This window comes from Cydia strobilella, chromosome 26, assembly GCF_947568885.1.
Source record: "Cydia strobilella chromosome 26, ilCydStro3.1, whole genome shotgun sequence".
NCBI classification, from domain to species: domain Eukaryota; kingdom Metazoa; phylum Arthropoda; class Insecta; order Lepidoptera; family Tortricidae; genus Cydia; species Cydia strobilella.
In genome coordinates, this window is record NC_086066.1 from 5921497 (window position 1) to 6205376 (window position 283880).

The following is a 283880-nucleotide window of genomic DNA, read 5'->3' on the forward strand; positions in this document are numbered from 1 at the left end:
GTATAAATTAATGGTTACATAAAGGGGACCGAAAAGTTGATTATTTTTGCGCTACGACGCACGGTTTAGGAGATACAGCCCTATATAGATTTTTTTCTTTTTCTTTTTTACGTTTCTAAATCTTAATTAAGGGCTTCTTAAGGGGAACGAAAATTTGATTATTTTTCGCTACCATGCACGGTTTAGGAGATACATCCCTAAAGTTTTTTTTGTTGTTTTTTTTTTCTTTTTTTTGTCATTGCGTTTTTTGTTATTACTTTGGGGTTTCATAAAAGGGAACGAAAATTTTATTATTTTTGCGCTACGACGCACGGTTTAGGAGATACAGCCCTAAAATGATTTTTTTCTCTTTTTCTTTTTTGCGTTTTTAAATCTTAATTAGGGGCTTCTTAAAGGGGAACGGATATTGATTATTTTTGCGCTACGATGCACGGTTTAGGAGATACAGCCCTATAAAGTTTTTTTGTTATTATTTTTTTCTTTCTTTTTCTTGTGTTTTTGTATATTATTTAGGGGCTTCATAAAGGGGAACGAAAATTTTATTATTTTTGCGCTACGACGCATGGTTTAGGAGATACAGCCCTATAAAGATTTTTTTTTTAAATTTTGCGTATTTTTAAATATAAATTATGGGTTGCATAAAGGGGAACGAAAATTTTATTGTTTTTGCGGTACCACGCACGGTTTAGGAGATACAGCTCTATAAAGTTTTTTTTCCTGGTTTTTTTTTGTTTTTTTTTTTAAAGTATTAATTACGGGTTTCTTAAAGGGGTTTTTTAAATTATTTTTGCGCTACGACGCATGGTTTAAGAGATACAGCCCTATAAAGATTTTTTTATTGTTTTTTTTTCTTTTTTACATTGTGTTTTTTGTATATTACTTTGGGGTTTCATAAAGGGGAACGAAAATTTTATTATTTTTGCGGTACCACGCACGGTTTAGGAGATACAGCTCTATAAAGTTTTTTTTTTACTGGTTTTTTTTTGTTTTTTTTTAAGTATTAATTACGGGTTTCTTAAAGGGGTTTTTTAAATTATTTTTGCGCTACGACGCATGGTTTAAGAGATACAGCCCTATAATGTTTTTTTTTTTTATTTTGCGTTTTTTTTTTAAATATAAATTATGGGTTGCACAAAGGGGAAAGAAAATTTTATTATTTTTGCGCTACGACGCATGTTTTAGGAGATACAGCCCTATAAAGATTTTTTTTTAAAATTTTGCGTTTTTTTTTAAATATAAATTATGGGTTGCATAAAGGGGAACGAAAATTTTATTGTTTTTGCGGTACCACGCACGGTTTAGGAGATACAGCTCTATAAAGTTTTTTTTCCTGTTTTTTTTTGTTTTTTTTTTTAAGTATTAATTACGGGTTTCTTAAAGGGGTTTTTTTAAATTATTTTTGCGCTACGACGCATGGTTTAAGAGATACAGCCCTATAAAGTTTTTTTTTTAAATTTTGCGTTTTTTTTTTTAAATATAAATTATGGGTTGCATAAAGGGGAACGAAAATTTTATTATTTTTGCGCCACCACGCACGGTTTAGGAGATATTATATCTATATATATACTATATATAGCTATAATAGCTCTATAAAGTTTTTTTTCCTGGTTTTTTTAAAGTTTTAATTAAGGGTTTCTTAAAGGGGAACGAAAATTTGATTATTTTTGTGCTACGATGCACGGTTTAGGAGATGCAGCCCTATAAAGATTTTTTTTGTTGTTTTTTTTTTCATTGTGTTTTTTGTATATTATTTTGGGGTTCCGTAAAGGGGAACGAAAATTTTGTTCTTTTTGCGCTACCACGCACGGTTTAGGAGATATAGCTCTATAAAGATTTTTTCCTGTTTTTTTTGTTTTTTTTTTAAAGTATTAATTAAGGGATCCTTAAAGGGGAACGAAAAATTGATTATTTTTGCGCTACGATGCACGATTTAGGATATGCAGCCCTATAAAGATTTTTTTTTTGTTTTTTTTCATTGTGTTTTTTTGTATATTACTTTGGGGTTCCGTAAAGGGGAACGAAAATTTTATTATTTTTGCGCTACGACGCACGGTTTAGGAGATACAGCCCTAAAATGATTTTTTTCCACTTTCTTTTTTGCGTTTTTCAATCTTAATTAGGGGTTTCTTAAAGGGATTTTTTTTAATTATTTTTGCGCTACGATGCACGGTGTAGGAGATACAGCCCTATAAAGTTTTTTTGTTATTTTTTTTCTTTTTTTTCATTGTGTTTTTAGTATATTACTTTGGGGCTTCATAAAGGGGAACGAAATTTTTATTATTTTTGCGCCACCAAGCACGGTTTAGGAGATATTATATCTATATATATAGCAATAATAGCTCTATAAAGTTTTTTTCCTGGTTTTTTTAAAAGTTTTAATTAAGGATTTCTTAAGGGGAACGAAAATTTGATTATTTTTGTGCTACGATGCACGGTTTAGGAGATGCAGCCCTATAAAGATTTTTTCCTCTTTTTTTTTCTTTTTTGCGTTTTTAAATCTTAATTAGGGGCTTCTTAAAGGGAAGCGAAAATTTGATTATTTTTGCGCTACGATGCACGATATAGGAGATACAGCTAATACAGCCCTATAAAGATTTTGTTTCTTTTTTTTTTCATTGTATTTTTCATGTATTACTTTTGGGTTACATAAAGGGGAACGAAAATTTTATTATTTTTGCGCTACGACGCATGGTTTAGGAGATACAGTCCTATATATTTTTTTACAATGCATGTGCTCGAAAAGTGCGTTTCCTACGGAGCCATGTCGTGCGGAAAGTACTGCTTTTCCGCACTAGTGCTTTTTGTTTTCAAGTTTTTTTTACAGTACATATGGTGCTACTTTCTCGCACTAGTGCGGAAAAGAGCACTTACCGTGCATATGTCGAAAGTTTAAAGGGCCATATGTACTGTAAAACGTACGATACACGTGCGAATAGGTAATTCGCAACTCGTGTCGATTTAAAACACTCCTTTTAATAATTAAACTTATTTGCCATGACATGTTTTTTTATTTACTCGCACAATGCATAGTAAAACATTGTATGATACACGTGCGTAAAGATGATTTCCGCACTTGTTGCATAAATAGCAATTTTTTTAATCAAAGAATGAAAGAAAGTCTCGGTATTTATAACCAAATTTTACTTTAGTGGTACCTTTTCCCTATCACTGTCACAAATGTATGTGGCGTTCACGTAAACGCGATATTTTTAAGATTTCCCTGCGCAATGTTGCCAGCTCGCTCGCAAATCAAACATGTACTTACAGTTCTTTTGCATAATGGTGACATTGTACAATATCTATGAGATTTAAATAGGTAAAAGATAATTCGACGCATTCTTTGCTTGCTTGTTGCTTGTTGTTGTGTTGTTTGCGTAACTTCTTTGAATAAGTTGCGTTAATTTGGCGCACAGGCGAAGTAAACATGCGTTGCGTACGGCAAGGTCACGCCGCGGCCCCACCCTGCACGGCCTCCGTTGCCCATTCAGACCGCCCGCTAGCTTCGTTTGAACGCAAATAATATTTTTGTAATATTTGTTTATGCAGTGGATGCAAGTGACACAAATTCATACATCTTATTTATCCCGCATTTCAAATTAATAAGATGTAAACTCTAATATCTTTAATATTCTTTTGTAACGGTGACAGCCTGTTACAACAAAATCATCAAATATCTTATGAAGCTATGCCTTAATAAGACACAAAATCATTTAATGGACCTATTTAAACGATTAAATTCGACCTAAGTAATTTTTTTTAACTCTAATTTTTTTTTGTGTCATTTAGAATATTATGACATAGTATCAGATTGCAGTGGACGTAATTGACACAAACTATGTTTTCACACTAAAAACACTATCCTAAATGCAACACAGTTACATGTTTTCTCTCGAATATTTTTTTCTCCAAGATAATTCAAAATAAAAAATAATTACCACAAAATAACAAATTACTAGAAAAGCAAATTATATATATGACACAAAACAAAATGTAAGATTTACATCTTAACAAAGTATTCATAAGCGAAAACAGAATTGACTTTAATATTTTTATAACCTAGGGGTCAAAATATAGCCAGCGGTACAGGTCTATTCGGCTTCGCGCCGCGTAGTATGGAGCGAGCTTTATATTCTACTCTAAACCTACTTAGTAATCTGTGCTCTAAACGCTTCCAAACTATTTAAGCGCTTGCTTTTATCTACGTTACGTTCATATCAACTTCAGCACGCGATGTTTAAAATATGTCTCGAACCTGAAATGTAATGCCAAACGCCGATTGAAATGTCATCGAACTTTGCTACGGTACAGTTTTACATTTCTTTCTTGCTCGTAAACTTGTAAAGTTTTCCTAAATTTCTACAACGAATACGTGTTATTTAGAGGTTTTTTTGTCAATAATACAAGGCTTTGGGTTGTGTGCGACTTGTTTCGGTGTTATATTTCATAGTTTGCGTGTATTACTCGGTAACCATGTAAAGTAAACGAAGGCCATAATTTAGTGTAAAACAATGGGTTTTCTATACATTGTTTAGTATAAACAAAGTGTTAGGTGGTACGTTTCTGTGGAAGGAGCGAAATAAACCTACCAAGGTGAGCTTCGAATCACAGTACAATTTTTTTAAGTTTGAGCAAGGAATTTTGGGGTTATTTATTTGTTATTAGTTTGAATAAACGTTAATTTGTATAATAATAAAAATAAAATTCTTTATTTCAGGCCAGATTGCCCATAGATTGTAAGTTATATACAGACTTATAATATTAGAGTTAGTACATCTTAACCTAGGTATTACAGTTTTTTTTACTTATTTTGGGGGTCCCGGTAAACAGGACGATGAGCCGACGCCCAGTGGCTAAAAAACGGACAATCCCACCTCTCGGCTATATCTACCAGCAAGCTGTTGGTGCTACCCCGCAGGCGATACATTTGAGAGGCGATTCTTTTTCTCATTATGGCATGAAAATCGTCCATTCGTGCTTCCGCAAACATGCCTGATGCACTGCAAAAGCGTGGTAGCCCCAACAGCATCCTGAAGCCGTTATTGAACTGGACACGCAGAGCACTGTAAGCACGCTTCGTATAATTGATCCACTGGCTGCACATGTAGAATGATTCGCAATACGACATGAACAATGTTTTCTTGACCTCCACTGTACAACGCGCAAACCTGCGAATCAACATATTAGCTCTTACTGCCGGTGCTCTGCGTTCCCTCTCAACATCCGCATCGTCCTTTAGATCCTCGGTGATTACATGTCCCAGGTATTTAAAACTGGATACTCTGTTCAAGGCCTCACCGCCGAGTGTCACCGGCTCAACTATTGGTAGGGTCTTGTTACCAGCTCGGAAGATGAGTATCTCACTTTTTTTAATAAGAGTAGTCTTACAGTTTAAACTTTATTGTTTTGTGTAAAGTTGTCTACTGAAAAGTAGTTATTAACTTAAAGTTATTCGTAATGTGACTTAATTAGGTATTCAACCAATATACAACTGTGAAAATATTTATCAGTACAGTTTTTACTTACTATTATTTAACCATACTGATAAATATTTTGAAATATGTCTCACGATAGTTTAAGTGCGATACAACTGTGAATATAGAATAGAAGCAAAGTCAGCAACATCAAATTGATTACTTAAGCTGTATTTTGTACAGAGGTGTGCAAGGTGAGGTGTGTAAGGACTATTCTATCTATCTATCCATAGCCTTGTCCTACCAACCATACGGAGTGTAAGCCATTAGCTGGGTCCACACTACAGGGCGGACACGCTATACATCAAAAATCACTCGCGTTTTTATGTGTGAACGGCACGTCCATACACGCGTCATGCTTGGTATGCCTAATTATTGTGAATTTTACAGGCAATTATATGGCCAACTGCAGAAAAAAACCCTTTTTTTCCCCACTAAATAGTTGTTGGAATTCCTTTTAATGCTTTTGCTAAAAGCATAAATATTTGATTCCCCAGATTCATAAAGAGTCATGTCTTTCTTCATGACTTAAGAGCATTAGCTCGATATGGTGATGAACAAATAAGATAGGAGGCGTATGATATAGTTAACTTCCGCAACGTCCAGTATGCAGTCCCGCACATCCCGCGGGATCCCGCGCTCGTAATCCCGCAACAAGCGGGACTGAAAAAAGACGTGGGATCCCGGAATACCGAGTTCTCAGATCAGACTGGGTTAATACATTTTTCAGTACCTATTTCATGCCAAGCTAACTAATATTGATAAAAATTTTCAAGATGGCGGAGGGCAACTGGTCCCGTTTCACCGCGGCGGAGGGCGGGGCTCGGCTGGCGGCCGCAGCCCGCACCCGCAACACCATAGCGGCCGAGCTGGCGGCGTTCACGGCCACGCGGTTGCTACACGAGGAGGCACATGAGATCAGGGGGTGAGTGGAGCCAAGGCCCGTTATTATTTTCAAACTAGTTACCTTCATTCACCTGGTTACCGGTTAAATAAATGTTGTATTGAGATACCGGTTTATGCAAAATTCGTTCGTCTTTCGATTTTGTGAAACGAATTTAACCGGTTAAATCGAACATATTCAAAGTAAGGTAAAACGAGAAAGTATATTTCTTTTCTTTCACGTATGAAGACGAGTTTAACCGAAGCGTGATATTAATCAGCAGTGATCGAAATAGGCAGAGTATAAATACCTAAACTTGGTAGAAGAAAGTCATAAAGTGGGGGCACCCTTGCGATATAGTACATTTCGATGCTAGTGCGGAAATGTCATTACTCCACGAGTACCGAGATATCTTGCCACGAGCCGTAGGCGAGTGACAAGACTCGGGACGAGTGAAGTATGACATTTCCGCACGTGTATCGAACGACGTTTTTAATACAGTTGCGTAAAACTAATAAAAACAACAAGTAAGGAATATTGATTGTATTGGAACAAACGAGGAATGCATTGCAATGCATTACTTTAGTCCCGGGAAAAAATGTTATCTTATTGCAAGGCACTCAAGGCGCCACTTTATGACTGTTCTACTAAGTTTAGGTATTCATACTCTGCCTAATCTATCACTGTTCATCAATCAGGTTTCCCGTCGATGAATTTACTAGAGAAAGGCTGAAGATTGCTATTCATATGTTTTGGCAAACATATTATGCACACGAAAATCAAGGTATTAATTCCACCTATATAAATCTCATTAAAGCCATATACAACAATAGTACAGCGGACGTTAAGCTACAGTCATCCGGTCCATCGTTCCAAATACAGCGAGGTGTCAAGCAGGGTGACCCGTTGTCTCCGAAATTATTTACAAGCACCCTAGAAGAAATCTTTAAGAGCCTAGCAGCTTCCTGGCAGGATAGAGGAGTGGTCATCGGTGACAGGAAGTTATCAAACCTTAGCTTCGCCGATGACATCGTTCTCTTTGCCCATTCCGCTGCAGAACTTCAGGTAATGCTCCAAGACCTGAGCAATGCAAGCCTTCAAGTTGGACTTCAAATGAATCGAACCAAAACTCAAGTGATGACCAACAGCAGGAAACGTACGGTTACGGCAGACGGGCAGACTGTACACTATGTTGACGAGTATATTTACTTGGGCCAGTTAGTCTCTTTCAACAACAGGCAAGACAAAGAAATTGAGCGCCGTGTCGAAAACGCCTGGAAGAGCAGTATGGTCCATGAAAGAGCTGATGAAGGGTAGCCTTCCACTGTCACTGAAGCGAAAACTCGTCGACATGTGTATCCTGCCCGTCCTAACCTACGGTGCCCAAACATGGTCACTCACAGAGAGTCAGAAGTCCAAGTTGAAGGTATGCCAACGGGCTATCGAGCGCAGCATTTTAGGTGTGAAGAGGACCGATCGTATCCGGAACACCACGCTGCGCGCTAAAACCCGCATTGCTGACGTCGGTGAGAAGACTGCTAGGCTCAAATGGGACTGGGCCGGTCACGTCTGCCGCATGCATCCAGACAGATGGGCTAGCATAGCCACCAAATGGATGCCAGAAGAGGGGCGCGGACCCGGCAGGCCCAGACGGAGATGGCGGGACGACCTAGACACCTTTCTCAACAACTGGCCGGAGGAGGCACTATATCGGGAGTCGTGGAAAACAAGGGGAGAGGCCTTTGCCCAGCAGTGGGACACCATAATGGGCTAGTTAAAAAAAAAAAAAATTATGATCTAAAATGCGCAAAATTTTTTCTAAAACTGCTGACTGGGACTGCACCTTAAGACAAGACTATTTTTTATTTATTGATAAGAATGTTTACATGACATTACAGTTGAACCAATGCGTCACGAAACTTAAAACTAACAGCAATAATAATACATAAAACAGCAACAATTATAACAAAAATAATAGCACATTACATTAGTATAGACAGACAGACAAATTATATTGGAACAGTTGAGCACCTAGCATCCATCGCCTCACAGAATCTCAGGCATTCATTATACACTGCCGTCCATCGCCACGCAAATAGGTCGCACTTAGGCGTCGATGCCAGGAGCGCATTGAGCAGTGGGCGGGCGCGGGGCAGCGGCTAGTTCCTGCGCGATACCAAAGATAGATATAACTCCGTAATAGATGGATACAGTCTAAGGAAAAAACGTGCCTCGAAAATCAAGAAAATTTGATTCTCGTTCAGAGGGCGCTACTAGCTTTGGCCTACTGTCGTATAGATGGCGTTGACGGTTTCGTTTGTTATTTAACAATTTTAACGCATATCAGTGAAAGAACATGGATCAAAATCATAAAAATAATTAATGCAAATAAAAAAAATCATTTATCCATATTTAAATACATTTTATCGTATTTTTATAAATCTTCATTTTTAGTTTTAAAGTGTGTCGACAGATGGCAGTGAATTTACTGGGGTTACAAAATTTACTATGACAGTACCGCTCTAGAATAAGTTACTCTATGGCGATACGGTGCGCGCCGGCGCGGCCGCACGGCCAATAGATCGCGTTGTCATGGTCTGAGGGCTATCGAGGGACGTCCGGAATAAACAGACGCACGAGACCAGAGACAATTTCGGGACAATCGGACTCACCACGCAAGGCTCGGCATGCCGTGACTAGGAGTTGGTAATTAATTAGTATTAACAGTTAAATTAAATTGATGTGTTTGTTTATTCCAGACTATTCTCAGCCGGAAAGCAGCGCTCCATCTTCGTGACCCGTGCCTCTCGGGTCCCTTGTGCGGCGTATGAACTCCGAATCCTGACTGACCTCGCGGTTGCTAGTGCGACTGATTATGGAGATATTGAAGATTGGACGCAGGAGGTCGAGGTTAAGGAGGTGAGGACCACTGACAGTATAGGTATAGGTACTCTGGCACAGCCACTTTGTCAGTAGAAAAAGGCGGTAAATTCAAAAACCGGCCAAGTGCGAGTCGGGCTTGCGTTCATAGGGTTCCACATTATACAATACAGTATTTTTAACAATTTTTTTTTATGTGAAAGTCTTTAAAAACCCGTAGGGTCGAATCAAAAACTAAGTAATTAAGTCCGACTCACGCTTGACTGCAATTTTGTGTATTTTTTTCAACATTTTACACCCTATAGTTTCGGAAATATAAAATATATAGTTTAGATGTTTTTAAGAAAATAGCCAAAAAATGACCACCCCCCCCCCATTTATCTCCGAAACTACTGGGTCTAAAATTGTGAAAAAAATACACAAAATAGTTCTTTACCTATACATGACAGGAAAATCTATTAGAAATGTGCAGTCAAGCGTGAGTCGGACTTAATTACTTAGTTTTTGATCCAACCCCTACTGGTTTTTAAAGACATTTCAGTCACGTTTCACATAAAAAAATACATTGTTAAAAATTGTGTAATGTACGGATCCTTGGAACGCGAGTCCGACTCGCACTTGGCCGGTTTTTTATAATATTTCTTTCCCATCACGGAACAATGGTGTTTCGGACATTCGGGAGGTGTGTGCGGAGCCGAAGCCAACACGTAGAGCCCTTTCGACACTTTAATAAGCCGAGCGGATGCTGCCCTTGCCCGTGTCATGGGACGCACGCAGAGGCAGCACCAGCCAATAAGGACTATTGAGAGTTGATAGAATCTGAAATGATCTAGGCTCCTGGATGAAAGCGATGAACTAAATACTGGGCTATGGGATATAAACCATGCCTAATCAAATCTTTATCATTACCAAACCTCTTTGGTAATGATAATTATCTATCTCTTTGGATATAATATTATAGAGCGGTACTGTCATAGTAAATTTTGTAACCACAGTAAATTCACTGCCATCTATCGACACACTTTACCAAAAATGAAGATTTATATAAAAATACGATAAAATGTATTTAAATATGAATAATTGTTTTTTTTTATTTGCATTAATTATTTTTATGATTTTGACCCATTTTCTTTCACTGATATGCGTTAAAATTGTTAAATAACAAACGAAACCGTCAACGCCCTCTATACGAGAGTAGGCCAAAGGCAAAGTAGCGACATCTAATCGAAAATCAAATTTTCGTCATTTTCGAGGCACGTTTTTTCCTTAGACTGTATCCATCTATTACGGAGTTATATCTATCTTTGTCATTACATAATAACATTGTTTACTACGGTCAATATCTGATTTTGTTCTCTGTCTCCCAGGTGATAGTGTGCACTTCCACAGTGTTCCGTCAACTCCTGGAAGACGGCGTCATCACCATAACCAGGGTGAACGTGCTCGTCGTTGACAGCTGTCATCTGGTGCACACCGACGCACACTTGCAAACAGTAAGTTAAGGCGGTTCCCTGAGCCAGAAGGCGAAAAATCTCCTTATATGATCCTGTTTTTCTAAGAGGCATTGATATTCGTAGACGTGGAAAAAATATATGTAGTTCTTGACTATATTATCTTTAATATCATAGCTTCCGATACACGAATTATGAAACTTCGCTCGATACAATTAATTCCCAAAGTAACCTCTAACTCGGACTTTTAATCCAACTTTACTCGGTTATTTATTATGTGATACTATAAACAAAAAAAGAAGAAAAAACAATGTTAACTTAAATAATAATTTAATAGCTTTCGAATTTCGATATTGTAGGGTAACGTTTTTAAAATAAATAAAAATTGACAAAATTCGATCAAAATTGACACTTGGCGCGCATGATCTTTCCCGTTCTTTCTTGCGAAATGTGACAGAGACAGCGGCAAACCGATGGAACGGCCTTAATCTATCGCCATCAGATATATCGGAGCGGCCCAGGTGCTTAAAAATATCTGAACACTGCCATAGACAGTAGACAAGATGGCGCTGGTCGCTGCTGCAAAGGCTGCGTTCAGCGTATGGTTGGGCCGTGTCGTACGGCTGCGCTCGTGACCCAAAATGGTCCCGCCGGAAGATCAGCGCTGACTTTCGGGTCAGCATTATGCTGAGGCGAGACCATTTTCGTGGTAAACTTTAACTCCTACCTATTTTATAAATTCCTATAGTTTTAGTTATACTTCTGTATGTAATTTTAGTTTTAAGTTTTTTTTTTTTTATGATGAATAGGCAGGCGTTTGACCACGATCCCACCTGATGGTAAGTGATGATGTGGTCTACGGTGGAGCACGCTTACCTATGAGATACCTATTAACTCTTGCCTTGAAGAGCTCCAAATTGTACTCATGCGGAGTTTATCACGAATAAAACATTTGATTCTGATTCTGATTCTGAACACGTGCTTTAACGCCTTGACAATGAGCGGTTACCGCGTTTAATTTCGCCGCTAGGGGCGCTAGTATAAATGGAGGTCTTTCAAAATGTCAAATACATAGAAGTTTTGGGGGTTTCAAGCTTTTTTATCGGGAATTTTCACTCCTTATTCATAATTGTGGTAAATCTTTCTCCATTTTTGATTAATCATGGTAAACAATAGATATAGCTCAATACATGTTAGTGATAAAAAAAGTGCCAACTAAAATATGTGCAAAATTAAACAGGTTGAAAAAATGGCACATTTAGACCTCAAAATACCTTCGTGTATATTATTTATTTATTTATTTAATCTTTATTGCACAAAAGAAAATACAATCGTACAAAAGGCGGACTTAATGCTATGAGGCATTCTCTACCAGTACCAGTCAACCTTCGGGCAAAGCAGAGAATTTGTAGGCGGTGCAACATAGTGATTACATACATACAAGTATAGTTAAATAATGCATAGGCATAGACATACATACATATATCTGTATATATAAATACATACAATATACATACATACAAATACATAAGATATCAGATGAAACTTTCAAAACAGAAACACTAAGAATTCATCGTTCTGCCAGCAAAGTACTCACGTAACGATTTTTTAAATGCAAATCTATTCGGACACTATTAGAACGTATTGATTTTATAAAAATAAGCATAGAAGAATTTTGAGATCTGTTTTTCTGGACCTACATCTACAGTGGCGCCAACTGGTGAGCACAAAAACGATAGCCCTCATAGAGGCGTGTTCAGATATTTGTGAGCTAATTGGCCGTTCCGATATATCTGATGGCGACTGTTCATTACCTCTTTGATCATTGTGAATCTTGTCTGAATGCATTGGGCTGTGGCCGCGCGCGTCAGTTGACGTCTTTGGCGGGTTAGTGATATTGCAATTTTTATTTTCTATCTAAATGTAAAGAAAACAGTTTCGCACAGCCATAAACTTTGAAATTTAAAGTAATATGTTCTTCAAAGCTCCTCTTATTGAAATATTTTTTTTATATTCAATCTTCAACATTTATTCAGCAAATAGGCCACAAGGGCAAGTGCACGTCAACATTGAATTTACATACAAGCAAAAAAATTATAATAATACATCAACAATTATAATACAACTAACTGCAACTACCAATTCAAACTAACGTAGTACAATTACTTAGAGATGTATAAGGTCTATTAAAAAGGTAAATTATTATTATTATTACTCTTAAATATATTAATAACGGGTCACTCACGTATTTTAAGTCGAAAAACGCTCGACATGTTTAAATTAAATTATGTTTAAATTATTACTGTTCCCACTGCTCGAGATTATTAAAAAACGGCCAAGTGCGAGTCGGACCCGCGCACCGAGGGTTCCGTACTTTTTAGTATTTGTTGTTATAGCAACAGATATACATCATCTGTGAATATTTCAACTGTCTAGCTATCACGGTTCATGAGATACAGCCTGGTGACAGACAGACAGACGGACAGCGGAGGCTTAGTAATAGGGTCCCGTTTTTACCCTTTGGGTACGGAACTCTAATAAAAACGTTCTTCAACAGATAATGGACCTCTACAAGTCAAGTCCGTCTCAGCCGAGGGTCCTCGGGCTGACTTACCCGCTCTTCCCCGCCAAGAGATCGGACCCTGATGCTGAGAATACACCTGATGAGAAGGAGGAATCATGTCAGTATACAAACCACTACTATACATACAATCGCACTAGTGTGGGAAAGTAGCACCATATGTATGTCACCTGCAATAATATGTTACACAAAAATATCTGACCCGATTTGTAGAGCTATAAGAGTTAGTTACCCGGGTATGTCCTTAAACTGCGTCCGGACCCGGATATGTCCTTAAACTACGTCCAAAAGAGAGGTTATGGCACTGTGAATGACATCTCGCTTTGTGTGGTAGGGCACAGGAAAGCGGATGTCATTCCAGATCTAGAGCAGAGCCCAACTGGGGAGGTACCTCCACCTTACAGAAAACCGCAGCCAAATAACACTAGACCCTACTCATAGTGTTGTGTTCCTGCCGGTAAGTAAGGTTGCCAGAGCTCAACGAACGGTGTTGCAGGCGTCCATAGGCTACGGTAACTGCTTACCATCAGGCGGGCCGTATGCTTGATTGCCACCGACGTGGTATTAAAAAAAAAGTTAGTTTTTAGTTATGCTGGGCATTTTCCGCAAATCGACATCCAATGTGCCTATTTTGCGTGAAACGAGGTAGCTTTACTCTAAAGCTATAAGAGTGTGACAAATATTTTTTCACCTCAGCAGCTCGAACAAGCCTACTTTCGTCACTCCCTGGAGTGTGGAAAGTGCGACTTTCCTCACTCCAGGGAGTGAAACAATGTAGCTTTTTAATTTAGTGAAGGCCATGAACTTCATACTACGGTACGGTACGGTACGGTACGGTACGGTACGGTAAGGTACGGTACGGTACGGTCCGGTCCCGTCCCGTCCCGTCCCGTATCGTATCGTATCGTATCGTAACTTATCGTATCGTATCGTACATATTATAATACTTTTTTTTTTCTGTTTATTCTGTGTAATTCGAAATACATTTTAACCTTTAATATGTTCTCACTACTGAGGTGAAAAATTATGTGTGCAACACGAGAGCAAAGTTATTTTACATTTCGTGTTTTTGAGTCCCTCGCTACGCTCAAGATTCTACCTTAGAATCACTCGCTTCGCTCGTGATTCAATTATAGAATCTTTCGCTTTCTTGGGACTCAAAATAAACACTCGCAAGAAAAACCAACTTTCCTCTCTTGTTGTACAAATAACTATTGCGGCCTTCGAAGAGTAACATATTATAACATGGTGACTGAACTGTAAAAGTCTTCTATCTACACTCATAACTCATATCAAAAACCATCTATGATGCGTTCAAGAACGCCAAATTACCGCCAGCGTAGGAAAAACAAAGGAATTGTCACCCGTTGACCACGAACGCTGTAAAGAGTTCGAAACGTCGGGATGTATTATAAATACAATATACGCGATATAATCCGTTTTCATAGTTTTATTTCAAAGGAATTTTATTTGACGTCACATCTAATATAATTTGACATGATGTTTTATGGGTCTCCGGCAAGCTCGGTTCTCCATACAAAGGTAGTTCCGCTCTCATTTTAAAACGACTAGCTCGATTGCTCTGAAACTGTACTTACAATAGGATAAGGTATATCTATGTCTGTAATTAGTTTATGTAGCTTCAGATACCATAGTTAAATACAGCGAAATAAAGTTTTTCATACAAAACTTGTTTTCGCTCTATTTCGTTTGTTTTATAAACTGGAGCTATATAAACTAATTTCAGACCTAGATATACCTCATGTCATTGTATGTGCAAAGTTTCATTACAATCCAACACGTAGTTTTAAAATGAGAGCGGGAACTCCGTTTGTATGGGAAGGTGCAATTGGCCGAGCTTGCTGGCAGATAGGACTCTTATGCGAAATAAAATGTCAATTGTTGTTTGCAATTGAGGATTGAGGAGCATTTGTTTTGGAAATAATATATAAGTATTCAAACGTTGTGTATTTTGTAAACGTTGTGTACAAATTATATGGGGCATTTTCTATGAAAAGGAACCTTAAGCCACGCGCGCACTACGGTGCGGCGAGTTGCGGTGCGTTTTTAAATACGCAAAGGAAAAAAAACCGTGTGTGTCCAGTACGCGCACAGCGGTGAAATATCCGCACGTTTTGCCATTCTAGTCCCAACTCAAGTTAAGAACGGACGTTGAAAATTCGGAGACGCGCTAGGCGACGACATGACCGCGCGTGCTGCAGCAGCACCGTGTCGCGAGAACAACTGCGTCACTGGATGGCTGCCGGCCGGTGTCCGCACGGATTTTATTCCGCAGTGCGCGGATTTATTCAATAGTCCTTAGGATGCAGAAAATTCGTGCGGCGCCGCACCGCAACCAATCTGCAGCAAACCACAGATTTTAATCCGCATACAGATTATTTTCCGCAGTGCGCGCACTTCAAGGAGGTTGCATACTTCACAGACTTTGCGGAAAAAAAAACGCACGGTAGAAATCCGTAGTGCGCGCGTAGCCTTATTGTCGATGGCGCTTACGAAGCACAGCGTCGCGCGGCATTGTATTTATATCGGAGCATCGTTTATAATGGCGTAAGCGCCATCGACAATAAGGTCAATCTATAAGAATCTATATTGTGTTGTAATTTTTTCAAACAGGTGCCAAACAAATCACCTTACAAGAGTTCGGTGTTCGCGAGAACGTGGATGACTTCGAGATGTACAGCAAGCTGGAGTGGAACATCAGAAGGCTAGAGGAGAGGCTGTGCAGCCAGATGGATCTGGCTGAGGACATGGACGGCGGGAAAAGGTGTGGTTTCATACTTGTCAACATGTTTTGCAGGTGTATGGTTTGTCGCGACCACTTCGAGATGTACAGCAAGTTGGAGTGGAACATCAGAAGGCTAGAGGAGAGGCTGTGCAGCCAGATGGATCTGGCTGAGGACATGGACGGCGGGAAAAGGTGTGGTTTCACTTGTCAACATGTTTTGCAGGTGTATGGTTTGTCGCGACCACTTCGAGATGTACAGCAAGTTGGAGTGGAACATCAGAACGCTAGAGGAGAGGAGAGCCAGATGGACTTATAAAATGGCCCTCATAGCACTTGTCATGTCAAAATTATTCGCAGCTGTATGTTTTTTTAAGTTTAAACTACCAAAATGGAAATATTGGTAACTTTGGACTCCTTACCATTTAACGAAAATAGTACATTGTGCAATGTGGGGGGTAAGTGAAATATTGTACGAGAGTCTATATATTCACGACAGCCGCAGGCTGGAGTGAATTAAAGACTCGAGTAGCAATATTCTTACCCCCGGAGTTACACACAATGTTTTTCATTACACTTACGGAGAAAAAACTAAATTTTACATGAGTGATTTATAGCTTCTTTTTTCAGAATCCATAACTCCTACTACTTTATACATGAACAAAATAGTTCACGGTCAATTATAAATTGTTTTATATTTATAAATTAAGACAGCTGCTATGTACATGGACGTGACTTCACGACTAAGTACCATTTAGAATTTAAAGCGTCTGGAGCGTCGAGCATGGATGTCAGACAGACCCTCTGAATTTTGTTTTGATTGCACCACAAAAAAGTTGCACCTTATAAAAATATACAAGGTGGCAAAAGAATAAGTGCAAAAAAATCTGGCTGTTTCATACGTTTTGGCTGGTCCATTTTCTATATAGGAGGGTAAATTTTTTTTCGCGATTTCTTGATTGGTCCCATAGTGGTCTTGGTGGTCTGAATGGGGTCGACTAAACTTAGTCCGTTTTAACCCTGCCAAGACACAGGTTTGCGCGTTTACCGCAAAAAAGTTAGAATTTGTCGTATCACCTCGTTTTGAGAGCACTCCCCTGACTGCCGCAGCCAGTATCGGAATCCTCGGCGTCGACATTTCGAGTGAAGTCCAGTTCCGCGGCCATTTAGAGGGTAAGGCCAAATTAGCCTCAAAAAAGCTCGGTGTGCTCAACAGATCGAGACAGTATTTCACGCCGGCCCACCGCCTACAGCTGTATAAAGCGCAGGTTCGCCCACACATGGAATACTGTTCTCATCTATGGGCAGGGGCACCCCAATACCAGCTTCTCCCTCTGGACCGCATCCAGCGAAGAGCGACTCGAATTGTCGACTGCCAGCGTACTTCGGAACGGCTTGACTCCTTGGCGCTGCGTAGAGATGTGGCCTCGCTCTGCATTTTCTATCGCGTGTATAACGGGGAGTGCTCCGAGGAATTGTTCGGATTAATCCCTGCAGCTTCTTTTCGCCATCGCCCTACGCGAAAACATTACCATCCTCACCACTTAGATGGTTGGCAGTCCTCAACTGTACGTTTCTCTAGAAACTTCCTGCCTCGCACAGCTAAACTGTGGAATGAACTGTCGCCTGCGGTATTTCCGGACCGATATGACCTTCAAACCTTCAAGAAAAGAGCGTATTCCCATCTTAAAGGCCGGCAACGCACTTACAACCCCTCTGGTGTTGCGGGTGTCCATGGGCGGCGGTAATCGCTTTCCATCAGGTGATCCGTCTGCTCGTTTGCCTCCTATTTCATAAAAAAAAAAAAAAAAAAAAGTAAAAGTTGCTCAGTATAATCTCAAAACCACCCTGGAAACGGGAATGCACTTATTTTTTAGCCACCGTGTATACATAGCCAACTGATCTTACTTTTGTTATAGGTTCAGTTATTTTAGATATAGACAACTAATTTGATTAAGCTTAGAATAAATTTAAAAGTGAAAAAATTACTGCCTTGGGTGAGACTTGAACTCACGGCCTCTGGTTCAAGTCTCACCCAAGGCAGTAATTTTTCCACTTTTAAATTTATTCTAAGCTTAATAGCATCGATCGCAGACGTTTCTGCTTGTTAAAAATTAACTAATTTGATTGTTGTTTAGGTTCACTGGCGCCCCCTGTAAGCCCAAAGAGCTGATAGTGGAATACGCCTTAAGCCGTCCCGTCTGTAGCGACTATGAGGAGTTGGAGACCTTCATGAGAAACGCCGTCAACGATGTGACAGAGTTCTTAGAGGAACACAGGTGAGCCAGGCCATCAGCAACGATCTAGAATAACTATATGGATGGATTCTTAATTAAATACTATCTTTTGCCCGCGACTTCGTCTGCGTGGACTTGGTAACAGCAATCATTCAATTTGAGCATATTATGCACACAAATTAGCAGGCACTTCATTTATTATCTCAATTCCACCCCGCTTTTTACTTTCTTAAGGGATGATTTTTGGGATAAAAACTATCCTATGTCCTTCTCAGGGACTCAACCTATCTCTATGCCAAATTTCATCTAAATCGATTCAGCTGTTTAAGTGTGAAGAGGGAACACACAGACAGAAAGACAGACAGACAGACAGACTTTCGCATTTATATTATTAGTATGGATTTGTTCATTGTATGTTATTTTATGTCTTTTCTTCTTGTCTGTTACCTTCCGTGGTTCTTCTCACCTGATGGTCTCATCGGAAGATCAGGGCTGGAAGCCACCAGCAACATGCTGAGATGATGCCATTTCGTGGCACTTTAATATTATTTTATGTTTTCTTTTATATTATGTAATATCCTGTTTGTTTGTGCTTACGAATAAAATTTGATTCTATTCTATGTGGCCTAAATCGGAAACATAAACTTGACATTGACACTTTACGTTAAGCAGGTGCTGCCCCCTACAGTTCACGCACGCTCCCTAAAGAAGGCTGACTAGGGGCCCGTTTTTCAAAAGCTTGTAGCTTGTAATACAAGTAGAAGTCCCTTTCTAACAGAAGCTGTCAAAAAGTGACCTCCGCTTGTATTACAAGTTGTAGCTTTTGAGAAATAGGCCTTAGAGCTTAAAAACCCCACGACTATTGTACCGCGAGCGACTCAACTGTACAGCGGTTTGACAACGCCAAATATCCTCATAAGGTCGCCACAAGGGCCTGACACTCGTTGATAGAGAAAGATTGTTAACTCGCAAAGAAGGCAAAATAATAAAATTGAAATACAACTACCCCCAACAAAATTAGAAATGTTTAAAAAAGGCCCTTATTACCGATGCATACTTGTAGCAAACAAACTTCCCGAAAAAATTATAAACGAAATCGAAGACAATGTGTTCAAGAGGGAACTAAAAAATTTGCTTCTCAAAAAATGCTATTATTCCATAGACGAGTACCTGAATGATGAATCTTTGCCCAAATAAAATAATAATAATTTAAATTATATAAAAATACCTAAAATGATAATCTACATTACATTTAAATTAAATACATCTACTTATAATATTATATATTGAATGAATGGTAAATTAAATTAAATATATTTAATGCAAACTTATTAATGCTACTGTGGGAATGTATTTAACAACAAATTGTGTAATAAAGATAAGATAAATCAATACTTATATGTACCTATTGAAATAGTACCCAAATAAGTACATAATTGATTATAATAAAATAAAATAAAAATTATAATAAAATAATAAGTAATTATAAAATAAGTATAAAATAATATATATGCGTTATTGATATAAATGCGTTAATTTTAATTTATGTACCTAGTTATAGTTTAGTTTTAAGAAATACTTGCTGTGCCCTAACAGGGTTCATGTGTGAACGTACCCTAATGTAACATCTGTTTTGTACCACATGATAATAAGCAATAAATGAAATAAATGAATTATGAATTATAAGATAGTCTTATTGCGATTCCTATAAGAGGAAAGAGAAAATAGTGCCGTGCTTTGTCCTTATCACCTACCGGGTTTTTTTTCATGGTCGGGTTATGGCAGCATAGGTAGGAGGCGATGGCGAAATACCGAAATTTATAAGAGTGAAAGAGAAAAAGGATTATGCTGCCATACATTAACCTGTCAATACATGAATATGTTTTTCTCTTACCCCTGGTCCATGGAGACTATATAAAGGAGCCAAATCTCTATGTATGAAAAGTGTTCATCAAAAAACAGTAATTAGGCGGCGCCACCATACACCAAAATACTACCAAAAACAACCTACGTAATTTGTTCGGGTTATTTGTTGCCTTATATGGTTCATGTTATACTCATGTCCCAGAGCCTAACTAGCGCCACCGGAGAGATTAGGAACTATTATTTAAAGCTGAAAGCGGTCACTTTTGCAACAATTCTGCCATAAGAGATTGGCATCCTTTCTATACCATCCATACCCTAGTCGCTCGGTTTCATGTCTATATCTACTATACTATGTCTATGGGTCGCCATTAGTTACGCATTTCGCAGTTATATGATTTGTACCTAGTGTGGCTACTTTGTTTCAAAAGTGATTATTTCTTGACAGATACGATCCCACGGAGATCTATGGCGAAGATTTGTATGAGGAGTTCATGAATATTCCGAACCCAACAATTGACCCTAAGCTGGTTATCAAACAGTTTCTCTACGTTTTGGACGAGCTGGGTAAGCTTTTTTAAGCGCAAGGCTTTTAGTAAAACGTAATATATTTAGATCGCTTTTTTGCGATAAGACCGCCTGTTGTTTAACTTTACTTGTGTTGCTGTTTTCTTGCTTTTATTTTCTTTTATAATAAGGTGTGCAATAAAAAGTATTTGTATTGTATTGTATTGAGATTGTTATTTTTTAATAAAATTATAAATAAATATATTGTATTGTATATTTAGTATAGAATAGAATACTCTATATTAGCACATCTTAGTGCAGGCGCCCTGTATGTAAGAAGCGCGCAAATCTTTCTGTAGCAGGCGCCCTGTACGCTCCGTAAAAGAAACGGCTTCAGGAAAAACAATTGATTAAAATGATAGACAGACATCACGCGGTCTTATCGCTAAATAGCAATCTCTTCCAGACAACCTTTGTTTTTTCTCATTTTTTTTTGGTTTTTTTATCCGCTTAACATTAGTTTATTTTTAGAACTGCTGGCATTTTAAATTATACACGGCTTTGTTACGATTTCAACTAGTAAATATTTTCTTGGCATAATTTTATACGAATTTGCTATGACTTAATCTACAATAAAGTTATGATAAAATCGCATAAACTAATATTTTTTTACAGGTCCATACGGCGCAGACAAAGCAGCATTTTCTCTGCTAACTAAATTAGAAAAACTAAAAATCAAAGTTCCATACGAAAGGCATTTCCTGTTACTCTGTCTATGTACTACAGTGTTAGTCAAAATCCGGTGCTACGCTGATCTAATGTTCTCTAAATACTCTGAGTTAGATAGAATTACTACTTTTTCCACACCAAAAGTACTCAGATTTATTGAAATACTAGCTCAATTTGAATATAATGACAGTGAAAATGATAAAACTCATGAAAAAGCTATAACTGATAAAAAAGAAATAAATAATGAAAATCGAAGTGAAAAGACAGATAATGTGACTAAAGATGATATTAATACAGTTACTTTAAATGGCTTCACCACTACAAATAGTGACGAAGACGTAGAAAAGCAGAATGATAATAAAAAAAATACTAATATAATTGACGTAGAAAATGAGAATGATAGTGAAAATTTGACGAAAAAGATGCTAGACGATATAGAAAAATGCGATTTTGTAGGACTAAGCAATAAAATAGAGGATAAAGTCAACACTTACGAAGCTAACTTAAAAGAAATACACGATTTAAGTATAGATTTAAATAAACTTGATGTAAACAAAGAAGAATCTAACACAAAAACTGATACAGCCGAAGTTAAAACTGAAATGGGTCTTACGGACCCCTGGTCGCTCCTGTTCCCTAGGCGGATGCACAGGGTCCGGGGTCGGGGCAGGGTCCAAAGGAACGTGATACGGAACCAGCAGGCCCAGATGAACCCTGATGCGTTGTGTGGCATCGTGTTCATGAATGAACCTATCATGGCGAAGATTATGTTTCTCATTGTTGTGGTGAGTACTGCAGGTTTTAAATTTACTTGTAGAGAAATAAGTAAGCATAGAGTGCTAACTCCATACATCAGTTTTGTTACCAAAACGACTATTATTTTCGTAGTCGACATCTAGCGTCAAGTAACGGAATTATCAGTACTGCTACTCGACAATAGATGTCGCGACAAACGTAAAGGCTAAAGCTCAACAATTTTTAGCTAATATTATAACCGTATTACCCGGAACTCTATTTTCAACTTCTGCTTGTAATATTAGTTGTAAATCGTTGTTAAAGTTCAACACGGACAAAGTGCCAACAATATGTATACACGACCTTCTAGCTCACACATAGCTCAAATTGTCTGTCTGGTAAACCAGAGGTCTGGAGACCCATCTATGTAAAATTAGTACAAAATAATTCGTAAGATTTGCTAATTTAACAAACCCACACTAGGGACAAACCATACCACTGCAAAATGTGTCACCAACAAGTCCATTGTAACTTGTATAGGCTAGAGCGTGTATCGCTGGATCTATCTCGTTTCGAGCCCCGTCTGCCCGGTGAACCGCGCAGTATATTGCTTTATCAGTGCCGTGGACACCGCGGAGCTTAGTTAAATAAATCACAGCAGGGACAAACTATACAACTGTGAAATGTGTAACTCGCTAACAATTTCGTTGTGACTTGCAGGATTTGTCCCGGTTCGAACCCCGTCTGTCCGGTGTGAGCGCGCAGTATGTAGCGTGTGGTGGCGCTGCGGATACCGCGGAGCTGAAGAGACATGCGCGTGCACGCGAGGACGCACTGAAAAAGTAAGTATATTTGATTAATTTTAGAGTACATATATATGAAAATGAAATGAAAATGAAAATGAAAAAATGTTTATTGGTTCCTTACAAGTAGTTTACAGCATGGGATGGGATCTTCTTTTAAGCATTAGATATGCTTGTGACAGAAAACCCCGCTCTTCCGAAATCGCTAGTGTATAAACCATTATGTTTGTGTCTTTAAATCTAGTATTTAACACTTAAATAATATATATATACAGGGCTTGTATAGTTTCTTCTTTCAGCGGTGAGCTGGATCGAACATCAATCCTTTACTAAAACACTCCGACCGACGTTAAGTTTCCTATTGAAATATATCATGAAATCAAAAAAAAAAAGGTGCCTTCCCGGTGTGTTAGCTTTCAAATTTACAAAAACACACACACTAAAAAAGGTGCCTCCCCGGTGTGTTAGCGTCATGGCATACATGAGTTATTCAACTGTAGAGGGACACCAAAACAACTTGCTACTGTTGCTAGGCATTAAACTATCAGCACATTTTAAGTTCATTTTTTTCACAAAACTTTTTTATTTGTGTGTGACGCGTATGTGTGATTCGCTCCATTCCACTTACTAAAATTATAATTATAATTATAATTTTTATTAATTTAATATTTATATTAGCACTAGTCCTAGTTTCAAGTTTTACCTGCCATACCCGTTCCGGGTCCATGAGATACTTTTTACATGTTTTTAACATCTTGTAATTACCATGGTGCAATAAAGAAATAAATTTTTAAACCAAAATACGGTATCTAAAAACGATTTATTTCTCAGGTTTCGTATGCACGACTGTAACCTGCTGCTGGCGACGTCAGCTCTAGAGGAGGGCATCGACCTGCCGCGGTGCAATCTGGTGCTGCGATGGGACATCCCGGCCTCGTGAGTACTTTCCTAATATAACTGCACTGTATACTGCTGCTGGCTACGTCAGCTGTAGGGCATCGATCTGCCGCCGTGCAATCTGGTGCTGCGATGGGACATCCCGGCCTCGTGAGTACTTTCCTAATATAACTGCACTGTATACTGCTGCTGGCTACGTCAGCTGTAGGGCATCGACCTGCCGCCGTGCAATCTGGTGCTGCGATGGGACATCCCGGCCTCGTGAGTACTTTCCTAATATAACTGCACTGTATACTGCTGCTGGCTACGTCAGCTGTAGGGCATCGATCTGCCGCCGTGCAATCTGGTGCTGCGATGGGACATCCCGGCCTCGTGAGTACTTTCCTAATATAACTGCACTGTATACTGCTGCTGGCTACGTCAGCTGTAGGGCATCGATCTGCCGCCGTGCAATCTGGTCCTGCTATGGGACATCCCGGCCTCGTGAGTACTTTCCTAATATAACTGCACTGTATACTGCTGCTGGCAACGTCAGCTGTAGGGCATCGATCTGCCGCCGTGCAATCTGGTGCTGCGATGGGACATCCCGGCCTCGTGAGTACTTTCCTAATGTAACTGTATACTGCTGCTGGCTACGTCAGCTGTAGGGCATCGATCTGCCGCCGTGCAATCTGGTGCTGCGATGGGACATCCCGGCCTCGTGAGTACTTTCCTAATATAACTGCACTGTATACTGCTGCTGGCTACGTCAGCTGTAGGGCATCGACCTGCCGCCGTGCAATCTGGTGCGACGATAGGACGTTCTGGCCTCGTGAGTTTTTTATAACTTTGTTGCTTCGGTTTTGATAGGCTTTTGAGTAGTTAATAGTTGTACGAATCTGACAATATTTTGGATCGGTATCTGTTATCGTATACTGATATAATAATAATAATAATAATAATAGTCCGCCGGTTCCTCTCTCTGCGGCCCTGACCACCGGCAGCTTGGGCCTTGCCCCGCTGCCGGCGGTACCCTAGGTTAGGTTTTTTATAATGTGTTTATATATTTTTTGTAATGTTTTATAAGTGTTTTTGTATTTTACTTTTATATCCATATTATAAAAACCTAGCCTAAGATGAAAGATAAATAAAGAGAATAATAATAATAATAATAAAATACTTTATTGTGCACTACAAAGAAAAATACATGTTACAAACAATGACAGGACATAAGTGAGTAGGTAACAACAGGCGGACTTATCGCTAAAAAGCGATCTCTTCCAGACAACCTTCAGATAGCGATTCAGTGGCTAGAAATAAGTTAATGGGCAGTGCAAAATAACAAAGGTGTAAAATTTACAAATCAAATACCTAAGTATAAATAACAAACAATGAAAAATAAACTACATAAACTACATATATTATTTAAGCAACAATAATACACTACATAAACCTACACAAAATACATAAATACATAATGAGAATTCAAGCAAGAGAAGAATAACGACCAGGTAGCGTGAACAAATAGAAAAATATATATGTGTAAGTGAAAGGACCAAGACTAAGAAAGAGATTTTAAATAGTGTTCTTTTAGAAGTTTTTTAAATGATATACTGATGTATATCATATATATCCAAGAAGATCAGCGTTAAGGTATTCAAAAGGTACCTTGACACTAAGCTGAGTGGTAACCTTTTCAGTGACGTTTTAAACCGTTTTTGTGACATGTTTTTGTATTAAAAAAAATTGTTGTTTAAAAGCGTCGCGAATAAATTTTATTCTATTCTATTTTATGTAAATTCGGACGCTACTAGTTCACTAACATACATTTCTTAGTTGAGTACTAAGATTATTTATTTAGTTGTGATAATATATATATATATATATGTATATATATATGTATTTATGGGTATATATTTGTGTTTATATGGATATGTATTGTATATATATGTTTATTTTATATTCTAGATTACAGGTTTTAATTATTTACGTTTGTAATAATTGAACCATAATTTACTTTCTGTTCATAGTGTTCGTTTGTCTATCTTGATCTGTTTATTGTTTCATTCTCAATTGCTCAAAGGTTGACTGGAAGAGATCCCTTATAGGGATAAGTCCGCCTTTGTACATTGTATATATTTATGTTCTTTTATTGTGTTTGTAATCTGTCTTATGTACAATAAAGTGTTTACATACATACATACATACATACATTCTTTTGTATAATGTGGTTAATCCTTTTGCAAGCTGTATCAATCTTACCGGTTTTATGATACGTTTTTGCATTCGTATACAATGCCGTAATTTAGTAATCAAATTTCAGAAGGGAACTTTGCGATGGTGCAATCAAATTTGGACCTTAAATCGAGATACTAATCTTGGAATTCGAATGTCATGTATGTTACCGATTAATAAAAATCCTAAAAGTTAGTGTTGCTTACGTCCATGGGCGACGATGACTGCTTCCCATCAGGCGGCTCGTCTGCTCGTTTGCTGAATATCACAAAAAAAAAAGTTAAAACCCCAACCCCGTCCTGGCTACTGTTGCGGGCCGATACGACCCACCTATAATGCGGCATTTTGAGTGTGTCATAACCGCTATTAGGTGATAGTTGTTAGAATGTTTATTGCTGTCTGTTTTTGTTTCGTCGCTTTCTCTTTTTTGTTCCACTAACACCTAGTTTTTAATCTTAATTGTTACTAACCATTATGGGCCAGTGTTGTCTTAAATAACTAAATTGAATTAATTAAAAACTGTAATAGATGTCATATATTAAAGAAAAAGTGACGAAGACCTCCAGTGGTGAAGGCCGGATTCGAACCGGCGTCTTTAGCTATCGCGGCTAACGCCATGAACCCCTAGGCCATCCCGCCACGGCGGTGCCCGTCCGAATTTCTCGACTATATGCCATCTTAGTAAGACTAGGCGTCTTTGACTTTTGAATTAATTAATTAATTAATTAAATAATTAAAATATAAAGATAGAAAGTGTTATGTTTAGGTATCGGTCCCATGGGTTGTGTCGCGCGCGCGCACGCGCACCGCGCGCATCGTGCGCGCTGCTCGCCGGCGCGGGGCGCGCGCGGGAGCTGCTGCAGCACGTCGCGGTCTACCGGGAGCTGGACCAGGTACTACATATACTACGTCGGTGGCTAACAAGCACGAGGCCCACCTGATGTTAAGGCGGTTCCCTGAGCCAGAAGGCGAAAAATCTCCTTATATGATCATCTTTTCTAAGAGGCGTTGATTTTTATTTTTATTTATTTATTTGGGATCACCAACAGACAATACATCATGAAAAAACAATCTGTAGGTTACATAACATTGAGGTTAGATGTTTGTCCAATTATAGGTAACCACAGCTTATACCAGTATCTTAGGACATACTATAGGTACAGTAGGACATTTAGACTTAAGCTATTAATAAATAAAATTTTACAATTATTTAACAATTATTAAAATATTAAGAGAATAAGAGCAATTTGCACTTTGCAATAGAAAAGTGATGATTACTTAATTAACATTAACATATTTTAAGAAGAGAGACAATATTATATTATGAGGAAAACATGCAGGGACATGAAAATAAAAAAAATTGTATTTTTATTTTCATTATTTTGATATTCGTATGCGTGAAAAAATATATGTAGTTCTTGACTATATTATCTTTAACAACATAGCTTCCGATACACGAATAATGACATTTCGCTCGATACAATTAATTCCCAAAGTAACCTCTAACTCGGACTTTTAATCCAACTTTACTCGGTTATTTATTATGTGATACTATAAACAAAAAAAGAAGAAAAAACAATCATAACTTAAATAGTAATTTCATAGCTTTCGAATTTCCATATTGCAAGGTAACGTTTTTAAAATAAATAAAAATCTACAAAATTCGATCAAAATTGACACTTGGCGCGCATGATCTTTCCCGTTCTTTCTTGCGTAATGTGACAGTGACAGCGGCAAACCGATGGAACGGCCTTAAGCACTCTCCAACGCCTGCAACTCCAGAGGAGTTACATGCGCGTTGCCGACCCTAACACTCCGCACCCTCGTAGAGGTCTGGCAACCTTACTCACCGGCAGGAACACAAGACTAAAAGTAGGGTCTAGTGTTATTTTAGGATTCCGTAACCAAAATGGCATTAAACCCCGTATACTTTCATAATGTCCATCTGTCTGTCCGTATGTCATAGCCGTTTTATGCGGAAACTATAAGATATAGTTTAGTGAAATTAAGAACGAATGTGTATTTTGGTAGCCGCTGCTTAGTTTAGAAGTTATATATATATATATACATAGTAACTCTAACTCGTGCAGTTAATCTCGCTAAGCACTATTGGTAAAGTTGAACTGCTAGTAAACATCATAAAATTATGGCATGGCTGTTAAGTGCTTCGTGGTTAAATATTAGTTAAAATATAACTTAAAAAAAATCTTAGATTTAATTTAAGACTTTTTTCTAGATCATAAGCCGCAAATGCGGCTGCGGAATCCAGGACGAGCCGCCACAACAAGAAGAAGATCACGCAGATGCCTTCACTGCGCTCGTGATTCCTTACTCCCCCTCGGTCAACGTAGAAAAAGGAGATACAGAAAAAGTCGATGTTAATATTAAAGAAAATGATTCAGTTAAGAAAAATAATGATAAATATTATGATGTAACTAGTAAAGATATTGAAAATCAAAATGAAGAATATCTAGTCAAGAGCAAGAAAGAAGCAGCTATAGAGATAATTAGTCAAATAACTGAAGATAGTAATTTTATTAAAAATAATGACGAAAACGAATCAAATGTCAATTTAAAAGAAAATTCGATAGAAGATAGTGTAGAATCGAAAATTAGTGAAAATAGGACTAGTGGGAACAGTGAACTAAATTTGGAGTGTAACAAATGTAAAAAGAGGAGTAGTGTGGATAAAGAGTGTTGTAGTGAGGAGGTCAAGAAAGAGGATATTGCTAGTGTGGATCTTAGTTCCGCTATAGCTTTGATAAATAGGTGAGTTAATTATAAAATAAATAAAAAATAAAATTATGTAACAAATTTTACAGAAATTGACCGACAGTAAGCTCAATAAATAAATAAAACTTTGATATTGTTTGTAATAAATAAATGTATTTTATTTATTACAAACTGTGGGTCGTAGGCATTAGGCAGGGTCCCTACGTCCCTACCGACTCTGCTAGTGGTTTGTTAATTACGTTATTAAATAAAATAATTTTATTTGTTCCCTAGTTGTAAGTAAATTTTTTATTCAGCTGATTTTTTTCTAAGTTAATTTTTAACAAGAAGAAACTTCTGCGAACGATGTTATTAAGCTTAGAATAAATTTAAAAGTGGAAAAATTACTCACCCAACTGGACTGGAGTATCTATCCAAAGGCCGTGAGTTCAAGTCTCACCCAAGGCAGTAATTTTTCCACTTTTAAATTTATTCTTAGCTTAATAGCATCGATCGCAGACGTTTCTGCTTGTTAAAAATTAAAATTTTATTTGAATTGGTTTTGATTAGCATTGTTATGCTAAACTGTGTATTTGTTCTGAACTGTGTAATTGTGAATTTATTCGAATTTAAACTGTTGTGAGCATAGACATAGTATAGTAGTTATAGACATGAAACCGAGCGACCAGGGGTAAGAGAACGACATATTCATGTATTGACAGGTAAATGTATGGCAGCATAATCCTTTTTCTCTTTCACTCTTATAAATTTCGGTATTTCGCCATCGCCTCCTACCTATGCTGCCATAACCCGACCATGAAAAAAAAACCCGGTCGGTGATAAGGACAAAGCATGGCACTATTTTCTCTTTCCTCTTATAGGAATCGCAATAGGCTATTTGACTATTTTTTGAAAATGGTTTTAATTGATTGTTTATGACTTAATAATTACACTACATTGATATTTCCGTGAAATTACCTGTATTAAATATAAAAAAAAGAATGTTAAAGTTTATTTATTTTGAACGCGCCTTAAACGCTGTTTTTGCAAAGGGGCTAATCACGTGACACGTGTGACGTCACACGCGAGTAAACTCAGTCAATGACCTTAGTAAATCTTATGGTTTATGTGCATTGAATTGATTATTTCACTGTAAAATGGTATATAAATAGTGTATAGTGCCGCAATGTTCAAGTACGACTATAAAAATCCAGATAAATTGTTTGTTTCCGTTCCAACGAATCCCAAAAAAAGAAAAATGTGGTTAAAACTAGCGCGAAGAGACCCAAAGAGCATTTTAGCGCATACAAATGTTTTTATGTGTGAAGACCCCTTCGATGTAAGTAATATTTAACAGTAAATAAATATGGTAGTTAAAGCAGCGGATTTTGTTGTATTTAACGAAACAAGATCTAGGTATTACTACATAACCTCATAACATAGCTCTTTCAGCGTTAGTAGGTAGTTAGTAGCATACTTTTTCTTTCAAACTAAAGTGCAGTATGGAGATACTATTCTCGTCATCGTATTCTATATATATATATATATATATATATATATATATCGTCGTCGTATTCGTATCATCGAAATCGAAATGTTCGTAAATAAACAATTTCTACGTACACAGCTGTTTTTACATTTCTAAGTTCCGCAGCATAGTAATCCGGGTTATCTTTAAAGAAAAGTGCAATCATTAATGCGTCTATGTCTGGTAGGTTGCCGCCATCAGCTTTCACATATTTCGGCTCCATTTTGAGATTCTTATGAATATTGTGCTACTAGATATACGGATAAATCGGAATATATCAGAAAACTGTGGAACAATAACTAAAATTAACTAAATACAAATAAAACAGTTAAAACACTCAAGGCAATCAAGAATGTTTACCCGCGTGTGACGTCATCCGAGCGTTCACCAATCACAGAGCGTTCACGTCCCTGATGAAATTTCAAAAAATATTAAATTTTCTTTCGTTTATATTCCAAAAACTAAACATAATTTACATTCAAATATAGTGAAATATACTTTATTAGTTTATTATCTTTCAGGATGACAGCAATTCGTTATATATTTTTAATGTTGTCAAATACCCTATTAGACTATCTTTCTCTATCAAAGAGTGTCAGGCCCTTGGTCGTGAGTCATACTAACACTAAGCTAATTATATGTGACTAAAAATACGCGAGTTAAACCGTATAATTAAGGTTAGTAATTTCCTTTTTATTTTTTTATTTATTATTTATTAAGAAACAAACAGTCTTATAAAACAGATGAGTATTTAAAGTAACATTTTTCTGGCAATAGACCTATAGTTTCCTATATGTAAACGACTATTAATAAAAACTTGTTACTAAGTACAAATGACAAACAATACATGCATATTGTACATATAGTCCGACAAGAAATTGCAGAAAATTAATAAGAAGAAGCTGGCAATAATTTAGTACGGAGATTTTTTTTTTTTTGTTTAATTTTATTTAATTTCTACCACTTCATGCCGCACCACATGTGTGACGAGATATATGATGAAATCTTAATTTTGCAATCGGGTATTTTTATTTCAAAAACGAATAAGCTAATTTCTTAAACAATCTCAATGAGCTGCTAAATATGTCCACGTTTTGGCACTTTTCATTGTACAACCTACATGTGCGTTTAATGTATGAGTGCTGCGCATGTTTAGTTCTGCTGCTTTTGATGCTAAATAACATTTTATTGCGACAACTACGTTCTGTTCTGCGGGGTACGCGTAAATCTATATTTTGCAAAAGTTCAGGGGCATCTACTAAATTATTTAAAATTTTGAATAAGAAAATTAAATCGGTACAGGAGCGTCGTAAGGAAAGAGATTCAAGATTGTATCTGGCTAAGGAGGTGGCGTAACTTTTGTAATTTCTACCTGTTCGGAATTCAAGAGCCTTTATGAATATTTTTTGTAATCTTTCTATTCTGTTTCTGTGTACATCATGACAGGGGTTCCATACTACAGAAGCAAATTCTAAGCGACTTCTGACATAGCTATTATAAAGTAATTTATACGTCAGGGGTCTTCGAAAGGGTTTTGCAACGCGAAGAATAAAGCCTAACTGTTTATATGCTTTATTTAGGATATTATCGATATGAAGATTAAAGGTTAATTTTGTATCCATTATTACACCCAGATCGCGTATACTATCCCTCCGAGTTAAAGTGCCTCCGCATAACGTATAATTGTGTAATATGGGCTGTTTTTTTCGTGTAAATGTGATTACGGAACATTTGTCATTATTTAAAAAGAGGTTATTTTGAGCGCAGTAATCCTCATCGTTTCCTCATCTCAACCCAACCCAATCTTTTTTAGATACTGTGGCAAACTCCCCTCCGACACATTCACTCGCCTCGCCCCCTCATATCGCACCGAACGAGTCCACATACGGACTGCCTCGGGCGTGCAGCCAGCCTGGGTGTGCACTCTACGACTGCCGCTCAACTGCCCCGTCAAGTACAACATCGTGGTCAGTATCGCTTTAATCGCTATATTAGTGCGTTTCGCTATAATTACTACATTCGCCTCGCCACCTCATACCGCACCGAACGAGTCCACATGCGGACTGCTTCGGGCGTGCAGCCAGCCTGGGTGTGCACTCTACGACTGCCGCTCAACTGCCCCGTCAAGTACAACATCGTGGTCAGTATCGCTTGAATCGCTATATTGGTGCGTTTCGCTATAATTACTACATTCGCCTCGCCCCCTCATATCGCACCGAACGAGTCCACATACGGACTGCCTCGGGCGTGCAGCCAGCGTGGGTGTGCACTCTACGACTGCCGCTCAACTGCCCCGTCAAGTACAACATCGTGGTCAGTATCGCTTGAATCGCTATATTAGTGCGTTTCGCTATAATTACTACATTCGTCTCGCCACCTCATACCGCACCGAACGAGTCCACTTACGGACTGCCTCGGGCGTGCAGCCAGCGTGGGTGTGCACTCTACGACTGCCGCTCAACTGCCCCGTCAAGTACAACATCGTGGTCAGTATCGCTTGAATCGCTATATTGGTGCGTTTCGCTATAATTACTACATTCGCCTCGCCCCCTCATATCGCACCGAACGAGTCCACATACGGACTGCCTCGGGCGTGCAGCCAGCGTGGGTGTGCACTCTGCGACTGCCGCTCAACTGCCCCGTCAAGTACAACATCGTGGTCAGTATCGCTTAATCCAGTGGCGGATTTGCAGTCTTAGCCACCCTAGGCCCCGTAGTAAGTACTATCCGCCCCTTTTTCAGCACCATATAGTTTAGTACCGGACATTTTATCTAGTTTATATTTCATTTTTGTTTTGTTCTTATTAGTGATATATGATTTTTAGGGTTCCGTACCCAAAGGGTAAAAACGGGACCCTATTACTAAGACTCCGCTGTCCGTCTGGCCGTCTGTCTGTCTGTCACCAGGCTGTATCTCTTGAACCGTGATAGCTAGACAGTTGAAATTTTCACAGATGATGTATTTCTGTTGCCGCTATAACAACAAATACTAAAAAGTACGGGACCCTCGGTGCGCGAGTCCGACTCGCACTTGGCCGGTTTTTATGTTGTGATTTGACAATGCTTTAAATTAATTAGCTATTGTATTATTAATAGTGTAATGTAATCATTAATTGTTAATTATTGTATTGTATGGATCTTGTTATCCGAATTAAATATATTAAATAATATTTAATATATTTTTTAATATATTTAATTCGGTTTAAGTCTATATTATAGACTGCCGCCAAATATCTGGCCGCTCAGGTCCGGGCCAACGGGGTCTTAGGGCAAATCCGCCACTGCTAATCTCGATCTAATCGCTATTATCGTGCGTCGCTTTAATAGGAGCATTCCACGGGCTGTCCCGTACAGTACAGACTCATTTGGGGCATTTTCTATGAAAAGGGACCTTATTGTCGATGGCGCTTACGCCGCACAGCGTCGCGCGGCATTGTATTTATATCGGAGCATCGTTTATAATGGCGTAAGCGCCATCGACAATAAGGTCCCTTTTTATAGAAAATACCACATTTTATTTCCTGTGTTGCTACTTTTTTTTCGGCATTTAAAGCAGGCGACTATTTTTCTGTGCATACTTTTGACCATTTGTCATAGAAAAGGATACTATTGTACCAGCAAATTTTCAGAAAATTCCCGTTTGTACGGGACATCGGTAGACAGTTTCGTGGAATGCTCCAATATTTGTTCTTGTTATAGGGTCACCCAATGCCGACACGAGTGCTGGCGCGAAGAATGGCGGCGTTGCAAGCTTGTAGGATACTACACAAGTCTGGGGAGCTGGACGAACATCTTATGCCTATAGGTAATCACATTTTACCGCGTTTCTGGCTATTATAATAATAATAATAAAAATCTTTATTTCGAACTATTAAAGTCCATAGAATATTGCTAGTGATTATCTTAACTAAATATAAAGATAGGATTAGTAAACTATATAACTAAACTATTATTAAAGGTACTTATTTAAAAAAAAAACATATCATATGTTATACCACGAAATAGATCGAAATAGGTAACTGAAATTACCTATTTCGACCTAAAACAAGCAATGGCCATAGTTTGCCCAACCCAGTGCATTTATTATACAGTGTGGAAAAAATTAATGGGACCTGGAGGGAAAGTGCATTAAAGCCTTAAGTTAGCTCATTTTACTTAAAGGAAACATTCTTTTATTTTAAAACAAAACTGCATTCAAAGATTTTTTAAATTCGCTTGTCTTGCCCGGGAATCGAATCGACTAAACATTCCAAAATAAACACTCGCTATTTTATTCTACTAGTCGATAATGTTAATGATAACAATTCTCCAAGAAAAATTATGTCTGTCGTTCAAAATATCCATAAAATCGAATATTTAGTACTCAAAAATATTTTTAGACAAGCGAAATTGAAGAAAAGAAATCTTTGAATGCAGTTTTGTTTCTTTTTAAAAATAAAAGAATGTTTCCTTTAAGTAAAATGAGTTAACTTAAGGTTTTAAGGCACTTTCCCTCCAGGGCTTATTTTTTTCCACCCTGTATATTATTATAACTAGTAATCCCGGCTTCGCACGGGTAAATCCTAACAAATTATACACTTAAACCTTCCTCAAGAATTATTATTGATCAGGTGAAAAGTTAAAACCGCATTAAAATCCGTTCTGTAGTTTTCGAGTTTACCGCGAACATACATACAGACAGACGCAGCGGGGACTTTGTTTTATAAGATAGTGAAGCAATGATTCGTTGATTGTATCAGTCGTGTAAAGTCTAAGATAATTTTACAGCTGACGCGTCATACATTCTGTGGTAACTCTTGGTTACCAATAGTCTAAATGTCAGGAGTTGATTTTTGATAATTTGTTTAAAAAAATATATGATAAGGCACCGAGAGTCATCAATATCAATAAATGTGTCATTTTCAAGCAAAAGGTACCACATTGTCGCTTACTATAAGGAAGGGTCGTCCTTATGGTAAGCGACAATGTGGTACCTTTTGCTTGAAAACGTCACAAATATTTGGTTAATACTTAGAGAGCAATGAAATTATATTTTATAAGCTTAACTCTGTATTTCATTTTTAAAATATTTGATTAATTAACACAACACACACATAAAACTACATACACTACACAACACTACATCTAATACTTGTTCATGATAACTACCTAGGTATATATCTTGTGATTACTGGATACAGGCCATATCAGTTGCCATAACTGCCTGCCTGCTTATTAAATAATAAATAAATTAATAATTTTTCGTATTTGACATATGACCTGCATATTTTGTTGTTACACTTTAGGCAAGGAGAACTTCAAGGCGGGCGAGTTAGAAGCTTGCGCCGAGGCCGATGCTAGGCCTGGAACCACGAAGAGGCGGCAATACTATTATAAAAGGGTAACTATTCTTTTACATTTTTTTTTGTTAAAATCCTTTGATTTGTGTTAAAGAAAGGAATAATTTATTGATTGTATAATATTTTTCAACAGGAAGGGTACACTGACAGATGTCATCTTTATACAATTTTTCGAGATTAGGCGCTTTATGGTTATAAATTCTATAGAGAAAAAAAAACCTGGTCTCTGTTTTGCCAATTTTTTTTGGTCATTGTATTGTCAAACGTCAAGTTTTGACAACCAATGTTACCTTCTAAATTTTTTTTGACTACATATAAAAAAAAACCGGCCAAGTGCGAGTCGGACTCGCGCACCGAGGATTCCGTACTTTTTAGTATTTGGTTATAGCTGCAACAAAAATACATCACGGATCATGAGATACAGCCTGGTGACAGACAGACGGACAGCGGAGTCTTAGTAATAGGGTCCCGTTTTTACCCTTTTGGCACGGAACCCTAAAAAACTAATAATAATGTATATAACGACATAAATGAATATGAATATCTAATATTGTAATATTATCAATAAGAACGTAGACAAGGTATGGATATGTTATAACATAATGTCGGTTTTAAATTACCTCTCTTTGACGTATAGCCACAGAATAAGTAATAGTATTATACAGAACGGCCACGCCCCGCCCCGCCCCGCCCCGCCCCGACTCGAATGCCCTCGCCCCGCGAATCCAGATTGACGGCCGTTTGCCGGCCGCTCAGTACTATTTTTAAGCAACTTACACACAATGACGCATGCCGCGTGTACATACGTGCCGTTCACACATAGAAACGCAAGTGATTTTTGATGTATAGCGTGTCCGCCCTGTGGTATAGCTTTGAGATATTATAGGAATGCCTCTTATTTCAGACAGCGCGAGCCTTCACCAACTGCGAGCCGATTGTGGATACGACGGACGAGCAGCTGGCGGAAGAGGCAGACGGACAGACCCAGCCAATTATCAGTAAGTTTACACTTCGATATTTGTGACGTTTTCAACCAAAAGGTACCACATTGTCGCTTGTTGATTTCTAATTGAAGCTATATGGAAATAGCGCCTTACTGACAAGCGACAATAAGTATCCTTTTGGTTGAAAATGGCACATTTTCTCAACACTCAAAGTTATGGAGTGAAAAAGTATGGAAGTGTCACTATGAACGTGTCACTATGAACGTGTCACTATGAACGTCATATTTTCACTGCAAAGTCTGTGCAGAGTTAGCTTAGACAGACTTGAATCAATGTAAACACCGGTAAATACAATATTTCAGAATTCGTCTAAAGATAAGACCATGTCAAGACAACTTGAGAATGAAAAGATTAGCTAGCCTAAGCCGGGTCCACACATAGCGAGCAGCCTCGCGAGGAAATTTCCTCGCGCACAAAACGGCCAGTGTAGACGTGCCTCGGTCGAGGCGGCGCGCGCGTTTTCCTCGCCCGAGCGGCGGCGGTTTTTCGCCATGCTCAAAGGCGCCTCAGACGTTTGCCGCGCGCCAGTGTGGACGTGTTTGTTTACGATGTGTGTGATTTGTTCGTACTTACGTCAAAAGTTGTCAAAACACGGATAAAATATATTGCGATCTGTGTCTATATAATTGCCGCACCCACAATCTCCAATGATTCCTTCTTTTCTTCCTCCTTTTCTTTTGAATTGCTTTAAAAAGCAAAATAACCGAAACGCAACGTTAGTACGTGCGGCGCCATTTTGTACAGCTGACTGAATGACGCCATCTTGCCGAGCAAATTGGCTCGGGTGAGGCAAACGTGCTGAGGCAAATGTTACACGAGCACGCGGCCGCGCGAGGAAATTTCCTCGCGAGGCTGCTCGCTATGTGTGGACCCGGCTTAGAGCTCGTTCCCACTATGTCGGATGTCGGGACGATTTTTAATCGGGTGTCGGCGCCTCTGTTCACACTAGTAGGCTGTCGGGACGATTTTTAATCGGGTGTCGGTGCCTCTGTTCACACTAGTTGGCTGTCGGCCACGACCGCAGCTGGTGCCATTTGAGGTTCTCATTTGACGCGCGGGAGGCACAGGGGGTGCGGCGCGGGCGGGGTCGGTCCGACATCCGACATCATGTGAACAGCGCCGCCGATACGATTTTTTTCCGGACGGAGGGCTGACAAAACCCACGATAATTTATGCCGGATCCGACACAAAATCGTTGTCGTTCGTGTGTGAACAGCTTCATATAAAATGTTCTGCCGCTACGACACCCGACATAGTGGGAACGAGCTCTTACACGCACAGATTTGTCCGCGACTACGCCACACACGGCGACAGACATCAGTTGTGATCCAGATTTAACTAGTGACAATGTCTCGTGATATGTCTCGAAGAAGGAAAAAAAGCTTACGATTAATTGGTCGAAGAATTTACATTTTTCGACCAATTGATCGTAAGGTTGTTGTTAAAGATCCTTCTTTAGGTACAATTTCTTGTCCTTGAGCTTCCATAAACATGGTAAAGACGTATAAAGCTCTATAAATGTATCCAAAGTATGTATGTATGTGCCTCGAAGGAAATACTTTTAAAAGATGCTTAAAAACTTTTTAATAGACAGAGTCTTCTATAATCTAAATAGTATGTATGTATGTACCTAGTATGTATTTTATGTATTTTAATCTTTAGTGTTATTTCTTTTTTTAAATATTAATTTGTACTTCCTGTAAGTTTGTCTATCTGACCTGGCTATAGTTTTCCACTCATCTACTCGAAGGTTAGCTGGAAGAGATCCCTTATAGGGATAAGTTCGCCTTTGTACTTCCATTACTATAATTTATTTTTGTAAACCTGTGTTGTGTACAATAAAGTGATTACTACTAATTTTATAACTCTGTAAACCTAACTGTATATAATATACAACTGTATATTAAAATTTAGTTTAAGATTACTTAGTTTAAGATAAAATAAATTGTAATTGTAAAACTGTTGATACCCATAAAAAATGTACCTAGCTATACTTCTTGTACCTACACAGTTTGAACTATAAATGTTTCTGATTTCTGATTTCAAAACACTGTGTTGTCAGTTAACGCTATTTTAAATGAGCGCGTGCGTACTGCCGTGCAGCAGCGTTAGGTTAGAGCGCAACTGGGATGCGACCTGGCGGACACATCCAGTCCGCGCAGTCCGCTCTCGGATCTGTCTGTTCCGTGTCCGATCCGTTTGTTCCGTGTCCGATCCGTTGGTTTTGAGCACGGACAGCGGACAGACATCCGGCAGGCAAATCTGTGTCAATTTCTCGCCATACATTGACGGATGTGTCCGCCGGACAAATCTTTCAGACAGATCTGACGGACAAATCCGTGCGTGTATGGCTAGCTAATGGGCGAGGAGGACAATTTTGTTATTAGCTATTAGCTAGCCATACACGCACGGATTTGTCCGCCGGATGCCCGTCCGCTGCCCATCTGTGTCTATTTCTCGCCACACATTGACGGATGTGCCCGCCAGACACATCTTGCAGGCAGATCCGACGGGCAAATCCGTGCGTGTATGGCTAGCTAATGGGCGAGGAGGACAATTTTGTTCTTGTTAAAAAATTCACTCGCGACACTATAACAACCTCTAAGAACAAATTAAATTACTTATGAAAATATTTTAATTTGTGTTTTTACAAGTAGTCACACTTCTATTTAAACTATAAACGAAATAAATATTATGTACAAAGGAAAAAATGACCAAGGCCTCCAGTGCCCTGGAATCGAACCAGCGTCCTCCGTTTACGCGACAGATGCCTCTCTGACTCTATAACAACAGAGATACCTTTTGTCGATTTACCCGGCAGCGAATATTTCCACCATATACTTAGCCTTACGCTAGATGTCGCTGGGAAGTAATTTATTATGTTTTGTTGAATATTATTCTGAATACTTGTTACAGGTAGCAATGTGTTATACGCGATATCGTGCACGCTCTGGTGCGCTCTACCCGAACGATACAACACTAGAGGGCGGAGACTGCACGCCCCACAGCTGGCGAGACAAGCATGCGGTGTGCTCATGCGAGTACACGAACCGGACAGGTACACGTATAGATAAAATTTTCTCTACTGAGCTCGTTCACTTACCTGTACTAACAATGGCATGCTGTTAAACAAAAGCCATTATTTCTTTTATGTGCGCGCGTGACCATTGTGCCTGAGGCTCACACATAATGGCCACGCGCTCAGGCACAATGGCTTTTGTTTAACAGAATGCCATTGTTAGTACAGGTAAGTGAACGAGCTCAGTAGAGAAAATTTTATCTGTACCTAACTAGAGCATCCTATTTCAGTTGCTTGAAAAACCGGAACGTCTTTTTCTTACCGTATTAATTAAAAAGGGACCCACCTAAGGGGGCTAAACCTACTGCTTAATTTATTTGTGTCGTTGGCGTACGTGTCGCCATTAATTTTAGATTAAGTCAGGTCCCCACGGAAAACCAGCGCCACGGTTTGCCGCGGCATTATGCTGAGTGGTGATCCTATTTAGCGTCCAAATGTTTTTTTTTCTGCATGCCTTTCTTTTTTATGTACTATGTTGTGGCGTTAAATAAATGTATTTTCTTTCTTCTTCTTTCTTTCTTTCTTATTTTTTTTAATACCACGTTGGTGGCAAACAAGCATACAGCCCGCCTGATGGTAAGCAGTCACCGTAGCCTATAGACGTCTGCAACAGAGATATTACATGCGCGTTGCCGACCCTTTAAAAACCTAAAACGAGCATATGTTTCGCAGATTGCAAATCCCATCGTTCCCGGTGTACACGCGTTCTGGCGAAGTGCGTGTGACCGTAGCCCCCGCCGCACACGCTGACACCAGGCTCAGTCCGCGGAGGAAGCAACTCATCACGAGGTAAGGAGCAATTCACATATGATTAATATTCTTACGTGTACTAGATACACGAGTTCCAATGAAGTGCGTGTGACCGTGGCTCCCACCGCCAACGCCGAGACCGGACTCAGTCCGCTTAGGAAGCAACTCATCACGAGGTAAGCAACTTATCAGTACCCTTATCACGTGTTTGACACTGACATATTCGCTAGCGAGTAAACTAACTCACAATGCATCTCCCTCGTTGACATTGGGAGCATTCCACGAAATTGTCTACCGTTGTCCCGTACGAACGTGAATTTTCTCAGGATTTGCAGGTATAAAGAGTTTACTTTTCTGTGACAAATGGTCAAAAATATGCACAGAAAAATAATCATCTGCTTTAAACGCCGAAAAAAAAAGTCGCAACACAGGAAATAAAATGCGTTTGTACGGGACAGCCCGTGGAATGCTCCATTGGTGCATGCGAGACGCATTGCGTTTGAGTTGACGCAGTCGCTAGCGTTTAAGGCCGCGTAAAACTCATGGTGAGGGTACAGTTGTACACGGTGTACACGTGTTCTGACGAAATGTTACCGTGGCTCCCGCCCACGCCTACACCAGGCTCGGGGCGCTTTACCGTGCTCGTCCACGGACACGACACGATTTATCGTCACGAAAAAGCAGGTAGGTATGTACAGTCGCCATCAGATATATCGGAGCGGCCAAGGTGTTCACAATATCTGAACACCCACTCTAACGCCCTGACAATAGAGGCGTGTTCAGATATTTGTGAGCACCTTAGCCGCTCCGATATATCTGATGGCTACTGTACCTAAATATGTGACATTCGATACTCTTACAGTCGCTTTTTAGGGTTCCGTACCCAAATTGTAAAAACGGGACCCTATGGGGTTGGCAACTGTCAAAGGTTTGCAGAGATGGCGCCATCATAGCTTGCCCCTTTTTCTATGAGATTTAGCTTAAAGGGCTGGCATCCAGGGCATTAAAAAACAAAAATTTGACACAATTCCAGGGATTGACAGGGCAAGCTATGTTGGCGCCATCTTCAAATTATTTCGTCCGGCCAACCCAATTACTAAGACTCCGCTGTCTGTCTGTCTGTCACCAGGCTGTATCTCAAGAACCGTGATAGCTAGACATTTGAAATTTTCACGGATGATGTATTTCTGTTGCCGCTATAACAACAAATACTAAAAACAGAATAAAATAAATATTTAAGTGGGGCTCCCATACAACAAACGTGATTTTTTGCCGTTTTTTGCGTAATGGTACGGAACCCTTCGTGCGCGAGTCCGACTCGCACTTGGCCGGTTTTTTCTTCCACTCGCTTTTAGGTATCGTCCACGATAACATGAAAATAACTGAATACAGCCTTTTAATTTAATTGTGAAAATCAATAAATGTGGCTTTCCATACAGAAGGGTGCTTCAAGCGCAATTAGGTCCTTTTTATCTGAAATTCCAATAGAAATTCCATAGACATGGTATAATAGTTATAGACATGAAACCGAACAACCAGGGGTAATAAAAAGACATATTCATGTATTGACAGGTTAATGTATGGCAGCATAATCCTTTTTCTCTTTCACTCTCATAAATTTCGGTATTTCGCCATCGCCTCCTACCTATGCTGCCATAACCCGACCATGAAAAAAAAAAAACCCGGTCGGTGATAAGGACAAAGCATGTCACTATTTTCTCTTTCCTCTTATAGGAATCGCAATAAGACTATCTTTCTCTATCAACGAGTGTCAGGCCCTTGTGGCGACCTTATGGGGATATTTGGCGTTGTCAAACCGCTGTACAGTTGAGTCGCTCGCGGTACTTGACACACACGCGGTACTGCCCTTGAGAAATTCTGATTGAAAAATAATAAAAATAATAATAAATAAACGTTTATTCAAAGATCTTACTTACAACTAAATACATATTTTCTTCTGCCAAACCACACAGTCCTTATTGCACATGATAAGGGCGCTTCTCTGATGGAAAGCCACAAATGAGCTTATAACCCCTCGGGCGGCAAGCTACCTCGAATGGGACGCTCTCTGACAACCGCGCGTGCGGCGGGCCGCCATTTTTAATATGGAAAACACGCCTCCTGGCGGCTGCGCGCCGCACGGCGCGAAAATTTAAAATATTTCTTTGCCGCTCGAGGGGATAACTCATTATTGGAGGTGTTGTATTTTTTTGTACGTACGCAGGTTCATGCGTTTCGTGTTCGCGGACGTGTTGCGCGTGCGCCGCCGCGGCATGACGCTGGAGCCGGAAGCCTGTACATACAACAATTATTACGTTGTGCCTACTGTTAAAGGTACAGTTTTCATTTTTAATGGTATTTTGAACAAGCTTTTGCCCGCGACTTCGTCTGCATGGACTTAGTAACCAGCTAGAGTAAGAATAGCGCCTGGAGAAAGTCTTATAGCAATCATTCAATTTTAGCATAATGTATAATATGCACACAAATAATTTAAAACTAATACGGGACTTAATCGCGTACAAACTTACGTTTATTTATGGCCTGACGTTTCGAACGTGACGTTACGTTCGTGGTCACAGGCAGAAGTTCCGTATTAGTTTTAAATTATGAGTGAAAATCGTGTTAGTTTAAATCAATATATTAGAACGACCTGTCTCGCCTTGTGGTTAACCCTGCCTATGAAGCCGATGGTACCGGGTTCAACTCCTGGTAAGGGCATTTATTTGTGTGATGAGCACGGATATTTGTTCCCGAGTCATGCGTGTTTTCTATGTATTTAAGTAAATATATGTTATAAATATCGTTGTCTAACTACCCACAACACAGGTCTTATTGAGCTTACTGTTGGACTTAAACAATTGTGACATTTTCAACCAAAAGGTACCACATTGTCGCTTGTCAATAAGGTTGATTTCAAATTGAAGCTGTATGGAAATAGCGCCTTATTGACAACCGACAATAAGTACCCTTTTGATTGAAAATGGCACAATTTGTGTAATAATCACTACATAGTATAAACAAAGTCGCTGTCTGTCTGTTTGCTTAGATCTTTAAAACTACGCAACGGATTTTGATGCGTTTTTTTATTAAATAGAGTGATTTAAGAGGAAGGTTTATATGCATAATACATCATCATTACACCCGTGCGAAGCCGGGGCGGGTCGCTAGTGTCCTATAATATTTATTTATTTTCTTTATATTACTCCATGTTTGGTAAATTTTTTTTAAAATAAAAGTATAAACCTCCAGATTGGTTCTAGCTCTGATGATAGTATGTATCAGGATTTGAGGTAACTTCTGAAATCCTATAGACAAAAGGCATTATTTCCTTCCTCACCTTAAGGCGGTTCCCTGAGCCAGAAGGCGAAAAATCTTCTTACATGATCATGTTTTTCTAAGAGCCGTTGATATTAGTAGACGTGGAAAAAATATATGTAGTTCTTGACTATATTATCTTTAATAACATAGCTTCCGATACACGAATTATGACACTTCGTTTGATACAATTAATTCCCAAAGTAACCTCTAACTCGGACTTTTAATCCAACTTTATTCGGTTATTTATTATGTGATACTATAAACAAAAAAAGAAGAAAAAACAATCTTAACTTAAATAGTAATTTCATAGCTTTCTAATTTCGATATTGTAAGGTAACGTTTTTAAAATAAATAAAAATCGACAAAATTCGATCAAAATTGACACTTGGCGTGCATTATCTTTCCCGTTCTTTTTTGCGAAATGTGACAGTGACAGCGGCAAACCGATGGAACGGCCTTAAAAATAATGTATTGTTATGATTTTTAATTGATAATGTAATTTTAGTATGATTTTCAATGATAAATTAATATTTAGCGATCTCCTGGTCACAATTATTACGGCTAGCAACACTAATGTCAGTTTTGATAGCCGGCTTTTAACCAGCCGGCTATCAACCAATTTCCGGTCCGGTTTTAGGCGCCATGTTAATCGAAAATGTTAGATTAGTGGCAGCGTTTGATTAGTACACACGACACACGTAGTGTTAAGAGCGGAATACTTGAATGTAGCCATTATTAATGTAATAAAATTAGCTACGTGTATTACGAAAGTATTATACTCCATCACTTGTAACTAATGTATTTTGAAACCTTATTACATACCCGTTGCATAAAATACTGTTATATTTGAACAGTAAACAACTCAGACGGCACCGCCAAAGTGGACATTGACTGGAAGTTCCTAGAACAAATATACCAGTACACGGAGGAGAAGGCACACGCTGAGCTAGAGAAACCGGTGCTATGGTCGGAAGAAGGGAAGAACGAAGAAAAACGGCCCGGAGAAGGCGAAGTATGGGCGAGGAAAGAGGATGACACTAAAGTAAGTATTTATATTATTAAGATGGTATTTATGTAGAAGCCGGTGCTATGGTCGGAAGAAGGGAAGAACGAAGAAAAACGTCCCGGGGCAGGCGCAGTATGGGCGAGGAAAGAGGATGACACTAAAGTAAGTATTTATATTATTCAGATAGTATTTATGTAGAAGCCGGTGCTATGGTAGGAAAAAGGGAAGAACGAAGAAAAACGGCCCGGAGAAGGCGAAGTATGGGCGAGGAAAGAGGATGACACTAAAGTAAGTATTTATATTATTAAGATGGTATTTATGTAGAAGCCGGTGCTATGGTCGGAAGAATGGAAGAATGAAGAAATACGGCCCGGAGAAGGCGAAGTATGGGCGAGGAAAGAGGATGACACTAAAGTAAGTATTTATATTATTAAGATGGTATTTATGTAGAAGCCGGTGCTATGGTCAGAAGAAGGAAAGAACGACGAAAAACGGCCCGGGGAAGGTGAAGTATGGGCGAGGAAAGACGATGAAACTAAAGTGTTATTGACCTGTCCGATCCCACGACTCGAAAACTATTTTTGTCTTTGTCTCCCAAGGCCCAAATATGTGCCCAACAAATTTCATCTCATTCTCGTATATTTTTTTATTTTATTATTATTTATTAAAGATAAATCACAAATTTTACATGATAATTGATAAAAATTATTGTTAAACCAGAATGGTTTGTCTCGATACTCCATTCCGCAGTACTTACATAATCAAATATACAATACAATACTTAGGTACACATCCAATTCGTAAACAAGACAATAATTGCAAAGAATCACAAGTGAGCGCATCTCTTATCATACCGGCCGGCCGAGCAAAAACTAGAATAACCGCTCCGAAAGTCCATAAAGTGGCATTAATATTAAGTGATCATTTAGATTATTTGATTATTTTCTATATAAAAAAAAAGTATTTTCTATACGAGTGCATTCTGGCAAAAAAGAGTAGAAATTAAAAAGTGGCAACATTGTAGTGTCGTCCCTTTCAAATCAATCTAAGAAAAACGGGACGACACTACTGTGTTGCCACTTTTTAATTTCTACTCTTTTTTCCCAGACTGTACTACACAGCTCTGGTGAGCACAAAAAATAATATCGTTTTTGTTTTCAGTCAGAAAACCAGGACAAGAGAAAAGTAAAGAATATGGACAATCCACTGCTGAAGCCGGGAGAGATATTCGTGTTTGACCCGGAGAAATACAGAGAGGCTGTTGTCACCCCGTGGTACCGGAACCAGGACCAACCTCAGGTATCGTCAATTTTTACGTGAAACGTGAGTGAAAGGTAAATTGCGGTTTACGATTTATGACGTATTAAAAAAAAACTACTTACTAGATCTCGTTCAAACCAATTTACGGTGGAAGTTTGCATGGTAATGTACATCATATATTTTTTTCAGTTTTATCATTCTCTTATTTTAGAAGTTACAGGGACACACATTTTACTACTTTGGAAGTGTCTCTCGCGCAAACTATTCAGTTTAGAGAAAAAAGATATTAGAAACCTCAATATCATTTTTGAAGACCTATTCATAGATACCCCACACGTATGGGTTTGATGAAAAAATAATTTTTGGCTTTCAGTTCCAAGTATGGGGAGCCCCCAAAAATTATTGTTTTTTTTCTATTTTTGTGTGAAAATCTTAATGCGGTTCACAGAATACATCTACTTACCATGTTTCAACAGTATAGTTCTTATAGTTTCAGAGAAAAGTGGCTGTGACATACGGACGGACAGACAGGCAGACATGACGAATCTATAAGGGTTCCGTTTTTTGCCATTTGGCTACGGAACCCTAAAAACGACATGTACTGGGACAGTGACGAGCCCGTGGACATCTACCTTATTGTGTACTGTTATGCATTATTCCGACACGCTCTACGCCGGTCTTTATACAATGTTAATAATAGACTTATCACTGTATCTTCTCTTCCAGTTCTTCCTAGTAGCCGAAATATGCTCCAACCTGACCCCAGACTCCGAGTTCCCGTCGGACACGCACACAAGCTTCAGAGATTATTACAAGAGCAAATATGGCGTCACACTCACACAGCCGAACCAGCCTCTGTTGGACGTGGACCACACTAGTGCCAGGCTCAATCTACTTACGCCCAGGTAAAGTCTGTTTTTTATTCCGTGGACTAAAATGACAACCACAAATGTCAAACGTAGAAATAATGTGACCAGCTTAAAACAAACAGTGCTGATTTAATAAGAGAATCCGATATGCCTCTATTTAGGAAATATTTGTTGGACTTTTTGGTACAAAATGCTTTTTACTCTGTGAAAGATTTTTTAGACTATATGCCGCATATTTATTAAATTGAGTATAATGTAGTCATTCGCTTGCCCTTGTCCCATTCACTTGGGGTCGGCGCAGCAAGTCTTTTTCTTCCATACATCTCTGTCACCCGTCATCTCATCATTCACTTGCGTTAGTTTCATATCATCTTTCACACAGTCCATCCACCTTTTCCTCGGTTTTCCTCTCCTCGTACTTCCCTCCACTCGGAACTTTATTATTTTTGCATGCTGCATGATAGGTCATAAGAATCTAGTCATTGTTATAGGTACTTGAAATTTCTATGCCTATTAAGGCAGGATGTGCTGATCAGAAATTGTTTTATTACATCTTTATTGTACCGAATTCAAGAAATAAATGATTATGATTATGATCTTTGATTTCGGGTTGTGAATAGCAAAATTTCGGATTCGCGTTTTCCGGTAGGTCCTCTGTAAATTCATCATTGATGCATCAATGTCATGTCATATCATAAATGTCATATTTTATTATCTCTGAAAACTTGTCAAAAACCTGTTAAAGGTACAGTAAGTAGGTTTGCTAAAAAGGCTAGTGCTGCACTCTGGTGGCAGAACATTGCAGTAATAAAGATAGATATAACTCCGTAATAGATGGATACAGTCTAAGGAAAAAACGTGCCTCGACAATCAAGAAAAATTGATTCTCGTTCCGAGGGCGCTACTAGCTTTGGCCTACTGTCGTATAGATGGCGTTGACGGTTTCGTTTGTTATTTAACAATTTTAACGCATATCAGTGAAAGAACATGGGTCAAAATCATAAAAATATTTAATGCAAATAAAAAAAATCATTTATCCATATTTAAATACATTTTATCGTATTTTAATAAATCTTCATTTTTAGTTTTAAAGTGTGTCGACAGATGGCAGTGAATTTACTGGGGTTACAAAATTTACTATGACAGATTCAGATTCAGATTCAGATTCAGATTCAGATATTTATTAATAAAATTTAGTATTTTACACGTCATTTTCAGTATAATAAATAGTTATATTAAATTATCACTAATTAATTTACATTTTTAGTATACATTTTACAAATATAGGTACTTAACTTACGTATCTATTTTTATGTGGTTGGGTTGGCTGCCCTACTGACAAAGTCGTCGATGGTATAGCACGCCAGTTCAGTTAAGAGTGCCCTGAGTTTTTTTTCGAATGTTGTATCGCTTGCATCAATTATTTCGGCAGGAAGCGAGTTGTACAATTCTGCCCCAACAACAGCGAGTGACTTTCTAGATTTAGCTAGTTTACATTGTGGGACAACTAAAAGGGGTCTCCGTCGGGTGCTTCTTTCCCTGGTAGTAGAGGAGACATAGTTGTGTAGATTTGCTCTTATATACTTACATGCAGTGAGGACATAGACACTTGGAAGCGTAAGTATTTTCAATTCTTTAAATAATTCTTTTGCAGGATGGTCGTGACACTTTCCTGTTATGATCCTTACTGCGCGCTTTTGTATTTTAAAGGGTCTGTCACGATCAGCTGCCAGGCCCCACAGGTCTACACTTTGCGTTAGTATTGAATGGAAATATCCATAGTACGCCTTAAGTAAGTTAACGCGCGATAGGGTAGGCGCGAGTCTGGATAAGGCATAGCACGCTGATGCTAGCCTGTCACACATAGACTCAATGTGAGGGGACCACGTGAGGCCGGCGTCCATCGTGCAGCCCAAGTACTGAACTTGATCCATCTGTGGTACTAGTACGTTATCTATTAAAATGTTAAGTTTTTTATCATTTTTTCTAAGCTGAAAATGTATTATGTTTGTTTTGTCAATAGTACCGCTCTAGTATAAGTTACTTTATGAGAAAATGAAAAAATTTTTTGGTTACAACATTTCACAATTTAGTTATACTTGGAATCTCCTTGTAAGTGTAGTGTACGTACTACGCCTTATTCAATTCAATTCAATTCATTACATGTATTTCATGTAACCAAGACACATTTTATTAATAACATTTCCAAAACTAATGGGTTAGTAGGTAGGTACAGCTAGACTTAAATTTAAAACATAATAACAGTAACGGGAGAATGCAATCCCTCGCAGTGTGACATAGGGACAGTCAACCCTGTCCGCTATCAATCGCAGAATGCTGTTGGGACTGCCGCGCACCCGGCGTCTACACACGTGCATGCCTTAGTATATATAAGGGCATGTACTTGTTATTTAATACAGAATAAACCTATATTCAACACCACCTAGTTCTCCTTTACGTCCCACCTCACTGAATACTTCTGAAAGAAGACCCCGCTACTAATTTAAGGTTTTATAAAAAAACCGGCCAAGAGCCAAGGAGTTCCAACCACTAATTTTTAAGATGATGAAATTGTTAAAGAAAATAAACATTTTTTTTTTCTTTGAAGTGCGAGTTGGACTCGCGTACGAAGTGTTCCGTACCATCACGGAAAAAAACAGCAAAAAAATCAAGTTTGTTGTATGGAGTCCCATTTAAATATTTATATTATTCTGTTTTTAGTATTTGTTGTTATAGCGGCAACAGAAATACATCATCTGTGAAAATTTCAACTGTCTAGCTATCACGGTTCATGAGATACAGCCTGGTGACAGACGGACAGCGGAGTCTTAATAATAGGGTCCCGTTTTCACCCTTTGGGTACGGAACCCTAATAGTAACCGAACATATAATTTGAACTAATATTTAGGTAAAGATATTAATTAGTATGAACTTTAGCTAAAGTAAAGTAAATAACATCATCATCATGTATACCAACAATATTTCCTAAATAAAAAAGACTGTTATATTTATAGAAGAGCGGGGCATCCTGATACAGGTACATTCACCTAAAAGGAAGTCCCAACCACTGATGGCAATTTGTAGACTAAGCTTACAAGGAAATAAAACAATTTTCATTTTCATTTCATTTCATTTCAACATACAATTTATATTAGTTTATAACTTGAATTATCAATTTTCAGATACGTGAACCGCAAAGGCGTAGCCCTGCCCGTGTCCTCGGAGCGCACTCGGCGCGCCAAGCGCGACCGCCTCGACCAGAAGCAGATACTAGTACCGGAACTGTGCACCGTGCATCCCTTCGCGGCGCCACTGTGGTTCGCCACCGTCGCCCTGCCCTGCGTGCTCTACAGGTCAGTTGAGGTCATCTACACACATATCATAAACCCGTAAGAGGATAGTGGACGACCGCTTTAAAAAAAATAGTTTCACCTCCCTCCCTGGTTATTGACTTTTTTTTTATACCACGTCGGTGGCAATCAAGCATACGGCCCGCCTGATGGTAAGCAGTTACCGTAGCCTATGGACGCCTGTAACACCAGAGATATTACACGCGCGTTGCCGACCCTTTAAAAACCTGTACACTCCTTTTTTATAGGTATTAGATAATATTTTACACAATTTGATGGGTACCATAACCACAACTATACGTAGATAGATAGATAGATAAAAACTTTATTCATTTCCACAACATACATGGTACATAGAAAACATGCAGCTTAGAATTAAACTTAAAAACTAGTTTACAATTCTTGAAATAAGTAAAAGAGAACAATACAAATACAAAACCATGTGTCGTGGCAGAGAATAGGCGCTGACTGGCTCAGCATGATGATGCGGCAAGCCACATCCCTGATATTCTGCCAGGACCTCACAAAAATGAAGAGACTGTACAACGCTCAATTCTTATAAATCTTAACTAATCTTAACTTAAGTATAATGATGCTCACGTTGTGTGTGTAGTTGTGTACTCGCATGTGCTTTTGTGCATGAGATGTACTCGTAGCAGTATCTTTTCCCGTCGAATGGGTCGTTTGATTGTACATCCGCACTCATTATATTATACCAAAGATAGATATAACTCCGTAATAGATGTATACAGTCTAAGGAAAAAACGTGCCTCGAAAATCAAGAAAATTTGATTCTCGTTCAAAGGGCGCTACTAGCTTTGGCTTACTGTCGTATAGATGGCGTTGACGGTTTCGTTTGTTATTTAACAATTTTAACGCATATCAGTGAAAAAACATGGGTCAACCTCATAAAAATAATTAATGCAAATAAAAAAAAACATTTATCCATATTTAAATACATTTTATCGTATTTTTATAAATATTTATTTTTAGTTTTATAGTGTGTCGACAGATGGCAGTGAATTTACTGGGGTTACAAAATTTACTATGACAGTACCGCTCTAGTATAAGTTACTCTATGATTATACTGACCAAGTCATACAAAATCATGTCACATGTAGGACCTACAACATACAATAAGCTCCCAGCGGGTACGAACGCGGGTAGTACGCAAGTATTCTTAAAAAAATTAAGAAAATGGCTCTTAGACTATTATTTCTATGACATCAAAGATTTTTTTAACCTACCCAATAATTTCTAAATTGAATTTATAATGTGTCTAATTTTATAATGGAATTTAATAATGTGTTTAATTGAATAATTTAATCCTTTTTTTTTTTAAGCCTACTAAGTGTCCCACTGCTGGGCAAAGGCCTCTCCCCTTGATTTCCACGACTCCCGATTTGGTGTTTCCTCCGGCCAGTTGTTCAGGAAGCTGTCCAGGTCATCCCGCCATCTCCGTTTGGGCCTGCCCCGTCCACGCCCCTCTACCGGCATCCACTTGGTTGCTAAGCTAGCCCACCTCTCCGGATGCATGCGGTGGACGTGACCGGCCCAGTCCCATTTGAGCCTAGCGGTTTTCTCGCCTACGTCAGCGATGCCGGTTTTTGAGCGCAGCGTGGTGTGTGGTGTCACAAGTATCAAGACACTTTAATACTTTTTTTTAATACAGTTGCTCAAAAAGTGCTACTTTTCGTGGCTGTTTAGCGTGCGGAAAGTTGGTTTTCGCGAACTAGTGCTTTTTACTTTTCCAATTTTTTTAAATTTTTACTTGTTCCAATTCATGACTACTTATTGATGAGTGCTAATATTAGTTTCATTTAAACGTCGTAATCAACATAAAAACCTACTGTTAATGTAAGAATACGAAAAATAAATGCATATTTCATATTTTATTACTTACCTCTTTAAGTCTTCATCATTACGTTTATTTTTTAATGTTGAAAAACCGTTCTTAATAAGTTGTCTGAATGGAACGGAACGCCTGTCAAAGAAGAGGCGTATTTTCTTACTGCAAGAATGGTTTAAGTTTCCAAAGGCAACATTCGATATTGTTTTTATAAACATACGATACACAAATAATCGTAAATAACGATATTTAGGTAATAATAGTACAATGTTTTAATATTTACAATCGTTTCTGTCTTATAGAACATGCATTTGAAAAAAAAAACTCATTGAAGTGGGTTTTATAATAATAACAAAATGTATTCTAGTCGAATAAAAGCTAGAAAAACACCTCTTCAGAATGTCAATGTCAATAATGTCACAGGATTAATAATATAAAAGTTTCGAATTCCATTCCTTACTTGTTGCTTTTCTTATTTTTTGGGAACTGTATTAAAAAACGTCGTTCGATACACGTGCGGAAATGTCATTCTTCACTTGTCCCGAGTCTACTCTCGGTACTCGTGAGGTGATGACATACTTTCCGCACTAGCATCGAAATGTACTATTCTTTGGTGTTGTCACATACTGATTTTCAAAAACTACATTTTATTTGTCGCCGCAGCTTAGTCTAACTCTAGCAAATATTTTTCCGGGGTTTTTATGTACAGTCGAAGGCAAAAATATTGATCCAGATAAATGGGTCAAAAATATGTGAACACGATTTTATTGTCTAAGGTGAGAGTGTACACATATTTTTGAAACTTTGGGAATGTATATGTATGTATGCCCTTGACTGTACATATATATGATGAAAGAAAAATTGGAAGTGGAAGGTGTCCCAAGGTACCTTGACAAGATTATATTTGGCCTTCGCCATGGTGCGTATTTTCAGGGGTAGTAATTTATTTTCCTCAAAAATGGACGGCAAAGTCGACGTTGCCGGTTAAGAAGTTGGTCGCGAAGTGCGTTGTTTATGGTCAGTCAAAAAATTAAAAAGTTAAAAACATTGCAGTCTCGATTTCGGGACTGCAATGTTGCATACAAATTCCATTATTTGTAGAGTTCCAAACTTTTTAAAAGTTGAAGTGGCCATATCAAATGAAGGCATTATTATAATGTTGGTACCGCGACTATTTAGGTGTCTCAAATAGGTTGGCGTATTTTCAGCAGAAAAATACACTTCTATTTTTAATTAAAAAAAATAAAACGGCGGCAAAGCAAATCTTTTACTTTTTTCTGTGAAAAATATACATAAAAACGTTGCTTCTGTAAAATATTTCTACTATAGTTGTATTTATTGCGATATTTTTGAGAAAAGCACTATATATGACTCGGCTGGAAGGCTACTTGCTGGCTTCGGATTCAATTAAACGGACTCCCAAGGTCGTCCGTTTAAAACGAATCCTCAGCCAGCAAGTAGCTTTCTTTAAATTCTGTGACAACCTGACAACAGACATTCAAGTCATCGCATGCCACCGATGTAAACAAGAAGAGATTTTACCACAAAAATGCCAAAATAGATTGTCAAAGATGCTTACTTACTTAATGGCGCAGCGACCCAAAATGAGTCTTGGCCTCCGACACGAGTATACGCCAGTCGTCTCGATCCTGTGCCATCTCCCGCCAGTTATCGGCATGGAGAGCGCTCAAATCTACTCCAACAGCATCGCCCCAGCGATACCTGGGACGTCCGATCGGCCTCCGCCCCACCTGGCGTCCCAAGTACGCCCTTTTAACGCCGCGATCCTCCTCCATTCTCAAAACGTGGCCGAACCAGCGGAGACGGTGAGCTTTTGTCTCGCCTATAATGTTGGGTGCAGCCACAAGATCTTCAATCTCGACGTTTTTTCGGAGTCTAAAACTGCCATATTCCCTTCTCACAGGCCCCAGGATTTTTCTGAGTATTCTCCTTTCTGCCATCAGGAGCTTGTTTTCTTCTTTAAGTGTTAGCGTCCAAGTCTCGCATCCGTACATGAGTATCGGCCGTATGACCGTCTTATATATACGCAGTTTTGTGTTTTTACTCAGGAGCTTGGACACTAACACTTTATGAAGGGCGGCACTATATCGTAAGGCGTTCTGAATCCGGATGTCAATTTCCTCCTCCCGAGTGTTGGTGTCGGTGACAGTGCAGCCTAAGTATCTAAATGTGGCCACCCCTTTATATGTAGTATCTCCAACATGAAGATCTTCTCTTTTGACGCGCGTGTTTTTATAGCGTTTCATGTGAAGTTACTCTGACTTTTCATGGCTGATACTTAGGCCCACCTTTTTGGCTTTGGTTTCCAGGACAGCAACGGACTTGGCGATATCTTGTTTGGTTTCTCCAAGTAAGGCTAGGTCGTCTGCATACCCTATGACCGCATGCTTCCCATGTCAAAGATGCAAGAAAAACTATTTTGAATACGATAAAATATTTACATGAAAAAAACTGGCCAAGTGCGAGTCGGACTCGCGCACGAAGGGTTCCATACCATTTATAAAAACGGCAAAAAAATCACGTTTGTTGTATGGGAGCCCTACTAAAATATTTATTTTATTCTGTTTTTAGTATTTGTTGTTAATACATCATCTGTGAAGATTTCAACTGTCTAGCTATCACGGTTCGTGAGATACAGCCTGGTGACAGACGGACAGACAGAGAGACAGACAGCGGAGTCTTAGTAATAGAGTCCCGTTTTTACCCTTTGGGTACGGATCAGGTCCAATCAGAATCTTGTCAAGGTTTAATAATAAGTCACTTTTATTTCATATTTTTATTATATTAAATTCAAAGGAATAAAAGATTACAAATTATAATAGGAATAAAAAATTAAATTATATTATTAAATTATTAGATGTTATATTTAAGTATAAATTTAAAGTAAGTTCTTCTGCCCGTTCTAGTCGACTTCATGTTTGATCTCACAAGCTGGATTCACAAACAGAATAGCTCTTGTTAGTTCAACTATTTGATGCCTTGCGGCGTATGCTATAAGACTGTACCAGTCTTCAGAACTACTATTCATAGCCAACTTGGAGACGCAATCTTCTATAAGATCGTCAATTAAGTAGCAGGAGGCGAGTGTAAGTAAAGGCTTTAGATCGTCATCGGGCAGCTTTCTAATGTAAATGTAGTCCTTTAAATGTTTAAGGGTCTGCACAGTGACCCCCTCCATCTGAATGTGGCCCGCTTCCTTTTCCTTCCATTCGTGACTAAGCATAGCGCGAAACACATCGCTGGTGGCTGCTAGACATGCCTTGTGTACGCCCACACTGCCCTCAGATGTGCTCAAGCTGAAGTCAGTAAAATCAACATCATTGTAAAGATTTAGGAGAAGCGAAGGGCCAACCTTTCTCGCTGAAATATTAATATCCAGCAAGGTTGTACACACACAATTTAAATTGACATCATAATTTTCTCTGATTCCAATTGTTTTCCATTGATTGTCGCAAATCCATTCTGAGTAAAATGGTTCAGAGGTTTCTTGACAAGATGCTTTAATTTTTACTTCAATGTTTTTTGCCTTTATATAATTCTGTGCTAAAATATAACATTCAACAAAGTTTTAGTAGTAGTAGTAAATCACTTTATTGTACAAAACAAAAATTGATAACATGAAATTCATATAAATTTAGGTACAAAGGCGAGCTTATCCCTATAAGGGATTTCTTCCAGCTAACCTTAGAGTAAATGAGTGGAAAATTCGAATTAGATAGATAGACAAACTTACAGAACGTACAGAAGTTTTTGTTCTTGAAGTTAAATTGAAGCTGCACTTCGGCTAAGTCAGTGACATTAAAATGTTGACTTGATATGGTTTCCAAGGGTTTTGCATTCAAAGAACAAAGGCTAATCATACACCTCAGTTTCAAGACTGAACCAAGCCTTCTCTCTTGAATTTTTCTGAAACAAATTACATTATCTTCGGTTAGTGCACATTATAATGCAAAATGAGCCTTGTGTTTCTCTAGAGCCTAGAGTAAAAGGTTGACATTGACAATGTCCGCGACCGTAATGATAATCCAAATTGAACGTCAAGAATTTTGGAATGGCAAATTTAACCCCTGGAGACTCAAAAGAATAAAAACTGTCTGGTTTCGCGAAATATCCCTTTTGTATATATAAATACTCTGGAAGTACGTTTTTTTAATAATTATTACTATTGAAGGATGATTCTACATGCGTACTGCTGTTTATCGTTGACTTTAGCGTATTAACACGAAAACATTATACCATTATATAAATAAATGATAATTTCTCAATCATACTTACACTTCTATCGGCATGATGCACCACTTAATTAAATAATCAAAGAATGCAACTAACGCACGAATGCTCTTTACAAAATCTTCTTTATATTTAAAACGGTACATTAAGAAATCACTTCAGTTTTTGCAGCGGTAGATATAAAATATCTAGTTGATTTAAATACCTGCTTTAATAACCTACCCTGCCGTGCTGTCACATTGACATTTGACGTTTGACGTTTTCTTTCAGCGTTTTGTTTGTGCATTGTGGAAGTGTATTTTTCTGCTTATTTTTCTAATGTCAATGCTGTGATTGTTTCTATGTTTGTGTTTATTTGTATAATTTATAAGCGCTGCTGGCAAGCAAATGAGGCGGTTTACTATTAAGTTACTGTTAATAGTACTTAATAGTGATAATTATACAGGGTGGATTTTCTTAGTGGGTCAGTCAGGGCAGCTACCAGATCCCGTGCTGCTACGCGAAAATCGTCTTAGAAGACTTTCCCTCAATTTCAAATTAATGAAGATTGGCGTTTACAGTTTTTGAAAAAAACATACAGGGTGCGAGAAAAAGGTCATTTTATTTTATTTTATGAAATAGGAGGCAAACGAGCAGACGGATCACCTGATGGTAAGCGATTACCGCCGCCCATGGACACCCGCAACACCAGAGGGGTTGTAAGTGCGTTGCCGGCCTTTAAGATGGGAGTACGCTCTTTTCTTGAAGGTTTGAAGGTCATATCGGTCCAGTAATACCGCAGGCGACAGTTCATTCCACAGTTTAGCTGTGCGAGGTAGAAGTTTCTAGAGAAACGCACAGTTTAGGACTGCCAACCATCTAAGTGGTAAGGATGGTAATGTTGTCGCGTAGGGCGATGGCGAAAAGAAGCGGCAGGGATTAATCCGAACAATTCCTCGGAGCACTCCCCGTTATACACACGATAGAAAATGCAGAGCGAGGCCACATCTCTACGCAGCGCCAAGGAGTCAAGCCGTTTCGAAATACGCTGGCAGTCGATAATTCGAGTCGCTCTTCGTTGGATGCGGTTCAGAGGGAGAAGCTGGTATTGGGGTGCCCCTGCCCATAGATGAGAGCAGTATTCCATGTGCGGGCGAACCTGCGCTTTGTACAGCTGTAGGCGGTGGGCCGGCGTGAAACACTGTCTCGATCTGTTGAGCACACCAAGCGTTTTTGAGGCTAATTTGGCCTTACCCTCTAAATGGCCGCGGAACTGGACTTCACTCGAAATGTCGACGCCGAGGATTCCGATGCTGTCTGCGGCAGTCAGGGGAGTGCTCTCAAAACGAGGTGACACTACAAACTCTAACTTTTTTGCGGTAAACGCGCAAACCTGTGTCTTGGCAGGGTTAAAACGGACATTTTATTTTATTCAATCTTAATGTTATATACGAACTGAATAATGCTTGACTTGTAATATTTAAAAATATTATGAATAAATGTCTATGCATATTAAAATGAATGTTAAATGTCTATCATTGTTTTCGATTTTATGATTATTATGAGAGTTAGGAGCGAAAAACAAATTCGCTATAAATTGGCTAGACTGACAGACATGCGTGTCGTAGTTTTGAGACCCCTAATTATCTTATTATTATTTTTTGTCCTCAGAATCAACGCACTGCTAATAGCAGACGAGATACGTCGTGGCGTAGCGGCCGGGGTCGCTCTAGGGGTCCCAAGAGTGGGTCCGGGGTTCCAATGGCCAGCGCTTGACTTTGGATGGAGTCTAGCTGAGGTAAGACACCACACCAAACTAACCTCGAAATCACAAAAGTAAATTTGGCTGTATAAGGATAAGAAAACATTCACATCTTATCAGACATAAAAAATGTTGACTACTATACAGGCGGGCTATAAAATAAGTGCATTCCCGTTGCCAGGGAGGTTTTGGGATAATACTGAGCAACTTTTACTATGGGACCAACTCCGAAATTGCGTAAAAAATTTTGGTTGTTTCATAGATTTTGGCTGGTCCATTTTCTATTTGAGAGTAAATTTTTTTTTCGCGATTTTGTGGTTGGTCTCTTAGTAAAAGTTGCTCAGTATAATCCCAAAATCATCCTGGTAACGGGAATGCACTTATTATTTAGCCAACCTGTATATATCCTTCTTAAGCATCCCGTGTAGTAAATACAACCGTTGAAAAAACTGGAAACTGGGACACAAAACTGAGAGAAAATAATGAGATGAGATGATGATGGCTTTTTCAATCAAAAGGTACCACATTGTCGCTTACCATAAGGACGAAAATTGCTTGTATCTTTATACGAAAAACCAGCCAGAGCGTCCTTATGACAAGCGACAATGTGGTACCTTTTGCTTGAAAACGACACATATAAATTGGTTTTATGAATAAAAATGATTATGATTATGATTATGAAAAGGCGGGGGGAGAGAACATCCACTTCCACTGAAAAAGTCGCTTCCACTTCTACAATCGTTTTGCCTCTACGAAGCATTTTCGCTACGTACCGGGAAACCCATGTTATCGGCTACGACCGTAGCTCAGCGGTGAATATGTTATCGACTTTCAGGTGCTGAGCGCCGACTCTGAGAAGAACGATAAAAAAAAAGAAAACGAAGAGGAACCGAAAGATGAAGACGAGGTGGAACTGAAGGAGAGAGAACACGAGGAACAGAAAGAGACGGAAGAACCCAAGGAGAAGACGATCAACGATATTTTGCAGGAGAAGGAGGATGCTGAGAGCGTAAGTTAAAAATAAAACCGGCCAAGTGCGAACCGGCCTCGCGCACGAAGGGTTCCGTACCATTACGCAAAAAACGGCAAAAAAATCACGTTTCTTATATGGGAGCCCCACTTGAATATTTATATTATTCTGTTTTTAGTATTTGTTGTTATAGCGGCAACAGAAATACATCATCTGTGAAAATTTAAACTGTCTAGCTATCACGGTTCATGAGATACAGCCTGGTGACAGACGGACAGACAGACAGCGGAGTCTTAGTAATAGTAATAGTACCCTTTGGGTACGGAACCCTAAAAGGTTACTAGAATCTAGATATACCTATGTACTTACATATTCGATAGAAATAGTACATTGTGTATTAAGGCAGATAAACATGAATACACCAACGAGTGTGAGTTGAAGCCCGAAGCAAAAGGCGAGGGCTTAATTAACACGAGTTCGTAATTCCTGTACCGACCGTGGCACACGCGATGTTTTTCGTCTCACTTGTAAGGAAAAAAAAGGGAAAAAAATTAAAGTTCTGCCTAATTTCGGACTAGATTTTGGGCTCATTATTATTCACAACGACGGGAATTAATCGCGTAAAATAAGTTTTAAATTTACCTCCGACGTTTCGAGGACGGCGTTGTCACCGTGGTCTTCTCCGAGACCAAGACGCGATTAAGTCCCGCCGTTGTGAATAATAATGAGTAAAAATCGTGAAAGTTTAAATCAGTGTTTTGATTTTGGGCTAATTCATAATTCATTTATTTGCATAATAAAAGGCACATTATATTACACAGGTGCAGGCATAGCAAATGTCTTACTTATATGAGGCATTTTCTATGAAAAGGGACCTTATTGTCGATGGCGCTTATGCCGCACAGCGTCGCGCGGCATTGTATTTATATCGGAGCATCGTTAATAATAGCGTAAGCGCCATCGACAATAAGGTCCCTTTTTATAGAAAATACCACATATATGGATTGATCCTTATGTTTTTGTTACTTACTTAATTTTGTTCTTATTTATGCTACCTAGTTAGTTTTAGTTCTAGTTTTAGTTTTATCAGGCCTCACTGAAAATCAGCGTCACGTAGTGTGTCCTAGGATTCACTTCGGGACATCAAGCTGAGTGAGGACCTTTTAGCACAATTCTGTTTGTCTAAATGAATCAATGTTTTATGTTATTTTTGTGCTAATAAATATTTCTTATTCTTATTCTTAAGTTTACATAAGTCAAAAATATGATTAAACAAAACATTAATTTACTACGGCTTAGACTCCGAGTTCGAGTTACCGAGGTTCCACCATCTTGGTATGTTGCAGGGCTTCGAGATCGGCACTTGGGACAACAACATGGCGTCCTCCATACCGGAACCGGAGTTTGATGAGTTTCTAGAACCGCTGCCTCCTAATCTCACCTTCTGCACTTCCGCTTCCGGTGAGTACTGATCCACTATGCATAATAGGGTATTTGACTGTATTTAATATTTACAGTACATATGGTGCTACTTTACCGCACCAGTGCGATAATAAGCTCATTACGCAACCATGTAAAAAATTGAAAGGGCCATATGTACTGTAAAACGTTGTACGATACATGTGCGAATACGTAAGCCGCAACTCGTGTCGATTTGTCGTGTTTTAATTTATCGCTACTATTATCGAATTTCCTATTCTTCGCACTTGTATCGTAATATACTATTTCATCACACTTGTAAGGAAAAAAGGGGGAAAAATAAAACTTCTACTTAATTTCAGACGTACATTACAGCCTTAGGCCGAAATTTAGGATTTAAAAAACGGTGTGATGAAAAAAAACCGACCAAGTGCGAGTCGGACTCTCGCACGAAGGGTTCCGTACCATTACTCAGAAAACGGCAAAAAAATTACGTTTGTTGTTAAGGAGCCCCATTTAAATATTTATTTTATTCTGTTTTTAGTATTTGTTGTTATAGCGGCAACAGAAATACATCATCTGTGAAAATTTCAACTGTCTAGCTATCACGGTTTTTGAGATACAGCCCAGTGACAGACGGACAGACAGACGGACGGACAGCGGAGTCTTAGTAATATGGTCCAGTTTTTACCCTTTGGGTACGGAACCCTATAAATACATTACAAGAATAAAGCCCGAGTTGAGATGAGCCTACTGTGGAACTAGGTTGATTATGATTAGTGTAAGGTTTCCCAAATTTTCCTGTATAGTGTAGTTTATTTGTAACGTTTTCAACCAAAAGGTATTAAATTCAAGGTATATAGAAATAGCGCCTTATTGACAACCGGCAATAGGTACCCTTTTGGTTGAAAATGTCACATTTATGTTGTGTATAGGCGGTGCGAATTGGTGTGATCCAGTTCAGAAGCCCAAAAGCCAGTTTAAACCTTCGCGAACGTTCTCCATGGCGGACAGCGACTGCTCCTACATATCGAGGTAACTTGCATGTTGTGTCCCAGGTGACCCAGTTCAGAAGCCACCTGTTAGGTCTCCACATGTTAACACGGTTCCCTGAGCCAGAAGGCGAAAAATCTCCTTATATGATCATGTTTTTCTAAGAGGCGTTGATATTCGTAGACGTGGAAAAAATATATGTAGTTTTTGACTATATTATCTTTAATATCATAGCTTCCGATACACGAATTATGACACTTCGCTCGATACAATTAATTCCCAAAGTAACCTCTAACTCGGACTTTTAATCCAACTTTACTCGGTTATTTATTATGTGATACTAAAAACAAAAAAAGAAGAAAAAACAATTCTAACTTAAATAGTAATTTCATAGCTTTCGAATTTCGATATTGTAGGGTAACGTTTTTAAAATAAATAAAAATCGACAAAATTTGATCAAAATGGACACTTGGCGCGCATGCTCGTTCCCGTTCTTTCTTGCGAAATGTGACAGAGACAGCGGCAAACCGATGGAACGGCCTTAAGTATAGGGACCGTGCGCGTTGGAGGGTCTGCCATCTTGTGGCCTGAATCAGAACCATAAACATGTACATCACATTTCCATTGACACTTCACGCCAAAGCAAGTGCTGCCCTCTTGTGGGCTACTTTGGAAGCATAAACTACACATTTACGCCTCGCGCCAAAAATCTGACGTCTCCTGTGCTGCCCCCTACAGTTTATGCACGCTCCCTATTGAGTAGTCGTTAAGCACGGTCTAGTGAGTAAGAATGAGAATAGGAGGCAGAGGAGACGCCCCTACACATCCTGATAGTGCCCTTGCCTAATGCGTACTCGTGACTTAATCCTGGGTGGACATATATTGGACCCGGGTATGTCCTTAAACTACGTCCAAAAGAGAGGTATGGGCACTGTGAATGACATCTCGCTTTGTGTGGTAGGGCACAGGACAGCGGATGTCATTCCAGATCTAGAGCAGAGCCCAACTGGGGAGGTACCTCCACCTTACAGAAAACCGTAGCCAAATAACACTAGACCCTACTAATAGTGTTGTGTTCCTGCCGGTGAGTAAGGTTGCCAGAGCTCGAGGGAGAGGAGTGTTAGGGACGGCAACGCGCATGTAACTCCTCTGGAGTTGCAGGCGTACATAGGCTACGGAGACTGCTTAACATCAGGCGGGCCGTATGCTTGTTTGCCACCGACGTAGTATAAAAAAAAAAATTGCGCCCGGAGGAGTTAAAGTATCTCGAAATCAAAAAGATCCTGCAGCTGTTTGAAGTTGCAGGTTTGTATCGAGAGTTGTAGTAGGTGGCGATTGTTATAATGGTGATGAAAGAAAGACGAACTGACTTTATATAATTTATTTTACTTAAATATTTGTACAGCGACGCCATCTTGGGTGGAAGAGAGAGTTTCCACAGATAACACTAAATGTCAAACTAAACTAGTGATGTTACCAACCTAACAGCGATCACAATAGATCAGGGATGGTCGCAGTGATACATAGGCTTTGGAGCCTTATATAGCCCCTAACACAAAGAAGAAGAAAAAGAAGAATGAGAACGCATCATGCGACTCATGAGTTAGGAAGGGACGACGTGTATCGCTGTCACATATTCCCGACTCCCGATTGTTGAGGCCCGAGCCTATTGTCGCACTTAGCATTTATAATATTATCATCATCATCATCATGTCAGCCGATAGACGTCCACTGCTGGACATATTCCTCCCCCAAGGCTCGCCACTCCGACCGATCCTGTGCCGCTCGCAACCACCGAATTCCCGCGACCTTCACCAGGTCGTCGCTCCATCTTGTTGGAGGCCTACCGGCAGTTCGTCTTCCGGTACGCGGACGCCACTCCAGAACCTTCCGGCCCCACCGGCCATCAGTTCTGCGAGCAATGTGCCCCGCCCACTGCCACTTAAGGTTTGCAATTCTGCGAGCTATGTCGGTGACCCTAGTTCTACTGCGGATATCATCATTTCTGACTCTATCACGCAGAGAAACCCCGAGCATAGCTCTCTCCATTGCCCTTTGCGTGACCTTGAGCCTTCTTATGAGGCCCATTGTTAGCGCCCACGTCTCAGATCCGTATGTCATCACTGGCAACACACACTGGTCAAAGACTTTTGACTTAAGACACTGCGGCAATTTGGACGAAAAGATACTGTGGAGCTTCCCGAACGCTGCCCAACCGAGTCGGATTCGACGAGTGACCTCTTTCTCGAAGTTGGACCTACCTAACTGGACTGTTTGTCCTAGGTATACATAATCGTCAACAACTTCGAGCGCAGAGCCTCCGATTAATACGGGAGTTGGCACAACATGGACGTTAGACATGATCTTCGTCTTGTCCATGTTCATTTTCAGACCAACTCGTTCAGATACTCTGCTGATCAGCGAGCATCGCACTGAGGTCCTTCATGGACCATCCTCCATTTATAATATTGTTAAATATAATTCTAAATGTCATATATGTAGGTATATATAGATAGTTCCTACTTGTATATGTACTTGTATTATACTGCTGTAATTTAAGCTTGTACCTACTACTGTTTTTTTATATACTGCGACAATAAATGACTTTTTCTCAAACATGCTATGTAATATTGATATTACGTTCTTTATATTAGGCTGGGAAGTATCACGTTTCAGGCGCGGCTAGACGAGAGGTCTGTAATGAAATTTCATACAAAGTTGTAGGCCTAGGCCGGGAAGTGGCTTTTTTTTAATTTCTATTTCACATATAATTGTTGCACAGCATCATGGCATTCAGCCATTTTTTTTTTAACCTGACGGGCTCTATGGCACTATGGCCATTCGAGCGGTAGGACTGTGTGGGGGGATGGTAGCCTGGGGAAAATCCAGGACCCTTCCGCATCACACGAGACGGTTTTGCTACGCTGGAAGCAAGAATACTCCTAGTTTAAAAAAAAACGATATTTGATTGATATATATAGTTGGTCAAGCAAATCTTGTTAGTAAATAATAATAATCATCCGAATGGCGGCGACGTGGTACGCCACCCGTCACGTCTCGTTTCTCGCGGGGGCGACAAGCGGCTCACGGAGAGCCGCTTTGCTACGCTGAATGTTGGAGGAGGAATGGAAGAGAAATTAAATGAGGTTTTGCAGATGATGGATGAAAGAAAAATTGATATTCTGTGTGTTAATGAGACGAAACGGAAAGGATGCGATACCACCTTGCATGGAAGCTACACGGCGTATTGGTCTGGGGTACCTAGTTCGGATCGCGCCTGTCAGGGAGTTGGTGTTGTACTTTCCGCAAGAATGGCTGAGTGTGTGAGAGAATTTGAATGTGTGAATTCCAGACTGATGTGGATTAGACTGAATGTGGGAATGATGCGCATATTTTTGGTAGGAGTTTACGCTCCAGTAGACCGGGGTGCGAGTATCTCACAGCGCGTTCGGGATGAAAGGCAGATATTTTGGGATGAACTAAGAGAGGTTTTGAAAGTATGTAAGAGTAATGAAAGATTAGTTTTGTTAGGTGACTTCAATGGCTGGGTAGGAATAAAAAGGGACGGATTTGAAAAGGTTCTTGGAATGTACGGTGACGAGAGAGTGAATGATAATGGGAGAAGCGTGTTAGAAATTTGCCAAGAGTGGAACCTTTGTGTAACAAACACGATGTTTGACCACAAAAGAATACACTTATACACTCGAGAGGCGGAGAATGTTAGGAAAAGTATGATTGACTTTGTGATAGTTGATGAAAGAATTAGGAAAAATGTTATCGACTCCAGGGTGTATCGAGGGTCGGGTATCCATTCTGACCATTTCCTGGTAATGTGCCGATTAAGTGGCTTGTTTAAAGGATGGAGACAACGACCCCGTACAGTTACTGCCGATTTAAAAAGAATAAAAGTGGAGAATTTGCAAGAAGATGGAGTAAATGATGAGTATAGGAGTAGATTAAAAACCGAATTCAATGGTATGGATGAGATTAGTGAGACTGAACAATTGTGGAATAGTTTTAAAAATAAAGTAGTAAGTGTGGCAAGTGAAGTATGTGGAGTAAGGAAGAGGCACAAAGGAAAAAAGGAGAAGAATGTTTGGTGGGATAAAGAAGTGCAAGAAGCAGTGTGTAAGAAGAAAAAGTTGTGGTTGGATTGGTTAGCCACAAGAGCTAACCAAAGAAATCACACGGCTTCATTTGACGAAGTCAGTGAAGCGAAAAAGGATTATAGAAGAATGAAAGTGTTAGTAAAGGAATTAGTAGACAGAAAGAAAGACGAACAGAAAGATAAAATGGAAGAAAGGCTCTCTCAAGATTTCCAAACAAATATAAAGTTTTTCTGGAAGTCCGTTCGTTTAGCCAGGGGTAACACCCAGAATTCTGAGCTAAAGTCAATAAAAGACAAGAATGGAAGATTAGTGAATGAGGAAGAATGCATCTTAGAAAGATGGAAAGAGTATTTTGAAAGTTTGTTTGATAAAGAGAAGGCAAGCACGTCAATTTTGGAGTTGAATGAAAGCATTGAAAACGTGTCGGAGAACGAAGATAGTATTAGCATGGATGAAATTGTGAAAGCGTTGAAAGGAATGAAATCAGGGAAGGCTGCAGGGTATGATAGAGTTTCTGTCGAGATGCTGAAAGCTGGACAAGGCATTGTAGCAAGTCAGTTGTACCGCCTTTTCAATATGTGCTTCAGAACCGGTCAAGTGCCCAGGGACTGGTGCAAGGCCGTCATTGTACCTCTTTACAAAGGAAAGGGATCACAACTGGATTGCAAAAACTACAGAGGCATTAGCTTACTCAGCGTCGTCGGCAAATTGTATGCAAAGATATTGATTGAGAGAGTAGTGAAAGAAACCGATGAAAAAGTATGGGATGCACAAGCGGGATTCCGAAAGGGTATGGGATGTACGGATCAAGTCTTTTCCTTGCGATGCATAGCCGAAAAGTATTTGGCCAAAGGTCAGAAGGTCTATTGCGCTTTCGTGGATTTGGAAAAGGCTTATGACAGAGTGGTGAGGAATGAACTTTGGTCGGTACTGTCGGTGTATGGATTGAGCGGCCGTCTCATTCAGGCACTGAAATCGCTCTATGAGGATTCCAGTGCTTGTGTGAGAGTAAACGGGTCGTACACTGAGTGGTTTAGCATCGAAAAGGGTGTTAGGCAGGGATGTGTAGCGTCACCGTGGCTGTTTAATCTGTTCATGGACAGTAGTTTGCATGATTTGAGAAATGATGAGTGTGGGCTGAGAATGAGTGGGTTACCCGTCAAATGTCTTCTTTACGCTGATGACCTGGTATTGCTAGCGTCATCGGGTGAAGAGTTGCAGGAGATGGTAACTAGAATGCATGGATCTTTTGAAAGGAAAGGAATGAAAATAAATGTAAGTAAGACGAAAGTTATGGTATTTGAAAAGGAGGAATATATGACAAACTGTGAAATTTTGATTGGTCAAGAAAGAGTAGAACAAGTGAAAGAGTTTGTGTATCTGGGAACATTATTCACTAGGGACGGTAAGCATGATAAAGATATTGAAAGGAGAGTGAGTGCTGGAAATCGCGTGAATGGGGCACTTAACGCTTTTATGAGCAGCCAGAAGGTGTCGCAAAAGGCACGGTTGGCTGTGCATAGAGGGGTGCTGGTGCCTACACTTATGTATGGTAGCGAAAGTTGGGTATGGCAGAAGAGGCATCAAAGCCAAGTCAATGCAGTGGAAATGAGAGCGTTGAGAAGTGTATGTGGGGTGAGATTACAAGATAGAATTAGGAACAGTGTGATAAGGGAAAAGTGTGGACTGAGCGAAGATGTAGTGACAAAAATTGAGAAAGGTATGTTGAGATGGTTTGGACACTTGGAAAGAATGAGTGAAAGGAGGCTAACAAAGAGAGTATATAAGGGAGAGGTAGAAACGGGAGTTGGAAGGGGCAGACCTCGGCGGACTTTCTCTGATCAGATCGGGGAAATCCTGAAGAAAGGCCAGGTCAAGAGCACCCTAAACCGGCGAGCGTGTATGAGGAATGTTATGAAAGTGAAGGAAGCGAAAGAGGTATGTCAGGATCGTAGCAAGTGGAAATCCGTGGTCTCTGCCTACCCCTCCGGGAAATAGGCGTGATTATATGTATGTATGTATGTATATACCTATATTAAACGTTTGAGAAAAGCACTATACATGCATCGGCGTGAAAACGGGTTGTCGGCCTCATAACTATCCGGCCTCACTAATTTGGCCGGCAACCCCTTCCTTCCCGGCCTCTGTAGTAATGTACTATTTTTTATATGAGGTTTGCTACATAGTGGGAATTCTGTGCGTAATGCTACTTATTCTGTGCTTAAGGTAACTCAGCAGAAAACTATGAAAATGTTCGTAGTAAAGTTCTAGCGGAGGGAATCATGATCACAAATGATTTGGTGCAGCTCACGTCAATTAATTAATTCAATATAATATAAAAGGGTGGCTAAAAAATAAATGCATTCCCGTTGCCAGGGAGGTTTTGGGATTATACTGATGTTAAGACCTATCTTAACAAGTAGCAGATAAGTAGGTATTAGCATACCTAAGTACCTACTTACCTAATCTAGACAGATTAAGTCTCAATCGTCCTATGATATGTAAAGGTGACATCTACCGAAACTATTGTGTACTAGTCTAAGTGCTCAATAAGCTGTTAGCTATGTCAATGTATGTAATAGTTCCTAACCAATCCGTAGTGTCATAGAGTGGCGCTGTACTTAACTATATAAGCTTCTACATGTATGTAGATAAACGCACTTTTTCTAACCAGCCTTCTGTAAACATTAAATTTAGATATCAGTATTCCCTGCTTTCATTTGGTCGCCATTACCTCCAACGCTGAACAACTGAACGACTTTTACTATGGGACCAACCTCGATCTCGCGAAAAAAAATTTGGCTGCTTCATACATTTTGGCTGGTCCATTTTCTATGGGAGGGTTTTTTTTTCCGCGATTTCATGGTTGGTCCCATAGTAAAAGTTGCTCAGTATAATCCCAAAACCTCCCTGGCACAGGAATGCACATATTTTTTAGCCAGCCTGTATAAATCAAATTTAGATTTTCAGTTTGTATCTAATGTTTTACAATTTTTCAGTGATTTCGACACGGACGATTCAGATCTGAACTCTGAAGATAGCGACGACACGGATACCAGCGGGTTCTGTAGCAGTAAAAGCAATGGTATGTGGTTTTACAAGTCTTTTTAAACAGCCATGTGTACTAATCATTTGGGTTTGGCAACTGTCAAAGGTTTGCATAGATGGCGCCACCATAACTTACCCCTTTCTCTAGTTGAGTTCTGTGATTTGGCTTAAAGTGCTGGCATCCAGGGCAACAAAATTGCATTAAGAAAACAAGAATTTGACACAATTGTAGGGATTGACAGGGCAAGCTCAAGTCACCCCGTAAATAATTACGAAACATCTCCTTCAATAAAATTTTGCGATCCTTAGAACGTATCAATGGATGTGTTGATGCAAAAAATAACCGAGTTCACAAAACACTTTTAGTGAAGTGGTACTGTTGAAAAATACTATAATTTTTTTGTGAACTCTATTCTATTCCATCCAAGATAACATAGAGTAACTTATACTAGAGCGGTACTGTCATAGTAAATTTTGTAACCCCAGTAAATTCACTGCCATCTGTCGACACACTTTAAAACTAAAAATAAATATTTATAAAAATACGATAAAATGTATTTAAATATGAATAAATGAATTTTTTTATTTGCATTAATTATTTTTATGATTTTGACCCATGTTCTTTCACTGATATGCGTTAAAATTGTTAAATAACAAACGAAACCGTCAACGCCCTCTATACGAGAGTAGGCCAAAGGTAGTGGTGTCATCTGATCGAGAATCAAATTTGCGTGATTTTCGAGGCACGTTTTTTCCTTAGACTGTATCCATACTATCCATCTATTATGGAGTTCTATCTATCTTTGAAGATAATAATAATAATAAAAAAATAAGGCTAACGTATTTTTTTTCAAGCGGCAATGGGCGTCCGTATAGAGTATAAGACGGCCCACGAGGCGGAGGCCGTGGACGTGGAGCGCCGCGCCGCGCGCCCCGCGCCGCCGCGCGACGCCGCCGACGACGCCAGGGACGTGGCCGCGCACGCGCGAGCCATGCGCGCCGGACACGCGCCCACAGAGGTGAGGTACAACACGGCCCACGAGGCGGAGGCCGTGGACGTGGAGCGCCGCGCGACGCCGCCGACGACGCCAGGGACGTGGCCGCGCACGCGCGAGCCATGCGCGCCGGACACGCGCCCACAGAGGTGAGGTACAACACGGCCCACGAGGCGGAGGCCGTGGACGTGGAGCGCCGCGCGACGCCGCCGACGACGCCAGGGACGTGACCGCGCACGCGCGAGCCATGCGCGCCGGACACGCGCCCACAGAGGTGAGGTACAACACGGCCCACGAGGCGGAGGCCGTGGACGTGGAGCGCCGCGCGACGCCGCCGACGACGCCAGGGACGTGGCCGCGCACGCGCGAGCCATGCGCGCCGGACACGCGCCCACAGAGGTGAGGTACAACACGGCCCACGAGGCGGAGGCCGTGGACGTGGAGCGCCGCGCGACGCCGCCGACGACGCCAGGGACGTGGCCGCGCACGCGCGAGCCATGCGCGCCGGACACGCGCCCACAGAGGTGAGGTACAACACGGCCCACGAGGCGGAGGCCGTGGACGTGGAGCGCCGCGCGACGCCGCCGACGACGCCAGGGACGTGGCCGCGCACGCGCGAGCCATGCGCGCCGGACACGCGCCCACAGAGGTGAGGTACAACACGGCCCACGAGGCGGAGGCCGTGGACGTGGAGCGCCGCGCGACGCCGCCGACGACGCCAGGGACGTGGCCGCGCACGCGCGAGCCATGCGCGCCGGACACGCGCCCACAGAGGTGAGGTACAACACGGCCCACGAGGCGGAGGTGGTGGACGTGGAGCGCCGCGCGACGCCGCCGACGACGCCAGGGACGTGGCCGCGCACGCGCGAGCCATGCGCGCCGGACACGCGCCCACAGAGGTGAGGTACAACACGGCCCACGAGGCGGAGGCCGTGGACGTGGAGCGCCGCGCGACGCCGCCGACGACGCCAGGGACGTGGCCGCGCACGCGCGAGCCATGCGCGCCGGACACGCGCCCACAGAGGTGAGGTACAACACGGCCCACGAGGCGGAGGCCGTGGACGTGGAGCGCCGCGCGACGCCGCCGACGACGCCAGGGACGTGGCCGCGCACGCGCGAGCCATGCGCGCCGGACACGCGCCCACAGAGGTGAGGTACAACACGGCCCACGAGGCGGAGGCCGTGGACGTGGAGCGCCGCGCGACGCCGCCGACGACGCCAGGGACGTGGCCGCGCACGCGCGAGCCATGCGCGCCGGACACGCGCCCACAGAGGTGAGGTACAACACGGCCCACGAGGCGGAGGCCGTGGACGTGGAGCGCCGCGCGACGCCGCCGACGACGCCAGGGACGTGGCCGCGCACGCGCGAGCCATGCGCGCCGGACACGCGCCCACAGATGTGAGCTACATCTTATTTTTCTCAAAAATGGACGGCAAAGTCGACGTTGCCGGTTAATATTTTTTAAGAAAAAAAAAACCGACTTCAATGGGGGATGCCGTTGAAAGGTTACTTATTGTTGATGGTGCACTCCAGACAATGAAATGAAAAAGACAGCATCTTTTGCCTAACTAAAATGAGGTAAAACCACCCACGTTTCTAGTAGTAACCTAACCTAACCTAACCCAATGTTCTGATAGCATTTCGTTTCTGTAAGGGTCACAGTTCTAACCTAACCTAACCCACTTTTCTGATAGCAGTTCGGTTCTGTGAGGATCGCAGTTCAAAAAAAAGTCCAGGTCCAAGTTTGGGTCTGGGTCCATAACGAAGAGAATAAATCGCCAAACGTGAACTATGTGTCGTTGAAGAGTTCCATTCTGATCATCATCAGCAGTTCCACTTCATCAAATGTCACTTTTTTATGTAAAAGCTGGATTTGTTGATGAAAATACAAAAATCACTATATGTATGCCTTTCTCATTTGAGGAGTTCCCTCGATTCCTCATGGATCCCATCATCAGAACTCGAGCTTGACAAAAATGTGTCTTGAAAACCTAACTTGCTTACCAATCATAACGAAGAGGACAAATCGCCAAACGTGAACTATGCGTCGTTAAAGAGTGCCATTCTGATATTTCTGATCATCATCAGCAGCTGCACTTCATCAAATGTCACTTTTTTAAATGGAAATGCTGGATTTGTTGATGAAAATACAAAAATCACTATATGTATGCCTTTCACATTTGAGGAGTTCCCTCGGTTCCTCGTGGGTCTCCTCATCAGAACTCGAGCTTGACAAAAATATGTCTTAAAAACTTAAGTTGCTTACCAATCATAACGAAGAGGACAAATCGCCAAACGTGAACTATGCGTCATTGAAGAGTTCCGTTCTGATCATCATCAGCAGTTCCACTTCATCAAATGTCACTTTTTTAACCGACTTCAAGATTTCAAAGGAGGAGGTTCTCAATTCGGTTGTTTTTTTTTTTTTTTTTTTTTAATGTTTGTTACTCCATAACTCCGTCATTTCTGGACCGATTTTGAAAATTCTTTTTTTGATTGTAAGTATATACATACAGATTGGTCCCGTTTTTGTCAAAAAGCAGTTCTGATGATGGGATCCATGAGGAATCGAGGGAACTCCTCAAATGTTAAAGGCATACATATAGAGATTTTAGTATTTTCATCAACAAATCAAGCACTTACATTTAAAAAAGTGACATTTGATGAAGTGGAACTGCTGATGATGATCAGAACGGAACTCTTCAATGACGCATAGTTCACGTTTGGCGATTTGTCCTCTTCGTTATGTTTGTTAAGCAAGTTAGGTTTTCAAGAAACATTTTTGTCAAGCTCGAGTTCTGATGATGGGATCCATGAGGAATCGAGGGAACTCCTCAAATATGAAAGGCATACATATAGTGATTTTTGTATTTTTATAAACAAATCCAGCACTTCCATTTTAAAAAGTGACATTTGATGAAGTGGAACTGCTGATGATGATCAGAACGGAACTCTTCAATGACGCATAGTTCACGTTTGGCGATTTGTCCTCTTCGTTATGTTTGTTAAGCAAGTTAGGTTTTCAAGAAACATTTTTGTCAAGCTCGAGTTCTGATGATGGGATCCATGAGGAATCGAGGGAACTCCTCAAATGTGAAAGGCATACATATAGCGATTTTTGTATTTTTATCAACAAATCCAGCATTTCCATTTTAAAAGTGACATTTGATGAAGTGGAACTGCTGATGATGATCAGAATGGAACTCTTTAATGACGCATAGTTTACGTTTGGCGATTTGTCCACTTCTTTATGTTTGTTAAGCAACTTAAGTTTTTAAGACATATTTTTGTCAAGCTCGAGTTCTGATGAGGAGACCCACGAGGAACCGAGGGAACTCCTCAAATGTGAAAGGCATACATATAGTGATTTTTGTATTTTCATCAACAAATCCAGCATTTACATTTAAAAAAGTGACATTTGATGAAGTGGAACTGCTGATGATGATCAGAATGGAACTATTCTATGACACATAGTTCACGTTTGGCGATTTGTTCTCTTCCTTATGGACCCAAACCCAAACTTGGACCCGGACTCGGACCCGGACCCGGGTCTGAACATGGACCCCAACTCGGACCCGGACCCGGAACGAACTCTGACCCAAACCTGGACCCGGACAGCCGGACACGGACCCGGACTCGGATCCGGACCCAGACCCGGACCCGGAAATGCTACTAGAAAAGTGGGTTAGGTGGGTGGGTGTGTTTTGAACTGCGATTCTCACAGAACAGAACTGCTATCAGAAAAGTAGGTTAGGTTAGAGCTGTGACCCTTACAGAAACGAAATGCTACCAGAAAAGTAGGTTAGGTTAGAACTGCGACCCTTACAAAAACGAAATGCTAGTAGAAAAGTGGGTCGGTTTACCTCCTTTTCTACATAATTAGGCAAAAGATGCTGTCTTTTTCATTTCATTGTCTGGAACCTAAGAATGCTTTCAGCGGCATCCCCCATTGAAGTCGGTTTTTTTTTCTTAAAAATTATTAAATGTAAATGCTTGATTTGTTGATGAAAATACTAAAATCACTATATGTATGCCTTTAACATTTGAGGAGTTTCCTCGATTCCTCATGGATCCCATCATCAGAACTGCGTTTTGACCAAAACGGGATCAATCTGTATGTATATACTTACAATCAAAAAAAGAATTTTCAAAATCGGTCCAGAAATGACGGAGTTATGGAGTAACAAACATTAAAAAAAAAGAAAAAAAAACATACAACCGAATTGATAACCTCCTCCTTTTGAAATCTTGAAGTCGGTTAAAAAGTAGGTCGCGAAGTGCGTAGTTTATGGTCAGTCAAAAAATTTAAAAGTCAAAAATATTGCAGTCTCGATTTCGGGACTGCAATGTTGCATACAAATTCCATTATTTGTCGAGTTCCAAACTTTTTAATAGTTGAAGTGGCCATATCAAATGAAGGCATAGGTCCATTAAACAGCCAAACAAATGATCAGTACTTATTATTACAACAATTACTTTCTATCTACTACGCGTTGTGCCAATCAATTACAAGTTAATGCATAAATATTTGGGGCGGTGCGGCCAAAACGACATTGTTACAACTTGAAAGAGCGCAGAGAATTGTACTTAAAGTCATGACCTTTAAAAAATATACTTATTCAACTACAAGCCTGTACAGTGAAATTTCGGTCCTAACTGTCAGACAACTATTTATTAAGCAATTGATCCTTATCCAGCACGTAACTCCACCGGACTTCCTTGATTCAAGACGAAGAAACGATATTGTATACTCCATTCCGAATCATAGTACCAAGTTTGCAAAACGGTTCACTATGGTTCTGGGTCCCGCAGTCTATAATAAAATTAGTAAAACTACAACCCTAAGAACGCTTACATCATACTCTTGTAAGTTAAAATTAGAAGAATACTTAAAACTATTGAACTACGACAGCACTGAACGTTTAATAAAATGAGTAATTGGCATACACACACACTTACATATAACCCACATACATAGACACACACACACCTATAGAATTAAGTAAATATTATAGCTAAATATGTACAACTTAACATATTAATAAATGTATTACATACTTGTAAGTTTCAAATAAGTATCAGTTTTTCACACACATACCTATAGATATTATGTAAATAATAACGTATTGATTATAGTTATTATATAAGTCTCATTTTTGACGTCGAACGTATGTAGGTACTTGGTATAAAACCTAATTAAAATTGTATAAAATATTCTTATCATCCCTATCTAAAAGTTGTAAACGTATAATAAATAAAATAGAATAAAAATAATAACAAAAAAGTTATATCTGTACATACTATAACTGAAATAATTTCTTACAAAACACTAGGGGCCTATATTAATTAAAAAAGATCCTAACATGAAACCTTAAATATACTTAAATAAATTAAGAATAATGTGTTACTCTTGCATATACTAAATGTTTACTCTTACTGCAACTAACCATCGGAATGCGGTTTTTTTGTCAAACGACCCACGTGTACGGCTAATATTTAACTTAACTAATAAAATTAAATGATGTTGCTTATTGACTGTCAAGTGTCAACACATTGAAAATAGAGGATGGCTTATCCTGTTTCCACCGTGATACAGTTTAATACTAGTACGGGGAACAGATGTAGCTTATATATTATTATTATATTATAGTATATTATTTTGTAGTTATCTTTACTGGACAGTGCAGTTGACTGACCAATTGTAGACCTTATTCTAACGACTTAGGGACGTCGGTTGGTCACTTAACTGTGCTGCGCCTAGTGACCAAGGTCACTACACTATGTAGTTGTATAAAAATGTAAGCATATATATGTCTTTTCTAATACTGAATAAAGATAATTTTGATTTTGATTTTTAATGTTGGTACCGCGACTATTTATGTGTCTCTAATAGGTTGGCGTATTTTCAGCAGAAAAATACACTTCCATTTTTAATTAAAAAAAATAAAAAGGCGGCAAAGCAAATCTTTTTACTTTTTTCTGTGAAAATATATACATAATAACGTTGCTTCTGTAAAATATTTCTATTATATTTGTGTTTATTGCGCCATTTTTGAGAAAAGCACTATATATGACTCGGCTGGAAGGCTACTTGCTGGCTTCGGATTCAATTAAACGGACTCCCAAGATCGTCCGTTTAAAACGAATCCTCAGCCAGCAAGTAGCCACTTCCGAGCCTCGACAATAACATATTATTGTATATTATAACAAATAACATACGGCGGTTAAAAGATATATTTTTTTGTACAGTGCCTACAACAGTTTCAACAATCAGTCGCCGAACATGAACAAGAGATCATCCAGAAAGGCCTCCTCATACCACAAGATCAGCCAATCGCAGACATCCTACCCGACCCTTTGAAAGATTGCCGAAAATCCGAACCTATACCGGACGACGAAGTAAAAACGAGATTCCAACAACTCTTCCCTTACAAAAACGACTTTTTGAATATCGAAAACGGACCCTTAACCTTAGAAGCGATCGAGAAAAACAAGCGATCATTACTGGCTGAATTTAAAAATAGTTTATTGGAAGAAGAAATTAAAAAATACACCTGTTTCTCTATGATAGATGTTGACATAGATTCACCAGAGTATAAGAATGAGAAAGTGTCAAATATAGGTTTTGATACGATGGAGAGTTATGCAGAGAGAGTGGTGCGTGTCGGTGAGAGAGAATTCAGACCGTATTATGAGGATAGTAAGGGGAATGGGAAGGAGTTTGACTTTGATTTTCAGCCAAATTTGGAGGGACATCCGGGGCCGAGTCCTAGTGTTATTTTACAGGTATTTTATTTTATAATCATTTAATACTTTACTGATGAAAGTAATTATTATTTAAAAAACCCTTTTTTTACCATTGACTGGTTCCTATCCGATTTCAATTCGTGAGTTTGAATTCTGGCTCATATTAGTCTAAACCTAGATCAGTTGTTGATGGAAAAAATACAATGCAATTAGTTTATACACGGTGTTTTTTAGTGTTCCGTACCCAAAGGGTAAAAACGGGACCCTATTACTATCCGTCTGTCTGTCCGTCTGTCTGTCACCAGGCTGTATCTCATGAACCGTGATAGCTAACTGAGATAGTTGAAATTTTTACAGATTATGTATTTCTGTTGCCGCTATAACAACAAATACTAAAAAGTACGGAACCCTCGGTGGGCGAGTCCGTCTCGCACTTATCCAGTTTTTTTTTTAATTTCGTTTATTGCATTCCTGAGTTTAAATTAAGTTACTTGCTCAAAGAATACCGGTTGTATTCTAATTAACTCCATTTTCAAACCGAGCCTATTTGAATGTCTTTTTTTTAAGGCGCTGACGATGTCAAACGCGAACGATGGCATCAACCTTGAACGGCTGGAGACCATCGGGGACAGTTTCCTAAAGTTCGCCATCACGGCTTACCTGTACTGCGCGCACCCTACCGTGCATGAGGGGAAACTGAGCCATATGCGGAGTAAACAGGTGAGATAGATGAAAAACCTCGATAAAATGAAAACATTTATTTAAGGCCCATCACAGATATCACTTAGAGTTATAAGCTCTGGAACTAACTCAACTTTCTTTTTAATTAATATTAAATTGTATAGACAATATGAGTTTTTGAAATTGAAAATTGTGACCTGTTGTGTGTGAAAAGTGTGAATTGACAATTCATAATATTACCAAGTAGGACATTAATTATCAATTTCATTTTCAATATTTTTTTGAGTGTTTAAAATTGTGCCATATAGATTATAACAATGCATGGGTAATAGTTAAGTTAAATTTAGGTATTGAATATTTGTACGCCTGACTATGGTAAAATATAATAGGAATGATAATGAAAACTTTGTATACCACCTGTTTTGTACCCTTATTTATACAAATAAATATATTTGATTTGATTGATTGATTAATATAGATAACACGTTTATTTTTTAATGTTGAAAAACCGTTCTTAATAAGTTGTTTGAATGGAACGGAACGCCTGTCAAAGAAGAGGCGTATTTTCTTACTGCAAGAATGTTTTAAGTTTCCAAAGGCAACATTCGATATTGTTTTTGTAATATACGATACACAAATAATCATAAATAACGATATTTACGTAATAATAGTACAATGTTTTAATATTTACAATTGTTTCTGTCTTATAGAACATGCATTTGAAAAAAAAACTCATTGAAGTGGGTTCAATAATAATAACAAAATCTATTCTAGTCGAATAAAAGCTAGAAAAACACTTCTTCATAATGTCAATGTCAATGATGTCACAGAATTAATAATATAAAAGTTTCGAATTCCGTTCCTTGTTGCTTTTCTTATTTTTTCGCAACTGTATTAAACAACGTCGTTCGATACACGTGCGGAAATGTCATTCTTCACTCGTCCCGAGTCTTGCCACTCGCCTAATACGTCATAAATCGTAAACCGCAATTTACCTTTCACTCACGTTTCACATAAAAAATACATTGTTAAAATTATGTAATGTACGGAACCCATGGTGCGCGAGTCCGACTCGCACTTGGCCGGTTTTTTTTGTTAAAAATGTATGCATAGAGTGAGACCAAGATAACTCTGCAGCTATTTTCATAGCACAGACGTAAGTGTTATTTAAACGTCATAGTTTCATAGAAGTTTGGCGTTTAACATAACACTAGCACTAGTCTGTGCTATAAAAATCGCTGCAGAGTTATCTTGGTCTGACTGTAACCGTCTACATTTTTGGACAGGTGTCAAACTTGAACCTGTACCGACTGGGATTACGCAAGCGTCTCGGCGCGCGAATGATCGCGTCCAAGTTCGAACCCCACGACAACTGGTTGCCGCCCTGCCACAAAGCTCCACCCGCCGCACACGCACCTGTAAGTATAACCAGGAGGATATAATAGGATCAAGGGCCTGACACTCTTTGATAGAGAAAGATAGTCTTATTGCGATTCCTATAAGAGGAAAGAGAAAATAGTGCCATGCTTTGTCCTTATCACCGACCGGTTTTTTTTTCATGGTCGGGTTATGGCAACATAGGTAGGAGGCGATGGCGAAATACCGAAATTTATAAGAGTGAAAGAGAAAAAGGATTATGCTGCCATACATTAACCTGTCAATACATGAATATGTCTTTCTCTTACCCCTGGTCGCTCGGTTTCATGTCTATAACTACTATACTATGTCTATGAATAGGATAGAGCGGTACTGTCATAGTAAATTTTGTAGCCACAGTAAATCCACTGCCATCTATCGACACACGAATAAAACTAAAAATGAAGATGTATAAAAATACCATAAAATTTATTTATATATGGATAAATGATTTTTTTTATTTGTATTAATAATTTTTTCAACACACTTGCTCAAAACGACGTTTTTATTCCACCGATTTTTGGCTCATAATCCTAGATATTAAACACGCGTGCTCTTTCAGTGTATTTTTCCGCTCGTGCTTTTTCATTATATTATCCGACTGAGTTAAGAAGCTAACTGATTGCTAATAATATGCATGGAAAGGGAGCCTTCTTTAATTGGTCGGACTGGCGGGCACGGGCGCGCCCCGGCCGGCCCGCCCGCCGCCGCCCGCGGCCGGGGCGAGGGGCGGCCGGCAGTACGAGTATGACAGATGCAACACACAATACTAACTGTTATAACTATTAAAATTTGATTAATATGAGTCTCTTTTTTTTCCTCTCGCAAGTGTGTTGAAAAACGTCGTATGAAACGCGTGTGCATTGGTCATTACACACATCGGCTTTCTTATTTTCTTTCAATAACGCCTCGTGTGTAATGACCAACTTAGCACACTTGTATCATAATGTACTATTATCTCACAGGTGGACTCGGAGGGTGGGCAGGAGGCCCCTCCCGCCGGCTGCTTCATCCCTTACAATCTCATCACGCAGCACAGTATCCCAGGTAACCCGTCGGCTTATTACAAAACTTGTGTCTGAAAAACAAAAATGCGGACTAAAATCGAATTGAAACTGTCATGTCCATGGCTCACGAGGTGGTATTTTGCGTCATTTAGGAAAGCTGACGCCCATTTATGTTTTATCCGTATTTACAAATACATACTCAAAATAGGGTATTTGACTGTATTTAAAATAAATTATTTTACACCATGCATGAAATAAAGCACCAGAAGATTAATAGAGAAACGTAGACAGCAGTTATTTTTAAATTAAATTAAATCAAATTAAATATTCGTTTATTTCAGGCCTGGGGCCCATAAAAATGTTGTTAGTAACAATGCCTTACTCTATATTAGTATATACAACAAGTAATAACAATTAAATCCTTATTGATTAAAAGAAAATTCAAATAAATACTACAAAAATTTATAATTACAAAAATAATAATAATAATTCACAAAATAAAAATTTACACAAGCCCAAGCATTATTTGCCTCCATTTGTCATAAATGGGGCAGTCAAACCTATACGCAAACAGCCCCAGGATGCTGTTGCTGCTGCCCCGAACGCGACTGAGTAGAGAGGCCACTTTCTTGCGGATGATGGCGCAGAACCCATCCGTGTGCGCCTCCGCGAACATACCTGACGCGCTACAGAACCGGACAGAACAGACTCAATTTTTAGACACAATTTCTGTTTTAAAACCCGTATAAAACTATAAAGAGTAGGTAATCTGATTGTGACGTCACATGCTAGTGTTTCATGCAAATTTCATAGTAGCAAAATCGTTTTGACAGTTCGAAAGAAGAAACTGATTTGACTAGTAGTCATAGTCATGGTACCTATATGAAAATGTAATTGAATTTGTTTTGTTTTGAAATCGAACGAAATAAAACAAAAGCAACTGTGTTCCATTTAAAAAGGATTTAAATTTAAATGTAGGTAATTAGTACTAGTAAAGGAACGGTGGGATGCTTGCTAAAGGTTAACCCCCTTATTCTTATGTTTTATCCCTTTCTTACAAATACATAAGTCAAAATGACTGATAAAGACAAACATTTCATATCGAATTCAGGCTTGTAATGCGTTTATGAATAACGCCATAAGTCTTCAAATTTCACCACGTTACTGGCTATTAAACATCCTAAATTTACATTAGTGGCTATTTTGTCCAGACAAATCAATAGCGGACTGCGTGGAAGCCCTAATAGGGGCGTACCTGCTGGAGTGCGGTCCCCGCGGAGCCCTACTGTTCATGGCGTGGCTCGGGATCCGGGTGCTGCCGCGGCATGACGTGCCTGTCAATGACCACGGTACCGCCAGCAAGTTAGAGGAGTGGCAGGTAATTTATTCACTTAGTTTATTTGCTTTCATGTTGTTATAGGTTCTTATAAGATAAAAGTATCAAACATGAGCCCCGTTAGGGCATGGCAATTCTTAAAAGTAACTTAAGCTAACTTAATGTTTTTTTTTACACAAGATAACAACTGTAACTAACTTATTAAACAAAAAAATTCATTTTTTAGTTGGTCATTTAAATATTCATTTACAGAATAGTAGGTTTTTGTTACAAGCATTTGTTTTAATTTCTTCGCAAAAGTAGTTTCTTTTTCTTCTTTTTTAATTTCTTCAGGCAATTTATTGTACAATTTTATTGACATTTTTAAGGGGCCAGACGAATGTAGTTTTAATCTGCATTAATCTTGAATTGTGTCTAGATGGGTACGACGAGATATGTCTCCTCGTTTTTGTAAAATTCTGTGTATTTATGGACAAACTTGCAAGTTTCCAGAATGTAAAGGCAGGGTAGAGTAAGTATTTACCGAGTGAAGTGAGTTACAGTCACCGATGTACTTTTCATGTTTGTCTATCCCTGTCACTGATGATGCTATCGTTAGTTGGTGTATTGGAAGATAATGCACAGAAGTTTATTCTCCCAGTGGTTTTTGGTTCCCAGTGAATACATTTTGAATTAATTTACTAAGTGCTGATCTTAACTTCTTTACTTAATATTTTTGGTATCTGTCATACTTTCTATCCCCCCCCCCCTTAGACGAAGATTTCAAAAAGAAAGTAGCTTATGAACATAATTATTCATATTTTTTTTAAAATAAAGGAAAAATGGAAAAACATACATCTCCGGCAGGACTAGAACCTGCGACCATTGATCACGGAGGCCTACCAGATGTGTGCGAATTTTTCCATTACTTCCCTCAACGCCTTAGGGTGGCGTATATAATTATTCATGCATTCAAAAGGTAACCTTTACTACTACATACTAGTACGAAATGTTATCAAAATCGGTCCATCAGTATTGGCCGTTAAAATACAACAGATAGACAGTTACATTATTCTGTTTTTTTCCCCAACAGAAGAAGCAGTCAGCCCGCAAAACACGTCGCGAGTCAGACTCCGAGTCATCAGACGAAGATGATGATGATGATGATCTTCCTCGGCCTGTCGGCTCGTTGGCGCCCTACAAAGAGAATGGACAATGGTTTCTGGTGAGTTATATTTTGTTTTACAATTGTGCAGGGATCACACGAGAGACACGCCATACAACTGTAAAGTATGTTACGGGCAAGACGTCGAGATACATACTCAGTCATCAGATGAAGAAGATGACGAACTTGCTCGGCCTATTGGCTCGTTGGCGTTCTACGAAGAGAATGGACAGTGGTTTCTGGTGAGTTAGATATTGTTTTGCAATTCTGCAGTGGTCACAGTGAGACACCATACGGCTGCGAAGTATGTTACGAGCAAGACGTCGGGAGCCAGACTCTAAAGTCATTATATGAAAACGATTAAGCCGGTCGGTTCGCTGGCGCCCTACAAAGAGAATGGACAGTCGTTTCTGGTCAGGTAAGATGTTTTCCAGTACACCCGCTATGATCACACGAGAGAGAAGTTACGCGACTGCGAAGTTTGGGGATGGATAGTTTTTTTAAATACCATGTCGTTGACAAACAAGCATACGCCCCGCCTGAATGTAAGCAGGGATAGTGGTTTTTGGTAAGTTGATGCTATATGATAACCCCCGCATTCATAGAACTCAGTAAACCTTTGTTAAATGTTGTCCCTTTGTATCAAAGACAAATGTCAAAATGACGGATAAGGACAAACGATTGTCATTAACATGCGTTTTCTCAATAACGCCGTAAGTCCGCAATTATCACTTTACCAAAAAAAAAACTGGAAAAAAGGGGTTTACAAAATGAACTGTTATCGCTGACTGTTATCGATATGTTACTTTAACATTGTATTAAAGATTATTAGTATGTAGTGCTACCGCGAATATAGAACATGTACATCTTTAATTTATTAGCAAGTTTCTTTGACGTTCGGGCTCTGTATACCCATTATAGTTTTGTTCTTGTATTCCCAAGTAGACTAAGTATTCTGTCATCTCATTACTTTGTTCATCACGGTCGTTTTGTTGCAGCCCATGTTTGGAGCGCTGCGGGCGCCGCCCTCGCCGCTGCTGCGCTACATTGCTGACCCTGAGGGCGAGCTTGAGCAGATGTTGTCCGGTAAGCCTTTGCCACATAAGGGACAACCCATGCAACGGCGAAATATGCTACATAGTGGGTTACTTCACAAGTCCACACTGCAGGCGATTTTGGGGGCGCTGCGCTGCGGCCGCCCCCGCCGTTTCTTGGCTACATCCGGTAATTCTACGTCCGGTAAGTCTCATCACACGAAGAGGCAAATCTTAACTGCCAACTGTATGACGAATAGGGCGAGCTCTTCCACTTAAGATGTCTATACAAGAGGGACAAATCATACAAATGCGAAATATGCTAGAAACAAAACTCACGCTACTCTGTAGCCGATGTTCAGTGGATTACGCCCGCCGTGCTACATACGTGTTTGTTGCTGTGATATATCCAGTACCAGTAATCCGAATTTTCCAGTAATCCGGCTTTCTTGTGTCAGCATTAGTGCCGGATTAGTGAGATTGTACTGTAATTTTTTACACACACTTTTTTAATAATAAAATAAAAAATAAATATCTTTATTTCGGAACATTCAAAATTCCATACAATATTTAACACGCCTCAATTGTAATTGTAAGCATACAAGTGTAATTGGTGTCAAAGCCGTTCTTGTAAATAAATAAATATCGCCTAGCTGAACGCTTACATTTAAGCCTAGCTACAGTAGCTACACAACACGCGAGGGACAAACCATTCAACTGCGAAATATCCTTTAAACTGTGGGTAACGCCACACTTAGCATAAATCTCATAATTGTTTTCTTTTCAGGCTATGACGCATTGGAGCGGACTCTTCAGTACCGCTTCAAAGATCGCTCGCTCCTACTACAGGCGCTTACACACGCGTCACACCAGAGGAATAGACTAACTGACTGCTACCAGCGGCTGGAGTTCCTAGGAGACGCCATTTTGGGTACGTTCTATTTTCAATTTCTTTTGATTTGAAGTAGAGAAACCTAGGCACTTAGTTTGCGGCCCTAAGCACTATTTTGTATTAAGCTTGCTTAAATTTAGTGGGATGTATGTATGTATTCCTTTAAGTAAGTCCGACGTTCGACTTTTTATCACAAGATTTTTTATTTGGGTATTTTTTAGGGTTCCGTACCCAAAGGGTAAAAACGGGACCCTATTACTAAGACTCCGCTGTCCGTCTGTCTGTCCGTCTGGCCGTCTGTCCGTCTGTCACCATTATTATAAATTTTCACAGATGGTGTATTTCTGTTGCCGCTATAACAACAAATACTAAATACAGAAATTAATATTTAAGGGGGGCTCCCATACAACAAACGTGATTTATTTGCCGTTTTTTGCGTAATGGTACGGAACCCTACGTGCGCGAGTCCGACTCGCACTTGGCCGGTTTTTTTATAGTGAAGTGGAACTGCTGATGACCATAATAAAAAATAATAATAATAATATGATGGAATTTTAAACGATAAATAAGTCGCTTAACTTCAAACTCAGGTAAATCCATCTGTCAGATTTTGCGATTTTGGTATTAAGAAAAGGTAATAGGGTAAATATTTCCTAAGAGGGTCGAATGGATTTACCCGAATTTGAAGTTACAAATATATTGTGTCGGTTTATTTTTTGATTCATTAATACAGTCATAATAAACATCTTACATATGTTGTACACAACGTACATCCAGTTTTTTAGGGTTCCGTACCCAAAGAATAAAAACGGGACCCTATTACTAAAACTCCGCTGTCCGTCTGTCCGTCCGTCTGTCCGTCTGTCTGTCTGTTTGTCACCAGGCTGTATCTCATGAACCGTGGTAGCTAGAGAGTTGAAATTTTCACAGATAATATAAATATTTGAATATATATATTATCCCATATATCAAACGTGATTTTTTTTGCTGTTTTTTTTTTCGTATTGGTACGGAACCCTTCGTGCGCGAGTCCGACTCGCACATGGCCGGTTTTTTTTAAATTAAAGGTTATATTTAGAATGAGGTTTGTTTGTTGGCAGACTACCTAATAACCCGGCACCTGTACGAGGACCCTCGGCGGCACTCGCCCGGCGCGCTCACCGACCTGCGCTCGGCGCTCGTCAACAACACCATCTTCGCCACCCTGGCGGCCCGCCACGGCTTCCACAAGTGAGATACTAAACTAAACATAGATACTGATTTAAACTTTTACGCTTTTTACTCATTTTAGAGGTACGTAGTTGGGTGAGTAAAAGGTACCGTTGACGGGTAGACTTAGACTGATTTATTAAATCATAATCAAGTGTTTTATACATCTCTAATCTACGGCGGTACAGACATTATCTTAATCGAATCAGCGCGTGCTCTAACCTATACTAAGTTATCGACACGCGCCGATAATATTTTGCTGACCGCCATACTCATTAATATTCACAACGACGGGACTTAATCGCGTAAAATAAGTTTTAAATTTACCTCCTTTCGAGGACGGCGTTGTCCCCGTGGTCTCGGAGAAGACTGGCTAAATGAAATAAAACTATGAAAACGGATTATATCGCGTATATTGAATTTATAATACATCCCGACGTTTCGAACCCTTTACAGCGTTCGTGGTCAACGGGTGACGGGTGGGTGGTTTTATTTCATGAGTAACTATCGCGGTAACCGAAGACAATATTAAGACTGGCTAAAGTTGACATCAACATCTTCTAGGCGCGCGAGTTTTTCGAATTACCCGCACTTGGTCTTGTTTATTAACTTGAGCGATTAAGTCCCGTCGTTGTGAATAACAAACATAGATAACTCCGTAATACATATTAAATCACATTTACAATCGGGTCTATCGCGAACTTATTTTGTTCCCTTTATTTACCGACGTTTCGACACAGGTTCCACTGGTCTTTTCGTCGGGTAGTCACACAAATCTCTGTTTTGACATTTTGCTGGGACGTCAATTAGCCGCGACCGCGACCAGTGAAACCTGTGTCGAAACGTCGGTAAATAAAGGTAACAAAATAAATTCGCGATAGACCCGATTGTAAATGTGATTTAATATGTGTTCAAAACGCGAAAGTTTTAAATGTTAAACTCCGTAATAGACGGATACAGTCTAAGGAAAAACGTGCCTCGAAAATCAAGAAAATTTGATTCTCGATCAGATGGCGCCCCTACCTTTGGCCTACTCTCGAATAGTAGCGTTCACGGTTTCGTTTGTTATCAATTTTAACGCATATCAGTGAAAGAACATGGGTCAAAATCATATAAAAATAATTAATGCAAATAAAAAAAACCATTTATACATATATAAATAAATTTTTTGATGTTTTTATTTTTAGTTTTAATCGTGTGTCGATAGATGGCACTGAATGTACTGTGGCTACAAAATGTACTATGACAGTACCGCTCTATCCTATTATATCCTCTTTGTACTAAACAAACGCTCTCATCCAACATCAGAAAGAATATTCAGAAGATTCCAGGTTCCAATGCTGGCAGGATCGCCATGTGATGTGGGACCTTGAAATGATACTACTTGCTCGGAGTATAGATCTATATTGTCTAAAATAACATAATATATGTACGAGGTTATACAGGGTGGCTAAAAAATGAGTGCATTCCCGTTGCCAGGGAGGTTTTAGGATTATACTGAGCAACTTTTACTATGGGACCAACCACGAAATCGCGAAAAAAAATTAGGCTGTTTCATACATTTTGGCTGGTCCAATTTCTATGAGAAAGTAGAATTGTTTTTTCACGATTTCGTGGTTGGTCCCATAGTAAAAGTTGCTCAGTATAATTCAAAAAACCTCCCTGGCAACGGGTATGCACTTATTTTTTAGGCACCGTGTATAGTATAGGCTATGTCACACGTAGGCGTAGCACACCCTAGACAAGACATCGGCATTTGATCAGTCCAAATGTATGAAACAGCTAATCTTTTTTTCGCGACGTTAGGGTTGGTCCCATAGTAAAAGTTGCCTAGTATGGTGTATACATCCATACTTAATATTATAAATGCGAAAGTCTGTCTGTTTGTCTGTCTGTCTGTGTGTTACCTCTTCATGCTTAAACCGCTGAACCGATTTAGTTGAAATTTGGCGTAGAGATAGTTTGAGTCCCGGGGAAGGACATAGGATAGTTTTTATCCCGAATATCATCCTTAAGAGGGTGAAAAGCTGGGTGGAATCATGGTGGAATTGAGATAGTTAATGAGTTGCCTAATATTTGTGTGCATATTATATATTATGCTCAAATTGAATGATTGCTATAAGACTTTCTCCAGGCGCTATTCTTACTTTAGCTGGGGTTACTAAGTCCACGCAGACGAAGTCGCGGGCAAAAGCTAGTTCAAAATAAAATATGGTTAAGGATTGAACAAACATCCTGTATGCTTTGGTTTGGGGTATCAAATACGCGACTGTTGATGATATTCACATTGAATTGTTCTCACAGGTACTTCCGCCACATGTCGCCCGGCCTAAATGAGGTGCTGACCCGCTACGTTAGGATACAGGAAGAAAACGGACACTCCATCAGCGAGGAGGTACAACGACCTTCGATTATACTCATATGCAGAATGTAGCTTTTTAAATTCATTTTCCAAATTATTACCCGGTTCGACTGCTTTCGTGTCATTTTTAGGGTGCCGTACCCAAAGGGTAAAAACGGGACCCTATTACTAAGACTCCGCTGTCCGTCTGTCACCAGGCTGTATCTCATGAACCGTGATAGACACACTAGACAGTTGAAATTTTCACAGATGATGTATTTATCTTACCGCTATGACAACAAATACTAAGAACAGAATAAAATAAATATTTAAGTGGGACTCCCACATACAACAAACGTGATTTTTTTGCCGTTTTTTGCGTAATGGGGCCCTTCGTGCGCGAGTCCGACTCGCACTTGGCCGGTTTTTAAATTTTATATACTAAAATTACAGCTTGATTTGTCAAATTTTTACCCAGTTCACCTGCTTTCGTGCCATTTTTGTTCTCAAATGGGTCAATATAACTGTTACTTTAGTATTGGGAAAAAACAAGGTCTAAAACTAATAATTATTTGTGTAAATGCTTGAATTCTAAGAAAAATCGTGGTCTTGTTTTGTGTTTACTGAATTGTCAGACTTAGTTTGACAATTCTGCAGCACTACGTCCCGCCTCACACTAGCGTCTTTTGAGCGTCGACGTCTAGTCACCGCTGAGGATAATGGCGTCGCTGCGCAGTTGCGCCAACGTTGCGTCGAACAGCAGCCATAGAGTCGACTAGACGCAGACGCTTGGGAGACGGAAAGTACCGAACCTTTTATGCGTATCCACTACTTAGTCCCGCTCCATAAGGCCGTGCAAGTGCGAAAGAAAGTGCAAATGATTCCGATAATGGGGTTGGCAACTGTCAAAGGTTTGCAGAGATGGCGCCATCATAGCTTGCCCCTTTTTCTATGAGATTTGGCTTAAATGGCTCGCATCCAGGGCATTAAAAAAACAAAAATTTGACACAATTCTAGGGATTGACAGGGCAAGCTATGCTGGCGCCATCTGCTAATTATTTCGACCGGCCAACCCCATTGACGCCTTGACTTTCCACTTAGTTTTGCGGTAACTATAGTCCGCTAGCTAATTGTCAAAAGTTGACGTCAAACAATTCAGTCACACAAAATGAGAGGCAATTCAGTTACGGCACAAAATATAAGACTGTCAAACTTGTGGTCATAATTATTTCTTACACTTTACTTTCTTCACATTCCACAATCAATAGTTTTTTGACGTATTTGCAGCACTACCTGATTCACGAAGACGAGCTGGAGCAAGCTGAAGACGTGGAGGTTCCCAAGGCCCTAGGAGACCTCTTTGAGTCCATCGCCGGCGCCATATTTTTGGACTCCGGTAAGCATATTTCGCAGTTGTATGATTTGTCACACAAATTCCTACAAATATTTCGTACAGAGCTACTAATAAGGTATTAAAAGGTATAGCAGATTTGGAGGTCCCCAAGGCTTTAGACTCTAGAGACTTATTATTCCTAAAAAAAATATTGTCAACGTATTTTTGGACCAGTGTGTACAAGTTCTAAGGTGACTGTCCTTTATTTGTTCACCCTTCATTTTTCGCTTTGTCTCATCATAATAAACAATCACAATAAACAAGACAAATATAGGTCGACCATTTTGTTAATGCTTAGCTTAGTAAAGGCAAAGCAACATTTGAATAATTAGAAAATAATTAAAACAAACTTGTTTTATAATCACAATTTTGTATGTTTACCTTTCGCGCTTATGGTAACCTGGAAGGGGGTTTTTTAAGTTTCTCGAGCGTGTCAGATTAAGATATGAGTGATATTTTGCTATTAACCACTTTTAGCCGTCTATGTTGGTTGACGGGGAAGCGGAAAATTCCAAAAAGGGAATCTTTACGAGAAGCGTCACTAGGGTTTCAATCTATACTCTGGCAACCCAGTGTCGGCATTGGCGCTTAAGATCAATCTCCTATTAACCTTTTCGACGCCGCCAGACGCCACGTGTGTCAAAACTGAAATTGAACTTTATCCATATGCACGTAGGTCTATGCTGCTCTGTGATCTATGACGGATTAATCGGTCCTTGGCGTTGGACCCGCGGTCCGTTTATATCGGTCATTGGCATCCAAAATGTTAATAATGTATTTTACGCCCTTTCCCACTGACAAAGTTGGCTTGCCAGAGTATAAATGGGGCATTTAATATGAAAAGGGACCTTATTGTCGATGGCGCTCACGCCGCACAGCGTCGCGCGGCATTGTATTTATATCGGAGCATCGTTAATAATGGTGTAAGCGTCATCGACAATAAGGTCCCTTTTTATAGAAAATATATTAGAAGCTAAATATTAATATTGCCTACATGTAATAGAAATAAGTAATACTTTAAATATGTATATATATTTTTTTTTTTTTGAAACCGAATTAATTAAAAATGTATAATTATAATTAACTGTAATATAAATCAGTAAATAATTCATATAAAAATAATTTGACCAAAAATAATAATGTACCTAATATAATTATTCCTGTGAAATGTGTAAGTAATGTTCTATGTATAAGATAATAATAATGTGTTGACATATAAAATACTTCTATTTTACCAATAAAAGTTTGATTGATTGATTGATTGATTGATTGATTGATTGATTGATTGATTGATTGATTGATTGATTGAATGATTATAATGAACAGTTGTTTATTGTCGTTGGCACTCGGCAGGCATGTCGCTAGCGGCGGTGTGGGGCTCGTACGAGCAGCTGATGGGCGCCGAGCTGGAGGCGTTCTCGGCCGCCGCGCCCAAGTCCCCCGTGCGAGAGCTGCTGGAAGCCGAACCCGACACCGCCAAGTTCGGGTGAGCCGCCCCGACTCACAACGTGGAAATGGGTGTAATCCAGGGATGTTGCGGATGCCGATTTTTTTGAGATCCGCGGATGCGCAATCGCATATTGAAAATAATTTATTTATTTATTTATTGATAATGGGAAACAAACAGCGAAAGATGACACATATAGATAATTACACTTAAATACATACATAAGCCAAAACAGTTTCCACTACTGAAATTAATAATAATGCGGAAGTTCCGCGGTTGCGGATACGAATATTCGCAACATCCCTGGGTAATCCAGCGGAGCGGAGAAGACAATGCTTTTGGTTGATTCCCGCACATCTCTCATCTCCGCTTATCTCCGCCTCAGTGGAAAGGCAGCCTTAGAATTTACAACTTTACTACGCCCTTTACTAACCCTATCCTTATCATAATCGCTGTCCTCGGCTGAAGTCTTGGTAGCTCAGTTGACAGAGCGATGGCCTAGTGATGACAGTCGCGAGTTCGAGCCTCATCCGAGACAGTAAATTTGTCCACTTTTTTTCCACACTAATGCGATTAAATTTCATTATTTTATCTTTTTTCCGACGTTTCAGCCAGATTGCACTAGCTGTGGTCACGGAAGACTGACGTCCCAGCAAAATGTCAATTGAAATATTGGTAAACAACACTAAACTACCGGACATTAGTTTATATAAATGTTCGGGGTAGACAAATAAATTTATCTACCCGTTTCTGTTTAATGTTTATTGTCCACAGCACGACACGCAACACTAACAATATCCGCACATTAAAATGTGACGTTTAACATTGTCGCTAGTCGATAAGGTTGATTTCAAATTGAAGCTATATGGAAATAGCGCCTTATTGACAACCGACAATAAGTACCCTTTTGGTTTAGAATGGCACAAATAATGAAATTTAATCTCGTTAGACCCAGTAATGACATTAATTAGGTGTATAAAACGCGAGTTTAGTGTTGCACTCGTATTGCTAACCTCATGTTTTTATACTTACAGCAAACCAGAGCGTCTTGCCGACGGGAGACGAGTGCGCGTGTGCGTGGAGGTGTTCGGTCGAGGGGCCTTCAAGGGCGTGGGACGGAACTACCGCATCGCCAAGGGCACAGCTGCCAGGTGCGCGCTAAGGCACCTTAAGAGACACAAACAACATTGAAACTTGATTTAAGAAGCCTTCAAGACAGAAAACCTAACTCTTAACCAGAAACCTAACGACTAAACTTATGCAATTAAAACTGCACGAAGCCACGCGCTTGGTGAGGTATTGAAGCCTATGGAGGAACCTGGTCCTCAGCATTGAGGGAATGACTGAAGAATCAGTGAAAGGAATTGCTGCCAGATGCACCCTTAGACACCTCAAGACAAAAAACATTGAAACTTGTTTCGAGACAACGCAGCCTTTAAGCCAGAAAACCTAGCCTTAAATATTAAAATATTATAGGATAACACAAACGACGTTGTGTGTAAGGTATACACTGACGTTATTTACTAAGGCGATTCACACACTAAGAATCACTGACGTTATTTACGAAGGCGATTCACACACTAAGAATCACTGACGTTATTTACGAAGGCGATTCACACACTAAGAATCCATGACGTTATTTACTAAGGCGATTCACACACTAAGAATCACTGACGTTATTTACTTAGGCGATTCACACACTAAGAATCAGTGACGTTATTTACTAAGGCGATTCACACACTAAGAATCACTGACGTTATTTACTAAGGCGATTCACACACTAAGAATCATTGACGTTATTTACTAAGGCGATTCACACACTAAGAATCACTGACGTTATTTACGAAGGCGATTCACACACTAAGAATCACTGACGTTATTTACTTAGGCGATTCACACACTAAGAATCAGTGACGTTATTTACTAAGGCGATTCACACACTAAGAATCACTGACGTTATTTATTTAGGCGATTCACACACTAAGAATCACTGACGTTATTTACGAAGGCGATTCACACACTAAGAATCACTGACGTTATTTACGAAGGCGATTCACACACTAAGAATCACTGACGTTATTTACTAAGGCGATTCACACACTAAGAATCACTGACGTTATTTACTAAGGTGATTCACACACTAAGGGCCAGTTGCACCAACCATACTTAACAGACTGATCAACATCATTCAACCGAGTACTATGAAAATTCCTATACAATAAAATTTATCAGACGCTTTAACGGTGACAGACGGTTTGGTGCAACCGATCCTTAGACCGATGCTGAATCCCGAAGAAACATACATACACAGTAACATAACAGTTCATCAGTTTGTTGTATCATCGCCCACACTGTTAACTGTACACATGTAAACTTGTACACTGTAAATTACAAAAGGCGTAAGGTTTATTTTATATAAACAGATGCACATATATTTTTATCTGTGGCGCCGTGACTTCACTCCCGTTCGGCTGTCCGTGTGTGTTTCGCCTAATCAACCGGCGACATACAATTGGGTTGGCAAACTGTCAAAGGTTTTGAGAGAAAGATGGCGCTAGCATAGGTTTTGAATGAATGAATTGAATGTATTGGATTGGATTGAATATAATTATAATAAATAATATTTTAACTTTTATATATAACGCTGTAACTAATTTTGTAACGTGTGTGTTTATATGAATATTAAATGTAAATAAATCGTGTAATTTACCAAAGAGTATTATTTATCAACCGAGCGGAGCGAGGAGGTTTTTGTGTAGACTAAGGTGTAGAACTCCACACTCAGCGACGGAATATAGACGAAACTCTCAGCACATACCGTCAACCAAAACACTAATTACTAAAAAAAATATTAAACAAAAATCAACCTTAAATTGGTACTAATACGGTTCACTATGGCTATGATCTTGTAGTAGTAGTAGTTAATGAGTGAGTTTTGGTTGTCACCTGACGATATGACTTCGAAAAACTGACTACACGACTAACACTTATCTGACACAAATCGCTTAAAATTATTCCTTCTCCATATACTCCTCCAAAATAGCCCTAAGTAAATTATGTCGCGTATATATACCTCCGAGACATTTATACGGAGGTAGGTCGGGGAGGTGGTGGTCTCCAGCCGCGGGCCGCTGGCATATAATTGCCTCGCGCGCTCTTTAGATACAAGGTCTTCGATCCATACTAAAAGGTTGGGATGCAGGGCGCCGCAGACGCCCTTCAAACTAAAAGGTCGGGCTAAGCCCTATAAGGGCTTGCTATATTAAGGGTGTCACATGCGCGTTTCTGACTTATGAAACAATTTTTTTCCCCTCACTAGCTCAGAAAGTTGTCTTTTATCCTTTAAAACAAGCGGGGAAAAACGCATTTTATCCACTAGTGGGGAAAGTAATTTGACCTTGGATGGAGCGTGTTTAAGTAGCTTGACAGATAACAAAACGTAAAACGCTCATAATAATGATTCGTTTGATATTAATTATCATTAAACAAATGGTTTGAGAATCTAATAAAAAATACCAAATTTAGCTTTATTTAATGATTTTATGTCATAAACCTTAAAGTTCCATAAGAAACGTTTGTTTTTTAATAATGATGTTAAATATAATTCTGAACGCACAAGTTGAGTCGATGCAATTTCAAAACGCATCATTGACATTTCATACGTCAGAAATGTCAACATTGTCAACAAAATTATTAAACACGTAAAAATACAGAATTTCCAGTTTTTTGTTATAATATCGTAAAAAATGAGTGATTTCAGTGATGAAGATGATCTAACGCCTGTGGATGTTGCACTTTCCTCGCTATAGTGAGGTGAAAAGTTTCGTGTTACACACGTGTGCAAATGTATTTTACTTCTCGTGTGTTGAAACACTTGCTACGCTCAGGATTCTATTTTAGAACCACTCGCTTCGCTCGTGGTTCAACTATAGAATCCTTTCGCTTGCTCGTGTTTCAATTCCACACTCGCGGGTAAAATACAACTTTGCATAACAATAGTTATTTGTTATACAAGGGTGCAAAGTTGTAATTTACCCGCGAGTGTAGAATTGAAACACGAGCAAGCGAAAGGATTCTATAGGTGAACCACGAGCGAAGCGAGTGGTTCTAAAATAGAATCCTGAGCGTAGCGAGTGTTTCAACACACGAGAAGTAAAATACATTTGCGCCCGTATGTAACACAAAACTTTTCACCTCACTATAGCGAGGAAAGTGCAACATCCACAGGCGTTAGATCATCTTCATCACTGTAATCACTCATTTCTTTACGATATTATAACAGAAAACTCTGGAAGTTGTGTATTTTTACGCGAGTCGGTGAGAAAAGGTTTTAAGTAAAAAAATTGTTGACAATGTTGACATTTCTGATGTATGAAATGTCAACGATGCGTTTTGAAATTGCATCGACTCACCTTGTGCGTTCAGAATTATATTTAACATCATTATAAAAAAACAAACGTTCCTTATGGAATTTTAAGGTTTATGACTTAAAATCATTAAATAAAGCCATAGAGTAGATAGAGATAAAGCTAAATTTGGTATTTTTTATTAGATTCTCAAACCATTTATTTAATGATAATTAATATCGAACGAACCATTATCATGAGCGTTTTACGTTTTGTTATCTGTCAAGCTACTTAAACACGCTCCATCCAAGGTCAAATTACTTTCCCCACTAGTGGATAAAACGCGTTTTTCCCCGCTTGTATTGAAGGATAAACGGCAACTTTCCGAGCTAGTGAGGGGAAAATAACTATTCTACTATACAACCTAAAATAAATAAATAATTTGAGGTATTGTTTTGTTTCGTCCTCTTGACCGCTGTGAGCTGTGATTGGTTAATTTAATTATAATTGACTAAACCGTTTCGAAATGAATATTATAGTTGAGTTACAGTTACCGTTACAGTTTGGTACATATATAAAATCTTAATTCGACCATAACAGTCAACACTGGAAATCTTATCTGTGGGGTGTGGTAATTGCTAAACTGATAACAGTCAATAATCTAACCCCTGGGTATACTGTCAAAACAAACCCTCCCCCTAATTCGACACCGCACTCATTTTCACGCTCATGATTGAGTTACGAACTACAATAATTGAGTTTGTCCAGGAGTTCCCAAACTGTAAGCAATGTGTAAGTTGCACTTGGTTGCACGTTGCACTAAATAAACATTTCCAACATTTCTGGAAACTCATGAGAAAATTCTCATGCAAGTTTCCACTGAATGTTCCCGTACAGACTAGGGGTTATTGGTATTAGTGTTAATACTCAATGTTCTTAACTGTTGAAGCCTGTTTCATTTAACATTTACGTCACTCATTAGCGTCTATTTCAAGTGTCATAGAATATAAATCGAAACTAACTGAATCTTTAGAAGGTTTGGCAATACACGTGCAGACAAAAAAACCGAGAACATTTCATGGAAACCTTGCATTTTTTAAATATTCTCTTTTGCACTTTGTTAGTCGCGACGATTCGGGTGACGCGGTCGCGGCGTTGTCTCAAAAGCGTACCTACAATAAAATTGTTAAATGGATAAAAAAAACCGGCCAAGTGCGAGTCTGACTCGCGCACCGAGGGTTCCGTACTTTTTAGTATTTGTTGTTATAGCGGCAACAGAAATACATCATCTGTTAAAAATTTCAACTGTCTAGCTATCACGGTTCATGAGATACAGCCTGGTGACAGACAGACAGATGGACAGCGGAGTCTTATACTCGCCCTCAACCAAAATGACGACTAGGGCAATAAAACCCTTGAGCACGCGTTATCAGTTTCCCATTGTATTGCACGGAGCGAGCGGAGACCATTAGTGCAGGTAATAAACCCACATAAAGGAATGTCGATATTGTCGATAAGTTAAGTGAGTGAATAGGTACATTTTCTTGTGCATGAATTCAATATTATTATAATAAAAGTCGAAATACGGTGTAACATTATAATTAAAAACATGTGCATAATATTTCAAATAAATAATTTATACAATTTCTTTATTTAAGGTAGAGAAGTGTAAAACTGAAGTATAAAAAGGTTAACTACGCTACTATTTACTAACTTATAATATTTACACAGACAAATATCATTAAATAATTGGGCAATTACAGTGAAACTAAAATAAAATAGAATTACATCGACGTTTAAAACACTTCGAAATCGAAATAAATGTCATATACGAAGGAAAAAATGACCAAAGCCTCCAGTGTCCAGAGCTGGAAACGAACCAGCGTACCCCGTTTACCGGACAGGTGCCTGAACCGCTCGGCTATCCGGCCACGGTGGCATTGGTCGAAATTTCCCAGTATATGACAATTCCCGAAGGCTTGTGGCGCCCCCTGGCCATCTCTAAAGTAGAACAGTATGGTTGGACACTGGAGGCTTTGGTCATTTTTTCCTTCGTATATGACATTTATTTCAGTTTATAGTTTAAATAGTAGTGTGTCTACTTGAAAAACCACAAATTAAAATATTTTCATAGAATTAAATATTTTTTTAGACTTCGAAATCGACACATTGCCATCACTACGACCGCCGAGCTTTATTACCCCTGCCTCGAGTTTTATGGCCTCAGTCGTCATTTTGGTTGAGTGCGAGTATAATAATAGGGTCCCGTTTTTACCCTTTGGGTACAGAACCCTAAAAAACATGAATTTTCACTTTCACATTTTTGCTTCTTTATTGTCGTATACGATCCGACAGCCGATATCGGAGAAAACGCTCTGAAGGGGCTCTGTAACAAGATTGGGAACCCTTCGCTAGGGACAATTACTCGATGGGGTTATCGTGTTAACGATCTGGATGATAGTCATACAATTTGATTTAGAGTGAAATTACTGCGGTAAGGTAATTTAATAATTATTATTTATTTAGTGTGAGCACCTATAGGTACAATTGTAGAGTGAACCATGTTATTCTTTGAAATAATGGCATTACGAAGTATAATATAATCAAAGATAGATATAACTCCGTAATAGATGGATACATCTTATTTATAATTTACATAAATGATTTGCCTAATGTGTTATCAAATGAGTGCATCCTCTTTGCTGATGACACTACTATAATTATAGAAGGAAATGATCTTACTACTTATAATTATAACATAAATACGGCTTTAGCGCAAGCAATACACTGGTTAAGAATGAATAATTTACAAGTAAATGTTTCTAAAACAAAATTTATGCAATTTTGTACGTTTCGTAGTAATACTTTTCAATTGGATGTAAATTATGATGGAGCATCTATCGAAGAAGTGTCGCAAATTAAGTTTTTGGGGATAACCTTGGATAATTACTGTGATTGGAAGGCTCATTTAGAAAACCTATGCTCCAAAATAAACAAATTTGTCTTTGCTCTTAGAAAGGTTCGTCAGGTTGTATCTTTGCAAGCGGCAATTATGTCATACAATGGGTACATAGACTCTGCTTTACGATACGGAATTATTATATGGGGTAACTCCGTTGATAAGGAAGATTTGTTTTTAATTCAAAAGCGCTGTGTAAGAGCCTTATTTGGACTTAAACAAGAAGACTCGTGTCGTCCTTATTTCATTAAATATCGCGTTTTAACTTTATATAGTCTTAGAGACATGTTTATTTGTTTATAAGCACATAAATATGTTTAAACAGGTTCAGGCAATGTCTTCTAGAATGGTAAGAAGTCAATATGAACACAAGCTATATAAGCCCTATGTAAGACTGAAGTTATCCTCCAGAAATTGCTTCATGATGTGCATTGACATTTATAATAAATTGCCCGATAATTTTAAGATATTAGACATCAAACAATTTAAAAGTTCAGTTCAGGATTGGCTTATAAACAAATGTTTTTATAGTTTAAGAGAATACATGGACATTGAACCCACATAATTATTATAATTTTTTTATTATTTAGCGGTATTCTTAATATTAATTTATTTTGACCTTTTATAATTAGTTTTTATTAATAGAGTAATAAGTATATACAAGCGTGTACACCTGTAAAGGTAGTGTTCAGTGAAACTATGTTGTAATATGCAATATTGTATCTGCTATTGTAACCTGAATTACCATACGCAATAAATAAATACAAAATACAAATACAGTCTAAGGAAAAAACGTGCCTCGAAAATCACGAAAATTTGATTCTCGATCAGAGGGCGCCACTAGTTTTGGCCTACACTCGTATAGAGGGCGTTGACGGTTTCGTTTGTTATTTATAATTTTAACGCATATCAGTGAAAGAACATGGGTCAAAATCATAAAAATAATTAATGCAAATAAAAAAAGTCATTTATCCATATTTAAATACATTTTATCGTATTTATATAAATATTTATTTTTAGTTTTAAAGTGTGTCGACAGATGGCAGTGAATTTACTGGGGTTACAAAATTTACTATGACAGTACCGCTCTAGTATAAGTTACTCTATGATATAATTATAAATCTTTTGCAGAAATCGCGAAGCGTCTGGTTGACGTAACTGTTGACCGAAGAGATGGCGGCTTCCTCGCACAACATTGCGATACAGCGAGGAAATGCCGCCAGCATCCTTGGTACAATACCTCAAGGACCTATTTTAGATTTAAGCTAGTTAGTAATTTCGTTTACGTAGTACCAATGTATATATCTTGTATGTAAATAAAATGTTTAGTTAATTATAAATTGATTTTTCGAGACTTTTTTAATACCACGGCCCGCCTGATAGTAAGCGGTCACCGTAGTATATGAATGCCTGCAAATCCAGGGGTTTTACATGCACGTTGCCGACCCTTTAAAAACCTGTACAGTACTTTGAAGAACCCCATACTGTAGGCCCTCGGGAAAACCCCGGCAGGGAGCTCATTCCACAGCCGGAGCGTCCGCCGTCATCAAATGATATATCTAAAAAAATATATATTTTTATATCATTTGATGTATATTAACCATAGCTATGCCCCTACATTTAACATTTTCGATTTTTTGATTATTGTAAAATTAAATTAGGTGCGAAAAACCGATTTCATACAAATTTTAACTCTTATAATAATTAAAAACCCAAAAAAACGTAGGGCATAGCTATGGTTGATATACCTACAACAAATTGAGTCAAAATATTTTCAATAATGTTAATATCTAGAGAGGAAAATGAGGTCTACGTTTGTATGAAAAGGCTATTTCGCACGGGTCCTCCACTTTCGTCTTAAGGCGGTTCCCTGACCCAGAAGGCGAAAAATCTCCTTATATGATCATGTTTTTCTAAGAGGCGCTGATATTCGTAGATGTGGAAAAAATATATGTAGTTCTTGACTATATTATCTTTAATATCATGGCTCCGATACACAAATTATGACACTTCGCTCGATACAATTAATTCCCAAAGTAACCTCTAACTCGGACTTTTAATCCAACTTTACTCGGTTATTTATTATGTAATACTATAAACAAACCAAGAAGAAAAAACAATCTTAACTAAGTTAGTAATTTCATAGCTTTCGAATTTCGATATTGTAAGGTAACGTTTTTAAAATAAATAAAAATCGACAAAATTTGATCAAAATTGACACTTGGCGCGCATGATCTTTCCCGTTCTTTCTTGCGAAATGTGACAGTGACAGCGGCAAACCGATGGAACGGCCTTAATTTCAGAAATTCGACAAGCATAGCTACGCTTTTACAAAGCAAGTTAGAAGTAACTATCAGATACACGATACGTTTCACGACAAAACAAACTTTTGAGGGCCTACTGCGAACCACTTAGGAAGTTTTGCCTCTCTATCGCACTTGTAAATTCATACGTTAGTGCGACAGTGGCAAAACTTCGTTCGTGGTTTCCTCTGTCCCCATATCCCTATCTCTTATTTTAAAACCAACCGTAACCTTAGTGCATTAAAGTTCAAAATTACTTGCAGCACAATCCAATTCACTCATTAGATATCAATGAATAACCAACGCTAACGCGTATCTCACTTTGCCAAGGAGTTGCAAATTTATCCCTATTGGATAAACATACGGTTTGAATTTAAATGTCACGTTAGACAGCAAAGTGACTTAGAATTGTATATAAGACCCTAGGAATTTATTTTCGATCTAATATTGGTAGTATTAGGGTGGGAATTAGTTTGAAGTACTTTGAAGAACAGTGTTGTAATAAACGGTAATAAGTTTGGCCAATAGGAGATGGGGCGGGACTGTTTTTAAGTTGTTACTTAAAATGTCGTAAGTGGAACAAAAGTGGGAGAAAAGGGGATACTGTTTTCCAAGTTCGTGTAAGTACCTATTGTATGTTTTTGACAATATACAGGTTGGACCAAGTGTATGTCTGTAGGTACATATAGCTGGTGGGGTGGTTGGCTCTGTAAGATTATTCTGTAACGGAGGAAATGGATTTACCTCAAAAACTATGCATTTTGAGTTGATATTGAATATAAGTCCGCCGTTTTTTAACCTCTTCTTTTCTGAGAGTATTTGTATTGTATTGTATTGTATAAGTCACATAAAATCAAAATCGGCGTATAGGCCTAGTTTACATATATGCTATATATCGTGTGCTATGAATAATCAATATGGGGTATTACTGCAATGTTCTGCCACCAGAGTGCACCACTAGCCCGTTTAGTAAACCATAGAGTAACTTATACATACTGTGCCTTTAACAGTTTTTTGATAAGTTTTCAGAGATAATAAAATGTGACATTGATGCACCAAGGCGGTTTGTTTACAGAGAATCTACCGGGAAAAACGAATCCGAAATTTCGCTATCTGCCTCTTTATCGCTCGAATATGCAAGTGACAGAGATGTTAGATAACAAAATTTCGATTTTCTTGTTTTGCGATAGACCCTCAGATTGTGGTAGTGGCGCCCCCTGCGCAGAGTTTCGCGTAATATTCCCTATTATTCGAAAATCAAGAAAATTTGATTCTCGTTCAGAGGGCGCTACTAGTTTTGCCTACAGTCGTATAGATGGCGTTGACGGTTTCGTTTGTTATTTAACAATTTTAAAGCATATCAGTGAAAGAACATGGGTCAAAATCATAAAAATAATTAATGCAAATAAAAAAAATCATTTATCTATATTTAAATACATTCTATCGTATTTTTATAAATCTTCATTTTTAGTTTTAAAGTGTGTCGACAGATGGCAGTGAATTTACTGGGGTTACAAAATTTACTATGACAGTACCGCTCTAGTATAAGTTACTCTATGGTTTAAGATTCTTTATTCTCACTAAGAATTTGACAATTCACTTACATGAGAACTTAAAACTACACAAATACATTTATTTTGCATGAAATTAGCGAAAGAACTAATAACATAGAGGGTATTTAAACATACAGTAAAATAAAATCGGCCGATACACATTATTCTCCTATCCCACTTCGCTTGTCGCTTATTGCGTTTCGTTCCCGCATTGTATAACTTAGTTATATACGCCCCGCCTTCTCGGGAGCAAGGCCAAAAAAGCCATCCAGTCCGGAATCCGCGGCTGCCGCGTTGCCTGTCAAACTGACAGATAACAGTGCTGCGATTTTCGTAAAAATATAAATAAAAAATCAGGTGTGACTAGGGCCAATCGCCGATCAGTTTATTAAAAAAAAAAGTTAGTGGGGTATGTGTGAGTGGCTTTATAATTTATGAAAACTGGTGTTATAAGATTTGAAAATTATTGTGTTATTATAGTGATGTGGTAAAGATGTGGTTTTTGTGAATATATTTTTGTGCCGTTTGTTCTTTCAATCGAGGTAAACAATTTTCTTTAGTTTCACATTATTTTTGTATTTTTTTAGGGTTAATACGTACTAGTATTTATAGGTACTAATTAATAGAATCGGGCGTTACTTTGCGGCATTCCATATTAATTAAAACAAAAACATTACTTTGTTAATCGGCAAAATAATAACATGCTAGTAGTAAATCAATGCCAACGTGTTACAACACAAATGTATTTTCACGTCACCAATTTCAAAATGGGCTTTTTCTGCCCTGCCAGGAGGGATCAAAGTGGCACTTTTCTTCCCTTCTAGGAGGGGTCAAAGTAACACTTTTCTGTTCTAGGACACTATTTTTTAATTTTTTGCACATTATTTTTCTTTGCTTAAATAATATTTTTAAACATCATAATTACCTCATAGGTGATGTGAAAAGCAGTATGTGTCAGATGGTAGCAAAATTATTTCCATCTTGGGCGTAGCACACTTGAATCCCTCACTACGCTCAGGATTCTACTTTTCCTTCGCTTCGTTTAGGATTCAATGTACGCCCTCGCCGTAAATATGTCATTTTGCTCCCTTGTGACACAATCTACTATTATTTGCGTATTTATTTTCGAGCAGGGAGTGTGGGATTGGAACATAAATTTCATACAAAAATACGCAAGCAAATATAACGGGTTAGCACTGATTGACTAAGACGTTATTATTTCGCAGATTAGCAAAGTAATATTTTAGTTTAAATTTATATGAGGTACACTAATAATATTGTGTGAATACTCGCACATATACATGAAGCACGTTATAGGTATCGTTAAAACGAATGGAAGCCTGAAAATATTCTAACAACAAAACTTCCGTGACACACAGACATATTCTTCTTCTTCTTCAAGTGCCTTCTCCATCCCAGAGGTTGGCGACCTTATGCCTATATGCCGTTCTATCCGTAGTCATGCGAATTAGTTTTTCTGTACTGTCCACGTCTAACCAGTCTCTTATGTTCCTTGTCCATGATATTCTCCTTCTGCCACGTCCTCGTTTCCCTTCAATCTTCCCTTCAATTATTAGTTTTAACAAGTCGTATTTTGCGTTTCTATATGTATTTATGTCCGAAATATGAAGCTGAAGAACAGACATATTACCTAAATATATTAACCTCGTGAGGCCCAGTGTGCATTACAATGTACACTCTGTTTCAATCTAATTCGAACCTTTCAAAAACTACATAAAGTAGAATTTCTTTTGTTTCATTGTTTTCTAAAACAAACGAAAGTCACCCTAATCTACTATCCAATAAGGTTCAAATTAAAAATAGGGAAACTTTGTACGGTGGGCCTTACGAGGTTAAAGTAAAACGCGAGCTCCTCGCACTGTGGTTCGGCTTATACGGAGAAAGCGTCAAAAATCGATTTATCCGAAATTATCAAAGATACCTTGGTTGAAATATCAAGAGTTTACGACAGATTTATCCATTTGTGAAAGTTCAGCTAATCTACGTTTGGTTCGGTTAGGTACTGCACGTGCACGAGTCATACGGCCCGATTCGAACTTTATCCAATATTACGATTATTATGTCTAGATACGACATGGATTAGATACGTCAGTGTCAAAAGTGGCGTTTCTTCAAACACAGGGTATGGATGGTATAGAAAGGATGCCAATCTCTTATGGCAGAATTGTTGCAAAAGTGACCGCTTTCAGCTTTAAATAATAGTTCCTAATCTCTCCGGTGGCGCTAGTTAGGGGCTAGGACATGAGTATAACATGAACCAACAAATAATCCGACCAAAATACGTAGGTTGTTTTTGGTAGTATTTCGGTTAATTACTGTTTTTTGATGGACACTTTTCATACATAGACATTTGGCTCCTTTATATAGTCTCCATGACACAGGGGCATAGCTATGTCGTATCTAGATGTAATATTTGACGTATCAAAGTTCGAATTGAGCCGATAATCTGTTTTTGGTCGCCCTAATTATGAAGAATTATTACACTTATTATCTAACACTAAAACACTTGCTGTTGACGAGGTCGTTGCGTGCCCTGTCATTACATGAGCCATCGTTAGCGCACCACAATTCAAATATGTGCATCCTCGAAAACGTGCAGTAAAAAAAAGTACGTGAAAAGAAACAAAAATCGTTAGAATAGTTATTTGTGCAACAAGAGAGGAAAGTTGGTTTTTCTTGCGAGTGTTTATTTTTACACGAGATGTAAAATAACTTTGCTCTCGTGTTGCACACATAGTTTTTCACCTCAGTAGTGAGAACATATTAAAGGTTGAAATGTATTTCGAATTATACAGAATAATTCAGAAAAAATAATAATAATCAAAGTATGAAGTGGCAGTTCATGGCCTTCACTAAATTAAAAAGCTACTTTGTTTCACTCCCTGGAGTGAGGAAAGTCGCACTTTCCTCACTCCAGGGAGTGACGAAAGTAGGCTTGTTCGAGCTGCTCAGGTGAAAAGTATAATTCAAGATTGGTAAAACAAACTAAATTTCGTAGCGAGTGCTACGAAATTCGTAAAGGGCTTCAGTAACATTAAGAGGTCACGTAGACCCCAAGCTATTTGAATCTCACTTCGAGGGTCCGAAAATTAATGATCTACTTATAATCGGTTATCATCTTACACTCCCCTATAGGGGTGTGAGGAGGCCATTTCTGGGCTTCGCCCAATTTGACTGCATCTTTCGCAGGCTGTTACGACAGCGACAGCCCGGTCTGTTTGGCCAACTTTTATTTTGTTGGCCTTATTCTTCTTCTTTTGATATTTTCTTATACTCTCCTATGAGTGTAATGCATTCTTTTAGCGCGCTCTTGACCGCCTCCAGGCCCTCAATTGCTGCGGCTACTCGGAATTCTGTTATCATGGCTGCCACGTCCATTTCCCCTGCCTTTTCTTGAAATAGGGCTGGGGCAGGGGCAAGGAGTGCTGCTGGGGCTTCATTGCTGGGTTTGGGCGTCTTCTTTTTCTTTGTTTTGGGCTTGGTGACTGCGGCCTGGTCTGTTACGCCCCTTTGGGTGGGGGCGTTGACCGGCGCCATTAGAGAGCCGGCGCCATTAGAGATCTACTTAAATTATTTAGAAACTATATATAGTCTCAGGTGTATTCAAGTATTTTATTGAATTCATGTTGTTATACAGATTACAATGTTTACAATAATAGGAGCTTCAAACGTGAACCCTGTAAGGGCATCGCAACAATTCTAATTTGCTCAACTTAAAAATTAAAATTAAAGCTAAAGCTAACACCAATATAGTTAGGTCAAAGATAGATATAACTCCGTAATCCGTAATAGATGTATACAGTCTAAGAAAAACGTGCCTCGAAAATCAAGAAAATTTGATTCTCGTTCAGAGGGCGCTACTAGCTTTGGCTTACTGTCGTATAGATGGCGTTTACGGTTTCGTTTGTTATTTAATAATTTTAACGCATATCAGTGAAAGAACATGGGTCAAAATCATAAAAATAATTAACGCAAATAAAAAAAATCATTTATCCATATTTAAATACATTTTATCGTATTTTTATAAATATTTATTTTTAGTTTTAGAGTGTGTCGACAGATGGCAGTGAATTTACTGGGGTTACAAAATTTACTATGACAGTACCGCTCTAGTATAAGTTACTCTATGGTAAGGTACATTTAATGTGTGTGTGTGTGTGTCTGTGTTAAGGATGACTCACGTTAGACCGGGCCGTGACCGGGCCGGAGCTTCCGGCGCTTACTTTTCTATGACGACAGGTGATCACGTGATGCTTTCCATAGAAAACGAAGCGCCGGAAGCTCCGGCCCGGTCAGGGCCCGGTCTAACGTGAGTCATCCTTTATTAGATATATGTGTTGTATGTCAGTTGATGTCAGTGTTTTGTCATCTAGATATTCCGATATGGCTCCGATATTCCGGTGGTATGGCTATTAGTTAATAATTTGCCATATATAATCTTTACCCAAGTCACTATGGGGTCCTAGACTAATGCTTAGAGTTCTGTCACCAAAACACATATCATCCCGGTCCTTCTAATCCAGCTCGGCCCATGCAATTGCTGGGCCCATGACAGAGGTTGAAAAAACCGGCCAAGTGCGAGTTGGACTCGCGCACCGAGGGTTCCCTACTTTTTAGTATATGTTGTTATAGCGGCAACAGAAATACATCATCCGTGAAAATTTCAGCTGTCTAGCTATGACGGTTCATGAGATACAGCCTGGTGACAGACAGACAGACGGACAGCGGAGTCTTAGTAATAGGGTCCCGTTTTTACCCTTTGGGTACGGAACCCTAAAAATGGTGCGCATGATTATCAAAGGTGCATCGTGTCAAACAATTTAGAGGCAATATTTACAAGTTGTATATATTTTAGACCATAATTAAAATAAAAACCGGTCGGTCAAGTGCGAGTCGGACTCGCGCACTAAGGGTTCCGTACCATTACGCAAAAAATCATGTTTGTTGTATGTGGAAGTGGGGCTCCCCACTTAAATATTTATTTTATTCTGTTTTTATTATTAGTTGTTATAGCGGCAACAGAAATACGAGTACATATGTGAAAATTTTAATTGTCTAGCTATCACGGTTCATGAGATACGGCCTGGTGACAGACAGACAGACAGCAGAGTCTTAGTAATAGGGTCCCGTTTTTACCCTTTGGGTAAGGTACGGAACCCTAAAAACCTGATGTAACTTTTTATTTCGTGCTTTATATATTTAAGCCAAATAACGGATGAAGCAATAAGTTAGGGCCCATATATATGGACTGCAATCCCACTGCAATTTGTATGGGAACTGCAACGTCGCCGTGCAGTTTCCATACAAATTACAGTCGGGATGCAGTCCGTCTACCGGCGCATAGAGCCGTACATTTTAAATAGGTATTGTACAGTCTTAGTCTCGATATAAATGAACTATTCCTCAAAAAACTGCCGCCTAAAAATCTTTATGATCTAAACTGACATAAGAAAATAATGGAAAAGAAACGTAAGCGTCACGTTTACTCTTACAAAATACGCCTTTTTAGACCAAAACTGGATAAAATCCCATATTATCTTGTTGTTTGAAGGAAATTAGACTTTAATGATATAACCATAAAGTTCAGGTTTGTTGTGACGTGTACTGTCACACGTGTGAGCCACGTTGTATCAAATATTTGTGTGTTTACATTTGACATGTTGGCGGCCATAATATTGTTACTTCCTGGGATTTTATGTAAGTATTGTGATTAAGAATAAAACATTGTTACCTACCTACAAAGTTTCCTAGATTTTTGAATAATAGCACAGATTAATGAATAGTTACTACGTATAATAGTTATTTACAGTAAGTACATATGGTGCTACATTACTGCACTAGTGCGATAATTAGCACATTTATTTACATACAAGATATATACAGTGGTACTACGTAAACGAAATTAATAACTAGCTTAAATCTAAAATAGGCCCTTGAGGCATTGTACCAAGGATGCTGGCGGCATTTCCCCGCTGTATCGCAATGCTGATACGTTGTGCGAGAAAGCCGCCAGCTCTTCGGTCACCAGTTACGTCAACCAGACGCTTCGCGATTTCTGCAAACAACTTATGCGCGCTGGGACCCCATGGACCTAGAGTTTCAACTCCAAAATATTAGCACATTACATAACTATGTCGATAATTTAAAGGGCCATAATTATGTACTGTAAAACGTTGTACGATACAAGTGCGAAAAGTAGGAACTTTGCAACGAGTGTCGATAAATTAAAACACGACCGAAGGGAGTTTAAGACGATTCTCGCTGATTTGGCCTTGAGCGTCTCAGCGTCTCTGTACCCGCACCCCGCTCACTGCGATCGTACGTGAATTTCGTCTCGGTGCGGCGACTGCGGCGGAACGAGGTTCAAAGAATAACCTACAGCCCAGAGGCGCGCGGCATTTGGCGCTATACCTCGTATTTGTGTATCTTTTGCAGATATTTTGTTGTTTGAGTATGAGTAGATCATGCGTGTAGAGGTCGTAAATTATAATAAAAATATATTCCCTTATGCATTATACTTTACAAGCCTCAATTAGTTAATTTGTGTTTTATCTGTTTCTTACAAATAAATACCTAAGTCAAATCGACGGATTAAGATTTATAGCTAAAGCTTGGTATGTACTAAATTGAGGCGTACAGTGCGTTTATTTTATACAGTTTTTTTTATCCGTAATAAATAAATATAAATAATGCCATTAATAGTTAACTTATAAAATTAAAGTACCTACTAGCTTCATATACTACTACAAATGTGTTATTTTTCGAAATTCGAAGTTTTCTCAATCATTACGTGGGAATATCATCATTATTAGGGTTCCGTACCTCAAAAGGAAAAAACGGAACCCTTATAGGATCACTCGTGCGTCTGTCTGTCTGTCTGTCCGTCTGTCACAGCCTGTTTTCTCGGAAACGACTGAACCAATTAAGTTGAAATTTGGTGTATATATGTAAGTTTGTGACCCAAAGACGGACATGTAACGTAAACAAATTAATTTTAAACCTACAATAAACTTAATAGTAAGTTTTTCCGTAAATAAAAATACGATAGGCCGTTTTGCTAGTTCTTAATCGATTAAAATTATTTTTAAACTACAAAAACAATGTTTTTTAACAGGTACTATTCATACATACAACGTAATAGGTAATAGGTAGCTTATGATCAATTATTTATTGTTTCGAGATGGAATGGAACATTATTCAAAACGTAAAACTTGAATGACATTATAATATGTCGGTTAGAAAACATTTATTTATTTATTTCAAATGAAGTTTTCTCAAACATACGTATATTATAGTATAATATATACGGATATTATCATTACATTCATTGTAATAGACGGCAAAATACCGTGTTGCGCTCGCTAATGCGCGTCGCAACCAAATCAGCGCTCTGCAGTTATTTATTCTTTGGCCACAATAACTCCGATATTATAGCACTTTGCTTGTGCATAAGCGAACATAGTGCAAGGAAGGCACGGAGCGACGAGCTACACAGCCTCCTCGTCTCAAAGCTGGCACACGACTGCCGGCCACGCCATTTTCAGGCTGCATACGCATGAAATGTGGAAAAACGTTCGATTTCTTAAGAAAATATTTTTTGATTAAGAAAAGCTATGTTGCATTTGTAGAACCTGTTAAAACATTTTTGTTAGTTTAAAAATAATTTTAATCGATTAAGCCGTTTAGAAGTTATAAGCAAAGTTAGCCGCAAAACGGCCTGTCGTGTTATTTTTTTTTCGGTGAAACTACAAATTTCAGGAAGAAAGTCAAATGTTGCGATTGTTGTCCATAGAGTGAAGATGCATATATATTTTTTTCATAATTTTTGGTTGACTCATTTAGAAGTTATAAGCTCTAAAAAGTAACAGTTTTTGGCCAAAAACTGCGCGAAGCGCCTTAAATAGACACGAGTTGCGAATTACCTTTTCGCATGCGTATTGTACAGTCAGCAGCAGAGAAATAGTTATTTGTTATACAAGGGTGCAAAGTTGTATTTTACCCGCGAGTGTGGAATTGAATCCTGAGCGTAGCAAGTGTTTCAACACACGAGAAGTAAAATACATTTGCACCCGTGTGTAACACAAAACTTTTCACCTCACTATAGCGAGGAAAGTGCAACATCCACAGGCGTTAGATCATCTTCATCACTGAAATCACTAATTTTTTTACGATATTATAACAAAAAACTCTGGAAATTGTATTTTTACGTGAGAAGTTTTTAAGTAAAAATTTTGTTGACAATGTTGACATTTCTGACGTATGAAATGTCAATGATGCGTTTTGAAATTGCATCGACTCAACTTGTTCGTTCAGAATTATATTTAACATCAATATTAAAAAACAAACGTTTCTTATGGAACTTTAAGGTTTATGACATAAAATCATTAAATAAAGCTAAATTTGATATTTTTTATTAGATTCTCAAACCATTTGTTTAATGATAATTAATATCAAACCACTATCAAACGAATCATTATTATGAGCGTTTTACGTTTTGTTATCTGTCAAGCTACTAAAACACGCTCCATCCAAGGTCAAATTAATTTCCCCGCTTGTTTTAAAGGATAAAAGACAACTTTCTGAGCTAGTGAAGGGAAAAGGTTTTTTCCCCTCACTAGCTCGGAAAGCCGTCTTCCAGTTGATGAAGATGATCTAACGCCTGTGGATGTTGCACTTCCTCGCTATAGTGAGGGGAAAAGTTTTGTGTTACACACGGGTGCAAATGTATTTTACTTCTCGTGTGTTAAAACACTTTGCACCCTTGTATAACAAATAACTATTTTTATAGGAATTTACAGAAAAAAAAACAGTTTTTATTTTCCTGTGATTTACCCAACATAACATAACAGCTTAATTATAACCCTTTTGCCTTTGCCGTAGTTGGGTAAAAAACTGTAAATGGATGGAGATGAAGGCAGCTCTTGACTGATACCGTGGCGCCTTAGTTTATAATTAGTTACGGGCTGTCTCAAGTGCCACTTGAAAACTTGTAACTACTACTCATGCTAGTCATTAGGCTGCTGTATATTACTTTTTAGGGTTACGTACCCAAAGGGTAAAAACGGGACCCTATTACTAAGACTCCGCTGTCTGTCTGTCTGCCAGGCTGTATCGCATGAACCGTGATAGTTGAAATTTTTACAGATGATGTTGATGATGTATATCCACGCACCAAGACCAACCAACCAACCAACCGCCACCAACCAACCACCAACCAAGCAACCAAGGCAGCCGGGGGACGTCGTGGTTAAACGTTTGCGACCCCATGGCGCCCCCATAAACGGCAGTGCGGAGAATCGCCGCAGGGGATGTTAGTGGGTATTCTCCTCCCCTCCCTCTAACAGAGGGAGCAGGAGGAGCGAGTCCCACATACCACCCCCCTTATGGGCTTCAATGGCCCGGGGGTGAGATGCGTAAAGGCATTTACCACTGCGAAAAAAAAAGAAAAAAGGACATTTATTATAGAAGTAGTTTACGAATGACAGATGCTACGAAAAGTCACGTGACTATTTCCATTACATTGTTTAAGTTTCGTATAACGGTTAAGGAGTATTTTCAACAGGGCTTTTTTTGTATGGTGTTAAGAAAGAGAAGTCTTTTGAAAAGACTCCTCGATTGTCAGCTTGGCTTGGCTCTCAGGTACCAGGATGTCGACGGCGTAGTTAACACAAAAATAAAAATAAACATTTATTTCAGACGATACAATCCATATTTTGTTAGTTACAAATATACTTAAATTACTATGTTAGTACCTAAACTAAGATGTTGGGAGGTCAGTGCAAGTCTAGTGCCTAATTAGTGCACTGTCCCATCTCTGCCACGACGGCCTGCCGGCCTAGCCAAGGTGATAATCGATATCGCTTCGACAACGACAGCTTTGTGTTTCTCACTCTTCCATATTAGTGCGACAGTGACAGTTGCGTTTCGATCGCTCCGGAGCGTTAGCGATTGGCGTGTTGGCTACGGGGCCAGAAGACTGGCGGCTGTCGCGCACCCTTCGGAGCGTCGCTGCGCAGCGCTTGCGCAAAATTACTTGATTGATGAATCTTTGCCCAAGTAAAATAATCATAATTTAAATTATATAAAATACCAATAATGATAATCTACATTACATTTAAATTAAATACATCTACTTATAATATTATATGTTGAATGAATGGTAAATTAAATTAAATATATTTAATGCAAACTTATTAATGCTACTGTGGGAATGTATTTAACAACAAATTGTGTAATAAAGATAAAATAAATCAATACTTATATGTACCTATTGAAATAGTACCCAAATAAGTACATAATTGATTATAATAAAATAAAATAAAAATTATAATAAAATAATAAGTAATTAATATAATAAAATAAGTATAAAATAATATATATGCGTTATTGATATAAATGCGTTAATTTTAATTTATGTACCTAGTTATAGTTTAGTTTTAAGAAATACTTGCTGTGCCCTAACAGGGTTCATGTGTGAACGTACCCTAATGTAACATCTGTTTTGTACCACATGATAATAAGCAATAAATTATGAATTATGAAAATTATGAATTATGAATTACTTTATTACTTAGTAAGTAAATGTTTGTTTGTTCACAGGATGTCGAGCTATGGCAGTATCTCTCCCTCGGACGAAGGCTTCGACCGATATGAGCCTCCCTTCTATTGTCCACCTAGTCATCAAGGTAACAACACGGCGTGTCCCACTCCGCGATTTCGTCGCGTCGCTACCCCTAACAGCATTTATACGTCATTATGACGTCAGCGACGTCATTATGACGCCATAATTACGTCATATTTACGTCATCACGACGTCACTGACGTCACTTTGCTGCCTGGGATAAGTACCTGAGGTCGCCACAATTTTGGGGTTTTGCCATAGTAATTGCCGCGCACCGCTATGGAGCGGACGCGTGCTCGCGCTTACGCCACCTTGCGGTCATATCTGTCGTGATAGACGCGTTTTGTTAGAGAGTTAATCTTCTCTATTATATATTCTGTGACGACACTAACGAGCAAACATACACATACCAAAGATAGATATAACTCCGTAATAGATAGATACAGTCTAAGGAAAAAACGTGCCTCGAAAATCAAGAAAATTTGATTCTCGTTTAGAGGGCGCTACTAGTTTTGGCCTACAGTCGTATAGATGGCGTTGACGGTTTCGTTTGTTATTTAACAATTTTAACGCATATCAGTGAAAGAACATGGGTCAAAATCATAAAAATAATTAATGCAAATAAAAAAAATCATTTATCTATATTTAAATACATTCTATCGTATTTTTATAAATCTTCATTTTTAGTTTTAAAGTGTGTCGACAGATGGCAGTGAATTTACTGGTGTTACAAAACTTACTATGACAGTACCGCTCTAGTATAAGTTACTCTATGCACATACTTAATAGTCGCACGAGTCGCACGCCACCGCCATACAATTGGAGTTAAGGATGACTCACGTTAGACCGGGCCGTGTCCGGTCCGGAGCTTAACGTGAGTCATCCTTTAGTTCGCGTCCTCTTCGCTACACATTCGACAATCGGTGTTGTCAGTGTATCTTGGCCTAAATGAGAGCGTAAATCCGTCTTTTACCGTGTACGCTGTCAAATTATGGAATTCCTTGCCGTCTTCTCTTCGAAAGTGTCAGTCGGTCGCATCGCTAAAGGCGAACTTAAAAAAACTATGGCTTTCGGACGGAACTTCGGAACTTCGGAACTAAAAGATGTGTGCGGTTAGGTAGTTTTTGTACATATGTATTATATCGTATAGAACGTATTATATGTATTATATATTATAACTATACATGACTGTTAATATATTTGTTTTATGAAATAAAACTATGAAAACGGATTATATCGCGTATATTGAATTTATAATACATCCCGACTTTTCCAACTCTTTACAGCGTTCGTGGTCAACGGATGACTGAGGAAAAATTACAAAGTGCAAAAATACCCACATACTAAAATAATGAACAATCATAGACTACAAACTTTAAGGCTGGTTGTACATGCAAAATCGGTTCATAAGGCTAGTTATACACTACAATTATTTTCCAGTAAAGATATATATATATATATATATACGCGATAAAAACTACGCCGGCTCCAACCCTACACCACGGACCCGAGAAGATTTAAGAATTAGTGGTGTAGGGTTGGAGCCGGCTTAGTTTTTATCGCGTATATATATATATATATATATCTTTACTTGAAAATAATTGTAGTGTATAACTAGCCTTCCGATTTTGCATGTACAACCAGCCTTAAAGTTTGTAGTCTATGATTGTTCATTATTTTAGTATGTGGGTATTTTTGCACTTTGTAATTTTTCCTCAGTTACCCGTTGACCACGAACGCTGTAAAGAGTTCGAAACGTCGGGATGTATTATAAATTCAATATACGCGATATAATCCGTTTTCATAGTTTTATTTCATGAGTAACTATCGCGGTAACCGAAGACAATATTATATTTGTTTTATTTCACATAAATCCCATGCCGATGCTATATACTGCACTTTTAGAAGACTAAATATTTTCTTTTATGCCGTTTAGTACAGCTTTGATGTCTACCGTTCTCCAACTCTCCCTCAATTGCTCAAAGGCTAACTGGAAGAGATCCCTGTAAGGGATAAGTTCGCCTTTGTACAAATGATGCGTTTTTCTCTTGTTTTATGTTTCTTTTTGTACAATAAAGAGTTTTACTAGTACTATTAAAACCACGTAAAACTTCGATTAAGTATATGGCGGCGGCACCACCACCGTGTATTGACGTTTAACTGTTGTTGTAGGCAGCCCCATGGACGGCGGAGTGTACTGGCCCGGGGTCGAGCCCGAGTTCGACTCCCGGGACGTGTACCACGATAACCAGCACTACATCTCCAGGAGCTACGGTAAGACTGACATTACGTTTAAAAATAAAGCACAGAATAGTAGTACCTACATTACGATACAAGGGCGAAAAATAGTAAATTCGCAACGAGTAGGTATAAATTAGTCATTTAGTCATTTATTCAATATTGCATTGTCATGTACATAATAAGGTGTTACATTTTATATAGCCTGTTCATGACACCCTGTAAGGGCACACAATAGTACAGTTTTTCTATTCTATTAATTCTAATTTACACATTGCAATTAAGGTAACATAATAAAATTAACATATTAGCGTATCAGTGGTTTAGTAACCTATTAGTTAGAGTTATTACAACACGAAGAGTGTTTTAAATCGACACGAGTTGCGAATTACCTGTTCGCACATGTATCGAACATCGTTTTACAGTACAGTAATGTGCTAATTATGGCACTAGTGCGGTAACTAGAATGTAGATACGTCTGTACGATAATGGGCTACATGCATGAAAACAATCCATACTATAATCCATACTAATCCATACTAATATAAATGCGAAAGTCTGTCTGTCTGTCTGTCTGTCTGTATGTGTGTTCTCTCTTCACGCTTAAACCGCTGAATCGATTTAGATGAAATTTGGCATAGAGATAGGTTGAGTCCCTGAGAAGGACATAGGATAGTTTTTATCCCGAAAATCATCCCTTAAGAAAGTAAAAAGCGGGGTGGAATTGAGATAATTAATGAAGTGGCTGCTAATTGGTGTGCATAATATGCTCAAATTGAATAATTGCTATAAGACTTTCTCCCGGCGCTATTCTTACTCTAGCTGGGGTTACTAAGTCTACGCAGACGAAGTCGCGGGCAAAAGCTAGTTGTTCAATAAACAAGGCTGAATGGCGATACTTATTCGCTCTACAAAATATGTGACGTTTTCAATCAAAAGGTACCACATTGTCGCTTGTCGATAAGGTTGATTTCTAATTGAAGCTATATGGAAATAGCGCATTACTGACAAGCGACAATAAGTACCCTTTTGGTTGAAAATGGCACATATAGTCAGCCCTCTATTAGGCGCGCTATCAAATTCTTATACATATACAAGCAACGCGCACTTGGCCCCCATGACCCTAAAGTTTCAACGCCAAACGTCGCAAACATGTCATCATCTTCCTCGCGTTGTCCCGGCATTTTGCCACGGCTCCATGGGAGCCTAGGGTCCGCTTGGCAACTAATCCCAAGAATTGGCGTAGGCACTAGTTTTTACGAAAGCGACTGCCATCTGACCGTCCAACCCAGAGGGGAAACTAGGCCTTGTCGGGATTAGTCCGGTTTCCTCACGATGTTTTCCTTCACCGAAAAGCGACTGGTAAATATCAAATGATATTTCGTACATAAGTTCCGAAAAACTCATTGGTACGAGCCAGGGTTTGAACCCGCGACCTCCGGATTGCAAGTCGCACGCTCTTACCGCTAGGCCACCAGCGCTCTTCAAACGTCGCAAACATGTAGCTTAAAATATTCATTCAACAATAAAGTAGTCCTGTCGTCATGTGGTCAGAGTGTTGGTCCCTAAAGATGACGGATAAAAAGAGTAAATAGTAGAAAAAATAAATAAATAGTAATATAGTAGTAAATAGTAGTAGTATGTTATAATTAATGGAACTATAGGTCTTATTGTATATCTGCAAGTTTAAACTTATCTGTATGTGACTGTTTGTTTCCTAAAAAAAATAAAAAAAAAATAAAAAATAAAAAAAAATAAAAAAAAATCGAATCGCCTAGCGTAGTACGGACATGTAATGCGGAGGGATGAAAGTCATGTGACGAGAAAGGTATTACGAATGAATGTGGAGGGAAGTATCCGGAGAGGAAAACCGAGGAAAGGTTTGGACTGTGTGGGAGATGATATGAAACGAATGCGAGTGAGTGATGAGATGACGGGCGAGAGAGAGGTATGGAATAGAAATACATGCTGCGCCGACCCCATATGAATGGGATAAGGGCAAGCGAATGATGAATAAAGTAGTGGCATAATCTCATAAAACTCCTTGGACTTCAGATGTGGTAAAATGACCTGTGTCCAGTAAAGTAACCCCAAAATCTGTTTCACAGGTTACGACGACGTGAACATGTCCAACGACCCCTACGACGGCTTCCAGAACGTGCACCAGAACTACATGCAGAACAACACAGGTGATGAGCTGCCATCATTCACACATTTCATATTAGGGAAATTATGATACCTATCTATTTACTAGTTGTATCTAGAGATGGATTGTTGCGCGTGCCGGATTGGTTGGTTCGGTTGTCACTAGCAATGTGCCAAAGATGTAATAAATAAACAATTAAAGAGAATTTCAAAAATTGCAAAGTTTCTCATGAAATACCTCGTTCTCGGTATTTTTTTTCTGCACGTTAATTGCCGAACCATGTTACATCAGTTAGTTTCGATTTCTTGAAATAGGCGCCAATGAGTGACGTATAGTACATTGTGATACAAGTGTGCTAAGTTGGTTACACACGAGGCGATATTGTGCGCCCGAGCTGTAAGCGAGCGCGCAATAAGAAAGCCGATGTGTGTAATGACCAATGCACACGCGTTTCATACGACGTTTTTCAACACACTTGCGAGAAAAAAAAGTTTCATATTAATCAGATTTTTATTGTTAAAACAATTAGTAAAAGTCTTGCATCTGTCATACTGCCGGCCGCCCCTCGCCGCGGCCGCGGGCGGCGGGCGGCCCGGCCGGGCCGGCCGGCCGGGCCGCGGCAGACGGTCGGGCGCGCCGGTGCCCGCCAGTCCGACCAATTAAAGAAGGCTCCGTTTCCATGCATATTATTAGCAATCAGTTATCTTCTTAACTCAGTCGGATAATATAATGAAAAAGCACGAGTGTTATAATATACTGAAAAAACACGCGTGTTAATATCTAGGATTATGAGCCAAAAATCGGTGAAATAAAAACGTCGTTTTGAGCAAGTGTGTTGAAAAATATTGAACAAAACAGTCGTCAATAGTCAAGAACATTGAGTAATCCCTAATCTGAACGCGAATTTCCCCAAGTTGAAACTTCCGTGAGAATTTTTATAAAATTCGTAAAAGTTACCAGAAATTTTGGAAATATTGGGAATGTTCTGCATTCAACTTACCCATTGCTCTGTAAATATCTAAATATCGTTCCAAATATATCATATGCTAAATATCTCGTTTTTTATATAGTGGACTGCGAACTCCAGCTCCCCCGCTACCCCCGCCCCGCCGCCCCCTCCTTCGTCCGCGTCGTCAAGCGACGCAGCACAGCTAATAAGAAGGAGCGCCGGCGCACGCAGAGCATTAACACTGCCTTTACGGATCTGAGGGAGTGTATACCTAATGTGCCGCCTGACACCAAGTTATCTAAGGTGAGATCGTATAGCTCCGAACGCGCCGCTGGCCGCTCGCCCTGAGGCCGTACGCTTAGAAGAAAAAAATAAAAATTAAACTGTATATTTTTCATAAAGTCAAAAATTACAATATTCTTAGCTCTAATCTTATATTTTTAAGATTATATGGGATGGGATTATATTTTTAAGACTTATGGCCAGTTTCACCAGCCACAATTGACGGACTGATCAACGTCAATCTGCAGTGAACTGTGAATATTGCACACAATAGGTAACATTAAGGCTGCCTTTCCACTGAAGCGGAAATGAGTGGTGACGTGCAGGTTATCAACAAATAGCATTGGTTCCCAGGTAGCAAAGTGACAGCGACGTCATAATGACGTAATTATGACGTCACTATGACATCATTATGACGTCACTGACGTCATAATGACGTATAAATGCTACCTTAGTTTAATCCAGCAGAGCGGAGAAGACAACCAATGCTATTGGTACAAGGAGGCAATGTAGAGTTTTGTGCTGTTCTTGATTCCTTAGATTTATTCTGGCGTAACTACAGTGCCATAAGAGGAAGGCTGTGGTCCAGCAGTAGGAGTAATGTGATTTGTGGAACTACTTTAAAAGCCACTATTTCGCTTTAAAAAAAAACCTCTTTCACTGCCGTCTGCCAAATGTCATACTGTTCATCCAAGTTATAATGTTTTTAAAGGTCGACACAACACATAAACGCGTTTTCAAAATAAAATAGAAAAGGATTACCGATTAGGTACCCAAGAACCACCTAATGGATGACTTCCGCACGAGCGGCTGCAGGGATCCGGCAATTCGTTTTCTATAGAAAGTATCACGTGATGACTGCTTACGATATAGGTATCGATCATAGATATAGTTTGGGCAGGGACTGTTTCATTTCAAACATAGAGAGAATCATACTGTCTTTGTCTTACGCTAGTACTAGCACCCAAAAGAAAAAGATAATTATAGTTTTGTTTTTGTTCTTATTTACTAACAATTTTAGTTTGCCGACTACCCCGGACCCGAAACGATCTTGCGTGAGTCATCCATCCATATGGCATATCATTTTACGTCAAACACCGTTTCGTGTTGTGTTACCTCTGATGTTCTAATTGTGTTGTGTTACCTCTGATGTTCTAACTAATTGATAGGTAGAGTCCGTCTGAAGCGCCACCCCAGGTAGCACATATACGTCATAATGACGTCATTATTACGTCAATATGACGTCGCTGACGTCAGTTTGCTACCTGGGACACACCTTAAATAATTCGGTAACCGATGACAGGGAGCCAGCTATAGATACGTAGTACCTCTAAATCGTTTAATGTATAGCTGCGTCCCTGTCGTACCGTCAGTTACTGAATGAAGTAAGGTGTGTGAACTATGTGAAGCGCTTTAGCTAACTCTGCATCGACTTGGCAAGCGATAAAGTGTGGCAGTGCCAACATTAACTTTAGCGTCATTTTTTATAAGAATTTTTAACTTGCATTGCACAGTTATTGCTTGCAAAGTCCGCGCAGAATTTAGCTTAACTCACCTTGCAACAAATAGTATGCGATTTCATTGCGGCGTTAGATCGATCGATTGAATTCATTGCACTAAGTGCCAGTTGCACCATCCGCACTTGACAGACTGATCAACGTCACCCGGCGCGCCGCGGCGGTTTAAGGATGACTCACGTTAGACCGGGCCGTGACCGGGCCGGAGCTTCCGGCGCTTCGTTTTCTATGGAAAGCATCAACGTGAGTCATCCTTTACTATGAAACTTTCCATACAATACAATTTAGCGAACTCTTTAACGATGTCAAACAGTTTGGTGCAACCTACCCTTAGTCGGCAATATATCGAAAATCAATTTCGATTTGTTCCACGGTCTGTAGAACTTAAAGGATAACCTAAAGGATGACTCACGTTAGACCGGGCCGTGACCGGGCCGGAGCTTCCGGCGCTTATTTTTCTATGACATGACAGGTGATCACGTGATGCCTTTCATAGAAAACGAAGCGCCGGAAGCGCCGGCCCGGACACGGCCCGGTCTATCGTGAGTCATCCTTAATGCTAGAACGTCCGGGTCCGGATCCAAGCATCCGACACTTTTCAATAGAAAGCATCAAGTGATCACGAATCACCCGGCATAGAAAATGAAGTGCCGCGGACGTCTGGGTCCGGACCCGCGGACTGTTCTGGCTTGAGTCATCCTACCCGGGCGCCACGGAACGCACGCTCAGTGTCCACGTTGACGCCGACCGCCATTTGTTTTAACCAATATAAGGCGATAGCGACAGCGTCGAGCGTGCAGCTCGAAGCGTGCATTTCATGGCCAAGGCGTTAGACGCATTATAGCCATTTACTTGTATCTGATCATGACCTCTCTGGCAGACGGCAGTGCGGTCGGCGGGCGTGAACGCTGCGTTCTCGTTGCTGCGCGCACGCATCCCGCGCGTCGCGCCCGACACTAAACTATCCAAGGTTGGTCAATATCAACCTTATTGTAATGAGATTTATGTTGATATACTAAATTATACGAAAACGCAGCGTTATCGAGTTTTAGTTGCCGATAAAAACTAGTAGTAGTAGTAGTAGTAGTAGTAAACTCTTTATTGTACAAATATACACATTAAAAATTACATGGTACAAATAATAAGATGTACAAAGGCGAACTTATCCCTATGAGGGATCTCTTCCAGTTAACCTTTACTATACTATAAAACTATTAAATTAAACACAAAAATAAAATGTCTCACATCATTTTGGAAAAAAGTTGATACTCTTTAACTACGAGTAAATCGATTTTTATCAAACATAGCTAAGAACCACCGCAAGGAAACGCGCTTTCACGTGAAAAAAACCGCATCAAAATTGATCCATCCGTTTAACAACTATGATGCTACAGACAGATATTGGTGTCAAACTTATAACACCCCTCTTATTTTGCGTCGAGCGTTAAAAATGTGTGTTCGCGATTCATTCCTTAATATGTGCCATTTTCAACCAAAAGGGTACTTATTGTCGCATGTCAGTAAGGGGCTTTTTCCATATAGCTTCAATTAGAAATCAACAAGCGACAATGTGGTACCTTTTAGTTGAAAACGTCGCATATTTTTATCGCTTATCACTAACAGCTTACTTCTTTTCAGATCAAAACGCTTCGGCTGGCCACCTCCTACATCTCCTACCTTCTCAAGGTGCTGGAGACGGATGGGGAGCCGGCAGGAGGCTTCAGAGCTGAGCTGCATCACGCACCACCGCGCCGGAGAGCTGACACACAGGTGACTTAATGATTTCATGGGTCCCGTATTCCGCGGAGGCGTGGAGCCAGATGGAAAAATGGATTATCCTGACAAAACGCTTCGGCTGGCCACCTCCTACATGTCCTACCTTCTCAAGGTCTTGGAGACGGATGGGGAGCTGGCAGGAGGCTTCAGAGCTGAGCTGCATCACGCACCACCGCGCCGGAGAGCTGACACACAGGTGACTTAATGATTTCATAGGTTCCGTGTATACTCGCGGAGGCGCGTAGCCAGATAGAAAAATGGATTATCCTGACAAAACGCTTCGGCTGGCCACCTCCTACATCTCCTACCTTCTCAAGGTGCTGGAGACGGACGGGGAGCCGGCAGGAGGCTTCAGAGCTGAGCTGCATCACGCACCACCGCGCCGGAGAGCTGACACACAGGTGACTTAATGATTTCATGGGTCCCGTATTCCGCGGTGGCGTGGAGCCAGATGGAAAAATGGATTATCCTGACAAAACGCTTCGGCTGGCCACCTCCTACATGTCCTACCTTCTCAAGGTCTTGGAGACGGATGGGGAGCCGGCAGGAGGCTTCAGAGCTGAGCTGCATCACGCACCACCGCGCCGGAGAGCTGACACACAGGTGACTTAATGATTTCATAGGTTCCGTGTATACTCGCGGAGGCGCGTAGCCAGATAGAAAAATGGATTATCCTGACAAAACGCTTCGGCTGGCCACCTCCTACATCTCCTACCTTCTCAAGGTGCTGGAGACGGACGGGGAGCCGGCAGGAGGCTTCAGAGCTGAGCTGCATCACGCACCACCGCGCCAGAGAGCTGACACACAGGTGACTTAATGATTTCATGGGTCCCGTATTCCGCGGAGGCGTGGAGCCAGATGGAAAAATGGATTATCCTGACAAAACGCTTCGGCTGGCCACCTCCTACATGTCCTACCTTCTCAAGGTCTTGGAGACGGATGGGGAGCAGGCAGGAGGCTTCAGGGTTGAGCTGCATCACGCACCACTGCGCCGGAGAGCTGATACACAGGTAAGGTTACCATATAAACCTTTTTAAATTAAGATTAGTACTTAATTTTGTAAATATGCATGCTTATTTTACCAAATAAACGAATTAAGTAAATTTAATTTATTTTATATGAAAAAAATGGAATATCCTAACAAAAGTTAGGACATCACTAAAACTCCTGATATTTCCTGGATGGTTTTCTTTAAAAAAACCGGCCAAGTGCGAGTCGGACTCGCCCACCGAGGGTTCCGTACTTTTTAGTATTTGTTGTTATAGCGGCAACAGAAATACATCATCTGTGAAAATTACAACGTGTAGCTATCACGGTTCATGAGATACAGCCTGGTGACAGACGGACAGCGAAGTCTTAGTAATAGGGTCCCGTTTTTACCCTTTGGGTAAGGAACCCTAAAAATCGCCCATACCTATTCCATTCCATAATCGTGTTTGTCTATTGCCGCTATAACAACAAATAATAAAAATTTGAAAATAATGCAATTATAATGCATGGAAATAATAATTTCATTAATTATAAATTATTATAAACTGAAGTATTTAGTTGGCATATATTTACGAAAAAAAGTGCTCAAAGCTGACATAGGTAGATAGGTAGAATAGAAGTAGAACTAGCGTCTTCCATTCGCGGCAGGTGCCATAAACATAATTATGACGTAAAACTTTATAGGAAACAATAGAGACCCGCCTTTACATTACCACCAGCTCACCCGGATTACGAGGTAAAAACGGGACCCTATTACTAAAACTCCGCTGTCCGTCTGTCTGTCTGTCTGTTTGTCACCAGGCTGTATCTCATGACCCGTGATAGCTAGATTTAAATTTTCACAGATGATGTATTTGGTGTTATCGACAAGTACTAAAAAGTACGGAACCCTCGGTGGGCGAGTCCGACTCGCACTTGGCCGGTTTTTTCTTCTTTACATTTTATGACACCAATTTCAACTAATTAAGGGGGTTCCTATATAAAAAACGAAACTTGTCACGAGTAGTGATTGATACATGAGTTAAACCGTAAAACTGCACTAAACAGTAACAATATGGGACTTGCGAACTATGTTACCTTAAATTACAAAATCGGTTATAGGATATGGAGCAAAATTTATTTCTTCATTACGCAAGTCAGTTATTTTTTCGCCTATTATTATTAATTCTTTATTTCAGATAATTATTTTATCCATAAAATTGTTAGTTTGGCTTATGACTACGTTAGTTGCTTACTACTACTAAATTATTTAATTATTTACACATAGTTCAATCCAGAATTTCAGAAAGGTACATGTATAATCCACCCTGTCTGCTATGACCTTGAGTATACTGTTGTGACTGTGACTGCCCCGAACCCGACACAACAGAGACGCTATTCGCTTACGCCTGACGGCATAGAAGTCGTCAGTTCGTTCCGCGGCGAACATCCCTGAAGCGCTGCAGTAACGAGGCAGTCCCAAGTCCCAACAGCATCCTGAAGGCGTCGTTATATTGGATTCGAAGGGCTTGTATGCCTTTTGAGTATAGTTGACCCATAGACTGCTCGTGTAAAATACTTGACAGTACGCCTTGAAAAGGGTAATTTTGACTTGTTTCGAACAGCGAGCAAATCTACGGCCTATGAGTTCGGCAGTCGCGAGTTCGGCTTATTAGATTTTTCAGTTATTTAAAATGATGTATTATTCATTATCAAAGCTATTTGAAATTATCGAAGTTACCGCACTCATGCTGCATAAGTATAAATCTGGGGCAGTAATTGAGAAGAGTGTTTCCACAGTGTTTCTCTCGGGAACCGTTATCTTGCACATGCGCGGTTCAAGTGCAGGCGGCGCCGCGCCGGCGCACGCGGCGTCGCTGGGATTATTGTCATACACAAATTTTTCAACAAAAAAAAGTTGAGGGCCTCACCAAGGTGATATTCGACGCCAATCGAAATTTAATTACTAATATATGGAAATTTTCGAAGCATCTGTAATCCCGATACATTTTTACTCAAAGTATTCTAAGGGGAAAAAATAACGAAAATATTCAACAAAAACAATATCTTTCACAGAAAATCGGACAAGGAAATTTTCACCATTACCTATTTCTATTTGGCTGGGGTACCTAGTAATCGCGAGAGTGCGCGAACCAGACGCCTGCTGTAATCTAATAACGAAACCACATGGCCGGAAAGCTTTATTGCCTATCGCCGTAATTATGTCGGGCTATTTCACTCGTTGTGAAATTTATTTTTATCTCCTGTTCTGAAAATTCATTTTTTTATGTAGATGGATAGAAAATTGATTTTTCCGCACTGGGGAGTTTCACTTTCCAAGTATATTTTAGTGTTTACGGAGCATTTATCTGGGTTAGAAGTTAGCTAATCAGAGTACAGACTAATTTGAAAAAAACATTTCAAACTTACTGACAGCACAGTCATAATACACAATTTACTCATATATATACTGGATTCTAAGCCTTCCAGTCACCCGGTTGACCTGGATTTTGACTGTTTTTTGTTGCGCTGGTTCTAGTTCGCGCCTCGGAAGAATTTGCACCCGTTTCTCGATGCAATGATAAAACAAAAAAAACGTATATATAAATATATCCCTACACTCACCCCCGTGGCGCTTGTGCAGGTCTTCGTGGCTCCAGTTAAACTCCACTTTAAGTGTAACTTCACTTTTACTATCTTCACATCCAATGATCTTCTTTAAAGTATTTTAATAATAAAATTCACCGAATCACATTTAAAATCCGACCGCACGGAGCTCTGACATTTTCTTTTTTTTTTTTTTTTTTTTTTTTTTTTTTTTCTTCCATCAAATTCAAAATTCTGTTCCTTTTGTTTGTGTTATGCGCATGCCCCAAACGAGATATATATATAAGATAAAAGGTGAGAATGAACGAGATGACAAAAGTGGCATAACGAAACAATTTAAGGATGCGTTCCGAATAGTTTGGTATTAAAACTAAACATTCCCCCGCCCGAGAAAGGCTAAAGCCTTTATCAACAAATAAACAAAATTCAACTCTATTAATAAATTAAAACACTAAACTAAAACAGTTTGGTATCGCTACCTCCGCTTAATCTTCCAAAGGAAGCCTACAAATTTTAACAACCGGCCGCGTGAAGCTACCTGTAGAAGTTTTAAGACGCACTACCCTAACAACACCGTCTTTGCCGGGTAGCAATTCCTCTATTCTTCCTAACCTCCATTTCAGAGGAGGTAAATTTTCCTCCTTTATAAGAATAAGATCGCCCAGCTTAGGCGGATCAGTTGGAGATGTCCATTTTCTACGCATTTGAAGAGAATGAAGATATTGGTCACTCCATTTTCTCCACAGGCGTTGAGACATAGCTTGAATTAAGTTAAAACGACTCAACCGCGAGTTTGGCATATCCTCAAAATTGTACTCCGGAACCGAAAGCAAAGGTCTACCTATGAGTAGATGGGCAGGCGTCAAGACCTCCAGTTCATGAGGATCTTGGGACAACGGGCATAACGGACGACAATTAAGAACCGCTTCAACCCTGGTAAATACCGTTACCAATTCGTCGAACGTCAAAACCTGTTCACCTATGACACGCCGCAATAATGTTTTAGCCGATTTTACGGTCGCCTCAAATAGACCACCGAAATGTGGCGCCGCTGGAGAATTGAACCGCCATGTTATTGACTGCTTGGCTGCGCCGTCGCTAAGCCCTTGCTGTACTTCCTGCGAAGCCAAATATCTACGCACATCATCCAAATACCTATTTGCACCGGTATAATTAGTTCCGCAATCTGAACGTATCACACTCGGCATACCGCGTCGAGATGTGAAGCGAGTCAAAGCCGCGAGAAAACCTTCCGTCGAAAGGTCAGTGACGCACTCTAAATGGACCCCTTTGGATGCAGAGCATATAAATACGCAAAGATACGCCTTTAGAATTTTTGCGTTCCGCAAACGAGAATGTTTAATGCTGAACGGACCAGCAAAGTCAGTTTGCACAGTGTGAAACACACCAGTCGCGTTAACCCGATCCCAGGGCAACGCTGACATAATTGGCGCTGTAGGCCTAGCCTTGGTCCTAAAACATTTCATACACTTGTAAATTCGTGTACGAACCACTTGTCCTGCTGAAAGAATCCAAAATTGACGTTGTAATACCGCCATGAGCACCGTAGCTCCCGCATGGCAATAAGTCACATGAAAATGATCTACGATCAAAATCGTTAAACTATGTGATTTGGGCAAAATCACCGGATGCTTCCTTGGAAATGATAAACTCGAATGTTCCAAACGACCGCCAACGCGCAACAAGCCGTCATCCCCAATAAACGGCAGAAGCCGACGTAGCCGCGTGGAACATTGTTTATTCTGGGCCAAGCAGTGGATGTCGTCCGCAAACTCCTCCTGCTGGACCAATCTAATTAACCGCTGCAAAGCGAACCGTCGCTCTGAGACTGTCAACACCCCTATAAGTCTTTCAGACGAATTCTTGCCATTGTTGACAAACCGGAAACAATATGCTACGACCGCCAATAACATATCCAACCGACTAAACCGCATAAAAATATTATCTTCGTCAACAATTCCGGCTAAGGCCCGAACATTTACCTTCACCTTCCGCAATCCAGGTAATGGATCTTCCGATTTATCCATTATATTCCTGGGCCAGGTTTCCGCATCACCTGACAACCAAGGAGGACCCCACCATAAAGGGTGCTCAAGCAGTACTGATGCCCGACAACCGCGACTCGCGACATCAGCAGGGTTCATTTCTGAAGGTAAGTGTCTCCAGGCTATGTCTAAACCGCAATTCAGAATCTGAGAAACGCGATTGCCCTCAAAAGTCTGCAACAAATGTGGTGATACCTTCAACCACGAGAGAACAATGGTGCTGTCACACCACCCAAAGATTCCGTCGATCGTCATGTCATCACTGATGGCAGCAACGACGTATTTTAAAAGTCTGACTAGCAACGCAGCACCGCTAAGTTCAAGTTTCGGGATAGTTAGTTTTGATTTGACCGGTGAGACTCGGGATTTGGCCATCATCAAACTAACTATCACCCTTCCATCTTGTCCCATAGTCCTCAGATAAACCGCTGCACCATATCCCAGTTCTGATGCATCTGAGAATCCGTGCAGAGAACAAGACTTTTCGTCCAATAAGACAAACCGTTCCATACGTAGACTTGAAATTTCGGGCATTTCTTTCAAAATACCTTGCCATTCCGCAACCACGTCATTAGGAGCTTTCGCGTCCCATGACAAATTCTTCAACCAGAGTTGCTGCATGAGAACCTTACCCTGAAAGATGACCGGACAGATCCATCCCAAAGGATCAAAAGCCCTAGCTAATGTTGACAAAATTGACCGCTTAGTACATTCGCTAGTGTCGTCTAGTCTAGTACGATATGAGAAACTATCACTGCTAGAATCCCATTGAACACCGAGGATTTTATAGAAGCTAGGCCCATCCGAATTGTCAAATATCTTCCGAGGTTTTTCTAAATGCTCCTCTTCTATGTCTTTTAAGACTTCTTTGCTGTTTGACGTCCACTTACTAAGCTCGAAACCGCCAGAGCGTAGTAAGTCCGTCAGCTCCTGCTTCAACTTGCTCGCGTCTTCTATGGAGTCAGCTCCACCTAAAATGTCATCCATATACACCGAAGAGCGGAGAAGATGTGCCGCTGCAGGAAACTGCGTTTCCTCGTCGGATGCTAATTGTCTTAGCGCCCGAATCGCGAGGTATGGGCTCGACTTCATGCCGTAAGTTACGGTATTCAACCGATATACAAGCAAAGGTAAGTCTGGGGACTCCCTCCAGAAAACGAGCTGGAACCGCCTATCCTCCTCAGCAATCAAAATCTGTCTAAACATCATCCTGATGTCCGTTGTAAAAACATAGCGATGTAGCCTAAATCTACATATGATTTCCGCGATGTCTCGCTGTAGCTTTGGACCCGCATGTAAACAATCGTTTAGGGCGACTCCATTCGCTGATGCGCAGCTAGCATCAAAAACAACACGAATTTTATCCGAATCCGCCTTAAAAATTCCATGATGTGGAATGATATAGCTACCACTTCTATAGTCCTGTGGTTCCCCGTTACACAAAGACATGTGTCCAGTCTCCAAATACTCCCGCATAAATCCGACATACTTATTTCTAAAAGCCTCGTTTCCGTTCACGAGGAGCCGCCTTTCCATAGCCAAGAACCGCTTCATGGCTATTGGCACAGTATTTCCGATTTCAGGGGCATCAGATAAAAAAGGCAACCGTGCCGAATATCTGCCCTCTTCAACCCGTCGATGGGTTTCTTTAAACATCTTCTCACATTCCAGATCCTTGGGGCTTTCTATAGTAACTGGAATGTCCTCCACTTCCCAGAATCGCTCTAAAATCCGATCTGTGGTTGTGCTACAGAAGAAGACATGGGACGCACACGGAACTTGAGGGGAAGCCGCAATAGTGACTGGACCAGATAACGCGTAGCCGAACACCGTTTTCGTCATCAGTGGAATGTGATCATTGATTTTAATGCGCCCGCTAAGTACAATGTCACCAAGTAGATCTTCGCCTATTAAAATGTCAATCTCTCGACTGACAAAGAACTGTTCATCCGCAAGATACAGTCCCCGATAATTATCCGCTAATTGAGCCGGCAACGAATATTCAGGTAGGTTATGTGTGATTTTATTTAAGACCGTAGCCGTGGTCACTAGCACAGGCTGATCCGTCAGCCTAGGTGCCATGGTTAAGTTAACTGCTCCCCTGCAACCGCTTATAGGAGTACAGTTCAGTCCTGTAATTGAGGCTTCAGGCTTAAACCGCTTTAAGCCCAACTTCTGCAGGCATGACTCCGATATAAATGTACTCTCGCTTCCTCCATCCAGTAAGGCCCGCGCCTCCTGGAAGCTTCCGCTACTGTCCAGTACTCTTATTATTGCCGTCGCAAGTAGCACCTTTCGCTGATACATATTAGGTTTATTGACCTGTGATGCCATTAGTCCAGTGACTCCAGGGACCGCACTTCCTGGATTGCCGCTGGGAAAAGGTGCACTCACAATAGGAGCACTTGGAGAGGACGAGCTAGCGTTGTGAACCTCCCCACTTGTAGTAAACTTGTTTGACGTCAAACGTTGTTCACGATCTGAACCAGTTGCCGGAAGATCGAAATGTAATAAATAATGGTGTTTAGCCGAATTACACTTGTAACAGTTCTTGTTATAAGTGCACTGGTTAATGTTGTGACCATTCAAACACTTGAAGCACAACCTAAGCGATACCACCTGACGCTTCCTAGCCGCAGGTTTCATCTCCAAGAATTTGTCACACTTAGCAATGAAGTGTCCGCTTTTTCCGCATAGTCGACACGACGACGCCGAACCCGCATAACTCTGAAATGCCGCATGAGCCTTTACCGCATGGCTCTGTCCAATTCCACTACGCCTTCCCGCTGACGTACCGGCCTGTGGTTCCGCACTGGATTCCAAAATCCGTATTTCGGTTTCCAAAAACCTTATAAGGTCCGTGAATGTGGGTAATTCTTTATCAGCGTGCTTGTCTTCAAAATGTTTCTTCATGTTGCCGTCTAACTTTTGAAAATTAATATAAAACAGCAAATAGCACCACGAATCAACAGGAAACTCCATCTTTTCCAAGGCTTTTGTGTTTTCCATCAAAGTATTTAAAAACATTTTTAAACCACTTATCCCTTTAGTGGTGACGTGAGATGCACTTAACAAATTATGCAACAGACGATCCGCCAACAACCTTTTGTTGTTATACCGTGTATTTAACAAATCTATCGCGACCGAATAATTGTCCCCTGTGGCCGACAAATGCTGGACCAAGGACTTTGGTTCACCTAAAAGCGACCCCGCTAAATAATACATTTTTTCAGTATCCGATAAAGTGGTATCATTGCCAACCAAAGATTGGAATAATTCCATAAAAGAAACAAACTCTTCCACCTGTCCCGCAAAGGTAGGAAGTTTGACTTTAGGGAGAACTGCCCTATTCCGCGCGCTCTTAGGATTGTCATTACCGCTACCGCTGCTACAGCTATTGTCCGCATTAGCTGAAGCGTTCAAATTAGTTAACCCTAAATGACGTTGTTTGATAAAATAATATCTTTTGTTGTAAGTCTCGTACTCCTGAAGATGACCTTCCAAATCAAAACTCTCTATATCCGCAGCAGAGAGTTGAAGTTCATAAAACATTTCCGTAAATGCCTCATAAACTTTCTCTAAATCTTGAAACCGCACCATAAAATCACTTTCTTGTTCCGAAGACAGTTCGGGATTACAAGCCAATCCATTCAAAACATCCATACTACGACATGCCGTATGATATTTCATTTGCAGCAACTGTATCCGCCTAGCTGCCGCCATGTTTACGTTAGTATTTGAATACGAAATCCAAATAAATATAAGCAATAGGATCCCGAACCCGAACAAGAACCACACCATGAAAGCTACAAATTACAATTACACATTATTTTTATTTTTAATGTATTTGTACCGCACACCGCAATAAATCTTTAAATTTAAACCGCACAACTAATATATTAAGTTTTAACCGCTAACTTTAATATACTATAAAATATTTATTCCGCTAACTTTGAAAGAAAATGTTTAGAACCCCTGAAAAATTGTTTATGTACCGTAATTAGCATTAAATACCGATAAATAATGCTCTATACCGCTTTTACTAGAAATATAAATGTTTAGAAAAATACAAAAATTGCACCATAGCTGAGGATCGAACCCTCGACCTCACTAATATTAAGCAACTACTACAACCACAAGGCTATAGTAGCAGTTACCAAACAGAACGAAATAACCCTATAGTATCTGAATCTGACAATATGGTAACTTAGCAACCAAAACTGTTTTAATTTGAAATGTCAAAACCAATATAATGAATTTATGACAAATTGAATTTTGCAATTGAATTTCTTTTACAAAGTCCGCGACCAAAAAATGTGGTATGTATGAAATATAAGAATGAAATATAGTAAAATAAAATCCCCAGCCAATATATAAAATATTAAAAAATGAGGCCTAAAAATATATAATTCCCACAAAATTGGTGTGAAATGAAACCGCAGTGAAAAAATGATTATATTTCGACCGCTCGAAATATAAAGATGATAAGAAACGGATGAAATTTACCGAGGCGCCGAAAATGAAAAATCCGGCTCGAAGACCAAATGGATTCTAAGCCTTCCAGTCACCCGGTTGACCTGGATTTTGACTGTTTTTTGTTGCGCTGGTTCTAGTTCGCGCCTCGGAAGAATTTGCACCCGTTTCTCGATGCAATGATAAAACAAAAAAAACGTATATATAAATATATCCCTACACTCACCCCCGTGGCGCTTGTGCAGGTCTTCGTGGCTCCAGTTAAACTCCACTTTAAGTGTAACTTCACTTTTACTATCTTCACATCCAATGATCTTCTTTAAAGTATTTTAATAATAAAATTCACCGAATCACATTTAAAATCCGACCGCACGGAGCTCTGACATTTTCTTTTTTTTTTTTTTTTTTTTTTTTTTTTTCTTCCATCAAATTCAAAATTCTGTTCCTTTTGTTTGTGTTATGCGCATGCCCCAAACGAGATATATATATAAGATAAAAGGTGAGAATGAACGAGATGACAAAAGTGGCATAACGAAACAATTTAAGGATGCGTTCCGAATAGTTTGGTATTAAAACTAAACATATACAATATATATATATAGGTACGTAAAAGTCGGCATTTTAGTATTGTATACCTACTACATACGGGTGGCTAAAAAATAAGTGCATTCCCGTTGCCAGGGAGGTTTTGGGATTATACTGAGAATATTTGACTATGGGATCAACCAGGAAATCGCGAAAAAAAAATTCCCTCCCATAGAAAATGGACTAGCCAAAATGTATGAAACCGCCAAACTTTTTTCGCGATTTCAGGGTTGGTCCCATAGTAAAAGTTGCTCAGTATAATCCCAAAACCTCCCTGGCAACGGGAATGCACCTTTATTTTTTTGCCACCCTGTATATTCTAAATTCTAACAGTTCTGACATGGCCATTGTGGAAAAGTGAGACTATACCAAGAAAAGAGATTGAAAACTCTTAAGTAATATTTATTTTAATTATAATTAAAGGAAGATTCTATTGTGTAGATAGCGTCATATACCTACTTACATATTGAAACTATTGGAAGGTCATTAGATATAATACTTAAGTACCTACTCTAGTTTACACAGCAGTTGCTTCTTCGTCAACATTCGTCATGCCATGCAAGTATTGCAATTGGATTATTGCACAAACGGCGCAATTGATAAACAATAACTACATTTTCTTTAAACTGAAATAAATATCATATACGAAGGAAAAAATGACCAAAGCCTCCAGTGTCCAGAGCTGGAATCGAACCAGCGTACCCCGTTTACCGGACAGGTGCCTGAACCGCTCTAGTAGTGTGTCTACTTGAAAAACCACAAATTAAAATATTTTCATAGAAAATAATTTAATTTGTTCTTAGAGTACATTTTCTTTATTACCCACTACTGCTATATAATGTTATTCAACGGAATCGAATAGGTATAGAATTAATAGAGTGCAGAGCAATGGATTTTTCTCGAAATGAAAAGTAGAGTGTTTAACTCAGGTGAAAGGCATAATTACTATCCCGAACCTAGAAACTACCCCAACTGAAATGAGAATATTTCATCGCTTGGTTAACAATCTAATTGTTAACGTTTTTATGATATTCTACTTCTTGATATTAATATTGTCTATGTGATATGATAAAGTAGGTACGAAGCGGCTCAGAAAATGCTCAGAAATCAAATTTATTGACCGTATAGTAGATACCTATGTAAAAAACCGGCCAAGTGCGAGTCGGACTCGCGCACCGAGGGTTCCGTAACGTGAGTGAAAGGTAAATTGCGGTTTACGATTTATGACGTGTTATAAAAAAAACTACTTACTAGATCTCGTTCAAACCAATTTTCGGTGGAAGTTTGCATGGTAATGTACATCATATATTTTTTTTAGTTTTATCATTCTCTTATTTTAGAAGTTACAGGGGGGGGACACATTTTACCACTTTGAAAGTGTCTCTCGCGCAAACTATTCAGTTTAGAAAAAAATGATATTAGATACCTCAATATAATTTTTGAAGACCTATCCATAGATACCCCACACGTCGGGTTTGATGAAAAAAAAGATTTTTGAGTTTCAGTTCTAAGTATGGGGAACCCCCAAAATTTATTGTTATTTTTTTATTTTTGTGTGAAAATCTTAATGCGGTTCACAGAATATATCTACTTACCAAGTTTCAACAGTATAGTTTTTATAGTTTCGGAAAAAGTGGCTGTGACATACGGACGGACAGACAGACAGACAGACATGACGAATCCATAAGGCTTCCGTTTTTTGCCATTTGGCTACGGAAGGGAAAGGAAAAGAGACTCAAAATTACGTTGACAAAGAATTATTAAGTTAGGACGTAAACACTACGTTAAAGAAAGGAAGCAGGGTATTCATCAATTATACTACTATTGTATCGTTATTAATTAAAACAATAGTAAAATCTATCCAAAAATACGTCAACAACTCCCAAAAGACCGATAACGGAACGGGAGCCATTTTTTTCACATAACTTTTTTCTAGGCAACGATCGTGCTACACAGCCATGTGTTAGCAATTTCTAAACTGTTTGTGAAAAAAGTTTTTGTCCATAGATTTGGTTACACGTTTTTTTTAAATGCTTTGTTTATGAGGCGTGTAATCGTTTTAAAATTGGAGGCACGTGGCTCATTGGAACAGCGGTTTCGTTTGTAGGGTGATTTGATATGTTGGTTTTCGATAATTGAGATGTTTGTATAGTACTTTAACCATACATTCCTGACGGTACTTATCAATTATCAACGTAGGTCCTTCTAGAAATCGTGCTATTTAAAGTTAGTAATAAGCTATTCTTTCTTTTTTTTATAAATATTTGTATAGCTTCAATAGCCAGCCAAAAAAATGTTTAAAATTTAGACGATGGGTGCCTTTTTGGCGCGAACAGCGTATTAATGATTGCATATTTAAAGAGGTAAAAAAATAATGTATATTATGTTTCACAAAAAAAATATGCTAATAATTTAATAAATATTGCTTCAGATGTAGGTAGAGGTACCTAGTAATTAATTTAACAAATATCATAATGGCATATCGAATGCCAACATATTATGTTCGTTGACGCATTTGATGACTCATGTTCATATGATATGCATATTTTACTTTTGACAAGGCTTTGTACTCATTGTATAAACTTATTTGGTATTTGTGAGTATAGTATAGAGATAGTTTGAGTCCCGGGAACGGACATAGGGTAGTTTTTATCCCAGAAATCATCCTTTAAGGGGGTGGGGGGGGGGGGGGTAGTTTGTGTGGGATATCATAAAAAGCAGATTGGATAAAAAATAAGCTACCCAAATTAGCAAATTACTTACCACTCCACGCAGACGAAGTCGCGGGCAAAAACTAGTACCTAAATGTCATCAACTCATCAGTCTACGTTTAATTCTGGTTACGGCGTTTTTAGGGTTCCGTACCTTAAAAGGAAAAAACGGAACCCTTATAGGATCACTCGTGCGTCTGTCTGTCTGTCTGTCCGTCTGTCACAGCCTATTTTCTTCGAAACGACTGGACCAATTAAGTTGAAATTTGGTATACATATTTAAGTTTGTGACCCAAAGACGGACGTGTAACATAAACAAATGAATTTAAAACATGGGGGGTAAATTAAATGAGAAAATTAAAAAATAAAGTTTTTTCAACCCATATCGTGTTACATATCAAATGAAAGAGCTCATTGCGAGAATCTCAAATATATTTTTTTATAATTTTAGGATAAACAATTTAGAAGTTATTCAAGAAAATAGGCAAAAAATGACCATTCCCCCCTTTATCTCCGAAACTACTGGTTCAAAAATTTTGAAAAAAATACACAAAATAGATCTTTACCTATAGATTACAGGAAAACCTATTAGAAATTGCAGTCAAGCGTGAGTCGGACTTAATTACTTAGTTTTTGATCCGACCCCTACGGGTTTTTTAGACATTTCACTCACGTTTCACATTGTCTAAAATAGTCTAAATTGTGTAATGTACGGAACCCTTGGAACGCGAGTCCGACTCGCACTTGGCCGGTTTTTACTTATCTCCTTGCATTAGAAGCTGTAGCCGGCTCTGTCGCCCTTATTAACTATAGGCAAGTTCAGTAAATGAATAAGTAAATAATAAATAAATATTAGGGGACATCTTACACAAATCAACCAAGCCCAAAACTAAGCAAAGATTGTACTATGGGTTCTAGACAACGATATACATACTTATATAAATAAATACATACTTATATACATAGAAAACACCCATGACTCAGGAACAAATATTTGTGTTCATTACACAAATAAATGCCCTTACTAGGATTCGAACCCAGGACCATCGGCTTCACAGGCAGGATCACTACCCACTAGGCCAGACCGATCGTCAAAGGAAGCATCAAATGACTAGGTATTTATATGAGAACACCAAGGTTTTATAATAAACAATCGCGCGTGCTTGACGCTGCGCAGACGCTGCAGGTAGGATCGTAAATCTATTAGTGGAACACGGGAAACATGGTCGGTGCTGTTTTTATAATTGTATACTAGAAGTAGGGGCAAAGATTCACTGATTGTATGTATGGGCAGCGCCGGAATATGGGTCTCTATTGTTTGACATAATGATTATAAATAAATGAGTATGAGTATGAGTGTTGGCAACTGTTGGCAACTGTTGGCAACTTTTTGTTGGCAACTGTCAAAGAAAAACGTGGCGGGGTGGCCTAGGGGTTCATGGCGTTAGCCGAGATACTAAAGACGCCGGTTCGAATCCGGCCTTCACCACTGGAGGGCTTCGTCACTTTTTCTTTAATATATGACATCTATTACAGTTTTTAACTGTCAAAGGTTTAAATAAATGGCGCCATAATAGCTACAAATACAAATAGTTTATTTCCAGAAATATAGCTTGCCCCTTTCTCTAGTTTTGTTCATTGAAATTTGGATTGAATGGCATGGCATCCAATCCACGCCCAAATAGCCCAAAAAAACCGGCAAAGTGCGAGTCGGACTCTCCTACCGAGGGTTCCGTACTTTTTAGTATTTGTTGTTATAGCGGCAACAGAAATACATCATCTGTGTAAATTTCAACTGTCTAGCTATCACGGTTCATGAGATACAGCCTGGTGACAGACAGACAGACGGACAGACGGACACAATTCTTGTATTTTTAGGGCAAGCTATGCTGGCTCCATCTGTAAAATACCCCAACCCCATTTCTCGAGTATATGCATCTTTGAAAGACTAGGCGTCTTTGCCACCACTGGACGGCTTGGCCATATATTCTTTAGTGTATGACATCTATTTAATTATAATAAAATGCTGCATTTGTTTCAGAGCACAGCAGAGAAGAGAGGGAACGGGCGGACGGGCTGGCCGCAGCACGTGTGGGCGCTGGAGCTCAAAACAGAACAGAACCTGAAGACTTAATTCTAGTCAGGCGTGGCTCACTCCGCGATCGCGTCGCTACAATAAGTACATGCGGCCCACACCAATTTTGGTGTCTAGCCATAGTAGTTGCCGCGCACCGCTACGGAACGGACACCTGCTCGCGCTTGCGCTACCTAGCGGTCATATCTGTCCTAATAGGCGCGTTTTGTTAGAGAGTGAACCTTCTGTACCAAGTACTATTATTTATTCTGTGCTCTAGGTCTAGACCCAGAGCTTGTGACAGTTGCGACATTATAGTCGAGTCGAATAATGGTCCCTATGTCAGTTCCTCCAAGTTTCTTTTTTGTTGGCCTTAATTTAGAAAAAATATTGAAGAAATTATGTATTTACCATTTTTCTTACTTAAATGTTACATTTCAATAAAATAAATTACAGTGTCTGTCTGAAAGACATCGCAAATTGAATACCAAATGTTGTAGCCCGTAGTTTTTATAGGGTGCCGTACCCAAAGGGTATAAAAACGGGACCCTATTACTAAGACTCCGCTGTCCGTCTGTCTGTCACCAGGCTGTATCTCTTGAACCGTGATAGCTAGACAGTTGAAATTTTCACAGATGATGTATTTCTGTTGCCGCTATAACAACAAATACTAGAAAGTACGGAACCCTCGGTACGCGAGTCCGACTCGCACTTAGCCGGTTTTTGGAATTGCCCGACATTCTGAACTTTTTCGAATTACTCTAACTCTAATACACCTTAGTTATGAAATAAGATACATTAGAGGTGCCGACGTGACATAACTCAAAATATTTTTGAGACAAAATAGGAATTGAGTTCATATTCTGCCAAAAAACATTTCGCATGTTTTCACTTTAGTCACTTGCAATATATAGGTATTCAAAACGTACTTATGTTATTTATAAGCTATACAATAAGTAAAAAATTGTATTTTTCAAACAGCTTGGGTAAGGTGGCAATACCATTTCGCGAGATTTTGCGTTTTAAGGTTATAAATTGCATAAAGATGACATCTGTCACCGTAACCATGCTGTTTGTAAAAAACTATTATTATGAAATGTTAAATTAAATATTATAGTTAATTAAGTAAGTATGTAAGTAGTTGAGTTTAAATTAATTAGTATAATAGCTAAAAAAACCTGAGGAAAGCCTAGAAATAAACCTTTTTCTGCTCCTCCTCAGAGCACATAAAAACCTACATTACATCTAAAGTAGGTAATCTTATAGACACATCACACAACACGCACAGACACACACACGGCAAAAGTTCCGACTTTTATTTTATTTGTGTGCTGCATCTAAAAGATTTAAAGTAAGGACTACGAAACGAATGTGCGAAGAATTTCGTACATCGACCCGTCGTTTCCTATCTCTGTCGCACGCGCAATTATGGCTGTCCCACTCACACAGTGGCATTGACCGCCGGCATAATGGGGGACAGCAATGTAATAACGCGCGTGCGATAGAGATATGAAACGGAAACACACGGTGGGTGAATGTACGAATTTCTTTGTTCTTACTTACTTTAGATATAGTAAAGTTTAAGAATGATGCATCTCTACTCGTATATGTGTATACAGTGCCCTCTACACTCATGCGCGAATCACGGCGCGAAGCTGCGAACGCGAGTGTGGAGTCTAGTTCTCTAATCAGCGAAATCGACTCCACACTCCCGTTCGCGGCTTCGCGCCGCGTAGTCTGAAGCGGGCTTACAATCAATGTTGATGGGGGCACTTCTTAAGTTTTTTCGAATATCTCGATGTAAATGTCATACCAAAGAATCTCGCAATGTACCAAAGAATAAAATAAAATATTACTTAAGTTTTTGTTGTTTTTATTTAAAGATTTCCTCAGTAGTCTAGTTCCACAATAATGCTTCGTCTGCGTGGATAATAATAATGATATATGATAGATAAAAACACTCTACGCATACTGACCAATAAAAGACACGCAAATTGCCTAATACGCATAATGCCAACACGAGCGACATTTCGCTCCCGACCCGTGGTCCATGCGCTATGTCCAACTGGTTGTGCCACGGGTAAGTACAATTATCCATAGTCAACCGTGTACCACGAGGAAGCAAGTTTAGACACTAATCTAAACCACGGGAAACTAAATCCAACACTAGAGAACATTTTTACCCGTCGTCCAACTGTTGCACCACGGAAACTCGCGTTTACCCATGGACCAACTAACATAAAGGCAAAAATTTTGGATTCTCAAAATGTTAAAAAGTAAGTGCTGCCTGGAATGCCTATTGTTTCTTTTCAAAAAAACATTTCCTACACAACTTAACTACATGGGCGGTATGCCCTTCGGACATCTGAAGCTACGTAACAAACCTAACCTACCTATGCTTTTTAGGGTTCCGTACCCAAAGGGTAAAAACGGGACCCTATTACTAAGATTCCGCTGTCCGTCAGTCCGTCTGTCCGTCTGTCTGTCTGTCACCAGGCTGTATCTCATGAACCGTGATAGCAGACAGTTGAAATTTTCACAGATGACGTATTTCTGTTGCCGCTATAACAACAAATACTAAAAAGTACGGAACCCTCGGTGCGCGATTCCGACTCGCACTTGGCCGGTTTTTATCAATCATCATCATTATCCCACGCAGACAATGACGCGGGCAGAAACTTGTACTTTTGTGAGTCTTATAAACTTGATATGTTCTCTCACTGACCCATTTAAAGCTACCCTGTATAATGTACACTTGCGCTAGTAATTGGTTTAGTAAACAGACATCTATATCCGTCAGTGGCTTCCGCCGAGGGATTTTTGGCAGGGAGATTTTCGGATTATACTGAGCAACTTTTACTATGGGACCAACCCCAAAATCGCGAAAAAAATATGGCTGTTTCATACATTTTGGCTGCTCTATTTTCTATGGGAGGGTAATTTTTTTTTTTTTTTGAAATCGCGAAAAAAAAATTTTTTTGATCATTGAGACCGGTTTCCGAGCCCTGCTCAGTATTCCAAAACCAACGTAACTAACACTAACTAATGTAGCCATAAGCCAAACTAACAATTCTATAGATAAAATTTATCTGAAATAAAGAATTAATAATGAAACCTCCCTGGCAACGGGAATGCACTTATTTTTAGCTACCCTGTATATGCATAACTATATTTAAAAAAAAATAGCAAAAATTAGAAATAAATGGAAGGAGTTGGAGGAAGCTTATATTCGAGGGAGGTCGTTTTTATCCAAGACATAATTCATAATTTATGTACCAAATTGAAAATTAAATTAATTGAATTATAAACTATATTTAAATCAAGATAATAAATGACATAATGTAAAAATTATTCAGTAGACAAAGTAAAATATTTAGGATTTAAAATTTAAAATATAAACAGTAAGTAATGCGTGCATTAATATCTTATAATTCTTTTTTAATATTGTAGCGATATTAACAAATAAATTGCTTTTTAGGGTTTCGTACCCAAAGGGTATAAACGGGACCCTATTACTGTGCCTATTACTAAGACTCCGCTGTCCGTCTGTCCGTCTGTCTGTCACCAGGCTGTATTTCATGAACCGTGATAGCTAGACAGTTGAAATTTTCACAGATGATGTATTTCTGTTGCCGCTATAACAACAAATACTAAAAAGTACGGAACCCTCGGTGCGCGAGTCCGACTCGCACTTGGCCGGTTTTTTTGTTACGCTCACTGGTTTCCGCTGGAGAGACGAAGTGCAGAAAGACCTCAGCGAACTCGGCGCCGTCGACTGGACAGAAACGGCTTTGGACAGAGTAGCATGCCGGTCTTTGGTGTCGGAGGCCAAGATCCACTTTGGGTCGTCGCGCCACAGCAGTAAGTATTAAGTACGCTCACTGGTTTCCTTAAAATGAACATTATAAAAAATACCCAATGTTTTTAACTGTACTACCTATGTATCTACAACCGTTTTGGAATATTTGGGAAACCAAAAGAAAATAATAACCAAACCTAGTATACGTAAAATGTAATGTTAAAATGTTATATGAAAATAAAAGGGTATATCATTTGTATTTTTTTTTTTTTACAGACTTCACTGCGTACCTATATAATACCTTTGTATGTACAAAGATAGATATAACTCCGTAATAGATGTAATACACTCTAAGGAAAAAACGTGCCTCGAAAATCAAGAAAATTTGATTCTCGTTCAGAGGGCGCTACTAGGTTTGGCTTACTGTCGTATAGATGGCGTTGACGGTTTCGTTTGTTATTTAACAATTTTAACGCATATCAGTGAAAGAACATGGGTCAAAATCATAAAAATAATTAATGCAAATAAAAAAAATCATTTATCCATATTTAAATACATTTTATCGTATTTTTATAAATATTAATTTTTAGTTTTAAAGTGTGTCGACAGATGGCAGTGAATTTACTGGGGTTACAAAATTTACTATGACAGTACCGCTCTAGTATGTATATATAGTGCTTCACATTTTGAACCTAAAATTTGAACCACTTCCCGGTATCTGATTCAGTTGAAATTTGGAGTACTATCGTAATTCCGGTGACAATGCAATAATATGCTAACATTGAGGTGTTCTGATGATGCAGCCGGTAGATAGTCAAAAGAACTCCTCGATGGAAAAACACAAACACATCAAGTTTAGGCTCATTATAAAGGTCTTAAGAAGTACTCGATAGACATGCAAATGAGAGTACAGTCAGCAATAAAAGTGTGTCACAAAAAAAAATTTTGACAGTAATTGAGTTACTTGTTATTTATTTAGTTAGCTTTTTATATTGACTGTAGGTCCATCGACCATCGTATGCCGGATTTTAGGGCAGACTATACATGTTTACAAGATTTCCTCGACACAGGGGCCATGTGGCTCGTGCCGGCTACTGTGACCATCACGCAGCTTTCCCCGGGACACACCTCAATAGGGATGATGACACATGTAACACATGTTGAATTTTAATAACAAAATCTAGTAACATAGATAGCAAATGAGTAATTTATCACAATAATGTAGATATTAAAATAATATATGGAAATCATACAAAAATATAGGACTTAAAAGTTTCAAAATTTAAGTAATTTTTCAACTTCCAAAAAGGAAAAAAGTATGGGCACCATTCGTTTTCTTACATTTTATCCAAAAAAAGATTGTACAGCAACTATATAAATAAACGCAATATTTCACCGACAAAAACGCAATTTTTTTATTCAAAATGGGCTCTCAGTGAACATGACGTCACTTTCACTTATCGTTTTGTTTGGAGCGTTTCGTGAGTGAAGTACGACTGTCGGACTTTGGCTATCATTTGTGACTTTTGTATTGCTTTAATGCAATGGGTCCCATATAGCGTTTGATCCTAAAAATAAACCTGATCGATTGATACCATTAATGAAAATTTGTCATCTAGCCTATTTGAATTGAGTTGAGTCCGTTTAAGTTGAGTTGAGTTAGTGTCCGTTTAAGCTAACTTTGCACCGACTTGAACAGAACGGAGTGAGGGAGTGTCAATATAAACGTCATATTTTCGTAGAAATTTGACATAATGATGACAACACCACACTCTGTCATTGCAAATGCCATGCAAAGTTAGCTTGGTCTGACTATATGAATTTTATGATTTTAGTGTCTATACTGTAGGCTTATGTGTAACTTCGCTTTGTGGTTAGTTGTGAATGATTTTATTAACAGATTTTGGGACAAAAATGTATGAGAAAGATTTTAACTGTCGTATATGACAATGACATCATACGTAGTCGTACGTCATTCATATGATTACGAAGTATACCTGATGGATTGTTTTGATATGTTAAAATAGTAACTAACTAACTAATTTGAACAATCCAATGCCCTATCTATTGTCTTCGGTTGTCCTATAAATATTATTCTCTACGAGATTACAATAAAAGTTCCTTAATTATGTTTAAAAATGTTCGTAAAGACCCCTCTTTGGGTGAAGGCCTCCTCCAGTGTTCGCCAAGTTTTTCTATCCTTGGCACAGAAGTGGCCAATCTTTGCCAGCTGTAGCCACAATTGCATCGGTCCACCTTTCTTTGGGCTTCCCGTGTTTCCTGGTCCCGGTGGGGCCACGCCATAGCGTGGTTATTTTTGCCCATCTTTCTTTGCTTGAACGTGCTACGTGGCCACACCATTTCCATTTCAGTTTTTATGCGTATGGTAGAGCGTCTATAATGCCAGTTTACATAAATACGTTATGAATTGTGGTATTTTCTATAAAAAGGGACCTTATTGTCGGTGGCGCTTACGCCATTATAAACGATGCTCCGATATAAATACAATGCCGCGCGACGCTGTGCGGCGTAAGCGCGATCAACAATAAGGTCCCTTTTCATAGAAAATGCCACAATTAATAATACAGAAATATCGCTAAAGGACAAAAAAACTTGCAATTTTACGGCAATGGCCCGCAGAATGCTTGTGCGGCGTGGTCACCCTACTCCATACAAAAATAACCTCCTAATTTGTTTTATACCGCTCTACGGGACCAGATCCAGACACTAACCTGCTTCTTTGAAGTTTTTACTCGGTATTTCGGAAACAATTTATTCAATTCATCACATTAACTTTATTTAGTACATGTGCCTAATGTGCATAGTTACTTACATGGTAGGGTTTGGCCATAGAGGTACAATACAATAGTAGAGCCGGGAGATGCTCTTATGGAACTTTTATCAGGAGTGGCATGAGCTCACCCCATCTTGAATTAGGTGGCGTTTAAGTTCACCCCATCCTGAAAGAGATGGCAAGAGCTCAACCCCATCCTAAAGGAAATTTTCTGAGGTCCGAACTTTAACTTATACTCATACTCATACTCATAATCTTTATTGCATATCACATTGTATCTTAACCTATACTTAACATAGAATTGTACAACATGACACCCTGTAGGGCACAGCTAACAGTTTATTCAAGAGGAGAACGAGGTTTTTGTACAAGGTTATATAATGGGTACTTTATTAATTATAATTATTGGTCGTGAAAAAAATCATTTAATGTATAATAGGCTTTTTTAATCAGGTGTTCTGCTAATTTTTTAAAGAATTCATTGTCGGACTTGGTGTTTTTTATTTCGTTACTAATTTTATTGAATATTTTTATTGAATAACTCGATGTCGATGTAGGACTTTTATCATTTTTTTATTTTTATCATTTTTATCATTTATCAAATGCCCAGTTATTTTAGTTTTAATGTCTAGTCATGGATCCTTATATTATATACCTATTTCTTTGTTTTTTTTTTAGTTTTAAGTTTTGACATTTTAACTAAATTTGACTGTGCATAATATATCTTAATTTCAATTTTATAGTTTTAAATTTGTTATCTTTTTAATAATCAATTAATTTTATTATTACCCATCAATTAATTGTCAAGATCTTTTATATTTTATCATTCAATTATCAAATGCTTAGTCAATTTAATTTTAATGTATCTATCTTTTATACTTAATCTTTTTTATTATTGCAAATGTTTTGTATGTTTTAATTATGGATCAATGTTATCTGGATTAAATGATTTTATTTTATTATTTATTTATTTATATTTTATTTAATCTCCAGTGGAATATTTGGTTTGCATTGTGTCACGTTTATCTACAGTGCTACGTTTATCTCCTGTGCAGATGAGCAGAACATCATCTGCGTAGGCTTGTATCACTTGTATGTATAGTTACCCCGGAGGCAGCGTCTGTTCTAGCAGTGTGTCAATAATTGTGTTCCAGAAGATCAAGGACTGATCCTTGCACATCCTCTGGATTGCACTTTTGAAACTGAAGCATTGGCGTAATTTAATGTAATGGGTTAGGTTAGGTTTTTTTCTCTTTAATTAATTTACTAAAGAAAGAGGAGAGGTATTCACGAGCCACCAGGCGAAAATCCTGCATCGGACGATCAAGAATGGAGGGCTCAGACAGTGCCAGACTTACCGGCTAAAACCCATAAGCCAAGTTTTTGTGTGTGTTGTTTATTATTTCGTGCATGTTTCCTATTTCAATTTTTATACCTATCTCTGTTTCGCATTTCATTCTCTCATATGTATGAGATGTACAGGGCATTCCGTTATGATATGATGTACACTGTTTCATTTTTGTCCAGTTCGCAGACGCACGGTGAGCTGTCCTTACACTTGAACCAGTGCAAGTTAGGGTTAGGTTAGGTTAGGTTGCGGGGTTTCGGAAGCATGATCTCGGTCGTTCCTCGTGCCCCGCCTGATAGCCTTAAGGCGGCAAACGGGGGCGTTTTAGTGGGCAAACCTGGGGTCTCAATAGCCCACAACAGGGAGTCCCACATAACCATCCCGGCCCGTCCCCGCGCCGGTTGGTATGCGTAAAACATTTCCCCTCTTAAAAAAAAAGGTTAGGTTAGGTTAGGACTTGGTCGATCTGTGTAAAATTGTCCTACAGGTAATACATATTTTATATTTAAATATGGTGAAAACTAAGGGAGTAAATAAAAAAGGCTTTTAATAATCGTTCGTTTATTTCAAATTAGGAATACATGAACAAAAAAATAATAATTTGAAAAATAAATTTAAAAGGCAATGATGGTCCTTTATCAAAAGAATTATACACGGACTTCTTGTGTTAAAACGTTGAATTACTTAATCACATTCTTCATCAGAAACTACCTCCTCCTCAACGATGGAAGATGAGGATGCAGAATTGGAATCGGAAGATGAGGCTGAGCTACTGCTGCTAATGCTGCTGCCATCGGGTCCAACAACGCGCGACTGCTTGTTTGAGCTAGCATTGGCTGCGCTGGCCCGAGAGGCATCCTGTTCACTTGCAGTCCTCACGGATCCATCGGCGCCTACAACTTGAGATTGCTTGTTGCTGGAAGCAGCCTTTTTGCTTTCATTTGATGCATCTTTCTCAGATGCCTCCTTGCAGGATCCATCTTGGTTAACCTGTTTCAATTGTGTGTTTTTGGAAGCAGCCTTTTTGCTTTCATTTGATGCACCTTGCTCAGATTGCACCTTGAAGGATCCGTCTTGGTTAACCTGTTTCAATTGTGTGTTTTTGGAAGCAGCCTTTTTGCTTTCATTTGATGCATCTTTCTCAGATGCCTCCTCGCAGGATCCATCTTGGTTAACCTGTTTCAATTGTGTGTTTTTGGAAGCAGCCTTTTTGCTTTCATTTGATGCACCTTGCTCAGATTGCACCTTGACGGATCCGTCTCTGTTAACCTGTTTCGTTTGCTTGTTGGTGGAAGCGGCTTTGTCACTTTCATTCGAAGCAGATTGTTCTGACGCTCCCCGAGAAGAGCCATCTTCGTTTATTTGATTTTCTTGCTTGTTGGTAGACGCAGCTTTGCTGTTCTCGTTTGAAGCATTTTGGTCAGAAGACTCAACAGAAGTTCCGTCGCTGTTAACCTGTTTCAATTGTGTGTTTTTGGAAGCAGCCTTTTTGCTTTCATTTGATGCATCTTTCTCAGATGCCTCCTCGCAGGATCCATCTTGGTTAACCTGTTTCAATTGTGTGTTTTTGGAAGCAGCCTTTTTGCTTTCATTTGATGCATCTTGCTCAGATTGCACCTTGAAGGATCCGTCTTGCTTAACCTGTTTCAATTGTGTGTTTTTGGAAGCAGCCTTTTTGCTTTCATTTGATGCACCTTGCTCAGATTGCACCTTCAAGGATCCGTCTCTGTTAACCTGTTTCGTTTGCTTGTTGGTGGAAGCGGCTTTGTCACTTTCATTCGAAGCAGATTGTTCTGACGCTCCCCGAGAAGAGCCATCTTCGTTTATTTGATTTTCTTGCTTGTTGGTAGACGCAGCTTTGCTGTTCTCGTTTGAAGCATTTTGGTCAGAAGACTCAACAGAAGTTCCGTCGCTGTTAACCTGTTTCAATTGTGTGTTTTTGGAAGCAGCCTTTTTGCTTTCATTTGATGCATCTTTCTCAGATGCCTCCTCGCAGGATCCATCTTGGTTAACCTGTTTCAATTGTGTGTTTTTGGAAGCAGCCTTTTTGCTTTCATTTGATGCACCTTGCTCAGATTGCACCTTGACGGATCCGTCTCTGTTAACCTGTTTCGTTTGCTTGTTGGTGGAAGCGGCTTTGTCACTTTCATTCGAAGCAGATTGTTCTGACGCTCCCCGAGAAGAGCCATCTTCGTTTATTTGATTTTCTTGCTTGTTGGTAGACGCAGCTTTGCTGTTCTCGTTTGAAGCATTTTGGTCAGAAGACTCAACAGAAGTTCCGTCGCTGTTAACCTGTTTCAATTGTGTGTTTTTGGAAGCAGCCTTTTTGCTTTCATTTGATGCATCTTTCTCAGATGCCTCCTCGCAGGATCCATCTTGGTTAACCTGTTTCAATTGTGTGTTTTTGGAAGCAGCCTTTTTGCTTTCATTTGATGCATCTTGCTCAGATTGCACCTTGAAGGATCCGTCTTGCTTAACCTGTTTCAATTGTGTGTTTTTGGAAGCAGCCTTTTTGCTTTCATTTGATGCACCTTGCTCAGATTGCACCTTCAAGGATCCGTCTCTGTTAACCTGTTTCGTTTGCTTGTTGGTGGAAGCGGCTTTGTCACTTTCATTCGAAGCAGATTGTTCTGACGCTCCCCGAGAAGAGCCATTTTTGTTTATTTGTTTAACTTGCTTGTTGGTAGACGCAGCTTTGCTGTTCTCGTTTGAAGCATTTTGGTCAAAAGACTCAACAGAAGATCCGTCTTTGTTTACTTGATTCACTTGGTTGTTGCTTGAAGCGGCTTTGTGGGAGGAATTAGAGGCGTTTTGCTCAGACCTTTTCCTCGTTGCTTTGCCTGGTTGTCCTGGATAGCCGGGGCCTCCTGGGTGTCCTGGAGATAACACATTAAAAGTAAGTATAACAAAATTTGTTATTGCCGTTTGACACAGCATTAGGCTTTCATCGACATTTTTGATTACATATTTTGGTTAAGTTTCATGAAGTGAGGTTTGTATAGGAAGTTTCCTTTCTGTACGGTAGTACTATTATTTATTCTGTGACGAATTGACGATAGCTCAAATTAATTATTTATTTTATGTTGTATAGTAAAAACAATTGCTTCATAAGTCAGAAACGCGTATGTGACATCCTTCATATAGCAACATCCATAGACTACGAGAACCGCTTAGCGTTGCTTGTTAGTCTTAAAATTGAATTTAGCAAGGAGCAGGTACCAGCGCCTCATGAGTTTTGAACGGCCAAGCCACATATTTTGACTAAGGTGTAGAGTTTGTAAAGTTAGGGTGGTTAGGGCTTGTAGAGTTAGAAGCTTGGCTTTACAAGAGATATGATAACTTTTTGACAGTGCGAGCCTCATGATTTCATCTTGGCAACATTTACATGAAATCCTTCACTTCCGCACCTCAAACAAATCGCATTGAAATTGAAATATTTATGGCAGACCGTGGTCCATAGTGTGTTAGTATAGGTACATTTAATATTTACATGTAACATAGGTATTTAAATTATGGTTAGTTATTACATAGGACACAAAACAAAACAAAACAATTAAAAAAAATTAATAAAGTTACACAAGATTAAAATTACATTCTAGACTGGATAGGCGCTCTAACATGAAGCATAAAGCATAAGGCATTAAGAGGCCGGTGTCGATTTGAAAACGCGCGGAGATACAACGTTTACACAGTAACCGAACGCCGGCCTCTGCTTGAAATAACGCGACCGCCTAAACAGTAGGTACCTATTGATACTTTCGCAACATTATGCGTCAATCGAATTTAAACTGTTGTGAGACACACTAACATTAAATCATTTTACGGTTTAGACTCACTTGTTGTCGGTGGAGACCTAGGCTCTCCGAAACATGTCGCGCGAGTGACTAAAACAAGTGAGTCTAAACCGTAAAATGATTTAATTATGCGTCACTTTATAACTTTAGTTAGGTTAAAAGAAAACGGTAAATTTGATATAATCGTTTATTACTCTTACCAATTTACCTATGTATTCATATAATACATATAAATTACTTATATAGCATCATGATAATGATTGCACGAAGGTAATATCTTATATATATATATATATCTCATATTACTCGCGTTATCCCAGCCTTTTTGCCACGGCTCATGGAAGCCTTCAATCCTGTCGGCTTAATGATCAGACCCTGAATATCATCTCGTGTCAAAGATCTTGTTGAGACGAATCGAACGAGCCCAAACACGAAGTGATTTCACGACCTGGTTGATGAGTACTCTTGAGCACCTGTCGGCTTAATGATCAGACCCTGAGTATCATCTCGTGTCAAAGATCTTGTTGAGACGAATCGAACGAGCCCAAACACGAAGTGATTTCACGACCTGGTTGATGAGTACTCTTGAGCACCTGTCGGCTTAATGATCAGACCCTGAGTATCATCTCGTGTCAAAGATCTTGTTGAGACGAATCGAACGAGCCCAAACACGAAGTGGTTTTACGACCTGGTTGATGTGTACTCTTGAGCACCTGTCGGCTTAATGATCAGACCCTGAGTATCATCTCGTGTCAAAGATCTTGTTGAGACGAATCGAACGAGCCCAAACACGAAGTGATTTCACGACCTGGTTGATGAGTACTCTTGAGCACCTGTCGGCTTAACGATAAGACCCTGAATTCCACCTCGTGTCGAATATTTTTTGAGACGAATCAATCAAGCATAAACACGATATTACCAAAAATAATGATAATACTACACAAGAAAATAAACAAGTACTTACAACCCAAGGATTAAAGTTTTTGGTCGCAGTTTACACGCACACAGTACAGCCAAACACGCAACAAATATAACTTTTTACACGGCGAGCGACGCACACAATGATAAATAACTTCGTCGTCGTCGATGCAACGTGCGGAGCCGATCAACAAACGTCCTACCTCTAGAGACTCTGGCGCGGGACTGAGGCCGCCGAAGTTTTAAAAAAATCGTTAAAAAAATATGTTGCAATTTATATAAAATGATGTACAACAACAAGTAGGTGCAGATTATTTGAGTATGAAAACTACGTCGAAAATAAGTAGATTTTCGGAGAAATTGTCACTTGTTTTGAGGTCATTTCTGGAGAAAATTTAATACGTTTAACTTTCATTTCCTGGAACTCTAAGTCATATAACAAAAATGTAATCAGATAAACGTACAGAATATGTGTAATACAAATTTACCATTATTAGCAGTCCAAACTACGAAATTTACAAATAAGAGCGACAAAATCAGTGCTTTACGCGCGTTTACCTAAATGTCCGTCAAAAAAAAATCATTACTAATTTAGTCTTTTTTCAAAAAAAATATCTGATAGAAGTCAAGATAAGAAGACGTGCTAATAGAACTAATAGAGGTGTACAATTTCACAGACTATATCTATCAATTTTATATTTTTGCGACTAAAATCGTAACCGGGCTCTAAAGTATCAAGCGACAATATGTATCGAAACTATCGGCATCTTACCTGGTCCACCCGGAGAGCTTGGTGTTGCCGGAGAGCATGATTCTCCCGGAGAGCTTGGTGATCCTGGAGAGCCTGGTGTTGCAGGAGAGCTTGGTGATCCCGGAGAGCCTGGTGCTGCCGGAGAGCCTGGTGATCCCGCAGAGCCTGGTGCTGCCGGAGAGCCTGGTGTTGCCGGAGAGCCTGGTGTTGCCGGAGAGCCTGGTGCTCCCGGAGAGCTTGGCGTTGCCGGATAGCCAGGTGCTCCCGGATAGCCTGGTGTTGCCGGAGAGCTTGGTGTAGCCGGAGAGCCTGGTGTTGCCGGAGAGCCTGGTGCTCCCGGAGAGCCTGGTGTTGCTGGAGAGCCTGGTGCTCCCGGAGAGCTTGGTGTTGCCGGATAGCCTGGTGCTCCCGGAGAGCTTGGTGATCCCGGAGAGCCTGGTGTTGCCGGAGAGCCTGGTGCTCCCGGAGAGCTTGGTGTTGCCGGAGAGCCTGGTGCTCCCGGAGAGCTTGGTGTTGCCGGAGAGCATGATTCTCCTGGAGAGCTTGGTGTTGCCGGCGAGCCTGGTGTTGCCGGAGAGCTTGGTAATCCCGGAGAGCCTGGTGTTGCCGGAGAGCTTGGTGATCCCGGAGAGCCTGGTGTTGCCGGAGAGCTTGGTGATCCCGGAGAGCCTGGTGTTGCTGGAGAGCCTGGTGCTCCCGGATAGCTTGGTGTGGCCGGATAGCCTGGTGTTGCCGGAGAGCTTGGTGATCCCGGAGAGCCTGGTGTTGCCGGAGAGCTTGGTGATCCCGGAGAGCCTGGTGCTGCCGGAGAGCCTGGTGCTCTCGGAGAGCCTGGTGTTGCCGGAGAGCCTGGTGCTCCTGGAGAGCTTGGTGTTGCCGGAGAGCCTGGTCCTCCCGGAGAGCTTGGTGTTGCCGGAGAGCCTGGTCCTCCTGGAGAGCCTGGTGTTTCCGGAGAGCCTGGTGCTCCTGGAGAGCTTGGTGATCCCGGAGAGCATGATTCTCCCGGAGAGCTTGGTGTTACCGGAGAGCCTGATGGAAATATAGTCCACGAAAACGTTAAAACTTGTTTAGATTTTTTAGTACACTGTAAAGTTTATTCTTATGTTTCATAGATTATGCTAAAGCATTAGACTGCGTTACATGGACAAACATGTTGAACGTACTCTCTGAGATGGGTGTCCCTGCTCATTTAGCACACCTTATAGAGAACTTATATGCCGAAAGCACTGCCAGAGTACGCATTGAGAATACGTTGTCAGATCAGTTCAAACCGGAAAGGGGGGTAAGACAGGGCTGTATATTGTCTCCGAAGCTCTTTAATATCTACGGCGAATACATTGTGCGCAAGGCCACTGAGAACTGGGACGGCGGTATATCGATTGGCGGGAAGATGATATGCAACGTGCACTATGCTGACGACACAACGCTCTTGGCTTCCGATGAGGAGGAGATGAGCCGACTGTTCCGACGAATAGAAGCCGAAAGCATCAAATTAGGACTTCACGTCAACCATGCTAAAACAAACCTGATGTTTGTGTACCGGAAAAAACCTCCTCCACCAAGTCTAGAACTACAACAACTTACTTGTGTCAGCACCTTCACCTACCTCGGCTCACTTATATCTAGCGATGGTAGCTGTGAGGGGAAGTTATCCGGAGGATTCAAATAGCGAAGGGAGCTATGGCTCGGTTAGATAAGATCTGGAAAGATCGAGGGATATTGAAACAAACGAAGGTTAGACTTGTGCGCTCTCTGGTGTTCCCAATATTTCTCTATGGTTGTGAGACATGGACTAATCGAGTAAACTTGATCAAGCGTATCAACGCCTTTGAGATGTGGTGCTGGCGCCGGCTTTTACGGATACCTTGGACAGCTAGGCGTACTAATCAGTCCATATTGGAAGAGCTACGCATAAAACGCCGGTTGTCAACAATATGCCAGAACCTAATACTCATTTACTTCGGACACCTCTCACGTCGCTCCTCGGATAGCCTGGAGAATGTTATAATGACGGGTAAAGTTGAAGGCACCAGACCTCAGGGCCCTCCTCCTACTAGATGGTCTCAAATCACTGCACTTATGCAATTAAAACTGCACGAGGCCATGCGCTTGGCGAAGAATATTAGAAGCCTATGGAGGAACCTGATCTTCAACAGAAGGACATGATGTCACGATCCTCAGCATTGAGGGACCGACTGAAGAAGAAGAAAGTTTATTCTAAGACGCAATGTAAGTGTTGCGAATTTTAATAACTAAACTTCCATGAGACAGAAATAATCCATCCATCCATACTATCCATATCCATACTTCCATACTAATATTATAAACGCGAAAGTCTGTCTGTCTGTCTGTCTGTCTTTCTGTCTGTGTGTTCCCTCTTCACGCTTAAACCGCTGAATCGATTTAGATAAAATTTGGCATAGAGATAGGTTGAATCTCTGAGAAGGACATAGGATAGTTTTTATCCCGAAAATCATCCCTTAAGAAAGTGAAAAGCGGGGTGGAATTGAGATAATTAATGAAGTGCCTGCTAATTTGTGTGCATAATATGCTCAAATTGAATGATTGCTATGAGAATTTTTCCAGGCGCTATACTTACTTTAGCTGCTGTTACTAAGTCCACGCAGACGAAGTCGCGGGCAAAAGCTAGTTATTAAATATATTGCGAATTTTGTTTTGTATAAGGCGTTATGAGCAACGTCAATTATATACTCTGATGATGACGTCCATTGAAAATGATAATTGAATTTGTATGAAAAAATGCCAGTCAGTACTTACATATATTGTACTTCATAATTTAAGTTTTTGAACATACGTTTTATCGTTTTATGTTTTAATTATTTGCTCGTGTTACAGGAAACCGGTATAATAATGAAAAATGTTAAGATTGTTTTCCTTTTGTAGTTGTAAGGCAATATTAACCCACTGACGGGGTAAGAATAATTATATGTAAACTGTTTAGTATTCCGCCTAGATGATATGCTCTCATTTGAAATGAGGGCTATCGTTTTTTTGCTCACCAGTTGGCGCCTCTGTTGATGGTGGTCCAAAAGATTAAAGAACGGAGAAGCGGTTTTCGTAGTTTACGAATGTTGCTATATTAGGGGGGTCACATGCACGTTTCTGACTTATGAAACAATTGTTTTTACTATATACAACCTAAAATAAGTAATTAATTTGAGCTATCGTTTTGATTCATCCTTGACCGCGGCGAGCTGTGATTGGACAATTTCATTATAGTCGACTAAACCGTTTCGAAATGAATATTATAGTTGTTGGGAATCCATACATGAAAACTACCCAATTAAGGTTCACAGGTATACGAAATCTTAATTCAATCATTACAGTCGACGAATAGAAAAAACCTGTTTTAAGTGTTCCAATAAACAAAGAGGATATAATAGGATAGAGCGGTACTGTCATAGTAAATTTTGTAGCCACAGTAAAATGTATTTATATATGGATAAATGATTTTTTTATTTGCATTGAGTATTTTTATATAATTTTTTTATAATTTTTATATAAAGTTAAAATTGTTAAATAACAAACGAAACCGTCAACGCCATCTATTCGAGAGTAGGTCAGAGGTAGTGGCGCCATCTGATCGAGAATAAAATTTTCTTGATTTTCGAGGCACGTTTTTTCCTTAGACTGTATCATCTATTACGGAGTATCTATCATTGCAATAAAGAAAGAACCAAAATAGCAGCCACCGGTGCCACCACCAGCAGAGGCCTCTGCCTCTGCCAGCAGCAGCAGACCCGAAACCATACCGGTAAGCCAAGCTAGATTCCTCTGGGTTAGTATAGTATAATCACTACTACAGTCCACTTGGCTATCTTTTGGCTTTACGCCACAACCCTAATAGGGTCCATGTTTGTACTTGATTAGACTTTTAAATCCTTTGTAAAATATTACAAATACAAACAGTTAAGATTGAATAAATGATTATGACCTGGGCTTCCTGGAATGCTTGGGACGCCAGTTGTGCCTCCATGTGCTGGTATTACAGTTTTTTCTTTGCTTCGCTTTGATTCTTCTTCGCTTTGTTTAGAAGTTGAAGAGCTCTTTGTGTTACTCTTGCGTTGTTCCTCAGTCTCCTGTGTACAAGATAATGTGATTAAATGGCATACTTTTATATATGAAACGGGAAACGGGAGTTGGAAGGGCCAGACCTCGGAGGACTTTCTCTGATCAGATCGGGGAAATTCTGAAGAAAGGCCAGGTCAAGAGCACCCTAAACCGGCGAGCGTGTATGAGGAATGTTATGAAAGTGAAGGAAGCGAAAGAGGTATGCCAATTGCCAGGGTCATAGCAAGTGGAAATCCGTGATCTCTGCCAACCTCTCCGGGAAATAGGCGTGATTATATGTATGTATGTATTTTTATATACTCGATTTAGATAATGTAGTTGTTTTGACAAATCTTCAATTGCAGCCTGACCACAGCAGGGAAAGACCCACAACGAAATGGTCCGACGATCTGGTTAAGGTCGCAGAGAGCCGATGGATGAGAGCGGCCCAAGACCGGTCGTTGTGGAGATCCCTGAGGGAGGCCTATGTAAAGCAGTGGACGCCTTTCGGCTGATATGATGATGATGAAATCCGGTATTGATGCCCTACTAGCGTTATTATAGTCTAGCAAACAAAACTTGTCAGTCAGTAAGAACCAGGAATATTATAACTCTTCCATTTCTTTTGGGTGCTACATAGCTAGTACTAGCGTAAGACAAAGACAGTATGATTATCCCTGTCTATGTTTGAAATGAGACAGTTCTGGGCCAAAGTATACATAGGTTAACAGAAAATGAGTTCTCCATCATGCGTGAAAGGGTCAAATCAGAAAACATTGGGTATGTCGAAAGTTGAACCTTTGACGAATTTTCTTACCTTTGAAGACCCAGAGACTCTCTTACGCCTGGCCTCTTCGCTCTCAGAGCTGGAGCTAGATGCCTGGCTGCTTGCCTTCCTGCGTCTCTCTTCCTCGATTTCCACGGCGGTGCGCTCGCGCCTTTCCCTTTCCTCTCTCTCTTCGCTGCTCTCACTTGCGCTGGCTTGTTTGCTGGCGGAGTTCTTGGAGTTGGAGCTGAAATAACCAAAATAATAAATATTTGACGACCGGTCTGGCCTAAACTCGACACCACCATTAGATTCCAATAATCTAACCTCACTTTTTCTCTTTTCCGTATGTTTAGAAACTAAACAAAGCTAAAAGGATACATCTATATTTATTTTAAATGCTACAGTATGCAAAAGGGAAATTGGAGTTTACTTCTTTACATATTTTCCATTATTACGAAAGAAAAAGGATCTGAGTGATGTTAGTTTTTTGGAATTTAATTACAAATCAGAGTATAGTCAGTAGTGTAGCCTATGAAGCCGACGGTTGTTCGAATCCCGGTAAGGGTATTTATGTGTGATGGGCATAGATATGTTCCTGAGTTATGGGTATTTTCTTTTTACCTATTTAAGTATTAGTATATTGTATATATTGTCTGTGTCCACAACTCAAGCCTTCTAAAGCTTATAATCTTATTGTGGGGTTTAGTCAATTGTAATATTTAAATATTTATTTATATTTTACCCTATTACTAAGACTCCGCTATCCGTCTGTCCGTCTGTCTGTCTGTCACCAGGCTGTATCTCATGAACCGTGATAGCTAGACAGTTGAAATTTTCACAGATGTTGTATTTCTGTTGCCGCTATAACAACAAATACTAAAAAGTACGAAAACCCTCGGTGCGCTAGTCCGACTCGCACTTGGCCGGTTTTTTTTAATAGTTATTTGTTATACAAGGGTGCAAAGTTGTATTTTACCCGCGAGTGTGGAATTGAAACACGAGCAAGCGAAAGGATTCTATAGTTGAACCACGAGCGAAGCGAGTGGTTCTAAAAGAGAATCCTGAGCGTAGCGAGTGTTTCAACACACGAGAAGTAAAATACATTTGTACCCGTGTGTAACACAAAACTTTTCCCCTCACTATAGCGAGGAAAGTGCAATATCCACAGGCGTTAGATCATCTTCATCAACTGGAATCACTCATTTTTTTTACGATATTATAACAAAAAACTCTCGAAATTCTGTACTTTTACGTGAGAAGTTTTAAAGCAAAATTTTTGTTGTCAATGTTGACATTTCTGACGTATGAAATGTCAATGATGCGTTTTGAAATTGCATCGACTTAACTTGTGCGTTCAGAATTATATTTAACATAATTATTAAAAAACAAACGTTTATTATGGAATTTTAAGGTTTATGACAAAAAATCATTAAATAAAGCTAAATCTGGTATTTTTTATTAGATTCTCAAATCATTTATTTAATGATAATTAATATCGAACGAACCATTATTATGAGCGTTTTACGTTTTGTTATCTGTCAAGCTACTTAAACACGCTCCATCCAAGGTCAAATTACTTTCCCCACTAGTGGATAAAATGCGTTTTTCCCCGCTTGTTTTAAAGGATAAAAGACGGCTTTCCGAGCTAGTGAGGGGAAAATTAAGTTTCTAACCTACAACGTTTACCTTTCAGATTGTGATGAAGAACCAGAATGTCTCGATGAGCTGAAAGCAAAAAATAATTATTGACAAAAATCTGTTCGGGTTACTTATTAAGGAAGCTGAGAAGTGATTCAAAAACGTTCGGGAAAATCGTGGTCTTTACTGTGGACATTAAACATGTACAAGTTAACGATTTGGATACATTCTTCTAATATTTTCATCATACAACTAAAGAAGTAGAATGTTTGGTAAAGTAAGAAAATAAGGCTTTTTACCACTTTAAAGGTCAAGATTTAAAAAATACACGTTTCTAACCTCATCGCCTCCTTAAATTAATTAAAAATTCTCCTTGGCATAGATATTATGTTACTTGAATGTTCATGTCAAATTTCATTCAGAATGTTGTTTAAAAACCGGCCAAGTGCGAGTCGGACTCGCGCACGAAGGGTTCCGTACCATTACGTAAAAAACGGCAAAAAAAATCACGTTTTTGTATGGGAGCCCAACTTAAATACTTATTTTATTCTGTTTTTAGTATTTGTTGTTACTAAATACATCATTTGTGAAAATTTCAACTGTCTACTTATTACGGTTCATGAGATACACGGTGACAGACGGACAGACAGACAGACAGCGGAGTCTTAGTAATCATCATCATCATAATCATCATATCAGCCTTTTATCGCCCACTGCTGAGCATAGGCCTCTCTTCGAATACGCACTTATCCCGGTCCTGAGCCAATCTCATCAGAAGTCTTAGTAATAGGGTTCCGTTTTTACCCTTTGGGTACGGAACCCTAATAAGAGTGTAGCCTCGATTGCATGGCGGCGGGTATTATGTGACTCTTACCTCTGCTGTTGGCTAGCCGATTGCTGAGCTGACTGCGCCTGCTTGGAGTTCTTGGAGCTGTTCTCCACACGGCTGCCTCCTCGGATGAGGAGTTCCTCACGCTCATTTTGCTGTGCGCTGCTCTTCTTGGCTGATTGGGCAGATTTCTGTTTCTCGATTTCTTCGACAAAAAAAAAAGTGAAAATGATAAGGCCGTTCCATCGGTTTGCCGCTGTCACTGTCACATTTCGCAAGAAAGAAGAAAGAACGGGAAAGATAATGCACGCCAAGTGTCAATTTTGATCGAATTTTGTCGATTTTTATTTATTTTAAAAACGTTACCTTACAATATCGAAATTCGAAAGCTATGAAATTACTATTTAATTTATGATTGTTTTTTCTTCTTTTTTTGGTTGTAGTATCACATAATAAATAACCGAGTAAAGTTGGATTAAAAGTCCGAGTTAGAGGTTACTTTGGGAATTAATTGTATCGAGCGACGTGTCATAATTCGTGTATCGGAAGCTATGTTATTAAAGATAATATAGTCAAGAACTACATATATTTTTTCCACGTCTACTAATATCAACGCCTCTTAGAAAAACATGGATGACCATGTTACATGAGTAAGGAGATTTTTCGCCTTCTGGCTCAGGGAACCGCCTTGAGTGGGTGTAAAGCAAAGAAATTATAAGGATACAAAAGATATGGAAACTTGCGACGGAAGACATGGCCTTCGAGTGGGTTTTTACTCTTTAAATTTTGCTTGTCAGATCCCTCACTAGCTACATCACTAGCTATTTTTTACTAAAGAGCCACGTTTGACGCGTTGCCTTGCCTCTCTGTCGCACTTGTAAATTCGTACGCAAGTGTGACAGGGAAGCAACACGTCGAACGTGGTTCGCGATGGGCCCTCAGCTTTGTGTGCTATAATAGGCCCGGTAACAATATACCTACAACTGGAAATTAATGAAAATTAGACATTATTTTTTGCTATCGAGCCAACTTTAAACTTTTAGTTGGAGTCTGCCCTTGAAAATATAGTCTAGTTACTCGTGTTTTTTTTTACAAACCTTACTACAGGCAAAGATAGATATAACTCCGTAACAGATGGATACAGTCTAAGGAAAAAACGTGCCTCGAAAATTTGATTCTCGATCAGATGGCGCCACTAGTTTTGGCCTACTCTCGTATAGAGGGCGTTGACTGTTTCGTTTGTTATTTATAATTTTAACGCATACCAGTGAAAGAACATGGGTAAAAATCATATAAAAATAATTAATGCAAATAAAAAAATCATTTGTCCATATTTAAATACATTTTACCGTATTTTTATAAATCTTTATTTTAGTTTTAAAATATGTCGATAGATGGCAGTGAATTTACAGTGGTTACAAAATTTACTATGACAGTACCGCTCTATCTTATTATATCCTCATTGCTACAGGTTTGCGTTAACCCCCTCTTAAAAATGGGAATGTTGATTTTAATAAGGTTGATTTTGAATCTTGCTGTTTTTTGAAGTAATACAAATGAGTGTTGCTTGTTCTACGATTTATTGAAGACTGAGGTGTGTTTAGGAAAGTACTTATTAAATACGATATGCATGTGTGCGTGGGAAAATATTCATCTTTAGCTACACTTACCACTGGAGTGGCTAATCCTCTTTGCGGAACTGCTGGATGCAGCAGACGCGCTTTGGGAGGCGTCCTGCTTAGCACTTTTCTCCGTATTTTTGCTAAATGACACAGTCTCCTGTGTACAAGATAATGTGATTAAATGGCATACTTTTATATATGAAACGGGAAACGGGAGTTGGAAGGGGCAGACCTCGGAGGACTTTCTCTGATCAGATCGGGGAAATTCTGAAGAAAGGCCAGGTCAAGAGCACCCTAAACCGGCGAGCGTGTATGAGGAATGTTATGAAAGTGAAGGAAGCGAAAGAGGTATGCCAATTGCCAGGGAAATAGGCGTGATTATATGTATGTATGTACTTTTATATACTCGATTTAGATAATGTAGTTGTTTTGATAAATCTTCAATTGCAGCCTGACCACAGCAGGGAAAGACACACAACGAAATGGTCCGACGATCTGGTTAAGGTCGCAGAGAGCCGATGGATGAGAGCGGCCCAAGACCGGTCGTTGTGGAAATCCCTGAGGGAGGCCTATGTAAAGCAGTGGACGCCTTTCGGCTGATATGATGATGATGAAATCCGGTAGTGATGCCCTACTAGCGTTATTATAGTCTAGCAAACAAAACTTGTCAGTCAGTAAGAACCAGGAATATTATACTCATCCCTTTCTTTTGGGTGCTACATAGCTAGTACTAGCGTAAGACAAAGACAGTATGATTATCCCTGTCTATGTTTGAAATGAGACAGTTCTGGGCCAAAGTATACATAGGTTAACAGAAAATGAGTTCTCCATCATGCGTGAAAGGGTCAAATCAGAAAACATTGGGTATGTCGAAAGTTGAACCTTTGACGAATTTTCTTACCTTTGAAGACCCAGAGACTCTCTTACGCCTGGCCTCTTCGCTCTCAGAGCTGGAGCTAGATGCCTGGCTGCTTGCCTTCCTGCGTCTCTCTTCCTCGATTTCCACGGCGGTGCGCTCGCGCCTTTCCCTTTCCTCTCTCTCTTCGCTGCTCTCACTTGCGCTGGCTTGTTTGCTGGCGGAGTTCTTGGAGTTGGAGCTGAAATAACCAAAATAATAAATATTTGACGACCGGTCTGGCCTAAACTCGACACCACCATTAGATTCCAATAATCTAACCTCACTTTTTCTCTTTTCCGTATGTTTAGAAACTAAACAAAGCTAAAAGGATACATCTATATTTATTTTAAATGCTACAGTATGCAAAAGGGAAATTGGAGTTTACTTCTTTACATATTTTCCATTATTACGAAAGAAAAAGGATCTGAGTGATGTTAGTTTTTTGGAATTTAATTACAAATCAGAGTATAGTCAGTAGTGTAGCCTATGAAGCCGACGGTTGTTCGAATCCCGGTAAGGTAATGTGTGATGGGCATAGATATGTTCCTGAGTTATGGGTATTTTCTTTTTACCTATTTAAGTATTTGTATATTGTATATATTGTTGTCTGTCCTCAAAAGCTTACTAATCCTAGTGTGGGGTTTAGTCAATTGTAATATTTAAATATTTATAGGTAATGTCAATGTAAATCACTGTACCTCTTCTTGGTTTCTTCATGACTGAGGGTCGCTTGAGATCGCAAAGGTTCTCTATTCTATATAATTTTCCGCTATCCTAACAGAAGACGCCTGTGTAGATCCCTGGCAGGCCTTCTTTACTATATCGACCTCATAGGTAAATGCTTTTTTGTACTATAAATCGATCCAAAGGATTTAACTACTCCCTCATCTATCCACATGCGCATGCAGTAAAGGGTTAAGTAGGTAAGTTTAGGTTTAAGATAAAGTTAAGTTGCATATCAACTGCTAACACAAACGCAAAGGAGCCTCGTCTGCCAACAAACCACTGTGTGGTTTGGCAGAATAAAATATGTATTTAGTTGTAAGTAAGATCTTTGAATAAACGTTTATTTATTTATTTTTTTATTTTTATCCACCAATTTAAATTATACAAATTATCGACAATTCGCTTTCAAATCAATGTAAGATGACTACTTTACAAAAACTCTTGTGAATTTTTATCCATTTCTATTCTACCGTATTCAATGCGAACGAAGTCGCGGGCGTACACTATATATTTTTTTAAATTAGAAATAAGGTAAACGATCTTGATGTATGTTTTTATTTAAAAACACTTGAAATATAAGTCACAGCAAATATGTTACAATTATATATATAGCATTTATGTTCATTTACATTCTTTTGGTTTCATAACTAATAGATACTATTTTTTTAAAGCGTTTTTCAATAGAAAGACACTGTCAAGATTCTTTATCATTAGACTTATATTAACCGGGATAGCTTTTTAGGGTTCCGTACCCAAAGGGTAAAAACGGGACCCTATTACTAAGACTCCGCTATCCGTCTGTCCGACTGTCTGTCTGTCACCAGGCTGTATCTCATGAACCGTGATAGCTAGACAGTTGAAATTTTCACAGATGTTGTATTTCTGTTGCCGCTATAACAACAAATACTAAAAAGTACGAAAACCCTCGGTGCGCTAGCCCGACTCGCACTTGGCCGGTTTTTTTTTAATTAAGTTTCTAACCTACAACGTTTACCTTTCAGATTGTGATGAAGAACCAGAATGTCTCGATGACCTGAAAGCAAAAAAATAATTATTGACAAAAATCTGTTCGGGTTACTTATTAAGGAAGCTGAGAAGTGATTCAAAAACGTTCGGGAAAATCGTGGTCTTTACTGTGGACATTAAACATGTACAAGTTAACGATTTGGATACATTCTTCTAATATTTTCATCATACAACTTTAAAGAAGTAGAATGTTTGGTAAAGTAAGAAAATAAGGCTTTTTACCACTTTAAAGGTCAAGATTTAAAAAATACACGTTTCTAACCTCATCGCCTCCTTAAATTAATTAAAAATTCTCCGTGGCATAGATATTATGTTACTTGAATGTTCATGTCAAATTTCATTCAGAATGTTGTTTAAAAACCGGCCAAGTGCGAGTCGGACTCGCGCACGAAGGGTTCCGTACCATTACGTAAAAAACGGCAAAAAAAATCACGTTTGTTGTATGGGAGCCCAACTTAAATACTTATTTTATTCTGTTTTTAGTATGTGTTGTTAGTAACAACACATACTAACTCTTATGTACTATAAATCGATCCAAAGGATTTAACTACTCCGTCATCTATCCACCATGCCGACAATTCGCTTTCAAATCAATGTAAGATTACTACTTTACAAAAACTCTTGTGAATTTTTATCCATTTCTATTCTACCTTATTCAATGCGAACGAAGTCGCGGGCGTACACTATATATTTTTTAAATTAGAAATAAGGTAAACGATCTTGATGTATCTTTTTATTTAAAAACACTTGAAATATAAGTCACAGCAAATATGTAACAATTATATAGCATTTGTGTTCATTTACCTTCTTTTGGTTTCATAACTAATAGTTACTATTTTTTTAAAGCGTTTTTCAATAGAAAGACACTGTCAACATTCTTTATCATGAGACTTATATTAACCGGGATAGCCGTACCCAAAGGGTAACAACGGGACCCTATTACTAAGACTCCGCTATCCGTCTGTCCGACTGTCTGTCTGTCACCAGGCTGTATCTCATGAACCGTGATAGCTAGACAGTTGAAATTTTCACAGATGTTGTATTTCTGTGGCCGCTATAAAAACAAATACTAAAAAGTACGAAAACCCTCGGTGCGCTAGTCCGACTCGCACTTGGCCGGTTTTTTTTAATAGTTATTTGTTATACAAGGGTGCAAAGTTGTATTTTACCCGCGAGTGTGGAATTGACACTAGCAAGCGAAAGGATTCTATAGTTGAACCACGAGCGAAGCGAAGAATCCTGAGCGTAGCGAGTGTTTCAACACACGAGAAGTAAAATACATTTGCACCCGTGTGTAACACAAAACTTTTCCCCTCACTATAGCGAGGAAAGTGCAATATCCACAGGCGTTAGATCATCTTCATCAACTGGAATCACTCATTTTTTTTACGATATTATAACAAAAAACTCTCGAAATTCTGTACTTTCACGTGAGAAGTTTTAAAGCAAAATTTTTGTTGTCAATGTTGACATTTCTGACGTATGAAATGTCAATGATGCGTTTTGAAATTGCATCGACTTAACTTGTGCGTTCAGAATTATATTTAACATAATTATTAAAAAACAAACGTTTATTATGGAATTTTAAGGTTTATGACAAAAAATCATTAAATAAAGCTAAATCTGGTATTTTTTATTAGATTCTCAAATCATTTATTTAATGATAATTGATATCGAACGAACCATTATTATATTTATTATGAGCGTTTTACGTTTTGTTATCTGTCAAGCTACTTAAACACGCTCCATCCAAGGTCAAATTACTTTCCCCACTAGTGGATAAAATGCGTTTTTCCCCGCTTGTTTTAAAGGATAAAAGACGGCTTTCCAAACTAGTGAGGGGAAAATTAAGTTTCTAACCTACAACGTTTACCTTTCAGATTGTGATGAAGAACCAGAATGTCTCGATGAGCTGAAAGCAAAAAATAATTATTGAGAAAAATCTGTTCGGGTTACTTATTAAGGAAGCTGAGAAGTGATTCAAAAACGTTCGGGAAAATCGGGGTCTTTACTGTGGACATTAAACATGTACAAGTTAACGATTTGGATACATTCTTCTAATATTTTCATCATACAACTTTAAAGAAGTAGAATGTTTGGTAAAGTAAGAAAATAAGGCTTTTTACCACTTTAAAGGTCAAGATTTAAAAAATACACGTTTCTAACCTCATCGCCTCCTTAAATTAATTAAAAATTCTCCGTGGCATAGATATTATGTTACTTGAATGTTCATGTCAAATTTCATTCAGAATGTTGTTTAAAAACCGGCCAAGTGCGAGTCGGACTCGCGCACGAAGGGTTCCGTACCATTACGTAAAAAACGGCAAAAAAAATCACGTTTGTTGTATGGGAGCCCAACTTAAATACTTATTTTATTCTGTTTTTAGTATGTGTTGTTAGTAACAACACATACTAACTCTTATGTACTATAAATCGATCCAAAGGATTTAACTACTCCGTCATCTATCCACCATGCCGACAATTCGCTTTCAAATCAATGTAAGATTACTACTTTACAAAAACTCTTGTGAATTTTTATCCATTTCTATTCTACCTTATTCAATGCGAACGAAGTCGCGGGCGTACACTATATATTTTTTAAATTAGAAATAAGGTAAACGATCTTGATGTATCTTTTTATTTAAAAACACTTGAAATATAAGTCACAGCAAATATGTAACAATTATATAGCATTTGTGTTCATTTACCTTCTTTTGGTTTCATAACTAATAGTTACTATTTTTTTAAAGCGTTTTTCAATAGAAAGACACTGTCAACATTCTTTATCATGAGACTTATATTAACCGGGATAGCCGTACCCAAAGGGTAACAACGGGACCCTATTACTAAGACTCCGCTATCCGTCTGTCCGACTGTCTGTCTGTCACCAGGCTGTATCTCATGAACCGTGATAGCTAGACAGTTGAAATTTTCACAGATGTTGTATTTCTGTGGCCGCTATAAAAACAAATACTAAAAAGTACGAAAACCCTCGGTGCGCTAGTCCGACTCGCACTTGGCCGGGTTTTTTTAATAGTTATTTGTTATACAAGGGTGCAAAGTTGTATTTTACCCGCGAGTGTGGAATTGACACTAGCAAGCGAAAGGATTCTATAGTTGAACCACGAGCGAAGCGAAGAATCCTGAGCGTAGCGAGTGTTTCAACACACGAGAAGTAAAATACATTTGCACCCGTGTGTAACACAAAACTTTTCCCCTCACTATAGCGAGGAAAGTGCAATATCCACAGGCGTTAGATCATCTTCATCAACTGGAATCACTCATTTTTTTTACGATATTATAACAAAAAACTCTCGAAATTCTGTACTTTCACGTGAGAAGTTTTAAAGCAAAATTTTTGTTGTCAATGTTGACATTTCTGACGTATGAAATGTCAATGATGCGTTTTGAAATTGCATCGACTTAACTTGTGCGTTCAGAATTATATTTAACATAATTATTAAAAAACAAACGTTTATTATGGAATTTTAAGGTTTATGACAAAAAATCATTAAATAAAGCTAAATCTGGTATTTTTTATTAGATTCTCAAATCATTTATTTAATGATAATTGATATCGAACGAACCATTATTATATTTATTATGAGCGTTTTACGTTTTGTTATCTGTCAAGCTACTTAAACACGCTCCATCCAAGGTCAAATTACTTTCCCCACTAGTGGATAAAATGCGTTTTTCCCCGCTTGTTTTAAAGGATAAAAGACGGCTTTCCAAACTAGTGAGGGGAAAATTAAGTTTCTAACCTACAACGTTTACCTTTCAGATTGTGATGAAGAACCAGAATGTCTCGATGAGCTGAAAGCAAAAAATAATTATTGAGAAAAATCTGTTCGGGTTACTTATTAAGGAAGCTGAGAAGTGATTCAAAAACGTTCGGGAAAATCGGGGTCTTTACTGTGGACATTAAACATGTACAAGTTAACGATTTGGATACATTCTTCTAATATTTTCATCATACAACTTTAAAGAAGTAGAATGTTTGGTAAAGTAAGAAAATAAGGCTTTTTACCACTTTAAAGGTCAAGATTTAAAAAATACACGTTTCTAACCTCATCGCCTCCTTAAATTAATTAAAAATTCTCCTTGGCATAGATATTATGTTACTTGAATGTTCATGTCAAATTTCATTCAGAATGTTGTTTAAAAACCGGCCAAGTGCGAGTCGGACTCGCGCACGAAGGGTTCCGTACCATTACGTAAAAAACGGCAAAAAAAATCACGTTTGTTGTATGGGAGCCCAACTTAAATACTTATTTTATTCTGTTTTTAGTATGTGTTGTTACTAAATACATCATTTGTGAAAATTTCAACTGTCTAGCTATTACGGTTCATGAGATACACGGTGACAGACGGACAGACAGACAGACAGCGGAGTCTTAGTAATCATCATCATCATAATCATCATATCAGCCTTTTATCGCCCACTGCTGAGCATAGGCCTCTCTTCGAATACGCCACTTATCCCGGTCCTGGGCCAATCTCATCAGAAGTCTTAGTAATAGGGTTCCGTTTTTACCCTTTGGGTACGGAACCCTAATAAGAGTGTAGCCTCGATTGCATGGCGGCGGGTATTATGTGACTCTTACCTCTGCTGTTGGCTAGCCGATTGCTGAGCTGACTGCGCCTGCTTGGAGTTCTTGGAGCTGTTCTCCACACGGCTGCCTCCTCGGATGAGGAGTTCCTCACGCTCATTTTGCTGTGCGCTGCTCTTCTTGGCTGATTGGGCAGATCTCTGCTTCTCGCTTTCTTCGACTAAAAAGTGAAAATGATTATTAAGAGTGGGCGTAAAGCCAAGATATGTGACGTTTTCAACCAAAAGGTACCACATTGTCGCTTGTCGATAAGGTTGATTTTGAATTGAAACTATGAAATAACGCCTTATTGACAACCGACAATAAGTACCCTTTTGGTTGAAAATGGCACAAATTATAAGGATACAAAAGATATGGAAACTTGCGACGGAAGACATGGCCTTCGGGTGGGTTTTTGTTGCCTTTTATCTCAATTAAATTAGATTAAATTAAATTGAATTATCATTTATTACAGGCCTAATACACCCATATGTGTTAGTACCTTACATAGCACAATTACTCTTTAAATTTTGCTTGTCAGATCCCTCACTAGGTACATTAATACTAGCTATTTTGTACTGAAGGGTCTACCGCGAGCCACGTTTGACGTGTTGCCTTGCCTCTCTGTCGCACTTGTAAATTCGTACGCAAGTGTGACAGGGAGGCAACACGTCGAACGTGGTTAGCGATGGGCCCTCAGCTTTGTGTGCTATGCCCGGTAACGATATACCTACAACTAGAAATTAATGAAAATTAGACATGATTTTTTTTGCTATCGAGCCAACTTTTAGTTGGAGTCTGCCCTTGAAAATATAGTCTAGTTACTCGTGTGTTTTTTTTTTCACAAACCTTACTACAGGTTTGCGTTAACCCCCTCTTAAAAATGGGAATGTTGATTTTAATAAGGTTGATTTTGGATCTTGCTGTTTTTTGAAGTAATACAAATGAGTGTTGCTTGTTCTACGATTTATCGAAGACTGAGGTGTGTTTAGGAAAGTACTTATTAAATACGATATTCATGTGTGCGTGGGAAAATATTTATCTTTAGCTACACTTACCACTGGAGTGGCTAATCCTCTTTGCGGAACTGCTGGATGCAGCAGACGCGCTTTGGGAGGCGTCTTGCTTAGCACTTTTCTCCGTATTTTTGCTAAATGACCCTATTAAAAACAAACAAGTAAAATTTAGCTTATTTACTGCTGACCGTACTTCATATTCTTAGGTTGTGTCACCACCTTTTTCTAATGAGTTCTAACTCAATGTGCATTTTTTCGTTGAAGATTCCCTTATGTATAGTAATTTCGCGCCTTTTTAAATAGATTTGGCTATAACAATGGAAGCTACACACAGAAATTTCTTACTTTTCATAATATGGTTGCATATATTATTTTATAGTATGAAACTTATCTTTATAGACTTTAATTCAATATTGGACCTTACAGGACAAAAAACGCATATTAAAATTTAAGCAGCAATCCTATTTTTCTAATTTTTCGGCTTTGTCTATTAACTTAAGAATTTAGAGATATTATTATGGATTTTTAAAACTTTAATTCAATATCGACAAAATAATAAGCAAATTTTAGTTTGACAAAGAAGCACGTTAAATTTTTTTCTAAAAATGTAACAGTTTAAAGCGTCATACATAATTTAAACGATGAAGCTTAAACTTTGCACTTTAATTCAATATTCAAAAAGCATCAATCAAAATATATAAATACCTAATTTATACCTAACGCTCGTTCTAACTTTTCGTCTTAAATTACAAATATGCTTAAAAACATGTCCCCTGCCATATAAGCATCACTTTTCCTTCTTTAGAATTATCATAACTTTAAGGTCAAAAATATGGTCCCACTAGCGGTCTATTAGCTGCTTTGACTGCATTAGCGTTGAAAAAACCGGGAAAATTTCAAAACGACTCGTGTTGTTCAAGTTTCTTTCGAAAAAACTATGTATTTTTCAATATACTTAATTAGGAATTTAAACAGGTAGGTTAAGGTTGCATGTCTAATGTGTTTGTTTATGGCAGTGACACTGTCATCACTCATCAGTGGCATTGTGTGTGACGTATTTAATTTTTCTGAATAGAACTGGAAAAAACCGAAAAAAACGAAATTTTGTAAAATTCCCGAAAAAAACATTTGATTTTTTCCGGAATTTTCATCCCTAGGCATGGTCACATCAGCTCTATTCAAATTGAGGAAGATACCAAATATCAGCTTAATCCGACACCGTAGTTTCAGATTTCATTTAAAAGGGTTGAATTGAATAGTTAAATATAAAACGAATATAGAAAACATCCGTAACATAAGTACGTAAAAATTTTTGTGATCATCACAAACAAATATTGGGATTCTTCTAATATTAATCTTCTAATAGTACAAGTTACCTTTGGTAACACACACACACACACACACACACAGAAAAGACGCCGGTTTTCTGGCACGTTTTTGACTCAAATATGCTGTTAAATACTAACCATGGCCGCTGATAATCAGTTCCTCATTCCTCGCAGCCGAAGAAGACTTTTTCTGCTGCTGCGCAGAGCTGGCCTGCTTGCTTGAATCATGTTCGATGACGCCTCCTAAAATAGAAACACACAATTTAGTCGGATTTCACATTCGACGCTTTTAAATATAAAGTATATCAAATTGGTATATTTGATCCCTAATTAAAATAGGTAGCCGAAATCTAAATTGGCCTTTTTTCCGGCCCTAAGGCAAGTGTACACGTTCATATGGGCCTTATTATATAAAAATAAATTTTTGATTAGGTATCTCCGAAATGGAGTTAATTAGAATACCGGTGTCTTTGAGAAAGTAACTTAAGGCGGTACCCTGAGCCAGAAGGCGAAAAATCTCCTTATATGATCATGTTTTTCTAAGAGGCGGTGATATTCATAGACGTGGAAAAAATATATGTAGTTCTTGACTATATTATCTTTAACAACATAGCTTCCGATACACGAATTATGACACTTCGCTCGATACAATTAATTCCCAAAGTAACCTCTAACTCGGACTTTTAATCCTAGTTTACTCGGTTATTTATTATGTGATACTATAAACAAAAAAAGAAGAAAAAACAATCTGAACATAAATAGTAACTTCATAGCTTTAGAATTTCGATATTGTAAGGTAACGTTTTTAAAATAAATAAAAACCGACAAAATTCGATCAAAATTGACACTTGGCGCGTATGTTCTTTCCCGTTCTTTCTTGCGAAATGTGACAAAGACAGTGGCAAACCGATGGAACGGCCTTAATTTAAACTCAGGAATGCATCTTTACAATTAAAGGAGTTAAAAAAAACGTGTATACATGAGAATCTTGACACTTCAGTACAATCTCGCACCTCGCACCAGCTCTTATGAAACCACCTAGATACTATAGTACAGGTTAAAGGATGACTCACGTTAGACCGGGCCCTGACCGGGCCGGGGTTTCCAGCGCTTCGTTTTCTATGGAATGCATCACGTGATCACCTGTCATGTCATAGAAAAGTAAGCGCCGGAAGCTCCGGCCCGGTCGCGGCCCGGTCTAACGTGAATCATCCTTTAATCTCCACTTGACTTTGACCGGGATATAGACCGTGATTACCTTTTGTATTATTTATGAGCACCCGATATTTCGACTCAGTTACATGCATCATTGTTACATGTTACATCATCATCACGTCGGAGTGGCAAGCCTTGGGAGAGGCCTATGTCCAGCAGTGGACGTCTATCGGCTGACATGATGATGATGATGATGACATGCATCATGTTCACGGGTGACTGAAGATAGCGGGTGATGCACGTAACTGCGTCGAAATATCGGGAGTTCATAAATAATACAAAAGGTAATCACGGTCTATATCCCGGTCAATATAAGTCTAGTGAAACTAACCGTGAATCATTCAAAACTGTAAGGGTCGGTTGCACCAACTGTTTGTCATCGTTAAAGAGTTCGCTAAATTTTATTGTATGGAAAGTTTCATAGTAAACTGCCGCGGCGCGCCGGGTGACGTTCATCGGTCTGTAAAGTGCGGATGGTGCAACTGGCACTTAATCTCCACTTGCCTCCAACGTGTTTGACAATCCTTTGCTTAGCTTCTTCTTGTCGGCTAGCGTGGGCTGCTTGTGCTTGCTCGCGTTCGCTTTCCGCCTTCTTTATGAGGGTCTCTCCATGGGCTCTCTTGGTGATAGAGCTGGAGCCACTCTCATGCAAGCTGCTGGAAGAGCCGGAAGCTGCCGACTTCTTAAAAGAGCTGGAGACCTCTTCGGTTCCTCCGCAACCGGATACTGGTCTTTGGTCTGTAAATAAAGTATACATTAGGGTCTAACACATTTTAGAACAAGGAAACTTCTGTAGACAAAGTGAAGTTAACGGCTCATGTGGTACATAAATACCATTTTTAGGGTTCCGTACCCAAAGGGTAAAAACGGAACCCTATTACTAAGACTCCGCTGTCCGTTTGTCCGTCTGTCTGTCTGTCACCAGGCTGTATCACATGAACCGTGATAGCTAGACAGTTGAAATTTTCACAGATGATGTATTTCTGTTGCCGCTATAACAACAAATACTGAAAAGTACGGAGCCCTCGGTGCGCGAGTCCGACTCGCACTTGCCGGTTTTTTCTTATTTAAGTCTCAAGTACTGAAAAAATGCATCCTGCCTGTAAGGGTGAAGCGTAAAAATTAGCTTTAGATTCTTTTAACTTTGCGATGTCTACAGAAAAGACGCGAACGAGTTAAAATGTGTGTGATCCATTAGCGGTTTTAAAGAATGTAATTTTTAAGTTATTGGAATTATACTTAAAATTAAATATGATACCTTAGTAATTTGAATTTTGCGAGATATGTAATTGTGACCGAGTGGTCTACTAGAACACCTTCGTCACGGATGTTAAGTATGGAAAACTATTGTCTGTTAACAAGAACAAAACAACCCAGTCCATGTAAAACAATGAAATTGTAGTTCTTAATACAAATTATGACCTACCAATATGTATATACCTATTTTTTTTTATTTAAGCCGATTTTTAATTTGGTGTCGATTTTTTCCGTTACATTAGTATTATATACTCGTAAGCGCTATGTCTTAAAAAATAAGTAACGAAAACGTACGAAACGTAGTTTCGTAACACATTTTTTTTCGCGACAAACTGGTTGCCCCGACGAATCAACCTCTGGTTGCCTTTGGTTGGTTTTATTTTTTGCCAAAAAAAATTCGACAAAAAATTAAATTCAGCCCATTTGTTAAAGTAGGTAAATTCAATGTGTATTAAAATTATAAGTGATAAAAAAAATACTTACGTGATGGCAGGCCGCTGACGGCTACGAGAGCCTGAAAGAACAAAAGAAAACGTCAAGAACTATACATATATCTATCTACAGCTACCTATATATATCTATCTACATATAGCTATCTATATATATATATATATGTGAGTGATAACACTATAGCCCAAAAACTTGTAAAATGAGAGAGATATGTGTAGTGCCCAGGAGTGGGACATTATTTTAGGTGATGGTGGATCATTGGTAAACGCAGAATAAATTTCTAACAATTTTTTCACTGATTTAAACTTTCACGATTTTTACTCATTATTATTCATAACGACGGGACTTAATCGCGTAACAGTACTATTAGTTATTCTGTGGCGTAACCTAAGTTTTAAGTGACGCGATTAAGTCCCGTCGTTGTGAATAATAACAATTATTTCGTCAATAATAATCATGTTTTGAATTACATACAGTTAGGAAAACATTTCATAATTTAAAAAGACAATAGAACAATGTTTTTAAGTGTACCTAAAGCAGTAGGATAAAGAAGAAACCCGATTCTAAGGTAACCTTACATAGTAACGCAGTGGTGGCCTATTTTTTTAGTAGTGGCGATTTAGGAAATAGTTTATTTATGTTCTCAAATTTCGGTTTAAAATTCACATAAGTAAATTCGAAGTGCCTTAATTTTTTTGCACAGCCCTGTCGAGACAAATAAAAATGCATCTACACTATACATATGTACAACTTACTTCGGAGCGTCATACTTGTGAGTTGTGCCTTGAAAACCTCGCAACGCTCTGGAATCCATCGCTTGCTCGGCTTCCAATAGCGCAAAATTTTGCGAAATTTGAAAAGACAAGACAAATAAAGATACTTAATATGAGATAAGACAATTAATACTCACCACCACGCTCAAAAGAGCTATAGACAGCTTCATGGTGTGGCTTTGGCATTTCTCGGCTTACCACAGGCTTATATACCCCACAGAGCAAGCTGAACAAATATAGGAATGGCTGAAAAATGACGTATTTCAATTAACAATTAAATTAATTTATTGGTTTTACATTACAATGTGCGTCGTTTTGGGACAAAAGAGAGCAGTTTGGGCCATGAAAACCGCGTTTAATAGGAACCGTAGCCTTTTTCTGACGCATGGTTTAAATGCATTTACGCATCTCACCCCCGGGCTGGGGAAGCCCATTGGGGGGTGGTATGTGGGACTCGCTCCTTCCGTATTAACTTCCTCTGAAAACCAGAGCGAGAGGAGGAGAATACCCACTAACATCCCCTGCGGCGTCTTCCTCTTTGCCGTTAGGGGAGCGTTATGTGATCGCTTGCGGCCAGTGTTGGCCGAAACGTTAATGTAATAAACCAAATGCCAGTACAAATTGAACCGTAAACTGAAACCGTCCGTTACGGTTTACGGTTCAATTTGTACTGGTTAATGGCAATTAACGTTCGGCCAACACTACTTGCGGCATGCTATCCGCGACGCCCCCCAGAAGGAATTAACCGTGGCCTAAGCACAGGAGTGGCGCCGCGATCAAGAATAGTACATTATGATACAAGTGTGCTAAGTTGGTCATTACACACGAGGCGATATTGTGCCGATGTGTGTAATGACCAATGCACACGCGTTTCATACGACGTTTTTCAACACACTTGCAAGAAAAAAAAAGAAACTTACATATTAATCAAATTGTAATAGTTAAAACAGTTAGTATTGTGTGTTTCATCTTCATACTCGTACTGCCGGCCGGCCCTCGCTCGCCCCGGCCGCGGGCGGCGCGGCGGGCGGGCCGGCCGGGGCTCGCCCGTGCCCGCCAGTCCGACCAATTAAAGAAGGCTCCCTTTCCATGCATATTATTAGCAATTAGTTAACTTCTTAACTCAGTCGGATAATATAATGAAAAAGCACGAGTGGAATATTACACTGAAAGAGCACGCGTGTTTAATATCTAGGATTATGAGCCAAAAATCGATGGAATAAAAACGTCGTTTTGAGCAAGTGTGTTGAAAAAGTAATCAGCAAAATAATTTGAATATATTGGGCAACTGTATTAAAAAACGTCGTTCGATACACGTGCGGAAATGTCATTCTTCAATCGTCCCGAGTCTTGCCACTCACCTACGGCTCGTGGCAAGATATCTCAGTACTCGTGTGGTGATGACATATTTTCCGCACTAGCATCGAAATGTACTATAACTGCATCGTGACTGCATCACTATATTCTGTTTTTTTATTCCGTAGACTAAAATGACATTTCATGTGGTACTAAGAAATGTCATCTCATACACATGAAACGTCATTTTAGTCTACGGAATAAAAAAACAGACAATAAAAGGTTGTAAAATTCCTCGAATTGTTATCCCTATAAATAATCGCCTACCCGACTTTTTACCGGCGAGATAGATACCGTCGCGGCGTTCCTATGCTAAACCTACCTACAGATATTTAAGATAGACATTTATTTTATTTTTATTTTATTTTTTATTTTTGTAATGTGGTAAAATATGGGTTTGTAAGACCTGAAATAAATGATTTTTATTTATTTAAGGGTAACACAAAAAACAACGTAAATCCAAAATTATAAATATAGGGTCGAGTGACCTAAAATCCGAAATTTAACTTATAACAATTTTTTAATTGTTATATAGTGATAGGTATGTTGACTATTACATATGCCGATTTAAGTAGAACATCTATAATAGATACAATTCATTTTTCACCTCAGCAGCTCGAACAAGCCTACTTTCGTCACTCCCTGGAGTGAGGAAAGTACGACTTTCCTCACTCCAGGGAGCGAATAAAGTGCGACTTTCCTCACTCTATGGAGTGAAACAAAGTAGCTTTTTAATTTAGTGAAGGCCATGAACTGCCACTTCATACTTTTGTACTTGTACTTTACTGTGTAAATCGAAATACATTTTAACCTTTAATATGTTCTCACTACTGAGGTGAAAAATTATGTGTGCAACACGAGAGCAAAGTTATTTTACATCTCGTGTTTTTGAGTCCCTCGCTACGCTCAAGATTCTAACTTTTCTCTTCTTCTTTCTTGATCTTTAGCTTTCTTGGGACTCAAAATAAACACTCGCAAGAAAAACCAACTTTCCTCTATTTTTGCACAAATAACTATATTCTAACACTTTAAAGGATGACTCACGTTAGACCGGGCCGTGTCCGGGCCGGAGCTTCCGGCGCTTACTTTTCTATGGCATGACAGGTGATCACGTGATGCTTTCCATAGAAAACGAAGCGCCGGAAGCTCCGGCCCGGACACGGTCCGGTCTAACGTGAGTCATCCTTAAAAAATGAGGTTGTGATATACTTTTCATATTTCATAGAAACTAAGCAACTATTTCATCAGAATCGCTGTTTTAGGGACCCAATCTATTCTTGCATTCAATTATTGAGTTAATAAAATGTAAACTGTTCAAATATTATGAAAAAACGTTCGTGACAGCCCGCGATTTATAATATTTACTGTATTTTACACTTGCACGCGGACACTATTTTTTTTGTAACAACTCTTTAAATATACGTGCAATAAACGATATTATGTTTATGACTTTTAAACCTAACTTTAGGATTAGAGATACCTACATCAGAGCGTGGTGGAGGAACTGAAAGCGATGAAAGCATGGCAATAGCAAAAATGTGATCTTACGTGGGCCCAATTTTCAAGCTGTTTGACATATGTCCACTGTCAAATAAACACCATAAGTATGGATGGTATAGAAAGGATGCCAATCTCTTATGGCAGAATTGTTGCAAAAGTGACCGCTTTCAGCTTTAAATAATGGTTCCTAATCTCTCCGGTGGCGCTAGTTGGGCTCTGGGACATGAGTATAACATGAACCATAATATAAGGCAACAAATAACCCGACCAAATTACGTAAGTTGTTTTTGGTAGTATTTCGGTGTATGGTGGCGCCGCCTAATTACTGTTTTTTGATGGACACTTTTCATACATAGAAATTTGGCTCCTTTATATAGTCTCCATGTTACGTGGGCCCAATTTTCAAGCTGTTTGACATATGTCCACTATAAAAAACCTAACCTAGGGTGCCGCCAGCAGCGGGGCAGGGCCCAAGCTGCCGGTGGTCAGGGCCGCAGAGAGAGGAACCGGCGGACTATCCGCGCCGTGTCCAAGATCACCGCCTTCTGCATCTGACCCTTGATCCAACCACCCAGCGAGAGTCTCTCAAGGTGTTGGTCGAGACTCTTCGCTATGAGACCGTTCGCTGAATTATTATTATTATTTTTATATTTTATTTATTCAATAAATTACACAGTATGAAAGTTAAAACCAATTCACTGTGGAATTTATATAAAGTGTATACAATTATGTAATCAATAATATAACACAGACATTTAAAAATTATAATGAAAATTATACTAAAACTTGCCTACTAGAAACTAGAACGCAAACTCACTGTTGGAAGAACCAAGAACTAAACAAAGGCCCAGGATACACGGTAGGGTATGCAGATGCAGTGATTCTTGTAAACGGGAAATTCCCGGGAACAGTATCGGAAATCATGAATACAGCAGTGAAGCAAGTGGAGAGATGGTGCAACTCAACTCTCCATCAACCCGGGCAAAACAGTATTAGTAATACCGTTTAGCAGGAAAAAGACCCTTAATGGCATGAAGCAGCTGAAGCTTTATGGAAGGGTACTGGAAATGTCCGATGAAGTGAAATATCTAGGTGTAACACTAGATAAAGAACTGAACTGGAAAAAGCATGTCGAAACTACCATAACCAAGGCACTGTTTGGAATGTGTAGATCAGCATACGGCAAAATGGGGTTTAAACCCTAAGATGGATCTATACCATGATGGCAAGACCTATAGATAAAATAAGAATGAAATCTAGGTTTAAATGAATTAATATACTTTATTAATTAACGAACACAGAACATAACGTGCTGCCTAGCAGCGCCATGACACACAAAAAGGGGTAGAGTGAGAAGCTAATATACCTATCTCACATAGAACATATACAACCTTATTACATTGTTTACAACACCTATCATTATGTACGGATGCCTGGCATAGTGGCCAAGGACACTAAAGAATACATGCCCCTGCATGCCCTTATGAAATGGCAAAGAACGACATGCATGGCTATCACTGGCGCGTTTAGAACGACGCCAACAGCGGCGATGGAAGTCCCGCCGCTACTACAATCCGAGGCGCCGAAATCGTTACACAGGTTGGCCTTTGGTTTGGGTCGTAGCACGGTACGCTTATCACCATGCCTGTCACGTTCTAACAAGTATGTGAGTGCGAAAGTGACGGACTTAGTGATAAGGGAACCATGCTGCGCGGGCAGGCCTTTGGAGCGATAACAAGCCAAAAACACACAAACATGGAATGTGACAATTTCATGGAAAGGATTACGAATATGGGCTGCGATAAGGTGCAACCCAAGTTTGTATTCTCCGTCAGATTTGGAAAAAAATTGGTGGATAGACAGAATTCCCTATCTTGTACAATTATAAGTGCAATTTCACCGTACGTTTGTCCTAAAAAATCGTCTAAGTTACGATAAGGTACAGTCGCCGTCAGATATATCGGAGCGGCCAAGGTATAACAAGCCAAAGACAAAACACACAAACATGGAATGTGACAATTTCATGGAAAGGATTACGAATATGGGCTGCGATAAGGTGCAACCCAAGTTTGTATTCTCCGTCAGATTTGGAAAAAAATTGGTGGATAGACAGAATTCCCTATCTTGTACAATTATAAGTGCAATTTCACCGTACGTTTGTCCTAAGAAATCTTCTGAGTTACGATAAGGTACAGTCGCCGTCAGATATATCGGAGCGGCCAAGGTGGTCACAAATATCTGAACACGCCTCTATTGTTAAGGCGTTAGAGTGCGCGTTCAGATATTGTGAACACCTCGGCCGCTCCGATTTATCTGATGGCTACTGTACCTAGGGCAATTTGATAACTCAACGTAAAATTAAATACATTTTTGTCGGGAATTAAGAGCTTCAAACCAGCCAAATTTTATCCAAATAAAAAGGAAAATAGTGAGTTTTAAAATACATAGCAACAATTTGTCAGCCATTTTGAATTCAATTCAGCCAATAAAGCAAACGAATATATATATTAACAGCTAATAAATTGAGTTGATATTTTTTTTTAAAGACTGGCTTTTAGGATCTTTTCATAAGATGGCGGCTTATTTACTGTCTGCCAGATACCTGTGCATTTAAACAAGTGTGCGCAATTGCGTATTTGTAAGAGCAATATAATAAGTTGATTAATTGTTTTATTTTCTTTGTCATTTAACCAGGTTGCCGTGGACTTTAGTTGACAAAAAAAAATTATGACTCAAATCGGACCACGTGTCTCGGAGTAATCGGTGAACATACATAAAAAAAAAAAATATAGCCACAACCGAATACAGAACCTCCTCCTTCTATGAAATTGAAGTCGGTTAATGATGTCTCATAGAAACCATAGTGTATATTATTATACCATGGTAGAAACGAAGTATTTTTAAAGACCACATGGAGCACACGATATAATCGATTATATCTTCACGCGTCGAATGATGATACCCATGACAGTTCCTCCAAGATGCTTTGCTTAATGAGGGCTATCGTTTTTTTGCTCACCAGTTGGCGCCTCTGTTGATGGTGGTCCAAAAGACTAAAGAACAGCTATCAGTCATTGAAGTGACAAGTGACATTTGCCATTTCGAACTATGGAAAAGACCACCATCTACACTAGCGCCCCTAGCGGCGAATTCATACGCGTTAGCCCTCATTGAAGAAATATGTTTTTGCCGTATTTTTTTACTAAAAATATCTACAATAGTACATTTCGATGCTAGTGCGGATAGTATGTCATTACAGTACAGGGCGAGTGAAGAATGACATTTCCGCACGTGGTTCGAAGGACGTTTTTTAATACAGTTTCGAAAAAATAAGAAAAACAACAAGTAAGGAATAAAAACAATATCGAATGTTGGTTTTGGAAACTTAGCTTGCAGTAAGAAAAAACGCCTCTTCTTTGACAGGCGTTTCGGATAGCTATTCCGTTCCATTCAGACAACTTATTAAGAACGGTTTTTCAATCTTCAATATTAAAAAATAAACGTGTTATAATGATGAAGAGGTAAGTAATAAAATATGAAATATGTATATTTTTCGTATTCTTACATTAACAGTAGGTTTTTATGTTGGTTACGACGTTTAAAGGAAACTAATATTAACACTCATCAATAAGTAGACATGAATTGGAACGAGTATAAATTTAAAAAAATCGGAAAAGTAAAAAGCACTAGTTCGCGAATACCAACTTTCCGCACGCTAAACAGCTACGTCAAGTAGCACTGTTTGAGCAACTGTATTAAAAAACAATGTTTGTTAAACATTTTACGTGACAGCTGCCATATAAAACCGGACAAGTGCGAGTCGGACAACCACCGAGGGTTCCGTACTTTTTAGTATTTGTTGTTATAGCGGCAATAAAAATACATCATCTGTGAAAATGTCAACTGTCTAGCTATCACGGTTCATGAGATACAGCCTGGTGACAGACAGACAGACAGACAGACGGACAGAGGAGTCTTAGTAATAGTTTTTACCTTTTGGGTACGGAACCCTAATAAAAACTGCGAAGGTACTCCCTATGCTTGTAATGTACATATATGATATTTACTAATAGGCCCGGTTTTTTAGGGTTCCGTACCCAAAGGGTAAAAACGGGACCCTATTACTAAGACTCCGCTGTCTGTCTGTCTGTCTGTCAGTCTGTCACCAGGCTGTATCTTATGAACCGTGATAGCTAGACAGTTGAAATTAAAACAGATGATGTATTTCTGTTGCCGCTATAACAACAAACACTAAAAACAGAATAAAATAAATATTGAAGTGGGGCTCCCATACAACAAACGTGATTTTTGCCGTTTTATGCGTAATAGTACGGAACCCTTAGTGCGCGAGTCCGACTGGCACTTGGCCGGTTTTATATATTAAATTGTCCTATTCGACCTGGCAATTTGTTTACAAACATTCATTAATCAAATAATAATTATTTGTTTTACAAGGGTACAAAGTCGTTTAACTAACTTAGCGGTTTCACTCACGTATTTTTAGTCACTCGCGCGACATGGCGAGAGCCTAGGTCTCCATTTTCAAGCACTAACAGTGCCTGAGTGAAACCGCTAAGTTATTTAATATGTCTCACGATAGTTTAAATTCGATTACAAAGTTGTTTAAGCTCTCGTGCTAATACTAATATCCGAGCAAGCGAAAGACTCAAAAATTGAACCACGAGCGCAGCGAGTGCTTCGAAGAGTGGATTCTTGAGCGTTGCGCGGTCATGTTTCCCGGAAATACTCATACAGAAATGTGACTACTCAGTGGAGGAGCTTTTAAATGAGGAAACCTAGTCGATGTAAGAGAAATTAACTATTAAGCATGGCAATTAAGCAAATATTGACATTGAATTTATTATTGTAATTATTTACACCTCATACATATACAAAAAATCTCTCTAACCAATTATTAATAATAGCATGCATAATAGCATAAATGAAATTTAAATGTAATTTAGTAATAAGCTAGATATAAGACAATTTGTGTGCCCTGACAGGGTGTCATGGAAGCTTCCTGTATAACTTCAATAACATCTCATGTACATGACTTTTACAAATAAACATCTTATCTTATCTTATCTAAATGACTTCCGGTTCGAGCGCCATCTTGATAGTTAGCATCGTGATTTACTTTGTTTTTTGCTCATTAATATAGTTTAAAGTGTAATATCGATAGCTTATTATACAGTAAACTAATGTGGTAGTGTGCAGTGAATGGAGAATTAATTTTGAAGCGCGTTTAACCACCATCTTGGAGTCAACGGCCGGTAGTCCACGTGCTTCTTGTAAAGTCTAGCTATCGATTTACAAGAGCTAACAAATCACCGTACACTGTCTTGTACAACCGTACAATTTTTGTCGTTTGTAAACCTCTTAATACTTTGATACTGGCGAAATAGTCCCACTGGGCTGAAGCCATAATTTTAAAAGAAGAAGATCTTATCTAAATACAAACCAGGAAATACGTAAATACATAAAGGTGTAATTATTTTACATAATGAGATTAATGGGGCATTAATTAATTAATTCTATTCGGTGATGAGTGAGACGTTAGATGCGTATTTAGCGTAATATTATTACAAATAATCATTTACCTAGTGTGCGTGTGTGCGTGTTTGTTTAACATAACCAAAGATAGATGTAACTCCGTAATAGATGGATACAGTCTAAGGAAAAAACGTGCTTCGGAAATCAAGAAAATTTGATTCTCGATCAGAGGGCGCTACTAGCTTTGGCCTACTGTCGTATAGATGGCGTTGACGGTTTCGTTTGTTATTTAACAATTTTAACGCATATCAGTGAAAGAACATGGGTCAAAATCATAAAAATACGAACAAGTTTGGGAACAAATTAAATTATTTTATTAAATATTTTGATTTGTGTTTTTTAAAGTAGTCACACTACTATATATAAATTAAAAACTGTAATAGATGTCATATATTAAAGAAAAAGTGACGAAGCCCTCCAGTGGTGAAGGCCGGATTCGAACCGGCGTCTTCAGCTATCGCGGCTAACGCCATGAACCCCGAGGCCACCCCGCCACGGCGGTGCCCGTCCGAATTTCTCGACTATATGCCATCTTAGTAAGATTAGGCGTCTTTGACCAGCTCTAAGGGCAAGCAGTGCGGTTCGAATCCGGCCTTCAGCACTGGAGGGCTTCGTCACTTTTTCTGTAATATATGACATCTATTACAGTTTTTAATCATAAAAATAATTAATGCAAATAAAAAAAATCATTTATCCATATTTAAATACATTTTGTCGTATTTTTCAGGGGGGGGGGGGGCACACATTTTACCACTTGTCTTCCGCGCAAATTATTCAGTTTAGAAAAAAATTATATTAGAAACCTCAATATCATTTTTGAAGACCTATCCATAGATCCATAGATCCATGTATGGGTTTAATGAAAAAAAATTTTTTGAGTTACAGTTCCAAGTATGGGGAACCCCCAAAATTTATTGTTTATTTTCTATTTCTGTATAAAAATCTTAATGCGGTTCACAGAATACATCTACTTGCCAAGTTTCAACAGTACAGTTCTTATAGTTACAGAGAAAAGTGTCTGTGACATACGGACGGACGGACAGACAGACAGACATGACGAATCTATAATTTTTTGCCATTGGGTTACGGAACCCTAAAAACATGTTTTAATATTCAGCTGACAACATACCAAAAACAACCTACGTAATTCGGTCGGGTTCATTGTTACTTGATTGATTGTAACCCACCATAAAAACGGTGGGCAACAAAAAACGGCTACGTCACTTAGGACTTTTTAGAAGTAGGCAGAAAGGAAAAGTGAGACTATGACAAGGACCGAACTGAAACTATCGTGAGACATATTTCAAAATATTTAGATCAGAACGGTTTCACTCACTTGTATTTTAGTCGCTTTTGGCGACATGTGTCGCATTCTTTGGACGACGTACAACCGCCGTGGACACTCGTGCCTGAGGAAGGATTCCCAAAGAATCCGAAACATGTCGCCAAAAGCGACTAAAAATACAAGTGAGTGAAACCGTTCTGACCTAAATATTATGACAAGGATTGTAATTTTTTTTTTATGATGAATAGGCAGGCGTTTGACCACGATCCCACCTGATGGTAACTGATGATGTGGTCTACGGTGGAGTACGCTTACCTATGAGATACCTATTAACTCTTGCCTTGAAGAGCCCCAAATTGTACTCATGCGGAAACACAGACTCGGGCAGGGCGTTCCACTCCTTGGCAGTTCGCATAAGAAATGTGGAAGCAAAACGCTTCGTGCGTATTTTTGGAGTTCCTACCATGAAGCGATTATTTGACTTAATTTGTGTTGGGTGGAGAAGCGGATGTAAGAATAATTATATTTCTAATAATAAAAGTTTGTTTTATTTTCTTTATCACTTTAAAACACATTAAAATTAGATCATACACATTTTTGCAATATATCAGAATTGACAGAGTATAATAAGTGACACACATTTAAAACCTTGTAGTAGTGATATGCCAGTACGTTCATGCAACTCCAACAATTTGTAAATATCTTTCTTGACGTTTATCATAGAGTAACTTATACTAGAGCGGTACTGTCATAGCAAAGATAGATATAACTCCGTAATAGATGGATACAGTCTAAGGAAACAACGTGCCTCGAAAAATCACGAAAATTTGGTTCTCGATCAGATGGCGCCACTAGCTTTGGCCTACTCTCGTATAGAGGGCGTTGACCGTTTCGTTTGTTATTTATAATTTTAACGTATATCAGTGAAAGAACATGGGTCAAAATCATATAAAAATAATTAATGCAAATAATAAAATCATTTATCCATATTTAAATACATTTTACGTATTTTTATAAATCTTCTTTTTTAGTTTTAAAGTATGTCGATAGATGGCAGTGAATTTACAGTGGTTACTAAATTTACTATGACAGTACCGCTCTATCTTATTATATCCTCTTTGGTCATAGTAAATTTTGTAACCCCAGTAAATTCACTGCCATCTGTCGACACACTTTAAAACTAAAAATTAAGATTTATAAAAATACGATAAAATGTATTTAAATATGGATAAATGATTTTTTTTATTTGCATTAATTATTTTTATGATTTTGACCCATGTTCTTTCACTGATATGCGTTAAAATTGTTAAATAACAAACGAAACCGTCAACGCCATCTATACGACAGTAGGCCAAAGCTAGTAGCGCCCTCTGAACGAGAATCAAATTTTCTTGATTTTCGAGGCACGTTTTTTCCTTAGACTGTATCCATCTATTACGGAGTTATATCTATCTTTGCATTTATATATCTATTGTCCTAGGGTGTAAGCGAATTGGTGTAGTACTGTAAGCTTGCACTGTATTAAATAAACAATAAAAAGGACAAACAATAATAGCGCTTTCTCTGCCTCCTACTGAAAGTTCCATAAGAGCACTGCTTAATAGGAGTGCTCACTTCATACATCAGTCTTGTTACCGAAACGACTATTATTTTCGTAGTCGACATCTAGCGTCAAGTAGCGGAATTATCAGTACTGCTACTCGACAATAGATGTTGCGACGAACGGAAAGTCAACGATTTTCAGCTAATATTATAACCGGATTAACCAGAACTCTATTTTCGACTTCTTCTGATTATAATATTAGTTGTAAATTGAGCAATATTCTTTTCGTCATTCGCGACCCAAGTGACATCTAGTGTCGAGTAGCAGTACTGAGTTCCGCTACGTGACGCTAATGTAGGCTACGAAAATAATAGTCTTTTTGGTAACAAAACCGATGTATAGAGTGATCATTGTTGTCATCTTAATTCTCTTTGGTGGGATGGTGCAAGTGGCGCTAATACTACTAATGGCTTTTTACAAATCTTGCAACAAATGGCATGCGATTTTAGACAACTGGAGCAGCGAATTCAATCGATCGATCATATGCTGCAATGTATCGCAATTCGAAATCGATTATCGTTTAGATTTGAACAAGCCATGTGCTGCCATCTAGAGACCAGACGCCGAACTACGACATTATGAAGCGTTTTAAACAATAACTTAAATAATTTTACTAAACGTCACTGTCAACTTTCTGCTGTGCTGTGACTGTCACTGTTACTGTCATACTGTCAAAATTGTCTGAAGACAGAAGCGTAAACTTACTTTCAGTTTTTCAGGAATTTCTGTTAACCATGTCTGCAGCAGCCCCCGAAGCCCCAACTAAATCGGCTTGTATATTCTGTAATATTGTGAACAAGCTAGAAAACACAGAGATACTGTACGAAGATGAAGAAATCTGCGTTTTTCGTGACATCCGACCAGCAAGTCGGTTCCACATTTTGACCATACCGAAAAGGCATATAGAAGACGTTAAATCTTTAACAACGGCTGATAAAGACTTAGGTAAGGTGACAAAGAATGTATGTATTGATATGTACTTGCTTTTCTTATCTAAGATAGCTAGGATAACGGTAGGAATTGTAAACGTCTAGAATTGAAAATGAATTTCATCTAAATCGATTCAGCGGTTATAGGAACAAAGAAAACTATACTCATCCTTTTCTTTTGGGTGCTAGTACTAGTGTAAGACAAAGATAGTTTGATTCTCTCTGTCTATGTTTTTGAAATGAGACAGTCCCTTGACAAACTATAATTGAAAGATTTATGTACCCCTGTCTTTGCATATTTTAATGTATGTGTAATTGCAATACCCTTTTAGGGTAACATGTTGTAATCAAACCATTGTACTTAGAGTAAGACCTGTACACCAACATGAGAGCAATAAATATTCTATTCTATTCAGACGGACAGACTTTCGCATTTATAATATTAGTATGGATAAGAATCAGGTTACATTGCAGGTCGAATATACAATTACACATTCAGTTACACTGAGACTACCTTTTCAGGTGTACATACATTTGCAACATATATATTTACATTACATATTTATCTAAATACTGCAAATACTTATGACTAACTTAAGTGATCATTAACACAGTAAAAAAATTTTTCTATAAGCCACATTTTTCATTTATTTTTGACTTGAATAGTTTGAGATCCATGTCTTTAAAACAATCTGGTAACTTGTTATAAATTGTGATACACATTATAACTATAGGCGTTTTTTTCCGGGTGAATACCAGGTATGATTTCTGTGTTCATTATGTAAGTCCATTTATATTTGTATTTCACCTGTTGGCAAACCTTAATAATAAATAATAAACAAACCTCACCTTAGAGGACAAAGTTGTCAGGATGCTTTTAATTCTGCTGAAGTCAAAGCATCTCAATTACTGTATGTTAATATTGTTTTGACGACCGGTCTGGCCTAGTGGGTAGTGACCCTGCCTGCGAAGCCGATGGTCCTGGGTTCGAATCCCGGTAAGGGCATTTATTTGTGTGATGAGCACAGATATTTGTTCCTGAGTCATGGGTGTTTAAGTATTTATACATATATTATATATAGGTATATTGTTGTCTGAGTGCCCATAACACAAGCCTCCTTGGGCTTACAGTGGGACTTAGTCAATCTGTGTAAGAATGTCCTATAATATTTATTTGTTTTGTTTAAAATATAAATGGTCCCTTCCTTACAGTTGAAAAGCTGCTAACCGTAGCCAAAGAGATGTTAACGAAGAATGGCCTGTCAGAAGACGTTGCCAGGTTCGGATACCACTGGCCACCATTCCGGAGCGTGAAGCACCTTCACTTGCACACCATAGCTCCGGAGAATGAAATGGGGTTCCTCGCCAAAATGATGTTCCGAAAGGATTCTTATTGGTTTGTTACGGTAAGATGCTTGTTACCATAAGTTGGGTTGTAGATCTTTTTTAGGGTTCTGTACCTCAAAAGGAAAAAAAACAGAACCCTTATAGGATCACTTGTGCGTCTGTCTTTCCGTCCATCCGTCTGTCACAGCCTCTTTGCTCCGAAACTACGGGACCAATTAAGTTAAAATTTGGTACACATATGTAAGTCTGTGACCCAAAGACGAACATGTAACGTCTACAAATCAATTTGAAACATAGGGGCCATATTTGGGGGGTAAATGAGAAAATTAAAAACCGGCCAAATGCGAGTCGGACTCGCGCACCGAGGGTTCCGTACTTTTTAGTATTTGTTGTTATAGCGGCAACATAAATACATCATCTGTGAAAATTTCAACTGTCTAGCTATCACGGTTCATGAGATACAGCCTGGTGACAGACAGACGGACAACGGAGTCTTAGTAATAGGGTCCTGTTTTTACTCTTTGGGTACTGAAAAACATGAATGAAAGGGCTTATTGTGATAATCTCAAATATAATTTCCGTTCTTCGCACTGCTAAAATGGATTTTTTTGCCACATATATAACTTGAGGATTTTTTAAATTTTTAATTTAATGGTTATAAGTGATTGTTTTAAATGATAAATATTTAATTACATATATTTGCGCCCCTGTTTAACAAATAACTTTTTCTTTTAGCATGATTACGTGATGTCAAGACTATGACGAAACTGATGAAAATATTACAAGTATTGCACATGAGCGGAGAACACGAATATCGACCAAGTTTGGATGAGCTTCTCATTTGATTTTGAACCTAACGGAAAGGTCGGTCTTATTTTGCATGTACAACGAGGGCTACCGCGTTTAATTTCGCCGCTAGGGGCGCTAGTGTAGATGGAGGTCTTTCAAAATGTCAAATGCATAGAAGTTTGGGGGGTTTCAAGTTTTTTTTATCGGGAATTTCACTCCTTATTCATAACTGTGGTAAATCTTTGTCCATCTTTGATTAATCATGGTAAACAATAGATATAGCTTAATAAATGTTAGTGGTTTAAAAAAAGTGCCAACTAAAATATATGCAAAATTAAACAGGATGAAATGACACATTGAGACGTTAAAATACCTTTGTGTATTAGAACGTATTGATTTTATAAAGAAGATTTTATAAAAGAATTTTAAGATCTGTTTTTCTGGACCTACGTCTACAGTGGCGCCAACTGGTGAGCACAAAAACGGTAGCTATCATTTATTTGCAATAAAAACTTGTATAGGCAACATACCTAATGGTTAATGGTTATTACTTGTAGCAATGTAAACGTATTTATTCTTATTTATTGTTATATTGGGTTAAAATAAACTATTAAAGTTATATATTTTAGTATTAATAACTGCCCTACTTGATTTATTATGTACTAGCTTTTGCCCGCGACTTCGTCTGCGTGGACTTAGTAGCAGCAGCTAAAGTAAGTATAGCACCTGGAAAAATTCTCATAGCAATCATTTAGGTAATTTGAGCATATTATGCACACAAATTAGCAGGCACTTCATTAATTATCTCAATTCCACCCCGCTTTTTACTTTCTTAAGGGATGATTTTCGGGATAAAAACTATCCTATGTCCTTCTCAGGGACTCAACCTATCTCTATGCCAAATTTCATCTAAATCGATTCAGCGGTTTAAGCGTGAAGAGGGAACACACAGACAGAAAGACAGACAGACAGACTTTCGCATTTATAATATTAGTATGGATATATAGTATGGATTAGTATGGATAGAAGATTTTAAATGCAGCCTGTATAATTTTGCTGTAACCCAGGCCATAAAACGTCAATAGGCCCTCACAGAACGAGCCGCCTCGCAAGAAAATTACCGCGCAAAGCGTTGCTACGGGCGAGGCACGTCTCCACCGACCGAGCTGCTTCGCGCGGTAATTTCCTCGCGAGGCGGCTGTTCCGTTCCGGAACCCCGGAACCGCCTACTAGCAATTAACGCCTCATTTTGCAAAGCGACTTCAAAAAAGTTGCTATTTCAAAACGCCCTCATAGAGATGTGTGCCGACTGATGGCAAAATCATCGGCGGCGCCGTCCGATGTTTTTCGGATATAAAATACTTACATCCATACTAATATTATAAATGCGAAAGTCTGTCTGTCTGTTTGTCTGTGTGTTCCCTCTTCACGCTTAAACCGCTGAATCAATTAGATGAAATTTGGCATAAAGATAGGTTGAGTCCCTGAGAAGGACATAGGATAGTTTTTATCCCGAAAATCGTCCCTTAAGAAAGTAAAAAGCGGGGTGGAATTGAGATAATTAAGGAAGTGCCTGCTAATTTGTGTGCATAATATGCTCAAATTGAATGATTGCTAAGAGAATTTTTCCAGGCGCTATACTTTAGCTGCTGTTACTAAGTCCACGCAGACGAAGTCGCGGGCAAAAGCTAGTAAGGCATAAAGTATTTATGTGGCCAAGATACGCAAGCAGCCGCGCCACCGTCATAGTCTTCATACGCTGCAGCCGGCCGGTCAATTGACACCTTCTCGTTATCATAAGGCCCTGGTACTAGCTCCTTGATAAATTCAGTTTTTGGACAGTTTTTTCTCGATTTTGGCCACAGTAACCTACTAATAAACGGTCTTAAGTCTTAATTCGACCATTAAAGTCGGCATGTAGAAGTAACTAACCAACTCCCTCGGGGGTTATTACAATCCACTCCCGCGAGAACAATATAGGCCTTCAGTTCAGTACACCTGCATGAAATAAGATCTTTCACGAGCAAGTGTGATGAAATTGATGAAAATATAAAGATTAGCAATATAGGTAATGTCATAAATATCATAATGTTTATTATTGACGAATACGGACACAGAAACGGAGACGGACGGTATTATATGACTGCACCAAAGACCAGTAAAAATAAAGATTTCTACTTATTATTGGCGTCAATTAGCAACCTTATGAATCTTATGTTAGATTCAGAAAATAGCCTTTTCGAAATCAAGGTCACCTATTCGAAAAAGGGCTTTTTCCTCCCTGCTAGGAGGGATCAAAATGGCACTTTTTTTCCCTGCTAGGATCCACTTTTACTGGGACACTATTTTTGTTTTTTTTCTGCATAATGTAAATGATTTCCTCATACGTGATGCTGTATACACATAGTAGCATAATTGGGGCATTTTCTATAAAAAAGGGACCTTATCGTCGATGGCGCTTACGCCGCACAGCGTCGCGCGGCATTGTATTTATAGCGGAGCATCGTTAATAATGGCGTAAGCGCCATTAACAATAAGGTCCCTTTTTATAGAAAATACCACAATTATTTTCACCTTGGGCGTTAACACGCCCTCGCCGTAATCGAAGAGGTCCTTAACGGATCACATTTCATCAGAAGTATGATGGGAGAACTTGAAAATGTTGGTTCCTACACGGAAAAAAAGGATATCTTCAGCCAAGAATACCAATATGCTCGGCAATATTATTTAAATATAAGTAAATATTGTCTTGGAATAATTATATATTCTTAGCCCAAGAAACCCTGTTTACTTAATTAAAGAATAATATATTCTTAATTTATTATTTTGTTTTAAGATAATATTCTTGAATGAATAATGTTTTATTCTCCTCTGAAAACTATCATAGATTTTGAATGAAGACTATAAAAATTCTTGGTTGGAGACTATGTAGTATTCATTTGAGATAATACTTTACTTGGGTTAATATATTTAGAATAATCTTGAGTTAAGAAAATTATAATTTTCGTTTGAGAGTTAAATATAAAGGTACTGTTCGGATTCAGACTGCACCAGCAATACTGCTGCTCCATTCCACTGCATTACCGCAGGTAATGCTAATGTGAAAAAGGTAATTTTATCGAGAAATAGCTATTTGAAAAATAACTCTCAATCCAGATATGTAGAAACTCAATATAAAAATTACTTAGCGCGATGTAGAAATTGCCGCTCGGTATGAAATTCATACAAACCAGTTTACCAAATAGAACGCTAGATGGCGCTGTACCGAGAGCGGCGATTTCTATTCTACATCGCGCTAACATATTTTTTATTTTGTTTGTATATAAGGATTGCGAGTTTTTTTTATAGCTTCATTTGTAACTAGTTGTTTCTTTAGTAGTGTAGGTACTACAAAAAAAAACTGAACTTAGGTCTTAGAGTGACTTAGAACTTGGCATAGTGATTGGCAGGCTTTACTGACTACTTGTCTCGGACTGTATCTTTATCCTATGAACATATACAAAGATATGTTATCTACAGAAATTATCAATAAGTAATTAAAAACAACTAAATTTTCAATTACAAATTAGTTCCGGCAAGCTCGGCCGAATTGCACCTTCCCATACAAACGTAGTTCCGCTCTCATTTTAAAACTACTTGTTGGATTGTAATGAAACTTTGCGCATACAATGACATGAGGTATATCTAGGTCTGAAATTAGTTTATATAGCTCCAGTTTATAAAACAAACGAAATAGAGCAAAAACAAGTTTTGTATGAAAAACTTAAATTCGCTGTATTTTTTAAACTATGGTATCTGAAGCTACATAAACTAATTACAGACATAGATATACCTTATCCTATTGTAAGTACAAAGTTTCAGAGCAATCTAGCTAGTCGTTTTAAAATGAGAGAGGAACTACGTTTGCATGGAGAACCGAGCTTGCCGGAAGCCCTTAAGCGAGAATAAATTATTATTTTGCCCCTCACTAGCTCGGAAAGCCGTCTTTTATCCTTTAAAACAAGCGGGGAAAAACGCATTTTATCCACTAGTGGGGAAAGTAATTTGACCTTGGATGGAGCGTGTTTAAGTAGCTTTTGACAGATAACAAAACGTAAAACGTCATAATAATGGTTCGTTCGATATTAATTATCATTAAATAAATGGTTCGAGAATTTAATAAAAAATACCAATTTTAGTTTTATTTAATGATTTTAAGTCATAAACCTTAAATTCCATAAGAAACATTTGTTTTTTTAAATGATGTAGAATGTAATTCTGAACGCACAAGTTGAGTCGATGCAATTTCAAAACGCATCGTCAGAAAACCGACTCCGACACGTAAAAATACACAACTTCCCGAGTTTTCTGTTATAATATCGTATTATCGTAAAAAAATGAGTGATTCCAGTGATGAAGATGATCTAACGCCTGTGGATGTTGCACTTTCCTCGCTATAGTGGGGAAAAGTTTTGTGTTATACACGGGTGCAAATGTATTTTACTTCTCGTGTGTTAAAACACTCGCTACGCTCAGGATTCTATTTTAGAACCACTCGCTTCGCTCGTGGTTCAACTATAGAGTCTTTTCGCTTGCTCTTGTTTCAATTCCACACTCGCGGGTAAAATACAACTTTGCACCCTTGTATAACAAATAACTATTTTAATTTATATTAAAATCACGCTATCATTGCACTTTACGACCCCACAGTACTTATTAAACTCGTCAAAACAAATCCCATCGATATATCTCATGGCGACACTCGACAGTACCTAGTTAGATACCGAAAAGTACCAATTTCTTTTTTAAAATACCACGTCGGTGGCAAACAAGCATACGTGATGGTGAGCAGTCACCGTAACCTATGGACGCTTGCAACTCCGGAGGTGTTACATTGCATCTAACTTCATCAGCATCACCTTGCTTTTATATCCCCAAACACACTAAAATAGCAGTTAGATTGCCTCAATTTGCCTTGCCTCCCTGTCACACTTACGTACGAATTTACAAGTGCGACAGAGAGGCGACACGTCGAACGTGGTTCGCGGTAGACCCTCTGTGCCCGCCAACATCGAAGAATCGAAAATGTCTCTCTTTTACGAACGATAGATTTTAGATTATTATTTGATGTTGGCCGTTTAACCTAGTTTGTTAGTAAGTAGGCTGCGGAACCCTAAAAATGATCCGCTAATGAAAATGGGGACCTTATTTTATCTTATCTGTTGTATCAATATGGAGTTGCCAGTAATTAATTTCTGTTATTTTATTTTATTTATGGATAATATCATAGAGTAACTTATACTAGAGCGGTACTGTCATAGTAAATTTTGTAACCCCAGTAAATTCACTGCCATCTGTCGACACACTTTAAAACTAAAAATAAATATTTTTAAAAATACGATAAAATGTATTTAGATATGGATAAATGATTTTTTTTATTTGCATTAATTATTTTTATGATTTTGACCCATGTTCTTACACTGATATGCGTTAAAATTGTTAAATAACAAACGAAACCGTCAACGCCATCTATACGACAGTTGGCCAAAGCTAGTAGCGCCCTCTGAACGAGAATAAAATTTTCTTGATTTTCGAGGCACGTTTTTTCCTTAGACTGTATCCATCCATTACGGAGTTATATCTATCTTTGATAATATCCAAGAATATTTTATCCTCAGATTTCAATTTTCATACGGTACCTACTAGAGCTACTAGAGTTAGACCATGATAAGTCTGCAGCGATTTGGATAGCCCAGACTGTGCAAGTGTGCTGTCAAAATCGTTGCAGAGTTATCTTGGTCTAACTCTAGTATGAAGAACTTTCGCATTGTGGTATTTTTTCGTTGTCACAATGCCTAGAAAAAAATACCGTGGGAGCATAGGACTATCGAAGAAACTTTACTGAAACACACCCAACTTGTCAGTAGAAAAAGGTAAATTCTCTATCAGAAGTCAACTCTTCGTGCTAATTTTTTTTTTGCATTGCCGCCTTTTTCTACTGACGAGGTCGCTGTGCCAGATTATAACTAGTATTTAAATTAAAAATATATGGCTAAAATTATGGCTAAAACTGCATATCGGACTGTAATTATTATTCACATATTATTTTTAAAGAGATCGTGCTTGACTGTTTTCCTATTTTCGTATTTGCACGCTATTTGAAATTATTACACTGGTATCCCTAAGGCCAAATGTCATGTTGATGTCATGTCGTGACATTTAGTTTACTTATTTGCACGTTACATGGACTGTGATTCTACTTCTACCGTAGTGTTTAGTAAAATAACAATAAAACTACAAAACTGCGACTACATTACATGTTACAATAGTTTTATATCGCGATGGCGACCCCCGCGGACGTGCGAGCAGTTTTCGAGGCCAAGTTAAAAGAAGGAATTCCTAGCCCACCAGGAGAGTTTCACCCTTTGGACTTGGAAAGGGTAAAGGATGATAAATACTTAACAAGGTTGTTATTACACCAAGAAAATGACGCGAAAATGGCTGCCGACATGTTATGGGACATTCTTGTGTGGCGGAAAACGAATAATATGAACGATATCAATGAAAACACCGTAAGAATGGACTATGTGAAAGAAGGTGCGTTCTTTCCTCACGGACGCGATGTAGATGGGAATTTACTGCTTATAATCAAGTCTAAGCAGCATGTGAAAGGTCAAAAAGACTTCGAGGAGCTTAAGAAAGTGATTGTATACTGGTTTGATCGCGTAGAAAGAGAGGAGCAGGGTAGACCTATTACTTTATTCTTTGATATGGAAGGTTGCGGCCTCGCAAACATGGACATGGAGCTCATTAAGTATTTAATTAGTTTGATGAAGCTATACTACCCATATTTCCTACATTATATCATCGTTTACCAATTGCCTTGGGTCTTGTCCGCTGCGTTCAAGGTTGTAAAATCACTGTTGCCAGCTAAAGCTGTTGAGCGTATGAGATTTTCAACTAAAGACAATTTGAAGGATCTTGTGGCTCCTGAGCAGGCATTGACATGCTGGGGCGGCAAGGACCCGTATGTGTTTGAATTCATTCCGGAAAACAGAGGTGCTAATGATGTGCATACACCCAAAAAGGTGACGTTTGCAGAGCAAGGAGACAACCAGCATTCTCCCGGAGAAATGCTAAGACTCAATCCCAACGATACAATCGTTTTTAAGAATGAAAATGATGAGATATCGGGACAATTCACTATAACCAATATGGATGAAAGTGCCATATCCTTTAAAATAAGAACTACTTCCCCAGAGAAGTTTCGAGTACGACCCAGCTCTGGTACATTAGCCACCGGCTCCTCACAAACCGTACAAATTGTGGTGCAGCCAGGATTCCAATTCCGTACTGTCACTAAAGACAGATTTCTCGTCATGTCCGTACAAATCCCGAAGCTGGATGTAACACCGAAGGAGCTTACCGACATCTGGCAGAAGTCGTCCGGCAGCAAAGTTGATGAGTACAGACTGAAGTGCCACTTCCCGGAGAAGGATATGCCAAAGAATGGAAGCATGGTGGACGGTAGGAGTCCAGATAAGCCCGACTCAGTCACAAACGCTTTAAATAACTTGCAGATTAACTACGAAATGTTGCACAAACAGGTTAAAATGCTTAAAATATATCAATTGTTTACGTTGATTCTAACAGCTTGCGCTGTTTTACTCGGTTACCTTGTCTATAAGAGTTCAAATGAAGATAAGTATTGCGAGCGCATGTAGCCCATAGAAATGGTGGTATTAGATACCACTGTGGATGTCAATGTCTTGTTAAATGGTTTCCTAATGTTTATATTGATAACTAACACGGTTATCTTTGTTATATATTGCCAGTTAGTGCGTAAGGTGGAGCAGTTGCACGCTACTTAGATTTACTGATGTACTGACAGTGTTTTCAAAATTGCGAAATATTTCACATGGCAAAATATTGAAACTTTTTTGTATAGGGGAAGAAATTTTCAATTAAAAAAAAATGGAGATACTTTATTTCCTATGGAACATTCTAGCAGTTTCGAGGAACATTGAGCGCTAAAAAAAAAGAAATCATGTTTTTTTCATAATTTGAAATATCAAGGTCACAGAAATATCTACTCAATAGAGTAAATAGTCATAATCACCTATTATTATTAAATTTACATAAACATAGATTATTTTAATTACCGATCATGTACACCTACAGCTAAAAATAATGGTTCACAATTAATTGAAGATGCATTAAATGTGACGTTCCACGGTAAAGGTACCCTATGGCGGTAGGCGCTTACGTGGCGTAGCACCGCATTAATATTCGAGCGTGGTTAATAATAATAGCGTAAGCGCCAACCGTCAATACCTTTGGCCGTGGACCGTCATATATCATTTTCAAGGTTCTTCATTGGCGTGTTCTACTCGTATTAATTAAAGTGCCATTAGTTTCATTTGTTCATTGCTCACTTCATTTGTAACTGCAATTTTATTTAGACTTGTACAGTCGCCATTCGCCATCATTTATATCGGAACGGCCGAGGTGCTCAAAAATATCTGAACACGCACTCTAGCGCCTTGACAATATAGGCGTGTACAGATATTTGTGAGCGCCTCGGCCGCTCCGATGTATCTGATGACGACTACTGCACTACACTTATTTCAGTTTTGGGGAGTTTTGTTATTTATACTCGGAATAACGAGCTCTCGATCCTAATAGAAGAAAAGTGCCCAAAAATTTCCATAAATTTTCTTTTCTTCGACTCGGTTAAAGTCATACAGTCTATGAAAAATGGTATTGGAATGGAAATAAAAACCTTGGGCCACTTTTTTTCTCCTATTACAGGATTGAAAGAGCTCGTGTTTCTGAATAGAAATAACATAAAAAGATCCAAAAAAAAAGTGGATTATATTATATTTCATTTTTATATTGTTGATTTTTAATGTTCATTATCACGATCATGACTATTATTCACTAGTCAATGGTTCAAAAATTCTGGACTATTACAGAATGAGTTCATAAAGTTTCATAGGAAAGTTTTATAATGAAAATGTGATGTATTTTTTCAGTCAGTTTAATACCGTAATCAATTGTAAATTACTATACCTACATATATAATGTAATTATAAACATCACATTCCAAATTATCAATTATATTATTTAAAAAAAAATGATTTTAAGTTGTAATAAATATATAAGGGGTAGGAAAAGGCTTAACTTTGGATTAGGACCCTTTGCTTGGAAAGCATGTGACGTTTTTCTAAACCCTTTGTCTAAAAACGTCACATAGTTATGTATAAATTATTTTAATAATGTAAAAAAGTAGCAAAGTGGGCCTATTAGAGATTTTATAAATAAATTATGTCAAAACGCATAGCTTTTTAAATTTAGTACTTAGGTAAGATCTACTACTTTTTCTGTTGACATTGACATTATTAAGGTGCTATTGGCATTTATAAAGGATGAAACATTTGTTATTCCCTTCGCCGAACCTTCGGCCGAAACATGATTTTAGTACCGAAACCGAAACTTCGATCGGGCACTACCGAAATACAGTTTTTTGGCCGAAACATAATTTTTATGCCGAAATCGAAACTTCGTAGAACACTTATGTGTGGTGAAACAGTATACGTGAATGCTTGTGTACCAAAACAGACAAAGTGGTACCTTTTTTTCTAAGAACATCGCATAAGTGACGTTCCACGAGTAAAGATACCCTATGGCGGTCGGCGGTTACTCTTACCTCACTTAGCACCACATTAGTATTGGGGCGTCGTTAATAATATCGTAAGCGCCAGAAGGTACCTTTACACAGCGTGTGACGACACGGCGTCACATATTTAGATTTTTTTCGCACTTTATATACAATTTTTAATTGTAAGTATAAGTAATATTGTATTGATAAGGTTTCCACTAATTCCAATGTCGAATTATTAGCCAATAGATACGAGTATTGAAACATACAGTATGTTATCTCTTGTAACACACGGCAAAAGCGATTATGTATCTTATCTTATCTTACATCCTAATCTGCTAATAGTTTTCATGAAAATGTTATGAAATTAGAGTTACTATACAAACAGCAGTGGAAGTTACTAAGCGGGGGTTCGAAATTATTTTGTAAACCTTCTCTAATTAATAATGCATAACTTGTACAGTCGCCATCAGATAAATCGGAGCGGCCGAGGTGCTCAAAAATATATGAACGCGCACTCAACGCCTTGACAATGAGGGCTATCGTTTTTTTGCTCACCAGTTGGCACCTCTGTTGATGGAGGTCCAAAAGACTAAAGACCAGCTGTCAGTCATTGAAGTGACAAGTGACATTTGACATTTCGAACTATGGAAAAGACCACCATCTACACTAGCGCCCCTAGCGACGAATTCATACGCGTTAGCCCTCAGAGGCGTGTTCAGATATTTGTGAGCACCTCGGCCGCTCCGACATATCTGATGGCGACTACTAAATATTAAAAAAATATCCTGTATGTCGCGATTGTGGTTGTATAATAACTCAACCTACCGTTCAAGCCAAGTTCAAGCATTTCGAAGAGAGAATTATTCTACAGTGTAGGTGTAGGTACTCATAGTAAAATATTCCTATGTGACGTTCTCAATCAAAAGATACCACTTTGTCGCTTACCATAAATACTAAATTTGCTTGTACCTTTATACGAATAACCTGTCAGAGCGTCCTTATGGCAAGCGACAATGTGGTACCTTTTGATTGAGAACGTCACCTATATGCATTTAGTTTATTTAATATAGTTTTGGTTAGAATGAATAATAAGGTGCATTCGGGTAACTTCAAAGCACTTCCGAATGTTAGGCAGTGAGACACAGACACGCAAAGCTTAACACAGATGACGCTGCAATCGTCAATGCCCTTAGAGCATACAATAACTGGAGTTGCCTTATATGTCGCATTTGCGTACAAAAATGTCCGCTGTTTACGTGGTGAATAAATAACACATGCAAGGAATAACTCACACATGCAAAAAAGATGTTTCGAAACACGAAAAGACACTCACATTTAAATAATAATTAGCACATTCTCATTTTGACGCACACAAACAGTACACATGGGAATGCTTTACGATTTCTTACACATTGTTCATGGTTTTTGACAGAAGGGTAAGTTACTGAAAGGCTACTCTCTAAATACTCTCTAATAGTTACTGTGTATGCTCTGAATCAGACTTTGGCTTCCTGATTGTTAGAACCATTTATAATATGTGAATGTAACCTCATTAAAAAACGTTTATTTTTATCACGCTAAAGTTCACTTTCGAAATCACCCCACATTCGGAAGTGATTTGGAATTGCCCGAATGCACCTGAAGTTTAAATCACCCCACCTTCGGAAGTGATTTGGAATTGCCCGAATGCACCTGAAGTTTAAATCACCCCACAAACGGAAGTGATTTCGAATTGCCCGAATGCACCTGAAGTTTAAATCACCCCACATTCGGAAGTGATTTGGAATTGCCCGAATGCACCTGAAGTTTAAATCACCCCACATTCGGAAGTGATTTGGAATTGCCCGAATGCACCTTAAGTTTAATGTAGATATGTAGATGGATGTTAGTTTTGGGTTATGCAATTATGTTATTTATATGCCTATATTTAAAGGGTTATGCAGAATTTAATATATTCATATCACAGATGAGGTTAATTTTTATTTCAACGGCCTATCCTCCCCGTCTTAGGCCCTTCGCTAGCGTGGTGCACGGAGCGGGCGCCCGCACGCAAGTGCGGAGCGTCGCTCATACTATTTTTCGATAACCCGCTCACCCGCTTCGTGCAACCGCGACAGCTTAGCGGACGCCCTTACGGCCTGGCCACGGCATCGCGCTGCGGCGGCAGCGGCGGCCATAGGTTGGAGCGAGACACAGCGATCGGACCTTTCGTTCCCACGTTCGTGGCCGGGCCGTTAGCGTATTCCCGATTGCATACTAAAGGAGCCCGGGGTCCGCAATGTCCGCATTGGCCTAATCCGAAAAATGGGCGCAGAAGAGCAAATACAAAACCCTAACAATCAGATTCAAGGTTTAAATTAGATTGAACCAATGAACCTTCGGGAACTGTGACGTCTTCAAATGAATCATGAAAGCTGGATTACCTAATTGGAATATATGTGACGTTTTCAATCAAAGGTACCACATTGTCGCTTAACATAAGGATAAATTGCTTGTATCTTTATTTATTTTATTTTATTAAAGACAACAAAATGGTCCAAAGAGTGTTAGTTGATCCTAGCCTACGTTAGTACTTAATAATAAACACAGATTTTGTCCTTTGACACAATTTCCACATCAAAGGACAATCAAGTTTATTAGCTATCATGTTTAAGATGCTATTACTGCTCCCACGTACCCTATTTAAGAGCGAGGACGTTTTCTTACGACGTTTTTATACGAGAAACCTGTCAGAGTCCTTATGGCAAGCGACAATGTGGTACCTTTTGCTTGAAAACGTCACATATTTGGATATTTTGGTAAAACTAGATCGATACGGCCTGGCAAAGAGTTAAAGGCTTGCGGCGCTCTTTGGCGGAATTTCTAAAAAAAAACTACTGTATATAACCAATCTATTTACTATCCTTATGTACAAAAACAACAGACGAGACCACCCCACCCACTTTGCCGCCGAACTTAAACTGGGGGGTGGGTATGACACACTTCGCTTTAAGCCGGTGGGAGAACTGGGTCGCTAGTTCGTCTTCTGTCCAGTTACATGATGTTATGACGAATATACCTGGAAACAAAAACCAATAAATAAGGTTAGATGGGGTGAGAAACGAAAAAGCGCTGGTGGCCTAGCGGTATGGGCGTGCGACTTGCAATCTGGAGGTCGCGGGTTCAAACCCCGGCTTCGTACCAATGAGTTTTTCGAAACTTATGTACGAAATATTTTTGATATTTACTAGTCGCTTTTCGGTGAAGGAAAACATCGTGAGGAAACCGGACTAATCCCAATAAGGCCTAATTTCCCCTGTGGGTTGGAAGGTCAGATGGCAGTCGCTTTCGTAAAAACTAGTGCCCACATCAATTCTTGGGATTGGTTGCCGAGCGAACCCCAGGCTCCCATGACCCGAGGCAAAATGCCGGGACAACGCGAGGAAATTGATGAACGAACGATGAATGAGAAACGAAGTCGATGGCCGCTAGGGCAGAAAAGTCCTAGATTGGCGGCCACGGATGGGTAAGCGCAGTGTCGGACACCCACAAAGTAGATGGACGGATGATCTTACGCATCGCTGGAAGCCGATGGCTGCAGTGTGCTAGAGATTGCTCCCGGTGGCGGTTTATGGAGGCCTATGTCCAGCAGTGGACGTCCGTGGCTGATAGGTAGGCAGGAGTTAGAAACACTATGAATGTACTAGTATTTAAGTATAAATTGTATATTTACCACTGCATAAAACCAATTAGCATAAGTTTTAAATGAATAAATATTATCTTATCTTATCTATCTTACTGACATACTGCATATGCTGCTGGGGTAGTATTAACAAAACGACCATCATCGAGGCTGAAAGAGCTCAGCGTGCTGTCCTAAAGACAATGCTTAAAAAACCTTTTAGGTACTCAACATTTTTGCTATACAGAAATTGTGAAGTGCTCACGGTTCGTAAACTGTATCTGCTTAAAATAATTATTGATAAGCATAAGCAACTTCTTGGGACTAACGAGCACAAAGATGTGTTTCATAGAAGAGTCTACAGAATTCAGGTGCCGCTGGTGCGCACTGTTTTTGCTAAACGTTTCGAGCCTTACATATCAAGGTATATTTACAATGTCGCCATAAGATACTCTGATATCAAAGATAAATCCGTTTATAACGCTAAAGTACTTGTTAAGAAATGGCTAGCCAGTTTAACCTATGACGAGACAGAGAAAATTGTACAAATTAGAAATTACTAAAATATGAGATGCAAACAAACTGAATTTAATTATTTTTAGTTTACTTCCGATAGCTTGTAAATCTGTGTAGTTTTATAATTTTTAGTCCTAGTTAACCTAACATTAAGTAAAATTGTCAACCGGTTATAACACTCTTTGTTACAACTACCTACTGTTTTTGGTCCCCGCGATACAGGCGCGCCTAGTGCGGGTACCAAAGTTAATCTTACACGAATTGTAAACTCTTAGTTAATAAATATTTTATTCATTTTCATTTTTCATTACTTCTATGTTTCTTGTTAGAGAGATAGAAGACGCAGGGCTTCGCGTTGGAGCACCAGCACCACGAAATATGATGATGATTTGATCTCGTTCAATCAATATCGTAGTTTAATTTCCACAAATACATATATTGATATCATGGCCGCCACTTGGTCTACTGCTGCCTTTCCTTGGCGTTCTCTGGATGTAGACAATATGTGCCTGTTGTGTACCACACCGAACCCAGAGTCACATCTTCAGTTAAGATGAGGATTCTTCCCGCTGGGAGCCATCATGTCTGCCTGGTCTATGGACTGCCGCCGCGGCGTTCTCTGGGCGTCTGCTTTATGTGCCTGCGTATGAGACTGTCGTGTACCACACCGAATGTGCCTGGGCACTTAATCGGACACAATCGCCAAGGAGTGGAACGCCCTGCCCGAGTCTGTGTTTCCGCATGAGTACAATCTGGGGCTCTTCAAGGCAAGAGTTAATAGGTATCTCATAGGTAAGCGTGCTCCACCGTAGACCGCATCATCACTTACCATCAAGTGGGATCGTGGTCAAACGCCTGCCTATTCATCATAAAAAAAAATCGTTAGTTAAGATGAGAATTCTTACCGTCTGACGCCAACATAGCTGCCACCTGTTCTATGTACTTCTGTCGTCGCTCCTTGGCGTTCTCTGGATGTAGACTGACTGCGTCGTATGTGCCTTTGTCGTGTACCACACCGAACGTGCCTACTTGGGACACGGGGTCTTCTGTTATGTCGAATACCTGTAATGATTGATGAAAATAGATTTGTGTAAGGCACCGATGCATTGATGTATATGGACCGCTGTACTCCCTTTTTGGCGAAAATTGTATTGCCGAATTTCACTTGGCAACCAACTTTTCGGCAAAGTTTCATTTGACAAACCAATTGTTACCAAATAATTTTTTTTGCAACCATTTCATTTCCCAACCCCATAGTTGGGAAATGAAAATGACGTACTAGGTTGGGTTAGGTTAGGTTGGATTATGTAAAGTTGGGAAATGAAATTCGGTCATATGGCACTTTGGCGAAAAGTTGGTTGCCAAGTGAAATTCTGCAATACAATTTTCGGCGAAAAGGCAGAGAACCATATGGACCTGTAGGGTAGGGCTATGAAGGTACATTATGCTGTAACTCTGGTAGTTTATGTTTAACAATTCAATTGCCACAAGACATGGCACCGTATGGCGCCATCGGCTTCAGCTGTCAAACTCCACTGCAATCGATAAGTCTTTGATGGCAATCAGCACAATGGAGAGGGTTCCGTAGCTTGATAGCTTCATACAGTACAAAAAACTACAAATGAAACATTAATAAAACCGGCCAAGTGCGAGTCGGACTCGCGCACGAAGGGTTCCTTACCATTACGGAAAAAACGACAAAAGAATCACGTTTGTTGTATGGGAGCCCCACATAAATATTTATTTTATTCTGGTTTTAGTATTTATTATTATTATTTGTATCTCGTATAAACTCAGGGGTATATACATCCCGGTCATTTGATAGGCGTGCGTGGGGATACAGATCCAACACCTAGAGGCCCTTTGGAGAAGTTTGCTGTTATGTAATACACCTGCTAGAACCCTTCCACGGGTACAAATAGATACCCGTAAATCGGTCCCAACAGGCGTAGTAGGGGCTATTATAAACACAGTGGAAAAGAGTGCCAGTTATGGTATTGAAGTTTGGCTGGTCAAAAGATTGGGCTATTGCTGAGAGGTCCGGACACCTGCCATAACAATGTCTGGCAGTTTGTTATTTGTTGTTATAGCGGCAACAGAATTACATCATCTGTGAAAATTTCAACTGTAGTAGCTATCACGGTTCATGAGATACTGGAGATACAGCCTGGTGACAGACAGACAGACAGCGGAGTCTCAGTAATAGGGTCCCGTTTTTACCCTTTGGGTACAGAAACAATACAGATTTTGATAGAGTTAGAAAGCTCATGTGAAGACTTGTTTAATTTATATTTATTGCTTTTAGACAGGTACCTTAAAGTCAATAATGGGGAACTCCCGCTTAGACACCTTCTCGGCGAGGGTGATGGCTTCCTGACAGTAATCTACTCCCAGTAGCTTCGTGAAGCCTTCCCTGGCCAGCTCGCACAGGGAGTAGCCGTTTCCACATCCTGTAACATCCATTATCATCACCTTTTAATACTATAAAATTAATTTAAAAAACTATAACCCTAGTGCCTTTCATGATATCCCTGCATACACACATCCCTACTTTTTAGGATTCCGTGCCCAGGGATGGACATAGAATTCGCCAACAAACTGTCTACAGTTTGGCGAAACTTTTGTATACCTAGACATAAGTATATTTTTTGAAATAAAATAATTTAAAAAAAATTAGATTAATAGTTTTTATCACTCGTCATCATTCCACGCAAACAATGTCGTGAGCAGAAACTAGTCTGTTACAAAGATGGCTGGATCACAACATGTTTCAATATTCCTTTACCTTACAATAAAATCAGGAGTTAATGAATCTTAAAAAAAATTATCACGATGTTGATAATTTCCCAACATAAGATTTTATAATTTCTACTATACCCAGATGTGGAAACAGTGGCTCCAAGTCGCACAGAACCGCGACGAATGGCGCAAAATGAAGGAGGCCTACACCCAAAGGGTAGAAAAAGGCTAAAGAGAGAGAGAGAGACACTATACCCAGGTAACAGACTATGAATGGCTTCAGGGTAGATAGGCTAAGAGAAACACTGTGGCAAGTTAAACACTTGATGGGAATCCACATACTGTTTCTCTTGCCCCGAGCAAAATAAACTCTTATTTATTTCACCTTACATAACTTTACTTGTTTACTGAATAGCCTATACTTACCATCTCGTGTCGAATGAGTGGAGTAGCCGTCACGTAAATTATTGTAGACATGTTTTGACAGTTTAGCACATAATTGTATCAAAGTAAAATTCTTTATCTTCAAAGTAAAATTAAAGAGGTTAGCATAAGATTCTGTTATCTAATAAAAATACAGTAAAAACATATAACTTCAGTTATTTTTTTAAATTAAACCTAACCAAAAGGAAGGACCTGACATAGTTACCATCATTTGACGCGAGGGATACTAGGGAGGGGGACTTGGGTAACTATCAAATTGATATCCCAGTCATTTGCTAAAGCAGTTCTAACGTATGGCTACTTCAAAAGCTCACCTAAATCTATAATAGCGGTACTCTTATCTTCGACGTTTGTACATATCCAGTCCACGACTCTGTAAGCGCTGTCCTCACCAAACCACACGTCTCCGGGATCCCCGTGCTCCTCAAAATTACTTATGTCCTTTGTGTATGCCTGCTGCCAGTACGACTGGGTACCCAACTCGGACGAGTTCAACTCAGAGTCATCCATTTAATAAATAAAATATGAAGGTTATAAACAAAACAAGATATTTTAGAGACAGAAAACTATGTAATCATAATCATATTATGGACATGGTGCCAATGCCAATGTAAAGTAAAATGTTTTCCACAATATAACACGGCGAAATGTCAAGTTGACAGTAAAACTGAGATCCGTTCTACGTGTATCAGGAACAGAATTCTGTTATGTATTATGCACAACTAATAATATTTTAAAACTCTACCTAAAATATGCATAAAATAGAAATTAAATTATTAAAAGTTCATGTTCAGACAATTTATTATTAACTTCAAACTAAAATTAAGGAAATTAACATTAGATTCTGTTACGTGTAGTGCGTGAAATGAAACGTAAACATATGACAGTTTGTTAAAGTTGCTATATGCAAAAATCACAACCAACCTTATTTTAAAATATATAAGGAATTAATCACGCTCGAGTGTTAATAATAATTCTATAACGCCTTTTATTATTATAGCTACGATACAAAGTCTTTTATAAATGTACTATGTTAAAATATGAAATTAAAAGATGTTTATTTATTGTTTGTCATGTAAAACTTTTTTTATCAGCAACACTGTTAAAACTGTCAAGAAAATGTAGGTTGATCTGACTGATCTGGTTGATAGGTTTCTCCGCTACTCCGGTAACTGCACACATTTCACGATGTTTCGAATTTCCACACACCACAAAACAATTGACGAGTTGCAAACGAGTTAATTTAAATCATGTGACCGTGAACAAGTGTCCAGGCGGCATAAACTTATTTAGACTGTGTAAAAAACTGTTATACGCACGCATAAATAAATAAAATAATTTCCTCAATAATCAATATTTTGGTGCGACAGGTTCGTCGTAAACAGTATAAACACTTATTATTACATGCTTTAAGTTTTATGACTGAGTGAACAATGCGGCGGAATTTTTATTGAATTTTAGAGGTGTTTTATTGCAGCGTTAAGTCTATGTTACGATAATATTACATGTGTAGAGAAGTGTGATTTTTTTTACGTAACTAGTGGTTTAGTAACAAATGTGTTACAACTGACAACACTCGTATCGGGGGCACATAAAACTGTTTACGATCGGTTTACTTGGTGAGTATTCAATTAAGATTGTTAATTAACTTTAGACATAATTAAAATCAGGTTTCTTGAGCCCACAGAGATGAAAGAGGAAAAGTTTTGTTACCTGTTTATATCAGAATCTTATTTTATTTTGCTGAGTGCCAGGGCTTTTTAGACACCTCAACCATAAAGTTGGAGTTAGGCAGAGTAAAGGGAAGCTTTTTTTTATTTAATCATATGGCATTATGTTACATTATGATACAGATTTTTCAGATGGCATTTTTAGGGTTCCGTACCCAAAGGGTAAAAACGGGACTAAATCTCTCTAATGAGTCTGTTTCTGGCGAGTATGAGCTAGTTAAAAATAAATAGTTCGCCATCTTAAATGCCGGCAACACACTTACAACCCCTGACAAGCTCAATTGCTTACCATCAGGCGATTTGTATTCTCGATTGATAAAAAGTTGAATAACACATTAAATCAACTACTTATTTCAGTTGCTTTATCTCTTTAACTATGTGCCAGAAAAAAGGTGAATTATACACGCTAGAGCGATTTTTCTGTACTGGCATCTTTTTTAAAGATGGCCACCGAACCATTGACAAGGACGAGCAATAATTAGTAATGGATCAAAGCTGGTTTTCAATGAATATTGGATAAAAGTCATGGTTCAGTGGATTGCATGTAGTAGAAAAACTTTTAATGTAGTAAAAAGAAATACACAGTGGCTCTAGGAGCTGCTTAGCTTGTGCCTGCGACTTCGTCTGCATTGGATGATGATGATTGATAAAATTATCCTATGACTTATCTGGCCTCAAACTATCCCCATGGGGTCCCTTTGTTTGACATAATTATTGAAAGTCATAATGTAATGATTGTCATATTATCATTAGTCATAATTCTGAAACCGTAAACTTTTCAGGATTTTCCTCGGGTTATCCTATAGATAGGTTAGGTTAGGTTTGTTTTATGGCAACCCTGAAAAGTTACGCGTTTCTGAGAAAAACCAAATTATGACTAATGATAATATGACAATCATTACATTATGACTTTCAATAATTATGTCAAACAATAGAGACCCTATCTCCATACCAAATTTTAGAATTCATTATCAAGGTTTCAAAAATCAAATCAAAATCAAAAAAAATCAAAAATGTTTATTTTCTTTAACAATCTCATCATCTTAAAAATTAGTGGTTGGAACCTCCTTTTAAGCTTTAAAAGCCTGTGCCAGGAGGTACCGCCCTTCCTTATCTGGAGAATATTAACAATAGCGCGTGCTACATTTATGAGTAGGTATTTATGCTAGGTAAATATTACATTAAGATTTACTTACAGTTACAAATGTTACAATAATAATGCTGAGAAGCTTTATACAAGACATGCAAGGTTTAAGGATGAAACAGATTTTAGAAAAAGGTCACTTCTGTGGACAATAAAAGTTAACGACTGGTATAGTCTGTATCATCACAAATGACTTTTTCGCCTAAGACGGTAATCTGTTAAACAAAAGCCATTGTCTCTTTTGTGCGAGCTGTCCGCCTTTGTGTGCCATTGTGTGTTGGCGCGTGCCACGGCGCGTGCGACGCTCTCACACAATGGCACACAATGGCCAACCGCTCGCACAAAAGAGGAAATGGCTCCGTCTTTTGGTCATAGGAACTCTGAACTAACTGTGTAATGGAATCTAAGTTACCTAATTTAACCATCTTCCCGGTTTCCGATGAAGCTGCAAATTTGCATACGCATGTATGTGTGACAATGCAATATTATGGTACCATCGAGCTGATCTGATGATGAAGACAGGAGGTGGTCATAACAACTCTGTGATCAAACAACGCAACCTAATTGTGTTTAGGGTTTTTAGAATTGTCTCGATGAGTATTAGTTGCCTGTGGAAAAGCCAGGGACCGGACAACCCTTTCCGCGATAAAACCCTTTCAATGGGCGACACTTAAACACGGCTAACACATTGAAAGACTTTCCCTTTTGAGCTGCAAGCCCATTCATACCCTTACCTTTGACTAACCCTTACCGAAAAGCTAACCAAAAATAAGGCTAGCTCTTAATAAGGGTTACCCTTATCTTTAAGCGCTTTTTATAAAGGTTTCCCTTTGCGTGAAAGAGACAGGATTAGTATATATCTACGGTAGTGTATGAAAAGGAAAGAAAATACTTGCCTAGTCAAAGAACGCCGCCGTCGCCGCCGACGATCGCTCGGATTCGAAGTAATGTGTGCTTTATGAACAAGGTAGACGACTTAAATTAGCACGCTTATATGCTAACAGGGAAGCCCTTTATAAGGCTAACCCTTATAAGCAATATGCAAGGTGTTGGTGAGCGGATGATAAGGGTTTTGTAAGGGTATTTGGGCTACCGATTACTCAAATGTGGTAGCTTTATATAAGGGTTTTTAAAACCAAAACAAAGGGTTTCGTCTGGCAAAGGGTATGGTGAGTTAAGCCTTATGCAATACCCTTATAAAACCCCGATAAGGGATAGCGGGCCGGTCCCTGGGAAAAGCACAGTCAGCGATAAAAGCTTGTACCAAAAATGAGATTTTTGCCAAAAACAGAAAACTTATTCCCATTATTAGTACCTAAAGCTGCGTTCCCGCCAAAGCTTTGCGAGGATACTTAGCGATGTGTTTGTCATGAACCAATAGAAACACTCACAACTTATTGTACATTCGCCATCAGATATATCGGAGCGGCCAAGGTGTTCACAATATCTGAACACCCACTCTAACGCTCTGGCAATAGAGGCGTGTTCAGATATTTGTGAGCGGCTTAGCCACTCAGATATATCTGATGGCGACTGTACATACATAACAAGTAAAGGATGTGAGCGAGGCATGTGTTGCGAGGAATGTGTTGCGACTGTTGCGAGCATAGACATAGTATGTCAGGGACCGGACAACCCTTTCCGCGATAAAACCCTTTCAATGGGCGACACTTAAACACGGCTAACACATTGAAAGACTTTCCCTTTTGAACTGCAAGCCCATTCATACCCTTACCTTTGACTAACCCTTACCGAAAAGCTAACCAAAAATAAGGCTAGCTCTTAATAAGGGTTACCCTTATCTTTAAGCGCTTTTTATAAAGGTTTCCCTTTGCGTGAAAGAGACAGGATTAGTATATATCTACGGTAGTGTATGAAAAGGAAAGAAAATACGTGCCTAGTCAAAGAACGCCGCCGTCGCCGCCGACGATCGCTCGAATTCGAAGTAATGTGTGCTTTATGAACAAGGTAGACGACTTAAATTAGCACGCTTATATGCTAAAAGGGAAGCCTTTTATAAGGCTAACCCTTATAAGCAATATGCAAGGTGTTGGTGAGCGGATGATAAGGGTTTTGTAAGGGTATTTGGGCTACCGATTACTCAAATGTGGTAGCTGTATATAAGGGTTTTTAAAACCAAAACAAAGGGTTTCGTCTGGCAAAGGGTATGGTGAGTTAAGCCTTATGCAATACCCTTATAAAACCCCGATAAGGGATAGCGGGCCGGTCCCTGTAGTATGTGGGGTCTTAGCACGGTACGCTTATCACACGCTTATCACCATGCCTGTCACGTTCTAACAAGTATGTGAGTGCGAAAGTGACGAACTTATTACGTTCTTTTGTTTATAATTTCATTTTTAATGGGACGTTTTAATAATGCAAAATTGTTTCTTAAATACATGATTCAGTCCTACGTAATTAGCATAAAGTAATTCAAAATATTGGGCTATCTCGGGGTTTTTTAAAAATACCGGTTCCGAGCCCTGGTATATACAAGTAGTTATAGACGCGCCACCGAGCGACCGGGGGTAAGAGAGAATATTCATTTAAAATTTGGGCAGCATAGGATTTTTTCTCTTTCGCTCTTATAAATTTCGGTATTTCGCCATCGCCTCCTACCTATGATGCCACCCGGTCGGTGATAAGGACAAAGCATGGCTCTATTTTCTCTTTCCTCTTATAGGAATCGCAATAAGACTATCTTTCTCTATCAAAGAGTGTCAGGCCCTTGGTTGCGAGGGATGTGTTACCATGCATAGATTAGTATATGTTATAATTGTAATTGCGATGTACGGACGCGAGCGTAAAACATTAAAAAGCTCCGTTTACGCCTCACCGCACCCCGATCGCTTATTTGAAGAGCCCGCTACAGTCTATGTACATTGCTAGTATTTTGCAAAAACTTCAAAATAACCATATACTTCGAATTATTTTATACTAGGCTAACAAAGAAAGTGTATAAGGGAGAGGTAGAAACGGGAGTTGGAAGGGGCAGACCTCGGCGGACTTTCTCTGATCAGATCGGGGAAATCCTGAAGAAAGGCCAGGTCAAGAGCACCCTAAACCGGCGAGCGTGTATGAGGAATGTTATGCAAGTGAAGGAAGCGAAAGAGGTATGCCAGGATCGTAGCAAGTTGAAATCCGTGATCTCTGCCTACCCCTCCGGGAAATAGGCGTGATTATATGTATGTATGTATGTTTATACTATGTAGGACTCAGTTGTGTTTTAGGTAACGAGTCATAAAAATACAAAAAATACCGGTATCCGATCCCTGGTTGCTACACATCCCCGCATCGATCAGCTACTTCGCACATCTATGGTGGAGACATTCACATCGTTCGGCGTTCAACATCCTCGCTAGCTCGCTACGCATCATCGCACCGCTCAGCTACCTTTTTTTTTTTGACCCAGGGGAAACCCGTTAGGGATCCCACCCGGCCCGGGAGAAGCCGAGTGGGTATGTCCGACTCACACAGACTAAAACCCCTGGGGTGTTCCGACGCTCGCGTTGGGGCGGGGTTACGGGAACAACTTTGCAGACCTCCGAAACAACCGCTCAGCTACCTAACACAGCTTTACTGGAAACCCAGAGTCACTGCGCTTTCAATAACTAATCGTAAGGTAACTAATCCCAAGAATGGTCGTAGGCACTAGGTAGGCTTTACGAAAGCGAGTGCGATCTCGTCCTAAGCATTCCAAGCCAGCAGTGAAACTAGGCCTTATTTGAATTAAACGGTTTCCTCGCTACGTTTTCTTTCACCGAAAAGTGACTGGTGAATATCATAAATGGTATACTTATCGCTATATCTACCTATTACGCGCCAGGGTTTGAACCCGTGACTTCCGATTTAAAAGCACACTGCTAGGCTAATATAAAGTAAAATACGATTTGTAAAAAGGATTCGCCGCAACTGGATGCGTTTTATTTTACGAGGCCGTGCCGTACAGCTGCGATCGTGGCCCACAAATGGACTCGCCGGAAGATCAGCGCCGACACTTGGGTCAGCATCATGCTGAGGCGAGCCCATTTCGTGGTAAACACTGCAAATATGTTTTTTTTTTTAATTTTCCTTGTAATGCTATTATTTAAGTTTATCACGAACTAAATGATTTATGATTGTGAACGGAAATTGCGTGCTGTTACCGACATGCTAACATCGTAATATAAAACACGCAACGCCCTAGTTTTCATCGAACATCGATGTGTGTGAAGGACTAACGGTCTTACGGCCAAAGTCAAGGGGTGGAGTTAATGATATCGTAGTTCTGAGGTGGCCAAGCCTGTTTGTGGTATTTTAGATTGACTGACACTAAGATGATTGGCTTGGCAGTCCTCAACTATGCGTTTTTCTGGAAACTTCCTGCGTCGCACAACTAATCTGAATGAACTGTCGCCTGCGATATTTCCGGACCGAGACGGCTTTCAATAAAAGAGTGTACAATGTTAAAGTCCAGCAGCGCACTAGCAACCCCTTTGATGTTGCAGGTGTCCATGGGCGATAATTGCTTACCATTAGGTGACTCGTCAGCTCGTGTGCCTTCTATATCATAAAAGAAACGGCTGCGGACTTGTATTTCACCGATTTCCCGCTATTCGTCCGTAACTAAATGGACTAGGTAATACAATTTGGAGGTCACTTATTATCTCATATTAAGGTTGTATTGTAATAGCAAGATTACGTACTTTTTATCAGCCTTGTTATCAGCGGCTTTGTGGACATTGTAACCAAACCACGTTATCAATGTTTGCAAATTCTTTAAAAATTTGGATTGACAATACTATCTACCCAGTCGCTTTTCGGTAAAGGAAAGCCTAGTGAGGAAACCGGACTAATCCCAACAAGGCCTAGTTTCCCCTCTGGGCTGGAAGGTCAGATGGCAGTCGCTTTCGTAAAAACGAGTGCCTACGCCAATTCTTGGGATTAGTTGCCAAGCGGACCCCAGGCTCCCATGAGCCGTGGGCGCCGTGGCAAAATGCCGGGACAACGCGAGGAAGATGATGATGACAATATTATCTACCAAGTAAAATCCCTACCCCTACTAATTATAAGCAAAAGTAACTCCGTCTGTCTGTTACCTCTTCACGCTTAAACCGCTGAACGCAGTGGCGTAACTTGGTGGGGGGGTGCAGAGGGGGCAAGTGCCCCGGGCTCCATCCAATGGGGGGGGGGGGCGCCAAAATGGGCAAAAGGCAGCAGCAGGGAAACTTTTCGTCAGTCGTCAGGGGGCGCAAATTTGGTGACTGTCCCGGGCGCCATATCCTCTAGCTACGCCCCTGGCTGAACAGGCATTAAGATGAAATTTATAACATACTAAGGTTCGCAGATATTCGGTTATTAAACCCGTTGCCGGTAGTAGCATGTAGTAGGTATGTATGTATACATGTATGATGTCACTATGTCACTACAGGTGCGGTTGGCAGGCAGTGAGATACTTCATTGTTAACACATTGTACAAATACAAATACTTTGCTAATAACGCCAAGTTACATTCTATATAGAATTTAAAATGAATTGGAACATTATTTAATTACTACATTAAACTATTACTATTTAATATTGTCTTCGGTTACCGCGACAGTTACTCATGAAATAAAACTATGAAAACGGATTATATCGCGTATATTGAATTTATAATACATCCCGACGTTTCGAACCCTTTACAGCGTTCGTGGTCAACGGGTGACTGAGGAAAAACTACAAAGTGCAAAAATATCCACATACTAAAAATAATGAACCATCATAGACTATAAACTTTACTATTTATTATAATTTATTAGTGTCAAGTATCGGCGGTTCCGCGGCCGGCGCTGACACTCTACCTTCCATAACTGCGGGGTTGCGAACTGCATCGTAGCCATTATCATTATCAGACTGTACTGTAATCTTTATTGACAATATTGATTCTGACATTATTTAATCTACTAAATAGCCAGAGTGCGCCGCGATAATATCTCGTCGTGCGCCCTTTTTTTCAAAACGTTTACCATATTAATCAGAGAGTTCCTGTTGTAAGAATCTCAAATGTGTATTTATAATTTTAAGGTAGATAATTTATGAAAATAGGCGAAAGTTTACGAACTTTATCGATCCTAATAATTCTAATGATTCAACCCTTGGGACGCGACGACTCGTACTTGGCTGGTTTTTTACCTATATAGCTGTTATGCCTGGTGCCTGGTGGGGCAGTGCAGTAATGATGATAGATTAGGTACAGTCGCCATGAGATATATCGGAGCGGCCGAGGTGTTCACAATATCTGAACACGCACTCTAACGCCCTGACAATAGAGGCGTGTTCAGATATTGTGAGCGCCTGAGCCGCTCCGATATATCTGATGGCCACTGTAAAAGTCACAATTATGCCAATTTGCGGCTATCCGTGGGAAATGTAGTAAATTATTTATTTCCGCTCCACTGTAGTTGCTATTAATTTGATGAACGCGACAAATAAGCAACACGTTTGATTAAGTAAACCGACTAAGGTTTTATCTGTAAATGCAAACCTCTTTCAAAACTGGTTTAAAGTTTAGTAATGTCGGCCAAAGAGCTTTAACAAAATTGAAAATAGAAGAGGCATAGACATAGTATAGTATATGGATGGTATAGAAAGGATCGCAATCTCTTATGGCAGAATTGTTGTAAAAGTGACCGCGTTAAGCTTTAAATAATAGTTCCTAATCTCTCCGGTGGCGCTAGTTAGGCTCTGGGACATGAGTATAACATGAACCATATAAGGCAACAAATAACCCGACCAAATTACGTAGGTTGTTTTTGGTAGTATTTCGGTGTATGGTGGCGCCGCCTAATTACTGTTTTTTGATGGACACTTTTCATACATAGAGATTTGGCTCCTTTATACAGTCTCCATGGTATAGTAGTTATAGACATGAAACCGAGCGACCAGGGGTAAGAGAAAGACATATTCATGTATTGACAGGTTAATGTATGGCAGCATAATCCTTTTTCTCTTTCACTCTTATAAATCTCGGTATTTCGCCATCGCCTCCTACCTATGCTGCCATAACCCGACCAGGAAAAAAAACCCGGTCGGTGATAAGGAAAAAGCATGGCACTATTTTCTCTTTCCTCTTATAGGAATCGCAATAATCTCTTAAATAATCTCTTTAATATCTTTCTCTATCAAAGAGTGTCAGGCCCTTGCAGAAGAGAGAATACGTTGGGACATCTGTTCTAACACGATGTATTCATGGTTCGGGCGGAGTACGTCACTTTCGGAGTACATCAAGACCATGACAAAGAAAGTCGGAGGAAACAGGAAGAGAGGGAAGCCAAAAGAAGATCATATGTTGATCAAGTGGAGGTCGTATCGTGTCAGGCTGTCAAGGAATATATAACCAAATTATCCATTCAGTTCTTAACCTCCCAAGTCCCAGTCGGTTTTTACAGTTTTGAAAAAAAAAACTTCGCCTTAGGAGGTTACAAGATTTACAAGAATCAATACAAAAAAACCGGACAAGTGCGAGTCGTACTCGCCCGAGGGCTCCGTACTTTTTAGTATTTGTTGTTATAGCGGCAAAAGAAATACACCATCTGTGAAAATTTCAACTGTCTAGCCATGGAGACTGTATAAAGGAGCCAAATCTCTATGTATGAAAAGTGTCCATCAAAAAACAGTAATTAGGCGGCGCCACCATACACCGAAATACTACCAAAAACAACCTACGTAAATTGGTCGGGTTATTTGTTGGTTCATGTTATACTCATGTCCCAGACCCTAACTAGCGCCACCGGAGAGATTAGGAACTATTATTTAAAGCTGAAAGCGGTCACTTTTGCAACAATTCTGCCATAAGAGATTGGCATCCTTTTCTATACCATCCATATGTCTAGCTATCACGGTTAATGTCATGCCTGGTGACAGACGGACAGTGGAGTCTTAGTAATAGGGTCCCGTTTTTACCCTGAAAAACCACGAGAATGTCGTGAATGATGGACATAATTTCAAAGATACAAAATGTTGCAAGTACCACATCGCCGATTGATTGAATACACGTAGCTGCTGTAGCATACATATATAAGTTCCTTTTGGCTGCAGAATCCTAAAAAGCTATTACAATTTGAATCTTCTTGCGTAGATGTTAAGATGTAATATTGATCTGTCATTGAAGTGATCGGTAAGCTTTAAGTATTAAGATACCCATGTGGTAATGGCAACGTTCAGCCTTGAGTTGGTAAAAGCAAAGTTCAATAACCTTTTAATCGTATGAATATACTTAAGTACTCGTATTTATAAGGGCCTATTGCATTGCATCAAACCATATATAATCCTAATGAGGTCAAAAACCCACAGATGGTATTTAGCCCGAGTGGACAGCTAGTCTCCTACAGTCATAGACATAGTATATACAAGTAGTTATAGACGCGCCACCGAGCGACCGGGGGTAAGAGAAAGAATATTCATATAAAATTTGGGCAGCATAGGATTTTTCTCTTTCACTCTTATAAATTTCGGTGTTTCGCCATCGCCTCCTACCTATGATGCCACCCGGTCGGTGATAAGGATAAAGCATGGCACTAGTTTCTCTTTCCTCTTATAGGAATCGCAATAAGACTATCTTTCTCTATCAAAGTGCCAGGCCCTTGTCAGTAGGTATAGGTAGCCTTACCACGATTCCCTTATCAGTATCAAACTGACATATTCGCTCACTGGCGTAGCGTTAACTTATCTAGCCGTGACATGCGAGGCCCTTTTTTTCGGTTTTTAGGGTTCCGTACCCAAAGAGTAAAAACGGGACCCTATTACTAAGACTCGGCTGTTATTAAGCCCGTCACAAACTGAGCGAGATACGAGATACCGAAATATATCTTAAAGTATAGCTAACCTAGAGTAACTTATACTAGAGCGGTACTGTCATAGTAAATTTTGTAACTGTCGACACACTTTAAAACTAAAAATAAATATTTATAAAAATACGATAAAATGTATTTAAATATGGATAAATGATTTTTTTTATTTGCATTAATTATTTTTATGATTTTGACCCATGTTCTTTCACTGATATGCGTTAAAATTGTTAAATAACAAACGAAACCGTCAACGCCATCTATACGACAGTTGGCAAAAGCTAGTAGCGCCCTCTGAACGAGAATCAAATTTTCTTGATTTTCGAGGCACGTTTTTTCCTTAGACTGTATCTATCTATTACGCAGTTATATCTATCTTTGATAGCTAATAAGCATTCGAATTCAAAATCTAAAAAAAAAAAAAACTTGTACGAAGGATCCAAATTTTCAAAATTCGGTAGCGACCCCTTAAAACACAATTAAGTTAAAAAATAATTAAAAATTCTGAAAAAAAAAACACATTTGTTCTTTAGTAAATTAAGCGGGTGAGACATAGGAAATGTATACTTCGACGAAATAAACAATACCCTACTTTATATGTATCTACATTCCAAAGGAAAACCGTTGATGCGGAAAAACACATAAAAATGTATAGGTGACTTTCAGCCTTTGTGACTATATCCTTATCTTATCGAATCCTAATTAGTTGCTCCGCTTTTTTGGGGTTCAGTAACTCTGTAGTGTGCGCTACGTACGTTACACACACCTTCATACTGTATCTCTATATATTCCGTAGGTTAAGGCTCATATTTCATTATTAAACTATACTTCCAACCAACAAGTTGTATCAATTGACGCCACACCTCACATGGCGATCCTGCCAGTGCGGCCTCGTGCTACGCTGGTAGCCCAAAAACCTCAAAAGGAAAAAATGGGGCGCTTATCTCTAGTTTGTCTGTCTGTTTGTCTGTCATAGCCAATATGCTCCGAAACAGGAGCGATCGAGTTGAAATCTTGAGATTCGGTACATTAGGTATGTATAATATATGTATTTCGGTGTCCCAAAGATGGACGTGTAACGTAAATAAACGAATTTTAAACATGGGGTACTTTTTCGATAATACATTAGAAAAAAAGGTTTGCTAACTATATATGGTATTTTCTATAAAAGGGACCTTATTGTCGATGCCGCTTACGCCATTATAAACGATGCTCCGATATAAATACAATGCCGCGCGACGCTGTGCGGCTTAAGCGCCATCGATAATAAGGTCCCTTTTCGTAGAAAATGCCCCATATCATGTGATTCGAGTGCGATATTATGTATAACTATTAGGTGTATCAAATATTTTGTTGTATTATCACTACATAGTATAATAAAAACAAAGTCGCGTGCTGTTGACTTGGTTGTCGTACTCGTACCAAAAACGAATTAACCCAGCTGCTTTGAGCTTGGTCCAGAGCTTTTCGTACGACACCATGTCATAAGCATTGCCTAAAAATCCTAAAATATTTATCTATAGGTAAATATCTGTATTCTTGTTACAGAATCAAAATGGCGTCGCCCGCCATCTTGTTAACATGAGCAGCTAGCGCCATTTAGAAATGTACGATGCCGCGGATCAAATATGCGACCATCCTTCGGGTCCTGGTCATCCTGGGGCTTTTCTGTGTGTGGCTGCAGATCATGGTGTCCAGCGGGCTGGAGAGGGACGGAGGTATGTTGTGTCTCACTCTAACTGAACAGCGTTATAGCTGGTAATTAGTGTACAGAAGCTTCAAATTCCTTAATAATATCGACTATAGAGTTAGCACTAGTGCGTCGCGCTCTAATCGCCATATAGTTAAGATTGACAGAACTACTGCGTCTTGACATGATTGATCGTTTGCAGAAAACGAAACGCTATCTATCTCTATCGCACTAATATGGAAGAGTGATAGAGAGACAATAGAATTCGTTTCGTTTTCTGCAAACGATTGTCATCTCTTCTACGTCCCCAGAGCCTAGTAAGTATGTGATAGAATGTAAATAATAGACAGTTATTCAATGCTAGAGCATTGGATGAAATTAATGCGAACGGTGAACGCTTATAAATATTAATAGGTCTCTGTATCTGCGGTTAACTGTTAACATGGTTGTCACGTTGTAACATGAATGTCAATAGTGGCTCGATTCGACTTGTTTTGTTGAGAGCACAGAACTCCTAGTTTAAATTTCATTCGATAGCGTGACGACCGTTCGCGTTTGCGTTAAAATGTCTATTTTTGTATAGGGTTTTGAACAGCGCGCCAAGCGGGACGTCTTGGAAACTCAAAATCCCATACAAAATGATAATTTCATTGTTTGCTATTGCTTCTCTATAGTATGGTCGAACACTACCGAGAATACAGTCTCGTCTCGGCGCGGCCGTAACGTCCGGCACTTTTTTAGCCAAAACTGAACCTTCCGCGAAAGCATGATTTTATGCCGAAACCCGAAACCTGCCGTACTTCGGTCGCACACTCTAATGTTATACATTCTATTAGATATCTCGAACGAGCCTTTATTTTTTTAAATGTTTGACAAGTGACAGATAGTATTGCCGCGATTTTGAAGAATAATAACATTGACATTAGAAACTCGGGGAAAAGTACTCAAGCGGATGAATAAGAGACTTGTATTGGTTTAATTATAGAAAACTCAAAAATAAATAAACTATTGTAAAGTATTCTCGGTGTTTTAGTGTGTGTTCTTATAATTCATTTCAAACATCAAACGAATCCCCTGGAACATTTTCCAATTCACCTGAATGTATCGGCAATGAGAAAATTAGTCACCATTATTACTGCCACTAAAACCTTGACGAGAATGTACGATACAATACACACAGCCGGTGTATGTAAATACGTTTTCATCACACTTGCTCGTGACAAAAGGTGTTATTACACGTAGGCGATTCGGTGCGGTCCGTAAATCCTAAATTTTTTACCTAATGGGCTGTAATGTACGTCCGAAATTAGACAGAAGTTTTATTTTTCCCCCTTTTCTCCTCACAAGTGTGATGAAAAATATTGTGTGTGTGCTACGGGCGATATATACAGGAACTACGAACTCTTCGGGCTTCAATTCACAGTCGTTCGTAAATTTTATTCTTATTTATCCCTTAATGCACAATGTACTACCTGTACCTACTACCTAAGTTACCTACAGTTGGTAACTGAACTCAAGGAACCGAAATAAAGCCCCGCTGAATTTGAATACTTCGCACGTTTAGCTTCTTTTGCTAACTGTACCTATAATTTGATTAATATAATTTAATTTGTTTTAATTTATTGCAATTTTATTTTAAAAAAAACTTCCGTTAGAGACAGACATATTAAATATATGAATAACGGGTCACTCACGTATTTTTCGAGCGTTTTTCGACTTAAAATACGTGAGTGACCCGTTATTAATATATTTAATTTTATTTTAGTTTTCCTTTCCTTTTAATAACAGTCTAACATAGTTCTTAAGTAAAGAGTTACTTTTATTTATTCATTTATTTTATTTATAATTAACATGCATTAATCGTCAGGTAACCAAAAATCGACCTTATCTTGGTACAATTATGGTTCATTATGGCTATGAACTTGTGGTGGCAATTAGTGAGTTTTGGCGGTAGTACTATTAGTTGAAGGGTACACGGAAAGAACATGTCTAGTCACTTTAGTAACATTTTGAGTAATCGCGGTTTTAAAATTTGGAACCATGTCAAAATGTATGGTAATTCCGTGACCAAGTCTTTTTTAACTAGAAAAAAAGTCGTATTACATATATTATACAGTGGTAGCAAAATAGATAACTAATAGTTCATTAAGAGCTCTACATTTTGAAATGAAAATCTCATTTTCCGAAAAAAGTGACGACATGTTCTTTCCGTGTACAGTCACCATCAGATATATCGGAGCGCCCGAGGTGTTCACAATATCTGAACACGCACTCTAACGTCTTGACAATAGAGGCGTGTTCAGATATTTGTGAGAGCCTTGACCGCTCAGATATATCTGATGGCGACTGTACCCTTCAGTTATTCTGTGGTTTTGGTTGCCACCTGACGATTTGTAACGTTTTCTTTCTCCTTCCACTGTTACCTATAGGTACGAGTATGTTAATAAGTTTGAATAATTTGCATAAATTGTCTCAAGGCTAACGAATATTGGCAAAATAGCGGTATTGTTACTTTATGTGTCCTTTCAACCCTATTAGCTGGGGATACACATACAGACACTGATATATTCGCTAGCGACTGCGTAAACTAAGTAACATGGAGACTATATAAAGGAGCCAAATCTCTATCTATGAAAAGTATCCGTCAAAAAACAGTAATTAGGCGGCGCCACCATACACCGAAATACTATTAAAAACAACCTACGTAATTTGGTCGGGTTATTTGTTGGTTCATGTTATACTTATGTCCCAGAGCCTAACTAGCGCCACCGGAGAGATTAGGAACTATTATTTAAAGCTGAAAGCGGTCACTTGCAACAATTCTGCCATAAGAGATTGGCATCCTTTCTATACCATCCATACTAAGTAACTTACAATGCATTGACATAACTGACATTGGTGCAAGCGAGATGCACTGCGTTTGAGTTGACGCAATCGCTAACGTTTAAGGCCGCGTAAAACTCATGGTGAGGGTACAGATCTGTCTGGCAGGCGTGTCTGGCGGACAAATCTAATCAATGTGTGGCCGGAATCAGACGCAGGCTCATTACGTTTGGACTCGTTCAAATAGTGAGATGATTAGAAGATGGCTGCCTAATAGTACATTGTGTATAAGGTCGGTAAACAAGAATTCACGAACGAGTGTGAATTAAAGCCCGAAACCGAAGGCGAGGGCTTAATTAACACGCGCGAGTTCGTAATTCCTGTTCCGCCCGTGGAACACAATGTTTTTCATCACATTTGTGAGAGAAAAAAAGGGGAAAAACTAAAACTGCTGCCTTTTTAGGGTTCCGTACCCAAAGGGTAAAAACGGGACCCTATTACTAAGACTCCGTTGTCCGTTTGTCCGTCTGTCTGTCTGTCACCAGGCTGTATCTCATGAACCGTGATAACTAGACAGTTGAAATTTTCACAGATGATTTATTTCTGTTGCCGCTATAACAACAAATACTAAAAAGCACGGAACCCTCGGTGCGCGAGTCCAACTCGCACTTGGCCGGTTTTTTACTGTTTGCAACTATCATTTGAATTAGAGTCGGACCGCGCCAAGTTTTCCCTGCCAAGTGCTACGTCAGGTATGGCGCACTCAAGGGTCTGCATTATCCCTGCCAAGTCAGACTACACAGACACAGCATTATGAAGAATTATGGTGCAATTTTACTTATGAATTGCTATTCGAGTACCACAACTGAGTATTCTACAGCATTTTATACTATAACAACCCAGGTACGCGCTTAAAGCTTGATTTTTAATTTACACAAGTACAGGGGCCCGTTACTCAAAAGCTTGTAGCTTGTATTACAAGTGGAAGTCTCTAACAAAAGCTGTCAAAAAGTGACATCCGCTTGTATTACAAGTTACAAGCTTTTGAGAAAGGGGCCCTCGTAATTTTAGGCGTAACTGAAATAAGATAAGATAAAGATAAAAGACATTTATTCGTGACGATCACAACACAAGTACGAACATGTACAGACAACAACAGCAAGAAAAGAAGAGATCATCAAGTGTGCATCACGAAATGGACCCAACTCAGCATAATGCTAGCTATAAAGCCAGCGCTGGTCTTCCGTAGGGCCCATTCGGTGATGCCACGACAGATAACACACAAAGATACATATTAAAACATTACAAAGCTACACACAAAGAATACCTAATTATGTACAAACATATTAACCAAACCAAAAAGAAATACATGAAAAGCACAAACAAAAATAAAAAAACAAGTATACAAGAAAAAAAAGAAAAACATTCAAGAAACAAACAAACAAATCTATAGACAATTAATAATTATGAATGCGACCATACCATCTGTCAAAAACCAGCTTGCTGCTGCTAGCGCCAGCGGCTACTGGCAAAACTAAAACTGCCTATAAGCAGTCGCGCTCCCATAAGTCTTACTACCACCACTTTTAAATTATTTCTACTTAAGCTTTATGGATATTTTAAACTTCATTATGTGATTGACATTGTATAAATGCACGGTTCACGCACCTTTTTCTTTTAAAATTGAATATTAATTTTTGCATGTGTAGCATTAGTTTATAATGCAACTTTTTACTAATTATAACAATAATCTACTAATTTTCAGGATCCACTAATGGAGTAGATGTAGATAGTGAAACGCTAGTAACTCCTGCAAGAGGTTTTTTTAATTTATTTATTTTAGTGTTTTTCTGTTCATTATAGCATGGTGGTGGCACATTTACTTTCTTTCTTATTATATGTGACGTTTTCAACCAAAAGGTACCACATTGTCGCTTGTCAATAAGGTTGATTTCAAATTGAAGCTATTTGGAAATAGCGCCTTATTGACAACCGACAATAAGTACCCTTTTGGTTGAGAATGGCACATATTTCTGATTATAACTTTTTAATGCCAGGGAAGGACGTTATTATTTTTACAGTTTATGTTGTTATTGTAAAATTGTTGTTCATGAATTATTTATCCGCGAATTAAATTCTAAGGTGTATGTGATGATTCATTTATTCATAATATTATTAAAATGTTACATGATAACAGAAAATCACGATTAATTTGCATGTTTATGTTCTGAAATGTGATGGTTTGAACGCATGTATCATATTAAATATATTAATAACGGGTCACTCACGTATTTTAAGTCGAAAAACGCTCGATATGGTTCACTCCGTACCGAGGAGTGTCATCAGGAGCTTGCGTTGACGGTGACGGACCGGCGCCGACTTAAAATACGTGAGTGACCTGTTATTAATATATTTAATATGCATGTATCATAAGTATTATAACATTGATAGACCAAGAAGTCTTCAACGATGTAGATAGCACACGCAGTGCAAGTGTTATTTATACGTTATATTTTTATAGAAGTTTGACGTTTAAAAAGTCACACGAGCAGAAGTGCCATGTAGCCGAGTTGAAAATGTTGAGATGGGCGGGAGGTGTGACCCGATTGGATAAAGTTCGGAACGAGTATACACGGGGAGCTTTAAAGTCGCACCAATCACCGAAAAACTCACTGAAAATCTGAAAATAGTCTAAGGTGGTACGGCCACGTGAACAGGCGTAGTGATGATCATGTCGTCAAAGTCGCATTAAAAATTCCAGAACATAAGAGAGGCCCAGGCCGCCGTCCGTCGACCTGGTGGTCAAACATAGAAAGAGACCTCAAAAGATCCCAGATGTCAAAAGAGACAACCCAAAACAGAGTAGCTTGGCGCAGAAGTGTGAGGAGGCCCGACCCCAAATAAAGGGAACAGGGAAAGAAGAAGAGAGAAGTTTGACGTTTAAAATAACACTTGCACTGTGTGCTATCAAAATCGTTGCAGACTTATTTTGGTCTAACTCTGACCAAATTTGTGCATTTTGGTGCTAACACAAATGTGCTTGTTCTGATTCTAACTATCACAAAATTTCATCATTTTTATCATTGGCTTGTAACTTGTAACGTCTATGGCAGGCGGTTCGTTGCAATGTCCGTATGAATAAAACAGTGTTTTAACTGAATATTAAAATGCATATGTGATGTTTTCAATCAAAAGGTACCACATTGTCGCTTACGGACGAACGAAAATGGTTTGTATCTTTATACGAAACACCTGTCAGAATGTCCTTATGATAAGCGACAATGTGGTACCTTTTGCTTGAAAACGACACATATCTCGACACTTTAAATGCAATAAGTCACTCACACGCCATGTGACGTGACCTTTGAAAACCCGAAGTTTAAGTAACGTATCTACGTCAGTGGTTTTCAACCTTTTCATGATGCAAACATTTGACATGAAAATTGTTTTACTCTCCGTTTGTAAGCTGTAATTATACTACTTTTTAGGGTTCCGTACCCAAAGGGTAAAAACGGGACCCTATTACTAAGACTCCGCTGTCCGTCTGTCCGTCTGGCCGTCTGTCTGTCACCAGGCTCTCATGAACCGTGATAGCTAGACAGTTGAAATTTTCACAGATGATGTATTTCTGTTGCCGCTATAACAACAAATACTAAAAAGTACGGAACCCTCGGTGCGCGAGTCCGAGTCGCACTTGGCCGGTTTTTTATGAGTGTAAAGTATGCGAGTCCCCATAACTTCGGGGCATATGCAGGAAAAGTAAGTTGAAAGTTAGGGTAAGTTCTAGATATGACTCGTACAGCCTAGAACCGGCCCTGTTTTGGGCTATATTTACCATAATTGTTCATTGCTTCACCAATGTTTTAAACTTTTGGGTACAGAAAAGAAATATTGTAACCAATCTGTGTACAAAAAAAATTGTAACCTAAATCTGTGCGTGATACATCTATTTATCTCATCTCATACTGTCCCTTTCAATTTCTAGAAGAATTGATGAACGGGAACGACACGTCGGAGCAGGTGCTAGCGCTGGTGCCTCAGGAGCTTCATAAATATCTGACCGTACATCCTAGGAACAATACTGGTAAGTTATAAACCGAAATAAATGTCATATACGAAGAAAAAGTAACCAAGGCCTCCAGTGCTGGAATCGAACCCGCTATTGATTTAGTGTGATATCCGTGAAAACATTACACTTTAGAGAAAAAAGCGTAGGTAGGTAGGTAGGTATGGTTTGTTAGGTAGCTTCAGATGCACGAAGGGCAAACCGCTTAGAAATAGGAGCCCCGCGAAGCGGGGCTCCGTCTAGTTAAGTTATAAAGAAAATGTTTTTTGAAAAGAAACAGTGGGCATTCCAGGCAGTACGATAGATTTACTTTTCAACATTTTAAGCTTCAACATTTTGAGAATCCAACATTCCGAGAATTCAACATTGAGACTTCAACATTACGCTTTATTTTTCAACATTTTGAGAATTCAAGGTTTTGAAATTCAACATTATGATAATTCAACGGGTCTCTATTGTTTCCCATAAAATTTTAAGTCATAATGTATTGTTTGTCCACATTTTCGTTAGTCATAATTTGGTTTTTCTCGGAAACGCGTAATTTTTCAGGATTGCCATAAAACAAACCTAACCTAACCTATGTATAGGATAACCTGGATATCAGGATAATCCTGAAAAGTTAACGGTGTCAGAATTATGACTAATGATAATCTGACAGTCATTACATTATGACTTTCAATAATTATGTCAAACAAAGGGACCCCGAATTCTATATTATGTTCCTGAAGGCTAGTACCCTAGTCCTAGTTTTACTTACTGATGTGCGACGTAAAATTTCCAAAATTTATATATTTTTACATTTATGTACGGGGAAACGAAAGTTTCTATATCCATTATGGAAACTTTTTCAAATTATTCTAAGAATTTTTCCAACTATTTCGAAACTTTCCTTGACTTATACTTTTGTTGTTTTGCTGCATAAATCTAACAAAAACAATTTCTTTTCTAATTCCAGCAAACTCCACAGACCTACCCAAGAACATAACAGAGATCCGTCGCGCCATCAAACGATACAACGACGCACAAACCATCTACAATGAGGATATCTACGGCCCCGTGCTCAACGATACCGTCATTATAGCCATACAGGTCAGTGATCACAACTGTAGATAGAGCATGGCGAGTAAGGGCAACGAACCGAGATAAAGCAAGAATAAGCAACGAATTGTCACTTACCACCTAAGACACTATTGTACCTACTTATTCTTTGCAAATAAATACTTACTTACTTACTTACTTACTAAAGAAATAACAAACTTTCAGGGAATCAAAACATTTTAAACGGGCCCACTGACTATCAGTCCGCCGGACGATATCGGCATGTCAGTTGTTCGGAACTGTCAAATTTTTGTTCTAACTGACAGGCCGATATCGTCCGGCGGACTGATAGTTAGTGGGCCTGGGCCCCTGTATAACCATATACCATATACCATTGTACTACATATGTATATTGTAGGTTATAAGTAAACTAAATACTTTTTTGCGCCGTTTTGTACTGTACGGATGTCTACAGTCTCCAATTCTCAATTACTCAAAAGGTTAACTGGAAGAGATCCTTTAAAGGAATAAGTTCGCCTTTGTACTGATGACGTGTTTTTTTCCTGTTTTGTTGTCATTTTTGTACAATAAAGTGTTTTACTGCTACTACAACTTTTTATTTTAAGAAATTACTAATCGTTACTGTCACTGAACATGTCAACTGTTAAACAGACTGAAATGACTGATAGTGAGTAAAAAACCGTACTGATAAATATTTTGAAATATGTCTCACGATAGTTTAAGTGCGAAGACTGAAATGGGGTTGGCAACTGTCAAAGGTTTGCAGAGCTCATCATAGCTTGCCCCTTTTTCTATGAGATTTGGCTTAAAAGGCTGGCATCCAGGGCATTAAAAATACAAAAAATTCACAATTCTAGGGATTGACAGGGCAAGCTATGCTGGCGCCATCTACTAAACACTTCGACCGGCCAACCCCATTCTAGAGCAAAGAGTAAAGTAAGTATATAGGTATTCTAGTGTGAGTGACCCGCCATTATAAAATATTCATTATGTCTGAGTCACACAAAGGTTTTGTTATTGAAATTAATAATGCTCGTGATTCTGGGTAATGATGTACAGTCGCCATCAGATATATCGGAACGGCCAAGGTGCTCAAAAATATCTGAACACGCACTCTAACGCCTTGACAATAGAGGCGTGTTCAGATATTTGTGAGAGCCTCGGCCGCTCCGATATATCTGATGGCGACTGTACCTACCCTAGATAAGTAAGTAATGTTTTACTCATAATATAATAACGGGGTCCCATTCCCATGGTTTGACATAATTATTGAAAGTCATAATGTAATGATTGTCAGATTATCATTAGTCATAATTTCCGTAAGGTTATCCTATACCATAGAGTAACTTATACTAGAGCGGTACTGTCATAGTAAATTTTGTAACCCCAGTAAATTCACTGCCATCTGTCGACACACTTTAAAACTAAAAATAAATATTTATAAAAATACGATAAAATGTATTTAAATATGGATAAATGATTTTTTTATTTGCATTAATTATTTTTATATGATTTTGACCCATGTTCTTTCACTGGTATGCGTTAAAATTATAAATAACAAACGAAACAGTCAACGCCCTCTATACGAGTGTAGGCCAAAACTAGTGGCGCCATCTGATCGAGAATCAAATTTTCTTGATTTTCGAGGCACGTTTTTTCCTTAGACTGTATCCATCTATTACGGAGTTATATCTATCTTTGCCTATACATAGGTTAGGTTACTTAGGTTAGGTTTGTTTTAAGGCAATCCTGAAAAGTTACGCGTTTCTGAGAAAAACCAAAATATAACTAATGAAAATGCGTACAAACAATACATTATGACTTAAAACTTTAGGAAAACAATAGTTAGAGACCCACGTGGTTCTTATTAGCTGTTACATAGTATTGACACGTAAAATATTTACTTATGTTTTATTAATAATAGATTGACTGATTGATTACGCGTTTCTGGGAAAAACCAAAATATAACTAATGAAAATGCGGACAAACAATACATTATGACTTGAAACTTTAGAAAAACAATAGTTCCCATAGACCCATGTGGTTCTTATTAGCTGTTACATAGTATTGACACGTAAAATATTTACTTATGTTTTATTAATAAAAGATCGACTGATTAATATAATATAACCAAAAATATGTTAGTTTTTATATTTACATTCAGGTACTCTATTTTTCTCTCAAAAACTTCAAGTTATTCGTGTATTTTGTAAACCAGTTTTTAAATCATGGATTTTGGAACATTTGTGCATTCTCAAGGCAGGAACTTGGGTTTGGGCATTTGCCTCCTCGCCAGCAGCAGCTGCTCGCCCTTCAAGCCCTCAATCTTCACCGGCTTGGGTACTAATCGCGAAGGCTTCACTGGTCTTGTCTTCTTCTTTTCTTCGGGAAAGAGGGGGGGATAGTCTATCTTCTGCATCCAGATCAGCTGGAGTTCTGGCGGGATGTGCTTCTCTAGGATGAATTTTCTCGGGACCTGCAATTTGTGTTTGATCTAAACCCGTGTTTTTCAATTTGTAAGTCGTGAAGCTCATATAGGGACTCATGTATAGAAAGGCCTTAAGGTCAATGTGGATAAGACCGTCTACAAACTTTTGTCGCTTCTAACTCTTGCGTTAGTTCACATACTCCACTTATAAGAGGTCGATAGAGCAGAACGAGTGAAGCTCTTCTTAAGTACGTATTTAAATACGAGAATTCTTGCGGTTCTTGCCCCTTGGTTTTCCCAAATTTCCCAATCAAAAAGTGTGTATGCCGTTCTTCCCCATATTTAATTGTGGGCAAGTTAAGTAGGCAAAATTACATTTTATCCTCTAGTTTTTCAGTACTTAAAACTCAAATAAGAGAAACCAGAGTCGTTAACTTTCATTGTATTGGCCACAGAAGTGACCTTTTTCTAAAATGTGTTTGACCACTTTGCTCCCTTGTTAAACAATGGGGTTGGCAATTGTCAAAGGTTTGCAGAGATGGCGCCATCATAGCTTGCCCCTTTTTCTATGAGATTTGGCTTAAAGGGCTGGCATCCAGGGCATTAAAAAAAACAAAAATTTGACACATCTCTAGGGATTAATAGGGCAAGCTATGCTGGCGCCATCTGCTAAACACTTCGACCGGCCAACCCCATTGGGTAACTATTTATTTCTTTATTATGTAACTGTAGTTGCTTCACTCACCAGAATTTCGTTCCAAATATCTTTCTTCCCTGTGTAATGTGGTATAGGATCGGATTTATGCCTTTTAGGGATCCTTGCAAACTTCACTTTGGGGAAATCTGGCTTTTGGTACCTAAAAACAATGTAGACAAGTTTGAAAAATATAGCGCGAATGCTGAAACTCCGCGCGAATGTATAGGAATTGTAAGGGGGGAATTCAAGGAGCTGGTGAGGGTAACGGAACCACTTTTCAGCCTCATCGGGTTTCTTGAAGCCTGGGAGTTCTGGTACAAGAATCAGAAGTCAAATTGCGGTCTAATAATTATGCAGACGACACCGTTCTAAAGAGCCTGGTTGGCTTCACTTACCAAACTAAATCCCAGTGGTCCATATACACAGGTGCAGGCATTAAAATCCCCATAGCTCGGAGAATATCACATCTGGAATTAATATAGATACAGTATTACACTCGGGTCGAATGCAGAAAAAAAACAGCGCTGTTATACTTTTTTTTCTCTCTCTTTATGTTGCCACAAACAGTCATTACAGAAAAGTGACAATGAAAAATATTACATATAATATTGACAATACAGTGCCAAAAACGTAAAAGATTATAGTTATAAATTTGTTGCAACGGACCTGAATTACGTCATTACCAAACTTAAATGGAACTGGGCGGGACATGTTGCCAGACAGAGTGATGGCAGGTAGGCCGAAATGTTAACGGAATGGTGGCCACTTTCAGACGAAAGAAGTGCCTGGCGTCCATTAGCTCGTTGGGTGGACGACATTCGGAAGACTGTACGGGTCACTTCTGGATGAGATTGGCTCAGGACCGGGATTAATGGGGTACTCGAAGAGAGGCTGATATGATGATGATGATTGTTAGCACGGGCAGTTTTCCGCAATTCGAGAGACTAGCGCCTATTTTGCGTGACGGGGCGGGGGGGGGGGGTAGGCTCATCCTGATAGCAATACTCTTAACTGGCCATCGCAGAACCTTATGACTTTAAAGGAAAGTTTACGAATTAGCCAAATACATGATCGAATTTAAACTGTTGCGAGACATACTAACAATAAATAATTTCACGGTTTAGACTCACTTGTTTTAGTCACTCGCGCGACATGTTTCGGAGAGCCTAGGTCTCCTTTCTCAAGCACTAATAGTGCGAGCAGCGTTCACGACGACCGTGTATTGCGTACTGCCGCGCGCCGCGTCGCCTGCAGCGGACATGTCCGAATAATAATTGAAAACAAGTGAGTCTAAACCGTGAAATTATTTACAAATACATGATGTTTTTAAAAGATGTCAATCGATTCAACTTCCAATGAAATGTTTCTAATAAACCTGCTATCTATTGTACCATCGCCCACACTGTTAACTGACAGCGTGGGCGTTCGTTATACTTATTACAAAAGGCATAAGGAACACTCACGGACAGTTAAGAGTGTTGCTGTTTGTACCCCAGAAACTACCGATTTTTTTCCGTTATTTTCATTTTATTTTCCCAAAATATTTTCTGTGCCCAAGAACTATACATATACTTACCTGGTCCAATTTTGTCGTATGCCCCAACTGGGCCCAGTCCGGGATTTGAACCAGGTACAATGAGTTAGTGGATAACGTGTCGGCAGCCCTATACTACGGCTGAATTTGATGAACTCCGTGCTGAAGAGATTGCGGACCGCTGAAGTTATCCTCTGAAAGATTTTATTTTTTTCTTAGTCATTTATTTTTGTAACGTTTTAATCTGTATCTTTATGTAGTATCTGTGTTGGCATCACCAATAGTACATTGATGTAGTATAATTAAGAGGGGTCGTGAAGCCAGAAAATTAGAAAAAAAACAGAAGCTACAAAGCGCCGCGCGAAGCTTGCGATTTTGATTCACGACTCCCAAACTGCGTACTGGCGCAGTCGGTAGGATCCGAACCTACGCTCCCACAGGGAATCTGATTTCCACTCATTATTTATTTAAACTTTGTTGCACAAAATATATACAACAATGTACAAATGGCGGACTTCATGCCAAATGGCAAAATGGCATTCTCTACCAGTCAACCATAGGGCCAAACAGAGACATTTACAATTGGTACAGAGAGAAAAAAAATGAAAAAACAAGTAGGTACTAACTTATGTTCTTATGTTAAAATATATGTCGTAAAATACGTTAAGTATAGTATATGTTAACGTAGACATCGGTCAAGAAAAGAAATAACACATTGCTCGTCTCTTTCTAACGAGTGGTGTCAGAAAGTTAAGTAACATGTCATGGCAAACGCAACTAGCGCGTTTGCGTTCTTTGGTCGCTTTTGATGGATATTTTTCTAAATTAAAAAGTTTATTTTATTATTGTTAGGTATTTTATTATTATTGGGGCGTTGTGGGCCTTTGAGTGTCACGTCGACCAAACAGTGATCTATTGTGACGGCCCTTTAAAGCTCATTACTAATGCCCGTTAAATCCAGAAAATTCCACATTCTTTGGGCCGTAATGTTCTGTACCTCATAGGGTTGCAGTACGTGCCGCCCTAAGTAGGTACTTCTTTTTGACATTAGTGATCCACAGGAACAGAGAATGTGCATTGCAGTCTCCTCTGACTCCTGGCAGAACCTGCATGTCGGATTTTGTTTCTTTCCTATTTGAAACATGTGTTTGTTCAACTTGCAGTGTCCAGTCAGTTAGGTAGTCATTGTTAGGTATGTTATTGCTTCACTGTACATAGTTATGAGACAACCTTACTAGGGCCTCCGATTTCGTACGCAGGGTCACCCCAAAGATTCCAAAGTACCGACGAAGCTAGGTAAAATACTAATTCACTCACTTGGATATGCTCTAAGCTATGGACCCCGATCGGAGGCAGATGATACGCGTGTTCTAGCATCAGCAACCTCCGTCCGTTGATTTTGTTATCCATAATGCACTCCTACAAGAAATGTATGGATCAGAATGGGCGACGAAAGTGACGGATGGAAGAAGTGCACGCAGCGGAAATGAGAATGTTAAGATGAGATGGATGTGTGGAGTGACGAGAAAGGATCGGATTTAGAATGAGTATATTAGGGAAAGTTTGAAAGTAGCACTGGTAACGGAGAAGATGAGAAGTAGTAGGTTAGCGTGGTATGGGCATGTGATGAGGAGGCATGAGTGCCATATAGGTAAAAGAATGTTATGGATGGACGGAGAGCGAATGGTAGACCCAAAAAACGATGGATTGTGTGAAAGAGAATATGAGAAAGAAAGGAGTGTGCTGAGCTGATGAAAGATAAAGGAGAATGGAAGAGAAAAACATGTTGTGCCGACCCCACATAACGTGGGATAAGGGCAGGAAGAAAGGACCTTACTCTTGTGGATCGTGGATACACGTAGTTTTGTGAATACCTTATACTCCGGCAGTCCAACTTGCCCCTCCACCCACTCAGCTACATCTTCCTCTGTCCAATGGAATGCTTCTGGAAACTTCAGCTGATCTACCACTATCGCTGTTAGCTCGTATAATGTAGGTGGTGATTGCAAACAGGCTCTCAATTTCCTGTCAAAATAAGCCAATAATGATGTTAAAAACCCACCAAGTGCGAGTCGGACTCGTCTACCGAGGGTTTCGTACAAATTTGACTTTTTTACATTTTTAGTATTTGTTGTTGTAGCGGCAACAGAAATACATCATCTTTCTAACAATTACGGTTCATGAGATACAGACAGAGGGACAGTGGAGTCTTAGTAATAGGATCCCGTTTTTACCCTTTGGGTACGGAACCCTAAAAACCAACAGATTATAAGGTTAAAACTGCACCCGAAAAAAGGCTCTGTAAAGTCAGATGGGGTAAGAGAAACATTTACGTTTGTCACCAGGCTGTATCTCATGAACCGTGATAGCTAGACAGTTTAAATTTTCACAGATGATGTATTTCTGTTGCCGCTATAACAACAAATACTAAAAGCAGAATAAAATAAATATTTAAGTGGGGCTCCTATACAACCAACGTAATTTATTTGCCGTTTTTTGCGTAATGGTACGGAACCCTTCGTGCGCGAGGCCGACTCGCACTTGGTTGGTTTTTTCTGACCCCACATGACCTTAGTGCTTAGTGTATATTTTTCGCTCAATAGGGGATATTACTGCAATGTTCTGCCACCAGGGTGCAGGACTAGCCTTTTAGTAAACCATAGAATAACTTATACATACTGTACATTTAATAGGTTTTTGACAAGTTTTCAGAGGTAATAAAATATGACATTGATGCATCAAGGCAGTTTGCTTACAGATGACCTACCGGGAAACGCGAATCCGAAAATTCTCTATCTACCTCTTTATCGCTCGAATAGAGTGACAGAGATGTTAGATAATACAATTTCCTTGTTTCACGATAGACCCTCAGATTGTGGTTTTGTGGTAGTGGCGCCCTGGCGCCCCCTACGCAGAGTTTCGCGTAACATTCCCCATTTGTTTTTTTAATCTTTACAAAATAAATTCGCAAAACATGAAACATTCAACAATTCAACCATTGAAATAAAAACGTGACACAAAGCACGATGAATTTCCTATCTCTATCGCACGCGCGTAATTATATTGTTGTCCCACCCAAGATGGCGGCGGTCAATGCCACTGTGCGAGCGGAACAGCAAATATAATTATGCGCGTGCGATAGAAACAGGAACAGGCGGGTCGATGTACGGAATTCGTCATGGTAAGCGTCCTTTCTTGTACGTACGCTGGCTTTCTATAAGGAGCATCTTTTGGAAAGCACGTGCATTCTGCACATGTAGTCTTGTCCGGGGTGGGATACACGATCTGTAAATGCAAGATAATACTAAAAGATTATAACTTATATGTGACATTCTCAATCAAAAGGTACCGCTTTGTCGCTTACATTAAAGAATTTTGCTTGTATCTTTATACAAATAACCTGTCAGGCACTCCAGAACGTAACATATTTAGGCGATATGTCAGTACATAATTGTTTTCCTTCGTATTTTATCGGAAACGTTCGTATTTGTCATGCTACCTCAATCAACCTCAGTACTTATTGTACCGGGACTGACTGAAATAGCAAGACGCGTTCGTACGTTTCCGTGAAAATACGATGGAAAATAATTGTGCACTACATCTGTATGAGGTATTACCTAAATGCAACACTTTTATAATTTTAAATGGACTTTTATTTAATGTTAGAATGAAAACCTTGTCAAACCTTCTAGAGAAAGGACGCTTGCCACGAATAATTTCATACATGCATGACAAATACGAACGTTTCCGAGAAAATACGATGGCAAAGGATTGTTCACGCCAAGCGGGTGAGGGAATCAAAATTATATACACACACTCATGTGCTCAGATCACTTTGAATGCCTCGCCCGCTTAGCGACTTCTGACTGTACCTACGGGCCACTGATATAACGTCGCTATACTTACTCAACCTCATATCTGCAACAATCATTTGATGGAAATGTCGCTTTTCTTTCATTCGGAATACGGGTGTTTTTGTCATCAAATGAGTGTTGCAGATACGAGGTTGAGTAAGTATAGCGGCAATAAGTACCTTCCGTCCTGGTATGACCACTGAGGGTTTCCTTCGTGGTATCACTAGCGGTTCCCGTTTGTGTTTTTTCGGCGGAGATTCTGGTTCCTGCGACAAATGTTTTAATTACAATTTTTAAATCTAGGAAAAGTTTAAATAATATTGCCTCGTGTGAGATTCGAATTTGCGACATTGCTCTACCTAGAGAGTCAGTGCCTGATTTACCCACAGGCTAATAAGGCTAAAGCCTAGGGCGCAAGGACCAAAGAGGCGCGCAAGGGGGCGCGGCGGCGGCTCTGAGTTGAGACAAGCAGGGGTCGGATATACATAGCCTAGGGCGGTCAGAACTAAGTCAGGCCCTGAACATATGTAGGTGGTAGGTAGCCTTAACCTTTTGAGTCTCGCTTCAGAATTACTCAAAAAAAGGATTCTACTAGTTAATGAGTCTTTTAGCAACTTGCCCACTTTTACTAATACAATTTTATTGTCCTTTTTAGCTAATGTATTAGAATGTAATTGTTACTAGGAACAGGTTACCGTTGTAACAAATTACATTTACATAATATTGTTCGTAGCATTGTATATCCTACAATCACAGAAGGAAAGTACCTAAAAGATGTTGAATGTTACAATCTGGCCAATATTTACTTACCGGCATTTTAAATTGTTATAAAATCGTGTAAATCTTGTGTACTAATACTTGCAACCATAGACATCTTGCAACAGTCAGTTTGACACGCGGCAGTTAGTTATGGTCTCGTTTGACATTTTTTTGACGATGAAGGTTGTCATAGCCCTTGCATACGGCGCATGTAATTAACGTGTAACATGTTCAATAGGGTATTTGACTAATAGTCAAATCAGTTTTTTTTTTGCGAACTGTCAAAACGGTTTGCTCATGGTTTGCTATTATCATTTTAATAGGGTATTTGACTACTAGTCAAATCAGTTTCATTTTGCCAACTGTCAAAACGATTTGCTATTATGGAATTTATATGAAACACTAGCATGTGACGTCACGATCAAATTACCTACTCTTTTTTAGTTTTATACGGGTTTTAAAGTAGAAATTGTGTCTAAATATAACTGCTGTCTACGTTTCTCTATTAATCTTCTGGTGCTTTATTTCTTGCATGGTGTAAAATAATTTATTTAAAATACAGTCAAATACCCTATTGTGCAAATTACTTGCGCGGGATATTTGTTTAATATTTTCATGTTAGAGAAATAATTCAAAATAGGTAGGTAATAATGGAATTCATTATATTGGGCGCTGACGTATAAGACGAAGTATTAAGGGGTAGTAATGGCAGTGAAGACCTACGCAGACAAAGTCGCAACAAAGGCTAACAACTAAAATACTTCTCATATGTCCCCAGGTCCACACGCGTCTGACCTACCTCCGCCACCTCATAGTATCTCTCGCGCAGGCGCGCGACATCGAGCGCACGCTTCTCGTGTTCTCACACGATTATTATGACGAAGAGATCAACAGCTTGGTGCGGACCATCGACTTTACGAAAGTAAGTTATTTTATCCCTTTAGCACACTTAGAAATCATCATCATCACGCCTGTCTGACCTACCTCCGCCACCTCATAGTGTCCCTCGTGCAGGCGCGCGACATCGAGCACACGCTTCTCGTGTTCTCACACGATTATTATGACGAAGAGATCAACAGCTTGGTGCGGACCATCGACTTTACGAAAGTAAGTTATTTTATCCCTTTAGCACACTTAGAAATCATCATCATCACGCCTGTCTGACCTACCTCCGCCACCTCATAGTATCTCTCGCGTAGGTGCGTGTCATCGAGCGCACACTGCTTGTTGCGGACCAATTGCGGACTCTCTTTACAGACCTACACTACTTACCTTTTTACGCCTTACTTATATGTCATGATTATATTTGACGTTGTCATGGTAGCGATTGTAAATAAACATGTCAGTATGGAAAAAACAGTATCTTATTTCTGAGAATCATAAAATATATTATAAATAAATAAAATACGCTGAAAATAAGTATTGTGTTACCGCGCGTCGGTAACACTGCTTGTGTTCTCACACGATTATAATGACGAAGAGATCAACAGCTTGGTGCGGACCATCGACTTTACGAAAGTAAGTTATGACAATGATGCGAATCTGGCGTGTGAGTAAGATATCGCTATGCACGTATATGGCGACCGGAGCGGTGTGCGGGCCCGTGAAGACCGTCTAAAAATGTTCATGGAGCAATGTTTCGATTTTTTATCGACTACAAAAAAGAGGTTCTCAGTTCTGATGTTTTTTTTAGACTTCATTTTTAGGGTTTCGTACCCAAAGGGTAAAAACGGGACCCTATTACTAAGACTCCGCTGTCCGTCTGTCCGTCCGTCTGTCCGTCTGTCTGTCTGTCACCAGGCTGTATCTCATGACCCGTGATAGCTAGACAGTTGAAATTTTCACAGATGATGTATTTCTGTTGCCGCTGTAACAACAAATACTAAAAACAGAATAATATAAATATTTAAATGGGGCTCCCATACAACAAACGTAATTTTTTTGCTGTTTTTTTTTTCGTCATGGTACGGAACCCTTCGTGCGCGAGTCCGACTCGCACTTGGCCTGTTTTTTTATTAGTTCTCGTCAATAGCTGGACCGATTTGTTTTTTTCTTATATTAGACTCTTTTAAGTTTAGAAAATGCTTTACAGTTGATCATGTGGTCATCATCATCAGGTCAGGATTTGGTGTGAAAATTCTTTTTCAAAAATTTTTTCTCATACCTACAGGTGATGTAAAGTTTTGTCAAAGGTTAATGTTAAAACTTGTTATAGCTAACTATTTGTTAAATCTATAAACTGTACTTTTTCAGGTGATGCAGATTTTCTACCCCTTCTCCATCCAGACGCATCCGAACGAGTTTCCAGGGGTACATCCTAACGATTGTCCGAGGGACGCTAAATTTGAGCAGTAAGTATATCTGTCTAAACAAGTGCCAGTTGCACCATCCGCACTTGACAGACTGATCAACGTCACCCGGCGCGCCGCTGCGGTTTACTATGAAACTTACCATACAATAAAATTTAGTGAACTCTTTAACGATGTCAAACAGTTTGGTGCAACCGACCCTATGTCGTCCGCTTGTCAATATAATAAGTACTGGCATTGGCACAGTTTTTACCAAGGGCCTGACACTCTTTGATAGAGAAAGATAGTCTTATTGCGATTCCTATAAGAGGAAAGAGAAAATAGTGCCATGCTTTGTCCTTATCACCGACCGGGTTTTTATTCATGGTTGGGTTATGGCAGCATAGGTAGGAGGCAATAGCGAAATACCGAAATTTATAAGTGAAAGAAAAAAAGGATTATGCTGCCATACATTAACCGGCGAGCGTGTATGAGGAATGTTATGAAACTGAAGGAAGCGAAAGAGGTATGTCAGGATCGTAGCAAGTGGAAATCCGTGGTCTCTGCCTACCCCTCCGGGAAATAGGCTTGATTATATGTATGTATGTACATTAACCTGTCAATACATGAATATGTCTTTCTCTTACCCCTGGTCATGCCCCTGGTCGCTCGGTTTCATGTCTATAACTACTATACTATGTCTATGGTTTTTACGAAACCGGCTGTCATCTGAGCCTTACAGACGAAAGGAGAAACTAAACTTTTGTTTGAATTAGTCCGGTTTTCTAGTGGCGCTTTCCGGAAAATCAACTATAGTTCGTTCACGATAACCATGAAGTAAAATCGTCACTGTCCACCGGCCTAGCGATGCCCATAACCAATGAAATCGATCCTAATTAGAAGAAGAAAGAAGAAGAAGAAGAAAGACATTTATTCCATAAAGCACACATACATAGGACAATACAATGAAAGAAAAAAGAAAGTACCTATACCTTCAACTGGTCACTGTGAAGTTAATGTGACTTTCTAATTAATTAGTGTGGCTAGGTCGGCGGACAATGATTATTTTACTGCAATCTTAACGCGAACTAACTATTACTTTGATCAAATGATATTTCGTAAATAAGTACCAAAAACATCTAAGAAACTTATTTGTACATTTCGGGATCCAACCCACGACCTTCAGTATGGTGTTTTCCACCGTAGCGTCAAAGAGTTGTCAATTTAATTCGTTTTTATTAGACGGGACATACTTTGCCTACATTTTGAGCCGACTTTAAAAAAGGAGCATCATGACAAATAACTTTCTAAAAACTTACTAACTAACTTTCTAAATTCTAATTCCTACTTATTCTATTAGTTATAAAACTTGAGATCCAGGTGCTTATTTTGTGGATTTTGGCTGTCTGACTTGTAACTATTGCATGTTTCATGTTTTTGTATCAGAATTAGATTAAGTGAAATTAAAATAATTTCAAGAAGTAAATTAAACTATATTACTTAAATATCTTACAACCAATATGTAGTACTTCTAGCGCGGCGAGCATTTGTGTTTATGTAATGTACATTCTCGTGTTTTGTTATTTTTTTTGTTATTTTTAATCGTTACATAATGTAACTCAATGGATGACTGTTATTGGCCTTGTTTTATGTAAACATAATTATGCCTTAGTTATATTTACGGCTGTTGTTATCCTTAATACCAATAAAATAAAAAATAAAATACCTTACTCCAGTCAGAGTTACTCAAAAGTTTCGCTTGTTATATTAACTTTTCGGTGTTTTGTATAATTAAACCATGGATTTCCATTTTCAGAGCAATAAAACTAAAATGCAACAACGCGCTGCACCCAGATCTCCACGGACACTACAGGGAAGCCAAGTACACTCAGACCAAACACCACTGGTGGTGGAAAGCCAACAGGATTTTCAACCAGCTGCAGTGCACAGCTTCCCACACAGGTCAGTCCTCTGTCAGTCATCTGCCAGTCTTGTGCCAGCCAACTACACCCACATCTCCACTGGCACTACAGGGAAGCCAACAGGATCTTTAACCAGCTGCAGTGCACAGTTTCCCACACAGGTCAGTCCTCTGTCAGTCATCTGCCAGTCTTGTGCCAGCCAACTACACCCACATCTCCACTGGCACTACAGGGAAGCCAACAGTATCTTTAACCAGCTGCAGTGCACAGCTTCCCACACAGGTCAGTCCTCTGTCAGTCCTCTGTCAGTCATCTGCCAGTCTTGTGTCAGCCAACTACACCCACATCTCCACGGGCACTACAGGGAAGCCAACAGGATCTTTAACCAGCTGCAGTGCACAGCTTCCCACACAGGTCAGTCCTCTGTCAGTCATCTGCCAGTCTTGTGCCAGCCAACTACACCCACGTCTCCACTGGCACTACAGGGAAGCCAACAGGATCTTTAACCAGCTGCAGTGCACAGCTTCCCACACAGGTCAGTCCTCTGTCAGTCATCTGCCAGTCTTGTGCCAGCCAACTACACCCACATCTCCACTGGCACTACAGGGAAGCCAACAGGATCTTTAACCAGCTGCAAAGCACTGCTTCCCACACAGGTCAGTCCTCTGTCAGTCATCTGCCAGTCTTGTGCCAGCCAACTACACCCACGTCTCCACTGGCACTACAGGGAAGCCAACAGGATCTTTAACCAGCTGCAGTGCACAGCTTCCCACACAGGTCAGTCCTCTGTCAGTCATCTGCCAGTCTTGTGTCAGCCAACTACACCCACATCTCCACTGGCACTACAGGGAAGCCAACAGGATCTTTAACCAGCTGCAGTGCACAGCTTCCCACACAGGTCAGTCCTCTGTCAGTCATCTGCCAGTCTTGTGTCAGCCAACTACACCCACATCTCCACTGGCACTACAGGGAAGCCAACAGGATCTTTAACCAGCTGCAGTGCACAGCTTCCCACACAGGTCAGTCCTCTGTCAGTCATCTGCCAGTCTTGTGTCAGCCAACTACACCCACATCTCCACGGGAACTACAGGGAAGCCAACAGGATCTTTAACCAGCTGCAAAGCACTGCTTCCCACACAGGTCAGTCCTCTGTCAGACATCTGCCAGTCTTGTGCCAGCCAACTACACCAACATCTCCACTGGCACTACAGGGAAGCCAACAGGATCTTTAACCAGCTGCAGTGCACAGCTTCCCACACAGGTCAGTCCTCTGTCAGTCATCTGCCAGTCTTGTGTCAGCCAACTACACCCACATCTCCACGGGCACTACAGGGAAGCCAACAGGATCTTTAACCAGCTGCAGTGCACAGCTTCCCACACAGGTCAGTCCTCTGTCAGTCATCTGCCAGTCTTGTGCCAGCCAACTACACCCACATCTCCACTGGCACTACAGGGAAGCCAACAGGATCTTTAACCAGCTGCAGTGCACAGCTTCCCACACAGGTCAACTATTTGTCGGTCATATTACATAGTAGAATTACATTTTTAGGAGTATTCTATTGTTAGACAGCCCAGGAATAGTGTCCTGAGCCCTAAACTAGGTAAACCTGTCTTATAGGGATCAGGGAATAAACCACCGCCAGTTCTAGCAATGCAGCAAAGGTTGGTTGTGTACACAAGTTAAAAACAGATACAGATGATCAGATCGCTGTTACGTATACAATTTTTAAAGTTTAGCAAGGATGATAGAAATATGACATTATCAACTATAGTATATTCATCTGTATTATATATGTTTACTATTTGTCTATTCTTCTTAATTTCCTGTTACCCCCTGCTGGGGTGTAGGGCTCGAATCTATTTGTCTATTACAACTATTTATTATACTGTTAAGATAATTACTTAAAAGTGTGTTGTGTGTGTGTGTGTGTGTGTGTGTGTGTGTGTGTGTGTGTGTGTGTGTGTGTGCGCGCGTGCGTGCGTGCTTGTACGATGAACTTTACCATGGTATATTATTAGATTATTACACATAAACTGCTGGTTTTTGGACAACAGAAGCCCTTACTTACATAATACTATGAGTGGTTTCGGTTTCAAGAATTTAAATACCCCAAGGATGCTTCGAAAAAGTATCTGTGTACTCATATGTCAGTCATCTGCCAGTCTCGTGTCAGTCAACTACATCCAGATCTCCACGGGCACTACAGGAAAGCCAACAGGATTTTCAACCAGCTGCAGTGCACAGCTTCCCACACAGGTCAGTCCTCTGTCAGTCATCTGCCAGTCTTGTGTCAGTCAACTACATCCAGATCTCCATGGGCACTACAGGGAAGCCAACAGGATCTTTAACCAGCTGCAGTGCACAGCTTCCCACACAGGTCAGTCGTCTGTCAGTCTTGTGTCAGTCAACTATACCCAGGTCTCCACAATCCAGTTCCAGGTATCCAGGTCTACAAGGAAGCCAAGTACACTCAGACCAAACACCACTGGTGGTGAAAGCTAATAGGATATTTAACCAGCTGCAGTGCACGGGTACAGTTGGCATACGTCAGGATTTCCCCTGACAGGATTGCTGGACTTGGCGAGTGTGTCAGAGTTTCGTTTATTTCGAACCTTAACTTACCACTAGAACCTAGTTAAATGTTTGGAGTTGGGAAGAGGAAAGGGAGGGTTATGATGTACAAGTACGGTGGCGGTCTCCTTAACCCGCTAGCTGGGCTAGTGGCCCACGAAAGGTTTGAGAATTAGGGATTTAATGGGCACTTTTATACTTGGTCGTGGTAAATGATATATCGTACATAAATTCCGAAAAAATCATTGGTATAGTTAACGCTATCTCTACTGAGCTCGTTCACTTACCTGTACTAACAATGGCATTCTGTTAAACAAAAGCCATTATTTATTTTGTGTGAGCGCGTGGCCTTTGTGCCTGAGGCTCACACACAATGGCCACGCGCTCAGGCACAAAGGCCACGCGCTCACACAAAAGAAATAATGGCTTTTGTTTAACAGAATGCCATTGTTAGTACAGGTAAGTAAGTAAGTAAGTAAATATTCTTTATTGCACCAAAATTATACATTTTACATACATGTAAAACTACAAAGAAATATTTAAAGAAAAAATAGAACCAGGTAACAACAGGCGGTCTTATCGCTAAAAAGCGATCTCTTCCAGACAACCTTTGGGTAGCAGGAAATGTAGAACTCATACAAAAGTCAACAGGTAGTGCAAAGAGCTAAATATGGAGACTATTAAACACAAACACACATACTACAATTACTACTTATACATATAAGTATTAAAACACACAAATAAATATACAATACAATATATATATATATATAATATATATTTATACAAGCATATATACAATATATAAAATGGCAACTTAAGGCAGAGATAGAAAGTATAGTTTTAGCTGATTTTTGAATATGGGGAGAGATTTAGCTAATCTTAATTCTACTGGTAAAGCATTCCACAGCCGAACAGCCCGGAAGGTAAAAGAGCTATTATAAAATTTAGAAGTAGATGAGGGAGAAGCAAGAATATGAGTCTGAGAACATCTGATCAGGTAAGTGAACGAGCTCAGTAGAGATAGCGTTAACTATACTAGCCGGGGTTTGAACCCGCGACCTCCGGATTTAAAGTCGTACGTTCTTACCGCTAGGCTACGAGCGCTCTCCGTGCTCAATAAATGAATGAGACAAATGGAGGGGGGGGGGGGGTTTCCCGGAAATGCTTTTTTAATGTAATATTTTGTGAAATTAACTCTTCTTTTACAGGCATGGTGGTGTTCCTCGAAGAAGACCACTATGTGGCCGAGGATTTCCTCCACGTCCTAAACCTCATGAGGACCACGGCAGACAAGACGTGTCCTCAATGCGAGCTGCTCTCGCTAGGGACGTACCTCAAGACGTATCAGTACCATGCCACGGCTGACAAGGTGAGAAAAACAAAACTAATAAACGTGGAGTCAAACTATCTCTGTTCAATATCTCTGTTCCCGGTCAATATAAGTCTAGAGTTAGACCAAGAAATTTCTGCAGAGATTTTGACAGCACACGCAGTGCCAGTGTTATTTATCTATATATATATATATATATATATATATATATATATATATATATATAATAGACATGTGTAAGTAATGCTCGTAATATCACAAATGAGATATCTCTTGAACGCGTAATATGCCATTACGTATCACACGGAAAAATCAACCATTACTTCATGTATCACTCATCACGCGAGCCGAACGACCCGCGCCGAAGCGCGCGTAATGGTTTCAATTCCGCATAAATTCAATAGATTGACGCGCTGATATGAATGGTCAGTTCAACTCCATACACAGTGCGCGTAATGTATAATGCTACTTGCAATAGTGTCATCACAGTTGTTTGTTTGCCAAGCCATGCTTTGTTATCTCGCTCGCACTCGCACTCAGTGATCGCTCGCTCTCGCTCTGCGATTCTTTCGGCTATCTTCGGAAGACTTCGGGTCGGGCCGCTCGGCCGATTGCGTTTAAGTTGTCGCAAATTTCACTAATATTCTTACGAATATGATTTTCTGCATCTGCAATAGATTTAAAACTCTAGTGCGTCCGCGTAGAGCTTATAATGATTTCTTATAATACGAGAAGGATGCGGCTAAATCAAGTAATTTGTTTGAGATTTTGAATGTGACGAAAACAAAACCGTTTTTTATTATTGTTATGAAATGTTTGGTTGACTTTCGCAGTTCGCGGCAAACTAAGTACGAGTTACTTGTTTATCCTTTAATTTAATTGTGAATTAGTGCGTACCGTACCGAGACTTGAGTGTAGAAATTAGATTTGTGTATGTATGTTTGAACTAAATTATAAATATACTTAAATGAAATTGTAAATAATAGTAAAATAATTATAGAAGTTTGCCAGTCCTAAGCCTGGAGTTCCATTTTATTTTGGTAAAGTATGAAGGGAAATCAATTTGAATGCAGGTATGGTATATATACCTGCGAAACTTACATACATAATTAATTACATACATGTATCAGTGTCACATCAATTTTATCCAAATAATAATAAATTATGCATATTTAATGATTTATAAGAATTAACAAAAAATCTTTCACATAGCGGTGACAAAACGCAATGCGTAATAAATTAAATAAATCGATCGGCGATACGGATTACGGATAGGTACGAGACGCGCTAGTCACTACGTCACTAGGTTACTGTAAATGCGCTGCGTAATGTAGGAGATGCTGTAATTTGACCATCACGCGCGCGCCGGAGCGCTGTTTCACGTTCGGGTCATGTTTCGAGTGATGAGTGATGTGATATCTCAGTGTACTATTACGTTTTCGAAAAAGTGATGTGATATAGCATTACTTTTTGGAGCACTGTTTTGCGCATGTCTAATATATAAACGTAAAAGCCCTGACTGACTGACTCACTTAAATCAATGCCCAGCCCAAACCGTTGAAACTAGAGAGCTGAATTTTTCACAATAGGTAGCTTTTATGACGTTAGTATCCACTAAGAAGGGGTTTTTCAAAATTCATCCCCTAAGGTGGTGAAAAAGGGGTTGAAAGTTTGTATAGAGATCATATTTTTTTTTAGTGCGGAACTTGAAACTTCGTATAAAGGCATATTATTAAAATACAAGAAAAAAGATTTCAGCGTTTTTAAAAATTCATCCCCTAAATGGGTTAAAAAAGGGTTGAAAGTTTGAATCCATTACAAATACTTTGAAACTTCCTAGAAAGGCATAATAGCCGATTACAAAAAAAAGTACGTCATAATTTCAATAGAAGTTTGACGTTTAAAATAACACCTGCACTCTGCGTGTGCTGTCAAAATTTGCAGATTATTCTTGGTTTTGACTCTAGTATCTCTGTTTAGACTGACGTGACAAAGTGGGTATACTCAATCATCTTCGAGCAACACCGTCTTCCGACACGTCAGAAGGGAGGAGCCCAAGCGATATCTTACCGTACAAATCGTTCTGCCATTTTTTGCGGGAGGAAACGTGCACACAGTCGCACTTCTCACTCACTACATACAAAATCTAATCCGTAACGACACAAATACATAGAAAATGACACACGTCAAAGACAAATCTTGCACACCTGTCTCTTTTTGTACGGATGAGTCACAACACGCACCGCGCTAATTTCAACTTTCACGATTTTTACTCATTATTATTCACAACGACGGGACTTAATCGCGTAAAATGTGTTTTAAATTTACCTCCGACGTTTCGAGGACGGCGTTGTCCCCGTGGCCTAGAAGATGTTGATGTCAACTTGAGCCAGTCTTCTCCGAGACCACGGGGACAACGCCGTCCTCGAAACGTCGGAGGTAAATTTAAAACTTATTTTACGCGATTAAGTCCCGTCGTTGTGAATAATAACGCACCGCACTAGTTGTGTGCATGCCCAGTTGGGCATGTGCTTCGGCAGAGGGGAAATAGTGCGAATGCCGACTCCCTTCCCGGTGTTCTCGAAGCATGGTATAGTTTGGCAAGCCATTTCCGTCAGTAGAAAAAGGCGGCAAAATAAAATGTCGTCGCAAAGGGTTGTCCTCCCACAGAAAATTTGAATTTGGCGCCTTTTTCTACTGACAAAGGTTAGTTTGCCAGCGTATAAATACCATAAACGTCAAATTTATATGAAATTATGACGCTTATAGCGATAGCGACACTGCCACACTTTGTTCTGTCAATGTCGGTGCAGTTTAAAATACTCCTCGGAAATCATAACATACGAAATTCGACTGTCAATGTTCAACGTTAAAACAGATTAATATAGTCAACGCAATAAGCCCGCTCCAGACTACGCGGCGCGAAGCCGCGAACGCGAGTGTGGAGTCGATTATGCTGATTAGCGAACTAGACTCCACACTCGCGTTCGCGGCTTCGCGCCGCAATTCGCGCACGAGTGTGGAGGGCCCTATAGAAGTAGACAATTTGTATCAAATAAAGTCACTAAGAACAACTTTTTAAACAACTCTTTGCCTTTATGGGTTTGAAATGGTTCTACTGTGGCCTAGAACTCTATCTGTTATAATTTATAAAAACAAATATAACAAAGACTAAAAGATTTTTTTGTTGTTCGTTTTGATATAACACAAGCTTTTTCTTTAATGTTGACACTTGCTAACTGTGCGTAGCACTGAATGTGCTTTAATATTAATTTAAAAAAAGCTTGCTTGAAACCAAGCATCCGTTATGCCAAGAAACTAAAAAAAAACACCATTTCTTATCACAGTGACAATAGTATGAAGACTATGAGGTCCCTAGCGACTATCTAGCGACTCTCGTATTGGTTGTCACTGTGACAAGGTACGAAATGGTACTGAAATTAAATTCTTGTACGACAGCCAGAAAAGTACAAGTATGAAACATTTAGTCTCTGGATTTCTTGGCATAGCGTTTACATACTAAACACATACTAATTAAAACCATTCTGAAATTAAAATCCAGAAAAGCGATACTTTTTTGGATGTTTTGTTATTAGTATTTGTTTTAGAAATTTGCAAGTAAATGAAATTAACTTATCGATTTTATGGTCATACACTGGAATTGCAAATATACAAATGCAATTGTGTTTTTATCAACGCACCATTTCGTTTCAGTATACATATTCACTAAAAGGAGAAACATATACAATAGGATGTTGACAATTTTTTACTGTTTTCATTTTATAGATAGACATGTAATTATTGCAAACGTCACACGCTCCGATTTGCGTTTGCAGTCACGTGATGCTTTGGATTTTCAGTATTCTAATATTCCCTGCTATGGTAAAAACATAACATTTTATATATTCTATTCGCCATTCATGTCAACATCCTTATTAAGATAATTTTAAGCATAACTAAAGAAACTAGGTATTTTTTACTTCCTTGTCCATTTAAATTGAAAAATTTGGTACACATTCGTAACTTTTGTTTTTAAAAAGTTACGAAAGTAGAATAAGTGAAGTCTCTTGATCGGTGCAATATTTTACTCAAACCTGTATTAAGTTTTTCCTTTAGTGTATAAGTTTATAATTGGCCAAGGAAAAAATCTAATATAAAAACGCATTTGTAAATTATAAAACAAACATCTTAATAATCATAATCATATATTTCTTGCTAGCCATGGTATTACAGATGTCAATTTGAGCAAAGCGCCGAACAGTTACGAAAATGTTCCCTAGTTACGAAGTAGGTTTTTTCTTTGGCAACCCCCACCATAAAACATGTTTCACACGCAACAGCGAAAGAAGCAGCTGACTCTGTCGTACATCCAGCAAGTGCGGGCAGCTAATGAGGAGCGACGGAGACGGAAGATGGATTCGACGAGCTGGAACTATCAAGTGTACCCGAATTTATACGGGTACACGCAAAAGGTTAAAGAGCTTGAAGCTTAGGTAGCACGGTAGTTTGGTTTGGGGTTTTGAGCATGTTTTACAAAACAAACCGTATAAAATCAATATTAAACTTCTAACTTGAAATCAAAAGGGGTCTATGTAAATGAACGCTTATTCAATGGGTTCGTTTTTATTTAGAGGAATCGAATGCTGAACTAACCAAATATTTTGGGTTAAAAAGTCAGATGGTGGTTGGCATGGTGGTATCGTAAACAACATTAAGTATTGCAACACATTCTAGTCTCAATTTGTACAGCTGACCTGAATGGCTATATGTCCTCACTATTTAGAATGATTTAGATTTAAAAGTTTTACACGGACGTCTCAACGGCTGTCCCTAAGATATAAAAATAAAATGTTTTTTCCACTTAAATTTTTCATTGTTTAGGTTAAGATCGAATGGGTTTGATTAGTTAGTGGAAATCACTATTAAGCAGTAAAAGCTAAAACATTGCTCATAACCTCAATTTATTATAAATGGGAATAGCTGTAGATACAATACGCTTTAACGCCATTATTCATAAATCTAATAGGCCTCGTACGTTCTGTCTCTTTCCAACAAACACAAGTGTCAAACTGACAGAAAAAAACAGGACTTTTAGCTATTTGAGCTTTGTCGGATGTTTATGAAAAATGGCAAAAGTATTTAGCTTAGCATTGTATGGACTTTTATAAATACGTCTGAAATAAATAATTTTCTTTCATTCATTGTACATAGCATTTGCTGCCTTTGGTTTAGACTACCTATGCACCGTTACGGGTAAATTTTACTGAATTGCTTACATTTTATAAAAAAATAACGAACTTACTGAAAACACGGCTACTACAATTAAAAACGTGCTGGAAACGTTCAATGGGTATTGGGTATCAATTTAAATAATTCATATTTGCTTGAATATTTCATGATGAAAAGAAACTCCGTATATTGAGAAGTTTGAGAACCTATAACTTTCTTATTAGTAGGATTCTTACTCGATTCACTATTGTTTTTTTATGTGAATTAGAAATTCTGTAGTCATTTCTTATCAATCGTTGTATTTAAATTGCCTTTTCTGTAATGTAGACAAACTTGTGTTTATGTTTAGTCCATTTGTTAACATTGTTGTTTCCTTCAAATTAATTAGGAACTTGTAAACATAATTGAAATTTGGTTTGACAACTACGAAAACGCGCTTATCGACAACCGAGTCCTTTTTATTGAAAATGTATTATTTTCGTTGCCTTGTTTGTATCTCTGATTTGATCTGGTACTGTATGTCTTTTTGATAAAATATACTATTATGCATTATGTATCGTCACCTATTTCATTATTTGTATCATTTGCCTTAAATAAATGAACTAGCATATGGGGCATTTTCTATGAAAAGAGACCTTATTGTCGATGGCGCTTACGCCGCACAGCGTCGCGCGGCATTGTATTTATATCGGAGCATCGTTTATAATGGCGTAAGCGTTATCGACAATAAGGTCCCTCTTTATATAAAATACCACATATTACCAATAAAGTACACTTTTCTGTGTGCAAACTTTATGTTTCTAATGCTACGTAATTATAGAATAGCGCCTTAAAGTAAACGTAGTCCGTGCGCGGCTCCGCGCGGTGTGTGAGCATGACAGCGCTATGCACGTTTATACCGACGTCTGGCTCTCGCCCTCGATCCGCATCCAATGTGTAGACCGCCATAGATCTTAATTAAATAAATATTTGCATGTTTAGTCCAAGATAAGCCTGTATTGCTTTCGATGCACTTCTCATGGTTTTCATTTGCCTGGTAATTATGAAATAATCTAGTTGTTATTATTAATTACAAATCACGTTTGTGCATGTTTTTAATTATGATTAACAAAAAATAAAGTAGGTTTTAAATCTGGAGGGTCGGTAAAAGTATTTGGTACTTATAGAAAACTATTTGTATTCTAATTTCGAAACTAGTTACGAAATTTTGTCCCCGTTTCGTAACTCAGGATTAAATTATTACTAACTACATCTATTTAGAAGTAAAACTTTTGTTTTGTACGAGTATATGGCCTGTCCAATTTCAACGATCAAGTTCACCATACATTTACTATGGCTGACGGCTGACTTAGGAAAACGGACAGACTATAGGTATCTACAGACATACTTCTACCTTTATGCCCAATCACGCATAATCAGTTTGAATTTGAAATTTGTTGCCCTAGCTGGGCCTACAATACGGTATACAATCGAATGGATTTAATTTTACGCGAAAATACTGGACTTATACGATTAATTCAGTTTTCTAGTGGCTGTTAGAACGTTGTCACATTGCCAGATCCGATATCGGACAGAAGTAAAATGTATAAATGTTTTTTCTGTATTTATTTATTCATGCGAAATCTTTATTGATAAAAACCTAATACAAAAAGGCCGACTTGATACCATAGGGCAGCTCTAGCAGCTGTTTCTCTCATAAGCAGCATCCGACATTCGATATCCGAGAGGTACTTCCGATAATTTCAGCCATGTCGGACCTCCGTCAGCTGTCGGATGCATGTTAGGATGTAGGATCTGCGGAATACTGTGATACTGCGGGAGCGAATGAAGGATCCTACAACCGATATCGGACAATGTGAAAACACTCTTACGGCTTTTGTGCGTGGTGGGACAATATTTCGTCAACGCGAGTGCCATTTATTTTATTATAATTAGTATTGTAGGTAAGATCCGGCGCACACGACCACGCCAGTATCGTAGTTCATACTATGTTTCGCTCCGTGCAACCACGCCAGCTAGCGGACGCCCTCAATGACCTCCAATCCCACAATTTCCCATGACATCATTTTCAATTCGTAACGTTTTCAGGTGGAGATCACACCCTGGCACTCCAGTATCCATAACATGGGCATGGTCTTCAACAGGACCGTGTGGAACTCTATCATGTCTCTGCAGGTATACTATCTATACACTGTTACTTGGATACTGACAGACACGGACAACGCACGCGCAAGCTGTTTTAGAGCTTGAAACATACAATTTCCTTCAGTGGTTGTAGTTGGTTCAGAGCGCAAATACTTATAATAGGGTTCACACAGAAGGAGCCGCCTCGCTGGAGACGCGCCTCGCCCGAGCCATGCAATGCGGCCGAGGCACGTCTACACAGAGCAAGCTGCTTCGCGCAGCAATTTCCTCGCGAAGTTCTGTGTGGACTCGTCTTATGAGTTTTGTTAAATTTAACTCCAAATGGGAGACTAGTGGATATACAGCAGTTCGATCATTTTGTTATCAGAAGAGGAACCCCGCTTGCTTGTTCAATATTGCGCGGAATTTAACTCGCAACTCAAGGTCACTATCCCGACCTCAGCCAGCAATGTTATACGATAATCTATTGCTGGCGCATAACTACAGTGACAGTAATATAATAAACGTAATGCCGATAGTCCCACAAATTTTAGAAATGATTTTTTCCTCTAACTAAATAATTCTGCATTTCAGGATCAGTTCTGCGAATACGACGATTACAATTGGGACTACTCGTTGCTTCATCTCTCTCAGAACAGAAAGGGACGCGAGAAGTTTAAGGTCATGATGAGCAAGGGCCCGAGGGTGTTCCACATTGGTGAATGGTGAGTTCCACATGGATTAATTCCTTTCAGAATCAGTTCTGTGAGTAAGATTATGGGAGTGAGTTACTTGCTAGACCTTCAAAAAGTATGTAAAAATAAATTAGGGCCAAAATGGCAGAAACGTGTGCAGTATTTTCTACGATAACCATGGTTAAAACTGGAGTAACGTGTTTTTTTTGTCCCTAGCGGCCTCCACCACAAGAAGTCCAACTGCAACGCGAATCTAGTCATCAGCAAAGTACAAAAGCTCCTTCAAACCACGAAGCACCTTCTGTACCCTAAGAGGTTGACGGCGTCCATCAACCCTGGCGGCGCCAAGCATAACAAGAAGTTGGTGAAAGGCAATGGGGGTTGGGGGGACCGAAGGTAAGTCAACCGGCAAACGGCAACTGTCAAACTGTAAAAACTGTTGGATACCATTTGGTTGCGTAACGCTTTTTAAACACTTCTGGACTTCCGGTTCGAACGCCATCTTGATAGTAGCCTCGTGATTAATTCCTTTATTTTTTGTTCATTAATATTGTTTAAAGAGTAATATCGATAGCTTTTTTATACAGTAATCTAATTTGGTAGTGTGCAGTGAATGGAGAATTAATCTCAAAGCGTGTTTAACCACCATTTTGGAGTCAACGGCCGGTAGTCCACGTGCTTCTCGTAAAATCCACAGCTATCGGTTTTGAACAACGTCGTGCTCTAAGAGCATTTGGTATTTCTACCTCTAACCGTGTCTGGCTAGAGCCCTAGAGGCCCATAATTTTATTTACCGTACACTGGCTGAAGAAAATCTAGAAATATTAATTCGATCCCACTTTGACGTTGGCGAAATCATCGACAGTACCGATGGAGCCATACTACTTAAAGATTGATTGAAACACTTCTAATAAAGCTAAGAAGCCGATATTGAGTATGATGTTTGATAGCTTAGCTTTAAATTCAACGGTATAATACAGAATTCTGCAGGTTATTAATGGAAATTCACCGTTTTCCAATAACTCCAAAATTAAAAGGATAAAGCTATGGGAACTGCGTCATAAACGTTCGGGAAAACCGGCGTATTTACTGTACCTCTTACGTACTGTCCGCGCGCCAATTCCGTGCATTCGGAGGTCGAGGAAGTGGGGGGGTGTGCGCCGCGCCCGTACGTACAAAATGACACCAGTCACCATCACTCTGTCATGACGCCCAACATTCCTAACATTCCTCAGCCGTGCACGGAATTCGCGAGACGGACAGCGGAGTCTTAGTAATAGGGTCCCGTTTTTACCCTTTGGGTACGGAACCCTAAAAAACTATTATCTGATGATCATAGTTCAGCTACAACCAGCATTGGGTCCCCTCCTCGTCGCCACTATTATGTATGGAAGTAAAACGACCATGTATTGACCTATTTTAATTTAATTGTAATTTTTAATTTGTATTATTGTGGACCATTGTTGTCTGGAGTTAAATAAATGATTATGATTATGATTGCTGATTGAATACTGAACAAGAGTGGTTTGACAAGGTTTCGGCGCAAGCGCATTAGTCTATGCATCTATAGGTACATACGATGTAGGTACATGTATATTTTGTCTATCTTATCGTATAGTATGGAATCTAGAAAAGCGGCATCTACAATGCAATAGTGTAAACTTGGAAATTCAATTTTTTTTTAATTGCACTATAGTATGGCATCTAGAAGAGCAGCATGTACAATAGCAATAGTGTAAACTTGTTTTTTTTTTATTGCACTTTTATTAACAGCGATGGTTTTTTTTTTTCAGAGATCAAGAGATGTGCACAAATATGACCAAGGCCGATCGGCAGTTGAAGAAATACGTGTATTTTGCATAAATATAGTCGATAAAGAAAAATAATGGGCAGAGATGAAGGCGCCATTCATTTATTACGTAAGACGATTTTTGCTAGTTTTTGACCACCTCCCTCCCCTATGTAAGAAAAAATAAGAATAGACTGACCCCCTCTCCCCTATATTGTTACGTAAGACTAAAGGAAAAAACAAATACACGTTTGTTTTAGTGTTAATTTTTCCAAAAAATCATTTTTAGAACGTTCATTTATACCTACAAAGGTACTGGAGCCCATTTAAGCTAACTCTGCACCGTGTTTGATACTTTTTAAACGTCATAATTTCATAGAAATTTGAATAAAATCGCATCTTTGTGATCTTACCTATAGTGGAAGAGCGGTATTCTCTTAGTACAAGTATTTACAATACTTAAAAAGAGATACTAGCCCAATAACCGAAACATTGTACGCTACCAAATAAATAATTTTAGAAAAAATAAGATATGTTCGACCCCCCTCTCCACTAAATCGTATTACGTAATAAATGAAACGCTAAAAAGAAATTGTAATCTCATGTTAGCGCAAAAGTGATTAATATAGGTTTTTGCTGTTTCTACAGACAGACTGGCGACCAGACTATATGTACATAGTGGGCCAGAGTTACCCGACAAACTATAACCCTGAACGCGACGATTAATACATAATGAATGTACATACGAGTACCCCGTTCTGTCGGGGGCAACTTTGATTAGAAGTTAAATAGTGCGAGGGGAAATAAAAATAAAACTGATTTTTTTATAAGTCGATGTCGATGAAATTTTAACATTTCATACTACCATTATATTTTAAAAGATTATAATCGTTAATACAATGCAGCCGCAAAATTCAATGGCCACTTTTTGAATGATTTAATTTATAATGTGTCTATGCAATTTTGCAGCTCGCCGAACATATGTGTTATGGTTGTTGTTATGTTGATATGTACGTATTATTTACTCGCGATAAGTAGTTAAAGTTTGCCGGGTTATTACGGGCCACTCTGTATATAAAATAAATAAAAAGTGACTCAGGAATTTAGGGTTTTTCGATAATGCCCTTAACGCGATATAAGCCGTTTCTTTATATTTAGTAAAGTGTGAAAAGGACGGAAAGTCGCAGTGAGTAGTGCTAGTCTTTTTGACATGTTCAAGTAGACGCCAGGCGTCAAATTTGAGACAGAAATAGCTCTGTCCCACTCAAGCGAAGAATTTTTAATGTACTAAAGTATGTATATTACTTTACTTATTACTAAGAAACTAACAATGTAGTTAATAGCTTATATGATTCATTTTGACTAATTCTTTGAGGGCGTAAAGTACAATCGTCAATAACAATAACATACAAAATAAAAACCTACAAACCAAAAGTAGGGTTACTTTAAATATTAAACATTAATAACGGGTCACTCACGTATTTTAAGTCGAAAACGCTCGACATGTTTCACTCCGTACCGAGGAGCGTCATCAGGAGTGAAACATGTCGAGCGTTTTCGACTTAAAATACGTGAGTGACCCGTTATTAATATGTTTAATATGTCTGTGTCTCACGGAAGTTTTGTTATTAAAATTACTTCAAATATTGAACTATTATTACTAACGTATAGAACCGGCACTCAGAATCAGTATTTTGCGCCATGACTTAATGTTGTTTTGATAACAAACCGTAGACGCGGAGCGTGAATCTGGCGACAAACGCGTAAGCGCCATGTTTTTTTTGTATTTTTTTTATTTTTAAGATTGACTTGTTTATATTATGTACCTAATTTTATTTGTTAATATATTTATAATTGTAATTGTATGTCACAATATGGGACCTGTCCTGAAATAAATACTATTCATTCATCCATTTTCGGCGCTTACGACGTTTTGGTTGCACGGTACAGGTTGCGTTTGCGACTTCATTCTTTGGTATTGCTTCTCTATAGTAATAATATCTCAATGATTTAAAATGGATCGTCAGTACTTTGGAAACACCATATACGTACAGTAAGTGCTATTAGCTTAGCACCCACATTGAAATATGCAGGTGCTAAGCTAATAGTTTTGCTGACCTTGCGACCACAAAATTTGAATCTTAAACGTGAAGTGGGAAGGTGTATTTCATACGGGTATCGGTATCGGTATCGGTACTCGAAATATAGCAGTCAAACGGATAAGAATTATCTAATTTAATCTCGCTTTATTTTTATTAATTTGACAGATATATATGTAATGTAATTGTAATATTTGACATATTGGCGCTTTATGTAAGTCTTTTACTGGGACAGACTATTAAATTAAGATTTTGTATAGAGATAGGCCGAATATGGACTTTGCCGATTACTCCGTTAGGCTAAAACAGCCTAAAGTTCATTCTAGCCCGGAGTCTGCACTCATAAGTCTCATAACGTGTTTTTGACCATTCTCCGACCGAACGGAAATTATGAAAAGAAAATGAAACGTCTCATACCTGCGGCGGTAGCACGGTCGCATTTTTATCGTTTGTCACCATGTCTGTCACGTTCTAACAAGTACGTAAGTGCGAGTGACGGGCATAGTGACAGGCGAAAATGGAACCATGCTGCGCCGGCTGATCGCGAAGTGCATCCGCGCTAACTAGCGGACGCTCTTAAAAAAATTGTTTATTTGGTAAATATTCGGCAGTTCGAACCGAACTATTCGGCCGAATACGAACATTGAAAAATATACCGAATAATTACCGAATATTCGGCCCATCTCTAGTTTTGTACTATAAGCATCGTAGCTTCCAAGGAAATGGGAAGTAGTAGTTATAGACATAAGTATAAATATTAATTGATGTTTCATACGCCAAGGGGTTTATAAATAAAATCATATCTATTCATCTCGATTATATGTTTAAAAGTACAGTCAGTTAACTTCTAACCGCCCAGAGGCCTAAGGTCTCCCATTCCATTCCTTTTGAATCGTTATTTTGATGTGAGCTATATGTACACACTCTTCGAAAGTCTCTCGCCAAGAGTCTCTTCACCACTCCGACTCCGACCCAATCGGAGAACGGCGAGACGAGACGAGGAGGGAGCACTATGTACACAACACACTTGTTCTCGGCCTGTGTCAGGGTGTCTCGATGAGTGTGTACAACCGGCATGAATAATCAATTTTTCATTTTTCTTGGCAAGTTTTGACATGTGGACGGCTATAATAGCATCTATAAATAGATGTTATTGGAAATGTTGACAAAAAAGTTTTTACATGTATTTGACCTTGACTACTTAGACATTTATGACTGACTATACCTACGGTGAGATATTAAAGCTCTTCGGATGCTAAGACGATTTCGGCTGTATATTGACACTTAAAGATTTTGATACCAAAATTACCGATTTCGCATGCGAAGGGTTTTTTAGAATTCCCAAGGATTTGTGTTAAAAAAAGGAGATTTGATTTTGAAATTTTGTAAAGTATTAAGTTAAAAGTATTCGGAATACGAATTAAATGTACTTAAAGTAGTTAGGATTTGAATTTTTCTCTAAAAATAATGTTTTGTTGAGAATTGTTACCAATCGCCATTGATGAAATGATTGTTCAAAGTATTTAATTTTTAAGTATTATATTTTTGTTTTCCTTTATTGTATTCTTGCTTTTATCAGTATTTATTTATTTTTCTAATTTACGTTATAATAGATTTTATCCACAGCGATAAATGACAAACGAACGCGAGAACGCGATTTGTATATCGCTCAAATATGTTTATTACATATGTGTATTAAGTGTAGTTTTATTTGTTGTTTTTTTTTTCAACATGTGTTATGTCCGGCCATATTAGTGCAATGAGAGTTCAAATATTTGCTACAATCAGTTATTTATCTAATTAATTAATATCCCGTCCTTAAAAGTATGGCTTGCGATAATGTAGTGCATCTTACGTTGGTCGTTACAAGCGCGCGCGCAATAAAGAAAGCCGATGTGTGTAATGATCAAAGCACACGTGTTTCATACGACGTTGTTCAACACACTTGCGAGGAAAAATCAAAACTTATATAAGTATTAATCAAACTTTAATTGTTGAAACAGTTACTAAATCTACAATAAAAAAAAGTTAATCGGATTATCATACATTTCCGCACAAGTTTGATAATTATATAATGCAAAAAGCACACGGATTTAATATCTAGGATTATGAGCAAGTGTGTTGAAAAATATCTTGAAAAAATTATAGAAATTTTAGAAGAACTAAGATCTCATTTTCGTAAGCCATTTTCAACACATTATAAATTATTTTAAGTTAACTGAATTTTAGGTTTCTATTTTATAAAATAATAGGCACTTTATTAAGTAAAAGTATCTCAGTTATTAAATCGAAATGTTTTTTCCATTTAGTAACTATTGACATTTACAATTAGGAAACAAGTCAAATTGTTAAATATTTTTATTAAATTTGTGTTTTTACGTAGTCACACTAATGTAATTTGTGTGTTACAAAGAGACACAAAAGAATACAGGATATATTTATAAAATATGTAGATACCTAATCTGTACTACTGTTTGTGTGTTATATATAAATATCTTAAGTAAATTTACTTCTCATATAAACGGTATTTTTTTATTTGTATGTCCAAAAGTGAGATTCGTCTTTTACATATTATATTGTCTTTCTTAAATATTAAATGTTCTCATAATGTATAAGCAAAAATACTTTTTAGCATTTTATAGCACTAAATATATCATTTTAGTAATTTGCTTGGCATTGCATGGGGTTAACTTCGAAAGCGGGATAATTTTGAAATCGGCAAGTATCTATAAAACCGGATGCACTTCATACTTTAGCAACACTTACGCTAAAGCAACGGTTGCTAAGGCATCTTGCTTACTGTTGTTACATTAGAAAGTGATTCTAGTTTAGTAGATATTTGCCATTTTCAATCTTATCCACTTTCGAAATTACCCCAATGTACCTTTTACATTATTACTCATCATAAGGTGTTTCAGCTTATTTTTCACTATTTATTATCAATTCAACATGTCTATCTATTCATATATATGCCTAATTTCACATCGAACAATGCCTAAAGTAGACATTTCTTAACTTTGATTTTTTTATTCAGTTACGAAGTAGGAAAATATGGTATCGTAGGTACTTTGTCTTGATTACACGTTTTCTTGTGTCCGTTCAGTTTTTTATTTACTTATAATAATGGGATGGAAAAATAATATGTATTTTCACTTTCGTAACTAGTTACGAAATGGACTCAACAAATATAACGTCATTTTCAACTTTGTATATGTATTTTTCTGTAATTTCAAAGCGCAAATACATAATTTTAAGGTAAATGTTTTGCTGTTTTTAGATCGCACAAATCATGCGTCAGACGTATGTACAGTTGCCATCAGATTAATAGGAGCGGCTAAGGCGCTCACATATATCTGAACGCGCCTCTATTTTCAGAGCGTTAGAGTGCGTGTTCAGGTATTGTGAACACCTCGGCCGCTCCGATATATCTGATGGCGACTGTACCTACCTATAAATTGTAATGAAATAAAAAAAATATACCATCCATGCTAGGTCAGAAAGCATACAGCTGGCGAGGTGATAAAGATGATCTTAAAATTACTTTAATAATAGCAAGTAAGATTGTGTAAATCATTACCACCTCGTCCGCGTCCGCTTAGCTATTTCTTTTGATCGATAACTTAAAATAAACAAAAACTTTAATTAATTTTAAATAGTTTTTAATTTCCGAATCATTGGTGACTAGTCCTTTTAAAAGTAGTTATTTATGTACAGTCGCCATCAGATATATCAGAGCGCCCGAGGTGCTCAAAATATCTGAACACGCACTCTAACGCCTTGACAATAGAGGCGTGTTCAGATATTTGTGAGCACCTCGGGCGCTCCGATATATCTGATGGCGACTGTACCTATGCCTGAAAATTAAATAAGGTATATTTGGGTATATCCGAAAATGGACTCTTGAGTCTTGCCACAACTTGTCAGTAAATATAGTCTGTCAAGGGACTGTCTCATTTCAAACATAGACAGAGAGAATCATACTATCTTTGTCTTACACTAGTACAAGCACCCAAAAGAAAAGGATGAGTATAGTTTTTTGTTCTTATTTACTGACAAGATTTGCTTGACCAACTATAAGAATAAAGAAAACTATGCTTATCCCTTTCTTTTGGGTGCTAGTACTAGCGTAAGACAAAGACAGTATGATTCTCTGTCTATGTTTGAAATGAGATGGTCCTGGGCCGAACTATATAAACAATTTTTGATTAGCCGACGACGTTTGGGAGTGATTCGGAATTACTCAAATATACTTTAAGATGGCAGATATTTAATGAAATAACAATGTTACTGTCTATACTAATGTAAGAAATCTGAAATAACTGTATAACAGTTGCCAACCACAGACGAGTAAATAATAAAGACTCCTAAACCTATCGCGTCGAATGATGCTGTCTACGACAGTTTCTTCAATAATTAAAGACGTGTTTTACCGTATTATTGTTAGTTAAATGTTACATTTCTAAATAAGTTAATGTGCTAAACTTCCAAAAAAACTGGTTGTCTGTAAAGTCGGTTTACGGACGATAATTTTGCGTGATAACATCATAAGAAAACATTGATGAAAAGGCCGTAAACGTTACCATGGAGATATGTCCACAACGTGACACTTTTTCGTGCATGCTACCGGTGTTCATCTATTTATAATACGTCATCGGGTCAAAATGTCTACAAACATTTTACGCGATAGCTACTCCATATCGCCGCTATACTTACTCAACCTCGTATCTGCAACACTCATATGATGACAAAAACACCCGTATTCCGAATGAAAGAAAAGCGACATTTCCATCAAATGATTGTTGCATAGATATGAGGTTGAGTAAGTATAGCGACGATATAAAAGTGAACTGTCGTTGGTATCATAATTCGACGCTATAGATATCATTGTAGAAGTTGTAGTTCTGAATCAAAGTTCTGTCTACGGATAGTCAAATGTTTAGAATTGCATGAAGACCAGTCTTTATCATTAACTCGTCTAAATGTATATTAAGACTAATTTAATTTTGTACTAAAGAAATAACTTAATCTTTGTATCGGTTGTAGGCACGATTGATAGTTTATGTTTCTAGACTTGGTTTGCTTGCCTTAAAGGCATTTTTAAAGTTTTTTTTTTCATTTATTGGTTGTTTTTATTATAATATAATTTATACAAATTCAGTACTTTTGTTTTACTTATTTTTTCTTAGTTATTTTTGACAATTTACCCGCCTCTAAAATAATGAGCCATCAAAATTTATTTCCGAATGCAGGTTATCAAGAAAACAACCTGTATTAAAGGATTTGCCACACTGGATGCGTTCTGCGGTTAGCGGTCAGGTCAAACCCGCATTATGTATGAACAACATTGACAGCAACCTTTGAAATTGAAGTGACCGCTGCCCGCAGAATAGAATAGAATAGAAATAATTTATTCGTTAGCACACACAAATAGAAAATTATACAAAACAGAGAAACATAAATAAAAAGAAAAAGTGCCACGAAATGGTCTCACCTCAGCATGTTGCTGGCGACTTCCAGCGCTGATCTTCCGGTGAGACCATCCGGTGAAACAATCACGACAGGTAACAAGAAAAACAACAAAATAATATATAATATAACATACAAAAGACAGAGACAGAGATAAGTTAAAAATACATATTACAATAAACGCTATCACCACGTACAGCTGTGAGAACGCATCCAGAGTGGCAAATCTTTAAGTGCCAGTTCCGTTATCCCTTTGTACGCTACGCCTATCGTGCGCGGCGCGTCATAGTGAACCTTGTATGAATGCACGAAGGTTGATATTGGTCTGTAGCGGGCGTCACTTGACGTCTTTGGCGGTCAAAGGGCATATTTTAGTGGGACTTTATATTTGGGGAACTAAGTAATGGGGTTGGCCGGTCGAAATAATTAGCAGATGGCGCCAGCATAGCTTGCCCTGTCCATCCCTAGAATTGTGTCAAATTTTTGTTTTTTTAATGCCCTGGATGCCAAATTTAATACAAAAAGGGGCAAGCTATGATGGCGCCATCTATGCAAACCTTTGACAGTTGCCAACCCCATTAGCAAAGAATGGAGTTGGCAACTGTCAAAGGTTTGCAGAGATGGCGCCATCATAGCTTGCCCCTTTTTTTATGACATTTGGCTTAAAGGGCTGACAACCAGACCATAAAATTCCATTAAATAAAATTGACAATTCTAGGCATTGACAGGGCAAGCTATGCTGGCGCCATCTGCTAAATACTTCAACCGGCCATCCCCGTTTTTAACGACCGGTCTGGCCTAGTGGGTAGTGACCCTGCCTATGAAGCCGATGGTCCTAGGTTCGAATCCCGGTAAGGGCATTGTTTTGTATGATGAACACAGATATTTGTTGCTCAGTCATGGGTGTTTCCATGTGTGTATTTCTGTATTATCTGTCTGAGTACCTACAACACAAGCCTTCTTGTAAGAATGTCCAATATTTATTTATTTTATTATTTATTAATTAAATTTATTATCAATTATTCTCGTAAATTGATAAAATAAGTGTAGCTTTGTAGATAATCACGCAACAAAGTTTTATTTTCTCAGTCCTTACCACAGATATATATATTATATAACCATACTTCCATATATACGCACACCATCTTATATCTCTACGAGTCATTTCTATGGACGTCTTTTTAATTGCTTTTAATAAGGTATTTAGTTTAGTTTACAATCTAACTAAGTATAATTCCATTTTAGTGTAAAATGAGCGATCAAGATATTTCAGAGACGTTACCTAATATTCGCGATAGAGCAACGATGCCGCAATGCCGGTCGTAACATGCGATTCCTGAACACATCATAGAGAGCCTAATAATACGTGCGTACATAAAACCACAGACCTAAAATTTATGCTTACGCATAAAACAGTGTAGGTAATTGCACATGATTAGGCATAAAACACTCATTATGTGATCTTATTATGAAACTCACTTCATTCGTTTGATTCGTTTCAAAAACCTACGCTCATATTTTAATCTTTCATTATGTAGCAGTTACATAAACTACTATTAGACTACATAATTTCTCGTATATATCGGTTTAATAAGAGTTAGATCTCTTAGGGAGTACAGGGAGGGTAGGAGGGTCAGCGTACACGAGAAACGGCCCGAGCAATAATATACAGTCGCCATCAGATATATCTGAACGGCCGTAGTGCTCAAAATATCTGAACAGGCACTCTAACCGGCTTGACAATAGAGGCGTGTTCAGATATTTGTGAGCACCTTGGCCGCTCCGATATATCTGATGGCGAATGCCGAGGTAAGAGTTTCACAGTTTTGTAGAATAAAGAAATAACTGGCAAACGACAGCAATAAGTGAAAACGTCCATAGAAATGATAGTAGGAAGGAAAGTATTAATGTATAAATTTTTATAAATAAGCCACTAAAATAAAGTGTGATATGAATACTGAATACGTATAATTTGTAACAAATAAAGACATTGAATTGTTATAAGAGTTTTAATTACCTACTTTAGTTGTAAGTGATCATGAGATCACAACTTATAATTGTACAAAACTAAAAATTAGACAGGGTGGCTAAAAATAAGTGCATTCCCGTTGCCAGGGAGGTTTTGGGAATATACTGAGCAAATTTTACTATGGGTTCAATCACGAAATCGCGAAAAAAAAATTACCCTCCCGTAGAATATGGACCAGCCAAAATGTATGAAACAGCCAAATTTTTATAGTTCCGCTACTTGACGTTAGATGTAGATTACGAAAATAATAGTCTTTTTGGTAACAACACTGATGTATGGAGTGAGCACTCTATGTCTTCTTAATTATCTTTGGTACGGTAAAATTGCGCTTATTATGTACGTATACAGAATAAGGAACTCCATCTATCCACCAAATTTTATAGAAATCTGACGGGAAAAAATCAATAAGTAAGTTCAAAAAAAGTGCCCTGGTAAACACTAAATACCAACAATCAAAGTGCCATCTTCACAATCTTCAGTATTTTCAGTATGAGCTTTCTTAAAATGAGCTGCCAAGGTGCTTTTTAAAGTATACTTATTTTTACACGCCACACACTCGAATCTTATCCCTTCGTGTATTTTTTTGTGTTGTTTCAATTTAGGTAAGGTATTGAATTGTTTTTCGCAAATGTCACATGAAAACGTCAGTCCGGCGTGCATCTGCATGTGTCTTCCTAACGAAGTTGTGCATTTGAACCGTGTCTCGCAAATATTACACTGAGGTCTCTCTTTAGTATGTACTAGAGAATGTGCATCTAGACGCCATTTTTTTGCAAATTTCTTGCCGCACACACACGCAAAACGTAGATCGCCTGTATGTTCTTTCTCATGATATATCAAACTTGATTTTTGTGTAAACTCCTTTTGACAAAAACTGCAACTGAACAGTTTTTTCCCAGTGTGAATATATGAGTGGGATTCCAAGTTTTGTTTAGACATAAATGTTTTTTCACATAGTTCACATTTAAAAGGTCTTTCACCGGTATGTCTCAGCATATGATTAGCTAAATTCGAATGTTGGTAGAATATTTTTTGGCACAAATTGCAAGTTAATTTCTTTTCATTTGCTATTAATTTCTCCCAATAGAGTATTATTTGTGGCGCTTTGGGCTCTGAATACATATGATACCGCAGATGCTGAATGAGTTTCCGTTTAACTTCAAACTGCTTACTACATATATCGCATTTCCAATAGCTATGCGTTTTATGTATGTGTGTTGCTACACGTTTCTTCGACCAAAATGCTTTACCACACAAATCACATTCAAAAGTTTTCGGGTGCGTTCTATTATGCTCTGTCAATACATTTTTCACTTTAAACCGTTTAGTGCAAAAATGGCATTTATACAGCCTTTCATTCGTGTGAACTCGCTTGATATGCTTATTCATGTAATCCGAGCACTTGAAACGTTTTTCGCATATATCGCATGAGTATGTTTTTTGATCATGTGTTCGCTCGTGTCTTGTTAATCCTTTTTTGTTTTGAAATTTCTCCGTACAATATATGCAGTTGTAGCGTTCTTTCTTTTGTTTTGACTTTAATCGCTGGCCCTTTTGACCCTTAAAAGACTTATTGTTAGATTTGTCATCACTTAAGTAAACCTTTCCTGAATTTTCTAAATGTGCCAAAGGTTCATTATTAGAGTCTTCTGCATTCTCCTGTTTACAAGCAAGCTCCTCACAGGGTTCCTCCTTCAGCAGTTCCAGCTTCACTTTGTAGTCAGATTCCATCTTCTGTGCTTCTGAAACATAAGAGAAAAGTGATACAATTTGGCTGAACTTTTTACTTTACAAACATTATTTCAATAACCAATAACCATTAGCCGGGTCTAGAACGGCCAACGTGCACCACCTCGGCCGAGGCACGTCTACACTGACCATTTTGTGCATGAGGAAATTGCCTCGTGCGTATGCTCGCTCTGTGTGGACCCGGCAATTATCAATGAATACAATGACGATTTGATGTCTGCTAGAAGTAGAGTCGCCATCAGATATATCGGAGGGGTCAAGGTGCTCACAAATAACTGAACACTCCTCTATTGTCAAGGCGTTAGAGTTAGAGTGCATGTTTAGATATTTTTGAGCATCCCAGCCGCTCCGATATATCTGATGGCGACTGTACCTTGGATTATTCATGAACTTTGACTGTGTTAGTGACAAAAATAAGAAACTCTGACTTGCAATAATTCTTAAACTATGTATGTACACCCAGCTGCAAAAGTGCATGGCCACGGCGGCGCGGAGTTTAAAGATTTTGTACACAATATTTGGAACTTTCTTTTATTCCTACACAAGTTCAAAACTCGAATTTACTTGTACTTGGAAAGTCGCCATCAGATATTAAATTTCAGCCGTCGCGGTGCTCAAAAATATTTGAATGCGCACTCTAGCGCCTGAGGCGTGTTCAGATATTTGTGAGAGCCTTGGCCGCTCCGATATATCTCATGGCGACTGTACAAGTACGCGGGAACTTACGTTATTATTTTTATTCACTTACCTGATATTTCTGGTGGTTTCACTGTCAATTCTGGGCCCAACACAAGTTCCTCTTTAATCTTGTGGTCCTTGTACAAGTCTTCTATCTCTTCTATGGCCTCTTCAGGAATCTCCACACAGCCATCGAGCCAAACTGGCTCTTTTTTCACTACCTCCTCTATTGGCATGTTTTGTAAGGCAATAATACAATCTATGTCTATGATACTACATTGGTATATATAGTATTTTAATTTGAAATCATGTACAATGTTACACTCGATATTTTATTCAGAAAGAAAATAAATTACACAAAACTACACGAATAATGAATATTCGATTATTTCCCGCAGACCCGGCAGACCCTGACTCTGACCTGACAGTGACAGCTCTCTTTACGCTTTTTCGTTTTATGCAGACTCTAAAAGGCACACTGTCAAATCTTTACTTGATCTTTACGGAATACAGAACCTCATACAGAACAATCAAATTGACAATTAATTGATCAGAAATTAAATTGACCTTCATCCAAGCGGTGAATGACATAATTCGAGAATCGAATTTAATGACTGGTGACTCTCTGGCCCATTGGCAAGCGCTGTCGTCAAACCTCGTTGATATTGCCTCAGAAATACTTGGTATAAAGCGTAGCAGGCGCGAGGATTGGTTTGACGACAATGACGATGCCTTGACAGATGCAGTCAGAAACCACCGACAGATCCTGCGCCAAGGTCGAGACGCGGAAACCATCAAACGCAGTAGTGCGGCGCTGCGAAAAGTAGTTCGCGAAGTAAAGGACAAGTGGTGGAAGGACAAGGCCGCACGCATTCAATGGTTCTCAGATACCAACCAGCTGTCTGAGTTTTACGAGGAAGTGCGTAAGCTTGTCGGATCGGTTACTCGCAGCAGTGTTCCGCTAAAAACTGAAGACGGATCGAAGTTGCTGACCAGCAAGCAAGACGTCTTGAATCGGTGGGGAGAGCACTTCAAGATCCTGCTTAATGTCGATCGTGCTGCAGATATGCAGTACATAAATTCATTAGCGCCGCTCCCTATCGTTTCAAAGCTTGATGAGCCATTGACCCTGAAAGAGGTTGTCACTGCAATACAACAGCAGAAAAATAGAAAGGCTGTGGGCATCGACAACTTACCTGGAGAACTGCTCAAATATGGGGGACAGGAGTTGCATGAGACTCTCTGGATATTATTTAAGCAGATGTGGGAGCAGGAACGAGTTCCTAGTGAATTTCGGGTATCCCGCATCAGGTCCTTATACAAAAACAAAGGCGACCGATCAGACTGCAACTCCTACAGGGGCATCTCTCTCCTAACTTCTCCGGGTAAAGTCTTTGCTCGCATATTGCTGAATCGCCTTTTACCTTTGTCAGAAGACATATTGCCTGAGACACAATTTGGCTTCCGACCTACCCGAGGCACCTGCGAAGCCATCTTCTCTATCCGTCAGCTTCAAGAGAAGAGCAGAGAACAAGGTCAGCCACTATTTCTTTGCTTTGTTGACCTTGAGAAAGCTTTTGACAGCGTGCCTCGTGAAGCCTTGTGGAAGGTGCTAGCGAAACGGGGGTGCACGGCTAAGTTTGTCAGGCTCATTAGACTTCTGCACGACGGCATGCAATGCTGTGCCAGCGTAAGGGGCGAAAATTCTAAATACTTTGGTGTCACTTGTGGCGTCAAGCAAGGATGCGTTTTGGCACCAACTCTTTTCGCAATTTACTTTGCTGTTGTCGTCAGAGATGCCTTACAAACGTTAGCGGACGGCATCCGTATTCGTTTTCGCACTGATGGCAGTGTGTTTAATCTAGCACGACTAAAGGCGCGCACGAAAGTATCTCAAGCTACTATTACGGAGATAATGTACGCAGACGACCTTTGCTTTGTGGCGGATTCTCCAGATAGCCTACAAACGCTTATGACGAGCCTCAATGAGTCCTGTCAGCGCTTCGGCCTTAAAATCAGTGTCAAGAAAACCGAAATCATGGGGTTGGAGACACTAGCGCCCGTTGACGTCAGGCTCGGCGACGACTCTCTTAAGCAAGTAGACAGATTCAGATATCTGGGGAGCACAATAACATCCAAGTGCCACCTTGACGAAGAAATTAACAGCAGAATCGGAGCGGCTGCCGCTGCCTTCGGCAAACTGCACGTCAAGGTGTTCCGGTCACATGACATTAAGCTCCAGACAAAGGTATCTGTGTACATGGCAATAATTCTGCCCAATCTCCTGTATGCCTCTGAAACGTGGTGTCTCTACCGAAAACACATTCGTGCATTGGATAGGTTTCACCTTAAATGCCTGCGTGACATTATGCACATCTCTTGGTCAGATCGTGTCAGGAACACCGAGGTTCTACGTCGTGCTAATGTCAGCGGCATTGAAGCCTATCTAATGCGGCGACAGCTGCGATGGTGTGGTCATGTCTCCCGTATGTCTAATGCCAGAGTTGCTAAGCGCATCTTCTACTCAGAGTTGCAAAGTGGGAAGCGGAAACAGGGCGGCCAACTTCTGCGCTACAAAGATGTGCTGAAGCGACACATGCGGAGATGTGACATTGAACCATCGCACTGGGAGACTTCGGCACAAGATCGGCCGAAGTGGAGGCATACAGTGAGTTCAAAAGTGCAAGCCTTTGAAGAACAGAGGGGATTCGAACTCGACGCGAAGCGTGACCAGTTAAAGGCCCGACCACCTGCGGTCATAAACTATAATTTTGTCGGAGGGGTGCTGACCTGCGGTGAGTGTGGTCGTACATTTACCGCGAAAATAGGCTACGTCAGCCACCTGAAAGCTCACGATCGTCGCTCTCACTAACCAGAAAAACCCAGTCGCCGAGGCCGAAACCGGCCTGGACAGGATGATGATAGAAACCCTATGCTGGCGCCATCTGTAAAATACTTCGACCGGCCACGCCCATTGTCCCCAAGATGACTCGTGGTATTTTCAGTAGTTAGTATCGATATTTATTAGAGATGCATTTTTTTTTACCTGACGGGCTCCATTTCACTAGGGCAATTAGGACTGTGTGGGGGGGATGGTAGCCTGGGGAAAATCCAGGACCCTTCCGTTCCGCATTACACGAGACGGTTTTAGAGATGCAACGGATAGTTGTTTGGCCGGATATCGAGTGTTCGACCTGAACATCGGCCGAATATTCGGTATCCAGCCAGCGGAACCAAACCAAACTATACCTACATTTCGTATACATTTACATTTCGGTTTTTCAGGTGCGCATTGTGACAGCTGCAGGTGAGCCTGCGAGAGAGATTTGACCTCTGATGAGTATAAGTACTCAAAACTTATCTGGAGCTACCAAGAAATCGGGCTTCTAATATACATAGTTTCTGTTTATTAGGTTTAAAAGCTGGACCCTTGAATGCCATAACACATATACCTACACCATAAACTGAAACATTACTTAAAGGTGAAATATTACGAAGTTTAAAAGTTGTGGAGAGATTTGTGTCGGTCAAAAAGTTGATTTGCCCTCATAACCTCTTTTTACCAGCCTAGTCTAGTAGGTATACTACGAGTATAACCTCGTAAGGCCCACCATACAAAGTTTCCCTATTTTTAATTTGAACCTTGTTGCATAGAAGATTAGGGTGACTTTCATTTGTTTTAGAAAACATTGGCACTTCATTCGGTTCTTGTCTGTTTGTCTGATTTAATATTTTGTCTTTTTATTAATTATAAAACAATTCAAGTCTCGGAGACCCTTTACATCTCTGGATAATTTGATGATCTTTTTTTATTATTATATATATACATTTTATCTCTGACACCTAGAGACTTTTACATCTCTAAACAATTTTAGTACTTCTGTTATTTGTATAGTTTTTATTAGTTTTTTTTTCTTGTGTAATTTGACATTTATAATTATGTAATTGTTTTTTGTAATTTTGGGTTAATTTTATTGTTTGTAAAAATTGACATGTAAAAGTGCCCCTGTGGCCTATTTGCTGAATAAATGTTTGATTGAAACAAAAGAAATGCTACTTAATTCAGTTAGTGTAAGGTTCAAATTAGATTGAAACAGAGTGTACATTGTAATGCACATTGGGCCTTACGAGGATAAATAAAACAAAAGTGTAATCATCAATCAATAATGTAATCAGTGTAATGCCATAAGTTTTATACTTAAAAAAAGTAAATCTTTCTCTTGGTACATAAATGTGGTAGAGAAGATATATTAGGAGCTCTATATAGTGCTCGTAAAGTTAGACCAATCTAACTTGGCAGCGATTTTGATAGCACAGAATGTGCAAGAAATCAAAAATTTATTTGCGTAAAACATGGTTACAAAGGTAATTACAATAGAAGAGAGTTTCACATGCTTTGTCAATTTAAGACATGCAAATATTAGTACTTATTCTAGTATAACTAAAACTATTATTACGAATCTATATACAATCTGTATATATATTCGTAATTCATAATTAGTATTTTATGCAATCGTGATATAACAGAGAGCTTTTCAGTCGAGTACCGTGTTTAAGCAACGAAGCTTGCTGAGTTGCTTAACTAAGGTACGAGATTGAAAAGCTTGATTATATCACTATTGTATACAATACTTTTTCTACGAGACAAAAAATAATACTTTCAACTAGTAGAATCATACCACCAAACCAAACCGAAACCAAAAGTATACAGCTAAGATACACGAGCTGCCGCAGCCCGCGATACCTTCATACTCGTACGTGCGCCGGCCGCCGGGCCCGGCGCCCCCGGCGGGTTGGTCAACGACACCTCCTCGTAACTCATGAGGCCCTGGTACCTGCTCCGCGCTAAATTCAATTTTAAGACAGTTTTTTTCTTGATTTTGGCCACCGTAGCCTATGGAGACTAACAAGCAACGGTTTTCGTAGGGTATGGATGTTGCTATATGAAGGGTGTCACATGCGCGTTTCTGACTTATGAAGCAATTGTTTCTACTACAACATAAAATAAAATGTTTTTGTTGGCCAACCAATCACAAAACAGATGCGACGCAGCAGCGTGTTTAAGTAGGCTAATTTGCATTGAATCGAGTCTCCTTAAACAAGAAATATTTTATAGAAATGTATGAAGTTCCATTTTCAAAATTTTTTATAATTGACTAAACCGTATCGATAAAATTCTTATGCTTGAGTCGGAAGTGCCATAGACTATCCAACGTTGAAAAGAGTAAGGTTGTAGTGTTGCATGTGAAGTTGTAATACACAGATTATACTCGACGAGTAGAAAAAATAGTTTTAGTTGGTGTATTTTAAACGTCAAACTTCTATTGCAGTGTGCTATCCAAATCGCTGCGATCTTAGCATGGTTTAACTCTACCGTCATTTTCATCAACAATGTTGTAGTCTTATCAATTGTAAGAAAATATAAAAACAGCATTTATATCTAAGAAATTGACCACGTAGTTATTATTAGGCACATCCATAGGCACTTATGTACACATAGAACAATGCAGAATCACGATAAATTACTAATTTTTAATAGTAGATTGTTAACCAAGGGATGAAAGGCACTCATTCCTGCCTAGGTATATTGGCGCTCGAACGCAGTGAGAACGCCAATAGGCCGAGGCTGAAATGATGCCTTTCACCCGAGTTAAACACTCTAATTTTCATTTCGAATACGGGGAAAGTAAAATGAATGTGTTTTTTAAAAACATTACTAATTATACATTTTTATAGTATTTCTTGAGGGAACTTTCAATTAACGATTTAGGCAAAAGTATCGTTATTTATGGAATGGAGAGTCAAATATCAGAATGGAAATTATATTCGTCGAATAAAGAAATTATAATAGATTTAAACTCAAATTTCAATTGATTATCGTAAAAAAATTAAAAAAAATCGTACTTAGTGCAGACACGTATCATTTTCTGCACACCTTTTAGAACAACAATGACCCTCTTTCAGAGCAAGAGAAATGAAAAATTGTGCCATTTTCAACCAAAAGGGTACTTATTGTCGCTTAAAATCAACCTTATCGACAACCGACAATGTGGTACCTTTTGGTTGAAAACGTCACAATTAATTTGAAAGCACCATAGCACTTAGCACTATAATTGCACTTTTAATTTTGTAGTTTTAAGTTACGTTATGGCACAAATATAATATAAGTACAGTACAACAGGAAATGTACCTAACCTATAGTCCGTCTAAGCTAACTCTGCATCGACTTTGGCAGAACCAAAGAGAATTAAGTAGACATAGAGTACTCATTCCATACATCAGTCTTGTTACCAAAACGACTATTATTTTCGTAGTCGACATCTAGCGTCAAGTAGCGGAATTATCAGTACTGCTACTCGACAATAGATGTCGCGACGAACGCGCTCAACGATTTTCAGCTAATATTATAACCGGATTAACCGGAACTCTTTTTTTCAACGCCTCCTGCTTATAATATTAGTTATAAATTGTTGAGCAATACACTTTTCGTCAGTCGCGACACATGTGACATCTCGACATGTCGACTACGAAATTAATAGTCTTTTTGGTAACAAAACCGATGTATGGAGTGAGCACACTATGTCTTCTTCATTCTCTTCCGTTTGACGGACTTTATAAATATGAAGAAAGTAAGGGTTATAGGTATATCCACCCTCTTATCTGCACCTTAGTTTTCGCCGTAAAAATGTTCTTCCTAACATTAAGTTTTTAACATGTTAAAGACTAGAAAAAATACACATTAAAACGTACACATAGATACCTATAGTACAGTCAGCATTAGAAGTTGCTAAGCGGGCGAGGTGTTCAAAATTACCTTGACACGCTCTCGCTCTTATTCTCTTAACAATAAAGTCGCGTCAAGATCATTTTGAACACCTCGCCCGCTTAGCAACTAATGCTGTTGACTGTACTTACACATAATATTAAAACGGGATATCGTCGCTATACTTACTCAACCTCATATCTGCAACAACCATTTGATGGAAATGTCGCTTTTCTTTCATTCGGAATACGGGTGTTTTTGTCATCAAATGAGTGCTGCAGATACGAGGTTGAGTAAGTATAGCGGCGATATATGTGTTGTCATTGTGATAAATCACTTTGGTAGACAATTTTGACAATCATATTAAACGATAGTCTTTTAACTTGTTTAACTTAAAAACTAAATAATTATTTGAATAATACCGTTACTTACAGCTAACATATTCTTGTAATGGCACTCTACCAAAGTATATCCGTATATCTAAACATTTATTGATGATATTACAAAAAAAATATTACGTACAGTGAAATCGTATGAGATGCCAACGCAGTAATATTATTAATTTAATACAGTTTAATTAATAGACCCTTGGGGCACCATACAAAATGACAGAGCCCTTCTGGAGCCCGTTTCTCAAAAGCTTGTAACTTGTAATACAAGTGGAAGTCCCTAACAAAAGCTGTCAAAAAGTGACATCCGCTTGTATTACAAGTTACAAGATTTTGAGAAACGGGCCCCTGTTACTATTCTAATATTAGACAAAAATTGTCAACGTAGGTACTACACAAACTACGCGCGCGCTGGCGTATCACTGCGCCAACTTGAAATGAATTAACAAATATATTATTGTCGAATATTTCTAAACAAATTATAAAATTATAATCAATATTATACGATAATAATACGTTAATACGATAGGCGGTGGATACTAAAGAATCGATTTGACATGTCGAAACGATAAAAAAAAACTTCTTCAAAATTTATATAATTAATAAAATCGTTCCTCGGAGTTTCCAATGGGGTTCGCAACTATCAAAGGTTTGCTTGCATAGATGGCGCCAGCATAGGTTTCCCTCTCCAGTTTTTTTTAATGAAATTTGGCTTAAAGGGCATCCAAGCCATAAAATTCCAAAATAGACACAATTCTAGGGATTGACAGGTAAATCTATGCTGGCGTCATATGTAAAGTACTTGGACCGGCCAAACCCATTGGACTACGAGTAAATTAAGTTTTACCACCGATTGTATACCAAATTATTAGACTCCAATAACGCTAAGTTTGTATCAACTTGGCAGTTATAATGCATACATATCCCAAGCAGTGTCATCACCTGATTTTGAATGGAATTAAGTTGCACTTAGTAAGATAACATAGCTGGATCGTACTTTAAATTACATTTACAGTACATATGGTGCTACTTTCTCGCTCTAGTGCGTCAAATAGCACTTTTCGTGCATATGTCGAAAGTTTTAAGGGCCATATGTACTGTAAAACGTTGTACGATACACGTGCGAATAGGTAATTCGCAACTCGTGTCGATTTAAAACACTCCCTGCGGTCGTGTTTTAATTTATCGCCACTCGTTTCGAATTTCCTCTTTTCCGCACTTGTATCGTAAATAACTATTACAATGCATGTGCTCGAAAAGTGCATTTCCTACGGAGCCATATTATGCGGAAATTACTACTTTTCCGCACTAGTGCTTTTTGTTTTGAAGTTTTTTTTTTAAAAGTACATATGGTGCTACTTTCTCGCACTAGTGCGGAAAAGAGTACTTTTCGTGCACATGTCGAAAGTTTAAAGGGCCATATGTACTGTAAAACGTTGTACGATACACGTGCGAATAGGTAATTTCTGCTTTTCCGCACTTGTATCGTAAATAACTATTTAAATAGTATTAATTATTTGTTCTAGGTTCGTGGACTGGTGTATGCCAAGTACGACTATTCTGAATTGGGCGTGGTCTTTGTTCTAACAATCTCGACTGATGTCTTGGGAAGAGATTTGACCGTCCTTCTGAATTAGACGAAGATTGAGTAGTGTTTATTCTTTGGTTGTCTGTTGGTCGTTGGTATATTATGGGTGTTAGATTCGATAAAGAGCGTACATTGTTTACAGTTCTTACCGCTAATCTTTGAGCGGTTCTTTCTGTTCTCTCATTGTGCGGTTCAACAGGTCTCTGCCGGCTGTGTGTTTGTGGATGAGCAATATGAACATTTACCGCGGTGAAAGCTCGGTTTGCGTTTCTGTTTCTTGATGCTAAATTTGAACTTGATGTGTTTAGCTCCCGAGTTAGGGCGTCTACTAAAAATGGTGGATACCATTGTGTTTGAGGAGACTGTACAGGATGCCCAGGAGCCGATGTTGCTGGGGTGTTCTGAAAAACTGATGTGTTTGTTTGTATTGTTGTACTTGGGTGTTGTTTTGGTGCTGATCTACTAGTAGATGGAGTAGGATTGATATTACAAGGTAGTATATTTTTAGTATGTCGTGAATTATCCCGAGCTTGCGATATAAGTGACACGGGGCGACGGTGGGTCGACTTTAAAACAGGCTGGTAGATATGTGCATCTTGTATATTCGCGGGATTTTTTTGAGTCGGTAAATGCTCTCTTGGTTTTGTGTTTGAATGTCGGCTTGGAAGCAAAACTGGGGCGGAATCAGAAGCACGTTTGGATGTGCTTTGAGTTACGGAATTCAGTTTTGATTTAGATACAGGAACTTTTGAAGTGGAAGGCAGAGACTGTTGCTTTAAAGCTGAATGCACTGAGAGTGATGTAGTTATATTCGGGCTCACTTTGGTGTTTGGCGTTGAACGTGAAGATGTACCCAATTGGGCTACATCTGTAGAGGCATTGGTACTATGTTTTACAGCAGAAGATTTACTGGCTATTTGCGTCACTGGTATTGGTGTGATAGTAGTTGAGTGCGGCAAAGACACAGACAGAGATGAATTTGGTACAGAATCTTTAGAGCTACTGACGGTGATAGAAAGCCCAGGAAAACTTGATATCAATTTGTTCGTGTTGGAAGTATGCTGTCTAGCAGAATTGGGCTGTTTGGAAATTTTCGGCTTTGAAGCTTGCGAGTGACTAGCAGTTCCTAGGTCTAGGATATTTATGGAAGTTTCATCTTTTATTTTAGTGTTACTTATTGGAAACCCAGGGATTATGCCTATTCCTCTTCCGGGTGTTTCAGACACAATTTTTCCACTATCATTTTGGTTTTTAAAAGAATCACGCTGATCGATACCTTTTATTATTTGCTCTGTGCTTTGTTTAGCAGTTGTGTAACGTTCAATATCAGACGGTTTTTCAGTATTTGACAATGTAGGAAAGACATCACTTACCACTTCAATATCATTATCAAGTTGATTGTTGGCAGCTTTTTCAGCTTTTACATTTTCCAATAGAAAAGCCTCGGCGATTTTGGTTTCATTCTCACCAGGTGGCTCGTATAAACTAGTATCATTACTAGGATCAATAAATTGGCTATCGTTCAATATTTGGTAATCATCTGCAGGTTTCGGGCTACATTTTGGAACTGTTATATTTGTAGATGGTTTGGGTTCACCGAGCTCATCGTCTTCAGTCAAATCAATGACAGAGGCATCCAACACTTTATTTTGGTTAGTCTCTTCTTTTAGTATTGTAGAACTTGTTTGTTGTTCAATGCGTTCATTTGGTGCAGAAAACGACCTCGTTGATGTTCTTTTTTTCTTCTCTTCTGGTTCTACGAAATCATCACTATTCGCGATTATACCAAGTGTTGAATTAACAACATCTTGTATAGTATCTTCATTCGGTGCAGAAGATGACCTAGCTGCCGTTCTTTTTTTGCTATCAACTGTTATTTTATAATTCTGCTCATTGTTTGTTTTATTTTTATTTGTGTTATGTAGTCTCTTGTCTAAATCTTGAATTTTGTTTTCGAAATTCCTGTTATTATGTTGAATTTCATGGTGTATGCCATGTTGCTCCTTATAATGTTTGGCAAATTCCTCATTACTGATTGATTTACCACATAAAGTACATTTATCATCAATTCTAGCTCTTTTCGGCCCATCGTCAATTGAATTGGTATGTTTCCTTTTTTCGGTGTTTCTTTTCGTTGCTGCAATATTATTATTTATTTCTTCACTTTCTGTAGTAGCAACTTTAATTTTAGTGCAGATCTGTGAATTACCTTCTGTAGGTGGGGCTTCGTCATGTCTATGTAAAGAATTATATTCAACAGCTATATTGTTACTTTCAGAGGATTCTGTATGTGCTTTACTACTTGAATCCCAATGCAGTTCTGCATTAGAACCATTTCTAGTTGTTCCAGGCATGGTTTCAGAGATTACTGTTTTAGTGGCAGGACCTACTATCACATGCTTTTCCGAATTTTCAGATACTGCTTCAGTCCGACTTTCGACAGTTCCATGGTGGTCTTTTGTGTGACTTTCAGCAGTTTCACGGTCTGCAGTGTAGCTTCCAGTGGTTCCAGAGACCATCAATTCTGTGTGATTCCGGGAAATTATAGGGTTTGTTGTTTCTGTGCGACTTGTTGAAATTTCTTCAACGGGTTTGACAAATCTTGCAGAAGTTTCAGTTACAACGTTATTAGGGCATTGTTTTGAAATTTCAGGGCCTGTTTCCATCGGACTTTTAGAAGCTCCGGACATTATTTTTGTAGAACCGTTTGGAACACCAGGAACAACTACTTCAGTGTGCCCCGAGGTTCCAGATTTCGTTACATCAGACTGATCAGACCGACTTGCTGGAGTCCCAGATATCTCGGTTTCCATGTTTTGTAGTGAAGATTTGAGGACTACTCCAGAACCGACTACGATAGGAATTTCAGCAGTTCTATTATGTGCTTCTGTGAGAGTTTTAGAGGTTTCTTTAAGGGCGTCTGTAAAACTTTTGGAACTTTCAGCTACATTTTCAGGGTTATTATTCGAAGTTACTGGAGCTTTGGTAGAGGGATTTTTAGAAGTACCAGGCATTGTTTTTGTAGTACTGCCTGAAATGTCAGGAACTGTTTTAATGTGAGTTCTGGGTTCTGCTACATTAGAATGACTTGTTGAAAATTTTGATCTTTCAGAATGAGTTCTAGAAGATCCTGTAGCCACTTCCACATGGGTTCTAGGAATACCAGAGGTTGCGTTAGTGCAATTTTCAGAAGTTCCATGGTCTTCTATTGCGCTACTTGTAGCAGTTTTAGGACCTGCTCCAAAAGATTCTGTGTCCGTGTGTTTTTTTGTAATGTCCTCGCTTTGTTTTTTAAAACTAGAAGTTTCAGGTACAACCCTTTCTGTGCCATGTTTTAAAGACACAGGAGCTGTTTCGATGTTAGGTCTGGAATTTCCAGTAATTGCTTTACTGTCTCTAGAAGGTTCAGGAACGGCGTGGTTGTGTATAGAAGTTCCGGGAATTGCCTTACTGTGTCTAGAAGTTCCAGGAACAGCTTCACTGTGTCTAGAAGATCCAGGAACCGCTTCATTGTGTCTAAAAGTTACAGGAATTGCTTCACTGTGTCTAGAAGGTCCAGGAACCGCTTCATTGTGTTTAGAAGTTCCGGGAATTGCTTCACTGTGTCTATTGGTTACAGGAACCGCTTTACTGTGTCTGGAAGGTCCGCGAACCTCTAGTTGAGGGCATCTCGATGAAGAAGGTATGCTTTTGAACGTATCGCACAAAGCTCGAATATGCTGATTTACATCAGTAACTTTGGACTTTTTTAGCTTTTCCTTTTTTTCTTTTCGAATGGGTATTTTAACTTCTTTTATACTTTCCGCGGAATTTTTTGATATAACTGTTAATACCCACTTCACGCATTCAACCACTGCTTCCGTTTGTCTAGCGTAAAACTGGCGATTATGAATATTCTGATCATCGTCGCTATCTGAACTGTCGTAATCCATGTTTACCTGTAACAACACAACACATAAAATGATGTTTAGTTTTCTGTCTAAAAAGGCACGAGTTATTTTTTCGTGTGTATGTATACATGGTGTTTATATAGGTTATAGGTTTTAGCGGGCTTGGTTTCCGCAACTCGACGTCATATATTGCGCCTATTTTGCGTGATGGGTTGCCGGCACTACTCTTGCCAACCCAACTCTTCCAGGAAGCCTAGCAGACCCTTGATGTTGCCGACGACTTCTGGGAGAGGTGGTGTTTGCAAGGTGATTGTATAAGTCATGCTGAGCATATTTTACTATGGGACCAACCCAGAAATCGCGAAAAAAACTTGCTTGTTTGCATCTAAACTATCATCTGACAAAGTATCAAGCGGGAGGCGATGACAAATTTTTTATAATAGACTATTTGCTGCCATTCCTCAACCCACCAACGGAGCGGCAGCTGACGTTCACGAGGGTTCATACATAGCCGTTAACCACTATACGAGTTTTCGCCCGGGAGGCGATTGTTCATGGAATTCTGTTCCTGGCCCGAGATCTAGTAGTGACGTGCCGTATCACGTATACTTCACGACTTTACTTGCGGGGCATGCGATAAAATCGTGACATTTACCCACCGATCCAACTACACGTAAGATATGCACCATGACTATCGCTGCGTCTTACCAAAGACATGTAACTCCGTATAAGATGAATAGTCTAAGGAAAAAACGTGCCTCGGAAATCAAGAAAAAAATATTCTCGCATAGATGGCGCTGGTAGCGCTTTGGCCTATTCTCGGCTAGATAGCGTTGACGGTTTCGCTTATTTTAACACATATCAGTGAAAGAACATGGGTCAAAATCATATAAAAATAATAAATACAAATAAAAAAATCATTTATCCATATAATACTTACGAGTTTATACATTTTTTGGTATTTTTATAAGTAAATTTATTTTTTATTTTTAATCGTGTGTCTATAGATGGTAGTAAATTTACTGTGACTACAAAATACACTTAGACTACACTAAATTAACGATTTTCAAAATCAAATGCATGAGTTATTAAGGTATTAGTTACTTCCTTTTTTTAAAAGATGTTTACAGAAATGGGAATACCATTTTGGAGAACAAGCTTTATCAAGGGGTGTTGGAATCTGGTACAGAACAATTCAAGATAGACCCTTGTGGATACCCTGGTTTGATTCTGCCAACCTCTCTAGAAAAGTGTTAGTCTCAGCTTTCCGAGTCCGGTCCGGACACATCCCTACAAACAAATTTCTGTGCATGATGGGTGTTAAATCGTCACCACTGTGTGCAAACTGTCAGAAGACTGATGACTTGTCTCACGTGTTGTTGGAATGCGTCCGGAATTCGGACTTGAGAAAAAGAATTTTTGGTAGTCTGGGCTCCATGCACAATGGACAGATCAATTGTTGGTTGGCAGAGCCTATATCGGACAAAGCAATCAGTGTTTACCACTTTATTGACCTCTCCCTTGAGTAGGGAACTATGATAGCACCCATGAGGCTGACATGTTCACCTAGAGTGTCCAAAGCCTCCATAAAAAACAGATTAAAAAAAAAAAAAGGATTGGTTAAAACGTCAAAGGCACCTACATTTCTTTATTTATTTATCTTAGACATCTCGTGGAATTATGAAATACTAGCTTTTGCCCGCGACTTCATCCGCGTAGAGTTAGTAGTTTGGGTAGCTTATTTTTTATCCAATCTGCTTTTTATCGACTTCCCATATAAACTTCCACCCCACAGACACACTTTCGCATTTATAATATTAGTTAACTTTTTAAATAACAATACAGAGCCAATTATAGGAACTCACAAATAGAAACTGAATATGTTGTATTTAAAGTCGAAAATTGCTCAATGTTTTGCTGCATTGGTCAGCCGGTTGGCCTCTGTTAAATGGTTAATTTTCGCATATTTAGTTGAATAACTTCAAAATAATGTGGCCCCAGTAAATAAGGGTACAATTTTCCACGTAACACTTATGCCAACCACTTATATATTTTACACCTGCGCGTAATAATTATAATCTTTACAAGACATGTGTGGTATTTTCTATAAAAAGGGACCTTATTGTCGATGGCGCTTACGCCATTATAAACGACGCTCCGATATAAATACAATGCCGCGCGACGCTGTGCAATCGACATCGACAATAAGGTCCCTTTTCATGGAAAATGCCCCATGTAACACTTGAGCTTTTTAAAAATGGTTACTACTTTAAACCAAAACAAACGAATAATGTAGTACTCAACACTTTTGCACCAGTTTTTGCACTAATGAAACAGACTTGTAAAAATCTAAAATATAAATAAAAACCGGCCAAGTGCGAGTCTGACTCGCGCACGAAGGGTTCCGTACCATTACGGAAAAAAACAGCAAAAAAATCACGTTTGTTGCATGGGAGCCCTATTTAAATATTTATATTATTCTGTTTTTAGTATTTGTTGTTATAGCGGCAACAGAAATACATCACAATTTCAATTGTCTAGCTATCACGGTTCATGAGATACAGCCTGGTGACAGACAGACAGACGGACGGACAGACGGACAGACGGACAGCAGAGTCTTAGTAATAGGGTCCCGTTTTTACCCTTTGGGTACGGAACCCTAAAAACAATCTAAAGGCTTGAAACAAAACTACAAATCACATTTACATACTATCAGCACTTCAGGTCTACTCATATTATTATTATTCTATCCATACATTCCATAGAAACATGTATGACTCATAAACAAAATATACTTAGTTCAGTTCAGTTTTTGGTTCTTATGGCATCTGTCCATTGGGACAATTTTGCCAGCATCAAGGTTGTGGGAGCAGAATTTCAGAATCAGAACTTGATCCAGTCCGTGTAGATGCTTGATCGGTTGAAGAATCTAAACTACTATAGGAATAAAAATAGAAAAAATGGACGGCCAGAAAAACCAATAGAAACTATAGAAAGTAATGAGCCGACTGCCAGAATCAGGTTTTTTTTTTTTTTTTTTTTAAAAAGAAAAACATTACAGGAAAGTTTGGGAAAACAAACAGGTAAAAACTTTTAAAAGGAGCTAAAGCTTGATATTAAAATCTTTCATAAACTTAGCAAGGACATAAACAAAGGTAGTGTTAACCAAAGTAAGGATATGGTTTATGTTAACAGGACGTTGAATATAGTCAGGAAGAAAATCATAAAAACTGGCATGAGTATTTGGACAGTTGAAGAAGATGTGATCAAGAGTGCCTTCCTCCAGGCCGCATTCACATAATGAATGATCTAGAATATGGATTTTAGCTAGCCAAGCAGGGGAAGTATTGTGGCCAAGTCGAAGACGAATAATAGAGGAGGTAACTGACTTGTGAATCTTATGGTATTTGAAAAACCAAGGTCTGACAAGAATATTCGGTTGGATCCTATAATAGCGATTGCCAGTGGATTTGCTAGTTATCTCCCACTCTTCAGTCCACTGTCTGACAAGATCTGCTTTAGCAGAGTTGCGGAGGTCCTGCATATAGCACTTGGAATAAGAGGAAGAGCAACCAATTTCAATCGCCTGTTTAGCACAGGCATCTGCATGCTCATTACCATCAATTTCATTATGACTAGGGATCCAAGCAAGAACAACTTCAAGCCCAAGTAGAGAACATTGGTATAGGGACTGTCTAGTCTTAAGGATGATAAAAAGATTATCCCTGGAGCGAAGTGGAAACTTATGTAAATCTTGAAGACAGCTAAGGGAGTCAGATAATATTATTGCTTTCGGGATTTTGTGAGACTGAATGAATGAAACAGCTTCAAAGATAGATATTGCTTCCCCTGTGAACACCGATGTGGTAGGAGGGCTTTTGAAACTTAATATAATTTTATAACGCGGAATCCAAACCGCAGAGCCAACAGCAAGGTCAGTTGAGAGTTTCGAGGCATCAGTAAATATTGTAAGGAAATTCTGCCACTTTTCCTCAATGACTTGTAAAAAGACATTATTAGCACCAGAAGTATTTTTTTTTATACCAAGAGAAAAGATAATATTTGGACGAAACAAAAGAGCATCATAATCAATTAGGAACACTGGATTAACAGGAAAGGTCCACATAGGTGTTGCGTCAGATAATTTTTGAAAGCTTTTGATGAGACAAGGAAGTTCTTTATTAGTCCAATAATCAGAAGTAGGGATAATGTTTACCAGGTTATTTAGATGAAAAAGAAGCGGATGGTTTGAAAGCTGGGCTGCCCTGAAATAGAAGCGATCAGACAGGAATTGTCTCCGCAAACTTAATGGGGGGTCTAGACATTCCACCTGGAGAGCGTTAGTAGCAGAAGAACGCATGGCTCCGCAAACAATTCGAAGGCACTTCGATTGAATTTTATCAAGAAGGGATAGCGCAGCCTTATTGCAAGGCTCCAATAAAAAAGAACCATAATCGAAGTGACTTCTTATAATAGCATTGTATAGTAGCTTTTGTGAAAAGGGATGGGAGCCCCACCAAGCACCAGACAATGATCTCAGTACATTAACCCCTTTTTCACATTTATTTTTTAAATAATTTAAATGGGCCACACCGGTTAAGCGCGAGTCCAAGTAAAGGCCCAAGAATTTAACCGAATCTACTACAGGAACCAATTCGTCGTTGAGGACTATGTCAATGTCAGGAATACGATATTTACGTGTAAAAACAACAACAGAGCTTTTGGCAACTGATAGGGACAGACCATGATCTGTAAGCCAGGAATGAAGGTAAAAGAGAGCAGAGTTTAAAGCAATTGTGCATTCTGAGACATCCTTAGAAACATAATAAAGAGCAATGTCATCTGCGTACTGAAGAATATCACAGAAACAATCAACAGATTTATCAAGGTCCGCTGTGTAAAGGCTATACAAGATGGGGCTCAGAACGGATCCCTGTGGGAGACCTCTCCAAACCTTTCTAGCGGGGGAAAGGGAACCCTGGAAGCGGACAGTAATGGAACGATCCATAAAGAGATTGCATATGATATTAACCATTCTTACCGGCAGACTCAGTTGTAACATTTTCTGCCTGAGTATCGATAGCTGAACATTGTCGTATGCAGACGTTACATCAAGGAATACACCTAAAACGTATTCACGCCTAGAAAATGCAGTACGAATAACAGAAGTAAGTATACTCAGGCTATCCATAGTACCCATGCCTCTACGAAACCCAAACTGGGAGGAAGATATGATTCCTCTAGATTCCAAGATCCACTCAAGCCTATTCTTCACAAGGTGTTCTAGTATTTTAGCCAAGACGGACGAAAGTGCAATAGGTCTGTATGACAGTGCATCATTAGGATCTTTACCCGGCTTTAATATCGGAATAATAATCTGCTTCTTCCAAGTATCTGGAATAATCCCTGAGATGTAGATTTTATTAATTATAGAAAGAAAGAATAATTTAGATGAGTCAGGGCAACGTTGGATGAAGGAATAAGGAATTTCGTCAATACCAGGTGAAGAATCCCGGAGATGTTCTAGTACAGATAATAATTCTGGAAAAGAGAAGGGTTCATCCATTCTGTCCCTAGAGGGTACAGATGGATAAGATAGTGGAAGGGAATCCTGAGATGGAACTGAAGGAGGGGCCAGTCTGTCTATAAAATTTTCCAACCAACCAGAGGAATTATTAGAAAGAGAATTATTATGTGACATATAACCACGGAAACGTCTAATATTTTTCCATACAAGAGCTGAAGGGAAGCGAGGAGACAAACTTTCACAAAAACGAGTCCAGCCTTGGCGCTTCTTGATAGACAGAAGGCGCTTAGTCCGGGCGTTAACAGATTGAAATTCTAAGTACTTTTCTAAACTAGTCAAATCCCCAGTAAAAGCATCCTCTGCCTGATTGCGCTTTTTAATAGCATCAGTGCATTCAGCATCCCACCACGGAGGGGAGGGTATTTTACCATAGGAAGAATTTTTTAAAGGGATACACCTATCAGCTGATTTAGAGAGAACATCAACAAATTTAAAATACAACTCCAAGAAATTATCATCCGACACCGGGGGAAGCAAATTAACACCATCAAATACAAAGGAAGAAAATTCTGACCAATCAGCCTTATCCAGCCTGAATTTTAAAAGAGGGGGAGAAGAGGGAGGAAGAGTAGGAGTCACAGACGGGAGAGAAATTAGGATCGGAAGATGATCACTACCATGTGAGTGAGTAAGGACTTCCCACATAAGACGGGGAGCTAAACTAGGGGAAACTAGAGTAAGGTCAACAGGGCTAGGGTTCTGAGTAGGGGGGGATCTCCTGGTGGGGGAGCCATCATTCATCAAGCACAAGTTAATTTCATCAAACAACTTCAACAAACGGGGCGAAATGGAGTCAGAAACAATTGAGCCCCACATTGTATTATGGCAGTTAAAATCACCCATCACCAACAAAGGGCCAGGTAGAGCCTCAAGAATAGACTCCAATTCGGCAATGAGAACACAGTTTGGATGAGGAATATATAAAGAGACACATGTTATACTTGAGACTTTACACGCTACAATGTTCATACCTACTGAATGAGGAGGAAGAGAAATCGAAGAGAAAGTAAGAGAACGTTTAATAAATAGAGAGCTACCTCCCTTACCATTATCATTGTCATCTCTGAGGCATGAAAACCCAGGAACCCTAAACCGAGAGCCCGGACGCAGCCACGTCTCAGAGATGGCAACAACAGACAGATTAAATTTATTAATAAGGGAACATAAATCAGCTTTTTTATTTCGGATACTTCTAGTGTTCCATTGCATTACTGTAAGAGCCATTTTTGCAAGAATTAACAAGACTAATTAACTGTTCAACTAAGCCAAAGACATTGTTCGGTAAAGCATCAGACCATCTCCGGATGAAATCCATCAAGGCGGCCATGAGAATATTTAAAATATTATCATTCGGAGTGTGTTCATTATTGAGACAACAACCATTCGCTTGAGAAGAAGAAGGGGTCCTGGTAATATCCTCATGGGCATACTTACTTCAACGCTCAATAACCGCGGGAAAAAGTTTTGTCACATCAGTACACCTTGTGAAATCCAAGTTCAAGTTCAAAATAAGTTTTATGTTTGTGATTTCAGATTCCAATGTAAAAAACACCACCAATTCACCACTCCCGTATATATTAGAAATGCGCACTAAGCCACAGCGGCATAACATAAACAGAATATTACAATGTAATAATACAATAAGGCAATAGGTATCCGGTATCCTACCCTAATCGGGTACATTACGTAGGA

At 39.0% G+C, this 283880-nt stretch overlaps 10 protein-coding genes across 14 annotated transcripts; 5 read left to right on the forward strand and 5 right to left on the reverse strand.

Moving 5' to 3' along the window:
* The first annotated feature begins 4308 nt into the window (after window positions 1-4308).
* On the forward strand, window positions 4309-92928 carry LOC134753290 (endoribonuclease Dcr-1). Its single transcript, XM_063689136.1, has 43 exons — window positions 4309-4590; window positions 6248-6396; window positions 9114-9273; window positions 10602-10727; window positions 13243-13366; window positions 15901-16204; window positions 18148-18288; window positions 20558-20676; window positions 21292-22130; window positions 22801-22922; window positions 23715-23819; window positions 26761-26887; window positions 28231-28763; window positions 32048-32201; window positions 33934-34039; window positions 35520-35614; window positions 36478-36571; window positions 39494-39635; window positions 40329-40445; window positions 42631-42740; window positions 44579-44766; window positions 45892-46029; window positions 46717-46895; window positions 50042-50212; window positions 57960-58086; window positions 58886-59059; window positions 60367-60481; window positions 61375-61474; window positions 68541-68626; window positions 69445-69608; window positions 75835-76371; window positions 76900-77052; window positions 78300-78431; window positions 79395-79476; window positions 80648-80814; window positions 81845-81976; window positions 82915-83002; window positions 83738-83881; window positions 84943-85072; window positions 87356-87446; window positions 88680-88788; window positions 90139-90271; window positions 91267-92928. The coding sequence occupies exons 2-43, from the start codon at window positions 6248-6250 to the stop codon at window positions 91421-91423; spliced, it is 7164 nt and encodes a 2387-aa protein (XP_063545206.1). The 5' UTR covers window positions 4309-4590; the 3' UTR covers window positions 91424-92928.
* Window positions 92929-101811: 8883 nt separating this feature from the next.
* LOC134753132 (transcription factor 15) lies at window positions 101812-137319 on the forward strand. Its single transcript, XM_063688907.1, has 8 exons — window positions 101812-101935; window positions 112014-112099; window positions 114208-114309; window positions 116382-116462; window positions 117490-117671; window positions 120048-120137; window positions 120806-120937; window positions 136396-137319. The coding sequence occupies exons 2-8, from the start codon at window positions 112015-112017 to the stop codon at window positions 136486-136488; spliced, it is 765 nt and encodes a 254-aa protein (XP_063544977.1). The 5' UTR covers window positions 101812-101935; window position 112014; the 3' UTR covers window positions 136489-137319.
* A 7734-nt stretch (window positions 137320-145053) lies between these two features.
* Window positions 145054-149891, reverse strand: LOC134753062 (myb-like protein X). Its single transcript, XM_063688824.1, has 3 exons — window positions 149854-149891; window positions 149083-149099; window positions 145054-147245 (listed from the first exon to the last, which is right to left on the reverse strand). Exons 1-3 carry the CDS (start codon window positions 149889-149891, stop codon window positions 145054-145056), a joined length of 2247 nt encoding a protein of 748 aa, XP_063544894.1.
* Window positions 149892-153746: 3855 nt separating this feature from the next.
* LOC134753063 (calponin homology domain-containing protein DDB_G0272472-like) lies at window positions 153747-172212 on the reverse strand. The gene is made up of 13 exons (XM_063688825.1): window positions 172180-172212; window positions 171303-171333; window positions 170067-170300; window positions 168486-168590; window positions 167062-167163; window positions 166019-166184; window positions 165189-165227; window positions 161380-161418; window positions 159663-159858; window positions 158810-158918; window positions 157185-157344; window positions 154721-154916; window positions 153747-153932 (listed from the first exon to the last, which is right to left on the reverse strand). The coding sequence occupies exons 1-13, from the start codon at window positions 172210-172212 to the stop codon at window positions 153747-153749; spliced, it is 1596 nt and encodes a 531-aa protein (XP_063544895.1).
* Window positions 172213-184025: 11813 nt separating this feature from the next.
* On the forward strand, window positions 184026-187013 carry LOC134753102 (adenosine 5'-monophosphoramidase HINT3-like). Its single transcript, XM_063688866.1, has 3 exons — window positions 184026-184284; window positions 185481-185674; window positions 186351-187013. Exons 1-3 carry the CDS (start codon window positions 184074-184076, stop codon window positions 186375-186377), a joined length of 432 nt encoding a protein of 143 aa, XP_063544936.1. The 5' UTR covers window positions 184026-184073; the 3' UTR covers window positions 186378-187013.
* A 5614-nt stretch (window positions 187014-192627) lies between these two features.
* Window positions 192628-195240, forward strand: LOC134753420 (motile sperm domain-containing protein 2-like). The gene has a single exon (XM_063689312.1). It carries the CDS (start codon window positions 192725-192727, stop codon window positions 194105-194107), a length of 1383 nt encoding a protein of 460 aa, XP_063545382.1. The 5' UTR covers window positions 192628-192724; the 3' UTR covers window positions 194108-195240.
* A 3688-nt stretch (window positions 195241-198928) lies between these two features.
* Window positions 198929-204007, reverse strand: LOC134753417 (EEF1A lysine methyltransferase 2). The gene is made up of 4 exons (XM_063689308.1): window positions 203722-204007; window positions 202538-202674; window positions 201130-201286; window positions 198929-199105 (listed from the first exon to the last, which is right to left on the reverse strand). The coding sequence occupies exons 1-4, from the start codon at window positions 203915-203917 to the stop codon at window positions 198939-198941; spliced, it is 657 nt and encodes a 218-aa protein (XP_063545378.1). The 5' UTR covers window positions 203918-204007; the 3' UTR covers window positions 198929-198938.
* A 555-nt stretch (window positions 204008-204562) lies between these two features.
* On the forward strand, window positions 204563-252031 carry LOC134753272 (alpha-1,6-mannosyl-glycoprotein 2-beta-N-acetylglucosaminyltransferase). 5 transcript variants are annotated; one of them, XM_063689110.1, is made up of 14 exons: window positions 204563-205026; window positions 216637-216806; window positions 221367-221420; window positions 223587-223685; window positions 224623-224756; window positions 234777-234920; window positions 236252-236349; window positions 238103-238248; window positions 241992-242152; window positions 246454-246585; window positions 249431-249517; window positions 250061-250191; window positions 250378-250557; window positions 251955-252031. In XM_063689110.1, exons 2-14 carry the CDS (start codon window positions 216701-216703, stop codon window positions 252022-252024), a joined length of 1542 nt encoding a protein of 513 aa, XP_063545180.1. In that variant the 5' UTR covers window positions 204563-205026; window positions 216637-216700; the 3' UTR covers window positions 252025-252031. The 5 variants fall into 5 exon arrangements, with proteins under 5 accessions (XP_063545180.1, XP_063545184.1, XP_063545183.1 ...); XM_063689112.1 differs by having other exon boundaries at window positions 204963-205030; XM_063689114.1 differs by lacking the exon at window positions 246454-246585.
* On the reverse strand, window positions 226981-234078 carry LOC134752992 (uncharacterized). Its single transcript, XM_063688751.1, has 9 exons — window positions 234050-234078; window positions 233419-233505; window positions 232591-232670; window positions 231260-231410; window positions 230703-230804; window positions 229428-229579; window positions 228247-228318; window positions 227900-228011; window positions 226981-227202 (listed from the first exon to the last, which is right to left on the reverse strand). Exons 1-9 carry the CDS (start codon window positions 234053-234055, stop codon window positions 226981-226983), a joined length of 984 nt encoding a protein of 327 aa, XP_063544821.1. The 5' UTR covers window positions 234056-234078.
* Window positions 252032-261539: 9508 nt separating the features above from the next.
* LOC134753274 (zinc finger protein OZF-like) lies at window positions 261540-264376 on the reverse strand. The gene is made up of 2 exons (XM_063689117.1): window positions 264042-264376; window positions 261540-263286 (listed from the first exon to the last, which is right to left on the reverse strand). Exons 1-2 carry the CDS (start codon window positions 264205-264207, stop codon window positions 261983-261985), a joined length of 1470 nt encoding a protein of 489 aa, XP_063545187.1. The 5' UTR covers window positions 264208-264376; the 3' UTR covers window positions 261540-261982.
* Between the last annotated feature and the right edge of the window lie 19504 nt (window positions 264377-283880).

What these genes read in the sequence shown, in the direction of transcription:
- LOC134752992 (XM_063688751.1), bottom strand. An exon ending in GCTCCTTATAGAAAGCCAGC is followed by an intron (nt 231,411 to 232,590) that starts GTACGTACAAGA and finishes TTATTTTGACAG; the next exon opens with GAAATTGAGAGCCTGTTTGC. An exon ending in TTGGACTGCCGGAGTATAAG is followed by an intron (nt 230,805 to 231,259) that starts GTATTCACAAAA and finishes CATTTCTTGTAG; the next exon opens with GAGTGCATTATGGATAACAA.
- LOC134753272 (XM_063689110.1), top strand. Translation starts at nt 216,701, where the DNA reads ATGCCGCGGATCAAATATGCGACCATCCTTCGGGTCCTGGTCATCCTG. An exon ending in GCTAGTAACTCCTGCAAGAG is followed by an intron (nt 221,421 to 223,586) that starts GTTTTTTTAATT and finishes TTCAATTTCTAG; the next exon opens with AAGAATTGATGAACGGGAAC. An exon ending in GTGCACAGCTTCCCACACAG is followed by an intron (nt 238,249 to 241,991) that starts GTCAGTCCTCTG and finishes CTTCTTTTACAG; the next exon opens with GCATGGTGGTGTTCCTCGAA.
- LOC134753420 (XM_063689312.1), top strand. Translation starts at nt 192,725, where the DNA reads ATGGCGACCCCCGCGGACGTGCGAGCAGTTTTCGAGGCCAAGTTAAAA.
- LOC134753417 (XM_063689308.1), bottom strand. Translation starts at nt 203,917, where the DNA reads ATGGATGACTCTGAGTTGAACTCGTCCGAGTTGGGTACCCAGTCGTAC. An exon ending in TCCCCATTATTGACTTTAAG is followed by an intron (nt 201,287 to 202,537) that starts GTACCTGTCTAA and finishes CAATCATTACAG; the next exon opens with GTATTCGACATAACAGAAGA. An exon ending in AGCTATGTTGGCGTCAGACG is followed by an intron (nt 199,106 to 201,129) that starts GTAAGAATTCTC and finishes TTTTGTTTCCAG; the next exon opens with GTATATTCGTCATAACATCA.
- LOC134753102 (XM_063688866.1), top strand. Translation starts at nt 184,074, where the DNA reads ATGTCTGCAGCAGCCCCCGAAGCCCCAACTAAATCGGCTTGTATATTC. An exon ending in AACGGCTGATAAAGACTTAG is followed by an intron (nt 184,285 to 185,480) that starts GTAAGGTGACAA and finishes CCTTCCTTACAG; the next exon opens with TTGAAAAGCTGCTAACCGTA. An exon ending in ATTCTTATTGGTTTGTTACG is followed by an intron (nt 185,675 to 186,350) that starts GTAAGATGCTTG and finishes TTTTTCTTTTAG; the next exon opens with CATGATTACGTGATGTCAAG.
- LOC134753132 (XM_063688907.1), top strand. Translation starts at nt 112,015, where the DNA reads ATGTCGAGCTATGGCAGTATCTCTCCCTCGGACGAAGGCTTCGACCGA. An exon ending in CTACATCTCCAGGAGCTACG is followed by an intron (nt 114,310 to 116,381) that starts GTAAGACTGACA and finishes TCTGTTTCACAG; the next exon opens with GTTACGACGACGTGAACATG. An exon ending in CTGACACCAAGTTATCTAAG is followed by an intron (nt 117,672 to 120,047) that starts GTGAGATCGTAT and finishes CCTCTCTGGCAG; the next exon opens with ACGGCAGTGCGGTCGGCGGG.
- LOC134753274 (XM_063689117.1), bottom strand. Translation starts at nt 264,207, where the DNA reads ATGCCAATAGAGGAGGTAGTGAAAAAAGAGCCAGTTTGGCTCGATGGC. An exon ending in GAAACCACCAGAAATATCAG is followed by an intron (nt 263,287 to 264,041) that starts GTAAGTGAATAA and finishes CTTATGTTTCAG; the next exon opens with AAGCACAGAAGATGGAATCT.
- LOC134753063 (XM_063688825.1), bottom strand. Translation starts at nt 172,212, where the DNA reads ATGAAGCTGTCTATAGCTCTTTTGAGCGTGGTG. An exon ending in GAGGATTAGCCACTCCAGTG is followed by an intron (nt 166,185 to 167,061) that starts GTAAGTGTAGCT and finishes TTCACTTTTTAG; the next exon opens with TCGAAGAAAGCGAGAAGCAG. An exon ending in TCGGCTAGCCAACAGCAGAG is followed by an intron (nt 165,228 to 166,018) that starts GTAAGAGTCACA and finishes TTTTGCTTTCAG; the next exon opens with CTCATCGAGACATTCTGGTT.
- LOC134753290 (XM_063689136.1), top strand. Translation starts at nt 6,248, where the DNA reads ATGGCGGAGGGCAACTGGTCCCGTTTCACCGCGGCGGAGGGCGGGGCT. An exon ending in GCAAGTTAGAGGAGTGGCAG is followed by an intron (nt 80,815 to 81,844) that starts GTAATTTATTCA and finishes TTTCCCCAACAG; the next exon opens with AAGAAGCAGTCAGCCCGCAA. An exon ending in GCCCGCCACGGCTTCCACAA is followed by an intron (nt 85,073 to 87,355) that starts GTGAGATACTAA and finishes TTGTTCTCACAG; the next exon opens with GTACTTCCGCCACATGTCGC.
- LOC134753062 (XM_063688824.1), bottom strand. Translation starts at nt 149,891, where the DNA reads ATGCTCTCCGGCAACACCAAGCTCTCCGGGTGGACCAG.